The 267340-nt window shown below is 36.2% G+C and overlaps 2 protein-coding genes and 2 pseudogenes across 10 annotated transcripts; 3 read left to right on the top strand and 1 right to left on the bottom strand.

Annotated features, from left to right (window-relative positions):
• Positions 1–7030: 7030 nt before the first annotated feature.
• Positions 7031–8797, top strand: INSM2 (INSM transcriptional repressor 2; the record flags this gene model as incomplete). Its single annotated transcript, XM_082619957.1, has 1 exon — positions 7031–8797. One exon carries the CDS (start codon positions 7031–7033, stop codon positions 8795–8797), a length of 1767 nt encoding a protein of 588 aa, XP_082476083.1.
• Positions 8798–11682: 2885 nt separating this feature from the next.
• Positions 11683–239926, bottom strand: RALGAPA1 (Ral GTPase activating protein catalytic subunit alpha 1; the record flags this gene model as incomplete). Of its 7 annotated transcripts, none has more annotated exons than XM_082620168.1 (42): positions 12300–12357; positions 21204–21234; positions 21833–21957; positions 37985–38112; positions 39096–39254; positions 53466–53621; positions 70806–70929; positions 84063–84134; positions 86796–87660; positions 93796–93979; positions 94787–94921; positions 100441–100509; positions 106847–106957; positions 108330–108438; positions 112173–112231; positions 114188–114313; positions 118470–118598; positions 119982–120137; positions 120881–120979; positions 121200–121393; positions 123699–123851; positions 125813–125989; positions 127055–127271; positions 128504–128628; positions 129599–129679; positions 131748–131915; positions 148248–148409; positions 149438–149675; positions 151624–151753; positions 154581–154729; positions 158648–158782; positions 162862–163059; positions 173705–173944; positions 176391–176599; positions 177617–177755; positions 180912–181027; positions 183283–183460; positions 184888–184931; positions 190797–190854; positions 194497–194546; positions 195103–195213; positions 239821–239926. In XM_082620168.1, the coding sequence occupies 41 exons, from the start codon at positions 239924–239926 to the stop codon at positions 21227–21229; spliced, it is 6192 nt and encodes a 2063-aa protein (XP_082476294.1). In that variant the 3' UTR covers positions 12300–12357; positions 21204–21226. The 7 variants fall into 7 exon arrangements, with proteins under 7 accessions (XP_082476298.1, XP_082476299.1, XP_082476296.1 ...); XM_082620171.1 differs by lacking the exon at positions 129599–129679 and adding an exon at positions 139713–139853 and having other exon boundaries at positions 130380–131915; XM_082620172.1 differs by lacking the exons at positions 21204–21234; positions 129599–129679 and adding an exon at positions 139713–139853 and having other exon boundaries at positions 11683–12357.
• LOC309802264 (lysine-rich nucleolar protein 1-like) lies at positions 212153–213162 on the top strand (annotated as a pseudogene). The gene has a single exon. The product of its transcript is annotated as a lysine-rich nucleolar protein 1-like (transcript).
• LOC309803642 (E3 ubiquitin-protein ligase RING1-like) lies at positions 227272–230426 on the top strand (annotated as a pseudogene). The gene has a single exon. The product of its transcript is annotated as an E3 ubiquitin-protein ligase RING1-like (transcript).
• Positions 239927–267340: the final 27414 nt, after the last annotated feature.

Here is a 267340-nt window from a genome sequence, read left to right on the forward strand (position 1 = left end):
GTTTTCCTTCATCTCAGACATTTTAATAATAATAACAATAATACCTTCCATTCATTTAGGGCTCACTGTGTGCAATACATTGTGTTAAACCTTTAAAATACATAATAATATTTAATGATCAAAGCATTCTTTGAGATAATTGTTACCATTCCCATTTTGTGATGAGGAAACTGAGGCTGCAAAATGCTAAGTAAGGTGCTTGAGATGAAACAGCTAGTAGCGGAGCTGGAACTGAACACAATACCATCTCACTTTATGGCCTTTGCCCTTGATGACTACACTATGCCGTCTCCCCATAAAGCTCCCAGATTAAACTTCTCAATAACCTGGATCCTACCCTCCATGCCCTATGCCTGAAACTCCTTGTTTTCCACACAGGCAGTCTTATCTTGCAAGTCTTGTCTTTCCATCTAAGTAGCTGACAATCTTCTTTCTGCTCCCATTCTCCTAGTTTCTTGGGTACTGAACAGCTTAAGATCGAAACTCTGGTTATGAGCTGGGATTTATTTTCCTTGTAGGGAAGGGCTTCAGAGGGAGGGATTGGGAGTGATCTAAGCCATGGGTCAGGTGGCTGAAGTGGGGAGAAAAGATCTTCCAAGGGTATAACAATTCAAGGAAGACCTTTCTATTCCTCTCATTTTTTCTGTACCAAGATTCCCAAATGTCTAGGATCTGGGGCTCTTTATGACTTTGCCTTCCCTCCTCTGTGCTCAAGGTGGGCTCTAGGTCTGTAGGTTGCAGTAATAAAAAACGGAGATGCTTTTTAAAAATCCAGTGGCTCACTATTTTAGTCATAAATTCATTTATGGATATGCCAGGCATTGTTCTAGATACTGGATATACAGCTGTGAACAAAACAAATAATCTTTGTCTTCATGGACCTTACAGCTTACCGGGGGACAACAGACAAGTAACAAATAAACAAATACATATATAATGTGGTGACAGATAGTGATAAGTTCTATCAAGAGAAAGCAAGGTGAGCAAAGGGATAGGAAATGATGAAGGGTACTGGTGGGTGTGGGGCTGCCATTTCAGTTAAGGTGGTCTGGGAAGATCCTTCTGAGGTGGACTTCTTTGAATAAAGACCCGAATGAAGTGAAGGAACAAGTCGTGAGCATATCTGAAGAACGAACATTCTGGTAGCATGAATGGCCTTGAGGTGGAAGTGTACATGTCATGTTTGAGGAAAATAAGGAGATCAATGTGTATGGAACAAAATGAGGAAGAGAATGGTGGGAGATGTGGTTTAAGAATAGCAGGGCCCAGTCAGAGTTTTTGACTTTATTCCAAATATGGTAGGGAGTCATCTGAAGATTTTGAGCAAAAGAGTGAAGTGATCAGGTTTATATTGTAATGGGATCCATCTTGCTGCTGAGTGAGGAATACATTACAGAGGGGCAAGAGTGGAAGCAGAGAGACTGAATAGAGTGGGAGGGAATCTGAGAAGTCTTCAGACTCAGGAAATGCTTGAGGGTACAGCTGACAAGAATTGCTCATGGATTGAATATGGAGTGTTTGCATTTTTTTTTTAAGATTCTTTTGATGTGGGCCATTTTTTAAGTCTTTATTGAACTTGTTACAGTATTGCTTCTGTTTCATGTTTTGGTTTTTGGCCTCAAGGCATGTGGGATCTTAGCTCCCCAACCAGGGATCGAACCTGCACCCCCTGCATTGGAAGGCGAAGTCTTAACCACTGGACCGCCAGGGAAGTCCCTGGAATGTTTGGCTTGAGCCAAAAGTTTCTGGGATTTGGTTTAGGCAGCTAACTGAATGGAGATGCCATTTACCAAGATGAGGGTTAGGTTTAGGAGAAGAAGTCAAGAGCTTTGCATCAGATGTATGAGAGGCCATTTGACTTCCAAGTTCTTGGGGGAGAAGGGGCCCCTAGTAGATGCCACTTCAGTTATGCCACTGGTTTTTACCTTGTACAGGGGCATGTCTATGTTGAGGTGAGGGAGCAGGGAAATAGAAGAAATAAAGTTTCTTCTGAGTAATCATTTGATATTCAAGTGACTAGAAAGTAGCTCAGTTATCTGAGCTTGTCTTACATACACTATGATTTCAGTGCAAGAAGTCTCTCTATACAGAAAATTTCCTGATTGCTATTATCTCAAAATTCCTGGATTTAAATCAAAGCAATTTATTCCATAATTAGAAATAGGAAACTTAAAATGCAAATAGCTTGAGAGAGAATTCAGTGTTTATGAGTTTTTATCAAAGTATAACAGAGCAGATGAAGCTCCTGAGCACTAAAAAAAAAAAAGTGTTATTGTCAGGAGAAAGGATGTAGATAAAGAAGCAAAGATTTCACAGTCTTGCCAGGGACTGCCGTATTTATCATAATTTCTAAGTGGGAAAATGGAGAAAGAAGTGTTCATATCTTGAAGGATTATCTGAGTTTACAGTTAAGTGGAGAGTATCCATCTAAATTCTTTCTCTCCCCTTTTAGCCATTTTTCTACCTTTGATTTAACCCTTAATCTCTTCCCCAAAGTGTTTTTCAACTGGAAGGCCTGTGGCATGATAGAGGCTTATCATCTCTATTCTAGGGCCTGAGTCCTGGAGAATGCTGCTTAACTGTGCAGTTCCCATTGATGTCCCTCTGTCACTGAGGGGCACCACATTTAACACCAGAAAGGATTTAAGGCAGTTTGTACATTATTTTTTCCCTTGATTATCATAGTGCTATGTGTTTATTGCAAAAAAAAAAAACAAACCAAAAATTTTTTAAATAACAAAAGAATAAAATCCCTACTAACTAGAAGCAAGTCCAACAACATTCTGGCATATTTCCTTCCAGGGTTTTATTCATTTTGTATTTTCATAATTGAGCTCTTTATTATACATGTGACTTTGCATCTTGCTGTTCTTGCTTAACATTAAGACATACATATTTGTCAGAGTCATTGCATTTCTATGGCTATGTAATCATCTGTAGTATAGCTGCACCACGATTTACTCAAGGTAGTTTCTGATTATGTACAGTTACAAATAACACAGTGATAAACAGCTTTGCGCACAAATCTTTTCCCTTCTTTTGGATGATTTGCTAAAAGAGGAGTTGGTGAATTAAAGGGTATACCTATTTTTTTAAAGCTTCTGATATTCATTGCTACCCTGATTTCCAGAAAGGTTGTTATCAAGTTACACTTGTGGGGAAGTGAGGGAGGACTATTAGAACTCTTGGATCTGTAGAAAATATTTGATAGCACTTCTTCTTCTTTTTAAAATAATAATGCTTTTTAAACGTTTGAACACACAGAAGAGCAACGGCTGTGCATTGTTCTATACTAATCGTTATTTGCTCTGTTTCACAGTGGTAACATCATACTCACTCAATATTAGATAAGTATTAGCCTACAGGGCAGCCTACACACGTGTCACAGAGTACGGAGAAGAGCAGATGCCCATGTGCAGTGAAACTCAGGAAACTCTCCTTTAATGGAGGTCGGATATTCACTGGATATTGAGGGAAGGAGGTGATGAGGAGAGGAAAGATCAGAGGAGGCATTCTGGGAAGGGGATGGAGTGGGAAGGAGGTGGCCGTTTCCCCCAGAGGAGGGGGAGTTGCAGCAACAGTATGGCAGCGCCCCGAAGGTCTGCCCTTCCTCAGGAAGGAATGAAGCAGAGCTGGTAGGAGGGTGGACCCTTTGGCAACCGGGGTGATGTCAATGTCCTTTGGGTCAACCAGAGATTTCAGGGTACATTTCTGTAAAATGATGGGCAGGAATAAAAACAGCTCAGTGCAGGCCAGGCCCTCTCCTACACAAATTTGTTTTCCTGAAAATAAAGATACTCCTTGAACACTGTGTTTCTGAACTGTCACAGAAAGAATACAGAGCAATTATTTGATTTTATTGAATAGCTGTACAGATGGAAGACAGGATGTCTGGAAGCCAGCATGGCTGGAAGGACTCGTGGATAGATGGATGGACACATTTGCTATCCATTTAATAACTAGCACCATTCATTCAAAAAATATTTATTGAATATCAGCTCTATGCCGGTTACTTCATTAAGTATTCTCACTTTGTAACTGCTCTTTTGACTTTTTAAGTTTCCATGATTATTATTTTTTCCCTAGGAAACAGACCCACACTCTCAGAAAGGGGAAGGACTGAGGGAAGGAGACTCATTTATCTGTGTTTCCTTTTCTCTCTCTGGCAGAAAGTTTAGGCAAAGATATTTTCCCTCATGCAATTTCAAAAGCAAATGTCACTCCCTCAGTTTAAAACTTTAACTGACTCTCTGTGCCTGTCCTATGTAATAAAGTCCATATTACATGATCTAGTCCTTTACATTCTTTTCACAGTCTGATATGCCATGATTTTGCCTTCCACTCTTTTTTGGTGTGTGTGTGAAAATTATTATTGTGGTAAAATATAATATACATATATATGACAAAAATGCTCATTTAAACAATTTTAAGTGTGCATTTCAGTGGCATTAATTGCATTCACAGTGTTGTCCACTCTCACCACTATTGATTAATAAAACTTTTTCCATCACTCCAGAAAGAAATTCTGTAACCATTTTAAACTCTAAGTTCCATTCCCCCAGCCCCTGACCATCAATAATAATCTACTTTCTATTTCTATGAATTTGCCTATTCTAGATATTTCATATAAGTAAAATCTTATAATATTTGTCTTTTTCTGTCTGGCTCATTTCACTTAGTATCATGTTTTCAAGTCACCCATGTTGTAGTATGTATTAGTACTTCATTTCTTTTGTGGCTGAATAATATTCTGTCATCTGTATGTACTACACTTTGTTTATTGTATTTATCTGTTGGTGGACACTGTGTTGTTTCCATCTTGGGCTATTGTGGAGAATGTTACAGTGGATATTGGTGTTGCCAGTGTGTGATTCAGTCCCTGTTTTCAATTTTTCTGTGTATACACCTGGAAGCACAAATGCTGAGTCATATGGTTGACTGCAATTCTCACAGCGTACTATGCACCCAAGGAAAAGCCCCTCTTGAAAAGGGGTTATCTTAAAGAATTAAAATTCTTATTTCAGATTTTCCAAACCACACAATATCTGGGTCATTAGGAAGAAGAGGAAAGGAGAAACATTGAGAAGAAGTTGAGTTAGAAGTCATACATAAACTGACATGTCAGAAATGATCAATTTGGGAAACTAAGTTTACCTACACTGCTAAATGACTCAAATATTTTAAATAGTGATTCAGAATATTAATTTTAATTATGAAGTGTCAGGTTTATTTACTTTATTTAATTTTGTATGATTTCATCCTGTTTAATAGGAAACATCATAATGATGGTGTTTTTCAAACTGTGGGACCTAACCCCCATTAGTGAGTTATGAAATAAATTTGTTTGCTATGACTAGCATTTAAAAAAGAAAGAAAATAGAACTGAGTAGAAAATACAAAACTGCATTGCACCTAGTTAAGGGTAAACATTATTTTGTGAAACTTGTTTCAGTTACGTGTGTGTTCTGTAAAATATTTCTTATTATGGGATGTGATCAGAAAAAAAATAGTTTGAAGACACTGGTATAATGGAAAGTCTGGGCTTTGGAATTAGCTGGAACTTGGTTTGAATCTGGGCTCTGGGTGACTTCTGCCAGTTACGCGACTTCTCTTACAGTTCAATCCTCTCATCAAAAAGGAGAGTAATAATATCTACTTCTGTTTTGTGTTTGCGAAAAGATCGGATTACTTAAGTAGAGTGCATAAAATATAGCCAGTATTAACAAATATATAATTACTTCCAAATCTTCCCTCAAATAATGCTCTCTATGTAAAAATACTTCATTCACTAGAAGGAAGACAATATGTGTTATTAATGACTAGATCTGTTATGCCATAGTCTACTCTGAAAACACATCGCTCAGTCTGTTTCTGCAATTTGGCTTATGAAGAACACATAGTTCTTTCCCCTTCCTATTCTCAGATTGTACTTTTCTATACCGTGGATTTTTGGCATTTTGTTATACATCTGTCATATATTTTCTAATTATTTCATAGTTCTCAGCTAGTATTACAAACTTTCAAATCTCTTCTAGTGCTTAAAACAGTGCTGGATGAAGTTTTATTGAGCTTTTAAAGGTCCATAGCACACCTTTTGCAAAATATCTCTTATCCAAGGGGAAGCAGATGTAATCCTGATTCCACCAGTATTTCTCACTCAATCTACTCCATGCTAAACAGGTCAGTTAGGCACTGTCATGTCTCTGGGTAGTACAAGTGGAAGGTGTGAACAGAAAAACCACTTGATCTGAGGACAGTCGAAAATGAGATTCCATTTTCCCCTCCCCACTCCTATTCCCAATCGGGGAGGAGGCATTTATGAGCCCCGAGGACCAGGGTCCAGAAACCTGCTGGCGTCCTGAGCTGCAGAGGCTTTCCAGCACGCACGATCTCCCGCACTGAGAGTCCTTCTTCCCAGATGAATTCGCATAGTATCACAGACGCGCGCAGTCTCGATCGATGCTGGATGGCAGACGTACTCCCACCGTCAAGTGTAGGCACGGGGCGGTGGATTTAGCCGCCCTGCCGCTCTGTCGCAGCTTCTCATCAGCTCCACACGAGCATAGGACGTTAACCCGTTCCCCGGCTGACACCCAACCGGTCGCTTCCCCGTCGCCCTTCCTCTCAGCTCTGCCACCGCAGAGCCGGGGCTTTTCCGTCAGACTCCCACGCGCAGGGGGCAGCAGGGTCCCGGGGCCTGCAAGGAGGGCGCTGAGAGGTGGCCTCTCCGCCCGGCACCCCAGACGGCCCCTGGAGGCCGCTGAGGCAGGGAGTGCTGAGCTTCCTCACACTCCGCACCTTACCTTCGGGCGTCTTCGCCTGGTGGGCGGCAGGGAGGAGGCGGCTGCAGGCAGCAGCTAAGCCGGGCTCAGGGGCCCGCGCCGCCGCCGCCCGCCTCCGGGCCCCCCGCGAGCCCAGCCCCGAGACAGCCCCACCCCCCCGCGCCCGCTCCCACTCCTGATTGGCTGGTCCGGCGAAGGCCACCCGGCGGTCCCCCGGCCCGCGTCTCAGCTATAAAGGCGGCGGACACATGCCTGCGGCGGCGAAGCTCGGGCAGCAGCGGTGCTCGCCCGCTCTCAGACCCCGCGGCGCCCCGTTACTCCTTGCCCCCGAGCGCTCCGACTCCACCATGCCTCGGGGCTTCCTGGTAAAGCGAACTAAACGGACAGGCGGCTCGTACCGAATGCGTCTAGCAGAGCGGGTCTTCCCCCTGCTGGGGCCCCAGGGGACGCCGCCCTTCCCCGAGGAGGCTTCCAGTGCCCCTCAGCCCGGTGCGGAGCGGGCGGGACCCCCAACCCCGGAGGAGGAAGCGGCCCGCGAGCTGTCGGGGTCGTCCTGTAGGGCGGCTGGGGTGAGCCCAGGGGCGGGCGGGAGGGAAGGCGCGGAGTGGAGGGCGGATGGCCGGGAGGGTCCCGGGCCCAGCCCCAGCCCCACGAAGCCGGCGGGCGCGGAGCTGCGCCGGGCGTTCATGGAGCGCTGCCTCAGCTCGCCCGTCTCCGCTGAGTCCTTCCCCGGGGGCACCACCAGCGTGGCCGCTTTCTCCTGCTCGGTGGCGCCAGCAGCAGCACCGACCTCGCGGGAGCAGTTCCTGCTGCCACTCCGGGCACCGTTCCCGGACCCCGCGCTCCATCCGGACCCCGCGCCTCTCTCGGCCTCCCTGCACGGCCTGAAGCGGGCCACCGGCGGCGAGCGCTGCTCCAAGGCACCTCCGGGCTGCACGTCTGGGCCCGCGGCCGCTGGAGTCAAGAAGCCAAAAGCCATGAGGAAGTTGAGCTTCGCCGATGAAGTCACCACGTCCCCTGTGCTGGGCCTGAAGATCAAGGAGGAGGAGCCCGGAGCATCGTCCCGGGGCCTGGGGGGCAGCCGCACGCCGCTGGGGGAGTTCATCTGCCAGCTGTGCAAGGAGCAGTACGCAGACCCCTTCGCGCTGGCTCAGCACCGCTGCTCCCGCATCGTGCGCGTCGAGTACCGCTGTCCCGAGTGCGACAAGGTCTTCAGCTGCCCTGCGAACCTCGCCTCCCATCGCCGCTGGCACAAACCGCGTCCCGCAGCGGCCAATGCCGCCACAGTCTCCTCAGCTGACGGGAAGCTGCCCCCTTCGTCGACCTCGTCCTCCCCGGATTCCGGGGCTGTTGCATCTTTCCTGGCGGAGGGGAAGGAGAACAGCCGGGCAGAGAGAACTGCGGATCAGCACCCTCAGGCCGGGGACAGCTCCGGGGCGGAGCAGCACCGGGACAGCGCTCCATCACAAGGCCTCCAGGTGTTGTCCCACCCCGAGCCTTCGCTGCCTCAGGTCCCTTATACGGTGGGGGTGTTGGGGCGCCGGGTGCCTGAGCCGGGCGGGGTCAGTGCTGCCGGGGGACCCGAGATCTTCGTGTGCCCATATTGCCACAAAAAGTTCCGTCGGCAAGCCTATCTGCGCAAGCACCTGGCCACTCACGAGGCGGGCTCGGCCCGCGCGCTTGCCCCGGGCTTTGGCTCCGAACGCGCTGCCCCACTCGCCTTCGCTTGCCCGCTGTGCGGGGCGCACTTCCCGTCGGCAGACATCAGGGACAAGCACCGGCTGTGGCATGCGGTCCGCGAGGAGCTGCTCCTGCCCGCTCTGGCCGGGGCGCCTCCCGAAGCACCGGGCTCAGGAGGGGCGTCCGACGGGAGTGCTCAGCAAATTTTCTCGTGCAAGCACTGCCCGTCCACTTTTTTTAGCTCCCCGGGCCTGACCCGGCACATCAATAAATGCCACCCCTCAGAAAGTAGGCAGGTACTGCTGCTGCAGATGCCATTGCGGCCGGGCTGTTGAGGGCAAAAGACGAAGAGGCTTGAGGGTGGCCTTGGAGCAAACAGATCATGGGAATTTCTGTGGGTCTTTCTTCAACTTGCAAGTTTACTCTCTTTCCTCCCTTATTTTCTCTCCTAAAACTCCCAGTTGTCAATGTGCCGCCAGAGGAGCGGGCAGCGAAATGTAAAATCCCTCTCTAGAGCAGGTATGTATATGGTATAACCGTTCTCGGTCAAAAATGATCAGCTTTAAATCCCTTCTCACTTTCCCCACGAAAATAGGATTCCCCTGCTCTCACCAAACTCTGGAGACCCCAATGAATCCTATATGACTTGTAATTCCTATGGAAAGTCGCAGTGAATGCGTGCATGTCTCTATCTACAAAGGATTCTAGCTACCAAAAGTGGTAGTTGTTTTTTTTTTTTTTCTCTTCTTCCTCTTGTCATCGCAGGCGCCTGTGTGGTTTCTGTCTCAATAGGGTCAGATATCTTGCATTGTATATTCTGTGAATTAAAAGTTTTGTGATTGGTGCCAAACTTACGTCGGGTGGGTGGGAAATACAAGACCTGTGTCTGTGGGCAGGAAATGTTAAGATGTTTGCGCGCTTTTGGGTGATATGAGAAATCTTGTAAACTTTCCTTTTCTCAATTATTAAGTCCACTCTTAAGCTAGTGTTTGGAGGTGGGGAATAGCACCTCTTTACTGGAAGGAGTTGAGACACCCCCCAAATTCTCACCTCTAGCTCTCATGTGCAGTATTCAGGAAGATACTTAAAACCTTTCTTTAAATAGCTTTTGGGAAACATAGAACTCATTTCCTGAAGTTTCACTGTTTTAGTAGGGTTTCATCCAAATTGTTTAATGCTTCTGTTGTAATCATAATGTGTATTATATATGACACTATGTTCAGCTTAAGGAAGATGTTAATACTTCTAATCAGCTATGGAAATGAATGGCAATTCATTCAATATCCAATATTTTCTTTTCAGCTGCAACCTGGTTTTGAATTTTCTTGTATTACCATATTTAGCATACATTCTGTACCTATGCCCTAATAGCCAGTTTGGGACACTGGCTGAATATTGCTTGACAGATAGCCCATATTTGTAAGATGCTTACCACCAAATAAATGTACATAGCTGGTGCTTTGTTGTGTTCTGTGTTTGTCTTAAGAATCCCATTGAACACAGCCTAATTTTAAAAGCCTCACTTCTTACCTCCCCAAAGCCAGTATCCTGCTTTATAATCTTAGTGACCCATTTAGATAGAATACAGACAGGAGAAATTGTATTTTGTAAATGAATGTAATGGTGCAGAAATAAAATGGGAAAATTTCCTTATATAGTATATATACTATGAAGTATGGCCGCATAGACTGAGCTCCAAAAGGCAAAGAATATGTACTATTCTTTAAATATTAAAGATACTTTACCACCCAAAAATGTCAACAGGAAATCTATTTTAAATATTTTCTTCTTTTTCAAAAAGCTAGTGAATAGTTTATCTGAAGATGAATAAAACGTTAACTGTGCTAATTAACTTCCGTATTAAGTTGGTATTTTCACTCCATTTTGTTACATATCACCAAACCATTAGCTGTTTATTTTTTAAAAAATGAAAGCACTATAGAAATGTGTAAAGAGTTACTTTATCTTTTCTGCAATTCTTCACCTTGGTTGTGGGAAACTGTCTATATTGTTTAATCTTTTTCCCAGGGACTGTCTCTATCCATGTTTATCCTTTATATAAGCTTTCACGGGACTTTTTTAGTTTATTTTCTACATAGTTTCATAGGAATTTGTTTTTATTTATAAGGCAATCCAATATTTAAGTGCACGGGAACTCTGAAAGCCTGCTAAAGAAACTGTCTGTAAAAAGTTTTGTTCCTGAATGTATATTACCAAAAAAAGTAAAATTTAACAAATCAAAGAAGCATGAGGGTGAGATAAATTGATGCTTTAACCAAGTGCATTGGGGGAAGTTTCTGGCGAGCCCTTATGAAGGTGAAAAATTTCCTGTAGTTTTAATGACTGTGGTAGGATCTCTGAGAAATAAGGTGGGGTATATCCTGAGAAGGGAATTAAAATTCATTTTTCATGATGAGCTAAGATAACCTAGGTTTATGCTTTATATCTCTCCATTAATCATACAGCCCTGCTTAAGTCTGAAAAAATATAGAAGACAAAATACAAAAGACAAATCAACACTCATGGACACGAAATGATAAGAATATTTTTATTGTATTATTAAATACCATCTTTTTTCCACTGTTACAAATTTGTAGATACTACATGAATGATGATACATAATTTATATTTTATAGTTTGCCAGTATGATGTATTTACACATGCAGTTAGTACCAATGTCATGCTACATTTCCTTAGGAGATGCCTGTTCAAAACAAAATGTGAGCAAAATGTGAGCAGCTTATCTACTGTAGGAAAATATTTCTGGAGGGTGGAATGTACACCAACCCGCACGTGCAAGTTCAGTATTAACAATATTAGATTAATTTAGACTCCTGGGTCATGTTCCCTTTTCTTTGACAATAATACACATAATTTAAGCCACACACTTATGTCAGAAAAGTTTTCTCCTTCTTTTCTCTTTTCCTACCCACCCCACCCCATTCCTCCCTTTTTGGTACTTAAGAAAGAACATAGATATACCAGGATCCAGCAGCCAATAAGGGGCCACAATCTCAAAACAGAAATGGCATTTAACAGTGATACCATTTAAAAAACAAAACATTAGAAAAATATTTGGAAGCTAAACATGAATCAAAGTGCAGCACAGTGATTTTTCTGGTTTTTAGATATGTCATGGCATCACTGCACAGCCAAGAAATGAGACATTGCTTTGGGAAGAAAAAGTTAACGCTAAAATTATTTCAGCTGGAACTTGAGATACTAAAAGACCATTTATTTTAAGTGGTTTATTTTGATAACATAAATAATCCATACACATCCTGTATATTAACAGATCTGCAACTATTGCTACAACTTTACAAATGCTTAAATTTAAAGATGTACATTTATTTAAAAAATTATATATTTACTGAGCCATAAAGTTGTAATGGGGCACGATAAATAAAATAATGAGACTATCTGTCCAATTATATTTTGGCTCAAAGTTAATTATGAAATTAAAAGTAAAACTACTTAGACATAATTATCTAGGGAAGGTAAAGGGTGTAGAATAAAACTCCCCACCCCCTGCCCCCCATACGGCAGCTTGGAGTGTGGGGGGAAAACCAACCGAATAAACAACCCAAATCTAAAATACTAAGTTACAAGTTATTTAAATCCAGTGTTTTCTAAAATAAATGTTCAGGAAGGAACATGCATGTTATGGCAAACACGAAGCCTGAAAGGGTTAACGCTATGTTCATGCTAAGGTGGCTACTGCTGATCACTGCTGGGCTGCTGTCTCCTTAGGATTTATTGGCTGAGCCAGAGGAACGACGCAGCTTCATGGACATGCGGCTTTTGCTAGTTCGAGGAGACATTGGTGAGGCCAGGTCAGCCCCGTCTACCTGCGTTGCTGTGGGAGTTTCACTGGGTAGAATCTCTGGGTAGGAGCCTGTGGGAAACAGCAAGAGCATTAGTGCAAGTCATCCAGCCACTCACCCTGTAAGAAGTAACTCTTCTGCTACAGATCTGCAGCATGGATCCCAACCCTTAGTGAGGTCTTTTGAGAGGAAAGAGCAAGCCCCAAACTTGTTTGTTACGACAGTGATCTGGTGGCTCATGTCATCATATTAGCAAGAAAGCACCAATCATTATTTCCAGAGCCAGAACCAACCAGAGAGCTCCCCAGAAAAAGCAACGGGAAGCAAAATCTTTGGGACAGAAAGGACAGGGATCCAAAGCACCATTAGCATGCACGTAAGGGCTTAAGAAGCAGGTGAGAAGGACCAATTCCTGTCTCTAGGGTACAGGGTATAATCAAGAAAAGGGCCTTCATTGCTCAAACTTGAAAACAAAACAGCACCAAACGTTTCCAAAAAGGAACTTAGCAGTATGAGGCCATTATACATGCTAGGTAGTTAAATATGCTTTTAAGAAGGAGCAAGATAAATGCCCTGGGGAAGGAGGAGGACAAGAACTCTTATCTGAAAGTCAGTCAAAAAAGACAAACTGATCTCTCAAACTTAGAATCGACAAGTCATGTTTTTCTTTTCTTAAACTTTTGCAGTTACATTATCCAGTTATAGCAAGTAGATAACCAGTAGAATTAGTAAGGTATAAAAATTTGAAAGAAGCAAAACAAGTTGAAATTGGAAAATTCTTCATATCATTTATTTACAAAGTAGTTCTTCACCTTTGTACTTTATTTCTGAGTTATGACTCTCTAATTCACAGCAATACTACAGAACTTTGCACACTGTAGGCTCTTAAATATTTCATGAATAAGAAATTACATTAAAAATTAAAAACCCTTCAAGAAAACAAAAAATCTGAAAATATAACAGAATAACAAATTTTTAAAAATTCTGTATATTTTGAGGCATTTTAATCCAGATTTCCTTGGTCTTATGTACATAAAAATTATCTTTACGAGTGTCACAAACAAAGACATGTCACACAGGTTGCAGGCTTAAACTTACACAGCTCCTAACTCTGTAGGCAAACTTTTGGCATATTTGTTAGCCAGTGTAGCACCACACTGACACTTCGAGCTTGGGAATACTTATACAACTATTTCCATATAATGAAACATTTGTGCTTAAACTGAAGTTATGAATATTTATAAGGAAACATAAAACTGTTCAGTAAGGGGTACAGATCCTACTGAGATGTCTTAGGAAATTAAGAATGTATCTCTGTAGAACACTTAAAAGTTTTTAAGGCCAAATATTATACTTAAGAACAAACATATATTGTCAAGGAAAAAACATTTTATCACTAATTCTAATCCAGGTAAATTGCCCTCCTTTCTAAAGTAACTTCTCCAACATTCTCTTTTCTAATTGAAATGAAGTTGACCTTCAAAATACAAGAAGGACATATATTTCTGTCCACCTTTACTCTTCCTGAAGATCTGAGTTGGTTCATACTGGGCCCATACTGGAAAACCTAGAGGAGAATATGAATCCACGGACCTTTTTAGGGAAGCACTGCAGATGGATGGCAGAAGGAAGGTGAAGAGCAGTAGCTCATGCTTTGCTGGTAATGCATACTATTCCCGGCCAATCATGAGAGGCCTTCCCATGGCTCTTTACCTTGAGATGGCCAATGTTTTCTAGTGGAGGTTTTGGGAGGAAGAGAACTATCACTGCATTTCTTTCTTTGTTGTGAATGAAGAAATGGAGTAGCGAGCAGAAGTGAGAAAACAAAAGAGAAGATAGATAACAGATATGAGCGACAAAGTGCAGAATTTTACAGGTGTTAACAGAGGAGTAGAGAAGACAGTAATCAGGTTTTTATTATGAAATACAATTGGGCATGCAATGCATTAGGGTGATGAGGTTTCACAATGGACAAATGCTTTGTAAATTCAAAGGTTATACTTACCCACTAACAAAACAAGTTCAAACAGGAAAAAAAGAAAAGAAAAAAAAGTCTATGAGAGATTCTTTAAACATCTACCTTTTAAAGTGTTCATTGTACTGGTGGCATGTTATGCTAACCACTCAGTCATAAAATCTCTAGGGCTGTACTGTCCAACATGGTAGCCATAGCCACATCACAGTTAATTAAATTAAAATTATAAATAAATGCAAAAAATTTATAAATAAATGCAAAAAATAAAAGTAAATAAAAATTAAAAATTTGGCTCCTTGGTGCACTAGCCACATTTAAATTGTTTAGCAGTCACATGTGGTTAGTGGCAGCCATACTGGACAGTGCAGATATAGAACATTTCCATCATCATAGAAAGTTTTATTACAGAACACTGCTTTAGAGTACGCCAAATTCAAAGATTATTTTCCCCAAAAACAGCAGTTCCTCTATGTCTCCCTTACTGCCTTCAAGGTGAAACCCCCTTTCAGTCAACTGAGTCAAATCAGGCTTTTTAGTGTGTGTGGTATACAGTACCGCCTCATGTTTTAGCAAATGATGTTTGTGATAAATACTCAGCATACCCAAACTCTATAAATAATTTATGGTGGATAGATCTCAATTTTAGATTTAAAGAATAATGTGATACTTACACTTCATTTCACATCCTATTCTGCCTAAGTATTGATTTATATCACCTGAGTCATAAAGAATATTGATTTATTTCTATTGATAATATATCCTCTCAAGTATAAAGTTTAAAAAGTAATTGGCTCCTATGTTTTACATATAGTATCTATTAATAACATTTTTACAGTACTCATAGACTGCTGTCTGTATCTTGATGGAATAATAAATTGATTCATATGTTGTACATTGATTACAATGAGCTATTATTACAAATAACATGATAAATATGACTTTGAGGATCTATAAAGATTGTAAAAGGGAACTCAATGCATTGTTATTTATTGTGGCTTTGATTATACTGCTTGCTGACAGGTATGACCACTTTAAAACTGCTAAAGTTACTGGACCTACAAAATACAGCCTTTAAAAATATTGTGACTTTGAAAGCAATTCTAATTAACATTGAACTAAGAGGCAGCGTCACCTTAGAAAGAGCATGGGTTAGACAGACACATGACAAGTTTGTCATGTTACTAGATGCTGGATATTGGGCAAACTAACCTGAGACAGTTTTCTTATTTGTAAAACAGAGACAATACTAGTTATTTTGCAAAGTTGTGGGGAATGAATGCCTACATATGCAACGATCCTGGCACACAGCAGGTATACAATAAGTGTAGCTATATAATAAAACTATGATAAGAGCTAACATTAATAGACTTTAGATCAAAAAAGATGAGAATTAGAAAAGAAGGGATAGAAACTAGAAATATTTTTGAAGAAAATGACCACTTACAAAACATCAATTGTTAAAATGTGGAGAACACAATGTAACTGTTTAGTTCGGGGGAAAATAAAGAATATCCACTTTTGGGCCTCCCTGGTGGCGCAGTGGTTGAGAGTCCGCCTGCCGATGCAGGGGATACGGGTTCGTGCCCCGGTCTGGGAGGATCCCATATGCCGCAGAGCGGCTGGGCCCGTGAGCCATGGCCGCTGAGCCTGCGCGTCCGGAGCCTGTGCTCCACAACGGGAGAGGCCACAACAGTGAGAGGCCCGCATACCGCAAAAAGAAAAAAAAAAAAAAAAAAAAAAAAAGAATATCCACTTTTATGTTAATATTCCTATAAAACATAACCTTACATTAAAAGACAGATTACCCAAATAATCTTACTGCTTTAATATTGTTAAAGGAGTTGATAAGTGATTAAGATTAGTGTGGATGCACCACTGTCATAAAGTAACACATAATTTAAAATAAAACAGTACAGAAACACAGGCAAACCTGAGGTTTCGAGATATTCAAGAACTACCATTATTGCAGACTTAGAACATATCAGTCTAAGCTTGTCATGTTTTATCTCCTTACAAATGGGAAAACTGGGTTTAGAATAGATTAATTCATTTGAGTTCATGCAGATAAGAAACAGCAGAGCTAGGATTTAAATCCAGATCAGTCTGATTCCAAAGCCCGTAGTTCTCCCACGGCAACCTTAAAACTATACTAAAAATAAATAAATAATAAAAAATGATTTTTCAATGGGTGGAAAAGTAGAGCTTTCAAAATAAAATTTTTAACAATTTCTAATTTGCAAATATGACAGGTTAGTGGGCAATTTCTCTCTCAATATCAAAAAGGGACTGAAAATATTTAGACTAAATGAGTAATTATAATACTTCAAGTACTCTGAAGTCAGACTCTGACTTTACTAGGTGACTGTTGGTAAGGTTTTTTGTTTTTGTCTCATAGAATTGCCATGAAGATTCAGTGAGAGGATGGTACTTAGCACACTGCCTGGCACTCAGTAATCGCTCAATTATTATTTTCATTACACAAATTTTACATCTGAATGAATGCTCTATATGAAAACCGAACCTAGTAATTATTGTTATAAAAGGTTAATGGATTTTATTTAAGATTAATATTATTTGCTTCTTGGTCAACAACATACAAGCCAAATTTCTAAGTTTAAAATACTGAAAAGAGAACACATTTGGCTGCTTGTAATTTCAGGCTAACCTAGTGATAAATAAATATGATTATTTATTTTTAAAAACATTTGTTTTTAAAAACACAGTAAACAAACATATAGCTTATGTTATATGTTGAAGGAAACATTTTCTACTGGCACTTACAAATATTTAGGATATATATAAAATAACTATCTTCTGAAGAGCTACAATCTTTTCTTCCAGATCATTTCAAAGCCTGGGAAAAGGAGAAAAGTTTAATGGCTAAATTTTGATGATTCATTCCATTCAAAGATTCAAAGAGATGGGCCTGACAATCATAATACTATCTAATCTACATGTGGCAATACAGATTTTGTGAATTAACAGCAAAACTGAGGTTAGAATTAAGGAAGATTAGACACTACTCTAGGTCTTCAAAATCACTGTTAGATTATCTCTTATTTTGATGGCATAGAAATATTTGAATCTTATTACTAATTTTTAGAAGATTTACTTAGGTAGGAACCTATACGTTTTCTAAAGGTAATTATACAAAGTGGTATGTAGTATATGTATATTTACGTATGTATACAGTGGACCCTTGAATGTAGGGGCTAGGGGCGCCAACCCTCTATATAATGTGCCTATAACTTATAGTCAGCCCTCCATACATGCAATTCCTCCCTATAGGTGGTTCTGGTTCCTCTGTATCTATGGTTCCGCATCCACGGATTCAACCAATCTCAGACTGTGTAGTACTGTAATATATACTGATAAAAAAATGCACGTTTAAGTAGACCTGTGCAGTTCAAACCCATGTTGTTCAAGGGTCAACTGTACATGTATATGCATATGTGTGTATATATATGTATATGTATATACATGTGCATATATAGAGGGAGTCAAATACCAATCACCCCTTTAATTTTTAAATTATTGATACTAAAATCTCTAACTTAATTTGTAGAGAAACAAATCCAAAGAGAGGTACGTACTAGATCAACTAATAGAGTATTAGCGGTAATTCTAGATATGCTACATAATAGGCATTGAATATGGCTGATGATAGTAAAAAGACATAATACTGGAAAAAAACTGGGTGTATTTTATATATATATATTTATTTATTTTTTATTTATTTTTTTGCTATACATACATTTTCTCTGTTGTGGGCAGCACACACATTTGTGCTGGACCCGAAGGCTCACTGCGCTGTTCAGGGTGTCCCCACCCCTTACTGTTGGCCGCTCTTAAGTGTGGTGTGGATAGACCAGGCTTCTTCCTCAACAGCTGTCTTTTCCCTTTTTCCAAAATTGCTGTGTCTGGCTCTGCAGATTCTCCTTCCTCCTCTTCCCTTTTTTAAATTTTTATTGGCGTATAGTTGCTTTACAATGTTGTGTGCGTTTCTACTGTACAGCAAAATGCATCAGCTATGCACGTGCATATATCCCCCCTCTTTTTTGGATTTCCTTCCCATTTAGGTCACCACAGTGCATTAAGTAGAGTTCCCTGTGCCGTACAGTATGTTCTCATTAGTTATCTATTTTATACATAGCATCAATAGTGTATATATGTCAATCCCAATCTCCCAATTCCTCCCACCCCACCCCTTTCCCCCTTGGTATCCACACATTTGTTCTATGTGTGTATTTTTAATAAGAAAGATAACTTAATATTTACTGTGCACTTGCAGTAAAACAGGATCCTGTTTCTTCTTGTTGGCATTCTAGATTTTTCTTTTATTTAAAAAAAAAGAATTGGAGGGGGAGGAAAAAAAACAACTTGATTTGAAAAGACAACGTGACATTAGGGAAAAATATCTAGATTTTGAACTGCCAATATAATCTGGCCAAGAAGAGGAGTAATTTCATTTTAAAGTTTAGAGTCAGAGGAGAGGTGTTCATGAATGTTAAAAAAGAAGGTCACAGTAAAACTTTTGATATTTTCCACACACGTCCCTGACAAAGATAAAGGGATTTTTTTTCCTGTAATTTTTTTTTAAATAAAGGACATGAAAAATCTAATAATGTTTTAATGTAGTTATGGAAGATCAACAAAGTGTGACATCACGATATCTCCCTCAGTGACCTTAGGGATAAAAATAATTTCCCTTAAGTATCAGTCTACTGCCACAGACAGAGTCCATTTTGAGAAAATACAGTTATGAAATTTATGGATCAACTATGATACACCAAAAATGTTTTTCGTGTCTATTTAAATACTAAAAATTATCTAGAAGAACCCCCATTGGATTTCAATGTCATCACAGTTGATACATTACTGTTAACCAGGAAGTAGGTTTTAAATAAGCTTGAGCCAAGTTAAGTTTTAAGCCAAACTTAAAACAGTATGTTTCCACTACCACTGAATAGTATTATATTATAGGTTTGGTTAGAAAGAATAGATTATATCCTTTATATGATTATCGTACTGGTGTTCCTTTAAAATGTAATTTCAATTTATTGCATTAGTATTGATTAGTATTAGTTTGTATGGATGGGGTATGCATGGGATATCTAAAGTTGATTCTCAATTGCGGTTGATTCTCGATTACAAGTTAAAGTTAAAAGGAAATGGGGGAAGAACAAAGGGTGTTTTGTTTGACACTTTGTCTTACCTTCAGATAAACAGAACTGATATTTAATCTAAATCTCAATGGGGCAAATCAATTTTATCATCATGTTAAAAAGTAATAATGAACCTAAAAATCTTCACACCATTATGTAATTTTTGCAAACCATAAGTCAGGTCCATATGGCTATTACATGGCCTATTTCATGTCTTCTCTCTCAACTTTGACTTACAACTTTAAAGGGACTTCTACATTTATGGGTTGGTTTGTGACAGGAAAATCAAAATCTGAACTGGGAATAAAAAATCATTCTTCAGATATCATAATGTTTTTGCTACTGTAAAGGAGTAAATATTTCCTTTTTATATTATTGTGCTGAATTGAAAACCACTGATAAAAATTTTTATCTTTCATAACTATTTAAGTCTGCAAAAAACCATAAAAATGTATTAAGTAATACTGGAAAAGTTATTTACAGTGTTTAAAAACACCTTTTAAAAAATTCAAGTGCATGTTTCTAACAGTTCCTAAAGGCAAAGACAATTAAAAAAAATTAACCAAAGAGCCTTGACTTGGCTGCTGTATCGTTCTTTACCTAATGTCTCAGAAAGTGAGACTACTACTTACTTCCCATGTTATACATCTGGCCAAGTGTGCAGGATAATATGCAAAATATAAGAAGAACATTAAGAAGAGGAATATGAAGGACTCCAGCTAGTAAACAGCTACAACATGAAAACTGACAGCCTTTATACATTTAAGGGGAAAAGTTAGTCTGAACGTGGCCTTATTATCAATATTTTTCATTTGTGAAATTTATGGCTCAACTCTATGTATGGTACACAAAAGTGTTATTCATGTCTATTTTAATAATGTCTGATATTTAATCAGATATTCTCTATTATTAAAAATGAAATGTCCAGGTATACTTAACTAGTTTTTATTTTGTTGTTCATTAATTTATTTTTAGTATCTTTCTTTTACCATCTTTCTTATGCCGAGCTGAGTAATTTTAGATAGTGTCAACCCAGTCTAATATAATTTTCTCTTTGCTAGGTCTTCTATATAATTAATTGAAAGGGCTCCAAGTTTTTTGGTAAAATTATTTTTATAATGGCCAATTAAATGGTGACAGGAATGGAAGCTTTAATTTCATTGACTTTAATTGAGAATTACAGTAATTTTTTTTGCAAGCAAATTAGGCCAGTAAAGGAGTACTGTGCCTCTTAAACTACTTATTATAAAGAAAACTTATATAATATGAAGAGAATCTGAAGGCTTATTAAGATGAACTTCAAGTATATTGTATTCTCTTTTCCTGCTTCCCTTGAACATCATTAAAACAGTCATCTTTGTATTTCAGGTGCCTAGTATGGTGCGAGGCACACAACAGAATAACTATTTGATGAGTTAAGATACCCAATAACAATGCAACACATTACAAAATACAAAGACACACCATTTCAGTTCAGTAGTACTACATTTTCATGCTGAGAAACAAAAAGGTCAATGCAACAAGGTGTAACTAACTTCAACCAAGGGTTCTATTATTAGTTATTTTTATCCCAGAACCAGTGTTAGTGTTTCATGCAGACCTAAGTTAGTAAGTATAATTCTGGAGGAAATTTAGTGACAATTTCTGAAATGTTTAGTATGAACCAGGGCAGTGTTAAATTTGTTTATTAACTGAGTTACAAGCTTAGTGCTTGCTAATTTTTAAAAAAGGAAATGGGGGAAGAACAAAGGGTGTTTTGTTTGACACTTTGTCTTACCTTCAGATAAACAGAACTGATATTTAATGATCTAAAGAGGGAAAATAAAATAAATGAAACAATCATAAGGAGTGCAAAGAATTACAGAATAGGAAGGCCATGAGTCATTTATTTTCTTACTGATTTCTTCAAAATTAGTTAATTGTAAAAATGCAGTACCCTCTTATAATCTTTAAATATTACAAAATAATTTACTCTAAGTACTTCTAAATCTAGACCAATTATTTTAACTTTATTTGTAAAATTAGAGATGATAAGGCAATATTCTTGGCCATAAAATTTGATCCTCTGAAGTTGAGAGTGCCTGCTCAACTTGTATTTCTTTTGCAGATACTTCAGTAATGATTCTGTGAAACACAATAGTTACTGCCCATTAGCTCAGATAAAATGTAGTGTATGTGCTTTTATGAAGACTGTTGACTTTTAAAGGAACTGTATTTAGGTAAAAGAAAGTATAAATCAAATTTACAGGCCAAATATGAAAATAATGATGAAGAATATTTATATTTCAATGACTGGAAGTTTATTCAAGCAAGTTTTCCATTATTTTAAGAGCTTTTTAGAACAAAAGGGTATTGCATTTCAAGTTCCAATAATGAACAGTAACTAATACTTGCTTTTAATCTTACCGGCATCAGATGGTAAATGATGGTAGGGAGCTGGAGAAAAAACCTGTGCTGCAAAATCTTCAAATGTCGATGGTTCTAAATGGTGCTGGACAATCGTTTGCAGATATCGCGCTCTCTCCTCATAGCTGATTTCCTTCAGTTAAGGATGAACTTAAATGCAGCATATACATTGGGAAAGAACAGATCGCATCAAAAAGGACTACTATCACTGCTAAGCCGTTACTTCTTAATAAATATAATTATTCATTAACTATTCTTGCATATCATTAAAAGTACGGCTTTTTAAAGAGAAAAAAATGTAGCTTTTAACATAAGTTTACTCTTCAGGATACCACTATACCTGGCAGCTTAACAGGAAGACATTGATTGAAAATAATTAATAGTAAACTGTTGGAAGAAAGAAAGGTAACAGTTTACTTGGGAAAGGATTCAACTGCTATCAGGTCAGCCTAGGGCTCATCTTATCTTGTTAATCAGCTTCAATCTGCAGAAGTACTCTGAAAAGCCACGCGATAAATATTATAATGCTTAAAGTACTATGTCTGAAATTGTTTTTCATTTGTAATAATTTATTGTGAAAAATTCCTGCATACCATCTTTTTCTAAAATCCCTGCATTTTCCCAACAATTGTTCTCATTTTGAATGGAAGATTACTGTTGCTGTTAATCCTCGAACTTAACTCCATGCAGTTAAGATAAATACACAGCTGAATCTGTATGGCAGGAAAAAATACCTAGTCAGTCATAACACTGAAACAAGCAGGAATATTTGCAGAGTCCACAGGACTCCTACATACTGTCTAACAAAGCATCTACAGGGCACTGACACTGACAGAAAAATACTGTACTTCCCTTTCACCACATTTTCTTCTCTGATATTATTGACAAGCAACCAGTACCTTGAAGTGTTGTTGCTTCTGAACAACCCACTCCAGGCTTCCTGTTTCAGCAGGCCTGATTGTGCTGTTAGCACAGAGAGGGCGAGAAAGAGAGAGAATATTTCTGTTGTTCACGAAAGCAACTATGGAAATGGCTGTCAAAATGTAGAGCAGCAGGCAGCAACATACAATTATCAGGAAAAACTCACATGCTGACTTCATGTCGTATAGTTCCTGAACTGAGAAATCAGTTAACCTTTCTTCTACAACTTTTAAAAGTTTTCCAGCTGTACTCAGTGTGCTATGTTGATAGGCTTTACCTAAGACATTTAACTAAGTGTAAAGGATAATAAAAATTTGCTTATTGGTTCTTCTTTATTCGTTGAATTTTCCCCAAAACCCATTTTAATATTTTACCCTCAAAATTCATTGTTCTCTCTTTTTAAAATTGCAATTCAATTGTTGTAGTCCTTTAGTTCCAGAGATTGTAGACCGAGTCTACAATCAAGACCAAGAAAAAATTCTGAGAGGAAGATAATTTAAAATGTTAATTCAGTGGGAGATACCATAGCCAGTTACATTTACAAAAGATTGATTGAGAAAAAAAATAAGAGTTAAAGGTAAGTCTATATTCATTATGCACTTGACTTAGACTGTGATGTCTTTTATCACCTAAATGACTTGAGTAACCTCTTCTTATACTACAATTTATTTTATGTATCAAATATTGAAATAATCTTAATTCCAATTCCTGGCAATCCATTATTTTCAATTCTGGGGTTGAACTTCAAAAGAATTTTACTCCTGAACAGGACAAGATGCTATATTGAAAGGATTTTATGGAAGGATCATATAGATGTTTTTGAGTGTTAACACAGAAAAGTAATATAGCACACTTTTAAAAGAGGGTATATGGTTATAAATGAAAGGGGATGAAACTGATGGTTCAATCTAAATAATACCACATATCTCACAACTTGTTGGAAAGTACTTTTTTCATTGGGGGAGATTCACAGCTGCCGAATTTTCTGCAGTTAATAGAGTCCTTTGATTCACAGCAGTGCCCCTTGTACAAAAAATACTGGCCTTTGTGTATTACCAGAAACTAATTTTCTATTTGGCTGAAAAGGGAAAAATGGGGTTATTGCTTCTCCCTCCTACAGAGCTTTTCATTATGCCTGATGCACTCAACTTCTAAGCTCTTCTGAGAAAAAAAAATAACTGAAGAGGCAAGAGGTAGAAAAATGAGCTTGTTAGCACATTAGAAGTGAAGTATCTTGGTGGGCCCTAGAAATTCCCAGTGGTGTGTTAACTTATCACTCTATGCATGCTGGCACTGATAGTCTCCCAATTGATCACTCTCTTTTCGCACCAAAGGTGCTGCCAGGAAGCAAAGGCCGAAGGCCCACAGGAGAACAGTCTGCTATCAAAACAAGCTGTTTTTAAACGTCTGCTTGAATGGGTAAAATGCTTCATGAAAAGTAGGGTGGAGACACCTACCTGCTTTTAAAATGCTCTACTTTCAGAGGGCCTATAAATGAAATATTTTACTTTACCTTATTATATTTAGAGTTTACACAAAAATTAGGCAGAGAGAAAGCAAATTTAATATTTCTAAAGCAAGGAGATGATTAGAGCAAGAAATGAATATCTAGAGAAGATACAATTATTTTTTATTTTTTTAAATTTTTTGAACATCTTTATTGGAGTATAATTGCTTTACGTTGTTTAGTTTCTGCTGTATAACAAAGTGAATCAGCTATACATGTACATATATTCCCATATCCCCTCCCTCTTGCGTCTCCCTCCCACCCTCCCTATCCCACCCCTCTAGGTGGTCACAAACCACCGAGCTGATCTCCCCTGTGCTATGCGGCTGCTTCCCACTAGCTATCTATTTTACATTTGGTAGTGTATATATGTCAATGTCACTCTCTCATGTCGTCCCAGCTTACCCTTCCTCCTCCCTGTGTCCTCAAGTCCATTCTCTACGTCTGCATCTTTATTCCTGTCCTGCCCCTAGGTTCTTAAAGATACATTCTGAAGTGTAATTCTATTTCACTGTACAAAAGGAGATTCATAAAACTCTGAAGAAACCCTAATTATATAAAGCTACAGAAACTAAAATTATCTAGACATAATGTATTCATTTTGTATAAAAACACATGATGTATTTAATAAAATGGCAAAAAAATCATAATTAGAGAAAATGACGCTTTCTAAAACAATTTTTTAAAGTTCAGGTATAGGTGGCAGAGTGAAGGAAAACAATCATTAATGGTTGAATTTAAATGAAAAACTGCAACGGTTATCACAAATTAGGCAGCCCACTGTCTGAAGTTTCCTTCTGGGGGATTATTTTCAGAAAATACTGTTAGCTTAGTAAATTATTATAGACTACAGTAACTCACCTTCTAAAAGCTAAATATTCTAATTTTCCAAGTGTGATGTAGTCAAATAAATAAATAAACAACAATATGAAAGCAACCCAATCTACAGTACTTACATCTTTCCCCTTTTACTTTGGAAAACATTTATTAAGGAGATATAATGAACTCTAAGTACTTAAACAATAGTCCTGAGTCCACAAACAAGGTGTTTTTTGCGATTGAGATGATGATAAAGTTCCAAACAGTGATGTTGGCATCTGCAATGGTAACCATAGTCCAAAATAGTTAATTCCTATATCTCCTTACCATATGTTAGACACTTATTCCTTAAAAGGCAGCTCTCTAGGGAAGAGTTATTAGTACCTATAAATTGAGTGGCATACGCAAACTTGATGGCTAATAACAACAGGATAGCTCAAGCTATATTCCTACTGTGATTGTGTGTTGCCACTGGCGTTGAAATTAAAAAAACTGAAATGGGTGAAATGATAAAAAGGTGACGGTAAACTTACAAATTCAGAACAAAATTTAAAGTACAAGTCTAAGTTGAATTAAGACGGTTTTTGTTGCAAATCTAAAACCCAAGCCAAAACTAGCTAATAAAGAGCCATTTGATGAAGGAGACTTTTAGCTGGTAGGAATCTTTAATATAGAACTAGCCAATCAAAAGAAATAACACACAGGTGCTGCAATCACAGCAATATAATTATCCACTAATCCTCCTTCCTTCTACTTTCTGCAAAAATAGAAATGGGGGGAAGGAATATTACCATTCTAAAAATAAGAAAAGGGAACTGATTTTTATAGTACAAATAAATAGTTTAAACCCAATCTGTACTTCATTAATATGAAATTAATATCAGTATTCAATTAACTACTTTTGATTTTAAACTTATCATATGAAACAATAATGGCCCCCTGTCACTGTGTCAAGACCAGCTGTTATGAAACTAGGGTTCAGTTTCAGCCCACTCCTGGAAAGAGATACATGAATTCTCTGTGCCACAGTTTCTCTGAATGTTAAATGGGGATCCCCCCACCTGCTCCTATTTATAGGGCTGTTGAAGATAAAGGATATAAATACAAAGTAACCCAAAAGTCCCCCTACATCTGTGATGAAGATAGTTATTTTGACCTTTGACTCAAGTCTTTGTAAATAGCAGGTGCTGTCTCCACTAGGACAATTTTCAATATCAGTTTAAGAAATATACCTGTGTTCACGTGCAAGAACTCTGATAATATTCCTTGTTTGTGTTATTATGTACAAGAGGAACTTTTGACTTACTCTGGTAAGAGAAATCTCTAATTTCTCATGAGAAAAAACACAATATGAAGAAAAGAGACTGCAGACAGTTAATTAGAAACACTTTTTTCAACTTTACTAATGTATAGGGAGAAAAGATAAAAGGTAGATTTGGTTTTTAAAGAAGCAACAACCCTTCATTTGCCACAATAATTTTCTTAATGATACAATGTAATTTTGAACTGCTTTTGCTGTCAGAAAAGGCAAAATTTTCAGTTTTGTGATCATTAATTCCATGGCACGCCCAGGAGGTTGTATAAATACTTAGGTCCAATGTAATTTGTGACTAGTCTCAAAGAAATAGAAATTTGTGTGTGTGTAAGTATATGTACATGTGTATATGTATGTATGTTTATGTTTGTATATATGTATGTTGTACATAGCAAGAATATAAAGTATAATTTTTCACAAAAAGGAGTTACGAAAATTACAGACAGACAACAAAGGCATATCATTGCTTAATTAATTTCCTCTTAAATTCAGGTTTAATGTTTTCTTTCCTAAACAAGAAAAAACTACCGGCTCCTTTTTAAGTAAAGGCAAAGCATGAAGTGTCTGTATCTGTGCTCAATAGCATAGCCTCAGGGATTTAGGGCCCATTCTGAAATTCCTAATTTAGTAAGCACTTGCCCACACTCATATTAATGTGGTTTCTTTGCCGTTTTAGCAGTCAGGAATTTCATCTCCCTTCTCTGTATACAAAATTCCAAGAACAGTAATTGCAGGAAGAGAAAGAGTTTTACCTATTAAAAATTTCTTGCAAGTACTACTTACAATATTTACAAAGTCTGTAAGATGGTTGGTAGTTTGAAATTGGCTATGGTGGGGGTTTTAACATCATAGAACTCAAAAAATGCCACAAATCGAGGCCTCCTCCTGCTCTCCAGAGCCAGTTGTTAAGCATCAAGTGTGCCTCATTCCTCATGCTTGTTCTCCTAATAAACTAGTGGGAGACTAATGTCTGAGGGTGGAGGCCATGCCTTTTTATCTCTATATCTCTAGCACCTAGCACAGGGCCTAGCAGCACTCAATGATTGTTTATAAATTATAGAATGAATGAATAAAGTTGGTTTGGTAGTTGATTAGGAGCCTGTTATGCAGACAGCCCCCTTCCTCTAATCTCACTTTGGCTCCCCAGAGACAAAGCCCTTTGGGGCAAATACAGTTGGGACTCTCCTAGGATTGAACTTACAGAGAGAGTCTGGTTCCACCCCTACCCTTAATCTTGCTGACCTTCTCCGGAAGAAGAAAAAGTGAGTAAAGCACAATGTATACATATGTAAGGTGTAACATTAAAAGAAAACTGATATTAATTTCTTAGAAAATTATAATTGCCTATAGAAGAAATTCTATAAATGCTGAAAGTAATTACAACTCATTACAATTTAGCATTGAAATAAACATTTTGCCCTATTGGTTGTGATAATTTTAGTTAGAACTAGAGGAAGGATACAACAATGATCGTTGTTGTATTAATGTTTATCAATGTCAGGAAACTTAGCAAAATCAGCAAAATGTTTATTAAGCAATAAGCCTTGCCTCGAAGGAGAATACAAAGATTCGCTCAGAAAAACAAAGCTGCTGAGCGGTAGAGTTCGGACTAGAACCTTCGTCATTTAATAGTCCGGTGCTCTTTCTACAGACAATCTCAATGATCTGGATTTTAGATGGGGAAAAAAAAAAGTATAAAAGGCATTTTAGTCAGCTCAAGGATGGCCAACACAATGACTACTAGCTTTTCTAAGATTGGCAATTTTTCAAAAATCTTTGTTTATATACTAGAATATCATATGTAGTATAGTAATAAAAATCCATGGCATGATCTAAAATAAAACTGAGAAAATAAACAAACCACATTTGACTTTTTAGTTCTAAAAGGCCTTGAAGTATCTTCAAACATTCTGAGGCAGTATCATTACACAGGGTCTTGAAAACTTAATGAAAAATAAGAATTTTATTGAGATATAGAATATGGGTAGATATATTCTGCAATTACATCTGCAGGATCTAATAATTATTATTATCAGGAGTAAAGTGGCATACTTCCCTGAAATATACAGGGCAATTAAGTATCCCATGGACTAATAGGCACTGCTCATTTATAAAATAAAACTATATTGCTTACTTTATAAAGAAGATCTAGTAAATTAATTAATACTCCATTTCTTTCCTACAGTAGCTAATTTCTTTAAGAAACATGCAGTCTAGTTCATATGCAGTAAAAATAAAACTCCCCTAAATAAATAGCATGAATCTGGGAATTATTTGTACTATGTTATTAGAAATTCTGAAAATCTGCAACAGGTTATGACCAATTATTGTGTATGATTTTTATGATGCTTTATATTAATGAAATTCTTTAGTAGTTGATACTATCTACACCATGAAGGAAAAGCTGTGATTTGTCAGAGTAGACAAAGCTGGGCTTTAATCCATCCTTTTAAGCATGCTGCCAAGTCTATATTGTTTTCACTGCGTCTCAATTAGGAGACAGGCAGGACACCTGGTACTTCTTTATCTAAGTCCCATGGGCTGCCAGATGACTCAAAATCCATAACAGGTGCTAAGGCACTGTGAGGATAGTCCTATTATTGAAAGCTGGAGCTGTATAAAATTTGGACCATATATAATTGCTCATAAATCAGTCAATTACTAAATGAAAACATTAAGTAAAAAGTTGATAAGCCCAATTCTAACAAACTTCATGTAAATACATTTAAAAAGATTAACCTTAAATAAATAGGATTAAAAATTTAAACCTACCTAAAGGTTCTGAAAATCCTTTCTGATTTAATAATCTAATAATCACCTGGCAGTTTCTAAAAAGGACTAACATGATTATCAAATATGTGTATCTATTACACTTTCATGAAAGTTGTATGAAACAAAACATCTAAAAGAAAAACTAAGTTACCTGGATTTCAAATTTAATGAAATTAAAATTTTGTGCTCTCCTTCTTGGTAAGATCTGCTTGAAAATACTACCATTAAGTAATAATGAGACTTTCATAGTCAACAGAGAACTGCTTCAAAATCACTAGTATTACAGTAAGAGTTTAAAAAATATTGGGGGGAGACTAGGAACAATCACTGTGTTGTTCCTCTTAGGAACAAAAATTTCAGTACATTAAGTTGAGGAAATTAATGTCTGTGTTTGGACTAAATACTAAACTTGGGTTCTGTGAGAAGACTGCAAAAAGGAAAAAAATAACTAAGTGAAATTTTACAGTGTACAATTACTTAAGTGTTATCTCTACCTAAATGTGCACTAACTTAATTAAGATTCTGTTTAAATGCTATAATTATCAGGAGTACAAAAAAAGTGATTTATTATCATGGTAAGTAGTTACAAAGTACAGCAAACTGTCATTTAAGACAGTGTCATAGCATCTATGATAAACAGTATATTGGCTTAAACTAATGCACTATATGCCCCCAGGGAATAATAGGCTCAGAGACTGGACTTTAACATTAAAATCTACCCATTAATCTTGACTTAACTACAATCTATTCTGCAGTAAAAGGAAGAATGGGCATTCAATGAATTACTGTTTTTGAAATATTGCACTGGTGCCCATTTACTAAAATAATTTAAGGGGACATGAAGAGATGCAATACTAGTAAATCTTACTGTTGCTAATTTTATAAAACATGCATTTGATTTTCCCTCAGTTTAGCAAGAACACCCCATTTTTTTAAATCTATAGATTAAAAATTTTTTCTTAAAATATTTCTCCCTGATCCTTTGAAAGGACACGTTGCATAACTTACAATACTGCAGTATAATTTAGTCAACTTAAGTTCTGCTGAAAAAAGGAATCATCTATGGAAATATACTGTGGGGTCAGGATCCTGGGAGCTGAAAAAGCTTTAATTTTTTTAAAGTTGTAGATCATTGTTTCTTTGCATCAGAACCTCCAACTGCTTGATTAGACTGACCAGAAGAAAATGGAAAGGCCCAGAGTAGTGTTTATACAAATATCACAGCATACAATGCCTCACGTAACAAAGAAACAACCCTCACATTTAAAAAAGATATCCGAAATAGAATTCAAGGAAAGACAATTATGAGTATGAGTGACTGAAATAGGCATTACCTACTCATTTAAATGATAAATCCAGTATTTAACCTTAAGATTTGCTTAGTGGATTATTTTAGCATTTGCGATTGTTATGCATAAAATTAATTTACATTTCTATATTAATATTGCTTATATGTATTCAGATGATATTTGGGAATTCTAAAAAGCACAGCATAAGCCAAATCTGTCTCTAACCTTATCTGATATATAAAATGTGCTGGTTTTAATCCACTTTCCCTTATTTTAAATTTCTGTCAAGATAACAAAACATTACTTTCATTTCATTTAAAGGTAAAAATATGAAGCAAACCGACTTTTGCTCTGCTATAATCTGGTGGGCTGAAAATAGATAATGGCACGTTAACAAGGAATTACTACAGGTGGTTGCTTAAATATATTTATTTGCTTTCTTTTTGATAGTAGGTATGTGCTAAATAAAAGTCAACACGCTTATCAAAAGAATAAGTAAATGTAGAAACATCAATTCTACAACAGCTATTTTTGCTTCTTCTCTTTTCTGAACAGCAATTAGTAAAGCAACCCCTTCCCCTCCTCCCTAGTGCCGTCAAGCTGTTCAGAGCAGTTTGCAACTCGACAATGGTACCATTGTGAATGCTCTCTGGGCTTCCTTCCCACAGAGAGTTAAATGGGCAGTTCCTGCTGCCCATGATTGGTGTCCAGTGAAATAATACTCAAGAGCCAGGTTTTATCAGCTTCACGCCAAAGAAGTGAAGCCAGGGAACCCAAGCCTTCATATCATACTGGACCATATGCCAACCCTGATGGCCCCAAAGGTTTATCACTAAGAATCAGGATCCATCATGTCCCTTGTGAAATTTCATTTCGCATACCTTATGTGAAATGCAAAGCTTCACTAAAAACTGAACCTTCTTTGCAATTGGCATGAACAGATGGACGGTAACAGTGGTTTGGCAAGCAAAAGTTAAGATTTAAATAGGCTATATTCTAGCGTTTGAGAGGAAAAGCAGTTAGAAGAAAATGGGGAGATTTGTGATCCATAGTTTAATTTTAATTCCATTATTGAGTTATTAAAAATTCAATAGCAAAATCCATATATTTAGTAAAAGGAAAATAATGGATTAAAAGCACTGCAATTCCTATGTTAAACGAGGTTAGAGTAATTTCAGCTTTACATCCTTCATTCTTTGCTCTCTGAAATCCCCAAATAGCATCTGAATCTACTGCTGTTTTTCTATTTAAATAAAGACTAGAATAAAACTTACACATTATGCAGTAGGTGTAGTTAATAATAATGTGAGCATACCAGTGCACCTTCATCACTAATATCAACAACATAGTGTTTAATAGAGAGAAAAAAAAATTCCTTTTCTAGCAAAGGTCAGAAGTTAATAAAGATGGAAGTAGAGAAACTTCAAGTTTTGTTGTTTTTAGGGAACAGTCTGACAATCATCTGATACAGTTCTCCTATTTTCTTTCTGGTACACTATGATATAACCCAACTGTCCATAGATTGGCATATATGGACCATACTGTCACACTGGATTTGAGAAAACAGGTAAAATGGTGGTACTGCTTTCTTTTCCTTTGCTATTTTTGCTGTGAAGCCAATGTACTATCAGAATAGGATAAAAAAACTTCATTTGTCAACACCATGTAAAAGTATAACAGTATGTAAAAACACGTTTTCTGAGCTCTTGCTACATGACAGACAGGCTGCTTAGTGCTTCATGTGGATAATCTCATTTAATCCTTACAACACTCCTGAGTTTGGTACTCCTTTTACAGATTAAATAAAATTAGACATAAAGACAGTGACACACTTAATAAGTGGTTCTGGACTCTGAAGCCCAGGCTGATTACCTAACAGTCAGCCTCCGCATTTTTAAATATAAGTAATTTATAATTAAGGACTATAATTAAGGACAGTCCATACTTACCAATATTATCTTCTGAGGAAATGATCTACAAAAGACAGTAGATATATAAAGTTATGCAGTTTCTCAATAAACTCACTTTCTTCTAACATGAAATGGCAGCAATATTGATGGGCCTCCCTAAGAGGTTTTATAATGTTCTATCGTAATGAATGGCAAACTGCATTAGTGGAGCCAATCAATTACATTTCATTTCGTTTTGGCTCTCATACTTTTGCAACAGGTTCTTTACATTTGAGTAGTAGAACTGCAGGGATAACAAACTGTGACTAATTGAAGAATGATCATTGACTTCTGGTAATTTGTCTGATAAAGTTAAACAGAAACCCAATTCTGGCATTTACGAAAAAGTCAAATCTAAACAGATTAGAAGAAATCAAATAATATTGGTTTGGGAGGAAAGAATATTAAATCTAGGAGGAAAGTGTTTTTTAAAGATACTATTTTATTTTATAACATCCCCCAAAACATATATTTCACAATATTATATATGTATTAAATATATATATATATATATATATACACATAAAGCCTCAAAATATAAATTACAAGAATTATAACAGACATGCTGCATTCCATCTACTCAAATCTCACCCTTTGAGGCCCAGATTTTCTATATATTCTTCTTCCCTGATTTTCTTACTCCAAAGTAATGACTTTTTCCTTGGAACTCCCACAGCATCTTATCTACAACCCTACTGTGACACATTTTACCTTGTGTTATAATTTTTAGTGTACATATAATTATCTCCCCTATTAAATAATAAGATTATTGAAGAGATTACCATCTGATTTGTCTCTGCATTTCTCTCAAAATCTTTACCATTACCATTTAAATGATCAATAAATATTTTTGATAGAAGAAGAACAGTACAGTTGCATCTTTTGACCTGGTGGTGGTTAAACTGTAATTATTCACCATATAGTATATTTAGGATTTATAATCTTTTTTCAAATTATATTTTGCAGTAAGAAAGGTTAAGAAGAAAAAGTTAAGAAAATTAGGACATGGGATGTGGTTAATTTTATGTCAACTTGGCTAGGCCATGGTACCCAGTTTTTGGTCAAACACCAGCCTAGATGATGTTGCTGTGAAGGTATTTTTTAGATGTGAATACCATTTAAATCAGGAGAAAAGTATATCAGATTACTCTCCATAACGTGGGTGGGTCTCATCCAGTCAGTTGAAGACCTTAGGAGAAAAGACTGAGGTCCCCAAGGAAGGCAGGAATTCTATCTCCAGATGCCTTCTGACTCAGACTGCATCAGCTCTACCCCAACTCCCACAGATTTCAGACTTGCCAGTACCCACAACCGTGTCAGCCAATTCCTTAAAATCAGTCTCTCTCTTTATGTACTTATGTATATACACACATCCTACTGATCGTTTCTCTGAGAACCTGAATACAACATGACTATATACTGTAACTTCTGAAAATTTCTATGTATAATAAATCTCACATTAAAAAAGAAAGAGAAACAGTACATATTTGATAGCAACATATTTAACATTTATACATAGTCAAAATGTCCCTAGGATCAAAACAAATAATTACTTTAAAATTTTTATTTAAGGAAAAGTCATTATAGCTAAGATCATGAAATTAATGCTTTGGAATTATTATTCCTAATACAAAAAAGCCAAAAACAAACAACAAAAAAAACCCCAAACCCCACCAACACACACATACACTCTCTTTCAACAGGTAATTAATAAATGATGACTAAGATCAACCTGAAATACCCCTCAGGTCCAATGGTTACTGAGAATGTGCCTACACCTTCTCCCCAGTGATGCATTTCAGTTCTAACTGCATGATCAAACCAACAAATTGAGCTCGGGACAAAAAAAAAAAAACAAACAAAAAACCCCCCAAAAAACCTAGCTGACAAAGTCAGAGGTTGCAAGAAAATGCTTTTCAAGTACAAGTAATGCAAGAAATGACAAGTGAAGTAAAGGAGAGGTTTCAAAGCTTGAAAGACAGTCATCAATACTGACAGATTACTGTAATTCAGGCTGCCAGCATGATCGATTTGGGCAGCGTATGACAATCAATATTGTCCTCATTTAGTGAACAACATTAGATTCACAGATACAGAAGATGTTCCTAGGATAAAATTTAAGCTGTACTTAATGATCATAAATAGCACAATTTATGCTGTGGAATCTTAGTGGGTACTTTTACTGGGCATAAAATAACTGACACAGCAGTACAATTATCCAAATATAATTGAGTTTATTACATATTCTTTTACTCCTTCATTTCTCTTATGAGGATTAAAATAGTAACTCTGATGGTTTTCAAAGCCTACTTCTATCTCAGTTTTTGTTGTAATTTCTTTTGTTTTATTGATCTGTTTTAGAGCACATGATTTTTTTTTCCTTAATGGGAGCTTAAGGAAATTTGTCAAAATCTGAATTTGTCAAAAATATACATTTAACATTTTATTATATTTCTGAAATATGTATTTATTTAAAATGAAAAGACATTTATATTTCAATATCTCAAAAACATCTAGCTGTAATTTATTGTATAAACTTTCATTTAAAAATCAAGTAATTGGGCTTCCCTGGTGGCACAGTGGTTAAGAATCCGCCTGCCAATGCAGGGCACACGGGTTCAATCCCTGGTCTGGGATCCCACATGCTGCGGAGCAACTAAGCCCATGCGCCCCAACTACTGAGCCTGTGCTCTAGAGCCCACGAGCCACAACCACTGAAGCCTGTGTGCCTAGAGCCTGTGCTCCGCAACAGGAGAGGCCACCACAATGAGAAGCCTGTGCACTGCAAGGAAGAGTAGCCCCTGCTCACCGCGACAATGTGCAGCAATGAAGACCAAAAATAAATAAACAAAAAAATTTTTTAAATGAGTAGAATCTATCTTTAAAAAAGTAAAATAAAAATCAAGTAATCTATCAGTACCTATATGAAGTTATTTCCTCCAATGTTTAGAATATACACCTTTGTGAATCTTTGTGAATCTTTGTGAAAGATGACTACATGTTCTTCAGATTAGCAAAGGCTGAGTATCTCTATTATATATTTAAATAGTATGGGAAAATAACTTCTATATAGCTTCTAAATTCAAGCTTCTAAGTCAAGAAAAATTTGTTTGATCTGTCTGATTTAATATTTTTACTCTGATAGTTCCAGAAGTGGTTTTCCTGATAGAAATTGCTCACATCTGCTGTGTAAATAAAGTGTTCATGTTTACTGTTTTCATCTGAAATTATCTCTCTTCATCTTAGAATTTTCTCCAATGTGCTATCTATTAACATCTCAGCAAGATTAACTATTAAGCGCTTCATGAAACAGGCCTAAAAATCCAATCCAATCAATTAACCAACCAACCAACCAACCAACCAACCAACCAAACATAAAAACCCAATTAGGCAATTCCTTGCTGTTGGGTAGAGCTGTTTCACATTGACTATAATCTTTACACATAACAGAATTAATCACTGCACAAAATAACGTACCTTATTTCATTTACTAGGTGCATCCAAACTCATTATCTCATTTATTCTTCACAACAATTCTGAGATGGGTATTAGCATCTTTTTTACCGATGAAGAAAGTTAGGTTTAGAGATTCTGGGACTTGACTAGGATCACAAGGCGGACCTCGGGTGGCATGGACATATATACACTACCAAACGTAAAATAGATAGCTAGTGGGAAGCAGCCACATAGCACAGGGAGATCAGCTCGGTGCTTTGTGACCACCTAGAGGGGTGGGATAGGGAGGGTGGGAGGGAGGGAGACGCAAGAGGGAAGAGATATGGGAACATATGTATAACTGATTCACTTTGTTATAAAGCAGAAACTAACACACCATTGTAAAGCAATTATACTCCAATAAAGATGTTAAAAAAAAATCAATGTTTCTAACTGCAAATCCAGCTATTATACCTCTAGTGTAACGTGCAAATCTGAACTAGTCCTTAAGAATATGAATTTAGGCGCAGGTAAAAGAAATTAAGCTACATCCTCACTTTTAATTGGTATACTTGAACTACTTGGTAAGGTGTGCATTTTACATGTTGTTTGTATACCAGGCCAGAAATAGTTTGTGTTAGTTCAATAAATTGAGTTCCTCCTGACACAAGAGGCAAATAGAGTTTTGTATTACAATCTAATCTCGCTCTCATCACTTTCCCAAAAGATTTAAGGCATTCTTTCAACTGTGTCTTAAATGAAATGATGGAGAACACTAACCTCAGGATGAACACCAAGATCAGGGGAACTGTAAAGAGGCACAGGTCAGAAAGAAGTCGATCTCAGTAGAGTTGACAATGCAGACATTAGTTTACAGATAATAATCTGTATATTCCTTATAAGATTAGCTACCTTTCTAGAGATATTCAGGATATAATAAACTGAATCCTTACATTTCATGACAATGACCACGTCAAATCAGAGTTTTCAACTCAAAGTAAGTGAAGATGTAACCGCTACAAATAAGAAATGCTATATAAATGACATTAAGCTTAAGCAATGTAACATGCCATGATCCACCTATAATTCCATTCCACAGTATCAGAATACGTGAGAAATTACATAGAAATCAGATTGCTTAAGTCAATTTTCATTAAAAGAAGAAAACGTATGTGGTAGACTTATGATAAATCCATTTCATATGGAATAGGACACAGGATATTTTAAAAAGTCTTTCCTGTAAAGCTTAACATCTACAGTTTATTATGTAAAAGAAAAATAATTGAAGTGTTTTGAATAATTTAGAAAAAGTATATGGAAACATAAATCCATTTTAGAAAGGGATATCAGAAAACAATTTAAATTTTAAAACTGTGTGCATATTTCGCCCCAGGCAGTGTTCTAAGAATTTTACACATACTGACTCATTCAGTTCTCATAACACTACAGGCTAGATATTATTATCATTCTCATTTTATGGATAAGGAAATTGAGGCTCAGAGAGGTTAAATAACTTGTCCAAGGCTGCATAGCTAATGAAGTGGCGATTAGCATTTGAGTCCAGGTAATCGGGCTCCAGAAGCCATGTTCTTAAACACTCCATGGCCTCTCATACTTCCATGTCTCCATTTATGCCATTCCTCTGCTTGGAATGCTCTTCTTAATCTCATCTATCTGATTAATTCATTCATCCTTCAAGATTGGTTCAATCCTTACATTTCTCAGAAGTGTTTCCTGATACCACCACTCCTTACAGCTGACTGAGAGGTATCTGAAGTATTGTTATAGTAATTCCAGAACATCCTGTGCATAACTATTACAGCACAGATACTGAAAACAATATATTTCCTCAACTAGATTGAGTACTTTGAAATGACTGTTATGGTTATCTCTGCATATCCAGATTAGCAGAACGCCTAGTACATAATGGGGCTCTAATTAATTAACCAAAAGACAAGTACTGATTAAAAGCGTATAAAAGAAAATACATCATTCAAATATCATAACTGCTTAAACACTGGGGAGGAACTCCATTCTCTATATATCAATAAACAAAAACTCAAAGGTCTTAACAACACATAAGAAGTAGTTACCTTGGAAAGTAGACATATATTAGAGTAGAAACCATACTGTTAAAAAGGATACAAGTTTTGATATAATGGAATCAGCGATTTCAGAGCACGGCTTGCATTTATAGCAGTTGCTCGAACCATAATGGGTAGGACCTTTCCATTCACAATAGCACCATCAAAAAGTGGACCAAAGAAGGGAACCTGATTGAGAAATTAGAACATAATTTTATACTCGAACTGGAGAAAGGTTGTAAATAAGAAGCAGTTTGCATACAAAGTCTTTCTGCTTCCTGTTTAGTTCTTCCTTCAGTAGAAATGCTATTCAAGTTCAGTTCTTTTCCATGATGGGTCATTCATACTGGAGCAATAAACAAACAAAAAATGCCAGTGGTCTACAGGGTTTCCATTCAAAAGAATTATATGCTTCATATAACTGACTAAATAATTTATACTACCTGCCAATTTTCAAATTTTTGTAGCCGCAATTGTATACAAAAATCCAACACTTGGAAATAATTTACTTTTCCCCCATTGAGTAAACACAGGGAGGACACACATTCTTACAGGCAGCAAGTTAGTTTTTTATTATTTTCATGTGATGCCAGCTTTACTACCAAACCTAAAACACTTTTATTATTATTTTACTACAGAATCTGAAACACTATTTTTTATTTTATTATATGGTTTATTAGAAAAAATCTGTCATTTTTATCAGATGACTGACAGTTTCAAAAGTATTCTGTTTGAATATTGGCTGGTACAAATGGCAGCTGAAGGCAAAGACATGAACTGTGAATAATACAGTAAATATTTTAGGCTTTGTGGCCACATATTGTCTCTGCTGTATATTCTCCTTTGATTTTTTAAAAGAGAAAAACCCATTAAAAATGTAACAAACATTCTTAGCTTGTGGGGTATATAAAAACAACAGTAAATGGGAACTTCCACTCTGGCACTACTTAGCCTTCTTCCATTCGAATACAGTTTCTTTCTATTTTTCCTATTTTAGCGCCTTCTGAACTAGACTTAGACAATTCACATAGCTACCAGAGTCTGTGTCTCATCTCCCCCTCCAATTCCACGTTTTGATGCCTAGTCTAATTCTTCTGAAAGAGGGCAAGAAACTCACAAACCCATGTAGAACTCAAAATATATTATTCAAATGTAATATAAGGAGTTCTTACCTCTGGTTTTTTCATTATCTGGATACTGAACATGTGATTTTTCATTGGGTATATTACAATAAGGACATCACCAAATTCGGTAGGAATAATTCCTCTCCTGTAGTCTCTAGTATGCTCTGACCAAACGATGTGTACTTCATCATTTCCTAAATGTCTCAACTGGAAAACCAAGAAAACAGTTCATAGTGCTCGAGAAAAGCCCTGTGAATACAGTCATACAGCTACTGACAGCATACTATAAAAAGATTAAAGGGTAAAGAAGTTTAAAAAATATTTTTAAAACTTCATTTGATCATTTTTCATAACATGCAAAACAAAAGCACTCAAAAGACATTAGGAGACACTGCAGAAGACCAGATAATTTTCAACTATCTATATAGTCAATGGCAAACAGAGAAATTAGATAAAAAAGATTCACATACAGACCAAACACTCTTCTTAACCAGCAACTGAACCAATTTTCCACTACCAAACCTTTTTAAAATTGTTTAAAAGAGTGTTTTAAAAAGTGATGGATTTAAGACTATTCTTTTTTTCTGACCACTCTCTGGAAGTGTTAATGAGCAGTGAAAGGGTCTAAAGGAGGAAACAGAAAGAGAAGGAAAAGAAGTAAAACATAAATATCTACTGAGTAAGAGAAAGTCGATTATATTTGCTTTAACAAATTTATTTCCTGCTCTTCTCTGACTATGAAACTTTGCCTACGAAATTCTTTCAAGTAGACTTTGTGAGACTTGTTAGACTCTCTCAAGATTTTATTTAAATATTTATAGTGCTTACGAAGGTGTTTTTGGCATTTAGAGAGTTAACATTATGATGATTAAAATTATAAAAAGCAAAGTATACAAAAGTTAGATTTCTATTGTTATTAGAAAAATTAACTTAATGTCCATAAGTATTGAGTTTTCTTCACGTAGATTATTGTTTAAACATGTATTTTAATATACCAATACAATTTGGTTATTTTAGTACATTTATTGATTCTGCCACTGCAAACATTTGAGCCCATTTTTGGTGCATATCTCACATGGGCTTTTCTATTACTTTCAGATAACTTGACATATTGTAGGCAGAAAAGTGTGGAAGAGAAAATTAGGATAAGTGTCATCAATATTCTTAGTAGGGGCTAACATACAGGCAATTTCTGTTTTTTTTTTTTTTTTTTTTTTTTTTTGCGGTACGCGGGCCTCTCACTGTTGTGGCCTCTCCCATTGCGGAGCACAGGCTCCGGATGCGCAGGCCCAGCGGCCATGGCTCACGGGCCCAGCTGCTCCGCGGCACATGGGATCCCCCCAGACCGGGGCACGAACCCGTATCCCCTGCATCGGCAGGCGGACTCTTAACCACTGCGCCACCAGGGAGGCCCCCAATTTCTGTTTTTGAAGTATTGGATTTATTTTGACTTAATGACCACAAGGCAGGAAAATAATTAAATGTGTCATTTAAACAAAGGAATTAACCTTCCAATTAATGAAAGGTTTTCTTCTGTCACCCTTTAACCCTGGAGTTCTTAATCTGGGTTCAAGGGATCTATGAATTTTTGCAAATTTTATTTGTGTATTTTTCTGAGAAGAAAGTCTATCATATAGGACTATGTATTACAAAAAAAAGCCAAGAACCAGTGTTCTAATGGTTCTTGAAAGTCCCCAACACCAATCTATCTAGAAAATCCTAGGCACTATGAATGTCATTAAGTATTTGAAAACACGAGGTAAATCCCTGAACTTTAAATTTTATATTCCTAAGTAAGAAATGCCCTCTCTTCTTTGACAGATTATAAGATAGTGGCAGCTATTACTCTAAAGACAGTGCCCAGCTAAGTCTATAGACCAGAATCTATTATTTTAGAAATATAAAGATTTTTATTTTCTTTTAAGGATGACTTTTTTTAGGTCTAAGTGGATTAAATAATTCTTTTTGGAAACCATAAATGTGCTTATTGCTCTAAATAGATGATGATAGACCTCAAACATCAAAACAATGTTTATTTTAAGTTTTAATTACCATTAGTTACAACACACACACACACCCTGAATGACATAAATGCAAGACTTGGGCTTTGTGACATTTTTAAAAACCAAAAAAGATTACACAACTCAGAAAAGCCATGGCTCTATAATTTCATTTTTTAATCAAAATACTTTAAAAATATCCTTCCTATACAGCCATCCCCATGTGTCAGCTTCCCTAATAGGTTTATGTTAACTGAATACAAAAGAAATGTGAAATAAATTTAACCAGGAGGGATGATCCAATCTAATTTTGATACATTAATGTCATATGCTGTACATGTTACAACAGCAGCCAGATCTAATACTAAGCTCCAGGCTATACTGAGATTTCCAAATGGCAGATTGTTCTAAGTGATATCAAGTATAATTGAAGTAATAAACGATAGTAAAAGCTGAGCACACTGTCAGGAAGAATTTAAGTATTTACTTTTTAAAATTAAATGAGTTAGGTTAGGAAAGACAAGACAACTGAAATAATGCAGGTCTCAATTTACAGAAAATTCCTTTTATTTATCTGCTACATTAACCCTTGAACTCTTGCCAAACCTATCTATAATTTCTAGTGCCCACTTATCTAAAGAAATGAGAGAAAAGGGCAACTGTAGTTTTATTTTATAATGAAAGCTTGTCTTCAAATATCTACCACAGAGTATTAAAAGACTCTTATGGAAGTTTAACAGAAAAGAATAGTATATTTTTTCCAGGATGTTGTAATGCAGATATTTGTGGCATAGAACTATGCATATAAACAAAGTCATTTAAAACATGTTCAATCATTTTAAGGAAAAAGCTTCAAGAACATCCTTATCATTTTTATCCAAATGCTAAAAAAGCAATTATTTTATGCTGTTATGTTGAGGCATGTTTTTATATCTTTATCTCTTTAAACCCTGCTATAAAATAATTAAACAAATTGAGAAATTGCTAATCATTGCCATGTATGTTAGAATTTTTGAAGACTACTGAAAATATGAATTTTGAGTGGTTAACAGAAACTTCAGAAGTGTGTGTGACATTTATATGACATAAATACTTTATATAGTATTTGATGTTTTAAATTATTTTATCTATTCCTTATATTTTACAGATTTAAAGGGTTGTGTCTTATGTATACTCAGTAGGGTTTTTCCATACTCTGAAAACTCTCAAAGGAGTTCCTACCTGCATGTTTTTGTACCCAGATGCGAATCACTTCTGAAATAGAGTATAAGAATTCTGTACATGGGATAGGTCTGTTAAAATGACTGGCAACCAAAGTACTCTTCCAAATTCACTTTGACTGCTGTTGAAGTCATTTTGGAATTCAAGGTATATAACATAAGCTGCAGATTATCATTATCAATTTATGAAGATAAAATAGTTAAATAAAATTCAACACATATAAAATTGAAGTCCTCAGTACATTATAGAATATTAGCACCGGAACAGACACTAAAGCTCTAATTTCCCACACAATACAGGAACTCCCAGTGCAATATCCCTGACAAGTAATCCTCCCTGCTTGAGTATTTCTAGGGTTAGGAAGCTTACAGATTCACAAATTAGCCCATTCATTTAAAAAGAGCTATAATCGTTAGACCCTACTTTACAGTAAGCCAAAATCTGCCTTCCTGAAGCTAGTTCTTCCAAAATAAGACTAATACCAAATAAACGTAATCTATATTTCATATATTATCTTTTCAAATATTTGAAGATTGGTCTAATATATAACTCAACTTTTCTAGGTTAAAAGTGTTCCTCTTTTTATACTTTACAAACTTATTCATTATCCTGGATTTTTACCTCAGTTTATTGATGTTTCTATTAAATTGTGGTATCTGAAATGGAATATAATATCAATATATTCTATAATACAACCAGCCCACAGTGGGACTACTTCCTTTCTTCTGTTCACTCAATTATTTTCTGCATTTTTATAACACTGGCTCAAATGGAAGCTGTAGTCAATTCAAACCCTTAAGACTTTTTCTTACGAAGTTCTTTTAAGCAGGTACAACTGACTACTAGAACTAGAGAGGATTTCTATGTATTCTTAATAAACTTTAACTTACCAGGTTCCAATTATCTTAAAACCTATCAAGGCCTTTTGTTAGCATGATTCTTCTATTCAGTATGTTGGCTCTCCCTTTTCCAGATTTGGGTTATCCTTAAATTCAAATTCTTGTGTCTTTATTTAGATTTTGGATAAAAATGTCAAATGGGACAGGTTTGGGTAAGAGCCATACAGTAAGTCATTACAGATGTCCTTCCTGGTTAAACGTATATCCAACATTTATTAAATACTTACTATTTCTGAGTGCTTTGTGATAATTTATTTAATTTTCAAAACAATGCTACAAGATAAGTATAATTATTATTGACCTTATTTTTACAGGTGAGGAATTGAAGCTTTGTAACTTGCCCAAGGTCAAGTAACTAATAAGCGGCAGAGCCAAGATTGAAACCCAAGCAGGCTAGTTTCAGAAACCATACTTTAACCACCTCCCTCTACTGCCTCTCATTATATAATTAATTTCTCTAGATATAATTACAGAACCAGTCACGAACATACTTATTGAACTATTATTAAGACCGCATTTCTTCAACTTGTCCACAACAAACGACTTAGTTAAATGCTTTATACTGTCTATGGCCTTCCCTGATGTAGTAATCCTATTAAAACAAATTAAGTTACTTTGATGTGATTTGTTATGGTGAACTCATGGGTAGCTCCTAGTGATCACTACTTCATTACCTAAGTGCTCACAAACCATCTGTTTAATAATCCTATTTTGCCAGGCATTGACATAGAGCTCATGAATGTTAGTAATTTTTGTGGTTGGTGGCCTGTTCCATGTCCTTTTATGAAAATCAGATGTTTGCCTATCTATGGCAGTGTTCTCATTTCCCACAACTATCAGTAGAGATTCCAGAGTCAATTCTAGATTTCCTCAGTGAAATATCATTCATTTGGAGTTAGAGACTAGAATTCATGTAATATAACTATATCATCTGTTTTACAAAATCAACTTACCCCCTTGATGTCCTCATTTCTGTTAAAAACACCTAATAACTCAATTATAATTACTCAAGAGTCAAACCCTGAAAGTCTTCAATTTCTGATTTCCTTATAGTATCTCTAATAAGCTCTTCATTAAAACAATAGTATTATGTTCTGTTTTTGTACTTTCCTTCCTATTTCCTCTACTGTTGCTCTAGATCAGATGCTAGTCATCCTACACAGCTGGACTAGTTCATGAGTTCTTAAAAGGCCTTCTCTCCTCCTTCCCTCTCTCCTTCCTATCTACCTCTTTCAAACAGCAAATATTGAGAGCTGACTAAATGCACTGCACTAGCTATTAAATATACAACGGTGAGGAAAAACAGACATATTTTCTTCTCTCACATAGCTTTAAGTCCAGTGGAGAGTAAAATAAACTAAGCAATTAATGAATAATTAACAGTAGAGATAATGCTCTAAATATACCTCTCTGAATGCAAATAACAAAGATAACTGATCTATAATGGCACTTGAAGAATGCATAGAAGTTAGTTAGGTTAGGCAGTTACTTCACAAGATAGTGGCATACATGTAGAAATTGAAACTGAGTTGATACTCACTGCCCCAAGCCCTCATTCTTTGCCCCTCACCTTCCAGACACTCATGCAGCAAAACATAAACTATCATATACTCCTCAATCATGTGAAAAAACATACGCTCATACATTTTCACAATTCACTTGCTGTCTGGATCATTCATTCTTAGTAATTGGGAAAAGCTTCTTGAAGCAATAGGCACGGCATCTAGTACACAATACTTTAGCAGAGTGGGCACTCAATAAATATGCTATTAAAAAGATAATGTCACAGTACTTACTTAGCAAATTGTTTTCTATCATTACATAGTCCACAGCATAAAAATAGAATTATCTGCAATTATGGCTTTATTTAAATATGCCACTTTGATGGTGATACGTGCTATACAAATATAAAATAGGGTAATGTGACAGTGTTACTGGATAGAGAGGGCTTCTTTAGCTAGGATGGTCTGGAAAGGTCTCTCTGAGGAACTGTCATGTGAGTCTGAGAATAGAACAATGAGGATGAAAAAGCCTGATAATGTGACGAAAGAGCATTTCAAATGGAAAATAAGGTAAGTGCACAGCCCCTGAGATGGGAATGAGCTTGACATGATGGCAGGTTAGAATGACAGCCAGTGAGGCCAGATTGTGGTAAGTGAAAAGGAAAGTGACAGAAGATGAGATCAGGGAGGTAGGCAGGCAAGTGGCCAAATCCTGTAGGGCACTGAAGGCCATAGTAAGGAATTAGAATTGTATTCTATATGCAATGAGAAGCCACTGCTATACCATCCAAATTAAACCATTCACAGTGCTGAGATAAATCTGCTCTGAACCATTTATACTTCCTTGTTTCTTTATCTTCATTTCTTGTCATCAGGAGTATATTTATAGAAATCGGGGTTAAAGGTAGAGTCTATTATATTAAAACATAATTATTTTATGTAATGTGGCTAGATTTAGGACTACAACCATGTGTATAATTCCATAGCATTTATTAACTATTACATTAACTACACTTCTACTAAAACAATGAAAAAATTTTTGTTATTATTCCTTAAGTTTGTTTTCCAATTCCTTTTCCAGACTATATTAGCATATAGTTCTCTGGAAAGTGAAGTATATTTTACTTCAAAGTGAAGTATATATTTAAGTATTTCTAGATAAAATAAAGAAAAATGGATTTAAAGTTCTAATCAGACTAAGCAGTTCAACAGAGCTCATTTATCTGCGAAACTATTGTAACCAAATTTCAAAACAAAAAACGAACTGCTGTCCAGTACACTAACAATATTTCAGAGGGAAGTGACTTAAATAAAGTGTTTCTTTCCCCTCTTTTGGGGGGTCCAGGAAATGAAAGATAGGCTAGAGAGTCCAACTAAAAGTAGGTTATAATTATCTCAACTTGATCTTCATCAAACTCCTAAAAGGATGATTCAGCTACCTATGAAGCAGAGTATCAGCAAGTGGCTACAACAAGGAGACAGAGGAAATGAGACAAGCTCCTGTGAACACTTTATACCAATGCTTGCAGCACTTTTGATTTTTAGGGGTGAATAAACTCAGTTAAGTGGAAATTATTTTTAACCATTTTCTGTCAATCTTCCTCAGGTAGAGAGAATTTATAGAACAGATGGCTTGGACTGGAGTTATATCAGGATTTTTAATATGGTGGCGTAGTATTTCTAAGAGAGACTACTTTGTTAGACTGAAAGTTTGGTTAATTTGTTAAAAAAAAGTATAGTCTATGTTGTAAAAATTCTGTCGCTACCGTTTTGATCCTTGAAAAAGCCTTTCTTCACAAGAAATAAAATGCTAACACTTAAAGAGGTTCAAAGATATTTACCTCTCATTCTGAGAAGATAAAATGCTTAAAAATAATTTACAAAATCACCACATGATATTTTAAACACAAAGTGAAAACTAAAATTAGTTTCTATAAAACAGATATAAATGATTTTCTCCTATCAAGTTTAAAACAAAGAACCAGAGTCATACATAATTCTACCTTGCCAGAGGCAAGGCTATTTCTTTAAACTGACTGTTGACCATCTAATTTAATTAGAGGTATTAAACTCCACGCTGAGGTCAACAAGCCTTACTTCCTTCAATATTACACTTCAACCAGTGCTCATTAATGTGTCTACTGAATGGATTAACACACCTAAAGATATATGTACAAAGCAAAGGGGGACAACCTAATGATATCCAATTGTTCATTTGTAACAGGACACATGTTCTAGGCCTCAACTTATTACCACTAATGTGGAATTTATTAAATTCAGGAGAAAAAATACCAATACAGAAAGTGATTTTTTTATTAAGGAAAACTGGTATAAGGCAACTGGTTTCTATGTTTAAGTTTAAGAATTTAACCTTTTATTGAAAAGAAATTGATACTGTAATAGAGCTAAAATAGAAGACTGTTACTTAGAAAAATCTTACATACTAGGACTCTGAAGAGCAGTAACGGCAAGAATCACAGAGAATAGGGAAAGGGAAAACTCAGTATATAGAGAAATAAATGTTACTTTTTTTTATTTCTATGAAAAGAAGGTTTAGAATAATTTATACTGAATTATGAGACTGGGTAAATTTTTCCTTTCTACTGACTTAAGTGAAATATTGCTTCAATTTAGCCCCAACCTTGATAACAGTAGATTTTACTTAAAGTTACTTAAATTACTACTTGAGAATATAAGAGAACTATACCTTCCAAAATGATACCACTTTATTACATATTGTTTACAATTTTGACAGGTTTTGTTTTTATCTGGTAGGTATTATACATGTGAAAGAAGTTATGTTTTGAAATTTTCTCACTACAACAAACAAATAAGCCCTTTAAATTGTTCTATTTAAGTAAAAAAAAAGCCTATCTAGCCAGGGTAATTTTCTTCAATAACACAGGTACAGTTACTTTGACAACTAATATAATAGCATGCTTGCATTATAAATTTTTTAAAAATTATAAACACATGCTTGCATTTTTAAAAGTTACATTATTTCTGGCATCTCGATACTAAACAATTGGAATACTATGCCATTAATTGCCTGCAGTCTTTCTCTAATAATTTGAAGAAAACCCAAAAAACTAAATAACTGGAAAAAAATACTTGTACTATTCCACTTGTTAAATTGCTAAATAATTTTACATTTAGAATTAATTAGGTTAAAGGGGGAAAAAAACACAAAATTTTCTTCTAGGGTGTTATGTCAGCAAAATGGTGGACCAAGCAAGCTCTTGTTTCTCCACAGAGACATTGAAAAAACATGATTATATACAGAAAACCCTGATTCCACAACAAAACCTGTTAGAACTAATATATGAATTCAGCAAAGTTGCACAATACAAAATTAACACACAGAAATCAGCTGCATTTTTAACAATGAACAATCCAAAAAGGAAATTATAAAAACAATTCCATTTATAATTGCATCAGGAAGAATAAAATTCTAAGGCATAAATTTAACTAAGGAGGAGAAAGGCATATATGTTGAAAACTATTGCTGAAAGAAATGAAAGACTACATAAATCGAAAGATATCCCATGTTCATGGATTGGAAGGTTTAATATTATTAAAATGACCAAACTACTCAAAGTGATCCAAAGATTCAATGCAATCCTATCAAAATCCCAACACGATTTTTCATAGAAATAGAAAAACCCATCTTAAAATTCATATGGAATCTCAAGAGACTCTGAATAGTAAAAGCAATCTTGAAAAAGAAGAATGAAGTTGTAGAACTCACATTACTTAATTTCAAAACTTACTACAAAGCTACAGTAATTAAAGCATTTAATTAAAGCAAAAGGACATTCAGACCAATGGAACAGAACAGGGAGCCCAGAAATAAAGCTTTGCATAGATGGCCAATTGATTTTTGACAAGGATGCCAAGATCATTCAATAAAGGATTGTGTAGTCTTTTAAACAAATGGTGGTGGGACAAATGGATAGCCACGTGCAAAAGAATGAAGTCAGACTTTTATCTCATACTATACACAAAGAATAACTAAAAATGGATCCAAAACCTAAATGTAAAAGCTAAAACTATAATACTCTTAGAAGAAAACATATGGGAAAATATTCACAACACTGGATTTAGCAATGGTTTCTTGAACCGATACCAGAAGCAGAAGCAACAAAAGAAAATATAGATAAATTGAGCTCCATCAAAATAAAAACTTCTGTGCCTCAAAGGACACTATCAAGAGAGAGAGAAGACAACCCCAAAAATGGGAGAAAAATACTTGCTAGTCATATATCTGATAAGAGATTAACATCTAGAATATATAAAGAACTCCAACAACACAAGAAAATTACAAACAACCTAATTTAAAAAAATGGGTAAAAGAGCTGAACAGACATTTCTCCAAAGATATACAAATGGCCAATAAGCACATGAAAAAATGCACATCATTAGTCATTAGGGAAATGCAAGTCAAAACCACAAAGCATAATACTTTGTGCCTATTAGGATAGCTAATAACAAGTGTTGGCAAGGATGTGGAAAAACTGGAACTCTTGTGCATTGCTGGGAGAAATGTCAAATGGCACAGTCACTGTGGAAAACAGTTTGACAGTTCCTTTAGAAAGCTAAACATATAATTTCCATATTACCCAGCAATTCAACTCATAGGTCTATACCTAAAAGAACTGAAGACAGGGATTCAAACAAATACCTGCAGGACAATGTTCATTGCAGCATTATTCACAACAGCTAAAAAGTGGGAACAACCCAGAGAAGAAGAATGAGAGGATGAAAACGCATCAGAACCAGAGTCAGATATGGCAGGGATGCTGGAATTACAACTATGATTAACATGCTAAGGGAACTAATGGAAAAAGTAGTCAAAGTATGGATGGATGAACAGATGGATAATGTAAGCAGAGAGATGGACATTCTCAGAAAGAATCAAAAAGAAATGCTAGAGATAAAAAATATGTAAGTGAAATGAAGAAAGCCTCTGATGGGATCATTAGTAGACTGGACATGTCTGAGGAAAGAATCTCTGAGCTTGAGGATATAATAATAGAAACTTCTAAAACTGAAAACCAAAGAGAAAAAAGACTGAAAAAAAAAAACCCATAACAGAATATCCAAGAACTGTGGGACAACCACAAAAAGTGTAACATTTATGTACAGAAGGAGAAGAAAGGAGAAGAAAGAGAGAAAGAAACAGAAGAAATATTCGAATTAATGTTAGACACCTAACAACAGATCCAGGAAGCTCAGAGAACACTAAGCAGGATAAATGGCCCCCAAACTACATCCAGGCATATCACATGCAAACTTCAGAAAATCAAAGATGAAAAAATCTTGAGAAAAGCCAGAGGGGGGAAAAACATTTTACCTATGGAGGAGCAAAGATAAGGATTACATCTGACTTCTCCTCAGAAATTATGCAAGCAAGAAGAGAGTGGAGTGAAATATTTAAGTGCTGAGAGAAAACTCTACTAATTTAGAATTCGGTACCCTGTAAAATTATCCTTCAAAAGTAAAGAAGAAAAAAGACATTCTCAGACAAACAAAAATTGAGGGAATTTGCTGCCAGTAGACTGGCCTTACAAGAAATGCCTTTCAGAGGGAAGGAAAACAATATAGGAAAGAAATTCAGATCTACATATAGAAAGGAAGAGCATCAGAGAATCAATAATTGAAGGCAAAATAAAACTTTATTTTTCTTATTCTTAATTAATCTAACACATAACAGTTTGTTCAAGATTATAAATGGCAACAATGTATTTGGTAATGTATGCTTATGTATCCACATGGTTATGTATAAGTGAAATAAATGATAGCAATGACACAAGGGATAGGAGGGAAGAATTAGGCATATTGTGCTATTATAAGGTACTTGCAGTGAACCAGTATAGTATTATTTGAAAGTGGACTTAGATTAGTTGTAAATGTATAGTACAAACTCTAGGGCAAGAACTGGAAAAAAATTTAAAAAGAAAAAAATATAAATGATATGCTAAGAAAGGAGAGAAAACGGAATCGTAAAATGCTCAATTATAACCACAAATGGCAGAAAAAAATGTAAAATAATCCAATTATATTAATGATCACTTTAAATGTCAATGGTCCAAGTACACAGAGATTGTCAGAGCGGACCAAAAAAAAACAAGCCCCAACTGTGTGAGGCTTGAAACCAACTTTATAAGAAACCAACTTCAAATATAAAGATACATATAGATTAAAAGTAAAGGGATGGAGAAAGATATATCATGATACCACTAGTAAGAAAGCGGGAGTAGCTATACTAATTTTAGAAAGAGTACATTTCAGAGCAAGGAAAGTTATCAGGGATAAAGAGTGGCATAATCTAATGATTAAGAGGTCAGTATTCCAAGGAGACATAACCAATCCTTAAGGTGTATATGCGTAACAACAGAGTGCCAAAATACGTGAGGCAAAAACTGATAGAACTGCAAGGAAAATAAAAGAATCCACTATTATAGTTGGAGACTTTAATACCCCTCTCAGAAAAGGAGAGATCCAAGCAGGCAGAAAATTGTTAAGGATATAGTTGAACTCAACAGCTCCATCAATCAAGTGAATATAATTGACATTCATAGACTATTTCATTTAACAATAGCAGATCACACATTCTTCCCAGACTCACATGGAACATTCACCAGATAGACTACATCTGGGCCATAAAACACACCTTAACAAATGAAAAAAAAAATAGAAATCATATGATGTCTGCTCTCAGACCATGATGGAATTAAGCTAGAAATCAATAACAAAAAGATAGCTGGTAAAGCCCAAAATAATTGGAAATTGAACAACACAGTTCTAAGTACCACATGGGTCAAAGAATTCTCATGAGAAAATAAAAAGTATTTTGAACCAAGTGAAAATGAAAAAGTTCTGGAAATGGATACTTGTGATGGTTGTACAACACTGTAAATGTACTTTGCACCAAAGAACTGTACATTTAAAAATGGTTAAAATGATAAATTTTGTTTTAAATATATTTTTCCACAATAAAAAAATTTCTATACTTATAGATGAAATAAACTATTAGTGTTCAAGGTTTAATCCCTCAACATTCCCTAATAAATCCAGTACTTAAACATTTCACCATTTAAGGGTATAATTTTAATTAGAACTCAACCATTTAACAATTCTTAAATGGTGTTATCTCCAAAATTAATTTTGCTATGATAATGGATTGTTAAACATCCATTTCAGACTCTTCTTAAATAATTAAGGACAGACTTTTGTGACTGTTGTGAAGGAAATAAGAAATCTTACTTATTTGAGATATTTCTACAAAGGCTGCAGGAATAAAATTTCAAGTACCTTTTAACCATCAGGTTTAATATACTGAAGTAAAAATATCCTGATGTAAGTTTCTTTAAAAAAAATTTCAACAAAAAATGATATACTTTGTTCTGCTCTTATGTTTGCAATTGAAAATACTATTAATTTTAGACTCTTTTGAAAAGGAAAAGAGGGTTTTCTTTTGCTCCGGGGTTAAAAAGTTGTATCCATGGAGCCATGAAAATGAGGATCACTGCCAAGTCCTAATGTTTAAAATAATTTATCTTTTTGCACGATACTCATAATTGCCTCTAATTTGAGTATGGCTAATTTTCATACAAATTTAAAATGAGGTGATGGAAGAAAGTGCTTAATTGAAGTTCTAACGAAGTTTTACTCCAATCCAACTCTTCACCATTTTCTTGTCAGTATTCATGTCTCATTCTGTACTTCTAAAAACTACATGTCAAGATATTCCATAGCAAATCTGTTACTAAATATACTTACTTTCCTACACATCAATTACCTCCACCTTTATACACATTCCAATCTAATCAGCATCCATATATTAGTTGTTCTAACCATTACTCATTTAGTAGGCAATTTCCAACAGTATTCTAAAGTGTAAACAAAAGGCATCAAGGGTACTGAATCAATCTTATAAAATATTTGAGAGGAATTCTGAAGTTCCTTTTCAAAAGAGTATAAGGATAACACTGTTTTCATAGGCTATTAATGAAGTGTGAAGATTTTCGATATCAGGCAACATGATAATAGAGTACCAAGTAAAATGATCTTGATATTGAGTTGGTTACATTCAGTAGTAGTTTTGAATAAATTGAGGAGTAGGAAGAAGAGAAGATAAAGAAATGTTCGACAAGGTTTCACTTTAAAAAAATGTTTCTCCCTAAAAAAATTAAACATGGATTGAACACACACAACTTTATTCTGAGGCATGTCTGTGTCACTAGAGTGATTTTTGAATGCTGGTGCCGGCTACAGCAAAATGGTGGTGTAGGTTTTAAAAGACATGGACCATCAAAACCATTCCACTATATCTCCCATAAATATTCTAAGGCAGCAAAATCTATTTTAATGAATTAATGCTTATTTTACCTGCTATATTAGCTTTAGTTAAAATTTATGAGAGAGCACGTTATATTTTAAGTGATTTGTAATAATTTACATTTTAATTTTTTTCCTCTCCGTCAATCAATATAAACGTTATATCCCTCCGTGTGTGGGGTCTTGAATTATAATTTCACCAATCTGAACATATACAGAAGTTTTTCAATTTGTCTGATGCCCATTTTCTTGAAGGCAAATGCTTTGTTAAGACTATAACTTTCAATCATATCATTAAGGAAAACAGTTTACTCTGCAACAATACTGTTTCTGAAGACACTACTGGGTGAAGAATGGAGTACTCAGAAATAGTTCTTGATCAGTTAGATGACTTGCTTACATATTTTATGTATTACTAAGATTTTAACTCTGAGCACTTTTTTTCTTAGCACTTACTTTTTTGGTCAAAGAGTCATCAGAATCAGAAGGCATTCTTGTTGATACGTGAAATATTACTTCAACTGTAGAGGTAGCAAAATATGGTGTGGTCAATCCAGTGCTTTTATTTCTTTGTAGTCCTCCCATGAAACCGCAATGGTTTGTAAGATTTACCTAGAAGCAATGAAAAGACACATAATATTAATTAACTAAACAAAACTAAAAACCTCACTATAGAAAAAAACTCACATTTCTCACTTTGCAAAAACATGAGGAATGAAGTCTTCTGCATGTTATCAACTATGGCTTGACCCAGAATTATTAGTTAGAGCTATTCAAGTCACACTGGTAGATTTTCTTAAGTATTTGAGGGTCCCTAATTAGTAGGAACTAATTAGCAAAGAAATCAATCGCTGTGCACTATGCATCTCTTGTTAGGCTACCAGGTGCTAAATGGTAACGGCTGTGTGGGATGCCGAGGGCAGAGAGTAAAAACCAAGTGGCAGGGCTTCCCTGGTGGCGCAGTGGTTGAGAGTCCGCCTGCCGATGCAGGGGACACGGGTTCGTGCCCTGGTCTGGGAAGATCCCACATGCCACGGAGCGGCTGGGCCCGTGAGCCATGGCCGCTGAGCCTGCGCGTCCGGAGCCTGTGCTCCACAATGGGAGAGGCCACAACAGTGAGAGGCCCGCATACCGCAAAAAACAAACAAACAAACAAACAAACAAAAAACCAAGTGGCAAAAATCAAGACTGGAAATGATTTGGGGATAAGTTAAAACAGTAATGTCACTTTGATAAAATGATTAATTGTGTCATATTTACTCATTGAAATTGGCTTCCTAATTAATAGTACCTATCATAGCCCAGAACTTAACTACACTTCAAATGCATTAAAAAAACTACAAATTAATCTATGCAAAGTCTTTTAAATCTCCTTTTTTCCTGATTATAAATATGATATATTTACTATCAGTGTTGTTGCACTTGACGATATCCCCTGGACTTGTGTGATGCAAAGAAGCCAGCAACTTGTGTTCATTGTAGAAAATCAAAGAAATATTGTAAAGAAAAAACAAAATTTAAACACTGCTTGTATCTCTCCATTCAGAGAAACCAGTTATGTACCTGCTTGTAAAAAACAAAATATAAATATGTGAAAAAGTGGAAACCTATAAAAACAAATTTCTGCACCGTGTGAACTGAACACATCTCAACTATCCATATCAGTTACTAATGGCTGAATGTATGAATAACAAGTTAGTTTTTATGCCATTACTACAAGATTTCCTCAATCATTTATAATATTTTAAATTTATTTTTTAACTCAGTAATACATTCATACAATTAAAAGTTCAAAAGATACAGCAAAATTTTTCCTTCCATATCTCTCATCTCTAGCTACTCAGTTCCACTCCAAGAAAGCAATTTAAGTATGCTTCCAAAAGTGTTCTCTATATACAATTAAATTTTTAAAGGAATGTATGCACATATACACATGTATGTATGTACACATGTGCACACACAACACGGATACAAAATGTTCTGCACCTTGATTTTTTGCATTTAAAATACCTTGAAAAATACTCCTTATTAGTAAGTAAAGAGCCTTCTCATTATTTTTTTCATGGCTTCACATAAGTCCCTTTTCTTGATGTACAATAATTTAACTGGCGCTCTACTTGACGGATATTTAGGCTTTCCCAATCTTTTGCTATTACAGTCAATGCTACAATGAATAACACTGAACACATGTCATGCTGCATTTGTGAAAGTAGATCTGTACGACAGATTCAAAAGTAGAAATGTAGTCAAAGGGCATGTGCACATCTAATTTTGAAACTGACTACCAAATTGCTCTCCATAGGTGGTACCAACAGTGCATGAGAGTGCCTGTTCCCCTCATATGCTCTCAAATATATTATCAAACCTTATGACCTTTGCTAATCTGTTAGGTTAAAAAATGGTATCTTAGTGTACATCTTTGTTCTGTTTTGTTTTAGTGAGAAAGTTATTTACTTTCAGGTCAATTCTCTGATTATGTAAAGGAGAAAGTCTCAGTTTAGTGCTCCTTTGCTATAAATAATTCTGTAACACTTGCAGATCTCTATTTTTTAATTAAACATTTTATCTGGAGGTAATTATAGATTTACACAAAGTTTTAAGAAATAATGAGATCCTAGGTACCCTTTACCCAGATTCCCCAGTGCAAAATCATATTATAACCAGGATACTGATATTGACATGATTCAGAGACAACAGTTTCATTACCACAAGGATTCCGTGTTGCCCTGTTACATGAGCAACACTCACTTCCGTCCTTCCCTACCCTCCTTTTTAACCCCTGGCAATCACTAACCTGTTCTTTACTACTAAAACTGTCATTCCAAGAATGTTATATAAGTGGAATTATATGGCATTTGGAGATTTTTGCCATTATCTTTCTGTTCATGATTTCAAGTTTGATCCTACTGTATATGGAGAAAACACTGTATGATTTCAATGCTTTTAAACTTGCTGAAGTTTATTTTAATGGCCCATATATGGCCTCTCTTGGTGTATGTTCCATGGGCACTTGAAAATAATATGTATTATGGTATTGGTGGGTGGAGTGTTCTATAAATGGCAATTAGATCCTGTTGGTTGGTGGTGGTGTTGAGTCTTTCTATATACTTGCTAATTTTCTGTCTACTTCTCTCAGTTGTTGAGAGAGGGGTGAAATCTCCATTTATAATTGTGAATTTGTCTATTTCTTCTTTCAGTTCTATCAGCTTTGCTTCACATATTTTGCAGTTCTGTTGTTTGCTGCACACACATTTAGGATTGTTAAGTCTTCTTAGTGGACTGACCCTTTTATCACTGTTATATAATGTCCCCCCACCTGTGGTAGTTTTCTTTGCTCTGAAGCCTACGTTATCTAATATTAATTCAGCCACTCTGGCGTTCCTTTGATTAAGGTTTGCACAATATAATTTTTTCTATCCATTTACTTTCTACCAGCCTATATTGTTATATTTGAAGTGAGTTTCTTTTACAAAGCATATAGGTGAGTCACTTTTTTTTTTTTTTTTTGCGGTACGCGGGCCTCTCACTGTTGTGGCCTCTCCCGTTGCGAAGCACAGGCTCCAGACGCGCAGGCTCGGCGGACGTGGCTTACGGGCCTAGCCGCTCCGCGCCATGTGGGATCTTCCCGGACCGGGCCACGAACCTGTGTCCCCTTCATTGGCAGGCGGACTCTCAACCACTGCGCCACCAGGGAAGCCCTGAGTCACGTTTTTTAATCCACTCTATTTATTTGTATTTTTAAATATTTATTTATTTATTTATTTATTTTTGGCTATGTTGGGCCTTCATTGCTGCATGCAGGCTTCCTCTAGTTGCGGTGAGCGGGGGCTACTCTTTGTTGTGGTGCGTGGGCTTCTCACTGCGATGGCTTCTCTTGTTGTGGAGCACGGGTTCTAGGCACATGGGCTTCAGTAGTTGTGGCTCGCGGGCTCCAGAGCACAGGCTCAGTAGTTGTGGTGCACGGGCTTAGTTGCTCCGTGGCATGTGGGATCTTCCTGGCCCAGGGCTTGAACCCGTGTCCCCTGCATTGGCAGGCGGATTCTTCACTGCGCCACCAGGGAAGCCCCACTCTGCCAATTTTTTTGGGGGGGGGTAGGAGTTTATTAATTAATTAATTTATTTCTGCTGTGTTGGGTCTTCGTTTCTATGTGAGGGCTTTCTCTAGTTGTGGCAAGCGGGGGCCACTCTTCATCGCAGTGCGCGGGCCTCTCACTATCGTGGCCTCTCTTGTTGCGGAGCACAGGCTCCAGACACGCAGGCTCAGTAGTTGTGGCTCATGGGCCTAGTTGCTCTGTGGCATGTGGGATCCTCCCAGACCAGGGCTCGAACCCGTGTCCCCTGCATTAGCAGGCAGATTCTCAACCACTGCGCCACCAGGGAAGCCCCACTCTGCCAATTTTTAATTGGTATATTTACATCATTCATATTTCCTGTAATGACTGATACGTTAGAGCTTAAGCTTACCATTTTATTTTTTGTTTTCTGTTTATTTTCTCTGTTTTATTTTTCTTGCCCCCTATGGGTTACTTGAACATATTCTAGAATTCCATTTTTATTTATCATTTTTTGAGTGTACTTTTGTTGTATGTTTTTTACTGGTTGTTCTTGGTATTATACTATATGTACATACCTTATCACAGTCTACTGATGTTGTCATTTTACCAGTTTGAGTGAAATATAGAAACCCTACCTCACTTTATGTCCTTTTATCCTCCCTTGTTTGTAATATAATTGCCATGAATATTTTCATGGCATTACATTTATTTATTTATTTATTTTGCAGCATGTGGTATCTTAGTTCCCCCACTAAGGATCTAACCCGTGCCCCTGGTATTGGGAGCGTGGAGTCTTAACCACTGGACTGCCAGCGAAGTCCCCGTCATTACATTTAAACATGTCAGGTAGTAAAATAATTTTTGCATCAACCATCAAACATAAGAAAACTCAAGAGGAGAAGTAAATTTAGCGTATTTACCCATATTTTTTCTTGCCATGCTCTTTCTTCCTGATGTTCCAAAGATCCTTCTATCATTTCATTTCTGTTAACAGAATTTCTGTCAGTGGTTCTTTTAGGGCAGGTCTGCTGGCAACAAATTCTCTAAGTTTTCCTTCATCTGAGAATGTTGTGCTTCATTCCTTAGCCAACTATAGGATTCTGGGTTGACAGTTTTTTTTCTTTTAATATTTGAAAAATATTATGTCACCTCCTCTGGTCACCACAGTTTCTGATGAGAAATTCACTATCATTCTAATTGTACCCATATAGATAGGTACAAGTTTCCTCTGGATACTTTTGAAATTTTTTTGCCTTTAGTTTTCAGAAGTTTAATTATGATGTGTCTTAGTATGGATCTCTTTCCATATATCCTGTTTGGTTTTCACCAGGTTCTTCAATCTGTAGCTTTATTAGCTTTATTTCTCTTGCCAAATTTGGGAAGTTTTCAACATTATCTCTCAAAGTAGTTTTCAGACCCAACCGCTTTCTCCGCTCCTTCTGGGACTCACAATAACAGGAGTGTTAGATTTTTTGTCATAGTCCCCCCACAGGTCTGTTCATTGCTCTGTTCACCGTCTTTATGTCTATTCTCTCTCTGCAGTTCAGGTTAACTTTTACTGTTCTATGCTCCAATTTACTAATTCTTTCTGTACCCTTATCTCCACCTGACTCTGTTGCTGGGCCAATCTACTGAGTTTTTTATTTCAGTTATTGTATTTTCAATTCTAAAATTTCCATTTAGTTCTTCTTTGTGTTTTGTATTTCTTTGCACAGACTTTCTATTCTTCATTTGTTTCAACTGTGCTCCTAATTGCTTGTTGAAGCATTTCTAATATAGTCACTTTAAAATCTTTGTCATCTTGGTGTTGGCATCTATTGCCTTCTTTTCATTCAGTTTGAGACCTTCCTGGTTTTTGGTATAATTTTTGGTTGAAGCCTGGACATTTTCATATTATGAGACCATGAATCTTATTTAAACCTTCTGTTTTAGTTGGCTGTTTTGCGACACAGCTCCGGAGAAGTGGGGGCTTTCAGCCTCATTATGGCCAGGTGGAGGTAGGAGTTCTGACTTCCTTTGTGGTATCCACTGACACAGCAGTGGAGGTGGTCTCATTATCACTGGGTGATGGTGAAAGGCCTAATTCTCCACTAGACCTCCTCTGACTCCAGTGTAGAGGGGGAGGGGCACCTCATTATGCCTGGATGGGGCCAAAATTCCAGGTTCCTCATGTAGTCTCCACTGACACTGGTGTTAGACATGGATGGGGGACTTGTTACCAGTTGGCAGAGATGAAACTCTTAGCTTTCTATTTGGTCTTCTCTGATACTATCTTACTCCAGGGTGATGTTCGGGATGCCTCATTATAGTCATTTATTTATTGACTGATTGATTGATTTTGGGCTGCATTGGGTCTTCACTGCTGCACACGGGCTTTCTCTAGTTGCGGTGAGCGGGCATCTCATTGCAGTGGCTTCTCTTGTTGCGGAGCATGGGCTCTACACATGGGCTTCAGTAATTGTGGCATGTGGGCTCAGTAGCTGTGGCTTGCAGGCTCTAGAGTGCAGGCTCAGCAGTTGTGGTGAACAGGCTTAGTTGCTCCGCGACATGTGGGATCTTCCCAAACCAGGGCTCGAACCCGTGTCCCCTGCACTGGCAGGTGGATTCTTAACCACTGTGCCACCAGGGAATTCCCCTCATTATAGTCTTGTAAGGGTAGAAGTCTAGGCTTCCTAACCCACTTTTGTTGTCGGGGTGGGGATGAGGGTCACAGTATTTTCTGTGGTGTTTGGTTGGTGTAGAGCAGTTACTGTTTAAATGTTCTCTGTCTTTCCAGGTTGCTCCTTTTTGGTTTTTTTTTTTTTTTCTTTTTATTAGTTTCTGCTTTATAACAAAGTGAATCATTCATACATATACGTCTGTTCCCACATCCCTTCACTCATGCATCTCCCTCCCTCCCACCCTCCCCATCCCACCCCTCCAGGCGGTCACAAACCACCGAGCTGATCTCCCTGTGCTCTGCGGCTGCTTCCCACTATCTATCTACCTTACGTTTGGTAGTGTATATATGTCCATGCCTCTCTTTCGCTTTGTCACAGCTCACCCTTCCCCCTCCCCATATCCTCAAGTCCATTCTCAAGTAGGTCTGTGTCTTTATTCCCGTTTTACCCCTAGGTTCTTCATGACATTTTTTTTAAAATTCCATATATATGTGTTAGCATATGGTATTTGTCTTTCTCTTTCTGACTTACTTCACTCTGTATGACAGACTCTAGGTCTATCCACCTCATTACAAATAGCTCAGTTTTGTTTCTTTTTATGGCTGAGTAATATCCCATTGTATATATGTGCCACATCTTCTTTATCCATTCATCCGATGATGGACACTTAGGTTGTTTCCAGCTCCGGGCTATTGTGAATAGAACTACAATGAACATTTTGGTACATGTCTCTTTTTGAATTATGGTTTCCTCAGGGTATATGCCTAGTAGTGGGATTGCTGGGTCATATGGTAGTTCTATTTTTAGATTTTTAAGGAACCTCCATACTGTTCTCCATAGTGGCTGTACCAATTCACATTCCCATCTGCAGTGCAAGAGTGTTCCCTTTTCTCCACACCCTCTCCAGCATTTATTGTTTCTAGATTTCTTGATGATGGCCATTCTGACTGGTGTGAGATGATATCTCATTGTAGTTTTGATTTGCATTTCTCTAATGATTAATGATGTTGAGCATTCTTTCATGTGTTTGTTGGCAGTCTGTATATCTTCTTTGGAGAAATGCCTATTTAAGTCTTCTGCCCATTTTTGGATTGGGTTGTTTGTTTTTTTTGCTATTGAGCTGCATGAGCTGTTTATAAATTTTGGAGATTAATCCTTTGTCAGTTGCTTCATTTGCAAATATTTTCTCCCATTCTGAGGGTTGTCTTTTGGTCTTGTTTATGGTTTCCTTTGCTGTGTAAAAGCTTTGAAGTTTCATTAGGTCCAATTTGTTTATCTTTGTTTTTATTTCCATTTTTCTAGGAGGTGGGTCCAAAAGGATCTTGCTGTGATTTATGTCATAGAGTGTTCTGCCTATGTTTTCCTCTAAGAGTTTGATAGTTTCTGGCCTTACATTTAGGTCTTTAATCCATTTTGAGCTTATTTTTGTGTATGGTGTTAGGGAATGATCTAATCTCATACTTTTACATGTCCCTGTCCAGTTTTCCCAGCACCACTTATTGAAGAGGCTGTCCTTTCTCCACTGTACATTCCTGCCTCCTTTATCAAAGATAAGTTGGCCATATGTGCGTGGGTTTATCTCTGGGCTTTCTATCCTGTTCCATTGATCTATATTTCTGTTTTTGTGCCAGTACCACACTGTCTTGATTACTGTAGCTTTGTAGTATAGTCTGAAGTCAGGGAGCCTGATTCCTCCAGCTCTGTTTTTCGTTCTCAAGATTGCTTTGGCTATTGGGGGTCTTTTGTTTTTCCAAACAAATTGTGAAATTTTTTGTTCTAGTTCTGTGAAAAATGCCAATGGTAGTTTGATAGGGATTGCATTGAATCTGTAGATTGCTTTGGGTAGTAGAGTCATTTTCACAATATTGATTCTTCCAATCCAGGAGCATGGTATATCTCTCCATCTATTTGTATCATCTTTAATTTCTTTCATCAGTGTCTTATAATTTTCTGCATACAGGTCTTTTGTCTCCTTAGGTAGGTTTATTCCTAGATATTTTATTCTTTTTGTTGCAATGGTAAATGGGAGTGTTTTCTTGATTTCACTTTCAGATTTTTCATCGTTAGTGTACAGGAATGCCAGAGATTTCTGTGCATTAGTTTTGTATCCTGCTACTTTACCAAATTCATTGATTAGCTCTAGTAGTTTTCTGGTAGCATCTTTAGCATTCTCTATGTATAGTATCATGTCATCTGCAAACAGTGACAGCTTTACTTCTCCTTTTCCGATTTGGATTCCTTTTATTTCCTTTTCTTCTCTGATTGCTGTGGCTAAAACCTCCAAAACTAGGTGGAATAAGAGTGGTGAGAGTGGGCAGCCTTCTCTTCTTCCTGATCTTAGTGGAAATTGTTTCAGTTTTTCACCATTGAGGACGATGATGGCTGTGGGTTTGTCATATATGGCCTTTATTATGTTGAGGAAAGTTCCCTCTATGCCTACTTTCTGCAGGGTTTTTATCATAAATGGGTGTTGAATTTTGTCGAAAGCTTTTTCTGCATCTATTGAGATGATCATATGGTTTTTCTTCTTCAATTTGTTAATATGGTGTATCACATTGATTGATTTGCGTATATTGGAGAATCCTTGCATTCCTGGAATAAACCCCACTTGATCATGGTGTATGATCCTTTTAATGTGCTGTTGGATTCTGTTTGCTAGTATTTTGTTGAGGATTTTTGCATCTATGTTCATCAGTGATATTGGCCTGTAGTTTTCTTTCTTTGTGACATCCTTGCCTGGTTTTGGTATCAAGGTGATGGTGGCCTCGTAGAATGAGTTTGGGAGTGTTCCTTCCTCTGAAATTGTTTGGAAGAGTTTGAGAAGGATGGGTGTTAGCTCTTCTCTAAATGTTTGATAGAATTCGCCTGTGAAGCCATCTGGTCCTGGGCTTTTGTTTGTTCGAAGATTTTTAATCACAGTTTCAATTTCAGTGCTTGTGATTGGTCTGTTCAGATTTTCTATTTCTTCCTGATTCAATCTTGGCAGGTTGTGCATTTCTAAGAATTTGTCCATTTCTTCCAGGTTGTCCATTTTATTGGCATAGAGTTTCTTGTAGTAATCTCTCATGATCTTTTGTATTTCTGCAGTGTCAGTTGTTACTTCTCCTTTTTCCTTTCTAATTCTATTGATTTGAGTCTTCTCCCTTTTTTTCTTGATGAGTCTGGCTAATGGTTTGTCAATTTTGTTTATCTTCTCAAAGAACCAGCTTTTAGTTTTATTGCCCTTTGCTATTGTTTCCTTCATTTCTTTTTCATTTATTTCTGATCTGATCTTTATGATTTCTTTCCTTCTGCTAACTTTGGGGGTTTTTTGTTCTTCTTTCTCTAATTGCTTTAGGTGCAGGGTCAGGTTGTTTACTCAAGATGTTTCCTGTTTCTTAAGGTGGGATTGTATTGCTATAAACTTCCCCCTTAGAACTGCTTTTGCTGCATCCCATAGGTTTTGGGTTGTCATGTCTCCATTGTCATTTGTTTCTTGGTATTTTTTTATTTCCTCTTTGATTTCTTCAGTGATCACTTCGTTATTGAGTAGTGTATTGTTTAGCCTCCATGTGTTTGTATTTTTTACAGATCTTTTCCTGTAATTGATGTCTAGTCTCATAGCATTGTGGTCGGAAAAGATACTTGATACAATTTCAATTTTCTTAAATTTACCAAGGCTTGATTTGTGACCCAAGATATGATCTATCCTGGAGAATGTTCCATGAGCACTTGAGAAAAATGTGTATTCTGTTGTTTTTGGATGGAATGTCCTATAAATATCAATTAAGTCCATCTTGTTTAATGTATCATTTAAAGATTGTGTTTCCTTATTTATTTTCATTTTGGATGATCTGTCCATTGGTGAAAGTGGGGTGTTAAAGTCCCCTACTATGAGTGTGTTACTGTCGATTTCCCCTTTTATGGCTGTTAGTATTTGCCTTATGTATTGAGGTGCTCCTATGTTGGGTGCATAAATATTTACAACTGTTATATCTTCTTCTTGGATCGATCCCTTGATCATTATGTAGTGTCCTTCTTTGTCTCTTCTAATAGTCTTTATTTTAAAGTCTATTTTGTCTGATATAAGAATTGCTACTCCAGCTTTCTTTTGATTTCCATTTGCATGGAATATCTTTTTCCATCCCCTTACTTTCAATCTGTATATGTCTCTACATCTGAAGTGGGTCTCTTGTAGACAGCATATATATGGGTCTTGTTTTTGTATCCATTCAGTCAATCTGTGTCTTTTGGTGGGAGCATTTAGTCCATTTACATTTAAGGTAATTATTGATATGTATGTTCCTATTCCCATTTCCTTAATTGCTTTGGGTTCGTTATTGTAGGTATATTCCTTCTGTTGTGTTTCTTGCCTAGAGAAGTTCCTTTAGCATTTGTTGTAAAGCTGGTTTGGTGGTGCTGAACTCTCTCAGCTTTTGCCTGTCTGTAAACGTTTTAATTTCTCCATCAAATCTGAATGAGATCCTTGCTAGGTAGAGTAATCTTGGTTGCAGGTTTCTCTCCTTCATCACTTTAATTATGTCCTGCCACTCCCTTCTGGCTTGTAGAGTTTCTGCTGAGAGATCAGCTGTTAACCTGATGGAGATTCCCTTGTGTGTTATTTGTTGTTTTTCCCTTGCTGCTTTTAATATGATTTGTGTTTAATTTTTGACAGTTTGATTAATATGTGTCTTGGAGTATTTCTCCTTGGATTTATTCTGTATGGGACTCTCTGTGCCTCCTGGACTTGATTAACTATTTCCTTTCCCATATTAGGGAAGTTTTCAACTATAATCTCTTCAAATATTTTCTCAGTCCCTTTCTTTTTCTCTTCTTCTTCTGGAACCCCTATAATTCGAATGTTGGTGCGTTTAATGTTGTCCCAGAGCTCTCTGAGACGGTCCTCTGTTCTTTTCATTCTTTTTACTTTATTTTGCTCTGCATCAGTTATTCCCACTATTTTATCTTCCACCTCACTTATCCGTTCTTCTGCCTCAGTTATTCTGCTATTGATCCCATCTAGAGTATTTTTCATTTCATTTATTGTGTTTTTAATTGATGCTTGATTCATCTTATTTCTTCTAGGTCCTTGTTAACTGTTTCTTGCATTTTGTCTATTCTATTTCCAAGATTTTGGATCTTGGAAATAGAATCTTGGATCATCTTTATTATCATTATTCTGAATTCTTTTTCAGGTAGACTGCCTATTACCTCTTCATTTGTTAGGTCTGGTAGGTTTTTATCTTGCTCCTTCACCTGCTGTGTGTTTTTCTGTCTTCTCATTTTGCTTATCTTACTGTGTTTGGGGTCTCCTTTTTGCAGGCTGCAGATTCGTAGTTCCCGTTGTTTTTGGTGTCTGTCCCCAGTGGCTAAGGTTGTTTCAGTAGGTTGTGTAGGCTTCCTGGTGGGGGGGACTAGTGCCTGTGTTCTGGTGGTTGAGGCTCGATCTTGTCTTTCTGGTGGAGAGGTCCACATCTGGTGGTGTGTTTTGGGGTGCCTGTGGCCTTATTATGTTTTTAGCCAGCCTCTCTGCTAATGGGTGGGGTTGTGTTCCTGCCTTGCTAGTTGCTTGGCATAGGGTGACCAGCACTGTAGCTTGCTGGTCGTTGACTGAAGCTGGGTGCTGGTGTTGAGATGGAGATCTCTGGGAGATTTTCGCCGCTTGATATTACATGGAGCTGGGAGGTCTCTTGTGGACCCGTGTCCTGAAGTTGGCTCTCCCACTTCAGAGGCCCAGCACTGACTCCTGGCTGCAGCACCAAGAGCCTTTCATCTACCCGGCTCAGAATAAAAGGGAGAAAAAGTAGAAGAAAGAATTAGAAGAAAGAAAGAGAGAAAGAAAGGAAGAAGGAAAGAAAGGAAGGAAGGAAGGCAGAAAGAAAAAAAGAAAGGAGGGAGGGAGGGAGGAAGGATGGAAAGAAAGAAGGAAAGAAAGGAGGGAGGGAGAGAGGAATGAAAGAAAAAGGAAGAGTGAATGGAAGAAGGGAGGGAGGGAGGGAGGAAGGAAAGAAAGAAAGAAAGAAAGAAAGAAAGAAAGACAGGAGGGAGGGAGGGAGGAAGGAAAGAAAAATAAAGAGTGAAAGGAAGAAGGGTGGGAGGGAGGGAGGAAGGAAAGAAAGAAAGAAAGAAGGAAAGGAAAGGAAAGGAAGGGCGGAGGGAGGGAGGGAGGAAGGAAAGAAAAAGAAAGTGAAAGGAAGAAGGGAGGGAGGAAGGAAAGAAAGAGAGAAAGAAGGAAAGGAGGGGCAGAGGGAGGGAGGGAGGAAGGGGAGGTAGGAAAAAAGAAAGATCAGGTAAAGTAGAATAAAAGTATAAAATATAGTAGTGTTATTAAAATTAAAAAGTAATTATTGAAAGAAAAACGGACAGATAGAACCCTGGGACATATGGTGGAAGCAAAGCTACACAGAGAAAATCTCACACAAAAAGAGAACAGGGGGAAAAATCGAAAATCTTGCTCTCAAAGTCCACCTCCTCAATTTGGGATAATTCGTTGTAAAAAGAGGAAAAGGGGGGAAAGTCTTAAATCTTGTCCTCAAAGTCCACTTCCTCAATTTGGGATGATTTGCTGTCCATTCATGCACTCCACAGACGCAGGGCACATCAAGTGGACCGTGGAGCTGTAATCCGCTGCCTCCGAGGCTGCACAGAGAGATTTCCCTGTCTCTTCTCTGCTCTCACAGCTCCCGGGTCTCAGCCTTGGACCTGGCCCCGCCTTTGCGCGTAGGTCGCTGGAGGGCGTCCGTTCTTCGCTCAGACAGGACGGGTTTAAAGGAGCCGCTGATTCGGGGGCTCTGGTTCACTCAGGCCGAGGGGAGGGAGGGGCGCGCAGTGTGGGGCGGGCCTGCGGCGGCAGAGGCCAGCGTGACGTTGCACCAGCCCAAGGCGCTCCGTGTGCTTTCCCGGGAAAGCCGTCCCTGGGTCCCGGGACCCCGGCAGTGGTGGGGTGCACAGGCTCCCCGGAAGGGGGGTGGACCTGACCTGCGCTCGCACACAGGCCTTGTGGCGGCGGCAGCAGCAGCCCCAGCGCCCCACGTCCATCTCCGGGGTCCGTGCCTTCAGCCGCGGCTCGCGCTTGTCTCTGGTGCTTCTTTAAGCAGCTCTCTTAATGCCCTCTCCTTGCGCACCAGGAAACAAACGGGAAGAAAAAGTCTCTTGCCTCTTCGGCAGCTCCAGACCCTTTCCCCGGACTCCCTCCAGGCTAGCCGTGGTGCACTAACCCCTTCAGGCTCTCCTCCTGCCGCCAGCCCCAGTCCTCTCCCTGCGCTCCGACTGAAAGCCGATACCCGAGCCTCAGCTCCCAGCCCCGCCCGCCCCGGCGGCTGAGCAGACAAGCCTCTCGGGCTGGTGTGTGCCTGAGAGCACCGATCCTCTGTGCCGGAATCTCTCCACTTTGCCCTCCACACCCCTGTTGCTGTGCTCTCCTCCGCTACTCCGAAGCTTTCATCCTCCGCCACCTGCAGTCTCTGCCCGTGAAGGGGCTCCTAGTGTGTGGAAACCTTTTCTCCTTCACGGCTCCCTCCCACTGGTGCAGGTCCCGTCCCTATCCTTTTGTCTCTGTTTATTCTTTGTTCTTTTGTCCTACCCAGGTATGTGGGGAGTTTCTTGCCTTTTGGGGGGTCTGAGGTCTTCTGTCAGCGTTCAGTAGGTGTTCTGTAGGAGTTGTTCCACGTGTAGATGAATTTCTGATGTATCTGTGGGGAGGAAGGTGATCTCCGCGTCTTACTCTTCCGCCATATTCCTCCTTTTCTGATCCTTTGGTTAGAAAGAGTAGGCTTTTGTTGGGTTTTTTTTTGTCCTGTGCTTGTTGATATTTCTAGGTTGCTGGCTTCTTCAACTCCAAGTCCAAGATATATGAGGCAAAAAGAAAACCTGAGAACTCACCATCATGTCATTCCTTGGTCCTGAAGTCCTGTTGGTCTATCTTCTTTTCTCCACCTTTCAGAGTCTTCCTATGTTTGTTTTACATGTAATGTCCAGGGTGTTTGTTGTACTTAGTGTGAGGAATAGGGAGAGTATATCTACTTGATCTTCCCAGAAGTGAGAGTTCCCACTGCACAACTTAGTAGACTTTAGTATATTCACAGATAAGTACAATCATCACTACAGTCAATTTTATAACATTTTCATCACTTAAAAAGAAACACTATATACCCTTTAGCTGTCACCATAATATTCCCTCACCCTTGCAACCAGACCTAAGCAACCAATAATGTGCTTTACATAGCTATATAATACCTCTTATAGATATTTCATATAAATGGATACATCATCTTTGTGACTGGCTTCTTTCACTTACCATGTTTCTAAGGTACATCCACACTGTAGCACATGTCAGTACTTCATTCCTCTTTATGGCTAAATACCATTATGTGGATATATGGCATTATGTTTATCCATCTGAATAATGCTGCTATAAATATTCATGTAAAAGTTTTTGTGTAGACATACATTTTCATTCCCCTTGGGTATATACCTAAAAGTGGAACTTCTGGTCACATTCAATGATTTACTGTTTGATGAGCTGCCAGATTGTTTTCCACAGTGGCTGCACGATTTCACATTCCTACTAGCAGTATATGAGGGTTCAGATTACTCTGAATCCTAGCCTACAGTTGTTATTACCTTGTTTTTTTAATAAATTTATTTATTGATTGATTGATTTTTGGCTGTGTTGGGTGGGTCTTCGTTTCTGTGCAAGGGCTTTCTCTAGTTGCGGCAAGTGGGGGCTACTCTTCATTGTGGTGCGCGGGCCTTTCACTGTTGCGGTCTCTCTTGTTGCGGGGGCACGGGCTCCAGACGCGCAGGCTCAGTAGTTGTGGCTCACAGGCCTAGTTGCTCCGCGACACGTGGGATCTTCCCAGACCAGGGCTCAAACCCGTGTCCCCTGTCTTGGCAGGCAGATTCTCAACTACTGCGCCACCAGGGAAGCCCTTACCTGACTTTGTTATTCTAGCCAACCTAACGGGTGTGAAGTGGTATCTCACTGTGATTTTGATTTCCATTTCTCTGATAATGATGTCGAACATTTTTTCAGGTACTTACTGATCATCTGTATATCTTCTTTGGAAAAATGTTTATTCTGATCCTTTGGCCATTTTTAAATTGGGTTGCCTTCTAATTATTGATTTGCTGAGTTCTTTGTATATTTTAGATACAAGTCCCTTATCACAGTATGACTTGCAATTATTGTCTCCAATTCTGTGGGTTATCTTTTCACTTTGTTAATGGTGCCCTTTGATGCACAAAAGTTTAAATTTTGATGAAGTCCAATCTATTTATTTTCCTTTGTTGCTCATGTTTTAGTGTCATATCTAAGAATACCTTTTATTTGTTAGTTATGTCTCAATAAAGCTGGAAAAGAAGAATCCATTGCCAAATTCAAGGTCATAAAGATTTACCCCTATATTGTCTTCTAAGAATTTTACAGTTTTAGCTCTTACATTTAGGTCTTTGATCCATTTTGAGTTAATTTTTGTATACAGTGTGAGGTAAGATTCCAACTTCATTCTTTTGCTTGCAACTATCCAGCTACTCCAACACCGTCTGTTGAAAGGACTTGCTCCACTGGATGGTCTTGGCACCCTTGTTGAAAATCAGTTGACAACAGATGTGTGGGTTTATTTCTGGACTCTCAATTCTATTTCATTAATTGATATATGTATCCTTAGTGCAAGTAACTCGCTGTTTGATTAGAGCTGCTTTGTACTAAGTTTTGAAATCAGGAAGTGTGAGTACTCCTAATTTGTTCTTTTTCAAATGTCCCTTGCTTTTACTAATACTTTTCTAGTTTGTTTTTTTAACAGGACATATATTTATAACATTTCTTTACACTTTCCAAACCACTTTCACATACATAATCTCAAATGAACTTCATATTATATATCTGTTGGGTAAAAAAGCATACTGCTTTTGACAAATAAGCAAAAGGCCAAGAGAACTCAAGTAACTCAGTGAAATAGCAGGTTAGATCAGCTATAAAAATATATATTGAATGCTAAAGGTTTATGCATTGGACACCGTGCAAGGACTGGGATTTAAAAAGAAAAACCAGGAAGATGAAAGAGCCTGCCCTCTAGGAACTTACAGTCTAGTGCAGTGGTCTTTAATAATTTTGCTCATGTACTCTCTACAAGAATATTGAGAAACTATGTATTAAATTGACAACTATGATGAAAATTGTAACCATAAGTTTAAGCTGTTACAAAAGATACAATTTCCAGTATACTGTATGTTATATCTATATACTTGAAATATATTTTCATCAAAATCTTAGAGCACAAATTTGGCTGATACAATATATATAAAATGTCTGCTATTAATGACAAATCAATCAACCACATCAAATTCACTTTCTGTTAGAACATGTCTGACTCATAATTTTACAATTTAAATAAACATACTAATACAAATCTCTATGACACTTCACTTCTGAATTATAATTCTAAGATAGACAGATTTGGTTCAGGAACTTCAACATGAGTTGGTTGCCGGGATGACATAAAGTACAGCACCTTTCAATACTTCCCGCTTTGCCATTAGAGACACCCTCTCTCAGGAGCATGCCCTCTTGAATGAACTGTCCCCTTTTTGGTGCCAAACCTTCCAGGGCAATGTAGGATTCAGGTGAGTAACAGGTATGCCTTTCTTTTACAAAGATGAAGAACAGAAAAGGAGAGGCAAGAGACTGTAGAAGGGTTCTCTGGAATTAATTGTAGTAAAGTTGAGGATCTACAAACTTATCTCCTCAAAACTAACCTAGCCGACATGCCCCCTAGAATCCTTGGGAAAGCCCTAGGATATTCATATCTTCGTTTGAAGATCACTAGTCCAGCGGTCACAACTGTGAGGAAAATCCAGATCTTTTAAGTCTATGAGTTTAGCACACTCTGACAATACAGTGAATGATAAAACAGTCAAAAACTTTCCTAAGTCCCAACTGCTGCTGTCTTTGTAGATGAGATATAAGGCAGAAACAATATCAAACCCATTGTTATGTTGTTGAGTCTCCTAAAATAATGTTTCTAAAATAAGCTAGAAAGAAAAAGAAAACCATTGCTTCCAAATAGAAATAAAATGATATTTGTATAATTTAAAAACAATACCTCCCAACCAAGACCAGCTACAAAATCTTCATATGCTTGACTTCCTCCTGTATTGGTGAGAATGGAATGTTTGTCTTCTTGTCCTTCAGCAACATAAAATACTGCAATCTTGTGTGTCTCTCGGCTATAAAACAAAAGATTTCACCAGTCACTTAATCATTAATTTATCCATTCATTCATCCAATAATTAACTTCTAAATATGTGGCAATAAAAAGATGAAAATGAATTAAACCTTATAATCTACTAAGGGAGACAAGTAATTATAAGTAAAAAATTATAAAAGTTACAAAATTGTGCTCAAAACAGAAGAAAAGGATGATTACTTCTGACTGAGAAACAGAGAGAAACTTAAAGAAGGTAATATTAAGCTGGGTGAAGGTAAGTAAGATTTGACAAATGAAGGAGAGAAAGTATCAGGAAAGACACACAGGTGTGAATGCACAAAGCATCTGAAGAGCTGCCTGTTGTGCAATGTGGCTGAATCCCAGAGTTAAAGGGACTGTGTTTTAGAAATAAAATTAAGTACGAGTACAGAGATGAGTGAGAAATGATCCATTTCTCCAAAGTACTTATAAGAAATGTATACACAAATATAAAACTGTATGGAGTAACTAACAAGTTCTTAGACATTTTAGTTTTAGTTCTCCCTAAAATTAAAAATGCTCATAAAAGCAAATTTCTTGTATGAAATTTGGCTTTCCAAGCTAACTAGAAAATAAACAATGACCCAAGCAAACAAAAAGTGCCAACGTACTTTTGATTCAAAGACACAAAGTAGAAAGTAAAAGAAACAGAAGAAGATGCTATGCAAACAGTAACCAAGAGGGCCAGCATAGCTATACTAATATTAAACTTTTACATAAAAATGTTATAGGTAGTTCACAGAGAGACATCCTGGGGTGGAGTGGGGTTGGTTTGGGTGGGTGGGGTTCCTTTTTCCTTTCTGTGTATGTTCCTTCCTTTCTGTGTATGTTTTTTTTTCCTTCTGTGTATTAATCTGACAATTCTCCCCCCTCCCCACTGGCCTGTCCCCATTCCTCATATTTGTATGGTTCAAGCAATAAAGACACTCATTTCAGGAAAAAAAAAGTTATAAAAGATAAAGATATATTTCATAATGTTAAAGGTCCTTATAACAGGAAGATATGAAAATTAAAAACATATGCACCCAACAACAGAGCTTCAAAATACATGAAGCAAAATCAGACAGAATTGAAGGCAGAAATAGCTATTTCTATAATCATAGCTGGAGACTTCAATACCTCACTTTCAATAATGGACAAACAACTAAGAGAATATTAACAAGGAAACAGAAGACTTGAATAATAGTATAAAATACCTAAAGAACACTCCACCCAACAGGAGCAGAAAAACACATTCTCCTCAAGCAAACCTGGAATATCTTTCAGGACAGACCATATGGTAGGCCACAGAACAAGCCTCAGTACATATGAAATAACTGAAACCATGCAAAGTATGTTTTCTAATCATAATAGAATAAAATTAGAAATCAATAAAAGAAATAAAATTTACAAATATGTAGAAATGAAAAGATGTACTCCTAAATAAGTGATGGGTCAAAGAATAAATCTCAAGTGAAATTAGAAAAAAAAACCTTAGAGATGAACGAAAATGAAAATATAATATGACAAAACTGATGGCATGCAGGTAAAGCAGGGCTCATTTGTAAATTTATGGACATAAACACCTATATTAAAAAAAAGAAAAAGATCTCACATCAAAAACTAAACCTTCCACCTTAAGAAACTAGAAAAAGAAGAGCAACTAAACTCAAAGCAAGCAGAAAGACGACAATAATAAAGACTAGTGTGGAAATCAATGAAACAGAACAGAAAAACAAGAGAAAAATTTTAAATTGGTTCTTTGAGACGTTAAACAAAATCAACCTATAGCCAGAATGAGCAAGAAAAAAAAGACTCAATTTACTAAAATCAGGAATGAAAGGAGAGACATCACTACATACCTTATAGAAACAAAAAGTATTATTAAGGAATACTATCAACAATTGTATGCCCAAAATCAGATAATTAGATTAAATGGACAAATTCTTAGAAAGACACAAATTATTAAAACCAACTCAAGGGAAAATAGGATACCAGGATAGTTCAATAACAACTAAAGAAACTGAATTAGTAATCTGATTGAAAAGGAAGTAGTAAAACTACTTCCACTTGCAGATGAGATGATTCTGTGTATAGAAAATCCTAAGGAATCCACTAAAAAGCTATTAGAGCTAATAAATGACTTCAGAAATGATTCAGGATATAATATCAACATATGAAAATCAACTGTATTTTTATAAACTACATGAACAATCCAAAAACAAAATTAAGAAAGCTATTTCTTTTATAATAGCATCAAAAGTAATAAAAATACTTAGGTATATATTTAACAAAAGTACACAACTTATACTCTGAAAGCTACATTGTTGAAAAAAATTAAAGATCTTAAAAAAAAATCCCACATTCATGGACTGAAAAACTTAATATTGTTAAGATAATATTTCCCAAATTGATCTACAAATTTAATGCAAGTGCTATCAAAGTCCCAGCTCTTTTTGTAGAAATTGATAAGCTGATCCTAAAATTCACTGGAAAATGCAAAAAATCACAAACAGCCAAAATAATCTTGAAAAAGAAGAACAAAGAGGACTCATAATTCCCAATTTTAAAACCTACTACAAAACTACAGCAGTCAATGGACTGTGGTACTACCACAGCAGAAACATATAGCTCTATATGGAATAGAATCTTGGGTCCTGAAATAAACCTTTATGTTTATCATCAATTGCTTTTTGCAATGGTACCAAGCCAATTCAATGAGGAAAAAAATAGTGTTTTCAGCAAATGGTGCTGAGGGAACTGGATAGCTACAATGCAGTTGTAGATATCCAATGAAGTTGGATTCTTACCTCATACCATATACAGAAATTAAATTAAAAAGCATCATAGACCTAAAAATAAGGTCTGAAACTATGAAAGTCTCATAAAGAAGTTTACATCACTATAAAATGTCCTCGTAAAAGCTACATGAATGTTCACAGTAGCATTATTCATAACAGCCGGAAAGTGAAACTAATGCAAATATCCATCAAGAGATGAATGGATAAACAAAATATAGGATATTCACATAATGGAATATTATTCAGGAATAAGAAGAAATGAAGTGCTGACACATGCTGCAACATGGATGAATTTTGAAAACACTGTGCTAAGAAGCCTGCCACAAAAGACCACATATGTTTGATTGCTATTATATGAAATATCCAGAATAGGCAAATCTATACAGACAGAAAGTAGATTAGTGTTGTCCAGAGATGGGGAGTAGGGGGTGATGTTTGGGGGTAATAGAGAGTGACTGGTAATAGGTATGAGGTTTCTTTTTGAAGGAAATATTCTAAAATTAGATTGCTGTGATAGTTGTCTGTGAATATACTAAAAACATGTACACTTTAAATGAGTGAATCTTATGGTATGTGAATTACATCTCAATAAAGCTGTTAGAATTTAAGTTGGAAGTATGACCTACTATGTGTAAATTCTGATCCTGGAAGAAAGGGGACCTCTCAGTGTTCTCAATTTCCTAGGTAAAGGGCTATCAGCTAGAACTCATAAATCACAATTTATAAAATTGAGAAGAGTTGCATAGAACTGTTCACCTAATACTATATAAATCAAAAAGAGAAATATATGAGCCATATAGGAAAAATTAGAAAATAAATCTTTAAAATGCAAAAGTAAAAGTGAAATCACCTTTATATTATCTGTCCTTTTTAAAATTTGAAAAAGCAGAGTTTAGCTGCTCTTTTATGTCAAATTTTAATTTTTCAGCATTCCTTCTTATTTTTCTACTTACTAACTACTTCTACTAGATGCTTGGTATTTATTGATTGCCATTAGATTAGTATGTACCACAAGAGTGAATGAGGTAAAAAGATTAGAAAAAATGAGATTACTGAACTTGCAGCCATAAATATTCTACAATATGTCCAGTACTGGCAAAATATTATGAGCTTACTACTGGAAAATTCAAAGTGAAATATGCTAAGTTATAAGCATTTCTGATTTCCTGTATATACACTGCAATAGAAATAATAATACAAATAATTTGGAGATTTGAAATTTAAAAATCTGATGGTTCAACCATGAGGAATAGGAATCAGTTAATCTAGTCAAAGAAAACAAAGGATCTATAAATGGTCTGGAGAGGTAAGACTATAAAGAAAGTAACTTTTCATTTTCTTCCACCCTAATCCTCCAGACAAGTAATCAGGTTTGTTTCCAGGTTCTTGGCTTAAGAAGAAGCTCAAAGTTGCCTTACTGTCACATAATTTGAATGAATTTTTATCTGAACCCAATATGTTAGAAAAAGAAAGGAAACTTGTTTTCATTATTTAATTTGTTTAAAAAAGCAAAATAAATGTCATGTGTTCATGTGGTGTAAAATATCAAAAAGAAAACCTATGCTGTCTCAAGGAAGATGTCCTTCATATATTCCAGGTACATATGAGAATGGAAGCAGTTTAGCAGGAGCCAAGAAGTAGAAAAGCATAAGGTAATGTAAAGAAACCATGAATAGCCAAGACTGGCTGGTATGGCCTGAGTTCTAGACTAAGGAGTCTGGACAGGCACTGGGAAGTCACTAAGGAATGAAATAAAAATTTTACTTTAGAAAAATTATTCTCGTGGTGAATATTGTCTAGATGGTGAAGAGTTAGAAGATGAGAGAGTTGTTTTAACTCTCTCCGAAAGAAGTAATAAGGACATGAATCAAGAAGTTGGGAGTAGGAAAAGCAAAGAAGAGATAGAAGTGAGAAATAATAAGAAGAAAGAACTAACATAACAATAAACACTAAGGGCAAGGGAAAGGAAATGGTCAAGTGTGGGTGACACTGAAATGGTACTTCTAAATATAATGGAGAAAATTAGGAGGAGGATGTTACTTGGGAAGGAACTGATGACCTGGAAACAGAAGTAAGGAGGCAGGGAAAAAATTGTAATAAGCAGCTACAAAATCATGACTGGGAATTAAGAGATAGGAGTACATGGACAGAAAAGAATGGGGTTGAGAAGATATGAGAGGTATCCCAGTGAGAAGGAAAACTATGTTAGGGGAGAAGGCAGCAGAAAATGAGCCAGTGAAGACAAACTAGAAATAACTAGTTTAGCAGGAGCCAAGTAGAAAAATATTAGGTAATGTAAAGAAACCATAAATAGCCAAGATTGGCTGGTATGGCCTGAGTTCTAGACTAAAGAGTCTGGTCAGCCATTTGGAAGTCACTAGGAATAAAATAAAAATTTTACTTTAGACAGTTTTACTTTAGAACAAAGTAATTTAATATGACTTTAGAAGCCAGGGGAGAAGAACATTTTAAAGAGAGAACAGACAACAGTACTGAACTTTTAGGGGATATAATACTCAGGAGTTTTTAGGGCAGAAACTATTCTGTATTATATTGTAATGAGTATACATGTCATTATACATTTGTTAAAACTCATACAATGTACAACACCAAGAGTGAATCTAATATAAACTTCAGTTAATAATAATATATCAATATTGGCTCATCAATTTTAACAAATATACCATACTGATACAAGATAAAAATAATAGGGGTAACTATGTATAGGGGGAAAGAGGGTATGTAGGAATGCTCTGTATTTTGCAATTGATTATTTTGTAAATCTAAAACAGCTATAATTTTTAAGTGCCTATTAAATTAATTAAATTTAATTAATTAGATAAATCAAGGAGGCTGGAGAGGATGGAGAAAACTTTAGCCATGGTGGTCAGAATACTACCCTTCAAAAGGATAGTTTCAGTAGAACAGTAGAGGTCTGAGAACACATGGTGAGCAAGACAGCAAAAGAGTTATGATTTGTGCCCCCAATGACTTTGGTACCATCTAGTACCAAAGATAAGTTATTATGGGGAAGAATTAGGATATGAGAACTCAGAGACTACTTAGAGGGTTTTAATTTTATAACTGTCTTGGAAAGAATATCTAAGAAGTAATAATAATATTAATACAGTGTGATAAATACTATGACAGGAACGTGTTATAGGGATCTCTGAAAGCCCATGGAAGGATATCCAAACACAGGGTGGAAGGAACTGGGAAGAAAGGTAAAGGGTTAGCAGTAGCTTAGGGAAAGGCTTTTCAGAAAAAAATGATGTTTAAGCTGAGACTAAAACAATGGACAGGATCTACACTCAGAAAAAATTTAGAGCATAAGACTATTTCATTGTTAAATAATAAAGAATAAAACTCAGACAGATAACATTCAATTCTAGAAGAAAAAGAACAATATAAAGCTTATAAACAAGAAATAACAGTAATTAAAGAGTTAAAAAATAGAACATAATAGAATATGATAAATGAGAAACTGTTTCTCTGAAAAGATTAAATAGATTATGTGCATCCAGAAAAAAAAAGCCCACTGTAATGGTGGTGCATAATTCACTTACAAATATAGCTTAAAAGTTAAAAAACATTTTAAAAGAAACCATAATTACAATAATTTGTTATTTAATACATAATACAAAAAAGATGGAAATTGTAACACCAACAACCTAAAATGTGAGGGAAGAAGTAAAAGTATAAAGGTTCTGTATGCTGTATATAAAGCAAATACTAACAGAAAAGGAAATAAACAGCAATACAGTATTAGTTGGGGGTTTTAATATCCCAGTCTCAATAATGGACAGATTATCCAGACAGAGACTGAAAAAGGGAGCAGTGGATTTGAACAACACTATATACCTAAGAGACATACACAGAACATTCTGTCCAACAGCAGCAGAATATACACTCTTTTCAAGTGCACACAGAACATTTTCTAGGATAGATAATGTGTTAGGATGCAAAACAAGTCTCAACAAATTCAAGAAGCTAGAAATTATATCAAGTATCTTTTCCAAACACAATGGAATTAAAATAGAAATCAATAACAAGAGAAAAGCCAGAAAGTTCACAGACACATAGAAATTAAACGACACACTCCTGAACAACCAATAGATCAAAGAAGAAATCAAAAGGGAAGTTTAAAAAATATCTTGAGACAAACAAAAATAGAAATACACACTGAAAGTATGAAGTATAGCAAGTTCCAAGAGGGAAGTTTGTAATGATAAACACGTACATTAAGAAAAAGAAAGATCTCAAATAAACAGCTTAACTTTATACCTAAAGGAACTAGAAAAAGAATAAACTAATCCCAAAGTTAGCAGAAAAGGGGAAATAATAAAGATTAGAGCATAAATAAATAAAATAGAGAATAGGAAAATAGAAAATATGAAGCAAACCAACAGTTGGTTCTTTGAAAAGATAAACCAATTGAGAAATAAATGGTATTGGGAAAACTGGACATTCACATGCAAAAGAATTAAACTGGACCCTTGTCTTACACCACTCACAAAAGTTAACTTGAAATGGATTAAAGACTTAAATCTAAGACCTGAAACCATAAAACCCCTAAAATGAAAATAAACGGGTAAGGTCCTGGACATTGGTCTTGTCTATGATTTTATGGATATAACACCCAAAGCTCAAGCAACAAAAGCAAAACAAAAACAAAAACAAAAATAATAAACAAGTGGGATCGCATCAAACTAAAAAGCTGCACAGCAAAAGAAAGGATAAACAAAATGAAAAGGTAACTCACAGAGTGGAAGAAAATATTTGCAAATTACATTTCTGATAATGTAAGAAACTCATACAACTCAATTGCAATAAAACACTTATAATACAATTAAAAAATGGGCAAAGGACATGAATAGACATTTTTCTAAAAATGATATTCAAATGGCCAAGAAGTACATGAAAAAGTACTTAATATCACTAGTCATCGGAAAATGGAAATGAAAAACTACACTGCGGTATCACCTCACACCCAGTAGAATGGCTATTACCAAAAAGACAAGCGGGACTTCCCTGGTGGCGCAGTGGTTGAGAGTCCGCCTGCCGATGCAGGGGACACGGGTTCGTGCCCCGGTCCGGGAAGATCCCACGTGCCACGGAGCGGCTAGGCCCATGAGCCATGGCCGCTGAGCCTGTGCGTCCGGAGCCTGTGCTCCGCAACGGGAGAGGCCACAACAGTGAGAGGCCCACGTACTGCAAAAAAAAAAAAAAAAGAAAAGAAAAAAAAAGACAAGCGATAAGTGTTGGAGGTGATGTGGAGAAAAGGGAACCCTCGTGCACTGTTGGTGGGAATGTAAACTGGTGCAGTCAACTCTGTAAAAAGTATGGAGGGTCCTCAAAAAATTAAAAATAGAACTACCACATGATCTGGCAATCCCACTTCTGGGAATATATCCAAAGGAAATGAAAATACTAACTGGAAAAGATATCTGCACCCTTGTGTTCACAGCAGCATTATTTACAATAGCCAAGGTATGGAAACAATCTAAGTGTCCACCGATGGATGAATGGATTAAGAAAATGTGGTATTTACAACGGGATTCAACCATAAAAAAGAAGGAAATCCTGGCATTTGTGACAACATGGTTGAACCCTGAGGGCATTATGCTAAGAGAAATAAGTCAGACAGAGAAAGACAAATATTGCATGTTCTCACTTATATGTGAAATTTAAAAAATCTAGATTCACAGAAACTGAGATCAGACTGGGTGGAGGATGGGTAAAGGGGGTCAAAGGGTACAAATTTCCAGCTATAGGATGAAAAAGTTTGGGGGTATAATGGACATTACAGTTACTATAGTTAACAGTACTGTACTGTATATTTGAAAGTTGCTATGAATGGATTTTTACAGTTCTCATGACAAAAACTGTAACTAAGTGAAGTGATGATGTAGTAACTAACATTGTTGTGGTAATCATTTTGCAATATATAAAAATCGTTCTGTTTAAACCTTAAACTTACACGATGTTATATGTCAATTATATCTCAATACAGCTAGGGGTCAAAAAAAACTGTTGAAGGGATGACATGGGAATACAGAAATTAATTATATATATATAAAAAAAAGAAAAAGAAAAGCCCTATAAAACTGAGAAAAGGAATGTAGTAGAGAATTATGACACCATGTATGAATCTCTACTAAGTATCTTTTGAAATCTCAGTGAAATTGAGTTCTGTAAAAAAAAAAAAAGCCCTGAAATTGACCTAAGAGGTAAAAGAAAAACTGAAAAGACTAAAAAGGATGAAACAAATGGAAATAATTTGAAATTCTACTAATTCCTCCAAATTTTCAAATAGATAATATTCATTTTATGAATCTGGCTGTAATGTTAATTCTGAAAACATTAGAACAGGCAAAAAATTAACTATAAAATATTCTAATAGATGAACCATGCCCTAATTAAAAATGAAATTCTAACAAATTTAACCCAACAGGAAGTCAAAGGACCCAATAAGGTTTATCCCAAGAATGCAAGAATTATTTAATATTAGCAATCTAGTTAATATACATCAACTAGTTAAGAAAGCAAAAGCTGAATATAAAAATATATAAAAACCTGAATAGATGCTGAAAAGGATTCTGGTAACATTTAACTACCTTTCATTATGAAATCTCCTAGAAAACAGGCTACTTTCTCAGAATGATAAAAATGATCTATTTCAAACTAACAACCAATATTTTACTTAAGTATGAAACAGAAGAGTCATTTCCATTAAAAGCAGAAAAGACAAGGATGACCACTCTTCCTATAACTATTTAACACTGTAATGCAAGTTTTAGTCAGTACAATCAGACATGATGATATAAGAAAATAATGGCATAACTTTTCAAAAGGAGATGACTTGCAGAAAACGATTATATACCTAAGCAAATCCTAAGAGTGAGACAACTATAAAATGTTTAAAATCAACAAGAGAGGGACTTCCCTGGCGGCGCAGTGGTTAAGAATCTGCCTGTCGGAGATCAGCTCGGTGCTTTGTGACCAGGTAGAGGGGTGGGATAGGGAGGATGTGAGGGAGACGCAAGAGGGAGGAGATATGGGGATATATGTATATGTATAGCTGATTCATTCTGTTAAAAAGCAGAGATTAACACACCATTGTAATTATACTCCAATAAAGATGTTTAAAAAGGGAAAAAAAGAAAAGAGAAATAAGACTTAAAATTGAAATAATAAAATTAGTATATTTAATCAAAAAAATAAAAGAATCTGCCGGTCAATGCAGGGGACACGGGTTCGAGCCCTGGTCCACGAAGATCCCACATGCCATAGAGCAACTAAGCCCATGCGCCACAACTACTGAAGCTTGTGCACCTACAGCCCGTGCTCTGCAACAAGAGAAGCCACCGCAGTGAGAAGCCCGCGCACCACAAGGAAGAGTAGTCCCCACTCGCCACAACTAGAGAAAGCCTATGCACAGCAACAAAGACCCAATGCAGCCAAAAATAAATAAATAAATAATTTTTTTTTAAAAAAAGAGAGAATTCATTAAAGTACTTGGATACAAAATATAATGGGGGGAAGATTCTACTCAGAATAGCAACACAAAAGTAAAACACCCTTAAAGGTAATGTCTGGGTATCAGAATAAATAAAAAAACGCTCCACGATTGTGAATGGGAAGAATGATGATAATAAATGTGTTTATTCTTCCCACAGGAAACTTTTATTGCAAATCAAATCAAAATAGCAATGGGATTTTTTTTTCTGGAAAACAACAGCATAATTCTAATCAATAACATGTTTCTGGAAGAAAAAACAGGCGAGAACATCTAAAAAAAGAAGAATGCGTGTGGATGGGGTGAGGAAGAAGACTGAGCCTATCAGATACTAAATTATAAAGCTACAATAAATTAAACAGTAACATCTCCACAAAATTGATAGACCAATCAATAGAAATGAACAGATAGCTTTGAAACAGCTTAGTATTTGATAAAGATAATATCAAATCAATGGGAAAGATATGGATTATTTAACAAATTATAGAAATAGACTATTTTCCAACATTCAAGGTGGTTCCATTTCTCATTCCATAAATCAAAATGCATTCCAGAAGGAATAAAGAATTAAATATAAAATAATTACCACTCCAACCAAATACTTAAAAATCTAGAAGGAAATGTAACAATATTTAATTGATTTCAAGACAGATCTCTCTAAGCACAGCAAACAACTGAAGAAATTAAAAAAAAAGATTGAGAGATATAATTACTACATAAAAATGGGTTGTTAAACAACCTGAAGTTGTTGAAAACTGAAAGCCAAATGACTAACTAGGAGAACTCCCACAATAAATACAAAAGTTAATCCTTAACACATACACATACGTAAAAGAGCTCTTACATATAAGAAAAATTCCTAAATAGAAAAACAGAAAAAGGACACTAAGAGAGAATTTAGAAATTTTTTACAAATATATGAAAAATATTAACCTCCCTAGTAATTAAAAACTATAAATTAATGAGATACCATGATTTGCCCCTCAAATTATAAAGGTTAAGAAAATGTCATCAATATCTTTTGCTGGACGGGCTGAAGTTATACAACGGTGGTAGGATTAGAAACCAGTACTTAATGGAAAGCAATTTTATAATATATATGGCCTGAAATAAGTCCTTATGTTTTGACCTAATAATTCTATTTCTAGGAATCTATTCTAGGGCAAGAAATTAAAAACAACTCAAATGTCCAAAATCATAGAACTTGGTGCCATAGAATTTTTTTTGAAGAATATCAAAATGGCTGAGAAAATGCTAATATAGAGTTTTTTAAAAGACATAACTTACTATACATTACTATGATTCCAGTTTTGTAAAACAAACAAAAATCATACATATATCTATCAAAAAGAAAGACTGAAAATATATAAAGAAATGCTAACAAGTCTTATGAATAACAATAGTTTTATTTTTCTGTTTTATATTTTCTATAATAACCAAAGAAATTATACATTATTTAAAAAAACTATTCTGAGAAAAGCTAAAAACAACAAAAACCAGTTAGGAATGACAGGAAATGAATAAAAAATTATATTTTTCTATAAATTTGGTAGTAAAAGGCAAGAAAGGGATGTACTATAGCTTGAAAGGATAGTAACTGAGGAAAGTTTTGTTTTGTTTTGTTTTAAAGGCAGATAACAAACATGCTTATGGTAAGAAAAGTAAGTAGAAATACAAGATAAAGAAGGGATAACTTTTTGAAGATCCTACAGCAGGCTGAGAAAGTAGGAAGCAGAAGTATATAAAGAAAAACAGGCTTTTCTGATGAGGAAAGTGAGCAAGAGAAGATGGCTCAATACAGAAAATTTTAAAAGACGAAGATGTAAGGCCTATTTGTTTTGATGTGGGAAAGGTCTGAATCATCTTCACTTTGCATTCCTGTAGAATAGTGATGGCGGGGTGAATGGCTTGTTACAAACTAGTTTCCCAATTGTCAGAATCACTGGATTTAATTAATGAACATATGTGACTAACCTGTGTTAAAATGTGAATGTGTGGAGGAAGAAGAAAGGTTAAGAACTACTGTTCTAGCAGATTGTCTTTCACATAGGTCAAACCTTTGAAGTGAATTCTTACGAGGTTAGAGTAGAGATGACCTTTTGACTATAATGCCAGGCTTGAGGAACAAAGAAGTGATTTATAACAATTACTCTGAGAAGTAAAGTAAAAGTGAACAAGGGATAAAAAATCTGCCAAACAGCAGAGATGGCATTGTTGAAGTAAAGGTGCATGAATATACAGTAACTCTCTATATGACACTGGTTTGATAATTTTCTCTAGTAATGTACTGCTGCCCAGGAGTAGAAAAAGCAGATGTTGGGAATGATTCTGATTAGAGAACTGGTTATGGAAATATATACACACACACACACACATATATATTATATATATCTATATATCTATATATCTATCTATATAGATATATAGATATAAACTTAAGCAGAAGAACAGTTTTGAGGGTGCAAGATAAGGCATTTTAAAAATGGTTGACAATATGTGAGTTTGCTGGACAGAAAGGTAAGTGGAATCAGAGCTGGGTGGACAAACTGACTGTGGGAACAGGAAAAGCAAAAAACTGAAGACAAAAGTATAAAACACCAGTTGAGTGTTTATTATTTATAAACAATCCAAAGATACCAAACATTTAAATGCAGCTGTACGTTTTTCTAAAAATGTTATTTCTAAGGTATATATAAATGAAAAACAGTTTCTGCTCAGAAAGTTATAATTCAACAATACAGTATTATTCACACACGAACAGAGAAATATCTGACAGGTGCCAGAGCTAAACCTGAAAATTTCCCAACAACTTACCACTGTCTTGAGTCCAAGTTCCTAAGTTCTCTAAGTAGTTTTTCATTTTTCTTCAGGAGATGAAAGCTCCTCCTAAATAGAGAGATTTATAAACATTTTCATCACGTTTGCAGTGAATGACATGACAGTTCCGGAAATACTTTCCAGTCTACTCATGCAACTCTTATACTTTTCTTGCCTTTTCATACTTCTAACACAAAGGAGAACAAACCCTAAAAAAAATGTAAAGAATATATGTCATTATTTCTACCCAGGCCCTCATACATTTCTGCTAGTGGGTCATAATCTACTGGCCATTTAAACGTTTCCTTGAAGATGCTGTGAATTTCTCAAACTCATATTCAGGAAAATGGATAAAAATACTTATAGGTTCCTTCTCAAGAGTTTCATAAAAATATGTGAGAAAGTTGTTCCTCATGAGAAATAAAATATTCACAAAATCTAAATCATTGCCAAATAAGGATGTGTAATCCAGAGGGAATTTGTTTTTTTTTCTTGTTTTACATTATATGTTTTTTTTACACTACAAAGCAGTGTGTAAATTTTACCAAATACATTATATAGGTGCTAAATTATGTATAAATTATATTCATGAAATCAATGCTTGCTGTGGTAAAATATAGCTTCCCATCTTTAATTTTTCTCAAGAGACAATGTATGGACCATTCTACAGCAAAAGAATGAATTTATATTAGTGGCAATTACCTGTACGTGGACATACCATAAGGCAAACTGTTTTCCTGATATAACATGGCTTTCCCATAAGGCAGAGGATACGCCCTTCTAATAAATGGAAGGGTTTAAACCAAGTAAGATTATAAACACTAGGTAAGCAAGTAGAATTCCAATTCAGTGCTTCATATGCATTTGAATTACTTTAAGATTTATTCATCCAGTGATATCTGAGCTCTCCTTCTACTACAAACTGAACAAAAACAATACATTCAATAATGCTTCTTCTTCCACTTCCCTACAGCTTTTAGTATCATAAAAATTTTAAAAATCAATTTTAAAGATAAATTTTAAAATATATTTAAAAATATTAATAATGCTTTACACTAGTGTACAATTTTAGTATTTTATATACATTATCTAATTTAATTCTTACCATCATGTGAAGTGGGAGTTATTTCCTCAATTTGCAGACTGTAACCCGAGGCTCAAAGTTTAAGTGACTCTCACCTGGATCTTCTGCTTTAAGTCTCATGCCTTTTCATTTAACTCCTACTTAACTTACTTCAAAACTCTGTGTGTGTATTGCAAGTTTTTAATGAGGTTTTGCAATATGCATAAGAGAAAACAAAATTTTAAAAAATGAAATCCATGGGCTTCCCTGGTGGCGCAGTGGTTGAGAGTCCGCCTGCCGATGCAGGGGACACGGGTTCGTGCCCCGGTCCGGGAAGATCCCACATGCCGTGGAGCGGCTAGGCACGTGGGCCATGGCCGCTGAGCCTGCGCGTCCGGAGCCTGTGCTCCGCAACGGGAGAGGCCACAACAGTGAGAGGCCCACGTACTGCAAAAAAAAAAAAAAAAAAAAAAAAGAAATCCAGATTCTTTTCTTGATTTGATGCTAAATCCTGAGTTAATTTCTCTGATACAAACAAGAAATGATCATATCGCTGTTTGTCTAAAAAAAAAGTTAGGCTATGTGCCATAATAAGAAATATACATTTGGGCTGTGTCCCCAGTTTTTGACACAGAGGTCCTAAAACCCTTGTAATTTCCTGAGTGCTGGAGGTGACAGGAGAGGCTTACACAGACCTCCTAAAACCTCTGGAATTTCCTGGGTAATAAGAGCATCTTTTGTTCTAATAAGGTGACTCCTGGTGGTGTCCTGGATAACTTCAGGATGGTGCCTCATCACCAGAAAGAGCAAGCCATGATTAGGATCTTAAAACTTTCAGCCCCACCTCTGGGGAGAGAGAGGAACTGGAGACTGAGTTAATAATCATGCCTACATGATAAGACCTCCATGAAAATCCCTAAATTATGGGATTTGGAGAGCTTCCAGGTTGGTGAACACATTCAGTGTGCTGGGAGGGTGGCACACTGCAACTCCACAGGGACAGAAATTTCCACACTTGGAATCCTTCCAGACTTTACCCTATGTACCTCTTCATCTGGCTGTTCATCTGTATCCTTTAACTATCTTTGTAATAAACTGATAAATGTAAGTGTTTTACGAATCATTATAGTTAATTTTCAAACCCAAGAAGGGGGTTGTAGGAACCTCTGATTTACAGCCAATTGCCCAGAAGTATGGGTGACCCAGACCTGCAATTGATGTCTAAAATGGGGGGCAGTCTTGTTGGTCTGAGCCCTTAACTTGTCTGTGATAACTCCAGGTATTGTTGAAACTGCTTGGTGTGAAAAACTCACACATTTGGTGTTAGAAGTGTTATAAGAAAAAAGTTTTTCCTATTAGCTTACATGAAGGTTGGAAAAAACAAGATTTTTTTCAATTGTATGAGCTATGAGTTCTAAGATAGTTATACTAGTCATTATGAAAATGTTAAAATTAATTTATTATATTATCTTTTTATTCCCTTGAAACCTGATTATGACTCAGTAGACTCAAAAAAAAAAAAAAAGAAAAGAAAATCTGCCCACTGGTCAAAGAACTAATTGGTAGGTAAAATTTAGCGAGGGAAAGAACAGAGACTAAAATGCTGATCATAAGATGAATAAGACTAATATTTTTTAAAAAAGGAAAAATTTCTCCTTTATTCTTACCTTTTGTCCCAGGAATTCATTCCCAATATACTAAGAAGCAATCTGCAATAATAAAATGCTGACTGAGGTTTCTGAGGTGTTGGTTCATCTTGCTCCACAGCTTTCATGTTTAAGTCATTAAAGTGTTTCTCAACAAATTCTTTTTCCTCTGTATGCTGCTTAAGGATAGCGTTAATAACATCATTTTCCTGTTTTTCAGAAATGCACACAGGCTGTGGAGCAGGAATATTAAGTGAGACTCCAGTCCTCTGTAAGCATTCAGGACTAGTTACACCTAAATACTGCAAAAGCTCGTCAAGAACATCTTCTTCATCTCTTATCGTATCCCAAGTTGGTACAGTTTCTCTAAATCTTCTTCTAATCTGGAGGGAAACCCCATCTTTAACTGTTATATCTTCTAAGCATTCATGAGATGTAGAAGGCTCTTCTGGCTTCTCTTGGTGAGACAACGAAAGTATAAGAGATGTAGGTTCTGACAAACCACTTACAAGAGGTGGTCCATACAGGATGGCAGAATCCCATGAATATTTTCCAGAAAGATCACGTACTATAATCCTGACATTTGAATTGGCTGATGCAAGGCCAGCAGATAAACCTCCTCCAGGTATACTCTCTTCAGATCTGATCTGGATACAGGACACTAAGGTTGTATTGTTCAACACAAAGAACTGAATATTTGGACTCTCAAAGAGTTCAGGAGAAAGTTCAGTGCTTTCACTGTAATGATTGTCGTGATTTTCACACACCTGACTTGTTAACATAGCAGGACCACCACTCATTGGATAATGGCCCAAGTGATTTACCAGATGTGTAATAACAGTACGGGCAGCTATAGAGATTAATCCTTGTTGCATTTGAGTTTTCACTAGAAATAAAAAATATAATAAGTGAGTGGGAATACTGCTGCTTCCTAGGAAGTCATATAAGAATGAAACATTAGACAACAAATGGGGATTCCATCACATTATCAAAATCACATTCAAATATTTGAGTAAATATTAATATTTTCAATTTAGAGTATGTACTACAAGAATGATAATGAAGAAGAAAACTGTGCTTTGATGAAGTTTTGTTCATTTTTATAAGAAAGCCCTTTTTGAAATTTTTGCTTATGGATTCAAAATTTAAACTGAATGTACATCATACCTTCAAAGAAGGTTCAAAAGTGTTATAAATCACTTGAAATCACTTAGCACCCAGATTAAAAAGTCAATGAAATCCAACTGATAAGCTTCTTATATTATGAGGAGATTCAGAAACATAGTTTGCAGCATGCCTTAAATAGCATTTAATTATGGCTTTTATGGATGATGTAAAAGTGTCAGAAAAAAGTGATCTTTCACTAAACTTTAGGAGTCAGGATCAATTTAAATAGTGAGTCAGTGTAGCCAGCATATGCCAAGGAAACTTTATTTTAAAGGAAAAAATATTTTATGGCCTCCTTATTTTTCTAAGGCATTAAAGAGATCAGGAGCATATCTATATGAGTAACTTAAAAAAAAAAACATAGGAAATGGTAAAAAGAGAAAACTCAAAGAATATAGTAGCAAGAGGCCTGAAGAGGCAAGGTGCCTAATGTCACGACCTGAAGGAGGAGGAAAAAGGAGGGGAGGGTGGAAAGAAAACAAAGAATACAGAAAGAGAGTAAAGGGAGAAAGGAGGAAGTGCAGATAGATAATAACTTGTCCAAGCCCACTAGCCAAAGACTGCCAGTGTGATTCTACAGAGGGTTGATGAAGCCACTTATGTAATGAGTGGTGTCAGGAAGTGGGGACAACTGGGTTAACTTGATACTTTTCATCTAGGAGGTGGGAGGAGAGTTGTCATTAGTAAAGACATACTAATCATTCATGTTAGGACGTTCAGTTGTGTGTTTGTGTGTGTGTTGATAGTGTTCTTGTCTGTCTTATATACAAGGTTACAGAATAATCATGTCTCTGTATTGTTCTACCACAGTGATATTGTCTGAGCATTGTTATATTCTGAAAGTTAATCATTTGGGAATACTATGGCCTAGCTACCAGAATAAATATAGATTTGAAAATGTCCTGATGATCAAAGTATTACCTATATGAAATAAATTCCTTAATTTCGAGTGTACTTTGTGATGAATTTCAGTAACTATATAGAATGGTATAACCACCAACGCAATCAATATATAGTAAAATTCTCACATCAAAGGAAGATAAATTTTATTTTATGTAAATTATACCTCAATAAACTCAACTTTATAAAATTTATAAGGGAACTAGGATGTGCACTGCTGATATGATTACTTAAAAAGAGGCAAGAAAGAGAACAATGTTATATTTTTGAAGCTGTAGCCCTCAAGATTCAGAACCGACACCACTGGGTACAGGCAAAGAGTCAGCAACAAATCAGCTGCTATGCCATTAATACCAATAACATCTTCTCCATTATTCCAACTCTAAAAAAGAACAGTTTTCTGTGGACTTTGGTTGATTTTGAAATGTTACTGAGTGTCAAACTTTTAATCTTCCATAATCAAGTTTTATTTTACATATATGTATATATAAACATTTTTCAGTTTACTTAAAAAGTTCCAATTACATTGAGCTGTTCTTTGATGATAGTATGGCTAGCTCTGAAAATGAGCTATTCAACACTAGATAACAACACTAAATGATTAACCTTAATTCAATCCTACATTTTCAAGACCTATTATGGTAAAGTAAAAAGATATGCCACTGAATGATGAGAAACAGAGGGGTGATTTGAATCTAGTGCCTGCTTTTGCTTCTCTAATTATAGCTTAGATTTTAATGAGTGTTCACACTGTAAGAGGCCTTGCAGATAATCTAGCCAATACTTCTCATTTTGCACTTGAGAGTTCACAGAAGTTCACTGATTACACTTAAAAAATAAATTTAGATTTCAGAAGTAGGTAGAAGCATTTTCTTTCCTAAGCTGCTTCTCTAAATTCAGGATGTATATATATATGTATATATATATATATTTATATTTATATTTATATTTATATTTATATATTTATATAAAGGGACAAAAACCTCTCAACTTGTTAATTTGGCAGTTAGGTTTATTTAGATTTATTTTTGAATCGTAAGCTACAGAACATACACATCTTTCTTCTATATATCTTAGATATAAAGAAAACATATGAAATTCTCTAATGTAGAAATTCAAAATGAAATTCTAAAATAAGCAGCCTTGTGAGAAAATGCAAAATGAAGATATCGATGCTTCTAGGGCTTTGTGTAACTAGCATTCATTTAAAAAAGTCTATTCAAGGTTGTCTTTTCATATTGTCAGATTAAACAAACCCTACAGCATTTGCAGCAAACCCGTAATTACTGATTATTATGGCATACAAAAGCAGCAAGACATAAAAAGCTGCTGCAATTCACCGCACTGTAATAGAACATGCAGAGGAAGTTAATTTTGGCAAATGCTTTAAATATGAGCTTTGCATAATATGTATAGGTGAAACTATAATTAAGACAGAATGAATTCTTTGGAGCCTCCTTTCACTCTGACCCTGCAAATGATGACTTTTTGCTAATAAGACTACTGCCATTTGACAAAAAGCCAACTTCACTACCTTGCTTTATTCTTTAGTAAATTTAATAATTACAGCTACTCCTGCCAATAATTCTCAAATCAGACTTGTTCAATCCAATACTGAGCTTATTAGGGACACTCTATATTTAGAAATCTTTGGCCAAAGAAGTACTTGAAGATGATGAAGCATGCCTTAGACAAGGGCACAATGATTAGCCATTTCTGCCACATTAAAAAAACCCCACAGCATGTAGTCACTACAGACCACAGAATCACCTGCTGCTAGCTCACAGCTGTTCCTGAAAGGTTCTGTATTTATCTGGTCCTTAATACCTTTAAGAAAGTCCAAAGGGAACAACTTTAATACATTTAGAGAATAGCACCCTACAGAGTATTTGGTATCAATATAAAGCTCATCTGTTTAAAACCTTTACACCTTTCTGTCTTTTACAGTGACTGTTAATGGCACAGTAAATTTGCATGAAATACATTAAAACTTCCCTTTACATAAGTAAACTATTTATTTCACTGTTTAAGAAATACACTATCCTGCCCTGAATCAAACTTTATCATTTTACACCTTTAAAAATGCAAAAAGCAAAGAATATTTTCATATAACTTTGTCCTTAAGTAAAATAAACACTGTATTGTACTATGCCAAATCTAAAGAAATAATGATAAGTCACCTATATCAATTGTCTGAATTATTTTTCCTATATTCCTATTTCACTTGTAACGTGTTCTAGACAAATTATCAGCTATTTGTGGTCAACCCAAAACCCTAGCCCTACTTCCTTGATGTGTAACTTTATATCTTCACTTGCATTCTATGTCATCAATCCATTACCACGGCCACATCTTAAATGTTTTAATCATTTATAACTATTCTGCCTTTAAAAATCAAACTCTTCCTTGATAGTTTACCCTTTGACCACAACCTCCTAGCCTCGTGATTTCCCGATTTTGTTTTGTAGAGCCTGGGAGAGGGCTGTTGCAGATGAATGGGAGAGAAGTCAGCAGAATCCCTGCTGCAGCTCTACTTTAAAAAGTTTTACAGGGCCTCCCTGGTGGCGCAGTGGTTGAGAGTCCGCCTGCCGATGCAGGGGATACGGGTTCGTGCCCCGGTCTGGGAGGATCCCATATGCCGCGGAGCGGCTGGGCCCGTGAGCCATGGCCGCTGGGCCTGCGCATCCGGAGCCTGTGCTCCGCAACGGGAGAGGCCACAACAGTGAGAGGCCCGCATACCGCAAAAAGAAAAAAAAAGAAAAAAAAAAAAAGTTTTACAAAGTGGACTTCCTTGTGAAATTTATTTGAAGAGGTTCCACTACTTAAAAACTCATTTAATAAACCACTGTCCTAACATACTGATATGCTCCGTGGTTCTCAACCTTGGCTGCATATTAATCACCTGCAAGGTTTTAAAAATCCCAGCAATCCCAGATCAATATATCAAAATCTCTATGGATGGGACCAGACATCAGTATTGTAATATGCAGCCAAGGCTGAGAATCACTGTTCTAATTTGTTATTAACAACCACATCTACTTTCTGACTCACTGCATCACCTCTACTTTCTTCCAGCTTATTACCCATTTCCTAGCATCAGTTCAATCCTTACCAACCCTAGATTCTATAACTAAACCATTTTTCAATATTCTGAAAGCCATTGTTCCCCTGTATATCTGCCAGATCCACCTTACTGAATGTTGACTGGTGCAACCAAAACTTTGCAGTTTCCATTTTCTACTAGGCCCTCAGTAACTTCTGTCAGTCCCCTTAATTTACTCCCACCTTCTTCTTTCTGGTCGCAAAAGGGCTAATATTAACACCTAATCTTTCCAGCCCACCTCTCAGGAACTTCACTCTATTAATGATCCCTTTACTACCTTCCTTCTCAGCTTATCATTGAGTTTAACTCTTTAGAACTCCTTTAATCCTGAATAATCTATTAACTTATCTATTGTTTTATCATTTTTCTTTGCTTTTTTAAAATTAAAAAGTCAAGCTTTTTTAAAGAGCACTTTTGACAGATGGCTCTACTTCCTTAACTTCTGCTTGCTCTTCAACCCACAGCCATCCACTTCTGTCTCCTACTTTTCTGCTGAAACTAAAGTAGATATATTTGTCAGTCTTTTTGTACTTGATATCTCTATCATTTAATACCATTGGCCAGTCTTTAAAAAAATCTTTCTCTTCTCTTTGTTTCTGAGAAACTACTCTCTCCCGGTTTTCCTTCCTTTCCAACTTCTTCTTCTCAGAATACACACACCCATGTAAATACATATTCCTAACAAAGACCCCTCTGCTAAGACCTAGATCTGCATGTACAATCAACTGTCCACTAGATCTCTTCATATGAATATCCAACAGGCACTCTAAGCTAAACCATTTCCAATACTGCCCTCCTGATTTTCCCTCCTAATCCTCTAAACTTGCTCATATTCTTAGTCTAGTTTAGAGAAAATATAACCAATTTAACCCTTTAGCAACTCTTGCTTGGCCTATTGCAACAGCATCATGATTGGTCTCTCTGATCCTGAGTTAACCACCCTAAAATCAATCTAACTACTAGAGATCAGCAAACTTCTTCTGCAAGGGGACAGAGAGTAAATTATCTTCACCTTTATGGGCCATGCTCTCTCCGTCCCAACTACTCAGCACTACTATTACTACACAAAAGCAGCCACAATGACACATAAATGAAGAGCATGGATGTGTCTCAATAAAACTTTATTTACAGAAACAGGTGGCAGGCATGGGCCATAGTTTGCTGACTCCTGTAAAATACTACTGTCAAAGTGGTCTTAATACTAATTTTATCATGTATATCAGTGGGCCCCAACCTTTCTGGCACCAGGGACCAGTTTCGTGAAAGACAACTTTCCCACGGATGGGGGGTGGGGTGTGGAGGGATGGTTCAGGCGGTAATGGGAGCGATGGGGAGCAGCAGATGAAGCTTCATGTGCTTGCCCTCTGCTCACCTCCTGCTCTGCGGCCCAGTTCCTAACAGGCCGCAGACCGGTACCAGTCCGTGGCCCGGGGGTTGGGGACCCCTGATGTATATCACCTCCTTAAAACCCTTCAGTAATTGCTGGGTTCCTCTGGGCTACCCCTGTATCTTGAATGTACTTTTGTTTTAATATGTACTCATATCATAAGGTTACTTGTTTACATCTTTCCGTTTTATCAGAGAGTAAACTCTCTGAATGTAAAAACAATGTGGTTAAAAAACTTACCAGAATAACTTAGAAGTATAAGGGGAATGTCATCACATATAATCTTAGGAATTGTGTATCTGAAGTTGTTTCTTAAACTAAAAATGAACTTAGCTATAACATACATGTCAAGGTAAACAATTACAAAGTAAGATATATTATCCTCCAGTATTTCTACCCAGGCCTCAAATCATACCTTGGGAGAACCCAAGCAACAATACTGTCCTGAAGGGAATTCATTTTACCTTCTGTTACTGGCTGGAGTTTAGAAGATCGTTCCGAATCAGGAGAGTGCAGAGGTTCAGGCTCTTTTAGGCTTTCCAAATGCATAAAAGGATCATAATCTACAGATGCCAAATCAGAGAGGCTTAATGGAAAATACCTTGGATTGCTAAAACACTGAGATCCATAAACACACCCATGTAATACCTGAAAATACAGGGGAAAAAACATACCAAGTTTTCCTTTTAAGTGAAAATAAATAAAGAAAAAGGAGAAAACAAGTCAACTGCTAATACAAGTACATGACAAAAATTTTAAATATTTAAACACTTAGCTCTTCAATCAAGGTAAAATTTAATCTAAAAAAGAAGAATGAGCAAAAGTTAACTAATGATTCTCATATTCAACAAAGACTTCTTTCAAAATTTTGCAATGAAACAACAGTGTCTTGTGAGAAGTACTTTTTAATTATCCCTAGGTACCATAAGATAAATCTATGTTCTTAGAAAACACCTAGCTCAGGGTTTCCCTGGTGGTGCAGTGGTTAAGAATCTGCCTGCCAATGCAGGGGACACGGGTTCGACGCCTGGTCCGGGAAGATCCCACATGCCGCGGAGCAACTAAGCTCGTGCGTCACAACTACTGAGCCTGCACTCTAGAGCCCACAAGCCACAAATACTGAGCCCATGTGCCACAACTACTGAAGTCCGTGTGCCTAGAGCCCGTGCTCTGCAACAAGAGAAGCCACCACAATGAGAAGCCCACGCACTGCAATTAAGAGTAGTCCCCGCTTGCTGTAACTAGAGAAAAGCCCAAGCACAGCAACAAAGACCCAACGCACCCAAAAATAAATAAATAAATAAATAAGTAAATAAATAAATAAATAAATAAATAAATAAATTTATTAAAAATAAATACCTAGCTATAAAACAATGAAAATGTAATACTAAGAAACATTATTTCTTTAGGTTTTAAAAACCCTTGGTTACCAAATAATAAAGCAAAGAAGTTTACCTTATAAATACAGTTGAGGACAGATTTTTCTATTTTATCATTTTCTGCTCCTGTAGCATGGACTGGTTGGAGCAGTGTCTTTAGAGGTAAGGCCATGATCCAGTCCAGAAGGCACAGAAGTAAGGATACCACCAACTGAAACAACAACAAAAAAGATCATTATTATTGTAAACTCATAAAATAAGAGTTAAATATTTAACAGAAATTCACCAACTTATCTTTTGTTTTCCAAAATGTATTTCAGGAACTATCAACTAAGTTTCACCATTAAATTTACCTAGACCTAAATGATTTTAAGATGTATATGAACATTACTGTGGGTTTCTCCCTTATATTTTAGGGCAAGCAAGCACAATGAAACCTTAAGCATAATAAAAACAGGAACATTAAAATTATTATTATTTTTTAATTAATTAATTTTTGGCTGCATTGGGTCTTCATTGCTGCGCACGGGCTTTCTCTAGTTGCAGCGAGCGGGGGCTACTCTTCGTTGTGGTACGTGGGCTTCTCATTGCAGTGGCTTCTCTTGTTGTGGAGCACGGGCTCTAGGCGCGTGGGCTTCAGTAGTTGTGACTCACGGGCTCTAGAGCATAGGCTCAGTAGTTGTGGCGCACGGGCTTAGTTGCTCCATGGCACGTGGGATCTTCCCAGACCAGGGATCGAACCTGTGTCCCCTGCATTGGTAGGCGGATTCTTAACCACTGCGTCACCAGGAAAGTCCCCAAATTATTTTTAAACAAACATAAAAACACTGAGCTTAAAAGACAACAGACATCAATTAGCTATTCTTACGTAATGCACAAGAAATGGAACACAAATGAAAGGTTTTAGTTCATATGTATTACAATCATTTCCACATTTCTTTTCTAATTTAACACCTCACTGAGCAACCTGCCAGAAAGACTATCTTAACCACTTTCTGATACTGTTACTAATTACATTAAATGAATTTTTCTACCGAACATGTTTAAACTGATGGATGTTATAAACAAAACACTGTTATCCAAAATGTAGAGTAAAACAGCAGTATCTATGTGGTCCATTTTATTGAATAAAGAATCACAATTAGTACCATAAAAGTGTCAATCAAGTAGCAATAAGAGATACACTGATCTTTAGAATCAAAGACCAACTCTCCAACTCAAAGAGTAATGCTGGCCTAAATCTCGCAACACACCCTCCAAAAGAACAATAAAGAACAAAAAGAACCAATAAAATATCACAAAACCCACATCCTCAGTATAACCAGGAAACAGAACATTCAAAATTCAATTATCTGTGAGTAGAAAATACACACAGCAAATCCAACAAGCTTTTACCCATTCTCGCACTGCAAGCTCTCATGAAGAGTGAGGGTAGTTTGGGTAAGCTGTAAAAGAGAGAAAGAAACTAGGTACAAACCAAAAAACCAAGCCCCCCAAAAAGGTCTACCCTAAGTGTGAGAATAATGAAAAACATGTACTGGTAGATAGAGTACTGAGTAGAAGGAAAGTATTTAAAAGTACTGCAGGAAAGGTAATACTTTGGGGGAGAAAAATGTTAAAAGAGAATGGAGAGACACCTTGTGGAAAACATAATGTGAAAAGAAAAGTCAAAAGAGAAATTTAGGACCTTGCAAGATTTTTACAATTTTTTAAAACTGATGGTTCTGTAATTCCTCTCCAACCTTAGTGTCATACAATAAAAACACTATACTTTATTAAACTGCCAGAAGAGGGAGCTCTTGAAATAGGAATCTTATAAACTACCCCAAGCCACCAACCTTGTCCACAGAAATGCAGATACAGACTTCATCTATAAAAAACTACTATAAAAAGAAAACAGAAAATGAGAATCTTAAGCAATTCAGCTGATGAAAATTCCTGCCCACCAAAACCAATAATGAAGCAGAAGAAAACTATAACACAACCTTCTAATCTAAATTAAATATTGTCAAGTAAGCATTTAGGTATAGGGGACAACGAAAATCCCATCTTAAATCAGGAATTTTAAAAACTAAGAAGAAATAGACCAAAAAGGGAAGAACTGATTCAAGTCAGGAAAGAAAACTAAAAAAGGATGAAATGATATTAGAAATGAAGCCCAAGTTATAAGATGCCTAAGGAAGAATAAGTTTGAAAAAAATAAAAAGAAAATTTAATAAGGGGCATTGAATAAAGAGAACAAAAGTGAGACAAAGAAAAAGGTAAAAAATGTCAGAGAGAAATGACTGGAATGGGAGACAGAAAAAGAATATCCTATTCACTTAAATGTGGAGTCCCCAAAATCTACATATTGACAAGGCCTACCAGATCCAGGACAAACTGACCTGCAATAATCAACTCTAATACATATCCAGGTAAAACTTGAAAAGTAAGACCTAAAAAAAGAAATATGTGTGTGTGTGTGTGTGTGTGTGTGTGTGTGTATCTCCTTAGAGCCTCCAGGAAAAAAGATGAAATAACTTACAAGGACAAGAGAATAAAAATGGCATCAGATTTCTCAAAAACAGTATACAAGCAAGGCAACATTAAAAAAAATAAAAACCTCAAGGAAAATAAGTGTGAACCAAGGATTCCATATCTAGCCAAACTACTTTTCAAGTATCTTGTTGTTACAGAAAAAATTTTATATATGCAAGAGCTTAGGGAATTCTGCATTCATGAGCCCATCTTGAAGAATAAAGATGAGCTTCATTTAACAAAGAAGTTGACTGAGGAACTTCAGTAGAAAGTCTAACAGTGAGTATCTGATATATTTAGTTATGGATCTAAGATTTTTAAAAAATGTAGAGATGAGTGTAGAAGAATCATTTGTTATATGACATATGCTAAATGTTATGTGCAGACATAAAGGAACTAAAAATGAAGGTGAAGAGAGAGAAGAAAAGTAACATAAGCTCACTTATTAACATATAGGCAACATATGGGAGATAAAGGATACCATTAAATAATCAGAAACCATATAGTATAAAAGGTTAAGAAAGCAAGGGAACAAAGCCAGTAAAAAAAGTATACATATAAAGGTAACTACAAGAAAAAAGTACAAAGTTTCCTGAATACCAAAAGAATTTTAAGAAGAACAAAGGAAATACATCATGCAGAGAAAGAAACAGAAAATATAATATGCATAATCATGAAACAAAATGACAGAGGTAAGATAAAAGATACAATATATCATAAAATGGGTTTAACTTGCCTAATAAAAGAAAAAGATTTTCAATTTGGCTCACAAAGCAAGACCCAAGTATGTGTTGTATTCAAGAGATATAGTTAAACAAAAAGATTCAGAAAGGCTAAAACTAAAGAGATGGAAAAAGGTACACCAGGCAAATTAGAATTCAAACCAAAAAGCATTAATGTTAAAGCTATAATTCAAAATGAAGATAAAACAGTTATGAATGTCTATGTATAAAATAACAGTGACCACAAAGGAAAAATTACAGTAGATGCAAGGAAATATAGAAATATTAATAGAAGACTTCAACACACCACTCTCAGTACAAGACAGGTCAAGAAGACAAAATATAGCCCACATTAACAAAAGTTGAGATCTTCAAAAATGTTTATCAATAGTAAAATGATTTTGTCACCAAAAGAGTTTGAAAACTGCTAGTAGAGAAAGTTAAGAAACAGACCCAAGTAATTATGGAACTTGATTATTCATTAAGGGGCAAAGAGGAACTTTTTAATAAAGGGAACTCAGAAATCTGGTTATCCATTTAGGAAAACAACAAAAATTAGATCCCTATCTCAAAACACAGAAAATAAACTTCAAATGGATGAGGGGTAAAAGTATAAACAATGAAGCTGTATAAGTACCAGAAGAAAACGTGAAAAGGTTTTCTACCTATGGCTCAAAATCTATATACCTAATGAAGTAAAAGATTGATAAATTGACTTACATAAAAAACTCCCTAATATATAAACATCTGAGGGAAAAATACCAAAATCTGACTGAAAATGTAAAAACATATGAATGGACAATTCACAAAAATAAAGTAAAAAATTAGGCCATTAATAAATATGAGAAGATGTTCAACTTCACTTATAAAAAGAGAAAGGTAAATGAAAACTACACTGAAATACTATTGTTCCCCTATCAAATTGGCAAAAATTTAAAAATATGTCATACTCTGTGGTTAGGCTCTGGGGAAACATACTCTCATAGTATATGCTTGTGGGAATGCCAATATTTAACATAATTACATTATCTGTTTACCTTTTGACCCAGCAATTCCACTTCTAGGAATACACCCTGAAGACACATTCCAACAATGTAAAAATATACAGACATAAAGTTAGTCACTGTAGCATTGCTTGTAACTGCAAAATTCTGAAAATAATCTCTGTGTCCACACATAGAAGAATGACTTGAATAAATTATGAAATTTATAAATTATGGTGCACTCCCTCAATGGAGTACTAATACTATACAGCTGCAAAAAAGACCATGGAAGACCTCTGTGAATTTATTTATTGGGAATTTCCAGAATATACTGTCAAGTGAAAAACCGAAAGTACCAATGAATATCTAGACTATTATACTTTTGTGTAACAAACAGGAAGAAAAAAGAAAATACAGATGTATCTGCTCATCTGTACAAAATAAACAAAGGATGGATAAACCACAGACAAATAAATAAATAAAAACAACAGGGATGGGGAAAAAAATCTCTAAAATGGAATATAAACAGCAATGTGCCTATTAACAACTGCTTCTTTGTTTCATATAGTTCTATGGGAGTTGTGAATGCAAGCCCCTTTGGCTTTCAGAGCCAAGTGATTTGGGGACCTGCCCTTGGGTGGCAGGCTTAAAAGGTGGTGGGCTAGACGTATGGGCTAAACCCTTCTCTCCTCAGAGAGAAGGTGGGAATTGGGGGCTTCCTCCTGACTGCATGGAGCTCTGCTAGGGTGGGGTTTATGGCAAGAGTGTGTTACAGCCTTTCCTACCTATTTTTGATGTGGGTATTTTCTTAGTCGCTTGATGTGTAGAGGTCACTTGACTAGTTTCTGGATTTCTCTCAGAGGGAATTGCTCCATGTGTAGCTGTATCTTCCATGGGTCCAAGCGAGGAGGAAAATTCAGCAGGCTTCTATGTCACTACGTTGGTGACCCCCTCTCTGCCTGTTCTTTAACTGCTATCTTCAAGGTGTTATACTTTGCTAACCCTTCTTACTCCACAGCTTCACCTTAAGTGATCTCATATATTCCCACAGTTTAATAGAACTCATGTGTTGACAATGCCAACAAGAAATCTCAGTGTTACCACTTCTTAATCATATCGTGTTGAAATATCAAGTATGTTTTATTACATATGTTCTGCCCATTATTTACAGAACTCTGCAGCTGTAATTATGTTTCTGGACCTATTCTCAGTTATTTTCAGGCATAAACAAGACCATAACAAATAAAAAAATTATAAATGGACAGAATATCCTCCCAGGTTCCTTACAACCCTAAAATTCAAAGACTTTATCAGATGACCATGATTAACTTGAGATATAAACTAAAATGTGATTTAGTTACACTTAAATAATGGAAAGCTATATTTCAAATTATTTTAAACACAAGATTAATTAATGTTTCCCATGTAAACAGATATACCTTCACAGTTTTAAAATATAAGTATCTTACTAGATAACCACATATTAAATATTAAAAAATTTAAATTACCCTCTTGTCCATTTCATAAGATGAAGCTTCTGTACTTGGCAAAAGATGGGTAATAGTGGCTATTAGAATCTGTAGGAAATAAAGAAAATAGCTCAAAGTATGTCAAACTAATGGTGCATCCTAAAACTTAAACAATAATGCTAAAGTGATACAAAATCTACTGCTGAAAGTTTATCCAAAATATATTAACATAGTTATTTCAAAGTAATTTTTAATAGGTCAGCTTTTCAAGTACACTTAAGTATAAATCATTTACAATCCTAATGTACAGAACCAAAGTTATATATGCTCTGTTAACTATAAATGGATTTCTTACAAATTCAAGTCATGAATCAATATGTATAAACATACAAATAATATATGTTCTGATAGAAAAATGAGAAGACATAGATAAGCAAAAAGATTTATAAACCATCTGTAATTTATCACTCAAGACATCTACTTTGCTCAAGAAATTAGGTATAGAAGGGATGTATCTCAACATAATAAACACTATTATCTGACAAGCCCAAAGCTAACACCATACTCAAAAGGTAAAAAGTTAATATCCTTTCCTCTAAAGTCAGGAACAAGATAAGGATGCTCACAACTGCCATTTCTATTCAACACAGTACTGGAAGTCCTACCACAGCAATTAGGCAAGAAAAAGAAATAAAAGGCATCCAAATCTGAAAGGAAGAAGTAAAATTATTTCTGTTTGTACATGACATGATCTTATATATAGAAAATCCTAAAATTCCACCAAAAAAACTGTTAGAACTCATAAATGAATTCAGTAAAGCTGCAGGATGCAAAATCAACATACAAAAATCAGCTGCATTTCTATACGCCAACAATAAACTATCACAAAGGGCAATTAAGAAAGCTATCTCATTTACAACAGCATCAAAATCAATAAAATACTTAGGAATAAATTTAACCAAGGAGGTGGAAGACTTATACGCTGAAAACTAGAAAACACTAGTGAATGTAGCTGAAGACACAAATAAATAGAAAGATATTCCATGTCATAGATGGGGAAGAATTAATATTGTTCAATTGTTCACACTACCACAGTGGTCTACAGATTCAGTGCAACTGAATGCAAAATTCCAGTGGTGTTTTTCTCAGAAATAGAAAAAAACTATCCTAAAATTTGAATGGAACCACAAAAAAACCCAAAGAGCCAAAGTGATCTTGAGAAAGAAGAACAAAGCTGGAGGCATCATACTTCCTGATTTCAAGCTTTATTATAAAGCTACAGTAATCAAAATATGGTACTGACAGTAAGGTACTGACATAAAAACAGGCACACAGACCAGTGCATTAAAGCCTAGACATAAAGCCACACATACAGTCAACTAATCTTTGACAAGCGTCCAAGAACACACACACGGTGTTGAGAAAACTGGATATCCATCGGCAAAAGAATGACACTGGACCCCTATTTTATACCACTCACAACAATTAACTCGAAATGGATCAAAGGCTTAATATAAAGACCTGAAACCATAAAACTCCTAGAAGAAAACATAGGAAAAGGCTCCTTAACATGGGTCTTGGTAATGCTTTTTTTGGAAAACATACCTAAAGCAGAAGCAACAACAAAAAAATTAACAAGTGGCACTACATAAACTAAAAGCTTCTGCACAGCAAATGAGACCATCAATAAAGTGAAAAGACAACTTACAGAATGGAAAAAGATATTTGCAAACCATATATCTGATAAGGTGTTAATATCCAAAATATACAAGGAACTTATACCCCCAATAGCAAAACTAACTAACTAAATTTATAAATGGGCAAAGGATCCGAATAGACATTTTTCCAAAGACATACAAGTGGCCAACAGGAACATGAAAAGGTATTCAACATCGGTAATATCAGGAAAATGCAAATCAAAACCACAATGAAATATCATCTCACATTTGTTAGGATGGCTGTTTTTAAAAAGACAAGAGAGAACAGATGTTGGCGAGGATGTGGACAAAAGGGAACCCTTATACACTATTGGTGAGAATGTAAACTGATACAGCCATTATGGAAAACAGCATGAAGGTTCCTCAAAAAATTAAAAATAGGGCTTCCTTGGTGGCGCAGTGGTGGAGAGTCCGCCTGCCGATGCAGGGGACGTGGGTTCGTGCCCCGGTCCGGGAGGATCCCACATGCCGTGGAGCGGCTGGGCCCGTGAGCCATGGCCGCTGAGCCTGTGCGTCCGGAGCCTGTGCTCCGCAATGGGAGAGGCCACAACAGTGAGAGGCCCGCGTACCGCAAAAAAAAAAAAAAAAAAAAATAGAACTACCATATAATACCACTCCTGGGTATATATCAGAAGGAAATGAAATCAGTGTCTCAAAGATACCTGCACACCCATGCTCACTGCAGTATTACTCACAATAGCCAAGATATGGAACAGCCCACATGCCTTTCGACAGACGAACGGATAAAGAAATTGTGGTGTACATATATACACAATGGAATATTATTCAAGCCATAGAAAAGAAGAAAATCCTGCCATTTATGACAACATGAAAGAACCTGGAGTGTACTACACTAAGTGAAATAAGCCACACAAAGACAAATATTGTATGGTATCACTTATATGTGGAAAAGTAAAAAAGCTGATTTTATAGAAACAGAATAGTGATTGCCAGGGGCTGGGGTCTAGTGAATTTAGGAGATGTAGGTCAAAGGGTACAAATTTTCAGTTATAAAAATAAGTTCTGAGAACTTAATGTATAGTACAGTAACTACAGTTAATTGTACAGTACTGAATATCTTAAAGTTGCTAAGAGTAGACCTTAAGCATTCTCACCATAAAAAAATGTTAACAATGTGAGGTAATAGATATGTTAATTATCTTGATCTTGGTAACCCTCCTACACAATATCAAATTATTATGATATATACTTTAATATAATACAATTATATTTAACAATTATTCCCCAATAAAGTTGGGGGGAAAATAAAGATATTTACTCTCATCTTCCCAGATATTTCGGTATATATACTTGTAAATATACGCCTTTTTTTTAAAGAAAGATTTTATAATGTGGCTTTTTAAATTAACATATATTATACACTGAACAGAATATGAATAAAATTGATACAGAGAATATGAAATAAAAGACCTTATTAAAAGAAAGCAAGGGGCTTCCCTGGTGGCGCAGTGGTTGAGAGTCCGCCTGCCGATGCAGGGTACACGGGTTCGTGCCCCGGTCCGGGAAGATCCCACATGCCGCAGAGCGGCTGGGCCCGTGAGCCATGGCTGCTGAGCCTGTGCATCCGGAGCCTGTGCTCCGCAACAGGAGAGGCCACAACAGTGAGAGGCCCGCGAACCGCAAAAAAAAAAAAGAAAGCAAAACATTCTTATAGTGTTATCATTTAACCTGGAAATTTCTTGATCTCATTCAATTTTTTTTTTTAAGAATATGTTGGCGGTAGGAGTTTATTAATTAATTTATTTATTTTTGCTGTGTTAGGTCTTTGTTTCTGTGCGAGGGCTTTCTCCAGTTGTGGCGAGCGGGGGCCACTCTTCATCGCGGTGCATGGGCCTCTCACTATCGCGGCCTCTCTTGTTGTGGAGCACAGGTTCCAGACGCGCAGGCTCAGTAGTTGTGACTCACGGGCCTAGTTCCTCCACGGCATGTGGGATCTTCCCAGACCAGGACTCGAACCCGTGTCCCCTGCATTAGCAGGCAGATTCTCAACCACTGCGCCACCAGGGAAGCCCTCATTGAATTTTTTAGTGTTCATGTTAAAAATGTATAGAGGTAAATATACTGTATTTTTATTGTATGCTATTAAATTTTTATAAATTATTGCTTCAAGTAGAAAAATTCCTCTAAACATAATTTATACCATAAAAGGCTTCACACACTAATAGAATCTATTATATTAGATTAATACTTAATACTGGTAATAGAACTGGGCTTCTATTCCTAACTATGTAAGTAGGTAACCATTAGTGAAATGCTCTACTATTTTAGAATTTCATTTCTTCATTCAATTAGAAGTATAACCATTTATCTGTAGGCACTGGCCACTATAATGTACAGTGAAGCAATCTGCAAAAACTCTACACACCTAAGAATTACTTAGGTAAGTATTAATAATATGTAAACTGATGAAGAAAATAAGGGAAAGGATTTGGAGGCCTTCAAATGAACAAAAAAAATATGCTTACTTAAAGAACATCTTAACTTTCAACAGAATAATTAATCTTAAAGGGTAAAATTTTTGAGTTTTAAAATTTCAAATGTTTTAATACTAATAGACATATATATGAACATTCACATTTACATCCAGTTATCATGTCCTACATGATAACAATGGTAGCTGCTGCCAACATTTATTAAAACTTATGTCCCATCACTTTTATGGCAAAAAGTGCTCAGCGTGTTACATATATTTTCTCATTTAGTCTTCAGAGCAACTCTGTGAGGTAGGTATTTTTATCCCAAATGTAAAGATAAAGAAAGCCAGAATTTAGAGGACTGAGTAATTTGTTGATAGTTACAAAGTTAGTAAATGGCAGAGTCAGGGGTTAGTTAAACCAGGTCTAACCTTCAAACCCAACCTCTTAACCATAATACTATATTCAACTCAACATATTATTTACCTAAGAGATTCTACATGCAAGTCATCCTAGGAATAGAAAATAATAAAGAAAAAAAAGTCATTGTCTTAAAGAAGCAGCTCGGAATTAAAAAAATATATATTTATTATTTGGTTGCATCAGGTCTTAGTTGCAGCACGCAGGCTCCTTAGTTGTGGCTCACAGGCTCCTTAGTTGTGGCATGTGTGCTCTTTGGTTGTAGCAGGCGGGCTACTTAGTTGCAGCCCACAGGCTCCTTAGTTGTGGCATGTGAACTCTTAGCCGTGGCACGCATGTGGGATCTCGTTCCCTGACCAGGGATCAAACCTGGGTCACCTGCATTGGGAGCATGGAATCTTATCCACTGCACCACCAAGGAAGTCCCAAGAAGCTTAGAATTTTTACACAAGTATATTTAGTGCTAAAATAGGGCATGGCGACATGGTTGAGTGGGAAAAGTCTGGACTTGAAATTTTACAGACTTGGGTTTGAACCCTGTTTCTACCCTGTTAGCTTATGACTTTATATAGTTGCTATCTCCTCAGTTCTCTCATCTTAAATAAAGGGAGGAGAGGAGGCAGGGAAAATAGTCCACCTCAAATGACTTTTTATGAATTAAATGAGGTAACATATGAAGAGGTGACTAGTATAGTGACTGATACATGTTAGTAGGTGCTTAATAAATATTAATTACTATCTTTCCTAAAAGTGTTATAAGAATATGAAGATAAGAAAGATAAATTCTGGTTAGAGAGAACAAGTAAGGATTCTTATTTTTTGAGGAGATGGTATTTAAACCAATCACTGAAAGATGGGGGGTGGGGTAGAGAAAAGTAAAACATTTTAGGTAAGAAGAAGAGAGTGAGGGGTATGTTTAGGGGATAATAGCTGACTCAGGAGCCTAGACTACAGGGTATTTCATAAAAGGAATCGGTACATGCTTCTGAAAAGATGGGCTGGGTCCTCATCTGGAGGCCTCAAATTAATTCCCAGCTAAAGAGTTTGGGTCTTATTTTATAGACAAAGGAAAACCACTCAGAGATTTTGTTTGTTTGTTTGTTCTTCAGGAAAGTGACATAAGAGTCATGTCAATGTGAATGATGACTTGGAGGGGATGACCTCAGAAGCCAGGAAACCAGTTTAGAAGGTTATTATAGTATCTCAAGAAAGAAATAATTAAAGGCTGAAAAATGTCAGGTATTGTAGGAAGCACACAACACATAAAAAAAATAAAAATAAAAATAATGACTGGCTGAAGAGGAAAGGAAAGGAATGAATCAAAATAATCTCCTAATTTTGGTAACTGGAGGGATGGTATGTTTTCTAACCTAAGACAGGGAATGAAGCCTAATATACATTATAAAGACAACGGCAATGATAAATTTGCATGTAGCATTTAAAACCAACCACATAATCTCTTAACATAATATAGAAAGGGACTGTCATGAACTTTGATATCTCAAAAAAGTACCCTGGGGCTTCCCTGGTGGCGCAGTGGTTGAGAGTCCGCCTGCCGATGCAGGGAACACGGGTTCGTGCCCCGGTCCGGGAAGATCCCACATGCCGCAGAGCGGCTGGGCCCGTGAGCCACAGCCGCTGAGCCTGCGCATCTGGAGCCTGTGCTCCACAACGGGAGAGGCCACAACAGTGATAGCCCACAACAGTGAGAGGCCCATGTACCGCAAAAAAAAAAAGGAAAAAAAAGTACCCTGAGTGGCCATTATTTAGCTATGCAAAATTTAAAGAAAACTATTAATTTTATATCTCAAGGTATCCAAATCTAAGGATCTTTAACAAGTCATAATAAGAAATAAATGAGAAATTACTTACTTGAATAATTTTCAAGGGAGAATCAGGCTGGTAAATCTGAAGTCTAGGTACATAATGAACCAGCATGTGAAGCATGTTACAAGCTACATGGGCTACTGTTTTATTTGTAAACTGTAATAATAATAAGAAAAAAACAAAAACAAAAATGCACTGTTATAAAAAATTTCTTCCTGATATTATTCATCTCTGCATTAGCTGCTAAAAATTTTTAAATTGTATACATGCTTATTTTTGTCATCCTATATTTTTGTTTATTAAAATATTATTAGGAAGATAAATATACACCTGCAAAATAAAAAAAATCATAATACATTCCAAAGATATAATTAACTTTATTTTTCCCTTGTAATGTTTGACTGTCCTCACTAAAGTTTTATTCCATTTTCTCTTACCTGGATTTCTGGAATGGCCTCTAAACTGCTAATCTCGTTATCCCATCTTTCCCCATTGCAATCTACTTACTATACTCAATACTTCCATATTATCTTCTGAAGAACTGTTCTGATGCTGACGTTCTCTATGCTTAAAAGTCTTAGGTGACTCCCCAGTGGTATAAAGTCAAACTTTTTATGCTTACCTCTCTATAACCAAATCTCACCCACTCTTCAAGCCCTGACCACATACTTCCTCTTTCCAAAGTCTTCTCTGATACCTAAGTCAAAGTAACCTCTGCTTTCTCTGAACTCAGTCAGCAGTTTATATGCACCACTCATTTGGTTCTCTCAGCTTTTTATATTTTATTACACTTATTTTAATCTTTTTCAGCCATCATATTATTAATCTCTTCAATCTAGTATTTATATTTCTTTTTCATTCTGGTATTCCTCACTCTGCCTAGCAAAGCACCTCAAACACAGTATATACTCAGAAAAATCTGTCAAATAAGTAATATTTGTACTTTGTGTGTTTAGAGTTCTATACAGGTATTATAATACAAGTCTTAGGACAAAAAATAATATCACTCATCTTTTTACAAATAAAAAATATCCATTTATTCATCCAGACTCTCCAAATAATCAGGTTATTATTTCTGAGCAAATCTTATTCTGGTCACAAAGAGGGCATTTAACTTGAATGATAAAGCCAAAAACTGAATAGCTCAAGAATTCAGGAAGTAATAAAGATCGAAGGGTAGGTTACAAAAATACTGATTAAGAAATGATAAACAGCCTTACAAATGTTGTTAAATGACTGGTTTCCTTTTTTAGGAGTCATCCATATGTATCTTAGGAACAAAGCCAAATACATAAAAAGTTGAGATAAAACAGGTCATCACCAAGATATCCTAAAATCAAGAGTAGAACTACTCTTAAGGAAAAAGTCAGAATCAAAGAAATAATGTAATAATAAATTAATGAAAATATCTATTAAATGTTTTATTCTGTAAGGGCACAATATATAATTAACATTTAGAGAAAAATAATCATGCATTCTATACTATCTTAATATAGTCCACTAAATATTTATTTATTTATTTACTTACCTTTAAGGAAACACAAATTACATTCAGAGCTTCCTTAATTTGAGGATGATGAGACTCATGGACTAGTTCTTCACAAATCCAAATACCTAAACTGCAAAGTGCTACACATCTGCAGAAAAGGCAACCAATAATGATACAAATAAAAGTGGATGAGCATTTAAATGAAATGACACCACCACCACAACCAAAACACCCATAACCAACCAACCCAGAGTGAACATGCACTGTTTAGGTGAATTAATCAATTTGTTACTCTGTTAATTAATCAATTTATTGCTGTTAATTAATCAATTGTTACTTAGGAAGATAAAGTGGAGGAAAGCACATCCCCCAAACTCTAAGCCTTATTTTTTTCAATTTAATTTAATTTTTATTTTATATTGGAGTATAGTTGATTTACAATATTGTGTGTTTCAGGGTATACAACAAAGTGATTCAGTTATACATATACATACATCCATTCTTTTTCAGATTCTTTTCCCATATAGGTTATTCCAGAATACTGAGTAGAGTTCCCTGTTCTAAGCCTTATTTTCAACTATAATTTATTACCAAGATCATAGGTGGGGATAACACACAGGATCTTTCTAACAAACCCATATTGATAAATTGATACTGTCATAAAGCTTCCCAAATATGCAAGCTGCTTTCAAAAAGGAAAGAGTGAGGACTTCCCTGGTGGCACAGTGGTTAACAATCCGCCTGCCAATGCAGGGGACATAGGTTCGAGTCCTGGTCCGGGAAGATCCCAAACGCTGTGGAGCAACTAAGCCCATGTGCCACAACTACTGAACCCACGTGCCACAACTACTGAAGCCTGAGCGCCTAGAGCCCGTACTCTGCAATAAGAGACGCCACCTCAATAAGAAGCCCATGCACTGCAACCAAGAGTAGCCTCTGTTCGCCACAACTAGAAAAAGCCTGTGGGCAGCAATGAAGACCCAATGCAGACAAAAATAAATAAATAAATAAATAATTTTTTTTTTTTTTTTAAAAAAGGAAAGTGTAATTTTATTGACTGATAGCAGCAGTCAGTAAGATATTATTTTCATATCTTTTACATTTAACATAGCTAGCTACAAATTCTTTTAAAACAAATTGGGACCACAAATAAAATTTATACACTTTATAAAGGAATTCCAACAGAAACAGAACTTGGAGAATTTTTGTTGTTTCCTCACGTCTTGTGAAACTTCAGTTCCCTACTTCAACTGAGTTTCAGCTTGAAGAAAGTAATCTGATGATCAGAATCAGTAAAAATTCTATTAGTGTGTTCAAGTATAAGCTTCTGATGAAGCATATAATGTTCCTAAGTATTAAAAGAAAGTCACCTCCTTCTGGTTTCCTGATATATCTTGCATGTCCTGATACTGATATTCTTAAATTAAATTCAGTAGAATGCTAAATTTCAGAACAATTCAATGCAGAAATATTTTTCTTCCTGAACATAATGCATCAGAAGTTAAGTCCCTTCTTTCAGTCTATCAGTGTTAATGCTACTAATTTACTATCAAAACTATAGAAAGTCTTCTATGTGAGGTCTACAGCTTCCTTTCTTCCCTACTGTTGTCCACCCATCAATCTTATGTAACATTTATAGATCTAAATAACCAAGTGACAGGTTTAGCAGTGGAAGGAGCTGTAATCCTAAAATAACAATAAACTCTGAAGTGAAGCAAAGTTCTCCATAGATGCAGCTAACTAAAGACACAGTAAAAGGCACAGACTGGGAGTACAAATGCTTAAGTTTCTGTTTTTTGGTTTTTGCTTTTTAAAGGTTAAGATCAGTTTTTGTGTGTGCTTGTGTGTGCATGTGTGTGTACAGTTTCCTACATTCTTCAAGATGTCAAAATAATGTAGATTATTCCCAGTATGGCTCAACTTTCTGCTACTAGTCAGATTCTGGGGTATAAGCTTCTAAGGCCTTACATTCCTGAAAAGTATAGGCAAGCAAGTTTAGAAAATGTTTAATGTTCGACTTCTGGGATTTTCCTATACTGTCAACGAGCTATCATGTTAATGATTACCAAGTGTACATCTGGTCAATTATGTTTTAGGCTTTAATATTCTTTCAGCTGAGAGGCAATGAAGTTTTTTTTTTTTTAAAAAAAAAAAAAAAAAAGGCAGGGCTTCCCTGGTGGCGCAGTGGTTGAGAGTCCACCTGCCGATGCAGGGGATGCGGGTTCGTGCCCCGGTCCGGGAGGATCCCACATGTCGCGGAGCGGATGGGCCCGTGGGCCATGGCCGCTGAGCCTGCGCTCTGCAATGGGAGAGGCCACAACAGCCCGCGTACCGCAAAAGAAAAAAAAAAAAAGGCAGAAGATCTAGAATCAGAAGCTCTAGGTTCAATTCTGGTTCTGCCACTTATTACTTATGCATCTAATAAGGCTCTGAAGACAAACTGCCAGGGTTTTAATCATGGCTCTACATTTTCTGGGTGATAGGGCATATTAGTGAAATTCTCTGAGAGTTTTTGTAAAGATTAAGTGAGGTAATAAAGTGTTTAGAACAGTGGCTGGCATGTAGAAAAGGTTTATAAATGTTAGCTTTCTAAGCCATCAGTTTCTTGCTAGCAAAACTGGAAGAATAATGATGATTCCAATAATTTCCTAGAATTGTGATGAGGATTAAATGAAACAATATTATAGGAATATCCTTGTAAACTTAAAAGGTTGTCATTATTAACATAGAAAATGCTAGGGAAAGAATATCGAAAATCATCAAATTTGGGGCTAAAGCTAAAAGAAATGAAAATGTGGGATAATGGAAAAGACAATGTCATTTTCTGGAGTAGCTGAGCAGTATTAAAATAGAATTAATGTTGAAAAAGAGTTCACTCAAAAAGACTCTTTAGTTACCTTGGCTATTAAGTAAGAAAAATACACAACTGAATTAAAAAGCTGGAGCTATGTCTCATTTAAGAAAATTGCTCATTTTATATTACGTTTAGTTGCTGGAAAAAGAAGAGGTTTAACTTAGAATTAGAATCCAAACGGTCAAAGTCATGATCTGTACCTTTATGAAACTTGAGTCAAAAAATGTGTAGATTATTGAAAAAGACACAGCTTTGTGGAGGTTCAAGAAATATAAAATAATGATATTTGGGGGAAAAGGAGGAGCATGGTACGCTATTGGCAACGTGCTTTTTTTTTTTTAATTGAAGTATAGTTGATTTACAATGTGTTAGTTTCAGGTGTACAGCAAAGTGATTCAGTTATATATATATATTCTTTTTCAGATTCTTTTCCATTATAGGTTAGGCAACATGCTGATTTAAATCAATCTTTTTGAGAAAGGTTTAGTAACACAGACACAATGCCACAGTTTTCACATCTTAATGAGACATTTAAAAACAAAAACATTCTAAAATCTTATTATTTACATTCTATTTTTTTAAAATATCCTGGTCAAATATTTATAAATATTAATATATACTATTTTCTTAGATATATTACTTTCTACAATAAAAATATTTTAATTCAATTTAACAAACATTCATTGGGTAACTAGTACCATATTTCAAGGTGCTACATAAGAGACGGTGACAAATATAATCTGAAGGGAAAGCAAAATCTACTTAAATAAAATTAAAAGAAATCATTGTGGACACAGAAGGTGAGGATACTGAAGAAGGTGACTAGGATTTTATTTTTTTACTGAAGGGAAGGTTCATACTTAAATAATGAAAAAAAGTATTTAATCATCCAAATAATTTAAATTTGTGATTCAGAATAGCTTTTGTGTATCTGAAACAATCTGGACTGCTAAATAATTCCATTAACTTCTAAAATAAAACTACAAACACAGAATAGCTATGTCAAGTCTTAAGGATGTCTGACTTACCGTGCAGGACCAGAGGGCTCATCTCTTGCTGAGCTTAATACAGTTTTGATTATAAGTTCCTAAAATGAAGGAGAAATATTAGCAATGACTAAGATTTTTCATTCATTTATTTAACAAATATTTATTAAACAGCCACCACGGACCCAGGCACTGTGTCAGGCGCTAGGGATACAATAGCAAAATAAAACAGACATTTTTCGTTCTCATGTACATACTTTTAGTATATTCCAATGTTATTCAGAAAATTAGCTAAATAGGGCTTCCCTGGTGGCGCAGTGGTTGAGAGTCCGCCTGCCGATGCAGGGGACATGGGTTCGTGCCCTGGTCTGGGAAGATCCCACATGCCACGGAGTGGCTGGGCCCGTGAGCCATGGCCGCTGAGCCTGCACGTCTGGAGCCTGTGTTCCACAACACGAGAGGCCACAACAGTGAGAGGCCCGCATACCGCAAAAAAAAAAAAAAAAAAAAAAAAAAAATTAGCTAAATAAATAAAACAATGGTATGGTCTGAATGTTTGTGCCCTCCCCTCAAATTCGTACATTGCAATCCTAACCCCTGAAGATGATGGTATTAGGAGGTACTTAGGCCATGAGAGTGGGGCCTTTATGAATGGGATTAATGCTCTTATAAATAAGAGAGACTCCCACAGAGTTCCCTAAGCACCTTCTACTCTGTGACGACACAGCAAGAAGGCACCGGCTATGAACCAGGAAGAGGGCCTTCACCAGAATGTGATTATGCTAGAGCCTTGATTTTGGACTTAGCCTCCAGAACTGTGAGAAATAAATTTCTGTCACTTATAAGCTACCCAGTCTGTAGTATTTTGTTATAGCAGACAAATGATTTTTTTTTTTTTTTTTTTTTTTTTTTTTTTTTTTTTTTTTTGCTGTACGCGGGCCTCTCACTGCTGTGGCCTCTCCCGTTGCGGAGCACAGGCTCCGGACACACAGGCTCCGCGGCCATGGCTCGCGGGCCCAGCCGCTCCGCGGCATGTGGGATCTTCCGGGATCGGGGCACGAACCCGTGTCCCCTGCATCGGCAGGCGGACTCTCAACCACTGCGCCACCAGGGAAGCCCCCAGACAAATGATTTTTGAAATTTATCACCAAATGTATATGTTCAAAAACTTTTTTCCTGATTAGAAGAGTGATAAAATGCTCATTATAAAGATAATTAAAGCAGATTTAATAGCTCAAAGGTATGAACAAAACTTTTCACGACTTTGAGAATTATCATTTAAAAGAAAGCTTCCTCTTCTTATGTGTGAGTTTTGGGATAAGTGCTAGTTAATAGTTAATATGGTTTTTAAAAATCATTCAATTATTCACTCATTAAGGATTTATCAGCTATATAGATTGTAAAGAGGCACAAAACAACTTTTCACCAATTTTTTTTACTTGCAATTTTTTAAAAGCTTGTAAACAACAATTAGGGTATGTCTACTCCTAATTAGACACTATCTTTTTTTTTTTTTTTTTAAAGATTTACTATCTGGGTAAGCAATTGTATAGACAGTTCAATTTTGCACCATCTCTTACTCAAGCCTGTTAATGGTTTAGGTACATGGGATCTCCACCCCAATTCCAGTTTCCTATAGCAGAATAGAATATTCCATTACATTGTTTGATTCATCACCTTGGAAAACTCGGAGAAGGAGACAGTCAAATATGCAGGTCGAGTGCCATCTCAATCTTAGAAGCCTTACATTAGCAGCATAGTATATGGCTCATGGGATTTCAATAAATGTTCAGTAAGTGAATGAATGAATCCTAAGATAATGACATGTGAGTGGGTTCAATAATGAGAAAATGTTTCCAAAGTAATAGTTATATAAAAAAAAAAGGTTATGCTCCTAATGGACATTCCAGCCTTTGTGTCTGAGGGGTATAGCTGGCTAAAGTTCTTTAACAATTGTGTGGATTTCAAGAGGAAAATTAAGAACACAAATTTTACTGAATATACTGTTATGATTATAAAGTCATTTAAACGCTAAAAATTAGCACCTAATTTCTTACCTTAACATCTGTAAATTGAGACACAGCAATATCAGGAATGTTGGGATGGAGAGCAGGCAGTTCACAATATAAGTTGGGAAAGCAAACCAAAGATCCAAGAAGAACTTGTGCTTCCACTCTTGGTGCCTATGTATCAGATTTTAAAGATCTTTAATTATCAGAAAAATTACTTTATTACCTAACCAGATTACACAGGGAAGTCAGAGTACAAGACAAAATTCAAAAAGGAAAGGGGAACACAAAAAGATTAGGTTTTCATCTATACTTTCCACATAAACTACTGTTATTCTCAATAAATGCAATGAACAAATAGTAGAGCTTTCTTTAAGAGCAGCTAATAAGCAGAAATGTGGGTACAGCTACTGAGTATGTAGACAGGAATACAGTTTTAGCTAACAGCATAAAATTACCCTGATTTTGAGGAAAAATATAAATACTTTCATTCTAAAGGCAACTCACACATCGTAACATATTGTTCTAATGAGCAGAAGACTCATGGTCTCTAGATTATATCCGTTACTATCTAAGGATGAATAAAGTAACTAAGGATGAAAATGCGCAATATATTTTCAAGACACAGGCATTAGTCTAGATGTGTTTTATGATATTATGCACAAAATAAAAACACTACCTATACTACTTACTAAAAACAAAATTAGAAATTATGCTTGGACTGCAGATGAAGGTAACTTTTCACCTTTTTTCCTTAGCTGTATTAAGCCATTTCTGAAGTATCAGCACTGAACATTTCTTTTTTCTTCTGCCTTCTTGCATGCCCACCTAACATCAACATCCACCTACTGATAAATTGCTTTGTTTACTAAAATACCTACAAATTGATTTATATGTTTAATAACACTTAACAAAAATGCTAAAACCAATCTATTAGAAATAGAAAACTTCTTCTATTTACATAAAACAAGAACCTATCTCCAAAGGATTTCCTTGTTAATAAATGTTATAACAGAGGTGATATTATGATTTTCAACAAAACAACTCATTTCCATATTAAAAAATAATCTAGATTTACAGATACAAGGCCAGCAGCATAATGGGGCGGGGTAAACTCACACCCACCATCCCGATTTAAAATCAATTTTACTATAAAAATGAAACTGAAAAAAAAACCCCAATATTTAATGATAGAGATTAGCTAAGGGTTTTTCTTTAAAGTTGGATAAAAAAACTGGGAATATTCATTCACGTATGTGGGGCATAATGAGAAGCAGAACTGGAATAGAACTGTAACTAAGAAAGGCAAAACCTAATCAAATTACTTTGAAATCTGCCTGGGGGCGGGGGGATTAACAAAAGGAAGATGATATGTGTGGGATCTAAAATGAAACTCCAAAGAGCAAGATTTAGACTGTGTATCTCCAACACTGTCCAAAGGAAAAGACTGCCCATAACCTTACAGTGGAGATGTGTCAGGTTTAATTCTTATAATGATTTGGCTTCCTATGCAGCCTTTCTCAATAGGTGTTCCTCATAAGAGCCACAGAAAACAGAAAACAACTGTTTTTGAAATTTTCTCAAGGATGTTACATAAGTAGTATCCTTCTAGATAGGAGGAAGGTTTAGTCACATAAAATGGATGCCTGAGCTTCCCCGGTGGTGCAGTGGTTGAGAATCTGCCTGCCAATGCAGGGGACACGGGTTCGAGCCCTGGTCTGGGAAGATCCCACATGTCGTGGAGCAACTGGGCCCGTGAGCCACAGCTACTGAGCCTGCGCGTCTGGAGCTTGTGCTCCGCAACAAGAGAGGCTGTGACAGTGAGAGGCCTGCACACCGCGATGAAGAGTGGCCCCCGCTCGCCACAACTAGAGAAAGCCCTCACACAGAAATGAAGACCCATCACAGCCATAAATAAATAAATAAATAAATTTAAAATGGATGCCTAAGGACATCAGGGCTGTAGGAAATGTGCCGACTACTCATCTGGAATAATCAGCCAACTGAATAGTTATAGTTTTCATAGTAAATGCATAAAAAATGGCATTGGTTTATGCATCAGGCTCCTCTGAGTTCTATCAGCTTTTGCCAGTATCCAAGAGATTGATCATCTGTGTACTCTGTTAATACTACAATAGCCTTGTAACTTGTTTACCATCTTTAGTTTGTCTTCCATTTAATCTATTCCCAGTTTAATACACTTATTTAACATTAGCAAAGCACAGATTTAATCATCTCTCTCCCTACTTTAAAAAATTCAACTGTTTATCTAATATAAAATATAGCATTATAATCTGATCCCTGGCATTAATAGACCCTCCAAGATATAGTCTAAAGCAGTGCTTCTCAATCTTTACGGTCCATACCAATTATTTGGGATACAGTTAAAATGTATATCCTGTTTCAGTAGGTCTGGGATGAGGTCTGAGATTCTGCATGCCAAATGTTTCCGGTGTGCAGACCACATTTTGGGTAGCTGGGATCTAAAGTACCTTTCTGCACTTTGTGTCCACTACTCTCTAGTTAGACTAACTAGCTTGTAAACAAAATGAATTATTTGTCATTCCTAGGACACAGCTTACTCATGCCTGTTTCCTTATGCCTGCAATACCTTCCCCCTTCTCCATTTTCACTCATAAAAATACTACTAATCTTTCACGGACCTACTCAAATATCTTTTCCATGGAACCTCCTGATAACCCTTAAAAAAAAAAACTCTCCTCTTGTCTTAATTACCAAATAATTTTATTTTGTTTAACAAACACTTAAATTGCACATTCAATGTGTCATATAATGTTCCAACCATGTTACAAATATTAACTCAAATCCCCATAAAATAACCAGATGAGGAAGGTTACCTCCATTTTATAGATGAAGAAACTTAGACACAGAGAAATCAAGTAACTTGCACAAGGTCTCACCACTAATTAAGTGGCAGAGCTGGGATTTGAACCCATGCTTTTAACCACTATGCTAAGTTCCTCCTACTGGTACCTCTTTGTTGTCCTACATTCTATAGTTGTTAATATATTTTTCTATCTTCCCAGCAGCAGACTATATGCTCCCCGAGTACAACGTATATCTCATTTATTCTATATTCCACCCAAAGGAACACTTTGTACACAAGGGGAAACAAAAGTTTAATAACCACAAAAGGGCTTAGCACCATGTTGAACACATATTAAGTGCTGAATATATATTTACAGATTCAATTAATAAATACCTATAACCATGATGCTGTGCCAGGCCCTGAAGATACCAAGATTAAGTAAGACATGATCACTGTTCTCCAGGGACTAGGGAAACAGGGTTAATAACTAGCTATAAATATGGGTTGTTCTCTTATTTGCACATTTCCTCTAGGTGACTGTATCCAGTTTCATGGCTTTCAATAGCATCTGTAAGCTAATGTCTCCCAGCTTTACATTTTTGGTCCAGACATCTCCTTTGAGGTCCTGACTTGTACATACAGTGAGTGGCCCTTCTGACATCTCATGGGTGTCTAACAGGCAGCTTCCTATGCCCCAAATAGAACTCCTTTTCATTCACTGTTGGTCTTTTGCAGCTTATAAATGAAATAACATATGTTAAGCTGCTTTGCAAGTTATAAAGCACTAGTCAAGTATGACTGATTTTTCTTTCCCAAATACTTTTAGTTTTTCCCAGTAGACGTTCAGTTATTTCTCATTTATGCTTTGTTCCAGAGTGATCTTTCTAAAATACAAATGTGATCATGTCACTCTGCTTAAAGTCTTTCAACGGCTACTCATTCTTTCCTTAGGGTGAAATCTAACCTCTTGAGCACTATAAACAGTTACTGCCTTCCTCCTTAGTTCACTTCTGCCACTTATATCTGAACATGCTCCAGTTATACTAAGTTACCTGGCATTGTCTCACAGCTCCAAACTGTATGAAAAATCCTCACATGCTGTTTTAGAGTTTACTCCTAGAGCATATTTCTGGGTTACCTCACCTATATTTCTTTCTTCTCTTTTGCTATAGCTCATTGCCCATTTTCAAAATTTTCTTCCCTCCCTGTTTGTTTCTTTAGATTTCCTCAATTATAAGTTGTTTTGCTTATCAGATTTAACCCATTTTTGTAGCTCCTGGGTCAATTTATCAAATAATTTCAGTACTTTCTTACACTTCAGAATTGTTTACTTTTTTTTTTGAAGTGGGAGAGACAATCAATTCTAATTAAATTACATATCTTCCTGAACATCAGTTTGTTATATTTTATCAACAATGGCTCTTCCTTTGTTGCTCTGTTAGCTGAATCTTGGTTAACCGCAGTTTGTTATATTATGAAGGACAGGAAATAAAAACTTACATTGAGAAAAGCTGAAGAAGCCACTCTACCAGCTGCTACAATAAAATCCATAATAAGCATTGTGGCACCAGGCAAACCAAGTGAAAAAAATTGAGGTGAGCAGTGCTTGATGATTGTATTGACAATATCCTTAGGAATAAAGAAAAGAGGAGAAGAAAAATATCACAAATGTAATCTTGGGTATCAGCTAATCAATATCCTTAAAAATAGACAATGTATGAAATAATAAAACAGGTAATAACTATAACTGGTTGGCTAACTGGAAAGACTAATTTTAATTCTTCCAAATAATCCATGCTTAGTACTATATTTTGTCACAGGAAAGTAAACTGAAAACACCTTTTTTTTTTAACTGACATCAATACAGCATTTTTTTTTTCACCCTAGAGAGCCAGTTAGAAGGGTCTCTACTTCGGAGGGTTAAAAATATAAGGCCCATGTGTTGTAAAACTTAATTGCAGAGTAGTTCCTTCTGCCACCGATTTGCTTCCATGTGATAACTCTGATGTCTGAAGTTGCATGACCTGTTATGTGGCAACTGGAGAAATTATCTTTTTTTAGAAAAATTGAAGTCCTTTGATGATAGATATCTAGCCTCAGAAATCCAGATGTAGGCATTTTTAGGGAATATTCTCAACTTGGTTATTCATTTATTTTGCCTTTGGAATTTACCATGAGGATGCAGTATAGCAGGTTGTATTACTCAATCCAATTTAAATGAAAGCTCTTTATCCAGTAATTAAGAATATCATTTTATTTGAGACATGTTTATAAGGTAGAACACAATAATTATTTCAAATTAACACAAGAAGTTTTTTCACTTTTCAGAAAGATACATTATCATCTTTTAATATTAATTTAATGCTCCTGAATTGAACTGCAAGTGAAATTTAACCACGTTATGGTTACAAACATTTATATTATTTTGACCGGCAACTTCCTATACTTTTCAGTTTTATGGCCAAGATCAAGACTCATGAAGTAATGTTCTAGAAACATATTTATGACTATCTAATGTAATGACTACATTGATGCAAATCAATATACTTGTCACTATGGTAATACAATTTATAAAAATAAGAAAATGTGATGTGCTGACTCTTAGAGTAGAAAAAAACCTGACTGCTGCATGACTAGCTGAGCAAATACATAAGTCCCAAGTGCCAGTTATCAAGTAACAATTACAAAATACCTAAGAATAAGTACATTAGGACATTAAAGGAAGATGTTGTCAGCGTAAGCAAAGGATGTTTTAATCTCTTCAAAAAGTGAACAGTTCGTATAACGTTAGAAGAAAGATGCACTTAATAATCAAGTCAATCTCCCAACTACAATAGCTTGTTTTGAAACTATGTTTCAGAGTAAATGAGGTTATAAATGGAATAAATCTGTAAATAAATTACAATATAAGGGAATGTTTTTAATTCTACACCCTGAAAGTCAAGAGTTAAACAGAAAAAAGAATCAAAGATAAACTTATAAAGCGACTTGTTAGAAAGTACATATATTTACCTGGTCAATATGAAGTAATCCACAGTGCATTATATTGTAGAAGTGTGTTAGGAAATCTCTATTTGGAGAAACATCTTGTCTTCTTTTCATTGTATTACAAATAAGTTTATAGGCGTGTAATTTACCTTGCTTATATTTATCAGTTAACATGGTTGCCTACAATTAAAAGATGTTGTTTTTAATACTCAAAACCAAATACTGTTTGTTAAATACTGAAACAATTGAATATAGTAAGCAATATATTTGCTTTCATTTATTTCTATGTTGGCCCATTTTCTTTAATGAATATCAGGATTCCTGAAATTATTTTTATCATTAAAATGATACAATGTAGGTGTGAATAACTATACACTGTTTCACTTAGGAAAATGCACCAAACATATCAAATAATACTTAAAAGAATTAGTTCTTTAGAAGTACATAGCATATTCTATAACACAAAACTGAGGTTTACGTTTCATTTAAATACAATAAAAACATAATTTACTATATTAATTTTTGTTTTAGTAATAAAAATGATGCAACCTAAATGATAATTTTGCTAGGCCCACTCTCCTCTCTATATAACCCCTAATGGCTAGTTAAAAATTAAGTGTTCTACAGGGAACTATATTCAATATCCTGTGATAAACCATAACGGAAAAGAACATGAAAAAGTATGTATATATATAACTGAATCGCTTTGCTTGCTGTAGAGTAGAAATTAACACAACATTGTAAATCAACTATACTTCAATAAATTTTAACAAAAGCAAAAAAACACAAAAACACACAAAAAACAAAACTAAGTGCTCTAGAAGACTACACAATAGTCTTCTCTCTCTCTACTGATTGAGACTGACCACATACTTATTTACTAAATGAAACTTTTTAATTAATATTTTATATATTAAGCTTACCTTGAAAAGCCAAGGTGTAAGAATTCTCAGTGGAGGAATTAAAACCGGTGGAGAAGGGGAGGTCAGGTTATCAGTTGAAATGCCAAGGTTATCTCTAATCTGTAATTTTCAAATAAAATGCAACAAACCTATGAAAAGTGTTCTTTCCCAGTTTGTTTTACCTTAAACTTGAGATCTAGTTCCTACCACTAACTATATATTTAAACATGGTTAAGGCATCAGTTCGTAGTAGGGGGGTGGATGTTATCTAAGGCTTTTTCTGTACTTCTTAATACTTTATTTTTCTTTCCTTCTCCCTTTTTATCTTTTTCTTTTTTACCTTAGCTAGATTCTGCCAAAGTTCACAGAGGTAATCAAACACTTGAGCGTGTATTTCAGGATCCATAATAGCGTTGACATCTCCCAAAATACCTAGCATTCTTCGCCACATTACAGTAGCAACATCAGCATGCCATCCTGTGAGAGTGCCCCCTGCCATCACACTACAGCATTCAGATGGAAATTCACTGATTTCTATAGAAAAAAATAATTCACTGGTGTCAGTAATTTTTCTAGAGAATTGATCACAAAAACACATAGAAGTCAAATTAATAATCTTAAATATCTACAAAAGTGAATAAAAGAAATGTTAAGATGCATCAGTGTTATTTTTTCCTGGTAAGGTCAAAACCTCGGTAGTTCATAATTCCTTATTTTGACAATAGTTACTTATGCAATAGCGCATCTATCTAGATTTACCTAAGGAGAAAATGATGCAGATACCAGATGGAGAAATTTACGTTTGACATAAAGATCATATTTATAAGTACATACTCTCTATTGAACCTAATAGCTACTTCAAGTTCCATCATCAAATTAACAGAAAAATCTCAGGCTGAAGGCAGATCCTGTAGGAAGTCTTCCTAAGCTTATTTCTTTGTTAATTAAACCTTCCGAAGAAATATATTTCTGTATTTCACAATTAAGTCAGGCCTAGCATTAAAAGGGATATGACAATGGCATGAAAAAAATAATTTAAATATAATCTAAAATTTCCATAATTACATTTATTTTGTTTATTAATATTGGCATGATTATATATAAGACATATAGGTAACCTAGGGTCTTAGTCTCATTTCTGTCACTAATTATGTGATATTGTACAAATTATTTAATAACCTCCCTGAAGCTACAGCTCCTCATCTGTAAAATAGATGGTTTAGGTAGGTATCATTATAGATCTCCTCCAGCTTAAAAAAAAAAAAAAGCCATCATTCTATGCAATGTATGTAACGGAAAAGGCAAAATCATTAGAAAGTCAGTAAAGACTTTTTCCTGCTTGATAATATGTCAGTGTACTGATAATTTACAAAGTCATACACAGTATATGTACATCCTTTACTCTTAATGTTTAACTTTTTTCTCCGCATGTAAAGTGTACAATAACTGAGTATATTATTAAAAAGTTACTGGACAGTCTTTCACAATAATAAAAACAGGTTTCTGGTGTAAATTCACTAAAATAAAATTTTAAAAAAACACTACAGGGTTAACCATCACTGTTACCATCTCCCTATTCTACAGAACCTTCATAATATAGTGATAATGCAACTGACTGGTAACTATGAAGGATATTATTGGAACAACTGAGGATAACTGACTACAGACTAAAATTGCAATGATGTATCAATGTTAAATATCCTGAACGTGGCCCTTATATTATGGTTATGCAGGAAATGTACACTTATTCTTAGGACATACTTGCTGAAGTGTTTAAGTGTAAAGGGTCTGATACTTGCAATTCACTCTTAAATGGCTCAGAAAAAAAAAAAAGGGTGGGTACGGTGGGGTTGTTGTAATGCGTGTGTGTGTGTGTGTGTGTGTGTGTGTGTGTGTGTATAGGTAGAGAGAAAGATCAAGTGGTAAAATATTAACAACTGGTGAATTTATCTGAAGGATTTATGGGTATTCATTTTACTAGTCTTGCAACTTTTCCATGAGTTTGAAATTTTTTCCAAATGTTGGGGAAGAAGCTGAAAATAAAAACCAAAAAACCAAAAAACTGCAGGCCAAGAGGGGGAAAGAAAAGGTCAGAAATAATCTACAAACCAGAAAATTAGGGCTGTGTAATTGCAAGGTAATTGCATATTAAGAGAATGAGTACCTTAAAAGGGGGGGGCGGGGGGGCAGAAGTCACATGGTTTTAAATTTCTTCCTTTGGCCAGAGAGTAAATGTGCTGCATTACCAATGAAAACTAGTATTTTATATTATTCATTATAAATATCTTATCAACTGTGTCCTTGACCAAATTTTCTGGCATATTTGCAAAATGACTTTTTATCCTGATGCTTATTACATGATGTAGGACTTAACAAAAATAACTTTTTATTAACTTGCAGTTTCTAAGGTTTCCTAGTCACTTTTAAACATTTACTTAAATATAAAAATACTTCATTTGGACTGCCTACTTTGTTCAGCAGGTTCTTCAGATAAAATATTAAGAATAATGATGCCAAATTATGTATTTCATGCTTTAGGAAATGGTAACGTAAATGATAATATAACATACAAAAATAACGTAACCACTAATACCAGGACTATAATCAACTATAATAAAATATCAAATAACAAAAATCAGAATGCAAATATCCTTCTTTAAGGGCAAGAAAAAAAATGTTATACTAATTAATTTCCCAAAGACAGAAAAGTCCAAAAGGCTTATAATAATATTTACATAACATATATAAAATAATCAAATTTAAGATGCCTTATTTAAGATCTCCTGACACTAATGCCCTGAAAGGAAAGAATGGCAAAGATCTAATTTCCAAATATTGCCTAGGTCATCTGGCGTCTGTAGAACAGAGTGGTGGAGCTTCTCATCGAGCTGTAGATCCTTCTGTTCCATGTGATCTATATTCAGTGTGGAAGGAGAAGGTGTCTGTGACCTGGATCCCAGAGCTGAATGGACTGGAGAGGCACTTTCTGAACCTGTAAATATAATTTCATAAATTTACCACAAAGAATATATTCAATACCCTCTACCTAAGATGTAATGTTTAAAAGCCCAATAAAACACAAATTGAAAACGTCAAAAGATAAATCAGGTTATAAACTGGCCAAAGAGGTCAATAAAATCATAATACTGTACAAGATTTCATATCTAGCAGTCTCATTCCATGTCTACTATGGGACTAGTGTGGAATGAGAACTGGACATACCAATTAATAGGGGCCATCAGTGAGAGCAAGAATGCCTACTTCCATTCCTGGTCCAGCTACGGAAACTCTGGTACCCACGGCTACTTTATTTCACTTACTTCAGGCTTGAGGCAATTCAGGAGAAGAGAAACTTGCCCATTGCTATATGCCACTAACATTGCTAGCCTTGACATCTTTCATTTAAAAGCATATTTTTGAGAGACAGCTATGGTTTTGCATATATTAGCATTTAATTCCTTTTTTATTGCTGAGTACTATTTCAATGAATACTGGATGGATGAATACATTACAATTTGATTATTCATTCACTGGTTAATGGGTATTTGGACTATTTTCAATTTAGCTACTGTGAATAATGCGTTTATGAACTTTCACATACAAATGTCTGAAATAAATACCTAGGAATGGTCATATGGTAAATGTATGTTTAATTTTAAAAGATATTGCCGTATTTTTGCAGAGTGGCCCTACCATTTTGCATTCCCATTATAATAATGTAATGTATGATATTTCCAGTTGCTCCACACTCTCTTCAACACTGGTATTGTGTTTTTAACTTGAGCTGATTTATTATGTGTATAGGGGTACCTCATGGATTATTTATATTCCCTCATTACTAGTAATGTTGAGTATCTTTTCATCCAAATTTTCATCTAAATTTATGTTTAAGGACAACTACAGTAAAAGATGTTTATTGTAAAATAAGAATTCTTCTTTGAGTAGTAATTTAAATTCTGTAACGATCAGACTGTGGATCCAACCAAACTGGCTCCTATCTTCCACTCAGCCCTCATTCTGCAATGCGCAGGCTAAAGTTCTTACTTATCCTCTGGTAGAAAAGATGTGGAAAAGAAGAATGTGAAAACATAGGATGGGTTCCTGCCTGTTGAGTATTTCACTGGCCAAATTTCATCAGTTTGATTTGGCTGAAGAAATGTGCCTAATTCAGACATGCAGACATCACTGCTCCAGTCTTTCAAGTTCCAGCCAACCACAGGATGCAAAAACCACCCTACTGATATTTTATCCACCATCCATCAAAGGGGCGTCAAACTGCAGTAGGAACCAGAGTGAATCTGGATGATACAGTGCAACTCTTGAAGTATGGGCCACAGGCTGCTCAGGCTCCCTCTGGTCACTGCACTGCTCTTGGAATAATGTGACCCTGCCTTTCATGACTCAATTTCTTGGGCCCCACTTGTCATATTATTTATTGTCAGGTTTGACCACACACAAAAAGTTGCTGAAAAGCATAATTTACTATATTAATTTACTATATAAATACAGAATATTAGTATACTGACAAACAGACCTTATTTTAGGCAGTGTGCTTTATGTTTTCAATAATAAATAGTTTACCAAAGAAATCTACAAAAATCTAGGCTAACTCTGAAAATCAATGAAAAAGGTAAAGTGCAGTACCTCAACTTTTTTTGGTTATTTATTTAAAAATTGCTGCAGGAAATACTCTGGTGCAAACATACACAAAAATTTTGCGTACGGTATTAGGAGTTCATAGAGTTCCCTGAAGCTTATCCATGTGGACTCCAGGTCAAAAAACTCTTATGTTAAAGTTTTTTTCCCTCCATTGTTACATAAAGATGAGTGAAAAAAATAATACTTAAATAGTAATAAATAATACATAAAATCTATCAAATACAAGTCTGAAAAGGTTCTTTGGTGGCTTAAAAAAAATGCATTTAAGGAATACACTCCCTTGAGTAACTTTACCAGTAACCGTTGCAACTTCAGTACAAAAAGCTTGTTGATTAAGACTGCTTGTTTCCGAATCGATGTGAAGTGTGGTTAGACTAGCCACTTCTTGCTCTTCAGCACTCTGATAATGGCCAGAACCTGAATCCACATCAGCAGAGGATGCATTCCCAGTATCAGCTCCAAAGCCAAAATCTATAGGAAGAAGAAATGCTAGTGTACAGAAGTTCCAATTACAAAACAAAAATATTTACAAAAGAGACACAGCTACTTCATCAAAATAATTAAATATGAACATTCCCCCCAAATTTATTCTATTTACATACCACTCAGACAAGGGTAAATAATGTTAACACTTTGAAGTTTATAATTAGAAACAAATTTTTAAAGATCCTCATAGCCTATTATTAACAAAAATAATGATAAAAGGACAGAGACATACAATATATCATCACTATTCTTATCCCTGTTTTCTGATAGCTGGAAATATACTTAACTGCTTTTCAAGTTTTATAATCTCTAGAAGAGAGATATATATAATAAAAATGCCACATACGTGGTAAGAGTCATTTTTCTCTCATATCATATTTCCAGTCCAAGATCAGAGTAGTATATAATCCATGAGGGCAAGAAACATAATTCTCCAATGCATCTCCCAGCTCTTCACAAAGTTGGTTCCCAAGATTTTGACTTTCTTCTTTTAAATTTTGGTACCCTTCACTGACTGCCAAGTGTAATACAGAATTACAGCAGAAAAGCTATGTGGTAGTAATATAGCACCAAATAATATCACTGATGTCATTTTAACATGAAGCAGTTATTCAAGTAAGGTTCTGGGTACCATAGCATTGAACGTAACTACTGAACATGCTGAAGCATTGACCATAACTAGACAGTGGTCCCCAAATACGACTGCATGAAACAGTCCAACTCATAACCATGACTGTCCTTTATTCTAACACCAAGTCCATCTTTTTTCCTGTCTATTTGTCTGGTCTTAAAATATCATTTGTTCTATGAAAGAACAGTGTTTTTTGTTTTTTAAATGCCTTTAGTTGGCAAAATAAAGAGGTCTCAACTTGAAGTGATTCCCTAAAAATTCTTTTGGAGTTTCACTGAAAATGAAATCAAAATATGTATATGGGAACCCCTAAGTAATGTTAGAGAGGAATATGATGGTTACGTAAACTGTCAGTCAGTCTCGAACAGAAAACAAATCAACAAAAAATCGTACTGCTCAAACAGAAAAAAGATACTTGCTGTCAAATTTTCGGCCATCATATTGGAAAGCGCTGAAAGAATCCGAATGACTATCTGAGCTGATAAGATCACTGCTCCCTGCACTGGCAGGAGAAGTCCATTCTGAGGGCACACCTGGGTCATCAATAGGGCGCATTTGGTTCTGCTTGTTTAGAATATCAGGGAGGTCTTTGGGAATTTCGAGGCTACCTGGACTACTTCCTCTTCTTGTCATAGTCTAAAAATTCAAGAAACATTTTACCATTAAAACATTTTTTTTGAATTCTCATTAAGCATGTGAAATATTTAATTTCCAAGACAATCGTCACAATAAATGTTGAAATTTAGGGTATGAAGTAGGAGGTGGGGAAACACTAACTGAAGACTCCGTGTAAATGTATGGAGCTGGGTCCTGAACAACTGTTGGTCTGGCTAAAGCAAAGACCCAAATACCATTTGGTGCTGGGCCTGAGACCCTGAAGCCTCAGAAAGATCCATGGAGTGAATATTAAAATGAGATAGTAGAAAGAGCAAAGTACTCAAATGGAAAAAAAGAGGCAAATGGAAGAGGGAATTCCCTGGCGGTCCAGTGGTTAGGATCCTGCATTTCCACTGCAGGGGGCATGGGTTTGACCCCTGGTAGGGGAACTAAGGGATCCCAAGCTGTGCAGTGCAGCAAAAAAAAAAAAAAAAAAAAAAAAAAAAGGAGAAAAAGAAACAAAGGGAAGAGATGATGGAGGGAGGGAAGAATAACAGCAAGGATGTCATTCTATGATGATTACATATAATGATTCTATAACTTTTTTCCCACTCAAGGAAAAAAACTTTAAAAAAATAAGGAAAATGTAATGGAGCTACAGACTTTCACTAAAGAGACAAGTTGAAATCTAAATGGAATATTGTCCTTTAAAAAAAGCAATTCCACATATATTTATCTTTCCTTAACAATTAAGCATCATTAGGAATAAAACTGCTTCTATTTTCATTTTGCCTTAATTCTAATACTCAAGATAAAGATAACTTTAAAATCTATTCCAAAGTTATCTGTAATGATTAAGTAACCGATGTTAGCATGCTATCAAAATGGTGTGAGTTGTGCCAGAAGACCTCCCTTGTTATCTTTCCTGCTGAGGGCTGGCAACAGGCATCAGAGTACTCTAAGAGCAAAGATGAAAAACAGAGAAAGAACTAAGAAGGTAGTGGCTTATACCACAGGAGCTGAGCAAACAGGTATCCCAAATTTTCACCCTGGTCAAAACTAAAAGCCTGCTTGTTTTAGGTCTTTGAATAAAAAATACTATAAAAATGTAATTTAAAATCTTAATTCAAAAAAGGGTTAAATTTGGGGTGAGGGCTGATTTGAATAAAATTTTCCACATGTATATCATATACATATATATGTGCATATGTATATATCTTTTAGTTTCTGTACCCTCCTCTCTAAAATCAAATAAATAAAATAACACTTACTGAGGCATTACCACTTCGAAGTCGTTCTGCTATAAACTCATCCATCAGATCAGGAACATTAGCATTGCTGCTGCCAATATCACTATTAAGAGGGGGCAGTTTTGTGCTCATGTCCTCTTTATTGACTAAAAATAAATAAATAACTATATATAGTGAAGAAAGACTTAACTACATTTCCTAAATTTAAAACAAAAACAGCCAAAAAATTACCTATGCCATATCAATTATTTGCCAAACATGCATCTACGAATAATTTCTCTCCTTTTAGATTGAATTTTAAGAATTAGTAAATTGATATTTACTTTATTTAACTAAGCAGATGTTAGTCAATCTTCAGTATAACCTTAAACAGCAAGAAAGCTTATAGATAAGCACTAGTTGAAGTTAGGTTAATATTGCCTATAAAGAAACTGGTATATTTTTCTTTCTTCCTGCCTCTGCTTCTATTTGGAGCCTTAATAATTTATAATTCCATTTTCCCTAAAGAATATTTGCAAGAAATATATCCCTTGAATTTAAGTTTAGATAGTAATAAATTAAAATTCTATGATTTTGACATAATGTTGTTTCTATTCACTACAAATCTAATTTTTTGCTTTAAGAAAAAAGAGATTTTCACAAAGATTTTTCTGTTTAAAAAAAAACCCCACAATAGTTATTTTGATTCTTTTATGACTACATTATGATTAACATTAACAAGAAAGTTTTAAACTTGGGAAACGAACTTACAGAAAATGATATTTATTTATTTCACTATTATGCTGTAAAAAAGGTGATTTCTCTGCAACCAAAGGATATCGACACTGTTTATATTCGTAATGAACTACAAAGCATTTCAGGTTAAGAAAATATACTGGTCAGGAAATCACTCTGAAATACCATTATCTTTATACTACTTGGCCAGGCTTTTTTAAGCTGTCAAATACTGCCCTCAAGTGGCATTAATGGCTCAGTGCAAGATGCAGCGTTCTGTTAATCATGCTAACAAAACCATGTTAAACAAATAAAATCAAAACCTACCTTACTGCTGAAAGTTAATTTTCTATAACTGTGAAGTTATTTTAAATTTGAATCAACATAAGAGAAAACAGTTACCATAATCTTGCTTTCTGTAATCTGTCCATAGAGGTTCCATATTTAAATCATGATTGGCTATCATGAAACCTTTATGCACATCTAAAATCTCAGAAAAAAGAAAGTAACGATAAGTGTTTTAAGGATATAACTTGCATTCTATACAAATGAATGCAAAACTAAAAAGCCTACAGCTTGTTTGCAAATGGTGTAAATGAAAAGTAACTGAGTCCACTTTGAGGTTTAAGAAATAATTTCCTCTTCAATGACAGTTAACTAAAAATGTTGGTGTTGGTTGTAGGACCTTGATTTCCATTATGTTATATCATGTCACAGGAATCTACCAAGAAAAAGATAAAATCAAGTAAATCAGCAGTAAAAATAAATGAACCCAATTATATAGAGCTGGGGCCCTTCTAAATGTAAACTATTGGGGGGGGCAGGGGAGAAAGTATTCCAACTCCTCGGTAAACTTAATTTCAAGGTTCATGTAGTACACACTCAGAAAAATATCTGATTTAGATAGCCTTTGGAAGGTCATTAAATTTTCCTGTATGTCCCTCTTTCCTATCTTGTTCAGCAGCAAAGAGGTTTAACTAAATGCTTTATAAGGGAAATTAGTAATTTAAATAAACATTTTATGCTGGGAAAAATACAGCTGGGGAAAGGCGCATGCATAACCAAACAGAGAAAGCAGTGACCATCCCAAAGCTTTTTGATTGCTTATAGCTTGCTTCAGTTGCATTAAGCCAAACTGGTGCTGTCTTTCTCCTTTTGCGCTCTGCACACTGTTAGTGCTCACCTGCAGCTTTCCTTCCAAAATAGCCCATTACATGACTGTACAGATCCCTCAGTGGAGCCTCTGGTGGCATTCTGTTCTGCCTCTGTGGGGAAACATTTGCCTTCGGCTTCGAAAGAGCATGTACAACAGTTTTATAAACGCCACCCAGGGAGCCCTGCTGTAGTCCTGCCTCATGACTTGACGACTTAATAGTACTACGACTACCTCCTAACTGATTACTAGCAATTCCTTCTTTTTGTAATACGGCGGTGGGGATCTCTGTAGATTCCTTAACTGTCTTACTATTTACTGACGCCGTGTCTAGAGGCCTGTACACACCGGGTTTCACTAGCTCGGTGACACTGTTTGAGCTGGCGTGGGGGCTGCTGCTGCTGCTATTGCTGCTGCTACTAAAGCCACTGAGCTTCCGCAGCTTCATCTTCCACGGAGCCTCTTTGTTTTCCAGAGGGTTATAAAACTGAACTGACTCAGTAGATGGTCTAAAAGTAACGTGAACACTATTTCGTTTTTTAGAAGCAATTTTCATGATTTTGGCTCTATGAGTTACTGTTTCAGACAAGCTCCTTTTAGTTGGAGAAAGCTTGCTAGTGCTTGTAACATGAGGCATTCTGTGGTTAACAGGTGCTTTTAGAGTAGTTTTCTTGGCATGCAAAACATGTGGGACAATGATTTTTTCATTAATTTGCATACCCTTAACCTTTTCAGCTAGTGTTATATCTATACAGGCATCTAGTTCTGTGGCTGTTTGTCTATACAGATGTTTCCTCTTTTCTTTATCACAAGGGCTACCTGAACCAGGTTCCGATGACTGTTTATCACTGTTTAGTTGTTTACATTTTTCAGAAGTTTTTGTTCTCATAAAGCTGTCTAACTGGTTGGGTGCACTGTTACTCATGAAGACAGCTGAGTTTGATTCTTTTTGAAACTGTATGTTTTCAGGAGTCCCAACAAAGGAGGTGGTATTTTCTGATTTACTTTCCTGGTCTATGTGTTCTAATTTATCTAAGGATGATCTTTCATCCCTATTTACTGCAATAATCACTTCCTGTGAAGCTACATCTTTACCTAACTCGTTTTTACTATGACTTTCCTGGTTTTCCTTAAAATATTCTTTCAGGGAGGAAAGAAGATCATCATCTCCTTCAAGGTCAATGTACTGGATTTGTTCAAAAGCTGAATCTGCAAGTTCTACTGGATCTATTAAGTGACAAAGATGGTCATATATGCTATCACCAACTTCCAGAGAAGACTCTCTACTGTGAGTATCAGTGATGTGGCTTTCAGTGGATCTAGTTATTGAAGAAGCCTCTGTGGAACTCTGCAAGCTTGGTGCATGACGGGATGAACTGTCAATTACAGGAACTGCACCTTTGGCTCGTTCAACAGTGAATGGTTCCAAGATGTCAGAAGTGCTGCTACTTCGAGGCAATGGCTGCTCCTCACTCAAAGGACCAAAAACTTCATTTCCAGTGTCTTCGCTTTGTGAAAAATGTCTGACTCTAGTTGAACGAGGAAGTATTTGAGCATCATCAATATCTGTAAAAAAGAAAAATTACAGAGTAGGAACTATACGAATATGAAAAATAAGTATTAATTTCAACCATACCCTAAGCATATGCTTAAAAATAAAAATTTTTGAGATTTTTTGTAAGCTCAATGAAAGAAAATCTATTAAAAATACAAATCTGTTTTTAAATAATGATGTGCACAAGCCAATATAGCATGTAATATAAATCAATTAGAAAACTACCAGAATAATTTTAATATGTTAACATGCACAGAAATAGACAGTGAGGTGATGAAACATTTGGAAGTGCAGTTAAAGATAGAGCTGTGCCAATAAATCAAGCAATTCAAACTTGCTATTCAATTTTTTGTACTTATTTAAGTTCCAAGCAGAAAAAGTATATCTTAACACAAAAAAGCTGATCTAAATATCCCATTGCAGAATCTTATAGGGTCTTATAAATTCCTGTTTCCTTCCTTACCAGGCAAGAGGCATCACCTTTTCTTCAAATTTTGCTTATCTATTCGATCACAGATTACACATGGAAATCTCCACCCTCTTCCTAAAGTTATCTTTGTCAGGAAACTATTTATCTGTTCTACTGAGGCATTTTACTTTATTTAATTATAGTATTAAAATCTATTCATCCTATCAAATAAAACTAATACATTGCTAAAAAAAATTGTACTTTTTCATTTCTGACACAAACACTATTAATCTACTAGGAAGAAACATTCTCTGCCTATCACTGGCCCATTCTATTAAATAACCATCAAACCCTAAAAACTGTACCTATGGCTTCTTACATTTCTTTTAAAGAATTACAGATTTTAGAGTCAAAATGGACATCATAGATTATTTAACTCTCTCACCGAGGAAACTGAGGCCCAAAGAGATGAAGCCACTCTCTCAAATTTGAGAAGCAGGTTTAGTGTTCAACGTCATTACATTGTTTTTACTGCCTGAAGTGCTAAGTATATGGTAAATCCTCAAAAATGTTTACGAAATTGAAAATCACAATATGAAATACTATTTAGCTGTAGAGATATATACAAATTAGAAATTTTAGAAGTAAAATACCATGTCTATGAATCTATCATGACATTTAACATTACCTAGAAATAACTAAAAAATTTTTTTCAGAAGCCAGAAAAATATAATGAAAAAAGGACACAGAGTCAAAAAGTCAGATGTTGGGTACTCATTAGGCTTGTAATGCAAAGACTATAAATAACGGAACTATAACTGATCAAAATGAGAAGATTTAGATCCAGAGTAAAACAGTTACTTGTCCAAGATCACAGATATACTTATTGATGGTGTTAGGTCTAAAACTCTGGTTTTCTTACTCCAGACTCTGACACCAGTTTTCTCATTTATAAAATGGGGATAGTAATTAAAAATATTCTCAGGATCCATGCAATGGATGAAAAGAGGCTAGTCCTTCTGCTATTTCACTCATATCCCTTTCTCTGTATGAGGTCCAAAAGGAGGCACCTTATACTAAATTCAGATCAAGAGAAGTTTGTAATATACTAAGACTGCACTATATTCCTGAAGATATACATTTAGACTCCCAATACGGGTCAAATACAAAATATCTCCTAAAGTTGAAACAATTTCTTGTTATCATTAAGTTGAGGAGAATACACTTTAAAAAAAAATGTTGGCTTTCTTCTTCATGCACTCCACTTAGAATTCTTCTAAAGGAAAAAGCAAGCATCTCCTCAGAAACTTTATATTTATGCATTATACTCCATTTATTACTGTAGCAGATAAGTAATGCATATTTGTATATCTTGACAAATGCTAAGTATTTTGGTTTATCTCCCATAATAGGTCTTAAGAACCTCTGCCTAGAGATCATATTCACCATGCACTCCAGTTTCTTTCCACAAAATATTCTAATAGACTCAGCAAAGGATAAAGACTATATAACTTTTCTATAAAAAATATTAAGAATTTTATAGCTGGAATTATTTTATTAGCTGTAAATTCAAAATCAAGATCTTAAAACCTTATTAAAATCTAATATTATGAGACTAACAAATATACGAACTTCAAAAAAATGGAGAATATTAGTTTTAATGTTTAGTTTCCTTTATTTTTATTTATTTATTTATTTTGCCCGTGCTGCATGGCATGCGGGATCTTACCCCAACCAGGGATTGAACCTGTGCCCCCTGTAGTGGAAGTGTGAAGTCTTAACCAGTGGACCACCAGGGAAGTTCCCCTTTATTGATATTCCATAATTTTTCCATTCTAAAGAAACCAGTAAAGATTATTGTGAAGTTCTGTTTTTAGGAATTTCTTCCCAAACCCAGTCCTCACATTGCATGTTAGGAAATTTAACCATTATTTCAGCCTAAGTGTCTTTCCCTAAACTTTAATGTCTAAAAAACTTTCAAGTCTAAGAGGGCAAGAGCTTTGAAAAAAAATAAAATAATATTTTTCTATCAATAATGTACTGTTAGAGAATTTAAAATTAAACAAAAAACTTTTTGAAAGTTTTAAGCTTTAAATACAGTTCTTACACGGGCATATAACAATATTAATTGCATAAAAGAAATCATAGTCAGCACTTGAATTAAGCATGACTGACTCTAACGAGACTTAAATTTAAAGAAATATACCTGAACCTTGTTGAAGATAAAAAGTCTAGGGCTTCCCTGGTGGCGCAGTGGTTGAGAGTCCGCCTGCTGATGCAGGGGACGTGGGTTCGTGTCCCGGTCTGGGAGGATCCCACATGCCGCGGAGCAGCTAGGCCCGTGAGCCATGGCCGCTGAGCCTGCGCGTCCGGAGCCTGTGCTCCGCAATGGGAGAGGCCACAACAGTGAGAGGCCCGCGTACAAAAAAAAAAAAAAAAAAAAAAAAAAAAAGTCTAAATGACAGCTAAATCATATACAGTTGTCCTTCTGTATCTGCTGGGGACTGGTTCCAGGAGCCCCCCATAGACACTAACATCCGCAGATGCTTAAGTTTCTTATATAAAGTGGCCTAGTACAGTGAACACAGTTGGCTCTCCACACCCGCAGGTTTACATGGATTCAACCAACCTTGGATATGAAGGGCCGACTGTACAGTCATTCCTACATGCATTGTTCTAAGCATCTTACATGTATTAACTCATTTAATCCTCACAACAGCCTCATGAAGTAAGTGTTACTATCCCCATTTTATACATGAAGAAACTATTTAATTAACTCACCTAAGGATACACAGCTAGAAGATGGAGAGCTGGGATTTGAAGTAAGGAAAAACTTAGTCCATGGTCTTAATTTCTTGAATAATATATATTACATATTCATGAAATAATTAATTTTTTTTAAGTATTATTAAGAAATTATAAACCAGCACAGTGATTTATCTGTATAAAGATAAGAATCTCAGAAATCAAAACTTAGTCAAATACAAATATTAGTAAATGTTACAGAAGAACACAATGGACAAACTTTGTATTGGATTGCTGAAAATAATGGTAACAACAGGTTATAACAGAAATGGCCTTTGAAACTATTTAATTATGCTGCTTACATTTTACCTTGAACAACGGCAGTGTCTAATTAAATTATTTTAATCTAAAGTATCAGTAACCAGTGATTGAGCAAAACAAGAAAAAAGCTTTTTAACAAACTTAAAAAAAAAAACTTGAACATTGAGAAAATGTTTCCTATAGAGCCTACAAAGTATTAGCAATGTCAAGTTTCATCTCTGGATTTGCTTAACGATGTTTTAGCATTAAAGTGTTGGAAATTATTTCTGGATTAAAAAGTAGTTTTTTCTGAATGTTGTGTTTCAAAGAAAAGTTTTCTTTGCTATTTCAAAAAGATAAGCTGTAAATTAAAGTGTAATATTAGCTTGTAACATGTAAAAAAAATTCACTGAAATTTACCTTTCTTCAGGATTTTGTTTGCTTGAAATAGCTCTTGTCACATAGTAGGGGCTCAATAAATACTGGTAGAAGGAAAGCATGTCTTTTATATTAAAAATTAGTAGCTGCTAATTACTAAAATATCAAGCTAGTTCCTCAGGGGGAAAAAAATCTCTTAATCTGTAATACTAACATACCACTAGAAAATTTAACTAATTTCTAAAACGAGGTATAGAAAAAAGTGCCAAAATCTCTTTTACCAAAGTTAAATTCTATTCCCGGTTAATCACAAACACTAGCTATCAGTAATAATATTTTTACAGCTCCTGAATTCATAAAATCATTTATATTACTTTATATAGAAACTGATGCCATTTAGAAGCTCAAGTTTTTTCTGAATTACCTAAAGGAAATGACAATGTCCTTTATGTAGTTAAAAAAAATTTTTTTTGCCTATTTGGGCTATAATAGCAATGTACCTTCAAGGTAAGTTAAGAACTATAGAATATCTATGTTTTCGGTTCTATTATTAGCAGAGGCTAGTAAAAATTCTACATGTTTTTATGACTAGATGTTCAATTTGTAGATAATTCAAAGCAGTACGCACATCATTGAAATCATATGAAAAGACTGAAAAGCAATAAACCAAGCCCAAATAATTAACTTTAATTTTAGACCACTAAAATTTAAAACACTAAACTATCTTCTACTCTTATCCTTCTAATATTGTTTCCCTGACTCTTAAATTCTGGAAATAGACAAATGACCAATATTTTTTTAATAAGAAAATTATACAGTTTTATTTGTTTGCAAACATGTTATATAATGCTGTGTTTAAGTTAGATTCAAACTTTTCTTGAGATGTACTTTTTAAAAAATTAACACAAATTATTTCAACAACAACAAAAAATCTAATTTAGAATTATGCTAGAATCTGCTGGTTTTCTAGGTGGAAACTCTGTAAAAGGTTACTATCACATATTGATGATGAAAGAAATAAATTCCTTGATTGTGCAAAGAAGAACCTGCTTGTTTGATTAGAGATAGAAAATTCTCCTGATTAGGCAGAACTTAGGAACAGGATGGGGCATGAGACGTAACATCTTTTCTCCTCATACTCAGAAAATAGAAGCAGAGAGATCAAAATATTTTGCTCTACAGTGCTCAATTCAAATATTGAAGTACTGTTAATAACCTTAGCAGTCTACATAATATGGCCTAGACACACTAGAATCTAACAGCATCAAATATGGCAAACAAATTAGCAGTTTTGAGAACTAACTGGAAGAAAGTGGGTCTGTAAACTTTATTTCAGGGTGAGACACCCACAGTACTTGATTAGAAAATAATAAGAAACAGTTACAAAAGTCAGTTGCCCACCATGCCTATGTTCTTTTACATCCCTTCTATCATGAAAGTATTATTTCTGACAGTAAAAGCTAATTTGCTTAAGAATAATTATTGAGATTTCTGACTTCTCTTTATCAGGAAAATAAAGACTGCAAGGCTGGCCTACCATATGTGTAAAACTACAGTCTAGTGTAGAAGACAGGACAGGAAAAATATGCCTGCCCAGACACCAGCACTACCTGCAGAGCTTTAAAAAATAAACTAAGATACTCCTGCAACCCACAGGATATTATATCAAAACCTGAGACAAGAGCCTGGGAAGAAACATGTGTTCAACATCAGATGAGTCTAATGTTAAGAACTAAAGTCACTGACAGAGTCAGTGCCCTTGAAATAGTCCCCAGAACTTAAGAAAAACTCTCCAACGATATTCAGCTATTCAACTAGTTTAGTCTATCTATATATAGCTATACCATATAGCATCACATTCACAACAATGTAGGTTGAATGGTCATCTAACCAAGAATACTAGAGGAGAAAAAAAGGGCTGGATAAAAATAGAGTACATTGGGCTTCCCTGGTGGCGCAGTGGTTGGGAGTCCGCCTGCCGATGCAGGGCACACGGGTTCGTGCCCTGGTCCGGGAGGATCCCGCATGCTGCGGAGCGGCTAGGCCCGTTAGGCCCGTAAGCCATGGCCGCTGAGCCTGTGCGTCTGCAGCCTGTGCTCCACAACGGGAGAGGCCACAACAGTGAGAGGCCCATGTACCGCAAAATAAATAAATAAATAAATAAATAAAATAAAATAGAGTACATTGAAAACTGACAGCCACTTCTTAGAAATCGTAGTATGTTAAAATAAACATACGTAAAAGGAATTAAAAGAAGTGCCTTTTTACCCTGTTAAGTATTCAAGAGTATCAAGTAAATATTTTTCTGGAAAACCCTACTTCTAACCAAAAGCTAGAGTGATTGTCTATGGGTAGTTTCATTGGCTTATTGGTGAAACAGTTATAGAAACCTCAACTCCTGATCTTAGATGATGCATCCAGGAAATACATGAGTTCAATTAAGCCTGCTCACAGCAGGGGGAGAGAGAAAACTATGAAGAACAATTTCTTCTTTTATGTAGTTCACTTTCCTTTTAAATTTTGAATTATATACCTCCTCTTGGTTTGGGAGAAATCTCTGATCTTAGGGATGGTGAAAGGGATTTCACCTGAAATAACATTATTAATAAAAATGCACCTTCCCTCACATAAGCCTATAGTCAATTAGAAAGTAAGAGGGTACAAAGCTAGGTTGTTAAAAAAAAAACCAGCAACCTCACCAAAAGTGTCAATGTCAGGGAAATACTCCTAAGAAGAGTATAGGAAAGCACCCAAGAATGCACCATAACTTTCTTTGAGCTAGCACATTTTGCATAGTAAGCACAGTTGACCCTTGAACAACACGGCTTTGAGCTGTGCAGGTCCTCTTATTTGTGGATTTTTACAAGTAAATATGTAGTACAGCACAACACTACGTGCAGTTGGTTGAATCTGCCCATGTGAAACTACAGAAATGGAGGGCCCACTGTAAAGTTATACATGGATTTTGGACAATGTGAAAGGTCAGCACCCCTAACCCCTGCGTTGTTCAAGGGTCAACTGTATATTCAACACAAATTTGCTTCACTCTAAAAGACAAGGCACTGTATGATCTTAGTCATACAAAAAATTTTTTTAAAAAGAAAAAAACTTATCTATGGTGATACAAATTACAAACTCTATGTGTGTGTGTGTGTGTGTGTGTGTGTGTGTGTGTGTGTGTGTGTGTGTGTGTGTGTGTGACTGACTTCAAAGTGTCACTAGGGAATTTTTGGGGTAATGGAAACATTATATTTTGTCTGGGGTGAAAGATGATGGGGGGTGTACAATTCTCAAAACTCACTGAACTGAACCCAGGAACTATGTATTTTATTATGTTAATTAAGCCTTATTAAAGAGCAGACCATCCCAATACTGGAGATCAAGGACCTGAGGCAGAAGTGCAAAGCTGACCAGGTTTTGAGGCTTCTTAGAAATTGGGGCTTCACAGAATGGTTGCTTTATTTGGTTTAAAAGTGAGTTGAGTTCTTAGAATTCTATATGCTATTATAATCTAATATAAATACAAAGATTTATTCCAAAACAACTTTTAGATTATGTACTTTTCTCAATTACTGATTCCCTTGGCTTAAGTTCCATTACTATAGATGATGAAGAATGCATTATTCAAGATTTACCATATAGTTAGTCAAATAATGACATTATAAATATACATTACCATTTCACTTAACCACCTGAGAAGAAAAAATCAAACATGAACAGAAAAAAACCTGACCATTTACAACCCAAAATATTGGTCATTGGCACAGCACTAAACTTAGCACTTCCAGAATGAACTGCAAGGATAGCATTAGAGTTCAAATAACTCAAAATGTTGATTGATCAACCACTTTCCCAATTTCCCACACCTCCCCCAAAGAAATTAACTTTGAAGAGTTTATTTGATTAAGCAAAATTTGAAAGCAGAAGGATTAAAAAGTGAAAAAGGTGGTGCAGAAATTAGCAGAGGTGGCACTACCTGAAAGCTCATCAGAAAGGGGAGTGAGAACAATATCAGGCAAGAAGGGTTTGGAAGTATGGATCAGAACAGGAGCACTTTTAGCACTGCGTATATAGGCCGATGGCAGAGCACATTCACCAATGGATCGGCTTCTCATGGCTTTAAAAAAGGAAAAGAAAGAAGTGGGGAAGGAAAAAAGAAGTGACTATAATGAAAGGCTTGTGTCACAGAAAAAGCAGCAACAGAGAAAACTAAAAGATACAAAGGAAGGAAATCTTAAATTAAAACATTTCAGCACGGCAAATACTGGCAAGCTGTAAGAAAAGAAATTAGAGAACACATATGACATTTCGAATGTAAATTTTTTGGTGTAAAGCAGGAAAATGTTTTTTTTATTATTAGCAGTTACAATGGTATAGCATTAAAAACAGCAGACACTTTAATTAGCACTATGTTCTCAAAACCAAAGGTCGAAAAGTTCATCGAATGGAAACACTGAAAAGAACCAATATTAACAGTTCCAAGAAATTTTAGGTACCATATTTGGGCATTTCTCTGAGCCACTCTGAGGCAATTCTGAGCCATTCTTCTTAATGAAGCTGAATTCCAAGAACAAATTCTTTCTTTCATACTTTTTCCTAAAAAGTTTCAAAGTCACTCATAGGTCTTTTTTAGAGAATTTTATGTAATTCATAATCTAAAGAATTAAATCTCATGGTTAGTATTTGTTCCTGGTAAAAGAATGCTTGATCAAATCAGTATCTCCTATTTATATTAAAGTTAACAGTATAATTTAAAAATTTTAAGTAAAAACACAGAAAATAGAATTTGCAATCAGCATGAAGAATCGAGTTATTGAGAAAAATGTTTATGCTTATTCAAGTCTTAAGCATATTATGTAAAAATTTAAAAGATTAAATTTTTAAAGATAAAAACTTAAAAAACTGGAATTTAAAAAAAATTGCATTTGTAGTTGTATTTGGTAATTTCTTAAAAGTAACCAGTTCACAAAATTAAAGACAAATTCTGAAACACTTAGAAATAAATAATCAAGTTTATACTTCCCAAATATTTTTTAACTTAACTTTTAGTTTAGAGATTCTTGAATAAATGAAGGTATGTATGAATGGAGAATTTAAAAGAAACAATATTGCATAAGATCCAGTGTAACAGTGATATTGATTAAAAAACACATATATTTGAATGTTACCATCAATTCAAAATCTTAGATTTTTCTGATTATTAGAAACAGCTGGTTCCCCGATACCTAAATCCCTTAGTCTGTCACACAAGGCCTTTGCAATCCAGCTGCAATATCCACGGAAACTTCTCCTCCTTCTGTTTTCCCATGTTGCTGCCACACAGAATTTTATACTGTTTCTTACAGATTTCATGCTCTTTTACAACAACACTGCCCTGTGAGTTCATAATATATTTGGTCTTCTTTTCTTCTTGACACTCATTCATACATAAAATGTCATATCATCTGTGATGTTTTTAAGACACTCCCACATAATTAACTTACTAGCAATACAGCAATTACCAAAACAAACAAGAATTCCTTCTTTTACAAAGCTTACAATCTATTTTTAGTGGACTGTATGTTTTATATGTCAGCCTCCTAACTTTTCAAAGGCAAAAACTATATCTTCTTATCTTTATAACTCTGGTGCCTGGCACATATGAGCTCAATAAATCTTTACTGAATGAGTATCTGTAATTGGGCACACAGCATAATCATTTGAAAAAAAAAAGCTTTCATTGTGAACATATAGAGGAGAAAACCAAAAAAAGTATTAATCAAAAACTAGATATATGTCATAGAGTTATAACTGGAAAAGGATAATTAGAGAGTCCCTAACCCCCAAGTTTATTAATGGTGGCAAAATAAAGGATTCTTTAAGAGCAGCTTTCAGGTAAATTTATGTGCAGCAAAACATGGAAGGTTGGAATACATTAAGAAAAGGCAACAACATGCCTTCAGTGTATGGCTTTCTGTATAGTGTATTAAAGATAAGTATATTTTAAAATTGAAACCATATACAAAATGTCAGAATCTGACCCTACTCATGATTTCCTGCTAGCTTCTTCTCCCTCTCATGAAAGTGACTGACAATTTTATAATCCAATTTGAAATAAAAGTTATGTTGACTTCAAGGTAATCATTTCTTAAAACTTAGAGCAAAGACATAAACACACAGGTAAAACTTGAAGTGCTGCTTATCAACACAAAAGGTAAAATGTCACCTACAGTTATAATCAGATGTTATTTTAAGAGATATTTCTTTTAAAACTAAATTGAATCAAATTTTCAATTCCACAGATGAATTACAAGTTTCTTGATTTTTTTCCCTTGGGTTAGATAATTCCTTGGAGATAACAATTCCTTCTATTCCTTCTTTCCCACCACCAACCTGAAGGAAGAGCTTGGGCACTTCCCTTGGAACTTCTCCCATTATCACTATGGTGTAAGTTTGTGTTCTGATCCTGAATGAATTCTTCAGAAGTGCACCTCTCCATCTGCTACTGTACTACAGGTCTTTATGCATACCTGGAAATCTGTCAAGTGCCTCACAGCTGCACAACCTATGCTACAGAAAATGACTTACATGAATTAGCTCCTGGGATTTGGGGGACTTACTAATCTAAAGCTTAGATCAGAGAATCTCTGTAAAGCCACTGAAACTGGTCTAACTTCAGTTAATTACCCTACAATAGTCTCTAAGTGTTCAAGTGAAAGGAAGAGTCACACGACTCTCACTTTCAATCAAAAGCTAGAAATGATTAAGTTTAGCGAGGAAGGCATGTCAAAAGCCAAGACAGGCCGAAATCTAGACTGCTTGCTCCGAACAGGCAAGTTGTGACTGCAAAAAAGGAAAAGTTCTTGAAGGAAATTAACAGTGAAAAGGCAAATGATAAGAAAGCAAAACAGCCATATTGCTGATATGGAGAAAGTTTTAGTTGTCTGGAAAGAAGATCAAACCAGCCACAAGATTCTCTTAAGCCAAATCCTAATCCAGAGCCAGGCCCTAACTCTCTTCAATTCTAGGAAGGCTGAGAGAGGTGAGGAAGCTGCAGAAGAAAAGCATGAAGCTAGCAGAGTTGGTTCATGAGATTTAAGGAAAGAAACCATCTTCATAACATAAAAGTGCAAGTGGAAGCAGCAAGTGGTGATGTAGAAGCTGCAGCAAGCTATCCAAAAGATCTAACTAAGATCATTAATGAAGGTGGCTACATTACACAACAGATTTTCAATGTGGACACAACAGCCATCTATTGGAAGAAGATGCCATCGAGGACTTTCAAAACTAGAGAGGAGAAGTCAATGCCTGGCTTCAAAGCTTCAAAGCACAGGCTGGCCCTCTTGTTAGGGGATAATGCACCTGGGGACTTCAAGTTGAAGCCAATGTTCATTTAGCATTCTGAAAATCCTGGGGCCCTTAAGAATTACGCTAAGTCTACTCTGTGCTCTATCAGTGGAACAACAAAGCCTGGATGACAGCACATCTGTTTGCAACATGGTTTACTGAATATTTTAAGCCCCAATGTCAAGACCTACTGTTCAGAAAAGATTCCTTTCAAAGTATTACTGCTCATTGACAATGCACCTGGTCACCCAAGAGCTCTGATGGAGATGTGCAATGAGATTCACATTGTTTTCATGTCTGCTAACACAACATCCATTCTGCAGCCCATGGATCAAAGAATTATTTCAACTTTCAAGTCGTATTCTTTAAGATACATTTCATAAGGCTATAGCTGCTATAGATGGTGATTCCTCTGATGAATCTGGGCAAAGTATCGATAAACTGAAAACCTTCTGGAAACAAGAAAACCATTCTAGATGCCATTAAGAACAATGTGATTCATGGGAAGAGGTCAAAATGTCAACATTAACAGGAGTTTGGAAGAAGTTAATTCCAATCCTCATGGATGACTTTAGTGCAGGAAGTAACTGCAAATGTGGTAGAAAGCACAACAGAACTAGCCTGAGGATGGGACTGAGATAAAACTCAGTCTCAAGATAAAACTTTGAACAGGAGTTTCTTCTTATGAGTGAGCAAAGAAAGTGGTTTCTTGAGGTGGAATCTACTCCTGGTGAAGATGCTGTGAAGACTGTTGAAATGAGAACAAATGATTGAGAGTATTATTTAAGTTTAGTTGATAAAGCTGTGGCAGGGTTTGAGGGGACTGACTCCACTTCTGAAAGAAATTCTAGTGAGTAAAATGCGATAAAACATCATTGCATACTACAGAGAAATCATTTGTGAAAAGAAGAGTCAACCAATGCCCCAAACTCCCTTAATGGTCTTACTTTAAGAAACTGTCACAGCCACCCCAACCTTCAGCAACCACCACCCTGATCAGTCATCAGCCACCAGGAAAAAGACTATGAAGTGCTGAAGATTCAGACTCATGGTTAGCATTTTGGGGCAATATCTTAAATTAAGGTATGTAACATTGTTTCTTTAGACATAATGCTACTGAACACTTAACAGACTGCAGTATAGTGTAAACATAACCTTTATATGCACTGGGAAACCAAAAAATTCGTGTGACCCGCTTTATCGGGATATTTGCTTTATTGTGGTGGTCTGGAACCAAACCCGCACTTATCTCCTGAGGTCTGCCTGTACACTTTAATTTTGAAAAAGCAGTTTCAGGTTTACGGGAAAATTGAGTGGCAAGTACAAAGAGTTCCAATATATCCCCTCCTTCTCCCACCCCCACCTCGAGTTCCCCCAAGTACTGACATCTTTCATTGGTATGGTACATTTTCTACAACTGATGAGCTAATACTGATACAGTGTCATTAACAAAATCCACAGTTTACATTAGGGATCACTCTTTGTGTTGTACATTCTATGGGCTTTTGACAAATGTATAACATGTATACACCATTACGGTATCATACAGAATACTTTCACTGCTCTAAAAACCCCGTGCTCCACCTATTCGTCCCTCCTTGTTGCCCTGCTCCCCACCTCCACCCCTGATAATCAGTAATTTTTTTTATTGTTTCTTTAGTTTTCCCTTTTCCAGAACATCATATAGTTGGAATCATAGTGTATGTAACCTTTTGAGATTGGTTTCTTTCATTTAGCAATATGCATCTGGAGCTCCTCCATATTTTTTCCATGGCCTGATAGCTCACTTCTTATTTTCAAAGAATAATATTCCACTGTGTGGATGTACCACTGTTTGTTAATTCATTCACCTATTTAAGAATATCTTGGTTGATTCCAAGTTCTGGCATAAATTCCGAGTTTATGAATAAAGCTGCTTCAAATATGCGAGTGCCAATGTTTGTGTGGACACACGTTTTCAACTTACTTGGGTAAATGCCAAGGATGGTTTGATTCTATGGTAAGAGTATGTTTAGTTTTCTAGGAAACTACCAAACTGTCTTCCAAAGTGGCTGTACTATTCCCACGAGCAATGAGAGTTACTGTTGCTCCATATCCTTGTCAGCATTTCATGTTGCCAATGTTCTGGATTTCAGCCATTCTAATAGATATGTAGTGGTATCTCATTGTTTAAAGGGCAATTTAATTCCAAATCCTGTAGATTAAACCTAGACATATCTGCATGTAAGCACAAAGTATAGAAATATACATAACTATATTCTGTACCATTTTTAAGAGCACAAAATTGGAAATTAAAAGTCCATCTTCAGGATACAGGTTAAATTATGGTACTGACATGTAATGAAATCTGATGCAAGGAGTTCAACATTTTCTAGTATTAGTATTTTCCAACTTTATCCAGCTACCTTTCTAAACAAAATTTGTAATGCTTTAACTTTTTTTTTAACATCTTTATTGGAGCATAATTGCTTTACAATGGTGTATTAGTTTCTGCTTTATTAACAAAGTGGATCAGCTATACATATACACATATCCCCATCTCTTTCCACTTGCGTCTCCCTCCCTCCCACCCTCCCTATCCCACCCCTCTAGGTGGTCACAAAGCACCGAGCTGATCTCCCTGTGCTATGCAGCTGCTTCCCACTAGCTATCGGTTTTACATTTGGTAGTGTATATATGCCCATGCCACTCTCTCTCTTTGTCCCAGCTTACCCTTCCCCCTCCCTGTGTCCTCAAGTCCATTCTCTAGTAGGTCTGCATCTTTATTCCCGTCCTACCCCTAGTTTCTTCATGGCCATTTTTTTTTTTAGATTCCACATATATGTGTTAGCATATGGTATTTGTTTTTCTCTTTCTGACTTACTTCACTCTGTGTGACAGACTCTAGGTCCATCCACCTCACTACAAATAACTCAATTTCATTTCTTCTTATGGCTGAGTAATATTCCATTGTATATATGTGCCACATCTTCTTTATCCATTCATCTGTTGATGGACACTTAGGCTGCTTCCATGTCCTTCCTGGCTATTGTAAATGGAGCTGCAAGGAACACTGTGGTACATGACTCTTTCTGAATTATGGTTTTCTCAGGGTATATGCCCAGTAGTGGGATTGCTGGGTCGTATGGCAGTTCTATTTTTAGTTCTTTAAGGAACCTCCATACTGTTCTCCATAGTGGCTGTATCAATTTACATTCCCACCAAGAGTGCAAGAGGGTTCCCTTTTCTCCACACCCTCTCCAGAATTTGTTTGTAGATTTTTTGATGATGGCCATTCTGACTGGTGTGAAATGATATCTCATTGTAGTTTTGATTTGCATTTCTCTAATGATTAATGATGTTGAGCATTCTTTCATGTGTTTGTTGGCAATCTGTATATCTTCTTTGGAGAAATGTCTATTTAGGTCTTCTGCCCATTTTTGGATTGGGTTGTTTTTTTGATATTGAGCTGCATGAGCTGCTTGTAAATTTTGGAGATTAATCCTTTGTCAGTTGCTTCATTTGCAAATATTTTCTCCCATTCTGAGGGTTGTCTTTTTGTCTTGTTTATGGTTTCCTTTGCTGTGGTAATGCTTTAACTTTTTATTTGATAGGTTAGTCCAATGAGCAAGCCAGGCAAGACTGTTTTAACATAGGTATCAGAGAGTAATCAGTCAGGTATCTTTTAAGATGAGTATTTTACTCACACATGCTTTTATAAAGTTTAGAAATATGCCAACATGTTAGCAATGATTTCTTCTCATTAGACACCTAATATGTTTTTATGCTTCCTTAAACTTTATTTTCCACACTAAGCATAAATTACTTCTATAATCAGAAAAAAATATATATGGAACTTTTTTAAAAGATTCTAGTTTTAAGTAAAATTTTAAAATTAAAAGAACAATTCCTTCTTAACCAATATAGAAATATTTTCTATAAATGTGACATTAACATAAAATGAAGAAAGGCATTTCAGATGTAATCAATATCTTCCCAAGAATTTCAAAATGTAATTCTAAACCAAAATTAAATTATATTAACTTTTATCCATCAATATCCTTTTTCCTTGTATAATCTCTTATTCTTCTGGCTTGACATATACAATCAATATAATTCTATGGTTATTTTATAGGCAGAAGACAATTGTGAAAATATTCTTTTGAACAATTTTAAACATTTTTAATTCTTCTAAAATCTTTAATTTCCCTATTCTCTTTCTCCTTTTTCTTCCTTTAGAACTGTAATTCTTAACACTTTAGAACCCATCATTTCATAGAAGACACGTCCTACAATGTTTTTAAATTTCTTTAAAATAGTAGTGTTTTTCACTGATTACCATCAAATATAGATACATTCCCAGAGAAAATTCTCCTTCCACAGAATCACAGATTGCAAAGCCTGAAGTAACTTCAAGCAATTTTGTTTCAGGCATGTGAGATATTATCATACCCACTATACAGATGAAGTAAATAATGCCTAGAAAGTTCAGTAAATTATTCAAGGTTATCTAGCTATTTAGTGATGACAGAGTGAAAAAAAAGATCAGGACAAAGTCCTCGTTTTTCCTTGCAGCACTCTTTCTACTACAATGAAGACCAAGTTATAAATCTCTGAGAGGAAAAGGAATAAGATGGTAACTAGGTCCACAGTATGCTGGGTGAACCTACATCCAGAAATTCTTCCCATCATAGAAATTTCTTCCATGCTTGTTAAAGACAGCAAGGAACCTAGCAATATACTCCACCTTGGCCTCAGCTGTCTACAAGTAGAGAGCATGAATTCCTCACTGGAAATTTGTGAAGCCAATATAATTGTATAATTGTAGCACTGAAAATATGCTACCTAATTTTCCATGTTTATGAGTATATTCACTTAGTAGAAACTATATCAATTAATACATGAGTTCTGTAAAGTGAATCAGAGTTCTACTTCTTCAATTCTGTAAAGTAACGTTTAAAATTACTGATATCAACAGTAAAATAAACTACATAAAAACAATAATGTAAGACACATCTTAATAGCATAAAGCGATAACACAGCATGTTATCAGACTCCAAGTATTACTGAAAAAAAGGTTTTCCTATGGAAGTTTTTCATTTAACAAAAACCAACGGATAAGAAAACAGTGTATTTATATACATTGTTACTAAGGACTGTAAACGTATTGCCCCATACAATTCTCATGATTTTAAAGAGTACATACCAACAGTTTTTTGCCGTACTATACTCCTCGCCTTTTCCGTTCCTGGGGAACCAGTGGTTGTTGCACTTCTCTGTCTCATTGGGGCTTGGCCAGGCTGATCACGACTCCATCCTCTAGAAAATGACTTGTCAACTGAAACTTTCTGAAATTCATGTCCCACTCCTAGAAATGCAGATTTTCAATCTCAGTGTACCGTCACCATATCAATAAGCTCTTCGAATTATGTGTGCCACTTTGCCTCAGACTCTTAGGTTTACTCATAAAGTAACTAGATAAAATGTTTGCATACTATAAGGTTTTTCTGAACTTCATTTTCATGTTCCAAAACTGAGGCAGATTTTAAAAAATCAACAATAAACGATTATAAATACTCTGCCACCCACTTGCTTCATATAGAAGTGAAATATTTGGACAGGCAAAAAAGGATAGAAAATGAGCTAACCGAAATCCATCCTGTGGTGGAAGTTACTCTATCTCTACCTGCCAATAATAGCCACTTGGAAAATAAATAGTCCAGGAAAAAGTAGTTTGGTCACACACTTAGCACTCTGGACTATTGTTAAGTATGAAATGTGACTCAGATGTAATCTCTAGACAGCAACTAATTATTAAGAGTGAAAAATACCAGCAAACCCAGAGTTATAAGGACATGTTTTTATGATATAATCACTATGTTACTGTCCCTCTCCAGCTTTTTAACATTAGGCAGGTATATAATCCACATCCAGGGAATGTTTGCTTTTGTTAAAACTAAGAAAATGCTTTTAAAAGAATTTCTCACACAATTCTTTTTAAATAGAGTAACATGAAATCACCTTCTATGTTTCAATAAAAAATTGTGTATGATAAAAAGGAAGAGTGTTTTATAAATTTCCATTTTGGTTAATTGTTAAAGATAAAATATTTAAGATTCTGAATTATTTATGTAACTTTAGCTAGATATGTACAGAACAACATACAGAATACTTTATTTCTCATCAAAATTACTGTTGAATTTAAGGCTCTTCAAGAACAATTACAAGGTACCTACATGTTTCACTGTTGAAAATTTTTAACCTTCAGGGTAAATTAAGGAGGGAATAATTAAGAGAAAATATAACTTTTACCTTCACACCTCTCCCTGGCTTGATTTTCCCAGACCAAATTATTTAAACAAATTTATATGGAGCATCTTTGTGAACAACTCTTACCTTTCCCTTTGTGCTTTTTTTGTTTCTGTTCACTCAGCTTATCCAATGGTAAATCACTGAGATCCAAACTATATAAATTTCTAGCTAAAACTTTAGTTAGTGTCTCCATAGTCAGTGACCATTCAGTGGCTAACTCTTCCCAATAGGTCAATGATGACAATACTGAGAGTAAGTCATCCCAAAGTTCTCGGGAGATGTACACATTTAGATTTGCTTTAATCCAGGCAACTATAAGAGTCTATAAAGACAAATAATCAGAAATAACAATGAAATATATTCAAAATCAATTATTAAAAAATCACACCAAAACAAGCAGAACTTTAAATCATATAATATCCATGATATCCTTTCTTGGTACATAATACTTATAAAAGTAATTCAAGCATTCATTAGTACCTACTATAAATTTCAACAACTGCCAATTCCCAACATTCTGGCATTAGGACAAGTTACCAAAACTGAAAAGAAATCTCCCTAAAGTTTAACTACCCTTCATGCTGCATTATGTTAATGTTAAATAAATGTTGTTTAAAAAGAGATAAAAGTCTCCACACTATTACGTGTTGAAATTATTGAGTAGTTAGTAGTTATTGAACTAAAACAACAAAACCTACATTCTCAAATTAAAGATGGGAATCACTAATTATACAATTCAAATATTCAAAAAAAAGTTACTAGAGATATATTTAACTTACTGAAATGTGTTTTTGAAAACTTAAACGTAAACTGAAGGATAAAATTAAATTTCATTTTAAAGACACCAGAGGAATTAAAGGTGTTCTGTAACAAATCCAATCACAGAATAAAAAACTTATTCATAAAAGGGCAGAAATTACTAACCAGGCTGTACCCCTGAGACTTTATAGATTTCTACCAAAGATATAATCCTACTATTGAAGAAATAAGTCACAAAATAAAAGTTTTTTTTAACTCAACCAATTTTACTAAGGAATTCATATAAATTTATACATTAAGTATAAAGATAAAAATGAGCAGAGTTTATGAAATAAAATAGTAATAACGAGTGGCCCTCCATTCTATTTTTAAACATTCAGAGTACAAAAAAGTTATTCCATGTAGCAAGCTAAAACTTTACCTTCCAATAGCGCCCACCATTGGGTTAGTTCTAACCATGGCGGTGGGGGTGGGGAACTCATGAAGTCAAGAGGAGTTTAGATAATAAATGTAGCTGGTTTCAAAGACTTATTCACTACCATCACAGAATTTTAGGTGAACCAGCATATCTGGGAAAAAAATAATCATTTGAATGGCTACACTAATGGCCAAGAATGAGAGCTGAGATAGCTTTTATCCTTGACATTAAGAACCATTTTATAGGGGCTTCCCTGGTGGCGCAGTGGTTGAGAGTCCGCCTGCAGGTGCAGGGGACACGGGTTCGTGCCCCGGTCCGGGAGGATCCCACATGCCGCGGAGCGGCTAGGCCCGTGAGCCATGGCCGCTGAGCCTGTGCGTCCGGAGCCTGCGCTCCGCAAGGGGAGAGGCCACAACAGTGAGAGGCCCGCGTAATGCAAAAAAAAAAAAAAAAAGAACCATTTTATCCATGTATTTGTATTTAATGTGTCATCTTTAAAAAAATACTACTTTGCTTTCCATTTTCCAAATAATCCATAATACATTTAAAGTCGGTACTCTATCCTTAGGTTGGAAAACACAGCATATAATTCCTGTATAATCAACTACCACTGATACTTCAAATGAAGACGTGAAGAGAATAAAGTCTTCCAGAATAGCATGGTAAGAAAGAATCGTGATTTACTACTTTTTCTTTACTACAGAACGACTTAAAGTCTTGTTTTTCTAACAATCCCAGAGACCTGGAAACTCATAATGCAAACAACCAAGCCATTATCATGAAGCCTTCTGGCAGCTTTTTGCAATCATACATAAGTGTACCTACCACACAGGAGATAAATATAATCAGCTTGTTTTAACACTTTTTTCACAGACCTGATTGATATTTCCTCTATTAGGTTGAGTTTGTATGTACGGCAAATAGTCTATTTAGATAAGCAACTTTTATTTGGCTCTACAAAAAATTATTTAATATGAAATGATTTCTGATTTAAAGCTTTCTTCCCAGGTAGTAAGTTCAGGGCTCAATGAGTCTTAAGAAAAAATACATATCTATCCACCTATTTATCTATTTATTTATTTATTTTTATTGCCTGGAAAAGTGGTCCTGCAAGTCGACCTGCCAAGGTCATATTTTTTTTCCCCTGGAACTGTAGAAAAGCTTGTGATGGCATCTTCAGTACAGACTCCGTGACTCTGAGCAACACAAGCAGCATCTGTTCCCTTAAAGTAAAAAAATTAATTAATGTTTCCTTTTTCCATATGTTTGTTTTTGGTTAATGAATAACTTTCAAATTAATATTTGTTATAAAAACGTTATTATCTTTCATTAACTCAAATACCAAATATCTTTCCAAATTTTAGAATTCTTTAAATATTAAAATATAAAATTCCATTTTATAAATCTATACCAGCCATTTTTAAGCCATTTCTCAGCCACAATACCTCTCACCAAATAAAAATTTATACAACAGCTGATGAATTGCGAGTGAGAATACGGAGACTGCTCCCATCCCTCCACCCCACAAATCAAATAGTGACCTTAGGGAGCTGTCTGAAGAACACTCATCTGTCTATACAATACAATTCTACCTTGATACCTGTCCATCTCATCCATCTTTACAATATGGAGAACAACTGCATATCTAGAATTGTACCAGGTTCAATTTCAAAAATTACATGATATTTTAAGACTAACAGATCACAATGAGCCTGACAAGTAATCAAGAACCATCACTCTATTGCTTCTTTCCATCCTTTTTCGTTTGGCCATCTTTCAATTCTTTATTCTCTTCGTGTACTGCAAGTCAAGCCAACCCTATTATATTATCCTTATCTTGCCTCTTCCTCCTAGATGCTTAATATTAAGACCATAAAACTACCTTATTTGCACCTGATAATTCAAAAACTGATGCAACCACATACAAAAAAAAAAAAAAAAAGTCTGACAAGGGGATTTCAGTTGGGTGTGTAGTCAGACTAACAACCCAAGTCTATCAAGCTTCCTCCTCTCTGGCTTATTTGCAGGCCCATTCTAGGCATAGCAATATGTGGGACAGTCCATGTGAGAAATGCAGCAGAGGCAGAAAGAAATCCCAGATCTAATATCATGGTTTTTCTGGGAAGTAAGGGCAGAATTAAATATAAAAGTATCACTCAATGAAAACTCTCCTGAATTTATTAACCAAACAAACGTATGCATTCAACTCATAAAAATCAGAGGTAACACGTTTGTAACCTTAGGCTTCTAGCTTCACTATATGAAATGAAAAGCCATTTAAAGTCAACCACATATTCAATAAAGAATAGGTTTTCCAAATAAATCTTTCTGATTTGTGGTCAAACCATAATTCACTCATATATTATTAGATAACTTTTCACTTTGTAATACAATAATGATTTTAATTCCTAAAGTCTTATAAATTCAATGTAAATATGTGAGAAATCTTTCATAATGCTATGACTTCAAGGGAACTTATAAAATTTTTTAAAATTCTAAAATTGTGTTCCACGTAGCAAGTCTCTCACTTTAACCTGGACCAACAGCATTGATTAAAAGCATATAAAAAGAAAATAAAAGGGGAAGGACTAACAAAAGAATGGTCAGTAGGACCACAGTTCAAATTTATGCTGTGTGAACAATGATAAATTACTTAATCTCTTTGTGCCTAAGAATCACCATGTAAAATTATCTACCTCATAGAGTGCTACAAGGATTAAGAAAGAAAATAGATGTAAAAAGATTAAAAAGATACCTGACACAGAAAAAGTGCTCCAAATCAGTTAATAACTACTTCTAGATGTAACTATATCAATATTGTGTTAATCAAAAGCTTTTTCAAAATAAAACCATTTTCCCATATGTAACAGAACACAAAGTAGGCACATTCTTTGACTAAGTACTCCCAGTTTTTAAGAATGACTCAAAAGAGGAAAATTGTATACATACAAGGATGTTCATTATCCTCCCCTCCTCCAACAACAAAATAAGTAACTACACATCCAGCAACAGGTGATTAGTTAAGAAAATTATGGTACATACATATGGTATAATACTATGAGACTGTGTGGTTTGGTGAACCAGATGTTCACCAAAGGGCAAACAATAATTACCTCTAGAGAGTGAGCTATTGGGCAACTTTTATTTTCTTTTTAAAACTTTTCTTTGTTTGAATTTTACAATGAACATGTATCATTTTTACAGAAACCGAAGAACTGCTCTTCTCATCTCTCTAAAAGGCCTCTTTTTTCATTCAATTAAACAAATATTTATAGAGTATCCATACTATGTTAAGAAATGTAGGAAATATAAAAACAAGACAACCAGTATATATACCTTTCAGGGCATCGCAATTCAGTGAGGTAAATGAACATTTTACAAGTAACTTAGGAACTAAGACAATTTTGACAAGATCTACAACAAAGGTACAAATACAGAATGAAAGGAAGTGAGCTAAAAAAATAAGGCTATGTGGAAAAAGGAAGGTAGAATCTAAGGATAGTTATGGTAACAATAGGAAAAGATGACAGGAATCAGACACTCTAAAGAAAAGTTCAGACTGTGCTCGAGAGACAGAAATTTGATAAAGCTGGGAGGTAGGATCTCATTCTGCAGGGTGGAGTTTAGGCTTGAGAAAGGGCTAGAAAAGTACTCAGGAGCCTGACTGTACAAAGCCTTGAATGCCAGGTTGAGGAATCAGGCATTCATACATTCAGTCATTTACTTATTCATTCGTTCACACATATAAATTCATTTATTCATACCTGCATGCCAGTATTCATTCCTGGGGGTGGCGGGCAGTGGGGGAGGCCATCACATACCCACTTTAGAAAGATAAACAAAGGTATCTTGTGGCAGTTTGATCAAAGATGTTTGAGATAAAGTGAAGGAGACCACTGTGTCATCATGATTATTACATATTTATTCACTCATTCATTCAATAATAGAAGCTTGTACAATATTGTTACAAGCCCTCTTCACAGGCACTATTCCTCTAGAATTTACTATGCTCATATACACAATAAAAAAAAAAAAGATAAGTATTTTTACCAAGTCTTTTTGTCCATTGATACTTGCACAACCATGAACCGATAAATGTTAAGAATTCGTTTACACATATCTGTGTGCTCATCCAGAAGATTTTTAATCTCATTTGCAGGTTCAAGAAGAAATATGTTTGAGGAGTTTATAATAAACACCTAAGATAAAAGAAATCATTAGTGATTCATTACAGAATTTCAATGGGAAATTTCTTATTCAAAGGGAAAACAACTCAAGATGCTGATAACTAGGTGATCTACAACAAACTTAAAAGCATTAGACTGTAGGTTAATTCTAACCCTGCTTCTACCACCAGCTTGATATTGGAAATTTAAGCTCATTAATCTATTTTTATGTTTATCTAGACAAATATAAAATTACTAGTAGGCACCTGAAAAAAATAAGCCAAGTGAAAAACAGCATTTTTTAAAAGTGAGGGCGCTTTAATATAACAACCTGATTGTTGTCATAAAATGAAAAGAACAATAAAAATTAAAAATCGTTTAGGATAAAAGATGATACCTCAATCAAGATGGACTTTCTGAATGAGGTGTTCAACACCATCTATTCTCTTTTTTCATGTTTATTGACTATGTGTGCATATCTGTTTTGGTAGTAACAGACTGCATATTATAGTACTACCAATCAGGGTCCATCAATATGTATCTTTAATTAAATTCATTATAATCAAATCATTAATTGTATTTTGTTACTGAGGAGAAAGTTGTTATAATGGTGACAGGTATGTGTAAAGCTTTTCAAAGACACTTTGGAGGAACAGAACATTACATCTATTGTGAACCTAGGACATTTACATCTTGTACACCCATAATTCTGATTTAAATCCCCTGGATGAACTCCATGGCAAAATACAGTTGTAAAATCATGTGAGAAAAGAACATTAAGCTAACTTTAAAAATGGGAAAAGAGCTGACTCTGGAAGTCTAACAACACTGACTAAGAAAAGCAAAAAAGAGGCACAAATAACATTAGAAATAAAATACGGACATACCTACATAGCCAGTAGAGAATTTTAAAATGATAATTCAATGAATAACTTTATGTCAATAAAATTGAAAATTTAATAAAATGGATTATTTTTTAGATAAAACATAAATAGCCAAAACTGACTCAAGAAGAAATACAAAAGATGTATATATCAATACCATAAAAGAAAGTGAACTGGTAATCAAGGTATCCCTGATCCATCCCTAAACACCAGGCCTACACTGCTTTACAGGCAGAGTTTTGCCCAGCCTTCCCAGTAGATGATCCCTATTTTACACAAGCTGTTTCAGAGACAAATAAACTACCCAATTTATTTTTATAAAACTATAATCCAGTTATCAAAAACAGACAAGGACACATAAGAAAAGTAAGAGACCAATATCACTTATGAACATATAGACAAAAATCTTCAAAAAACAGCAGCAATTCAAATTGATCAAAATATAATACTTTATGACCAAGTAGTTATTTACCCCAGAAATGTAAGGATGCCTTGACATTGGAAAAGTCTATTAATATACTATATCCTATCAATAGATTAAAATGGAAAAAAGTAGAATCATCATAATGCATAAAGAAAAGCATTTAGCACTTATTCATTATTTTTTTTAATTTAGCAAACTAAGAAAAAAGGTAAAATTCCTTAATCTGAAAAAGAATATTTATCAAGAACTACAGCAAATGTTATATTAGTAATTGAACCTGAAAAGTTCTGTGTGAAACTGAGACATTTTGAAGTAGTGCCAAAAGCCAAGAACAAGACAAGGGTACTCAATATCACCTCATTGTCCCAGGAAACCCAGTAAGCAAAGGAAGTGGCACGGAGCAGAGAATGGATGTAAATATGGGTGACTTAAAAAAGGAAAAGCAAAGCTCAACTATGTAGCAACATGGAAGAAAACCGTTCCAAAGAAAAGGAAAAGCAAGTTTAAAGGACTGGTGAGAGCCGGCCTAGCATATCTGAGGAACAGCAAGAAGTACAGAGTGAAGTGAGGAAGGGGAAAAGCAGTGGGAGATAACGTTGAGAAACAGCGAGAGCATGTGAAGCAGAGCTTCTCACACTGCCAGTGGTGAGGGAACAGGTTTTCCCCCCAGTCTTACAGAACAATCTTATTATAAAATACAATTTAAAAAATGAGTAGGTAAAAGGAAATGAAAAAAAGACTTTTCATCAGAATCAAGAGACATTCAATGACTTAGTTTCTAAACTCTCACTCTCAAATTTGTAATTACCTTGTGGACCAGCAGTAGTCTGTGGACCACACTCTGAGGAGCAATGATGTAAAGGCCTGATAGACCATTGGGAAGAAATTTGTTTTTATGCTTAGTGATAAGGAAAAGCCACCAGAGGGTTCAGAGCAGAAAAATAACATGATCTGACTTACATTTTACAGGATCCCTCTGGCTACTGTGTTGAGAATATACCAGGATGATGGATGGGCAAGACCAGAAGCAAGAATACAAATTAGAAATTTATTGCAATAATCCAGATGAAAGATTACTGAGGCTTGAACACAAGAGGTAGTGTGAGTGCTGAATAGCAGTCAGATTCTGCATACATTTTGAAAGTTGACAGGATTTGTCGTCAAATTAGATATAAGATATAAAAGAAATATAGGAAATTAGATGGCCTGAGCAACTGAAAAACAGCTGCCATCAAATGAAGCGAGGAAAACTGCAGGAAGAGCATGTTTGTTGGATAAGGTGAGAAGCCAAGTTTTAGACATGTCAAGTTTGAGATATCGATTAGATATTCAAGTGAAGATGCCAACTTGGCATTTCAATATTTGAGTTCAGGACTCATAGAGTTCAGATAAGAAGTATCAGACTAGAGATAAAATGTAGAAGTTGCAGTATATAGATGACATTTAAAGCCATAGGAATGGATGAGATCAACAAGAGAGCAAGTTTACATAGAAAAGAGATCTGAAAGCTGATTCCTCGGCACTTCAACATGAAAAGTTGAGAAATATATTGAAAAATCAGTAAAAAAAAAAAAAAAAAAATCTGAGAAGAGGCCAGTGAGTTAGGAGAAACACAGGAGGGTATGCTACTCTGAAGGCCAGATGAAGAAGGGTTTCAACAGCGAGGGAATGATCTACTCTGTAAAATGCTCCAGACAACTCTAGTAAAATTAGGATTGAAAAACATCCATTCGATTTAACAATGGGGAGGTCACATGTGGCCTTAACAAAAACAGTATGATTTAAAAAAATGAATGAATATAATGAACTAAAAAGCAATAACAAAAAGACAAACAATCCAAAAGAATAATGGAAAAAGCATATTAGCAGGCCATTCATACATGAGAAAAGATGCTCAATTTCAGTAGTGATGAAGGAAAAGCAAATTGAAACAGGGAAACACAAACTAAAAAAAAATGAGACAACATTTCACACACACAGGAGCAGCAAAAATTAAAATCTGACTATACAAGTAATGAGGAAGACATAAGGAAATGAGAACTTAACAAGCACTACTGGACGGAACGTATATTATTATAACCATGCTGGAGAACAATTTGGCAATAACAGTAAAGTAAAGCTGATAATGTACAAATGCTCCAACCCAGTAATTCCACTTCTATGTATATATCCTACGGAAATTCTCCCACATGTGCTCAAAAATACATATATAGCATGTTTAATGTAGCATTATCTGGAATACTGAGAAACTGGAAACAAAAAACCATCAACAGAAAAATGAATAAATATGAAATAATCATAAATTGTAATACCACAAAGTAGTTTAAAATGAATTAACTATGCCTATGTATCAACAACAAATCTCAAAAACATAATGGTTAATGCAAAATGTTGCAGATGACAGTACACCATGACACAATTTATATAAAGTTTAAAATTGTCTAGAAAAAAATGTAATGTTTATCAATACATTATGAAGTGAAATGAAAGGGAAAAACAAAATTAATATGGCATAATGATAATTAATAAATGTGGGTGGTGAGTTCATTATATTTTAAAAATTACACTGAAATACTGAATTTTGTATTTGAAATATTTAATGATTTTTATTTTATTTAAAAAAAATAACAACAAGTGATCTACCTGCAAAACTGCTTGGGCACCAGCTCGTATGTTTTGTTCTATGGCTTCTTCAGAAGCATTATGAAGAACATCTTGGTAGGTGCCATTTTTTGCCCAAGTGGAATTTCGAACATCAGCAATACTGGTCCCATTTTCCTGAAGCAAAATATCAAGTTTTTAATATTTCATCAATTAAGAATGCTGTGACAAGTCAGTAAGCTGAAGAAGTAAACTGGAAACTACTGGGTGCCTCTGCTAAACATCTTCTCAAAATAGAACATACCCTATTTGACTACAAAAACAACGTATAGGTGCACTGTAAAAAAGGTTCTCACTGACAAAAATACAAAGAAAGTAAAAAAAAAATCATCCATAAGGACCAGCCAGAAATTGTATTATTTCAGATATAGACATTTTTCTATCTATCTAATGTATAAACCTCCCTTCTGTACATTTACACACTCAAGAATGGGATCATATTATTTACAGCTTTGTAAAAGATAAATTCTGTTGTAAAGCAAATAAATGCCAGAATCCAAATGACTTAAATAAAACAATAGAAACTAGCTTCTATTTATCCTACTTAAGAGTAGTAAAATTCCTGTTATCCGAAGATAGAGGAATACTGCTACTTCAAACCACTAACACTGTAGCTTTCTGCTTGAGTTTAGCTGTCAAAGTCCTGCTGACTAGGGAGCTCCCTCAGTCAAAGAGAAATTTCACTCAGAGTTGATCCCTTTTTTAAAGTTTCTCTCTAGTTTCTTTCTGCTTTTGGTCACTCACCAGTATCTTCAAATACTTTTTTAAATATATATTTTAATATATATTTTTAATATACAATTTTAATATATGGGAGGTTCAGTCTAATATAAACTATTGTTTCATTACCAGAAGCAGTACTGGAACTCAGTGCTGTCCGAGTAGCCAATACAATATGCCATGGTCTGATCTATAGCTTTCTCTCAAGCTCCATACTTCTATGATCAGGTATCTTCTGAACAGTTCTTCCTGAATGACCCACAAGCACCTCAACTTCAAGATACTTAAAAGTAAATTTACATAACCATGCCCTCCCCTTCCTACCAACTCCTATAGCCTCCTTGGCCACCGTCACCACCACCGCACTTATTTTCTCTCCTATTCATGTGCGAATGGCAACTACCCTGGTTGCAAAAAAAAAAGAAACTTGGGACACCTTTTCGTTCCTCATACCCAATTAATCATCAAAATACTGGTTTCAGGGCTTCCCTGGTGGCCCAGTGGTTGAGAGTCCGCCTGCCAATGCAGGGGACACGGGTTCGTGCGCTGGTCCGGGAAGATTCCACATGCCACATGCCGCGGAGCGGCTAGGTCCGTGAGCCATGGCCGCTGAGCCTGTGCGTCCGGAGCCTGTGCTCCGCAACGGGAGAGGCCACAACAGTGAGAGGCCCGCGTACCGCCAAAAAAAAAAAAAAAAAAAAATACTGGTTTCACCACCAAAGGAGCTCATTTATCTGTCTTCTCCCTTATATTCCCATTGTAACTGCCACTTTCCTTTATCAGGTACTTATTATCTCACTTCTGATACTTCCTAACTAGTGTCCTTGCCTCCAGACTGACCTCCAATCTATCTTCCACTCTGAGCTTGGTATGAGCCTTCTGAAATATGTAACTATCCATGCCATTTTTCTATTCATAACCTTTCCAGTGTCTAGAATGTAATCAAAGTCCACTACAATGGCACACAAGTTACTAAACAGAGCCTAGTTCTTGTCTATCTCTATCTTGTCTATAGTGGCTCTTACCACTCTCAACCACCTGCTCTTAGCTACAGCCAAATAAAAGTCTTCTCAGTGTCTCTTACATCTTTGGAGAAGTTATTCACACTGTGTGGCTCCTTTCCCACTTGTTACCTGCTCTTTGTATTATACTACTTCCTCACTGAAGCCTTTCTTAGGCGAAATTAGGTATTCCCTCTTTCACACTGTAGGATCATAGCAATAATATTGTTTTATAATACTTAAATTTGCATGCTTGTCTTCTTGCTAAAGCATTGTTAAAGATAGAAATGATGTCTTTTCATATTTCTATCTCTAACACTTGTTCTAAAAATGGGTATTACATATTTTAGACAACACTCAAACTTGTCGGAGTGTTTTGTTGTCACAAGAATTGAGAATATCACTGGGATTTAATGGGATAAGCCAGGTAATGCTAAACATACAACAAGGCACATGACAGTCTGCACATACAAAAACTGTCCTGTATTCTGCATGTCTTTCAAATGTGTCACAGACACTCTGTGAATAAAAAACCCATTAATAATTAATTATCTGAATCTGTAACAACTCCATTTTATAATTAACACCAAATTTTAAATGATTTATATACATATATATCGAATTTACCAGAAATACAAATCAATGAAAGATTACAACTTTTGTTTTTTGGTTCACGCCATTAGCAAGAAATCACATCTCTAATGGCAACACTGGTGAAGTATGTAAGGAGCCAATATGACACACCTATGCAATACACCTACATCACCCTGCATTTGTAGCTTCCTTCCTTCTGGCTTTCCTCCCTCCTTTCCACTACTTGTTTTTTTACTATGTATGTAAGTAGATTTATTATCTATCTTTTTTTTTCTGGTTTTTTTTTTTTTTTTTTTTTTTTTTGCAGTAGGCGGGCCTCTCACTGTTGTGGCCTCTCCCGTTGCGGAGCACAGGCTCTGGGTGCACAGGCTCAGTGGCCATGGCTCATGGGCCCAGCCGCTCCGTGGCATGTGGGATCTTCCCGGACCGGGGCACGAACCCGTGTCCCCTGCATTGGCAGGCGGACTCTCAACCACTGCGCCACCAGGGAAGCCCCTACCATTTTTATTTAAGGATACTAAATGACAGAGGGTAGGCTCAGTATTGAGCTATAAATTCATAACAGAAAACTAGAGGGGAACAAATTATTTAGACTGATAGGTTTATTTTCTAGCTTGATGCAAAAATTGGATGTTTTTGCTGGTACATAACAAATACAACTGTGAATATTCTTTCATAATTTATATAATTTTATTTACTTCAATTATATTTCTTACTTTTATTTTTTTCCCTCTAGAACTAGGGGAGGATGCTAAATATACATATATATATGTATATATCATATGATATATACATATATACATGTATATATGTATGATATATACATATATCATATATACATATTCATACATATATAAATATTGATTCATTGAATCCCTATAGAATGTTGCCTATTATTCATTTATATGTTAATATCCTGAAAAAAATCCACGGATGAAGTTAATTAACCATCAAGGTGATTACCAAGTCACTCCTATCTGGATTTAGTAAGATATATGTCAATATCAGAGTGTAACTTTTTTGGTGAGAACCTGACCAATGGCAAGTGTGAAACACAAACCAGAATACTCTGCATCCTTTCTTGGGAATTTTTGCACTAGAGCTGACTGCAGAATAAAAAACATCCTGACCTGTTAAGTAAGCTGGTCTGTGAAAAGAAGTACTGCAGTTTACTCACAGAGGGGAAAGAATGAGATAAGAGAGAGCACGAGTGGAATTTGGGTCCCTGGTTCCATTTACTCCTGACGTCTAAATGAATAAGACAGGCAAGGGGGAACTGCACTTTGGTAATCACTCTAAGATGTATTGGGGGATCTTAGCTCTCCAACCAGGGATCGAACCCAGGCCTAGCAGTGAAAGCATCGAGTCCTAACCACTGGACAGAAAGGGAATTCCCACCACACTTTTAAATATTATACCTTTTATAATAGCATCTAATTTTGATCAGGCAATGACTTAAAGAATCAGAATACAACCTCTTTTAAAGTTGTCACATCAAAGAGCTTTGGGATAGGGTACTGAGGTAACTGTTACATTAACTAAATTGCAAAATATAACTGACCCTTGAACAACACTGGGTTTAGGGTGCCAACCCTCCGAGCAGTCAAAAATCTGCGTATGACTTATAGTTGGTCCTCAGTATCCAAGGTTCCTCCATGTCTGAAAGATTCAACCCACTATGGATCATGTGGTACTGTAGTACTTATTCAATACTATTGAAAAAAATCCTTGTATAAATGGACCCACACAGTTCAAACCCATGTTGCTCAAGGATCAACTGTATACTCAAAGGCATCTTTACCTTCCCATTTATCCCGTATTATCTCACTCTGTGAAAATCTAATCTATTAAACATACTCAAATACGTAAGTCTTATTTTACCTCTTCTCTCTTTTCTCCTTCTTCCATTGAAATATCATGGTCTGTGACATTGTCAATGCATGGTAAGTCTGAAGAGGAGATCACAATTTCTTCAGGCTCTTGCATGAACAAAGGCTTTTCCTCTTGCTGGATCCATTCTTGATATACTTTTACCACTTTTCTCATAGCTGCTGCTTCACATATTGGTAATAAAAATGCCTAGTGAAAAAAAAAAGAGAGAATATAGATAATGATACCTTTTACTTTGCCACAAACCACTAGCACATACATTTCTATCTTGTTATAAAATGTGAGATATAAATGATTTTTAAAGAGTTAAAGTCAACCAATTCATGGTCAGAAAGAAACCTTTTGTCTCCAAATAATCTGTAAATACATTAAGATAGAAATACTTTTGGTAGGGAGATACTGATTTCCAGCACAAGGAGCAAAGAATTGTTTCAACTGTACTATCTTAGAATGAACATATTCCTTGTAACTATGCTCCTAAAAGCTTAATGTAAATACACCTTTTCATAATAAATCACATTTTTATAACTTATATTATTAGGCTTTTTAAAATTAACATTAAAATGAATTTTGATAAAAAGATTTTAATCAAAAAACAAAAACTATGACTCTAAGAAGTAATAAAAATACCAAGTAACAAGGCAACGTAGCTTTTCTAAGAGTATTTTTTTAAAAGTTACATCTTTCTTCTTTCATTTTACATATATAAAGTTATACAAGTCAAATAATAAGGCAAAAAATACTTAGAAAGTTAAAAGAATATCTTACAGTTATTCTTTCCTTAGGTACTTTCAGGTTGCCTTAAGTTTGAAAAAAGTATGTATCTTCCTCATCACAAAAACATTGTCACATGAAAAAAAACTTTTATACAATTCATACTTGCATAAATAAAACAATAAAAATACTCTTAATCTCACTATCCAAAGTCCTTCCCTTATCATGTTTGTGTTTATGTGTTAACATTTTCACTTTACTTTTTTACAAACAGAACTTGACTTTTTTTTTTTTTTACAACCATTACCTATTAATTTCAACTGTAAAAAATCACAAGACCTTTACCTAAAACCTGCCACTTACGGGGCTTCCCTGGTGGCGCAGTGGTTGAGAATCTGTCTGCTAATGCAGGGGACACGGGTTCGAGCCTTGGTCTGGGAAGATCCCACATGCCACGGAGCAACTAGGCCTGTGAGCCACAACTACTGAGCCTGCGCGTCTGGAGCCTGTGCTCTGCAACAAGAGGCCGCCATAGTGAGAGGCGCCTGCGCACTGCGATGAAGAGTGGCCCCCGCTTGCCACAACTAGAGAAAGCCCTCGCACAGAAACGGAGACGCAACACAGCAAAAATAAATAAATTAAATTAATAATAGCCATCCTTACAGGAGTGAGGTGATATTTCCTTATAAAAAAAAAAAAAAAACCACCTGCCACTTTCTAGTTTAGAATTATCAGTAGGTGTATTTAATAATAATCATGGGGTTAAATGACTTTATCTGATTGAAACTAGCCAAGAAAATCAGGTTCCTGAGATAACGACGAAAAGTTAATGTGTAATATCAATAGGGTATTTAATGTTCTTTGGTAATCTTTTTATTTATTTGCTATTATTGATTCCCTAGCAAACTACTGCGTTGGCCAAAACGTTCGTTCAGTTTTTTCCATAAGATGGCTCTAGCAGCATTTAGTTGTCTTTAACTTCATTCGAAACAATTTCGTTAGATTGTATGTGACAGCTGTCATATCAGCGTGCATTTTAAAAAAGACTTATCAAAATTGGTGAATTTTTGTGTAGCCATTTTAATATTGAAGATAGAAGAAAAAAAGCAACATTTTCAGCATATTATGCTTTATTATTTCAAGAAAGGTAAAAACTTAACTGAAATGCAAAAAAAGATTTCTGTGGTGTATGGAGAAGGTGCTGTGACCTATCAAACATGTCAAAAATAGTTTGTGAAGTTCGTGCTGGAGGTTTCTCGCTGGACGATGCTCCAGGGTCGGGTAGACCAGTTGAAGTTGATAGCGATCAAATCGAGACATTAATTGGGAAAAATCAACATTGTTGATACTCAAAATACCCAAATCAAGCACTGAAAATCATTTGTACCAGCTTAGTTATGTTCATCACTTTGATGTTTGGGTTCCATGTAAGTTAAGCAAAAAAAACCTTCTTGACTATATTTCTGCATGCAATTCTCTACTGAAACATAACGAAACATTCCATTTTTAAAACAAATTGTGATGGGCGAAGAAAAGTGGATACTACACAATGATGTGGAACTGAAGAGACTGTGGGGCAAGCGAAATGAACCACCAACAACCACACCAAAGGCTGGTCTTCATCCATAGAAGGTGATGTTGTGTATATTGGGATTGGAAGGGAATCCTCTATTATGAGCTCCTTCGGGAAAACCAAACGATTAATTCCAACAAGTACTGCTCCCAATTAGACCAACTGAAAGCAGCACTTGACGAAAAGCATCCAGAATTAGTCAACAGAAAGCGAATAATCTTCCATCAGGATAACGCAAGACTGCATATTTCTTTGATGACCAGGCAAAAACTGTTAAAGCTTGGCCGGGAAGTTCTCATTCATCTGCCGTATTCATAAGAAATTGCACCTTCAGATTTCCATTTATTTTGGTCTTTACAAAATTCTCTTAATGGAAAAAATTTCCATTTCCTGGAAGACTGTAAAAGGCACCTGGAACAGTTCTTTGCTCAAAAAGATAAAACGTTTTGGGAAGATGGAATTATGAAGTTGCCTGGAAAATGGCAGAAAGTAGTGGAACAAAAGGGTGAATACGTTGTTCAATAAAGTTCTTGGTGAAAATGGAAAATGTCTTTTTTATTTTTACTTTAAAACCGAAGGCACTTTTTGGCCAACTCAATACATTACTTACTACTTTCCTCCATCTACCAAACCCATTCCAAATTCTCATTCTCATGTTCCAGCAGCTTAATGGTCAATGGCATAATTTTGATCATCATTGCCTGCTCTAAGACTATTTTACAACTGAAGCAACAGCTCGGCCTTCCTTAAAGATTTAAAAAACAAAACAAAACAAAAAAAACCTCAAATAATCTCAAAAAAGTTCTATTCTCAGATACTGAAAAATTAACTTAAAAAAATTAGCATGGTAATTCGCTTTATTTTCTGCTCATTTTTGCTATGAACTGAAAACTGCTCTAAAAAAGTTTACTAATTTTAAAAATATTAGATCCAGAGCTAAGATTTTCCTTATTGCATAAATTATCACACTATACCCCCCAAGTGGCTGGATGAATCTACTAAAGACTAGAGTGTATATGTATGACATTTGTCCTTACAGATCCCTGCACTGATTCTGCCGACACCCTAAATAAGGATCTTGAGGAAAGACTGATGTTAGCCATGGCTAAAAATCTGATGCATAAGAAGTAGAGGGCCATTTTATACATTTACAATGAGAAATGGTTGTCTCAGACCAGAAAATTCAAATCCATATTGGCACCTTATCTTTCTACAAAGAAGAACCACTCACAATCAGACATAAGTATTAATTGATAATAAGGGAAACTGTCATCATAGGCAAGAATATTTGAATCAATATGCTCAGCAAATTTTCTCTCTGTAGGTAGACCTGCATGAGGTCATCTCCAGTTTTATGGTTCTATGACCATAAAACATCATATCCAGACAACTACATGGAGGAAGAATCAAAACAACAGGAGATGGAAAAAATCAAATATTTGATGGTATCAGCTTAAGATAACCTGGTATATACAGTTTTCTAATAATTGGCTTTGACAATGGGGTCTGATTTACTGGTAGCTAAGGCTCTCTTCTTCAGTGAAAAAACACTAACAAAACATGTTGGTCTCTGATTATTCTTTTAATGTGCTTCCATTATTAATTAACCCAGATTGTGACAGACACATTCTTTAAAATTTAATCAAATACAGTGAGCATTTAGCAGACCTGGGAATTTTTTGTCTCCTTAAAGCAGTGGTTTGCATTTTGGTCTCAGAACCCCTAATCTGCTATACGTTAACACGAATAACACATTTTCCAAATTAAAAGAAGAGTGGCATTATTTTACAGTTTTGCAAATCTCCTTAATGTTTAGCTTAATAAAGAAGACAGTTGGATTCTCTTATCTGCTTGCTTCTACATTAAATCTGATACAGTATCACATGTCAGGTATCCTCTGGAAAACTTCACAGCACACTTGTGAAACAACAAGAGCGAAAAAGGTTTTGACCTTATGAACCTCAAAAGATCCTGGAGATTTCTCATGAGCCCCAGATTATACTTTGCCACCCATTGATTTCAGAAAAAAATTATGCATATGTATGTATGTATGTTTATATTTTTTAAATTTACATACATATAAAATAAATCTGTGGTGCTTTTAAAGGTTAAACTCTTGATGTGTTATTTTTACCTCATATCAAAGTACTTGGGGCTCCTCACTGTAGCCTCCAAGAACTAACAACATAAAGCACAATAAAGGGGTTTCCTTATGAAATAGAGGGTTAATGTCTGGAGTCCATTTATGCCTATTCTATTGGATATAGAGAACAATTTTATCATTTCAAATAATTTGGGCATTTATGTTTTACAGTTGTATCTTTGTTTTAAAGATACGTAACAATATAAATACCTTCATCTGAGATAGAACTCACAATCATTAAACTGGCCCTAAAAAAACCATTATCAGTTATATAACAAATTAGCTCAAGACTTAGCTTCTAGAAATACACGTTAGCCCTCAGCTAGGACTGACAAAGTGCCCAGCACTCAACAGTTACTAAGTTTGATTCATTCACCAAATATTTATTAGGTGCCTAACTCAATGCCATGCACTATGGCTACAATGATGAATGAGAAAGAGACGTATTCATGGAGGGTAATATGAAAGATCAAAATTGAACAAACATTCAAAAAAATAATTATAAAACTCAGGAGAGGTATTATGAAGAAGACTACAGCCTTCAAAAACATCATTAAAAAAGAGGTACTTACTGTGTGTGTGTGTGTGTGTTTGTGTGTGCGCGCACGTGTGGGCAGGTGCTTCTACCTGTCTGTGGGTGGGTGGGTGAATGGGTGAGGGTGGTCATGGAAGACTCTTCTAGTGTAGACACATTTAAGCTATGACCTAAAGGTTGAGTAGCCAGGCGAGAAGAGGAGGTGGGAAGGATAGAGAGGAAAGAGGGGAAGGTTGAAGGACAAAAGTTCAGATAGGGAAACAGTAAGTGTAATGGCTATGAGGATGAAATTATTTGAAAGATGAAAAGTAAAGACATTTCTACTAAAATTATTTACCTATAAAGGACTTGTGCTCTAGCTGGGGTTGCTAAGGGCAAAATCATTCTATGCCCATATACCTGATAATTAATGGAATATTTCTGTCTATACTATAATACATTGTGGAACATATGAAACTTCAAAATCAGGAAAGAAACTATTACACAGATTCTCAATTTTGCAAATTTATCATCAGTATTAAGCAGGTAAAAATAGCTTTCCTAATACAACCTAATCTTCAAAATTGATTTCTTTTCAAAACATGAATGATTCATTGGAGTCACCATCCTAAAATCTATTTTTCCTTAAGTTTTACCTTAAAAATCACTTTAAAAATAGCTGTTACAATAAAAATAACATCTCAGAGAACTTCAGTTCCCAGCAATATCATAAAAAAGATATCCTGGGGGCTTCCCTGGTGGCGCAGTGGTTGAGAATCTGCCTGCCAATGCAGGAGACACGGGTTCGAGCCCTGGTGTGGGAAGATCCCACATGCCGCGGAGCAACTGGGCCCGTGAGCCACAACTACTGAGCCTGCGCGTCTGGAGCCTGTGCTCCGCAACAAGAGAGGCCGCGATAGTGAGAGGCCCGTGCACCGCGATGAAGAGTGGCCCCCGCTCGCCGCAACTAGAGATAGCCGTCGCACAGAAATGAAGACCAAACACAGCCATAAATAAATAAATAAATAAAGTTTTAAAAAGATATCCTGGAATCTACCTGCACAGAACACCTAAAAATTCTCACAAAAAATATAATATACATTTTTAAAAGAATGGCTCAGCTTGTGAGGATATTCTGAGTCTAGAACAAAATGGAAGTATTAATCTTCCAGAAACAGCTGTAATTAGAAAGAAAGTATCCAGAATGCAGCACAGAGAGACAAAGTGATGGAAAATATATATGAGAGGTCAGTAGACGTATGAAGTGGGAAGGTCTAACACACATCTTGAAAGGCAAGAATAAAATGGGACAGAGGCAATGTTTAAAGAGAGAATGGCTGGAAAATTTCAAGAATTGCCAAATTATACTAATCCATAATTACAGTATCCCCAAAGTATCCCCTGAAGAATAAATAAAAGGAAATTTAGACCTGGACATACCACAGTAAAATACAAAAAGCCAAACGCTAAAAAAAGGTACAAAAAGAGCCAGAGAAAAGATAACTGCACTAAGAGTTCAACTGTTGATTGACATCTCAAGAGCAACAATGTAAAACAGAAAAGTGGGAAAGCATGAGTGTCCGAAATGTACTAGGTGAAAATAACTGTCAATCTAGAATTTTATGTCCAGGGGAAAAAGTATTTCAAGAATGTGGGCAAAATAAAGACATTTTCAGAGCAAAAACTTGTGTTTGAAAGCAACGGACATCCAAAAGTAAATTCTAAATGATGAACTACAAAGCAGGGTGGGTTGGCCAAAAAATGCCTTCGGTTTTAAAAGTAAAACTAAAAGACACATTTTCCATTTTCACCAAGAACTTTATTGAATAACGTATTCATCCTTTTGTTCCACTACCTTCTGACATTTTTCAGGCAACTTTATAATTGAAGTTGCCTGAAAAACTTATCTTTTACCCAAAACTTTTTATCTTTTTGAGCAAAGAACTGTTCCAGGTGCCTTTTACAGGCTCCAGGGAATTGAAATTTTTTCCATTAAGAAAATTTTGTAAAGACCTAAGTAAATGGAAATCTGAAGGTGCAGTGTCTGGTGAATATAGCAGATGAATCAGAACTTCCCAGCAAAGCTGTAATGGTTTTTTTCCTAGTCATCAAAGAAACATGCGGTCTTCCATTATCCTGATGGAAGATAATGCATTTTCTACTGACTAATTCTGGAGGCTTTTCGTCAAGGGCTGCTTTCAGTTGGTCTAACTGGGAGCAGTACTTATTGGAATTAATCGTTTGGTTTTCCCGAAGGAGCTCATAATAGAGGACTCCCTTCCAATCCCACTATATATACAACATCACCTTCTTTGGATGAAGACCGGCCTTTGATGTGGTTGGTGGTGGTTCATTTCACTTGCCTCACAATCTCTTCCGTTCCACGTTGTTGTACAGTATCCACTTTTCATCCCCCATCACAACTGGTTTTAAAAATGGAATGTTTTCATTACATTTAAGTAGAGAATCACATGCGGAAATACAGTCAAGGTTTTTTTTCGCTTAACTTATGTGGAACCCAAATATCAAAGCAATGAACATAACCAAGTGGGTGCAAATGATTTTCAACACTTGATTTGGATATTTTGAGTATACTGGCTATCTCCCACATGGTATAACATTGATTGTTCTCAATTAATGTCTTGATTTGATTGCTATCAACTTCAACTGGTCTACCCAACCCTGGAGCATCGTCCAGTGAGAAATATCTAGCACAAAACTTTGCAAACCACTTTTAAAAAAATATTTATTTATGTATTTGGCTGCGCCAGGTCTTAGTTGTGGTGTGTGGGGTCTTGGTTGCGGTATGTGGGATCTAGTTCCCTGACCAGGGATAGAACCCGGGCCCCCTGCATTGGGAGCGTGGAGTCTTAACCACTGGACCACCAGGGAAGTCCCTGCAAACCACTTTTGACTTGTTTGATAGGTCACAGCACCTTCTTCAAACACCACAGAAATCTTTTTTTTTGCATTTCAGTTGCGTTTTTACCTTTCTTGAAACAGTAAAGCATAATATGCTGAAAATGTTGCTTTTTTCTTCTATCTTCAATATTAAAATGGCTACACAAAAATTCATCAATTTTGATAAGTCTTTTTTTAAATGCACACTGGTATGACAACTGTCACATATAATCTAACAAAACTGTTTCAAATGAAGTTAAAAACAACTAAGTGCTGCTAGAGCCCTCTTACGGAAAAAAACAAATGAACCTTTTGGCCAACGCAATAAATGGAAGATCTGAAAAGGGAGAAATCATAATCAAAAGAAGTGATGAATATAACTAAATGTAAATCAATATTGAATGCACAGAATAGTAATATTACTGGAGTTAAAATACAAACATGCAAAACAGAACTGAATTATTTGGTAATAACAATATATAAGTTAGGGGGAGAAATTAGAGTAATAATGTTCTATGATCCTTGTATTGATTAGGAAGAGGGTAAAAGAACACTAACTTTATATTTGGAAAGTAAAGTATATATGCTAAAATTTATATAGTAATCACTAAAGGAAAAGGAATAGAGTAAAACTTTCAAACCAAGTGATGGGGAGGAGGAGAATACAGAATGAAAAAACATCAATTAAAAACAAAGCAAAAAATAAGAGAATTATGAAAAAAATACAGACATAAGAAAAATAAAAAGAACAAAATAAGATAGTATCAATAAATCCAAACATATCAGTAATTATAATAAATATTCCAGTTAAAAGACAAAGATTTTTAAAAATCCAACCATATTTACAAGAGACATATAAAATGTAATGATATAAGAAGGTTGAAAGTAAAAGGATTTTAAAAAAATATATGAGGCTAATTATAATAAAAAGAAAGTGGTATAAATGTACTACAAGTAGATAAAGTAGACTACTACAAGTAGACTTTAAGCAAAAATAATTGCTACAGATGAAAAGGGCCATAAATAAAAGGCTTAACTCACCAAGAAGATATAAAATTATAAATATGTATGTACTTAATTACAAAGCTTCAAAATACATAAAGGAAAATTTATGGAACTACAAAGAAAAAAATAGACAAATCACCATCAGAATATAAGATTTTAACACACCCTTCTCCATAACTGTGAGGTCAAGCTAACCAAAAATCTTAAGTAAGAACATAGAAAAGTTGACTAACGCAATAATAAGCTTGATCTAACAGATCAAGCTTTAATAATCATGAATTCCACAGGAAAGAATACATTCTCTTCTAACACACAGGACATTTATGGAGGCTGACTACATACTGATTATACAGACTATATTATCTGACCAAAAGAATCACATTAGAAATCTGTAAGAAAAAAGAAAACTAGAAAAATCTTATATGTTTGGGAGACAGACACTGCTAAATAACTCATAGGTCAAAGAAAATACTAACATGAAAATTAGAAAATTTTTAGAAGTGAATAATAACAAAAATGTTATACATGGAATTTTGTAGACTGTAGCTAAAACAGCATTAAGAGGTAAATTAATAGCCTCAAAAATACTTATATGAGAAAAATGTGAGGCTAATTAATTAGCTAGGAAAAGAACCATCAAATAAAATCAAGAAAAGCAGAAAGAAAGAACAAGGAGCAAAAATTAATAAAAGAGAAAACAAACATAAAACACAGAGGATCAACAAAACCAAAAGCTCATTCTTTGCAAAGACTAATAAAACTGACAAATCTCTGGTAAGAATCATCAAGAAAAAAAACAAGGAACAAATACTAACAGGAATGACAAGGGGAAACATGACTATAAATGCCCCAGAGATTAAAAAGATTATAAGAGAATGTATTTAAAAACAAATGTAATGAACAAATTCCTAGAAAAACGAACACACTCAAGCTGACTCAAGAACTAGAAAACCTGAACAGTTCTTTAAGCTTTAAATTTTCCCACAAATATTCTAACCATATTTGTCAAATATCTTTCCTTTCACATTTGTCATATATTCTGTCAACACAAACCTTAAACTTGGCAACTAAGAATCACTGCCAAAGCTGGACAAAATGCTACAGCAAGTTTGTTTCTTTAACTTAAATTGACAAAGCTAATGCTGCCTCATGCTTTCTTTTACATATCAATAAATGTGCAGGAGATGAGGATCTGCTTTGTCTGGAGAGCTCCCTGGCATGTGAAGGCAATGTGGCACAGAATAAAGAGCACTGACATGGGAACCAGGATCTGGGAGTCTTAGTCCTGGATCTACCACTTACTTGCTGTGAGACTTGAATGATCCCCTTCAGCTACAAAACTCAATGATGTTTACCTGCAAAAGTTAAGTACCTTTGCTATTAAGAGCAAATGGTTGGTTTTCATAAGGTTTATTTTCCCATAAAATTTCTATGTAATTGAGAATGTGCACTTAGGAATTTCTAGCTATCTTTATGTGAAATAGCTTTTATTTGTTTTCCTTCCCTCTCTTTATTTTATTCCCCAAATAATATCTGCCTTAAGCAAATTTAATTTCGGAATGCCTTAAAGGACAAAACTGAGCCTCCAAGGGGAGGATAAAGACAATGAAAACATCGCTTCTTATATTCATAAACCACTTTTTATTGACTTTAGAGTGAAAGATAACATAATTTTACTATAATTTATTAATCAAATGGTAGGAAGAAAAGTTTCAAACCATAAAGTGAGTCACTAAGAAAATTATTCTGATAACAGAAGGAATATTAGAGGGGAGGGGATAATTATTAAACTAAAGTTACCTAAACTAAAAATATAAATAATTGAAAATATTAAAGAATTAGATGTAATAAAACCAGAAAACTAAATATGAACTTTAAAAAACATTTCCATGAAGAATAAATTTTAAATAGCTTAAAGTCAGTATATTCAATATTAAAAGCAAAAGTCTATATTACAAATTAAAAATACTGAGAGGTACTTTACCTGACGAAATATCTCTGTGACAAAGTTTACATTACTTCTTTTAGAAGAAAAGACTCTGCGAACTATTTCAATGTCTGTGAGATGTTCTTCATCAATACTACAGAGACTAGAAGAGCTAGGTTCTCGCTCCGTGAGAGTGCTTGTGTTGGAATGAGACTGCTCGGGTTCTGTAGTTCTATCTGCTTTATCGGCATTATCATTTTTGTTTTCTTCTCTGGATACCAAACTAGCAGCTGCTCTCTAAAATAAAAACAAAAAGGGGAGAATATCATAACCATTTAAATCAATATTTGTCTTCAAATAGCAAATACTGACAAAATCCAAAGCATTCCATAAGTAACTTACAGCATTGTTTAAAATCTATGCATAGTTTCATTCAGAATCTGTTCTAAATAGTTAAATAGCAATGAAATAACTTAATATCTAAGTGATATAGTGATACTCACTAATCATCTATTCAATTAAGTTTATTTTTCAGTATGTTTGCAGAACAAACAAGTTACTAATAAAACTGGGTAAAAGAATAATGCCAAATGGAGTCAGCTCAGCTCATCAATAATAAATATATACCTTAATTCTGGAATATTTATTCGGTAAGTTTTAATGTGTAAATTCATCTCTATTTTACCTTAGACAAAAATTATACAAAGGAGAACTTCCCTGGTGTGAAAAAAATTAAAAAAACAAAGGAGGACTTCCCTGGTGGTGCAGTGATAAGAATCTGTCCTGCCAATGCAGGGGACACGGGTTTGATCCCTGGTCCAGGAAGATCCCACATGCCACGGAGCAACTAAGCCCATGCGCCACAACTACTGAGCCTGCACCCTAGAGCCCACGCACCACAATTACTGAGCCTGCATGCCACAACTACTGAAGCCTGCATGCCTAGAGCTCGTGCTCCACAACAAGAGAAGCCACTGCAATGAGAAGCCCATGCACCGCAATAAAGAGTAGCCCCTGCTCTCTACAAGTACAGAAAGCCTGTGAGCAGCAATGAAGACCCAACATAGCCATAAATAAATAAATAAATAAATAAATAAATAAATAAATAAATAAATAAAGTTTAAAAAAGGAATAGAAGAAAAATTATGACAGAAAAAGTAGAAATGAAGCTAAAATAAAATACATATTAGAAAACTCTACATTATAATAACTTAACAATTTTCACCTGACTGAAGATGACGGCTAAGCCTAGAGAAAAAGTTAAAGGCCTAAGGCAGTAATAAAGAAATTACTACCATGATATGATAGGAGTAGCACTATTCTGTGGTATGATAAATTACTTTCTGGTACATTATTCAATATTTGGTCGCAGTTTTGTCACCTATAAAAGAGTTTAAGTAAGTATGTAAATGATCTCAAATATGCTTCCCAACTTAAAAAATCTCTTAATTTTTAGTTTACTGAGCTCTGGGATCAGATAAAATAGTTCTGCTTGAGAGTTTCTACATTTAAAAATTCTTTGTAGAGAACCTAGAACAACATTTTGAGGAAAACACATCACATAATCTGCTACAGATAAATAAAAGGCCAGGGGGAATAGAAGTCAAATTTTCTGAACACTAATGAACACACTTTATACCTCCACTTAATTTTTAAAGGATTTAAGAAGTTGTATAAAAAGCACACACATATAAAATATTTTTAAAACTAAATAAGAAAATCCGAGAAAAGGAAAACAAAAATAGTTTAAAAAACACTGCAATATAGACAATTTCAGGAAAAAACACACATTGAGAGAGGAGAGGAAAGTGAAAAAGAAGTGTGAAAAAAAGGGAAATGGTTTAATTAAAAATAATAGAATTTTAAATATTAGTCCTTCCATCGTACAGCTGTGTAACTTTACATTGCATTTCTAGAGTCAGTGTTCTTCATGAAAAGAGGTGACATGAGATGGAGACAGGACTTTAAAACAGCACTCTGAGAATACCCAGAAATCTAAAATGAACTATGAAGGTCACTTGATTGCAAATTGTTTCCAACTGCAAGAATTTGCACAATTCAGAATATTTTTATTTGTACAATTCAGGATGTTTTTAGTACTCTACAATTAACATAAAATATAGAAATAAGCTGAGACTTGTATGTGACTGAAATTATCTTCTATACCTTACAGGTTTTATTTTTTTATTAAGAAAACTATTGGTTCTATAATAATTGTTAAAATTCAGATTTATAAAATACATTTATACAAAGAAAATATCATTATTATTTGTTTTAAATGTGTTCTACAACTAAGGCAACTGAAATCAGTGGACAAATCCCTAAAGCCATGTCTAACTTTAAGAAGCTTACTCTAAGGCTTCCCTGGTGGCACAGTGGTTAAGAATCCACCTGCCAGTGCAGGGGACACGGGTTCAATCTCTGGTCCAGGAAGATCCCACAACCTGCGGAGCAATTAAGTCCATGCGCCACAACTACTGAGCCTGTTCTCTAGAGCCCGTAAGCCACAACTACTGAGCCTGCGTGCTGCAACTACTGAAGCCCTCTCGCCTGGAGCCTGTGCTCCGCAACAAGAGAAGCCACTGCAATGAGAAGCCCGCACACCGCAACAAAGAGTAGCCCCCCGCTCACCGCAACTACAGAAAGCCCGTGCACAGCAATGAAGATCCAACACAGACAAAAATAAATAAATAAAATAAATAAATTTTATTTTTTAAAAAAGCTTACTCTATGTGTGTATTACCTGAATATTCTTTGGCAAGACTTCACCTTCCATCCCAGGAATATGAGGTCCTGTATGTGGCTTTGGCTCCAGCCAGAATGAAACCAGCCAACGAATGACAATAACACGAGCCTTAATGAAAGGCTCCTTTGTACAATAGATTGCTTCATTGGTCTCAGCATCCTTCTTTATCATGATATAATGTGGCTTTGGTCTCATCTGTGGGATATCTATGCAAAATAAAACGAAAACCAAAATAAGAAAGGAATTATACTTAGATAAATCTATGTTTTTAAATATTTGAGAAAACACTGTGATAATGTTCTGGTTTAAGAAACAGAATTTGTACATTTTAAAATAATTTGCTAGATATTAGCATGGGATTTAGAAGACTGAACCATATACAGCTGATATATGGAAATATGTCTTTTTGCAAAATATCACTAAAAAATCATTAAAAGTACAAAGAAACTTCCAGAGCCATTTAAAATTAATGAGACCTTACTTCAATTAACCTAAGTCTGAAACACATATTTTGACATCATACAAAGTATGAGAATTTTTACAGCAAAATTATTTTTAAAGCAAATATTGTTCCCAATGGTAAAGGTTTGCTACTCTAATTTAAATCATTTCTACTAGCCCTAATGGCTTTGCCTAAGCTTGTTAGCTGCCTAATCTTGGCGGAGCTTAAAACAGAAACATCTTTGTGCAAAAAGGACACTTCCATATACAGGCTGTCAATGCCTTCTATACATGGCAGAGGTCTACTTCTAACCCAGGGCTGTCCTTGAGGCTATAGCTTCAAGATTCCAACAGACACTTTGGCACAGTCACTAAATACTGGACAAGATATGATCAGAATATAGACAATGTAATTATTCATACAGAATTTGCAAAAGACATAGAAATTGAACCCAGAGGGACCTTTGAAAATATTTGTAACATGGTTAAAAGATCATATCAAACATTAGTAAGTTTAATTTATAATCATAAATATTTCTGGTAGGCTAACTTCTCCAGTAGGTGATATCCAGAGACTAAGTTTTTTAAAAATCTCTTCACTCTCAATGAAAACTTTCTACTAATAAAACTGCATTTTCAGTAGGAATCACGGTATAATATCTCCAATTAATCAATATAAATTAAATGTTATCAGTTTTCTGCAGGTAACAAATGCTAACTTTACACTGAGGAATGTTTTATTCTTATGTGTAATATTTTAGAAAATTCCAAAGACTACCTACCAAGTACAGGATGATATAAACTATTCTCCTTACAGATGTTTGGAAAAATATAAGGCAAGTAATATTTCTTAAAATGTGAAAACAAAAATGAAAATCCTCTTTCTTGGTTTTCTTTGTTCTTCCATTCTAAACTTTTTACCTAAAATTAAACAAACAATTAGAATCATTCCAAGAGAAAGAAATTATTAGCTGTTATAAACAAGCTTGTAAAAGGTTACTTAAGCAATAAATTAAACTGTTACACTGCAAAGATATATAGCTAAATATATATGTGTATGTACATATATATATGTACATATAAAAAGTGGTCTAGTGCCATGCAAATGCATTATACAGTTGACCCTTGAATAACTCAGGGGTTGGGGTGCTGACCCTGTGTGTGCACTTGAAAATCCACGTGTAACTTTACTGTCGGCCCTCCGTATCTGCAGATCCAACCAACAGTGGATTGTGTAGTACTATAGATCATATTTATTGAAAAAAAATCTGTGTATAAGTGGACCTATATTGTTCAAAGGTCAAGGATACATGGTATCTTTAAAAAATCTTGTAAGTTAAAATGTGCTCTGGAAAACTGTCAAAGTTGACTTAAAACTCAGCTCTGCTACTGACAAAGCTGCTAATGTTCTTTCCTCTTTCCCACTTCCTGAATAATTCAGCCTAAAAGTCATACAAAATAGGCATATGTGAGAGGAAGGAAGAGAAGGTATGAAATAGTGGCAGTCAAGTGCAGGTGATCAGAGCCTGACCACAGAAGGCATCCATGAAGGGGGTATAACAGAGGCAGTAGCCCAGTGGGGACTCACGAGCCTGAGAGGGGTGAGGACAACATCCATAAGTGTAGAGGGGAGTAAACAAGAGGGGACACAGTTGTAAAATACAGGGTGTGAAAATTCCAGTAGGGTGAGGAAGATATGTAAGTAGGGGGATAGTAAAGGCCCAGAGTGTACCACAGTGAGCTACTACTACACACTAACTTTAGAATGGCTAAAATTACAGACTGACCATATCAACTGTTGGTGAGGATATGAAGCAACTTTTTAAGTCTCATACATTGCTGGTGGAATACAAAAAGCTACAACCATTTGGAAAACTATTTGGCAGTGTCTTAAAAAGTCAAAATATGCCTACCATACAACCCAGCCATTCCACTACTAGGTATTTACCCAAGGGAAAAGAAAGTTTATGTTCACACAAAGACTTATTTACCAATATTCATACCAGTTTTATTTGTAATAGCCAAAAACTGGAAACAACTCACATTACCATCAACAGGTGACTGGATAACTCATCATAGTACATCCATACAATGAAAAGCTACTCAGCAATAAAAGGGACCAAACTATTGTTACATACAATAATATGATTTTTAAAATAATTATGCTAAAAAAAAAAAGAGAAGCCAAACAAACAAACAAAAAAAGGAGGTACCATACAATTCCATTTATCAGAAAATGCAAACGATAGTGAAAGCAATCAGACTGAAGTTGCCTGGGGATGGGATGATGGGGGGCGGGGCAGGTAGAGAAGGGTAGATTACAAAGGGATCTGAGAACTTTTAGGGGTGATAGATATGTTCATTATCTTGATTATAGTGATGGTTTCATGGTTGTATACATGTAATAAGATTTATCAAATTGTACTTTTCAAACATTACAGTTTACTGTATGTCAAATGTATCTCAATAAACCAGTAAAACAAGCTTAAAAATCCACATGAAGTGCAAAAGTTTTTTTTTAAAGAAAAACTGGTAATAATCACAGTAACAATAACTACTCACCACTGAATACTTACTATATGTCATGCACTTGTTTATTCTAAGTACTATGCACTAATTACTTAAGCTCCAAACACCAAAATGGGATAGGTATTATTTTTTATCTCTACTTTAAGCACAGAGAGGTTAAGTAATTTGCCAAAAGTCACATTATCAGTAAGATGTAGAGTCCGTATTCAAACCCTGGCAATCTCGTTCAGGATCCAAATTAACTTCATAATGGTTGTTTCTAAGGCACAAGGAACTTTTGTGTTTGGAACAGTTACAAGAAATGTGTATATGCTAAAAGTGTTTTCATCAATGAGGATATTCACATTTCATATATAGAGATGAATAGGTTACCTTACAAAATACATGCACCTAAGGACTTCCCTGGTGGTCCAGTGGCAAAGAATCTGCCTAACAATGCAGGGGACGTAGGTTCGAAACCTGGTCAGGGAACTAAGATCCCACATGCTGCAGGGCAACTAAGCCTGTATGCCACAGTTACTGACTTGCACGCCTCAACTAGAGAGCCCGCGAGCTGCAAACTACAGAGCCCACACGCCCTGGAGCCTGTGCACCACAACTAGGGAGAGAAAAAAAAAACCCTCATGCCGCAACTAGAGAGAAGCCCATGCACCGCAACGAAACATCCCGCACGCCTCAACGAAGATCCCTTGTGCCACAACTAAGACCCAATGCAGCCAATAAATAAATAAATAAATAAATAAATAAATAAATCTTTAAAACAAACAAAAAAAAACAAACTACATGCACCTAGAAATTTTAAAAGTACAAGTAGGATTAAATGTAAATTACATTCCCCCATCCCCCACCTCACCCTTAGTCCACTTCCCCAGTTGCTGTCTCTAGGCAGATGGATCCCTAAATCAAACAGTTTTTCATTTAAAGTACCATAGCTACTGCTTATAAATGAAAAGATTAGAAAGTAAATCCAACTGGCTCACATAAGAAGGTATATACACATAAAGAGTCTACTATAAAAATTTCTCTCTTCAGCTCCCTTTCTAAGAGGTTCATAATCTCTCCAGTGATTTTTATTTCAGGAAGGGTATACTAACATCTATTTTCAAAAGTAAAAATCTGTGACTTCCCTGGTGGCACAGTGGTTAAGAATCTGCCCGCCAATGCAGGGGACATGGGTTTGAGCCCTGGTCCGGGAAGATCCCACATGCCGCAGAGCAACTAAGTCTGTGTGCCACAGCTACTGAGCCCAAGCGCCTAGAGCCCATGCTCCCCAACAAGAGAAGCCACTACAATAAGAAGCCCACGCACCGCAACAGAGTAGCCTCCGCTCACCGCAACTAGAGAAAGCCCATGCACAGCAACGAAGGCCCAACACAGCCAAAAATAAATAAATTTATTTACGTTAAAAAAACAAAAAAGTAAAAATTTGTTACTTCTCCTTCAGGAAAATAAGCAAATATCTACTGTGACAGAATAATGGTAAGAGGGGGAAAAATGAATTACCCACAGGACAGTAAGGAGGGTGATATAAAAGAAGATGACACATACCTGAATTACTATATATTTTAAAAGTGCTTCAAGAAAATAGCTTGTTAGATCTTCTTGTCCTTTATCTCCTGATTGTGGGGGAACAAGCGGAGTGATTTCTTCTATAGTGACTTGAGCTATCCGAAGACAAAACAAAAGTTTAGTATAATTTCAAAACAAATTTAACAATATGATAATATGGCCCAAATAAACTTTAACTACAAAACAGATAAGCAAAGAATACTGCTTGAAAACATTCTGATGATTGAAGTTTGAAATAAATCTGAGGTCATCCTGATAGCCCATCACAAAAACCATGAACTTTATAATCAACTGTTTCATGAACCCTTGATCGAAGAAATGTGACAGGGATGGACAGATATTGAGGGATTAAGAGTGAATAATGTCTCACTTGAAAAAGAACTGCTCGTGATATTTTAAAATTCAGATTAAGAGTGTCCACTACAAAATTCCATAAATATGATGAGAAACATTAATAATAATGTGCTTATTCATCAATTAAAGAACAATCTGATTACTCTAGGTAATGACCATGCTTACTCTTTAAGGTAGCCGCTTTATTCAAAGGATGAAATGCTAATTCCCTCTCAAAAAGAAAGAGAAGTTGGCATCTTAGTTTCTTGATTATGAAAGTCCACTTGTAAAATAAGAAACTTTCACATTTTTAAACTTTTCACATATTCAAAAACATTGATTATAACAAAAGCAAATTCAAGAAAATCAACCCACAACTAGCTAAATTTTCTTAAATATTTCCCAGGCAACACAATCAGTACCTGGTTTAGCATAGGCAGGTCCCTAAACCTATTTCCCAGTAAACAGCAGCCAAGTAATTAAGCCCAAAGAGATGGATTTTTTTTAGTCCTCTTTGCACAAAGTAAAACATACTTGTACGTCAATGTACATCCAAATTAACTCAAGGATACAAGCTGATACACGAAAATTCAAAATTAAAGATAAATGTAAATGTAAAATGGCCTGTATTAAACATGTTTCTAATACTTTGATATCAGGGGTCTTGCAGGCCCTAGTGAGAAAGCCCCTCCAAAAGCTAGCTAATTCCTAGAGAAAACTATGGGCCAGAGAGTTTGCCTTTCATATGCAAACCAAACAACCCAGAGCCCATATCTCTACCACTTCCTCTGCTGGGCTCTCACACTCAGGGTTACTTACTAGTTCCCTAACCTAATGACCCCCAGGGCTAAGTACCAGACAACCAGAGACAACCCCTATGCCCCAGAGCCTGCTAAAATTATCCAAACTAGCCAGTCTTCAACTTGCTCACGCTGCTTCACACATTCCCACCTGCAGAAACCACAAAAGGGCTCTAGCCCATGATACCCACCGCTACCCTCAAGCCCCCACCACGCCTGACTAACCCTGGTGCTTCCCTGTGTGGCCACCCTCCCTGGTGTGGCACACCCGCTACTCCTGGGAACATGAGTAACAAACTATCTTTTTTATGGCAATCATCTCCTGATCTGTTGGTCTCATTATACCTGGATGATAAAACCTACATGTTATTTTTTAAATTTTTATTTATTTACTTTTTTACTGAAGTATAATTGACATACAACATTATACAAGTTTCAGGCATATGACATAATGATTCAACATTTGTATGCACTGCAAAATGATCACCCCAATCTGTGACCATACAAAATTACAAAAAAAAATTGTTTCTTGTGATAAGAACTTCTAATATTTATTTTCTTAGAAACTTTCAAAGTTGCAAAATATTATCGACTACAGTCCCCATGCTGTACATTACATCCCGATGACTTATTTACTTTATGACTAGAAGTTTGTACCTCTTGATCCCCTTCACCCATTTTGCCCACCCTCAACCCCTACCCCCCACCCCTCTGGCAACCACCAATCCCTTCTCTGTATCTGTGAGTTTGGTTTTATAAAACCTACATTTAAAAACATGGCCTTGGATTATCCAGTTAAAAATGTACAGGGACTTCCCTGGTGGCGCAGTGATTAAGAATTCACCTGCCAATGCAGGGGACATGGGTTTGAGCCCTGGTCTGGGAAGATCCAACATGTCATGGAGCAACTAAGCCCATGCGCCACAACTACAGAGCCTGTGCTCTAGAGCCCGTGAGCCACAACTACTGAGTCTGTGTGCCACAACTACTGAAGCCTGCGTGCGTAGAGCCCATGCTCCCCAAAAAGAGAAGCCACCACAATGAAGAGTAGCCCCCGCTCGACACAACTAGAGAAAGCCCACGCGCAGCAACAAAGACCCAATGCAGCCAAAAATAAATAAATAGTTTTTTAAAAGGTACAGACATTTAAAAATATCTATTAACAAACTACACAGAAATTTTTAAATTAATGATGGAAAAGATCTTATGAATCTTACTTTCTTGAAGGTTGAGTGGAGGATTAATGAGATTATCTAAAGTTCGAGGTCCATATTCAGATTGTGGTGCTGAAAATCCAGGGATTAAACATGAAAACATCCAAAGCTGTTCTTTGCTACAGTTATTCTGAAGAGCTTGCAACCATAATAAGAAAAGACGAACACCTTCCCGCCTAATCTAAAATGAAATAAAATGAAAAACAGTATTTTTATTTAAAATGGAAATACTTTCTTCCTTTCAGGCCAAAATTCTCTAGAAGATGATTACTGAATGATACTCTGCAAAGGAGAGGAAGAAAAGGAAGGAAGGAGGGAGATAGAGAGAGAATTATAACCATGACAATTTACTGAACCTCATTATTTATAAATCTAAATTTATGGATTTTGAACAAAATAACTTGGTCTCTAACTATTTAAAGCCATCAGGTAATCTATTTATGCTATAATTTCCATTTGTAAAAAGTCAAAATCATTTCCTTCTTATTTACTTCCCTCCTTCCCATCATCACCACTCTAATCTAAGAAGCAAGGAGAGAGGGCAATGACTATTCCTCGCTATAATGAGTTTGGTAAAAGGAGGAATGGTCATGGGGACCCTGATACACTGCTAACTCAATGTTCTTAACCTTAAAAAGATTATCAGTCTGAAATTATCTCATTTACTTAATTTGCTTCCAAAGGGCAAAGCAGGAATTCTGGCCTATTACTGTATTTTTAAGCAACTAGAACAATGCCCCATACACAGAAAATACATATTTAAATCAAGGGAATGCTCTTCCAGGAAGAGAAGAGGAGAAAATAGAGGAAAATTCTAATGTCCCAGTAAAACACAAAGTTCTTCAGTAACCTAACCTCACTGGTAGCTTTGCAAACAGCCACTGCCAAAGCTATTCAACTGCTGCCACCCTCACAGTTTAGTTAGAAACAGGACGAAGATGTAGGAAAGCTTATCCCTTTGTACTGCTATACCCAAGCCTTGACACCAAAAGTACGTACTATATGAGACTTTTATCCAACCTCTACCAAGATGCTTTTGGACTGGGTAGCTTTTCTTACCACAGCACAATGAGATAATGAAAAGGGGGGGGGGGGAAGAAAGAAACAAAACCATTTTTTAATAGATGCCCTACTTCCCTCTACATCTAACAATAGCTATGATAAAATGAAGAATAATTTGTTGAATGGCTAAATAAGTTTTGTCTTCTGGGGACCACAGAGCAAAGTATAGTCGTCCCTCGGTATCTAGGGGGGTGTTGCTTCCAGGACCTCCCCCACCATGGATACCAAAATCAGCAGACGCTTAAGTCCCTTACATGGAACTGGCATGGATGGCATGGATGTGGAACCCATGGATATGGAGAGGTGACTGTATTTCTGCTGAATGAGTCCATGCAGTCGTAAAACTATAAAAGTTTTTCAATAGCCTGGTCAGCCTCATTCATACTGACTATGTTGCTGTTTTTTACGTGAATTCACTTCAATTAAGGGAACTGAAGATTATTCAAAATTATTTAGGAAAAAGTTGATGTAGGCAGTATAGCAACTGACTGAATGCTTTACTCAGTTTTTAAAAAGCCATAGAAAAGAAATATAATTACATTATACCTTTAAGGAGTTTCCTGTGTGTAGTAGTTTCTTTAAAATCAATCCTGAAAAGAAAACATGATTTTAAACATTCATATCTTATTTGTTTCTAAATGTCAGAGTTCTCGGTCAGACTTGAAAACACTTTAAAAACAAGTCCTTGGCAACCTCCAAATTATTCTTGGTGACCTGAACATCCCTCTGGCCATAATCTTGGGACAGAAGGGCATATAAAAAGTCACCTTTTTTAACACATGGTTTATTGCAATTAAACACGATTTATACTATCAAAACAAACCCTAAACCCAAAATTACATGTAAGACAACAATCTACATGTATCTTTTACTTCGACTAAGAATATAATTAAATAATTTCTCCATCACTAATAGAAATAAGAACCACTGTAAAAATTTCCATTTAGTTAACCACATGAACATCTATAACTCTAGTATTTCTTAGCAAATATTTCCATTGTACTAATTTTCCTTTTCAAAATACTCAAAGCAATCTTTAATAGTCCTTTTTCTTTTGAATTACACAATATTTCAAATCTACAATAAAATAATGAAATAACATTTACAGACATCCAAATGTCCACCATTTGGTCTGAACAAATCTAAACACAGTCCCATGTTTCCTATAATTTCAAAATTTCACTTATTTACATTATCTATAATGTTTCATGTAACAATACAAGTATCATCGAAGCCACCTGTGAACCCATCCTGAGTCATTTTCCTCCTTCCTTCCCCAGAGGAAACCATTATCCAGATTTTGGTATTAATTATTTCCAAAAATATTTTATGTTATTACTACTTATTTATAAATCCATAAAATATTTGGAATTAGTTTCTTTAAAACTTATACCAGTAACAAAATTTCCTCCACAGCTATTTGTTCTAATCCTGCATTTTTATTCTTTCTAGTGACATCAGGATCATATATATAACATATATTTATATGTATGAAATACATACATAATATATATATTTACATATATAGAAGCGTATGAGATTATTGTGATAACACATTGTTGGCAACACAAAACACTGGCAGATGCTCTAATATTTGCCAGTCTGAGTGTTACATATCTCAGTAATGTCATTTGATGTTTCCTAATGACACTGAACATTTTTTCATTTGGCTGCTCAAGTTTCTGCAAATTGCCTGTCGTATCCTTTGTATATTTTTTAACTGGGTTATTTTGTTTTGTTTTGTTCAATATAAGAGTTCCTTACACATATTGGCTACTAATTCTATGTCAGGTCTATGAATTGGAAATGTATTCTTGACTGGGATGGTACTATCGTCTGACGTACAAAATTTTTAAATTTCAATATAGTCGATTCACCAATGTTTTTCTTTACGTGTACTTACTGTGTCTAAAGAAATACTTCCCTACCTTAAAGTTATGAAGATAAACCAAAGAGTCTCATCAAAAAGTTTTAAAGTGTTGTTTTTCACATTTAAGTCCTGAAATCCATCAGAAATTTATTTCTGTGTGTGGCAATAACAGAATTTCCCCTCCCCAACCAACTGTAGTACCTTTTCAGATTTTATAATGAAATGAAATGCTGTCTCAATCATATTTCAAGTTTCCATATATAAGCCTAGGTCTTTGGCTGGCCTTAATGTCCTTTTCCATTAGTCAACTTGTCCATCTCTGTCATACCAATGATACTGTCTTAATTATTAATATTATAACTTTATAATACATCTTGTTATTGGTTATAGTAATATTCAACAACACCATCTTCTCTCTCCCATTTGTTATTCTTCCAAGTTGCTTTGGCTTTGATTTTCCATATAAGTTTTAGGATAAACTTGCTGGGCTACAATAAAAAGTCACTACAGGAATTCTGGATGACTGTTATCTTTATACCATCAAGCCTATCATCCACGAATAATGTATAAGATTCCATTTTTTCGAGTTCTTTCTTGTTCTTCAATAATCACTTCATTGTCATAAATTAATCTAATATTTAAAATGACCATGGAATACACATTCTCAAGCATACTGGAACATTCTCCAGGAAAGACTATATTCTGGGCCATGAAATGTCTCAAAAATTTTTTAAAGATTATGATCATATAAAGCATATTTTCTGGCCACAAAGGAATTAAGTTAGAAATCACAACAGAAAGAAATCTGTGATACCATCAAGTATTTGAAAATTTAAAAAACAAAAACACTCTTAAATAAGTTATGGATCAAAGAGACCAAAAGGGACATCAAAAAAATATTTTCAACTGAATAAAAATGAAAATAAAACATACTAAAACTTATGGGATAAGCTAAAAGCAAAGCTTACAGGGAAGTTTGTTGCCTTGGATGCCTATATCAGAAAAGAAGAAAGGTATTAAATTAATATTCTAGACTTCCACCTTAAGAAAATACATATAGCCAAGCAAATTAAACCCAAAGCAAGCAAGGTTTTTTAAAATATAAAAGATTAGAATGGAAATCGATGAAATAGGGAGCAGAAAAAGACTAGAGAAAATCAACAATACCAGAGTTAGTTCTTTGAAATGGCCAACATTAATGACAAATGCTTAGCTAGACAAGTCAATAAAATAAAAGAGACACAAATTACCAAATTCAGAAATGAAAGAGGGGACATCACTACTGACCCTATAGGAGTGAAAAGGATTATTATAAAAGAGTAACTTGAACAACTTTACACCAACAAATTAGGCAGTGTTAATGAAACAGACAAATTTCTAGAAAGATACAAATTATCCAAACTGACTCAAAAAAGGAATATAAAGCAGCAATTACAAATCTCCTTACAAAGAAAAGCCCAACTCTAAATGGCTTTACTTGTGAATTCTACCAAATATTTTAAAACAATGTAGTATCAAGTGTTCACAAACTCGTTCAGAAAATAAAGGAGGGAACACTTCCCAATCTATGAACATGGCTATTATTATCTTGATAATAAAGCCAGACAAAGACCTCACAAAAGAACACCTCAGTGTTCAATATCCCTCATAGACACAGAGGCAAAAATCTTTTAATAAATTATTAGCAAACTAAAATTAGCAATATAATAAAAAGACTATATAGAAATGGTAACCAATTGGGATTTATCTCAGGGATGCAAAGTTGGTTTAACATTTGAAAAGCAATTTGTGAAATACACAATATTAATAGAATAAATGACAAAACCACTAATAACGCTGCCTATGATCATGTCAATAGAAGAAAAAGCATCTGACAAAATACAATGCCCATGCATGATTAAAAACGCTCATCAAAACAGGATAGAAGAGAACTTCAACTTGATAAACAGTATCTATAAAAACAGTTAACATCGCCAGGGAAGAATGATCTTCAGGAAGCACTGAAGAAGAAAACAAAGGGTTTGAGAATTACACAGGATGGAACTTAAATACTTATTTATATGTGAAATAGGATTCTGCACTGAATCTAGATTCTGCCAGGAAATATGTGTGATCCTGAGGAATCACTTAACTTCCCTGAGCCTCAGTTTCCTCAAATATAGAGTAAGTGAAAAAAAAAAATAGCTAACATCATACATAATGGTGAAAGACTGAATGCTTTCTCCTTTACATCAAGAATAATATAAGGATGTCTACTTTTACCACTTTTATTCACTAGTGTACTAGAGGAACAATAAACAAAGAAGAAATAAGAAATTAAAGGCACCAGATTAAAAATTTTAAAGTAAAACTATATTTGCAGTTGACATGATCCTATACGTAGAAAATCAAAAGGAATCTACAATAAAATAAAATAAACAAGTTATAATAAACTAGAAATACAATTATTGTTGAATAATAAATAAATAAACAAAATATGGTATATCCATAAAACAGAATATTATACAATGAAAAGGAATGCTTATATATGCTGTAATATGGAAAAAAAATATGCTAAGTGAAGGAGGCCAGATGTAAACTACTACAAATTGTATGATTTCATTTACAAGAAATGTCCAAAACAGACAAATTTATTGAAGACAGAAAGCAGATTGGTGGTGGCAAAGGCAACTGACTGTAAATGGGCTTAAAGAACTATTTTAGGGTTAATGGCAATGTTCTAAAACTAGACTGTGGTGACTCTAAATATTTACTAAAAATTAATAAATTATTTATTTAAATGAGTGATTTTTATCTAAGTAAATTATACCTCCAAAAAGCTAGCTTTAAAAAATCAACTAGAGTCACTGATTTATTTTTCTATATATACAAGACAAAAAAGAAAGGAAACAGAGTTTTAGGATTCTCTGGGTGACAAAGAAAAGTGACCATTTATGTATTGTCTCAAGTTGGACATTTACTAGAATATTATTAATCATGAGAACCAGATAGCACAAAGGTCGTTTAGAAATAGAAGACTACATTCCTCAGGGGACAGAATAAACTTTAGAAGCTCAGCTGTCTCAAAAAAGTTTCTTCCCAGACAACCTTCAAGGACATTTTAATGATTATGAAATAAAAAATAGGATTTCACTATTCTGTTGAGCACCTTATCATGTGATTATTAGCAATTCACATATCTTCTTTGGTGTGATAACCATGCAAATATTTTCCCTATTTAAAAAATTGACTTGTCTTATTATTGAGTTGCCAGAGTTCTTTATGTATTAAGGGTACATCATTTTTAGTCTTGAGCTTTATCTAAAAAGTTTATTCTAAAAGGCTTTATTATTTAGAATTTTGTGGGGTTTTTTAGCCCCTACATCAATATCCATCCTATATGTCCAGAGTTCCTTTTGTTTACAGAACTGCTAATTGGGATGACTTACAGTTTCAAAGCCTCAGAAATTTCATTTGCTATAACTAAGAACTGTAGGTTCTAAATAAATATATGACTCTTTTTTGAGAGAAAGAAATACAATTTTTACAAATGAATACAAGGCCTATAACATTCTACTTCAACAATGTAGATGTGGTGGCCATCTGTATATTCACCACAAGAGAAGGGTCATGAGAATCACTACCAATCAGCCCTGTCATCATTAAGACACTGAACCAAAGCCAGAAATTGCCTACCTGCAGATTCCTTTTTCAACCAAGGGGGGGGGAAAAATGTCTTGCAATGAGAGCTCAAGAGTCCTGTCGTGATGCTATGATTGTTAAAGAAACAGACTCCAAGCCATCAAGCATGTTGGCTTAGCTCCTGGTAAGATAAAGTCTATGACCTCCTGCCTACTTGGTCTTTCACAGTAATACACAGCAGGGTTGCTTATTTTTTCTTTACCCTTTTTCCTTTCAGCTTCATTTCATGATCTGGGAAGCTCTACTTCGTCTCTTCAAGCAGTAAGCTTAACTCCAGTTCCCTCCTTTTTTTTTTTTTTTTTTTTTTTGCGGTACGCGGGCCTCTCACTGCTGTGGCCTCTCCCGTTGCGGAGCACAGGCTCCGGACGCGCAGGCCCAGCGGCCATGGCTCACGGGCCCAGCCGCTCCGCGGCATATGGGATCCTCCCAGACCGGGGCACGAACCCGTATCCCCTGCATCGGCAGGCGGACTCTCAACCACTGCGCCACCAGGGAGGCCCCCCCTCCTTTTTTATTAATACACTGCTTGCTTTCAAACCTGGAACCCATGGCTTTCGCTCTACGTGGCACTTTGTTACCTTCTCTTCCATTTTTGATTACAGAATGTTTATTCTGATGCTGAGTCTGCTTTTATTTTTTTGGCTTTATAGTTTCATCATCATTGCTAACATATTCAGAGTAAATGAACAGGTGGATCAAAGAAATTTAATACGCCACTTTTATTGGAAATCCTTCATGTATGTTTTTATCCTATATTCCCAGTAAGCCTAGTTCTGTATTCTTTATTTTGTTTTTACTAAAGCATAAACTATGAACTCATTTCAAATAATGACCAACCCATTAAAGAGTATTTTCATATATTATCATTTATTTCAAATATGAAATACATATTTAAATTACTTACCAATACTATGAAACTGCCATCGCTGATGAATTCTTTCTGGAAGAAGTTGTAAAATTTTCTAAAAATCAATATGAATAAAACAAAGAAAAGTATGAAAAGCAAGTAACACGTCCTCATCTTGAGCAATGTGAAAAATTAAACAAAGAGCTTACACAAAGCCTTTAAGAGTTTCTTACATAAAAGACATTACAAATATTTTGTATTACAAATACAAAATAGTCTTTGAGCTAATCTGATGGTACTGGCACTACTTCAGCGCCGGCATACTGATTAGTATTTGAAAACTCCAGAAAACAACAAGCTATACTAACAAAGACTTTGGCGGCATACTTATTAGTATTTGAAAACTCCAGAAAACAACAAGCTATACTAACAAAGACTTGGAACAGGAAATTAATGAAATTTATCTTTTACTGTGATGTGAAAAGTAAGTATACTTCTCTTTAGTGGATAAATACTAACTTTAATATATATATATATATTTTTTAACATCTTTATTGGACTATAATTGCTTTACAATCGTGTGTTAGTTTCTGCTTTATAACAAAGTGAATCAGCTATACGTATACATATATCCCCATATCTCCTCCCTCTTGCATCTCCCTCCCATCCTCCCTATCCCACCCCTCTAGGTGGTCACAAAGCACCAAGCTGATCTCCCTGTGCTATGCAGCTGCTTCCCACTAGCTATCTATTTTACATTTGGTAGTATATTTTTAAATGCTCATTTACTATTCTTAGAATTTCTGCATTGTGGACAGATACTACTGATATGTTTTAAATTCTTTTAGATATTAATATTTGTGATGTTTTCTCTCCAAGCAGTTTTTTTTTTTTTAATAAATTTATTTATTTATTTCTGACTGCATTGGGTCTTCGTTACTGCATGCAGGCTTTCTCTAGTTGTGGCAAGTGGGGTCTACTCTTAGTTGCGGTGCGCGGGCTTCTCAATGTGGTGACTTCTCTTGTTGCGGAGCACAGGCTCTAGGTGGGCAGGCTTCAGTAGTTGTGGCACGCAGGCGCAGTAGTTGTGGCTTGCAGGCTCTAGAGCACAGGCTCAGTAGTTGTGGCACACAGGCTTAGTTGCTCCACAGCATGTGGGATCTTACCAGACCAGGGCTCGAACCCGTGTCCCCTGCATTGGCAGGCGGATTCTTAACCACTGCACCACCAGGGAAGCCCAGTCTCCAAGCATTTCTTTCTCTTACTTTGATAAATCTTACAGGGAAAATTATTTTGCTTCCACAAAAATCCTGTCAAATACTTGTACTAAATTAATTCACGTGAACGCAAAGATACTTCTATGTTATGATGGCTACGGGTATGAGAACAAAATTTTAAGATTCAGGAGCCCTATAGTTAAGCTAACATATACAGACTTTCACAAGTTGGGAATAAACACTTTTTACATATAATACTTTCAAAATTTTGTCTTTATTTTCCTTTATATATTGCACCTGTGTGGATTATTCTAGTTCAACAGCTGCCTTATTATGCTGCTGAACTACGTTCTCAACACTCATCTGCTTGCTGAATGACATTTGTGTGCGTTTGTTATTATTGCAGCTCTATTATAATTATTTAAAATCACCATTAATTGAATGTTCATAAGGACCAAACACTAGACACTTTATGTAATGATATCTCATTAATCCTCACAACCATCCTAAAAGGAGTGTTCATAGATCTCATTTGACAAATAAAGAAATGGGTTAAGTAATGTGCTTAGGTTAGAAAGAGGAAAAACAGAGATTCCAACTTCCATATGCCTATTTCCAAAACGTGTGCTTTTATACTATTCTGTTCAAAGAACAGTATGCATGTTTTTACACTTCTCTATCTTCCTTTTGATATAATCTTCTTTAGTCCCTCTCATATAAGAGGATGATGAAGAAATTATAAAGTTCTTCACAGATAGATGCTATTCCCACATGAGATACATAAACTTCTTCACCTCTGCCCTCCTATTTCTCTCATACTTAGCCAACAACTGTATAATTATATTTATGGTGGTGTGGAAAGAGATAAAATTATAGAAAATTAAAAAGACAAGTTTGTGAACCGCTCGAAAGTACTCCTAAATTATCACTATTAAGTTATAGTTTAGATTTAATCCCATATAAAATGTAAATTTAAATATATTCATCTTTTTTATTTAGTCATATAAAGATGAAAGAAATCATGTATACTATTAACTACACAGAAGAAAGCAGAATATAAATCTTATGTCATACTGATATTACATAATGATGCTTTTTATTCCAGACAAAGGAAATCATTTTATTTATAATTTATTTTTAAATCATCATTAGTCTCTAAAGGTGGAGGTCAGATATTACTGTCCCCATTATAAATAGAAAAACATCAGCACACAGGTTAAATATTTTTTCCAAAAGATGAAAATCCTATATCTAACATCTCTTTTCCTAATGAAATTTAGTGACTGATTACAAACATTTCTGTTCAAAGAGTAACAAATGATCAGTATATATTACATACAGGAAAATAAGTATTATTTTTTAACAGAAGGAATATTCTGAAAGAGCTTCTATTAACTAGTCAATCATCTCAGTTTCCTGAATATGGGGCAAGCATGAATGTCTGAAGGAACACTTTCCAGGAATTATCATCTTGCTTTCTCTGTACATACTTTTACTCTTTCTCAAAATATTCATGTTTTAATATTTCCCTTGTAAACAGTTCATGCAAACACCTGGGGAGGTAAATATAAGAAAATTCCTCAGGGTTAATGACTAATGAAAATTAACTGCAGAACAGGTACCAACACCAGTTACTTCTATCTGGAACTCTTAAAAAAAAAAAAAAAAAACTTTCTTTTTTCAGCTGTGACTAACTCAGCAACTAAGAGAGAGATCAAATTCTTCAATTCTTCTAAACCATACTAAAATAGTCAACATACAAAATAGTGAATTATCTTTAATTAGCAGTAGTTAGAATAGTTCAATCTTTAGAAACTGATTTCTAAATTCTTTACTATGCTTTTCAAGACATAAGGTCTAATCCTGACTTTCTCCAGTTCTCTAAAATTCTCAGTAAAGATCAGAATACTCCTATCACTATTTGATTTGAAAAACAGAATGAAGAGCATGGTGTTATTTGAAAAGCATGTGTGTCCCTCATTTTTATCATTGTGCCAAAAATGAAACAAATTTTAGCAGAGTATCAAATGTTGTTGTTTCCTTCTGTTTATTTAGCAATAAAAATTTGTCCCACCCCAATCCAAAGCAAATGTAGTAGAACAACAATTTATAAAATATTTAAAACTATTTTATATAAGTTTTCAATGAAAAGCAGTTAAAGCAGAAACTATAAACTCCTTAGGTATGTAGCAGTTCTGTGAATTTACTCTCTCAAGTAAGAATGTTTTGTTTTGTTTTTTTTAAATTCTCCATTTGTATAAATCTCCCACAAATTAAAATTTTCATGTTTGCAAACACAGTGAATATTGTACCAACTGTGGTATCAAATGCATAAAAACATAATTTTATCTGTACCTAAAAATAATATGTGTACCTCAGAAAATAATTAAGAATTAAGTCAGGTATATTTTTAGGTTAAAAAGTGCAATTCAGTTTTTGAAAAGCATGGTAGATTCACAGTGTTTGTTAATATTCAATATATTCCTTTGTATGTTCCAAAAATTAATTTTGGAAAAAAAGTTACATTGGCAGGTACTTACCTCAAAAATAAAAAGTATAGCATCCAATTCCTCCCTTTGAGACTTGTGACCTAAAACATTTTTATAGAAAAATATTTTAAACATTATCATTTTGTCCTCAATGTCAACAACCACTTAAAAAGCTTAAAATATTTCAAGCACTTAAGTTTTTTTTCTCAGTGATTCTTTAATAAAATGTTTAAAGTGTATTCTGTTCAATGTATAGATAATATCATAGCATCTCTCTCTACTCTTTTTAGACAGTTAAATTTAGATTCTACAAATTTATGTCTAAAAACAAATCATAATATATTGTGGAGAACTCTAAATGAACTCTAAAAATGAGTTTATGAAAATGACTGTTCAAACCTGACATATGCCCCTAGGGCAGAGCAAAGGTGAGAAAACAAGTAAACGTGACCAGAGAAAAAGGAAATCTAAGCCTTCTCAAAATAATAAGGATATTACTAATAACCCATAGTGTGAGAAGGGTGTTCTACAAGCTGTCTAACAAAAAGAAGTGAAATAATACTAAAATTCCAGTGTCCAAGAGTATATTTTTAAGTTAATGTTTATGACAATTATTTGAAACATCAACATAAGCCAAGACTGATTTTAACATCTTACCTTTCTGTTTAAGACTAGCTTCAATAGTAACAAAATTCTCAAAAAACACATAATATATATGTGAAAAATGTTGGTCAAAAAACTGTTTAAGATCGATGGACTCTGCATTCTCTGAAAAATAAATGAAAACAGTTTTTAGTGATTACTATTTATATCCCGTTCAGCAAATATTTATTGTGGCATGTTTCCTTCAAAAATGCCAAAGAACTGCTCTTAAAATTCTATTAAAATATTTAAGAGATGTGTTTATACACTTATATCCTTGTTCTCACAACTTTAGCTTTTAAAGATTTTAGTTTTAATTTTAAAAACTGTTCAAATCAGTTTATCATAATCTTTGTTTACTAAAAGAAAACAATGCCTCAGAAAGTTTTATCCAAAATCATTAAAAAAGAAGTCAAGTTCTATTTTCAATTCACAGCTATGCTCTCCTAACTTTTCCCCAAGACAGTTAAAAATCAGTATTTCTAAGAGTAATAATACATGTCTAAAATACATTTACTTTAAATATCTAACAATAGGCTTTGCAAATAGGCACGTAAGTATTCCAAAACTCAGGTAATACTGTTCTATAAAAACTGTCAGTATAGTCCAAGGCAGAGAAACTGAACATTTAACTGTATGCAGAGCAGAAAGTGTTGGGTACTAACACAAAATTACTTTCAAAACTCAATGAGGGGTGAAGGTGGGGAAAGAACAAACGCCTGACAGAGAATGTATTATCTGAAAAGACCTCGATGGACAAGAAGGACTTTGGACGTAAAGTGGTGGGTTTGAATGAGAAAGACATTCTCGGCATAAACAAAGACATGAAGTGAGGAAAGCAGGATAGGATGCAGAAAAATAATTCATTTTGGCTAGCTTTGAGCATTTTGATAAAAATAAAATAGAAGAAGTATCCTTGATATGTCGAAAAATATCATAAGTGCAAACTAAGGAAATGGGATTTATTATTTAAAGCAAGATATCTACATCGTAGGTGTATATGTACTTACGCATTTTATTGTTTGGTTTATTTTCAGGGTGGGTGAGAAAGTTGGGGAAAAGGGGAGGAATTAAGAACTTTTACTTTATATACTTCCTACTATTCAAATTCCTTTACAAAAGGCACATGTCTCTTTTATAATAAACAAATTTGAAAAAGGCAACTGGAAAAACAAAGGTTTTTTTGAACCTGGGAGTGAAATGAAGAATAAACTGCTAACTGCTGATAAACTCAAGTTAAACATCAATTAATTTCTTGGAATGCTCTAAGGCTGAATGGAAGATTTCAGAATAAAGTTATATAATAACAACATACACACAGCACTTTAAACTCTGGTGTATTACCTTACCCTATGAATATTCATAAATCTTTAATGACATCTCATCTATGGAATTTTCCAAGACTGTTTCCCTTTTGTTTTGCCCTCCCCAAGGAAGGAATGGATGCCCTCTCCTCTCTATTCCCTTGTATTCTCTACATTCCTCTCTCATGGAAATAATCATGTCTCAAGTGTTTCCTTGTCTTTTTTCCAGGATAGTCTATAGTTTCTTTAGGAGAGAAAGTGTGTCTATCTTAGTTTTTCCAAAACCTAAGCACAGTGCTGAGCACATATGTACTCAAATGTGTTTTATTATTAATCAAATAAATTATTTTAATGTTACTGTATTCATTTTGTAGCTTGGAAATTTTTATCTTGGAAAAGACTGCATAACCTACTGACAGGCAAAATAGCACTGCTTCATCTTGACTGGAATTAGAACACCCAGATTCCATTCCTACCTGTAACACTATCTGTGTACATTTTCACAGAACTAGGGGAAAAAAAAATAATAATGGCTAACACAAACAATGTTTTCTATATGCCAGACACTCTTCTAAGTCCTTTATAGAAATTAATTCCTAAAGTCCTCAGAACAACACTGTGAAATAAGTACTACTATTATACCTAACTCTAAAGATGAGAAAACAGGTATAGAGAGTTTAAGTAATTCAGTTAGTAAGAAACAGAGTCATGGATTTAAACTCCACACAGCCTGGATTTAGTGCCCATGTTCTTAACCTCTATGTTATTCAGCTTCCAGTGTAATATTGATACATCTATAAGAAAAATAAGAAAAGAACACTAGTAGTTTATCTGTTATCAGCCTGTAAGAAGATAAGAATAATTGTCACTGAATACTAGTTAAACATATTTTAGAGACTACCAAGATAAAACACATACACTGAGATAAACAGGAGAAGTATTCTGTTTTCCCCACTTAGTAGTTTGAAGTAACAAAGAACTATGAAATGAGAATGAAATAGACTGCTATAATTACCACTGAATTTCCTGAAATTAATGTTTCAACCAGAACTAATGTCCCAGGGGAAAGAAGAAAATGAGAACAATAACAAGGCAAAACAAAAAAATCAAAACAAAACAAAAACAAACATGAATCAACTCAAGATTTTGCAACATAAATTTAGGAGCCAAGATAGTCTCTCTCAATTTCCTTCCCATAATACAGCATGTTACACAAAGCCTGGAAACTACATACTTGCTAATAAAAAATACTGCATCAAAATTAGGTCAATTTGTTTTTTACTCTGTATCTATTTGTAATGAACTAGTTAGCAAATAAAAACTCTTATAAAATATTTTTGTTCACCAATTCACAAAATTTACATAGTGGGGGAAAACGGGAAGAAACACAAAAAAGGTGGATATAAGAGAATTAGGGCCTCCCTGGTGGCGCAGTGGTTGAGAGTCCGCCTGCCGATGCAGGGGATACGGGTTCGTGCCCCGGTCTGGGAGGATCCCATATGCCGCGGAGCGGCTGGGCCCGTGAGCCATGGCCGCTGGGCCTGCGCATCCGGAGCCTGTGCTCCGCAACGGGAGAGGCCACAACAGTGAGAGGCCCGCATACCGCAAAAAGAAAAAAAAAAAAAAAAAAAAAAAGAGAATTAGAAGGTTTCACTTATTTAAAAAGAAGTCTCTCTATAAAACAGTAACACAGAAGAAAGGAAAATATAAAAGGAAGGATATCCACAAAGAAAGAGATTATGGAAAAACTTCTACCCAATACCTTTCCCCAAAAAGTGCCCCATAACCCTTTATGTCTTCTCTTTTTGTGAACGCCTCCAGTACTTTTAGTCAGCATGGCTCCTAATTATGTCACATTAGTTAGTTCAACTGTCCCTCGGTATCAGCAGATGATGGTTCCAGGAACGCATCAGATACCAAAATCTGAGGATCCCTTATATAAAATGACATAGTATTTGCATATAACCTATGCACATCCTCCCACACACTTTATGTCACCTCTAGATTACTTATAATACAGGACACAATGTAAATGCTATGTAAATAGCTGCCTTGGTTGCGGCAAATTCAAGTTCTGCTTTCTGGAATTCTCCAGAATTTTTTTTCCTGAATATTTTTGATCCAAAGTAGGTTGAATCTGAGGATGTGGACCCACCCCTCCAAAATGGAGTGCCAACTGTATCATTCTCTTACAGATACTGGATGCTCTTTGGGAGCAGAAAGCATGCCTTAGCTTCTTTTACCTTTCTAATTTTTTCAAAATTTTAATCTGAGGAAGTGCTTTGCATAGTGCTAAAATGATGGTTGGCACTTTAAAAAAGTTTAAGCATTCAAAAACTTCCCCCCTTTTTAGAAATACTTCTGTTTGATTTGCAATGTTTGTGAATTAGTATTTCCTTGAAGAAATCAAATAAATATTTCAACCACAAATTAAGATTGAAGTTTCTGAGATTTTAAAAAAACTTATTCAGGCTTAGGAATGCTTTGAAGACCTTTGGGAATACTAACTTTAAGTAGCAAAATAGTTCTAGACTTCATTTAGTTTTCACAAATAAAATTTCAGATGTCTCCAGGATCTTTTTATGAATAAGCTTCAAGAACCTAATTAATATATTTATTCCTATTACATCTTTTGAAGACATCTAAGCTCTATAACAAATCTATAATTAAAAATTACAAAATTCAGAAGGCCAGTTTACCCGACCTTAACTTTCAGAAACCTGTACTAAACACTTCCCTAGAAAAGTTATCACATAACCCACGCTAGATGACCAAAAATTCAACAAATTTTGCAGTACCATCATTCTTCTTCCTCATCTATAAAAAAAAAAAGCCACCATTTAGAACTGTTCCTCAAATGATGGCATTATAATACACTAATCTGTGAAGTGTATATCACAAGTAATCTGCTCGTAATAATAAAGTACTGAACAATGCAAATTATTGCCTTAAAATAATCAATAATAATGAGGACTGATCCAACAATACAGTGAATAACACAAAAAACTCTCTGGTTGCAGAGACACAGAAATGCTGGATAAAAATAATACAAGCTCAAAAAAAGAAAGGAAGAGGAGAAGGAGTAGAAGTGAAGAAAAGAGAGTAAGTAGGAAAGGAGGAAGTGGGATGGAGGAAGAGGTGCCATGAGGGAGAGGAGGATGGTTAAGAATGTGGTATAAAGGCAGGGAGGGGTTGAAGGGGAAATATGTAGGAAAGGAGATGGGAAGGAAGTAAGGATGAGGAGAAGGGAGAATGGTAAGGGAAAAGAAACACAAAAATGTAGTATTAAAATATAAGCAATATGGAGTCAAGCACAAATAAGGGGGGAAGCAGAAGAGAAAAGTAGGAGGAAAACAGAAAGAAGGTGCAAGAGAGAAGAAGGGGGGTAAAACTGCACAAATAGGCTGGAAAATTATAAACAATACATTATCAAGTTCTAAGAAAAGAGGAGGGTATATGAGAAGGGAGAAGAAATTGAGAAAAGGGAGGAAGAGAAGAGAGGACAAAAGGAAGAAACAGAGAAATAGTAAGTTGGAAGACAGACTGATGCTATTACTCAGAATGTAGCACAGAAAAATAATAAGATGGAAACAGACTGCCTCAGAAGTCCCAAGAACAAAGATAAAATGTAAGCAATATTCAAAGAAATAAGGTCTGAGTACTATCTAAAATTGGTGAAATATGTAAATAAATCTTCAGACTGAAAAAGCATAGTGATTCCCAAGCAGGATGAACACAAATCCACGGTCACATCCTAACTCCAAAAACAAAATGGAAATATTACAACCAAGAAAAGTTACCTACATAGAAATATCAAAACTAACAACAGACTTCTCATCAGCCCAATAAGAGGCAAGAAGACAATGCAATTTTATACTGAAAGAACTAAGGGAAAATAATAGTCATCATAAAATTCTAATTCAGCTACACTACTGTTCAATAAGATGAACATGAAAATAAAGAAAAGGCATTTTCTTACATAGAGTTTAACACTTAAAAACCCTCACTCAAAGAATTACAAAAGATAGATTTCTGAACGAATAGAAATAAACTCACATGGGAGAGTGAGAAGAAGCAAAGATGAGCTAAGAAACTGGAAAATGTGTGGGTAAATCTCAATGAGCACTGACTGTTAACAAAAGTACTAATGCAAAAGGTTACTAACAAGGAGGAAGTAAAATAATGGGCAATAATGTGAAAGATGAAACAAATGCTGGAGAGAGTATTTTAAGATCTTATTTTATTTAAGAGGACAGTAGAAACAGTGATGAACTCTAGACTTCAATATTAGTATGCTATTGACGTTTTCTGAGTTACCTATAAGAGAATAACAACAATGCATAACTTCTAATCATTAGAAGGGAAAAAGAATATAGAAAAGCTTATCAATCTAACAGACATGAGTAAAGAAAAGCACCCGAAAAAAGTGTATGAGATGACAGAAATCAATATAAATATAAAAGTAATTACAAAAAAGTTAATGGATTAAATGACACAGTTAAGAGAGAGCTATAATCATACTGGATTTAAAAACACACACAAAAGTCAAGCTACAAAGTATTTACTAAGAAAAGTATTTTGAACCCAAATACTAACCAAAAATACCAACAGTGATCGCTCAAAAAGAGACAAAAAGTAAACATTAAGGCAAGAATTAATACAATTAAAGAGTTCAATGTATTTTGACAAAAGGCTTTATTTACCAGAAAGCTTTAATTTCAATTTTGCATGAAGAGTTATAAACAGTAAAAGCTGACAGATTTCTAAGGAAAAGCAAACACATTTATAGTGTGGTAGCTTTTAACACATCTGTCTCATATTTAACAGAAGTAAGTAGTGAGTATACACAAGATTTGAACAACAAAATGAGCACTTTACCTGTAAAACTCTAAATTCAAGAGACTATAAATCTTCCCATGTAAAAGTAAGGTATTTATAAAAACTGAACTACTGGCGACTTCCCTGGTGGTCCAGTGGGTTAACACTCTGCACTCCCAAAGCAGGGAGCCCAGGTTCAATCCCTGGTCAGGAAACTAGATCCCGTGTGCCACAAATAACAGCCCACATGGTGCAATTAAAAAAGCCCACATGCCACAACTAAAAAGAGCCCACATGCAGCAAGGAAGATCCCACACACGGAAACAAAGATCCTGAAAGCTGCAACTAAGACCCAGCGCAGCCAAATAAAAAAGTAAATAAATAAATAAATAAATATTAAAAACAAAAACAGTTTAAAAACTGAACTACTAAGGACACAAACTAAATAGAAAAAGAACCAAGAATAACTTAGCACATACCATGCTCTCTGACCAAAATGAACTAAAATTAAGAATTAATAACTAGGGACTTCCCTCTTGGCACAGTGGTTAAGAATCCGCCTGCAAGAGGAGGAGCTTCAAGATGGGGGAAGATTAAGACGCAGAGATCACCTTCCTCCCCACAAATACATCAGAAATACATCTACATGAGGAACAGCTCCTACAGAACACCTACTAAACACTGACAGAAGACGTCAGACTTCCCAAAAGGCAAGAAACTCCCCACATACCTGGGTAGGGCAAAAGAAAAAAGAAAAAACAGAGACAAAAGAATAGGGACACGACCTACACCTCTGGAAGGGAGCTGTGAAGGAAGGTTTCCACACACTAGGAAGGCCCTTCGCGAGCGGACACTGCAGGTGGTGGAGGGGGGAAGCTTCGGCGCCACGGAGGAGAGCACAGCAACAGGGGTGCAGAGGGCAAAGCGGAGAGATTACCGCACAGTCGATCGGTGCCAACCAGCACTCACCAGTCCGAGAGGCTTCTCTGCTCACCCGCCGGAGCGGGCGGGGGCTGGGAGCTGAGGCTCGGGCTTGGGAGGTCGCATCCCAGGGAGAGGACAGGGGTTGGCTGCGTGAACACAGCCTCAAGGGGGCTAGTGCACCACAGCTAGCTGGGACAGAGTCCAGGGAAAGGTCTGGAGCTGCCAAAGAGGCAAGACACTTTTTCTTGCCTCTTTGTTTCCTGGTGCGCAAGGAGAGAGGATTAAGAGGCGCCGATTAAAGGAGCTCCAGGGACGGGCGCGAGCTGCGGCTATCAGCGCGGACCCTAGAGACAGGTATGAGACGCTAAGGCTGCTGCTGCAGCCACCAAGAAGACTGTGTGCAAGCACAGGTTACTATCCACACCTCCCCTCCCGGGAGCCTGTGCAGCCAGCCACTGCCAGGGACCCGTGATACAGGGACAACTTCCCCAGGAGAACACAAGGCGCGCCTCACACTGCTGCAACGTCATGCCAGCCTCTGCCGCCACAGGCTCGCCCCACACTCCCCCCGGCCTGAGTGAGCCAGAGCCCCCGAATTAACTGCTCCCTTAACCCTGTCCTGTCTGAGGGAAGAACAGACACCCTCAGGCGACCTACATGCAGAGGTGGGGCCAAATCCAAAGCTGAACCCCAGGAGCTGCGCAAACAAAGAAGAGAAAGGGAAATCTCTCCCAGCAACCTCAGGAGCAGAGGATTAAATCTCGACAATCAACTTGAAGTACCCTGCATCTGTGGAATACCTGAATAGACAACGAATCATCCCAAATTCAGGAGGTGGGCTTTGGGAGCAACGAAATATGTATTTTTTTCCATTTTTCTCTTTTTGTGAGGGTGTATGTGTATCCTTCTGTGTGTAATTTTGTCTGTTTAGCTTTGCTTTTACCATTTGTCCTAGGGTTCTGTCTGTCCATTGTTTATTGTTTTTGTTTTTTTAGTATAGTGTTTAGTGCTTGTTATCATTGGTGGATTTGTTTTCTGCTTTGCTCGCTCTCTTCTTTCTTTCCTTTTTTTTCTTAATTTTTATCACTTACAAAAAATTTCTTTTTAATAATTATTTTTTATTTTAATAACTTTTATTTTATTTTATTTTATCTTCTTCTTTCTTTCTTTCTTTTTTTACTTCCTTTTATTCTGAGCCGTGCAGATGACAGGCTCTTGGTGCTCCAGCCAGGCATCAGGGCTGTGCCTCTGAGGTGGGAGAGCCAACTTCAGGACACTGGTCCACAACAGACCTCCCAGGTGCGCATAATATCAAAGGCAAAAATCTCCCAGAGAACTCCATCTCAAGGCCAAGACCCATCTCCACTCAACGACCACCAAGGTACAGTGCTGGACACCCTATGCCAAACAACTAGCAAGACAGGAACAAAACCTCACCCATTAGCAGAGACGCTGCCTAAAATCATAATAAGGCCACAGACACCACAAAACACACCACCAGACACAGACCTGCCCACCAGAAAGAAAAGATCCAGCCTCATCCACTACAACACAGGAACTAGTCCCCTCCACCAGGAAGCCTACACAACTCACTAAACCAACCTTAGCCACTGGGGGCAGACACCAAAAACAACAGGAACTACGAACCTGCAGCCTGCGAAAAGGAGACCCCAAACACAGTAACTTAAGCAAACTGAGAAGACAGAGAAACACAGAGCAGATGAAGGAGCAAGGTAAAACCCCACCAGACCTAACAAATGAAGAGGAAATAGGCAGTCTACCTGAAAAACAATTCAGAATAATGATAGTAAACATGATCCAAAATCTTGGAAATAGAATGGAGAAAATACAAGAAATATTTAACAAGGAACTAGAAGAACTAAAGAGCAAACAAACAATGGTGAACAAGACAATAAATGAAAATAAAAATTCTCTGGAAGGAATCAATAGCAGAATAACTGAAGTAGAAAATGGATAAGTGACCTGGAAGATAAAATAGTAGAAATAACTACTGCAGAGCAGAATAAAGAAAAAAGAATGAAAATAACTGAGGACAGTCTCAGAGACCTCTGGGTCAACATTAAACATACCAACATTCGAATTATAGGGGTCCCAGAAGAAGAAGAGAAAAAGAAAGGGACTGAGAAAATATTTGAAGAGATTATAGTTGAAAATTTCCTTAATATGGGAAAGGAAATAGTTAATCAAGTCCAGGCAGCACAGAGTCCCACACAGAATAAATCCAAAGAGAAACACGCCAAGACACATATTAATCGAACTATCAAAAATTAAATAGAAAGAAAAAATATTAAAAGCAGCAAGGGAAAAACAACAAATAACATACAAGGGAATCCCCATAAGGTTAACACCTGATCCTTCAGCAGAAACTCTGCAATCCAGAAGGGAGTGGCAGGACATATTTAAACTGATGAAGGGGAAAAACCTACAACCAAGATTACTCTACCCAGCAAGGATCTCACTCAGATTTGATGGAGAAATTAAAACATTTACTAACAAGCAAAAGCTAAGGGAATTCAGCACCACCAAAACAACTTTACAACAAGTGCTAAAGGAACTTCTCTAGGCAAAAAACACAACAGAAGGAAAAGACCTACAATAACAAGCCCCAAACAATTAAGAATACGGTAATAGGAACATATATATCAATAATTACCTTAAATGTAAATGGATTAAATGTTCCAAACAAAACACAGAGACTGGCTGAATGGATACTAAAACAAGACCCGTATATATGCTGTCTACAAGAGACCCACTTCAGACCTAGGGACACATACAGACTGCAAGTGAGGCGATGGAAAAAAGATATTCCATGCAAATGGAAATCAAAAGAAAGGTGGAGTAGCAATTCTCATTATGAGAAAAAACAGACTTTAAAACAAAGACTATTACAAGAGACAAAGAAGGACACTACGTAATGATCAAGGGATCAATCCAAGAAGAAGATATAACAATTGTACATATTTATGCACCCAACATAGGAGCACCTCAATACATAAGGCAAATACTAACAGCCATAAAGGGGGAAATTGACAGTAACACACTCATAGTAGGGGACTTTAACACCCCACTTTCACCAATGGACAGATCAAACAAAATGAAAATAAATAAGGAAACACAAGCTTAAATGACACATTAAACAAGATGGACTTAATTGATATTTATAAGACATTCCATCCAAAAACAACAAAATACACTTTCCTCTCAAGTGCTCATGGAACATTCTCCAGGATAGATCATATCTTGAGTCACAAATCAAGCCTTGGTAAATTTAAGAAAACTGAAATCTTATCAAGTATCTTTTGTGACCACAACACTATGAGACTAGATATCAATTACAGGAAAAAATCTGTAAAAAATACAAACACATGGAGGCTAAACAATACACTACTTAATAACCAAGAGATCACTGAAGAAATCAAAGAGGAAATCAAAAAATACCTAGAAACAAATGAAAATGAAAACACGATGATCCAAAACCTATGGGATGCAGCAAGAGTAGTTCTAAGAGGAAAGTGTATAGCAGTACAATCGTACCTCAAGAAACATCTCAAATAAACAACCTAACGTTACACCTAAAGTAATTAGAGAAAGAAGAACAAAAAGCCCCCGAAGTCAGCAGAAGGAAAGAAATCATAAAGATCAGATCAGAAATAAATGAAAAAGAAATGAAGGAAACAATATCAAAGATCAATAAAACTAAAAGCTGGTTCTTTGAGAAGATAAACAAAATTGATAAGCCATTAGCCAGACACATCAAGAAAAAAAGGGGGAAGACTCAAATCAATAGGATTAGAAATGAAAAAGGAGAAGTAACAACTGACACTGCAGAAATACAAAGGATCGTGAGAGATTACTACAAGCAACTCTATGCCAATAAAATGGACAACCTGGAAGGAATGGACAAACTCTCAGAAATGCACAACCTTCCGAGACTGAACCAGGAAGAAATGGAAAATATGAACAAACCAATCACAAGCACTGGATTGAAACTGTGATTAAAAATCTTCCAGCAAACAAAAGTCCAGGACCAGATGGCTTCACAGGCAAATTGTATCAAACATTTAGAGAAGAGCTAACACCTATCCTTCTCAAACTCTTCCAAAATATAGCAGAGGGAGGAACACTCACAAACTCATTCTATGAGGCCAGCATCACCCTGATACCAAAACCAGACAAAGATGTCACAAAGAAAGAAAACTACAGGCCAACAGCACAGATGAACATAGATGCAAAAACCCTCAACAAAATACTAGCAAACAGTATTTGACAGCAAGTTAAAAGGATCATACACCATGATCAAGTGGGTTTATCCAAGGAATGCAAGGATTCTTCAATATATGCGTATCAATCAATCAATGTGATACACCATATTAACAAATTGAAGAAGAAAAACCATTTAATCATCTCAATAGATGCAGAGAAAGCTTTTGACAAAATTCAACACCCATTTATGATAAAAACCCTCCAGAGAGTAGGCACAGAGGGAACTTTCCTCAACATAATAAAGGCCATATACGACAAACCCACAGCCAGCATCATCCTCAATGGTGAAAAACTGAAACCATTTCCACTAAGATCAGGAACAAGATAAGGTTGCCCACTCTCACCACTACTATTCAACATAGTTTTGGAAGTTTTAGCCACAGCAATCACAGAAGAAAAAGAAATAAAAGGAATCCAGGGCTTCCCTGGTGGCGCAGTGGTTGAGAGTTCGCCTGCCGATGCAGGGGACACAGGTTCGTGCCCCAGTCTGGGAAGATCTCACATGCCGCAGAGCGGCTAGGCCCGTGAGCCATGGCCGCTGAGCCTGTGCATCCGGAGCCTGTGCTCCGCAACAGGAGAGGCCACAACAGTGACAGGCCCGCATATCCCAAAAAAAAAAAAAAAAAGGAATCCAAATCGGAAAAGAAGAAGTAAAGCTGTCACTGTTTGCAGATGACATGATACTATACATAGAGAATCCTAAAGATGCTACCAGAAAACTACTAGAGCTAATCAATGAATCTGGTAAAGTAGCAGGATACAAAATTAATGCACAGAAATCTCTTGCATTCCTATACACTAATGATGAAAAACCTGAAGGAGTAATTAAGGAAACACTCCCATGTACCACTGCAACAAAAAGAATAAAATACCTAGGAATAAACCTACCTAAGGAGACAAAAGACCTGTATACAGAAAACTATAAGACACTGATGAAAGAAATTAAAGATGATACAAACAGATGGAGAAATATACCATGTTCTTGGATTGGAGGAATCAACATTTTGAAAATGACTATACTACCCAAAGCAGTCTACAGATTCAGTGCAACCCCTATCAAACTACCAATGGCATTTTTTAAGAACTAGAACAAAAAATTTCACAATTTGCATGGAAACACAGAACACCCCGAATAGCCAAAGCAATATTGAGAAAGAAAAATGGAGCTAGAGGAATCAGGCTCCCTGACTTTAGACTATACTACAAAGCTACAGTAAGCCAGACAGTATGGTATTGCCACAAAAACAGAAATATAGATCAATGGAACAGGATAGAAAGCCCAGAAATAAACCCACGCACATATGGTCACCTTATCTTTGATAAAGCAGATGACAATATACAATGGAGAAAAGGCAGCCTCTTCAATAAGTGGTGCTCAGAAAACTGGACAGCTACATGCAAAAGAATGAAATTAGAACACTCCCTAACACCATATACAAAAATAAACTCAAAATGAATTAAAGACCTCAATGTAAGGCCAGACATTTTCAAAGTCTTAGAGGAAAACATAGGAAGAACACTATTTGACATAAATCACAGCAAGATCCTTTTTGACCCACTCTTAGAGAAATGGAAATGAAAAGAAAAATAAACAAATGGGACCTAATGAAACGTAAAAGCTTTTGCACAGCAAAGGAAAACATAAACAAGACGAAGAAACAACCCTCAGAATGGGAGAAAATATTTGCAAATGAAGCAAGTAACAAAGGATTAATCTCCAAAATATACAAGCAGCTCATGCAGCTCAATATCAAAAAAACAAACGACCCAATCCAAAAATAGGGAGAAGACCTAAAAAGACATTTCTCCAAAGAAGATATACAGATTGCCAACAAACATATAAAAGGATGCTCAACATCAGTGAGCAGTAGAGAAATGCAAGTCAAAATTACAATGCAGTATCAACTCACACCAGTCAGAATGGCCATCATCCAAAAGTCTACAAACAATAAATGCTGGAAAAGGTGTGGAGAAAAGGGAACCCTCTTGCACTGTTGCTGGGAATGTAAATTGATACAGCCACTATGGAGAACAGTATGGAGGTTCCTTAAAAAACTAAGAATAGAACTACCAGATGACCCAGCAATCCGACTAGTGGGCATATACCTTCAGAAAACCGTAATTCAAAAAGAGTCATGTACCACAATGTTCACTGCCGCACTATTTACAATAATCAGAACATGGAAGCAACCTAAGTGTCCATGACAGATGAATGGATAAAGAAGATGTGGCACATGTATACAGTGGAATATTAGCCATAAAAAGAAATGAAATTGAGTTATCTGTAGTGAGATGGATGGACCTAGAGTCTGTCATATAGAGTGAAGTAAGTCAGAAAGAGAAAAATAAATGCCGTATGCTAACACATATATATGCAATCTAAAAAAGAAAAAAATATGGTTCTTAGAACCTAGGGGCAGGACAAGAATAAAGACACAGACATAGAGAATGGACTTGAGGACAGGGGGAGGGGGAAGGGTAAGCTGGGATGAAGTTAGAGGTTGGCATGGACATATATACACTAACAAATGTAAAACAGATAGCTAGTGGGAAGCATCCAGATAGTACAGGGAGATCAGCTCGGGGCTTTGTGACCACCTAAAGGGGTGAGATAGGGAGGATGGGAGGGAGATGCAAGAGGGAGGGGATCCAGGGACATATGTATACATACAGCTGATTCCCTTTGTTATACAGCAGAAACTAACACACCATTGTAAAGCAATTATACTCCAATAAAGATGTTAAGAAAAAAAGAGAAAAAGGTAGAGGAAACAGATGAAATTAATTTGAATATATTATATTTAACCAATATATCAAAAATATTATTTCAGGGGCTTCCCTGGTGGCACAGTGGTTGAGAGTCTGCCTGCCGATGCAGGGGACACGGGTTCGTGCCCCGGTCCGGGAAGATCCCACATGCCGCAGAGCGGCTGGGCCCGTAAGCCATGGCCACTGAGCCTGGGCGTCTGGAGCCTGTGCTCCGCAACGGGAGAGGCCACAACAGTGAGAGTCCCACGACCGCAAAAAAAATTAAAAAAAAAAAATTATTTCAATATGTAATAAAAATAAAATTATTAGTGACATTAAAAAACCCTTAAACATAAAGTAAATAAAAGTTATTCTCTTGCCTTCAAAGATTCGACACAGACACAGAGGAAATGAGGAGATACAGTGAAAAAGATAATCTTATAAACAAAGATACAATGTCTGATTTAAGAGCAACGTCAATTCTGTTTTATCAAACATACCAGAAGCATACAGACATAAAGATAAGGCAAAGGCAAACAGTTATAATCACTTATGTTTAGTTAATAGTTTATATTTGCATAGATAGCACTTTTACAGTTATACAAACATATCTTATTCATTCTCCATGAATATATATATATATATATATATTTTTTTTTTTTTTTTTTTTTTGCGGTACGCGGGCCTCTCACTGTTGTGGCCTCTCCCGTTGCGGAGCACTGACTCTGGACGCACAGGGTCAGAGGCCATGGCTCACGGGCCTAGCCGCTCCATGGCATGTGGGATCTTCCGGGGCCGGGGCACGAACCCGTGTCCCCTGCATCGGCAGGTGGACTCTCAACCACTGTGCCACCAGGGAAGCCCTCCACGAATATATTTTTGAAATAGGTATATTATCTTCACTTCTGAGGAAACTAAGCCTGAGAGAAGTTAGGTAACAAGTCCAGGTCACACAAAGCTCTTAAACAGTTCCGAATCAGCTTTTCTGAGCCCTCAATCAACACCACCATATTAGCTACACTTCAGGTGGTACGCAAAGCATAATATAACCTTTTGGCCAATTTTAATCAAATTCATTCTGAAAGAACAGTATTTTTAAAGAATTATTTGAAAGCAACACAGTCCTGTAGAGGCTGAGATAGATACTCTGAAGTTTTAGGACAGATAGTGAAAGTTTTTAGTTTGATACTTCATGACCTCTTGCCTGAATTTTATTAGTAGCCTCCTACCTAATCTCACACCATTTGAAGGCCACTTTTATCCATCCTCCACATATTGCTACCAGAATAATTTACCAAACCTGAGTCCAACTACCGGTATCACTCATCAGCTTAAAATACTTAAGGGGTTTCCCACTGTTAACAGGATAAGCCTGGGTTCCTTCACATGCTATACAAGTCCTATTTTTCTTCCCTAACTTCCTATTATCTGTCCACTACCCACTATACAGTAAGGAACTAAATAAATTATGATACATCCAGACAAATGAATAGGCAGCCACTAAAAATATTCATAAAAGAACATTTTAATAAAACTGAAAAACATTAAGTATTTATAGTTTAAAAAGCAAGTAGGTAATATCAGCGAGTTAGTGGAATAAGGAGCTCTGAAAATCTTTTCCTCCATTAAAAACAACTAAACAAAAGCAAAAACAGTAAAAATCAACCTTTTCGTAGACCTGGAAATTAATCAAAGGCTCGCAACAATCAAGCACATTTTTTCAAGAAAAATGGATGAATCCCAAGAACAGTTAGCTCTATGGCATTTCAAACTTACTGTGTTCCCATTCCCCATCCTCATCTCCATAGCAGCCTTAAAAACCAACAGCCCAGGATCACAGTGAGAAACAGCAGCCTATGGGTCACTGGAGGAGTCAGAACAGAATTGGAGTTCTTTCAAAGCTTCACTCTAAGAGAAATGTCATTATTTGACTTATCTAGCTGCTCCTTCGAAAATCCAGCTTGCAAAGCTTGTCTTTATTTGAGTAACTCAGAACTCACACACTGCAACAGCTTCTCCCCTGGAGACATTTATGGAAAACAATCAGTGGCAATTATAACACCACAGCTGCCTGAGGCAGCAATCACTGATGAGGCAAACAACTAACCAAAAAAAAAAACTTAAAAGGAAAAATATAGAGAATGTGCTATCCATAGGGAACTTGAAAGAGCTACGACTTATTAAGAGGAGTATAGAAAGCCATGAGCTGAGCTGCAAGCATACCAAGGCAAGTCTGGAAAAAGATTTAAACTTTCACCTCTGTCTGATCTTGAGGTTACACAAGAAAGATGTGAAGGCTAAAAAAGTACTGTAAACTGTTTCTTGAATACTGACAGTATGTCCCAGTACACACAGAGAGCTCCTTGGCAAAGACTAGGAAACTTACTGACTCCACGCTCGTAAGGAAGTATCCGTGCAGTCATTAGCTGACCACTAAGTTGAACGAGTAAAGAATGCGGTGGTCACAGAGGAGAAAGAAAATACACTGCACATAGTTCAGGAAAGTCATTAAAGAATCACACAGCAACAATAACAACAGAAACAACAACAAACCCTGGGGGAGAGGGAGAAAGTGGTTTCCAGAGTTGCTGTATTATTTAAAATGTCAGTTTATCAACAAAATTACAAGACACACAAAGAAACAAGAAAGTATGCCCCTGCCGCGGCGCAACTAAGCCCGTGCACCACAATTTCTGAGCCTGAGCTCCACAGCCTGCGAGCCACAACTACTGAGCCCACGTGCCACAACTACTGAAGCCACATACCTAGAGCCTGGGCTCCGCAACAAAGAGAAGCCACTGCAACAAGAAGCCCATGCACCGCAACAAAGAGGAGCCCCCACTCATCGCAACTAGAGAAAGCCTGCATGCAGCAATGAAGACCCAAAGCAGCCAAAAATAAATAAGTAAATATAAATAAATTAAAAAAAAAAAAAGGAAAGTATGCCCCAGCTCTCATGTGGAGGCAGGGAAGTTTGGCCTTTGGGAATGATCACTAAGACACAAAGGAGACCTGGGCCTTGGGCTCCCAGAGAAAAAGAAGAAGAAAAAGAAGGTTGTCAAAGAACCAGAGACTCAATACTAGGTTTTAAATAGTTGACAATTATTTCGCAGAGGTTTGTCCCACAACAGCCACGCCACCCTCAAAGAATGTGGTCCAAGAGCAGGCACCCAAAATGCCTCTAGTGAAGAAAAAGAACGGTCATAGCCCTGTGAGGAGGCCCTAGAACCTGAGGCCACGTTACATGCTGGACGGACTGAGCCGTCACCCAGCCCCAGGAAGCAGGCACTTGGTCCCATCCAAGTCACTCAGTGGGGAGAAGAGGAAGTCCATGTCCCCTGGCTTGAGGGTGAAGACCTCCCCAGATCCCAAGCAGGTCGAGGAGGTAACCAGAGCTGGCAAGAAGCTCAAAAAACACAAGAAGGAGAAAAAGGCCCAGGAAGCTACAGCCTTCTCAGCCAGGGACCCTTGGTTCTGAGAGGCCAGGGATATTCTGTACACTTGCTCAGTTGGGAAAGATGGCATCTGGGAGCAGGCAGCCTCATGACTGAAACAGAAGTAGGGGAGCCCCAGGGAACACAACGTGAAGATGAAGCAACGGGAAGATGAAGGAGAAAAAGAAAATCCACCAGGAGGGAGATACCCCTCCTGGGGCACCCTAAGCTCTCCAGGTCCAGGGTGAGCAGCCCTAGGAAAGAAAGTAAAAAGAAGCCAGTCAAAGTTGAAGCTCCAGAATACATCCCAATAGGAGATGGCCCCAAGGCTCCTGTGAAGAAGAAAATGAAGTCCAAGAAAAAAGGCAGAGCAGGCAGACATTGAGGAGCCAGCTCTGAAGAGGAAGAAGAAGCAGGAGAGCAGAGTAGGAGGAGAACCTTGGGACGAGGAGCCCAACACGGACTTGGAGGTGGTGTTGGAAAAGAAAGGCAACATGGACAAGGCACACGTAGGCCAGGTGCGGCCTGGTCCTCATCCCTCCAGTGCATCTTCCCTCCCCTAGACGCACACTAGCCTCCTTCCAAGCCACAAGATCCTGGTCCCAGAGGCGTTAGGGACTCCAAAGGCCACCAGGCCAGCCTCTGCCACACCTCCAGTGGCAGGGAGCCCGTGGTCTCCAACACTTCATGCCATGACTTTGGCTGAGGGGCTTTCTGGTCCTTCAGAATCCCAGGCTGAGGCTGTCCTCCTCATAACTGCTGCAGGGGGAGAAGAGGACACGTGCTCTCCCCGGCCCACGCGCGAGCACCTCCTCACCTCCATTCAGGAGCATTTTTTTTTTTTTTTTTGCCTTTCGCAGCTTGATTTAAATATAATTGACATACAATAATCTGCACATCAGGTGAACAATTTGATGAGTTTTGACATATGTATGCATCCAGGAAACCAGCAACTAAGGTAATAAACGTACCCATGATTTGCAAAAGTTTCCTTGTGCCCCTTCGTAATCCATCCCTTCCTTCCCCATCCCCAGATAACCACTACTACTCTGTCACTATGAATTAGCTTACATTTTCTAGAATTTGTATACAATTGGGATTATAGAGTATTTACTTTTTTTTTTTTTTTTTTGCGGTACGCGGGCCTCTCACTGTTGTGGCCTCTCCCGTTGCGGAGCACAGGCTCTGGACGCACAGGCTCAGCAGCCATGGCTTACGGGCCCAGCCACTCCGCGGCATGTGGGATCTTCCCGGACAGGGGCACGAACCCATGCCCTGCCCGGCATTGGCAGGTGGACTCTCAACCACTGTGCCACCAGGGAAGCCCTACTCTTTTTTAAACTGGCTTCTTTCACTTAGCATAATCATTTTGAGATTTATCTATATTGTTGCATGTATCAATAATTTGTTCCTTGTTATCAGCTGTCCAATATTTCTAGCATTGTTTGTTTTGATGTTAAAAACATTTTCAATTCTCAGTTGAATTGCCTAGGCACCTTTGTAAAAAATCAACTGACTACGACCAAAACAAAACAAAAGTATGCCCCATGTACAGGAGAAAGATCAGTCAATAGAAACTGTCCCTGAGGAAGAACAGACATTAGATCTACTAGGCAAACACTATCATCTGTTTTAAATACGTTCCAAAAAATAAAGAAAACCATGTCTAAAGAACTAAAGGAAAGTGTGAGAATGGCACCTCACCAAGGAGAGGATGTCAATAATGAGGTAGAAATTATGTTTTAAAAAAAAGAGTTTAGGGCTTCCCTGGTGGCGCAGTGGTTGAGAGTCCACCTGCAGATGCAGGGGACATGGGTTTGTGCCCCAGTCCAGAAGATCCCACATGCCGCGGAGCGGCTGGGCCCGTGGGCCATGGCTGCTGAGCCTGCGCATCTGAAGCCTGTGCTCCGCAGCAGGAGAGGCCACAACAGTGAGAGGCCCGCATATCACAAAAAAAAAAGTTTAAAAGTACAATACAAAATGAAAAGTCCACTAAAAGCTCAACAGCACATCTGAACTGGCAAAATAAAAAATTAGCAAACTCAAAAGATATTAGGTTAGTTGAGATTATCCAGTCCTCATGAACAGAATTTAAAAATAATGAAGAAAAATTAACAGAGCCTCAGAGACTTCTGAGTCACCATCAAATGCAGCAATACACATACAACTGGAGACCCAGGAGAGAAAAGAGACAGAAAAATTTCAAAAAATAATGGCTGAAATTTTTCCAAATTTCATGAAAAACATTTATGTGGACATTTAAGAAACTCAACAAATTAGAAGTAGAATAAACTCAGAGACCCGTATCTAAGCACATCATAACAAAACTGTCAAAAGATAACAACAAAAAGAATCTTGAGAGCACCAAGAGAGAAGCAACACATCAGTTAACAAGGAAGCCTCAATAAGAAAAATATCTGATTTGTCATCAGAAAACAGGAAGGCCAGAAGTCACTGAGATGACATAGTCAAATGAGCTTAAAGAAAACACCTGGCAACCAGGAATTCTATACCCAGCAAAACTGTCCTCAAAAATTAAGGCAAAATTAAGGTATCCCCAGGTACACCAAAAGTGAGAGAATTTGTTGCGAACAGGTCTGCCCTATAAAAATTACTAAGTGAGTCCATCAAGATGAAATGAAAGGATTCTAGATAGTAACTCAAATCCACTGTAAAAAATACTTTGACCTGTAAGTGAAAAAACAACTTACCAAATATATGGCATCACACTAAAACAGTTGCTTAGAGGTAAATTTATAGCTTTAATAAACATCTTGATGCAGGTCTCAAAATCAATAACCTAATGTTCCACTTTAAAAAACCAGAAAGCAAAAGCATGTGGAAGAAAGGAAATAATAAAGATTAGAATGGAGATAAGTAAAATAGAGAAAAGAAAAATTATACCAAGAAATCAATGAAACTGAAATTAGTTCTTTGAAAAGATAAAAACATTGACAAATCTTTGGCTAGACTATCCAATATAAAGAGAGATATGATTCAAATTACTAATCTGGAAAAGAGAACATTACTACCAATCTTACAGTAATAGAAAATATTTTAAGGGAATACTATGAGCATTTGTTGTTAGCAAGTTAGGTAACCTACATGGAATGGACAAATTCAAAGAAAAGACATAAAATGAACTACCAAAACTGACTCAAGAAGAAATAGAAAATCTGAATAGATCTATAAAAAGTAAAAAGATGGACTGAGTAATAAAGAAAACTGACCTCAAAGAAAAGTCCAGGCCCAAATGGCTTCATAGGTGAATTCTATCAACTCTTCCAAAGAATAAAGAAGAGAATACTTTCAAACTGTATCAATGAGGCCAGTATTACCCTCATTCCAAAATCAGACAAAAACATTACAAGAAAACTACAGACCCATATTCCTTATGAATAAAGACACAAAAATCCTCAACAGAATACTAAAAAACTGAATATGGCAATACATGGCAATATATTAAAAGAATTATACATCATGACCAAGTGGGATTTATCCCAGAATGCAAGGTCAGTTCAACATACAAAAATCAATCAACGCAATACACCATATTAATAAAAAGGCAAAACCTACATGATAGTCTCAACAGACACAGAAAAAGTACTTGACGATAGCCAACATCCCTTAATGATAAAGAAACTCAAAAAGTTAGGAATAAAAATTAATGTCCTCAATCTGATAAAGGGCATCTATGAAAAACCCACACCTAACTTCATACTGACTGGTAAAAGATCAAAAGTTCTACCCTTAAAAACATTAACAAGACAAGGATGTCTGCTTTTGCCACTTTTATTCAACACTGTACAGGAAGTTCTAGCCAAAGAAATTAGACATGAAAATAAATAAAAACCATATACACTATAAAGTGAGAAGCATTACATCTCTATTCACAAATTGTATGATTTTGTATATAAAAAATTCTAAGGAATACACACACAGAAATCTATAAAAGCTAATAAACAAGTTCAGCTAGGTTGAAGAATACAAGATGAATATACAAAATCAATTGCCTTTTTACCCACCACCAATGAATAATTCAAAAGTGAAATTAAGGAAACAACTTCATTTACAAAGCATGAAAAGAATAAAATACTTGGGAATAAATCTAACAAAAGAAATGTAAGATTTGTACACTGAAAACTATAAAACATCAGTGAAAGAGACTAAAGAAGATCTAAACTAACTGAAAGACATTCTATGTTCATGGATAGGAAGACACAATATCGTTAAGATAGCAATATTCTCCCAAATATATCTAAAGATTAAATGCAACCTCTATCAAAACCCCAAGTGGCTCTTTTGCAGAAATTGAAAAGCTGATCCTAAAATTCATAGGAAAACACAGGGGACCCAGAATAATCAAAACAATCTTGAAAAAGAAGAACATCAAAAGGTACCAGCTTCCAGTTATAAAATAAATAAGTCATGGGGAATGTACAGCATGTGTGACTACAGTTAATACTGTATTGCATATTTGAGAAGTGCTAAGAATAGATCTTAAAAGTTGTCACCACAAGAAAAGAAAAATGTTGTAATTATGTATCTGGTGACAAACATCAACTATACAAATATCAAATCATGTTGTACACCTGAAACTAACATAATGTTATGTATCAATAATACCATAATACTTCAACTGAAAAAAAGAGAAGAAAAAGAAGAACAAAGCTGGAGAACTGACACTTTCCAGTTTCTAAGCTTACTACAAATTACAGTGATCAAGATAGGGTAGTGCTGCTATAAGGATAAACATACAGATGAGTGGAATAAAGTTGAGAGTCCAGAAATAAACTCTTACACTGATGGTCAAATGATTTTAAACAAGGGTATTAAGACAACTCAACAGGGGAAAAACAGTTTTTTCAACAAATGGTGCTGTGACAACTGAATATCCATATGCAAAAGAATGAAGCAGGGTCACTACCTCATACCATATATAAAAATTAACTCAAAATGGACCAAAGCCCTAAATGTAAAAGCTAAAACTATAAAACTCTTAGAAGAAAACATGATCTTGGACTAGTCAATTGTTTCTTAGACATGACACCAAACTCACAAGAAACAATAAAAAATAAACTGGACTTCATCAAAACTCAGAATTGTTTTGCCTTAAAGGGCACTATTTAAAAAATGAAAAGACAATCTACAGAATAAGAGAAAATATTTGCAAATTGTATATCTGACAAAAGAAACAATAACCCAATTAAAAACAGGCAAAGGATTTGAATAGACATTTCTCCAAAGGAGGTATACAAATGGTTAGTAAGCACACGAAAAGATACTCAACCTCATTAGCCATCAGGGAAATGCAAATCAAAATCAAAATGTGATACCACTACCCATCCACTATGATGACTATACCCAGAAAGGCAGACAGTAACAAGTGTTGGGAAATTACAATACCTTCATACATTGCTGGTGGAATATAAATTATGCAGCTACTTTGGAAATGGTTTGGCAATTCCTCAAAAAGGTAAATATGGAATTAACATATTACCCAGCAATTCAACTCCTAGAACAGTATATACCCAAGAATTGAAAACATATGACCACACAAATGTTCATATCATTATTCATAACAGTAAAAAAGTGGAAACAACCCAAATGGCCATCAACTGATGAAGAGATAAATAAAATATGGTATATCCATAGTTATTATTCAGCCATAAAAAGGAATGAAATACTGTTACATGTTAAAACATGGATGAACCTTGAAAACATCGTTAAGTGAAAGAAGACAGACACAAAAACCACATATTTTGTGATTCCATTATATAAACCATCTAGAGTGTTCAAATACATAGAGATAGAAGTAAATTAATGGTTGCCAGGGTTAGAGAGTAAGGGGAAATGGGGAGTGACTACTAATGGGTGTACGTTTCTGTTTTACTGATCTATCTCTTTTAGCCAGCCTAGATTCAACTCCTTGACATCCCGATTTGTGAGATCTGCCAGACCCTATCTGACTAACTAAATCTGAAAGCTAGAACTTCTTAGTTAGTCTGAAAAGAATTAATTTGAAAAGAAATAGAATTAATGGAAATCAGACTGAAAAAATATTTTTTTCCTAAATCTAGAAATTGCAAACTGTTATATCACCAATTACAGATGTTTACTTCAAGCAAATGTACTACCTTCACTGTTAAAGAGCCAAAGATTAGCCAGCTCCTAGTATACAACTATTATATAAAATAATGTCTTCTTTCTTTTTTTAACTGAGTAGTCTGACAATAGGAGAGCAATCAAAATACAGTACTACTAATGTTCTGGATTCAGTTCTATACCTCCAAAATAGAAAATAGTTTCTCAATTCATATCCCTAAACTCAAAGGCATCCTTCTGAATACTGAAAATAGTTAAACATATGCATACTTTAAAATGAGTAAGGGGAAGTAAATACTATTACACTAGGAAAAGAAAATATACTTTAAAACAACAGAGGATAAAACCAGAATGAGTTAGAATGGGAGAAGTTAATTTTAAACACTGTATAGACCATGCTTCTCAAATTATCTATAAAGGGAGTTTTTAAAAATTTTTTTAATTCCAATTCAACACAAATCAAAGCTTTACAATAAATTACTAGAAAATAAAGTGAAAAGCACCTAGAATGGTCTATACTCTATTCAATGAGACAAGTCCCTAATCACACGATTGGATATCACAGCATTATCAAATTGAGATGAGCTTCTCAACACCTCAATTTCTGCCCTTAACATGTTACAGACCTGTAAGAAACAGCCGGTAAACCAGCACCAGTCTGCAGGCTACATTTTGAGTAACAGTAGTACTGACTGGGAAGGAATGATGCAGAGGTTTTGATGTATAGACTGAGTAGCCTTGATACTGGTACGGGAGGTGAGAAATCTGTTCCTGCAATGAATTCACCAATAAAACATGATTTCAAAAAGTAGAAAGATATAGTCAGAGAAGTGGCATAATCTCTACTTCCTAAATTCTCATTAAAACCTGGTTACCAAATCTCATAAATCATCTCCCCACATTATCTCCCACATACTCAACCCTTTCTATTCACCTTGCCATTAAATCGTAATTTCTAGGGTGAGGCCTGATATCTTTATTTTTTAAAAGCTTGGAAGACCACTGCCTTCAACATTCCTGCATTCACAGCTGCGCTCTTATCATTACCTTCCCCCAAACTGCTCTTCTTTCACTTCTATCTACTGAAATTCTAATCATCTTTGAAGGTACATCTCAAATGACCCAGCTTCATGAAGCTTTCTCCAAGGCCTCTCATTTATATATGATCCTCTGTCTTTAACACTCATAACATGTTTCATATTTGACATGACCCTCTTACTATACCATCAACTTCTTTATTACTTTGCAGTTGCCCAAAACCTAGCAAAGCACTATATATAGTTAGTTATTCAAATGGTTGCTCAGATCTATTATTTTCAGATTTTTAAAGAAATAAACAGAAGCAAAGATGAATAATTATTTTTCTTAAAGACAATTTTCAGATTTTCAAAGAAATAAATGGAAGCAAAGATGAATAATAATTTTTCTTAAAGACAATTTACAAGAAATGGCATGATTACAAGAAGCAGCTTACAGTAACAACCAACTTGCCTCTAGAAGGCCCTAAGGACAACTGATGGGAAAAAAAAAAAAAAACAGACTGGGAACCTTGAAGCTACTGATCTGAAAAAATTCAGACAATGACAACAAATTTTTGGTAACACAAATACACCTTTTACTAGCTATGCTACTTTAGTTTGGGGTGGTGAAGCAAAGAATAATTTTGCTAAGTGATGCAACTTAAAGATTTCTTTATGTTTATGCAAAATAAAATACCAACAATGAATTTCATTTCCTTTCATTCGTTCAATTCTTTGCTTTCCCAAAATATAACTTTTAAATAAGTCTCTCTCTAACTTACCCATTTTTAATAGGTTAAAGACTGAAAATAAAGTATAGAATCTAAACCATCATCAAGTTATTCAGAGGTTTGTACTCTATTTTTTAAAAACAAACTTTGCTTGACTTTGAATAGGTCATAATATCTGATTCAATTTTATCATCTTTAAGGTTCCAATTAAAATTTGAATGTTTAAAATTCTTCCATAAATTCTGTGCTTCAAATGCATTTTTTTCATGTAATCTTCCAATAATACCTGAGATGTTACTATTTTAATTTTACAGACAGGCAAAGTATCTATAAAGTGTTAAGTAGATAATATAGCTGAGATCAGAACACAGATATTATGAGTTTCCCCACTATATCACCCTGCTTACAAGCCATTTAATACTCAAGTTTCCGTGGGGATCAATTACTATTTGCCACACTGGCCTGTTGAAAAAATTAAGTCAGGTAACACATGTAAAATGCTTGGTCCAGGACCTGTCACATATAAATGTTCAAAAATATTAACTCTTATTTCCAATATATGACAGCTGCTTCTATAAAAATGTTTACTCTTTAAAAACTTCCCAAAGATAATGAAGAGATGGAACCATTATTCATTAAGTAATTATTAGAATGCTAACAATTCCTGAGAATCATAATGTTCAACTAAAGGAATATACCTAAATTCTAAAATCAACCCCCAAATAATATTTAGATTAGTTCAAATTTTTCACTATTCTAAACAACAATGCAGTGATCCTACACACTCATCCACTTACTTCCTTAGAAAAAATACTAAGAGGGGCTTCCCTGGTGGCGCAGTGGTTAAGAATCCACCTGCCAATGCAGGGGACATGGGTTCGAGCCCTGGTCCAGCGAGATCCCACATGCCACGGAGCAACTAAGCCCGTGTGCCACAACTACTGAGCCTGCACTCCAGAGCCCGCAAGCCACAACTACTGAGCCCAAGTGCCACAACTACTGAAGCCCGCGCACCTAGAGCCCATGCTCTGCAACAAGAGAAGCCACCACAGTGAGAAACCCGTGGACTGCAACAAAGAGTAACCCCCGCTCATCACAACTAGAGAAAGCCCGCGCAAAGCAACGAAGACCCAACACAGCCAAAAATTAAATAAATAAATTTATTTTTTTTAAAAAAAGAAAAAATACTAAGAAATGGAAGTGCTGGTTTCAAAGCATATACATATGTACATCTAAAATTTTGACAGTTAACAAACTGCCCTCTAATTTAGATTCAGCCAGTAATGTATGAGAGAATCTCTTTCCATATTTCATAAATTTTTAACAGTCCATAAATTAAGGAAATTAACTTCTTTAAACATTGCAAGTGTTTCTTGCAACGTTTGTTCTGTTCATTTTTAATCTCTGTTAATGATGGGTTTTACTATTAGAAATTTAAAATGTTTTATAAAGGCAAATTTACCAATCATTTTCATGACAATTTCTAACTTTGGTGTGAATTTTAAGAGTTGTCTTCCTTATCCCAATATTTCAAATATATTTGCTTAATTTGCCTTCCATTTTATACTGAAGAATCAAAAATAATACTGAAGAACAAATTCTGTTATAAGATATAAAGTAGTGATCTATAAATGTTTTTATCCAAATGAACATTCTTTCCTCCTAATCTTTATCTAAACCACCATTTAATGAAGTGGTCACATGTGCTGCTTCTGCAGCAAACAGAAGTCGTCCCTTTTAAATTTAACATCCTTTTTAAATGTACCTATTCTTTTTTGGGTTTTTTTTTTTTGGGGGGGGGTGCCGCACTGCACAGCATGCGGGATCCTAGTTCCCTGACCAGGGATCGAACCTGCGTCCCCTGCATTGGAAGCACAGAGTCTTAACCACTGGACCACCAAGGAAGTCCCTAAATGTACCTATTCTTGACCATAAAAAAGACGTGCAAATCTTTCTTAGAGAAAAATATAAATTTTTTTATTTACAACCTTTAAGGAAAGCCTAATTAAATAAATGGAGACCCCTTGGGATAGGAAGAATACAGCTGACCCTTGAACAAGACAGGTTTGAACTGCACGAATCCACTTATACATGAATTTTTTTCAATAGTAAAAAGCACTACACAATCCACCGTTGGTTGAATCTGTGGATGCTGAAGCAGGGATATGGAAGGCCGACTATAAGTTACATGTTGATTTTCAACTGTGTGGAGGGTTGGTGCCCCTAACACCCACGCTGTTCTAGGGTCAACTGTAGATATACTACAGACGTCAATCTCCTTTAAATTAAACCTATGGATTCAAGGCAATACAATTTTTAAAATCCTAACAATATTATTCACAGAATTTAACAAGCTGATTCTCAAATTCATATGGAAAAACAAAAGGACAAAACACGAACAGATTTATATTAGCCTCCTGTGGCTGCTGTGACACATTATAGCCACAAACTCAGTATTCTGTTCCATCTCCACATCTCCTTCTCCTCTGTGTCTGTCTACAAGTCAGTTTATTCTGTTAGATTGTGGGGGGTGGGTGGGTGGGTGGTATATACTTCAAAGATGACATATTGTTGTGCTCACTAGACATAAGTTTTTAAAAAACTAGATGTTACATAAGGGTCATGAAGATTTCTTTCAGTAATGGTGAAGATTATCCATAACCTCTGCCAAAATGCCATAAACATTTTTCATGTAACGTCCTATTTTTTTGTTTTTCTTTGTTTCTCTGTTCCACATAGGACAGATTTTAGATTCTGAGCCAGTTTTTTTGCACAGGTCCTTCAGGTAACCCAAGGATTCTTTCTGGTCAGAATACTGACTTTAAATGTTTTTTCTACCATGCTTAATTGAAAGGAAGTTACTCACAGAAGAGCAACTTCACTCTCCTCATACCTAATATATTTATTCATGAACTACATAATATTTACTAAGCACCTTTCATATGCAAGGCACTATGCTGAGTCTAGGGATATGAAGTTGAAGAGATATGCTTCTACTCTCTGGAAGGCTTAAGATACAGGCATGCAAATAAGTAATTACACTGTAATAAATAACCAAATTACTAGAAGTAAGTAGGAAAAGTCCCTATGCCTACCAGAATAGAGAAGACTTCACCAAAGCTCTACAGATTTTCCCCTGAGACTGAAGGAAGAGTAAAGGCTTTCAGGTATAAGTATGATTTTCTTCCCCTGCTTTTTCTTTAATACAATTGCCATCTTACATAATATACTATTAGGTGCCTTCTTAATAGCATCTGATCTACTTTCTCACTGCACCAGCGGGCTTCCTAGAATAGAATTCTTATTACCACTCATATTTATGTACTACTGCTCTTACGTGAAGTATACCTAACTCATGGTTGGTCCATAATTAATGGATAGTGGTATTTTCTAGAAATAGATTAATGCACACATCCAAACCAAATTAGGTTTTCAATTTAGAGTTCATACAAAGTCTACTTCCTTTCTATAGTAGTTATTGCTCCAGACTGCAGTTTTGAAATCCAATAAGTGGAATTATTATTTTGTTGTTGATGCTTCTTTCTTTCTTCCTCCTTCCTTCCTCCCTCTTATTCTTTCTTTCTTAATAAGAAGGTTAAAAGAAATGGGCTATTAATGACAGTACAGTAAATAACATTAGCAAAAGCACAGGCATCACAGAAAGTGATGTCTCATTCAGTATTACTGAAATGTAAAATGCCAGAGAGGGGTAACAAGAGGTTGAAGAAGATAATGTGACTAAGGTAAATTTATTTTTCTTTTTCTACCACATTGTCAAAGATGAAAGTTTCATGTCTTAGTAACCTGGAGATGACAATGCCATTTACACAAATAGAAAAAAAAGAAAGAATGAAAACAATTTAGATTGTGTAGACATTTGATCTTAGAAAGAATAGATCTAACAAACATACTAATCTCCTATTTTTATATTTTCTCCAAAATCTATTTCTACTGCATGATCCTTCTAAAAGAAGACACATTAAATAATATATGAACATACATATATATACAAATTGTGATTGAATTCAGAATCCAGAAAAAACAATGTTTTAACCAAAAAAAAGAAAGAAAGAAAGAAAAAAGTATGCTTTCTTTTCTAGGACACTGAAAACTTGTAACCCAACATGTTTCTCTTTTCACTTTGGCTGCCAGGAAATCTAAGAATCAAATTCAATGCCTTATAGCTATAATCAGCTCATCTCTGGAACCTGATAATGTTACCTTTAAGTAATGGCCCTTCGGTTGCTTGTTTTATCACTAATTGTTCTATTCCACATTTTATTCAGTCCTATAAGCCATGTAAAATTCTTTGGATGCAGTAAAATCCTTAATGAAAGAAACGTTAATGCAAAAATGGCTTACAAAATTTTGAAACAGCTTGTTTTACTAAGCAAATTAATCAGTAATATTGTTTATGTAAATAATCTGCTCAGTAAATCACTTCTTCATAAATACACAAAGATAAAACATTTCAATGAAGTCAAATTAATTTTTTAAATCAGTAAGAGTCAAATTAAAGAATATAAAGAGTTTATACAAATTAAAGAATATAAAGTCTAATGACATGTATATAGGATTACTTGCTAACTTTGCCCATCAAATGCTAAGAACATATCCAAATATCAAGTTAGTTTATCTTTATAGGCAGTTTACAGTTCACAATGACTCCTACACATTTTCAGATTTCCAGGCATATCTGCTCCTAGTTAATCTGTACCACTTTCAAGTTATTTACTTAATGAACATAAACAGTACTTGTTTCTTTTATACATTACTTTTTATACTTAATGAACATTAGTTTTTTATTTTTCTAAGATATTTTAATCTGATTTTCTTTCTGAAAACATTAATATATTCAGATTGGAGAACAATTAGATATCTTTCACAGATATAATCAATAATCAATTGATCATAAATTTCTTCTCTGAATGTAAAAAAGTAAAAAAATGGGGGCCGAGTTGCTTTGTATGAAGCCAATTTTCAGTCTCATTCATTTAAGAGAACCTCTTATTATCAGCATCTGATGTCCAGTGTCTTGAAAATTGTTGTTTATGTTTCAGGGTTTTTTTTGTTCTTTTGTTTGTCTGTTTCAAGCAGGTACGAACATCAGATAAAGAAAGTCATTCCTGACATATGGCAAACAAATGAGGTATACCTTCAGCTACTCGTTTAATGTCTTAAGAGTTTCCAGCCCATGGTGAGAGGAAAGGGAATCCAGGCAGAGCCAGTGGAATCCATGAGCTGAGAAAATGAGCTGATAGTGCAAGGAAACCAAGGTAATTAGAGTCCACAGGACAGAGCACCAAAGAGGAGAGAGCTGTACACAGTGAGATCCTCGAAGACTGGAGAGGGTTCTCTTTCAGTATGATCATAAATACTTGCAAGGAAACTTCCCAAGACAGGAAAAAGTACTATGTGAGAGAATATGAGAGAACAGTACCAGATGCTCACATAAGCTGGGGAACAGCGCCTGTTCCCAAGAGTGGGGCTACAAAAAATCCCTCATACCTGTGGGCACTGAATAGAATACTTAGGAAGGTATTGTCTCACAGTAGGTAATAATTATCCCTAGAGGATCCACTCAACAAACCCTAAAAGCAAGACCTGAAATGATCAAATTGTTTTCAAGTAATTTAACTGCATCCCAGTAAAAAGCTCAAGAATTTATAGGAATATAAAAATATCCAGAAGCTAAGAAGGTAAAATTCAAATATGAGACATCCAAAGATTACTCAGCATACAAAGAAGCAAGAAAACAACCCAGGATGAGAAGAATAATCAACTGATGGAACTGACCCAGAATATATAGAGATGTTAGAATTAGCAGAGAGGATATTAAGTTATTTTACTTGTATTCCATATGTTCAAGAAGCTAAGAAGATATACAGACAATATAATTTTATACACACACACACAAAATGAACTAGATAAAAACTACATCTGAGATGAAAAATAAACTAGTGGGGTTAATGGCAGATTGCGTGTAGCAGAAGAGACTAGTGAATTTGAAGAGTAGAAATAGGAACTACTCAAGATAAAACACAGAAGAAAGAATCTAAAAAAATGAAAAGAATATCAGTTCTTTTCCAAAAGCTATGAGTCCCTCCAATATACTAATAATACTTCCTAATATATGAACCTGATATTAATACTTTTTAATATACTAATAAATGAAATAAATAAAAGAATAAATAAAAAGTAGGGAGGGGAGAAATAACTGGGGGAAAATGTCCAAAAATTTTCCAAACTTTATGAAAACTCTAAACCCACAAATCTAAGAATCTTGATGAACCCCATGGCGAGAAATATTAAGAAAACTGCACCATGGCACATCATAATCAAACTGCTCAAAACCAATGATGAAGAGAAAATCTTAAAAGCAGCCAGAAAAAAAAAAAAAAATATATATATATATATATACAGAGTAAGATAAAGATGACAGCAGACCTAGGGCCCCAGCGCCCGGGCCATGGCGGCAGCAGCGGCGGCGGCGGCGGGAGCTGCTGTCTAAGCAGCGGCTGCGGACCGAGCGAACTCAGCCGGGGAGGCCGGGCCCCGGGAGAGGTGCTGTGGTGGTGGAAGCGCGGACGGCTGGAGGCTGCCTACCTCTCCTCCTCCCCGGCGGTGGAGCCCTCGTGGGGGTCTGTGCCCGGTCACCATGACGACGCTGGCGAATGCCCAGAATGCCAGCAAAATGTGGGAACTGAGTCTGTATGAGCTCCACCGGACCCCTCATATGTGCCAGAGAGGTAGAGCAAGTATTACTATCTTCATTTGAAAGATAGTAAACAGGCTGAAATTACCTTCCCCGCTCCTCAGTTCCGCATGATAGGTCAGTGCATGTAAGACTCACCTTCGGAGTTTATTAAAAATGGAATTCCCGCTGGCCCCTACCTGTAACATTGCAATACAGTAATGGGATGGGACCCTAGGATCTTCATTTTTAACATGCATCCTAGGGGACTCTTATATAGGTAGTACCAGGACTACACTGTAAGAAATTCTGTTGACCAAGTAAGTCTTCCACAGATGGAAAATCTGTGCCATGCCCATCCCCAGGCCTATCACCAAACCTCAGATCCTCCTGTTCCAAAGCTCCTACTCTTAGAATTCCCAATTTCCTCAAGTGGCCAACGTGAGGTACCCAGATTCTGACATCTCACTGTATTTCTCAAGACTCCAAGTTCATGGACCACTTGTTTCTAAAACCCCTTTCCCCCCAACCCACCCACCGCCTTTCCACTCATCGACACCTCCAGGAAGCCATCATGGATGGCACAGAGATTGCAGTTTCCCCTCGGTCGCTGCATTCAGAGGTCATGTGCCCCATCTGCCTGGACATGCTGAAGAATATGATGACAACCAAGGAGTGCCTCCATCGATTCTGCTCTGATTGCACTGTCATGGCCCTGCGCAGCGGGAACAAGGAGTGCCCTACCTGCGGAAAGAAGCTGGTATCCAAGCGGTCTCTGCGGCCAGACCCCAACTTCGATGCTCTGATCTCTAAGATCTACCCCAGCCGGGAGCAATATGAGGCCCACCAAGACAGGGTGCTCATCCACCTCAGCCGCGTGCACAACCAGCAGGTGCTGAGCTCCAGCACTGAGGAGGGGCTGCGCATGCAGGCCATTCACAGGGCCCAGCGTGTGAGACGGCCGATGCCTGGGTCAGATCAGACCACAACGATGAGTCAGCAGGAATGAGAACCGGGGGAGGGAGAGGGGGATGGAGAGGACGTGAGCTCAGACTCCGCCCCTGACTGTGCCCCAGGCCCTGCTCCCAAGTGACCCCATAGAGGGGGTGCTGGGGGAGCAGTGTAGGGACGGGGGAGGTGGCACTGGTGGGGTGGGTGGGGGTGCCGGTTCTGAAGACTCTGGTGACCAGGGAGGGACCCTGGGAGGGGGAACCTTGCCCCCCCTCCAAGCCCTCCTGGGGCTTCCAGTCCCCCAGAGCCAGGTGGAGAAACTGAGCTCGTGTTCCAGCCCCACACCCTACTCGTGGAGAAGGGAGAATACTGCCAGACTAGGTATGTGAAGACAACTGGGAATGCCACAGTGGACCATCTCTCCAAGTAGTTGGCCCTGCGCACTGCCCTCGAACGAGGCATCAACAAGAGGCAGGGGAGCCAGGAGGGCCTGGAGGGGGCGCCTCTGACGCCGGAGGACCTGATGGGAGAGGCGGGCAGGGTGGGGGTGCTGGAGGAGGCAACGGCCCTAAGGAGCCTGCCTTGCCCAGTCTGAAGGGTGTCAGCGAAAAGCAGTATACCATCTACATCGCCCCCGGGGGTAGAGTTTTCACGACCCTGAATGGCTCACTGACCCTGGAGCTGCTGAATGAGAAGTTCTGGAAAGTGTCCCAACCACTGGAGCTCTGCTATGCCCTCAACAAGGATCCAAAGTGACCCCGCAAGGGGACAGCCAGAGGATGGGGACCATGGGGTGTCCCTGAGTCCTGGCCCACCACCCAGCTTCTTTGTCCCCCAGAGCCCCCCAGCCCAGCCAGCCAGCAAGAGGACACAAATGAGGACAAGTGGCTTTTATACAAATTATCTATATCAGATTCTTCTATATTGTACAGAGTGGGGCCTGCGCCCCCATCTACTGCCTTTTCTGTTGCCCCCAACCTCCCATCCATGCAAGATGTTGGGAAGGGTGAAGAGCCCTTCCCTTCATGCCCTTCTACCAACAACAACAAATCTGCTTTTTTTCCTCTTCAGGGAGAAGGAAAAAAAAAAAGATGACAGCAGACTTCTTATCAGAAACAATGCAACAAAAAGACAGTGGAGTAAAATCGTTAAAGGACAAAGGAAAAAAGCCATCAACCAAGAATTCTAATCGTAGCAAAACATCTTTCAAAAAAGAAGGAAAAACAAAGACTTTTTAACATAAACAAAAGCATAAGGAGTCCATCACCAGCAGACCATCATTACAAAAGAAATGTTAAAAGAAATACTTCCAACAAAAACAAAATGATGCTGGCTGGCTGGAAATATCTATCTCTGCAAAGGAATGAAGAGCGCTGGAAATGGTACCACATGGGTAAATATATATCTTTTTCCTCATTATTTAAAAGTATCTAAAAGATAACTGCTTGCTTAGACAAAACAATTACAGGGTTTACAACATGTATCAATATAAGTAAATGTATGACCAAGAAAGTATAAAGGCTAGGAAGAGAAATTAAAGTACACTCTGTAAAGTTCTTACACAACACGAGAAGTGGTAGAATATCACTTAATAGTAAGTAGACTCTGGGAAGTTGAAGATATATAAATCATATATAAATCATATAGCAACAAGTAAAATACAAGATTATAGCTAATAAGACAAAGAAATTTTTAAAAAATCATAAATTTATTCAACTAATATAAAAAAGGGAAAAAAGAAAACTAAGAAAGGATAAGCCAAATAGAAAACAGCAAGATAACAGACACAAACTTAAATCAAACTAAAATCAATAATAACTTTTAAATGTATGTCATCCAGCTCTAAATGGCAAGTTATTGGTCTGAATCTGAAAAGAACAATTACAAGTAATGAGACTAAATCAGTAATCAAAAACCTCCTAACAAAGAATTGTCCAGAACCAGATGGCTTCACTGGTGAATTCTGCCAAACATTTAAAGAATTCATACCAATCCTTCTCAAACTCTTTTCCATATAATGGAAACAAAGGGAGTACTTCCAAACTCATTTTGCAAAGCTAGCATTACCCTGATAACATAACCAGACAAAATCACTACAGAGAAAGAAAAAAAAAGAAAAGAAAAGAACGTTACAGGCCAATATACCTGAAAAACATAGATCCTCAACAAAACATTGGCAAACTAAATGCAACAATATATTAAAAGGATCATAACCATGATTAAGCAGGATTTATGCCAGGCATGCAAGAATGGTTCAAACATCACGAATTAACCAATGTGATTCACAGATTAACAAAATGAAGGTTAAAAGTCATGTGATCATCTCAACAGATACAGAAAAAGCATTTTAAAAAAACTCAACATCACATTCATAATAAATACTCTAACAAACTGGGTATAGAGGGAATGTACTGCCACATGATAAAGGTCATATATGACAAGCCTACAGCTAACATCATATTCAATGGTGAAAAGCTGAAAGAGCAAGGTGCCCACTCTCATCACTCCTATTCAACACAGTATTGGAAGTCCTAGCCAGAGCAATTTGGCAAAAGAGGCAAGAAGAAGAAAAAATAAAAGCCACCCAAATCTGAAAGGAAGAAGTATACCTGTTTCTATTTGCAGATGACACGATCTTATAATATAGAAAACCCTAAAGACTCCACTAGAAAACTATCAGACTAATAAATGAATTCAGTACAATTACACAATACAAAACTAACATACAAAAATCAGTTGTGTGGAAATGTAAATTTGTGCAGTCACTATGAAAAATAGTATAAAGGTTCCTCAAAAAGTTAACAATAGAGGGACTTTCCTGGCGGTCCAGTGGTTAAGACTCCACGCTACCACTACAGGGGGCATGGGTTCGATCCCTGGTTGGGGAACTAAGATCCCACGTCAGGCGGCATGGCCAAGAAACTTAAAAAAAAAAAATTGTTAAAAAAAGGGGGGACTTACCTTGTGGCGCAGTGGTTAAGAATCCACCTGCCAATGCAGGGGACACAGGTTCAATCCCTGGTCCAGGGAGATCCCACATGCCACAGAGCAACTAAGCCCACACGCCACAACTACTGAGCCTGTGCTCTAGAGCCCACGCACCACAACTAGTGAGCCCACGCACCACAACTACTGAAGCCCACATGCCTAGAGCCTGTGCTCCGCAACAAGAGAAGCCACCACAGTGAGAAGCCCGCGCACCACAACGAAGAGTAGCCCCCACTCGCCGCAACTAGAGAAAGCCCACGCACAGCAACGAAGACCCAACACAGCCAAAAATAAATAAATAAATAAATAAATAAATAATTAAAAAAAAATTAACAATAGAACTACCACATGATCCAGCAATTCCACTTCTGGGTACATACCCATAGGAGACGAAACCACTACTTTGAAGAGATATCTGCACTCCCATGTTCAGTGCAGCATTATTTACAACAGCGAAGACATGGAAACAACCTAAGTGTCTGGTAACAGATGAATGGATAAAAAAAATGTGATATATATTCGTTTGTATGGACATGTGTATGTCCATACAAAGGAATATTATTCAGTCAAAAAAAAAGAAAATCCTGTCACTTGCTACAGCGTAGGTAGACTTTGAGGGCATCATGCTAAGTGAAATAAGACAGAGAAAGACATATTGTATGATCTCGCTTATATGTGAAATTTTAAGACAGCAAACTCATAGAAACAGAGAACAGAATGGTGGTTGAGGCAGGAGGTAGGGGTGGGGAAAATGGGTGAAGAGAATGAAAAGGTATAAATTTTTAGTTATAAGATAAATGAGTTCTGGGGATATAATGAACAGCACAGTGACAAAGAAAAAAAAAGTCATCCAACATCTCAATTCAAAGGCCGAGATTCTTAGATTAGAAAAAAAATTAAGACTCAAATATATACGGCCACCAAGAAATCCACTTTTTATAAAGAAACAAATAGATTAAAAAGACAGGAAAATATATACTAGTCAATGAAAGCAGAAGTCTATATCTTACTATCAAAGTAGATTCCAGAGCAAAGACTATTACCAAGGTTAAAGATATCATTTCATAATGCTAAAGAACTCAATTTATCAAGAGGAAATAATAACCCTAAATGTTTAGACACCTAATAACAGAGCTTCAAAATACATTAAGCAAAATCTGATAGAACTCAAAAAGAAATAGACAAACCCCCAATTACAGTCAGAAATTTCAGCCCCCCCGTCAATAATTTATAAAAACAAGGAGACAAATTCAGCAAGGATATAGGAGACCTGAACAATACTATCAAACAACTTATCCTAACTGACATTTTTCAAACACTCAACCCACCAAAAGCAGAATATATACTGTCTTCAAGTGAATATGGAACATCCATCAAGTTAAAACATATTCCTGACTGTCAAATTTTGATATATTTTAAAGAATTCAAGTCATAAAACATGTTTTCTGACTATAATGAAATCAAATTAGAAATCAATAACAGAAAGATATCAGGATAATCCCCCAATATTTGAAGCTAAAAAGCACACTTGTAAATAACCCATGGATCAAAGAAGAAATCAAAAGGGAAGTTAGAATGCATTCTGGACCTAGCTGTAAATGAAAATACAAAATACCATAATTTGTGGGATGCTGTTCAGGGGAAAATTTATATCACCAAATGCCTACATTAGAAAGAAAAAGGTCTCAAATCAATAACTTCAGTTTATACTTTAAGAAGCTACAAAAAGAGCAAATTAAACTAAAACTAAGCAGAAAAAGGGAATAATAAAGACCAAAGCAGAAATCAATGAAATAAAAAGAGAAAAATCAATGAAGCCACAAACTGGTCCTTCTAGATGATCAATAAAAAGAGATAAGCCTCCAGCCAAAGTGATCAGGAAAGAAAGACAAATTAGGAATAAGAGGGGTGACATCATCACAGATTCTATAGATATCAAAGGACAATAACAGAGCATTATGAACAACTTTATACCTATAAATTTGACAACTTATTTGAAATCGGAAAATCCCTTGAACGATACAAACTACCAATGTTCTCTCAAAAAGAAACAGATAACCTGAACAGTCCTCTATCTATTAAAGTAATTAAAAACCTTCCCTCAAAGAAAATTCCATATCTAGATGGCTTCATTGGTGAATTCTACCAAACATTTAAGGAAAAAAAATGATACCAATTTTACATGAACAATTCCAGAAAACTGAAAAGAAAGGAATGCTTCTCAATTAATACTATGAGGCTAACATTACCTGTTATAAAAAAGCAAGAACATTACAAGAAAAGTATAGACCAATATCCCTCATAAACATAATTACAAAATTACAAATGTTTTAGAGTATCAAATCCAACAATATATAAAAATGACAAGATATAACAATCAACTTAGGTTTGCAGAGGACTGCAGAGTTGATTTAACACTTGAAAATCCATGACTATAATTTATCACATTAACAGAATGAAAAAAAATTTAAAAACCTGTTAACCTCAATAGAAACAGAAAAAGCATTTGACACATCTAATATCTATTCTTGATGAAAACTCTCAGCGAACTAGAAAGAAAATAAAACTTTCTCAACATGACAAAGGGCATCTATAAAAAACCTACAATTAACATCATATTGTATGGTAAAAAACTGATCACTTTACCCTTAAGATCAAGAAAAAGACAAGGATGTCCACTCTCACCACTTCTATTCTACACTGTGCTAGAGATTCCAATAAGTTAAAGACAAGAAAAAGATATAAAGGCATCCAGGTTAAAAAGAAGCAAGACCATCTTTATTCACAGACAATGAGATCATGTATGTAAAAAACAAAAAATCCCATGAAATTTATAAAATACTAATAAGTGAGTTTAGCAAGGTTTCAGGATACAAGCTCAATATACGAAAATCAACTGCATTTCCTTTTACTAGCAATCAGAAATAGTCATGAAGGGGCTTCCCTGGTGGTGCAGTGGTTAAGAGTCCGCCTGCCAGTGCGTGGGACATGGATTCGATCCCTGGTCTGGGAAGATCCCACATGCCGCAGAGCAATTAAGCCCATGCGCCACAACTACTGAGCCTGAGTTCTAGAGCTCGCAAGCCACAACTACTGAGCCCACGCGTCTAGAGTCCGTGCTCGGCAACAAGAGAGGCCACCTCAATGAGAGGCCCACGTACTGCAACGAAGAGTGGCCCCCGCTCACCACAACTAGAGAAAAGCCCGCGCGCAGCAACGAAAACCCAACACAGCCAAAAATAAAATAAAATAAATTTTTTTTAAAAAATGGTCATGAAGATATCATTTACAACGGTATCAAACATAGAAAATATTTAGGGATAAGTGACAAAAGATGTGTGAGACCTGTAGATTAAAAAGTATAAAATGCTGCTACAGAAATTAAAGCCCCATATAAAATGAAAAAACATACCTTGTTCATGAGTCAGAGAATTCAATATTGTCAATTTTTCCCAGTGACCTACAAATTCATCACAATCCTGATCAAAACCCCAGCAAGAATTTGTTTGTTTATTTATGAGAAATTGACAAGCTAATTTTAAAACTCATATGGGAAGGTAAAGGACCCGGCATAGCTCCCTCCCACCGGTCCGAAAAAAACACAAACCTTTGAAAAAGAAGAACAAAGTTGGAGGGACAACATCATCTAATTTCAAGATTTATTATCAAGTTACGGTAACAACAACAAAAAAAGCCACTGTGGGACAGGCATCAACACGGACAAATAGATCACCAGAACAAAACAGAGTCCCAAAATAGATCCATACATATATAGACAACTGAGTTTTGGAAAAAGTACAAAGGCAATTCAGTGGAGAAAGGGCAGTCGTTTTCAACAAATGGTGCTGGAAGATTTGGATATCCATATGCAAAAAAATAAACTTCAATCCATACCTCAAACCATATTTGCAGAGTTAACTCAAGATGGATCACAGACCTAAATACAGATCCTAAAATTTTTAAACTCTAGAAGAAAACATAGGAGAAAATTTTTGTGACCTTGACTTTGGGCAAAGATTTCAGATACAACACCAAAAGCATGAACCATAAAAGAAAAACTTGATATATTGACTTTATCAAAATTAAGAATTCCTATTCCTTCTAAGAAAATAAGAGAATTAAAACACATCCAAAGACTGGGGGAAAACAAATCTTTGCAAATCATGTATCTGATAAAGTACCTGTAACCAGAATATATACAGAATTTTTTAAACTAAATAAGAAAGCAAAAAACTCAATTTAAAGACAGGTGAAAGATTTGAACTTGATTTCATCAAAGAAGTTATACAATGGCAAATTAAGCACATGAAAAGAAGCTCAATGTTATTAGATATCAGGGAAACATTAATTATATCCACTACATAACTTATTATAGTGGCTGACAAGAGAAATACCATACCAAGCGGTGCTGGTGCATTTGTGGAGGAACTAGAACTCTCACATACTGCTTGTAAGGATGTAAAATGGTAAAAAGACAAAAAAACAGTATATCAGCTTCTAAAAAGAAACACACAACTGCCATAGGATCCATCCATGCCATTCCTAAGTATTTATTCCAAGAGAAAAGAAAGTATATATCTATATAACAGGTACATCTCACAGCAGTTTTATATGGAATAGTCCAAAACTGAAAACCCGCATGTCCATCAACATGTGAATGGGATAATCAAATTATAACATATCCATACAATAGAATATTACTCAGCAATAAGAGCAAAGTACTAAAGACACGCCACCACAAAACAAATACAGAGGAATTTCAAAGTAGCTGAGTAGAAGAAACCAATCAAAAGAGAGTAAATACTGTTAATTCCATATATATATAAAATACAAACTAATGTAGAGGAGAGCAGATCAGTGGTTGCCCAGGGAAGGGGTAGGATGGCAGGCAAGTAAGGATGAGAGGAAGGGATTACAAAGGGGCAAAAGGAAACTCTGGGAGGTTACAGATATATTTATTTTCTTGATTGTCTATGTTCCTAATCTTGATTGTCATGATGGCTTCACAAGGTATATGTATGTCAAAAATATGTATATGTATAGGTATAGGTATATGTATGTATGTACTCTATTACCCCAATGTTCACAGCAGCATTATTTACAATGGAAACAACCTAAGTGTCCATCAATGGATGAATGGATAAAGAAGATATGGTGTATATACACAATGGAATGCTACTTAGCCATAAAAAAGAATGAAATTTTCCCATTTGTAGCAACATGGGTGGACTTAGAGGGTATTATGCTAAGTGAAATAAGTCAGAGAAAGACAAATACTGTATGATATCACTTATATGTGGAATCTAAAAAATACAAGAAAACTGAATATAACAAAAAAAGCAGACTCACAGATATAGAGAACAAACTAGTAGTCACCAGTGGGGAGAGGGAAGGTGGGAGGTGCAATATAGGGGTAGGGGATTAAGAGGTACAAACTACTATGCATAAAATAAGCTAAAAGGATATATTGTACAACATGGAGAATATAGCCAATATTTTATAACTATAAATGGAGTATAACCTTTAAAAATTGTGAATCGCTGTATTGTACACCTGTAACTTATGTAATATTGTACATCACCTGTACTTCAATTTTTGAAAAAGCATTCAATTATATGCTTTAAATATGTGTGATTTATTTTCTGTCAATTACACCTCAATAAAGCTACTAAAAAGAATGATCCAACAATAATCAATATATTTATTAGCTAATAAGCGCTTATCTTTTTTTTTTAAGTTGAGAAGACTGAACTGTTACCTTGCCATACCAGAAAATTATTAATAACATTTACTCAATATCCACTTTATGTCAAGAATTATGTTAGCCATTTAGTTAGATACTAAGTTACCTGCTAACTTACTATCATTATCTTAAGGCCATTAATTGTAAAAAAAAAAAAAAAAACCAAAAAACAAAGGGGGCAGGGGGAGAGGTCAACATGAAACTTCAGCAACTAGACAAGGCCTTATTTCTATTTTTTAATAATTCTAACTTCCAGTTCCTAAAAATCAAACACACAGCAATATCAATAAACACAGTAGATTTAAATCTAAATCCTCCAAGTTCTATAAATTCATCTGGAATTGTCCTTTAGTGGGAACACATGCCAGGACAAAGGCTTACACCAGATGTTTAAATTATGTTTTCATATATTGGGATGCACTGAATTCTATAAATACCCTGAGTGAATGGCAGTTCGATTTAAAGGTTAAAAATACAGTTTAGATGGGACCAAACAAAAATCAAAATCCTGTGTAATGGGCGATGCCCCATTATTCTGCAAACTAGTTTCCTCACAGCGTTTACTTTATGTAAAACCTGAACTTAACTTGCAAAAAGGATCTGAAGTGGCTCTACCATCTGCAAAATGGGAGACCTCTAAGACACCTTTCAGTCTTTGCCATTCTACTCTCTCCCACTCATTTTCTTAGGAATCACATTAATCATATTTCAAACAAAGTAACTGTAACCACTTAAAGATACAGAATATTTTATTCAATTAATTAATATGTTAGAACCAAGTGCAGGATTTGGAGGTCCATCTGTTTTTGTTCTATATTTTGACAAGGTTTACCTCAGCACCATTGATATCTGAAGCTAGAATATTGTTGTGAGGGATTATCCTGTGCGTTTCAAGATGTTTAGCAGCATACCTGCTACCCACTAGATGCCAGTAGCACCTCTCTCCAATTGTAACAACCGCAAGTGTCTCCAGATATTCTCACTGTCCCCAGGGGAGCAAAACTGTCCCTGGTTGAGAATTACTGTTCTAAAATGAGTGCAGTAATCTCTCCGTATGGACCTCCTCCACTCACGGGGCAGGGAGTATCTGAAAGCACAAATTCCTCCATTTGAAGGTTCTTAAGGATATTTTAAATGTTTATGTACAGTATATGCTCCATTTAAAAATAAAATAAATTTCTAAAAAGCAAAAGTTTTTTTAAAAAAAAAAACTATTGTTTTGTTTTCAAACTGAGAAAGCTAGGCACTACAAAATATCTGATATGTATGACCTCTTAATTTAGACCACGTCTCCAGGGTGGAAAAAAAACTTCTATGCCAAAGAAGTATATATGAACCATTTCTTAACCATTCCATAACTAAAGAACTGTGGCAGTTAATTTAGGAAATGTCAATACTCCATTGGAACTCAACTTTATAGCTCTGCCATTACCCAGCCTACAGTTTGTCCCAAGTAGGTATCAAATTCCATTAAGTCTTCAATTTCAAACTGCCATTATCTGTGATAAATCTCCTACATCCACACATTAACTTTCCCTGTCTCAGTCTCCTAGCCAAATTTTTCTTCAACAGCTTAACTCTCAAGTAGAATTTAAATAAAAAGATGACAATCTCAACTATATTTAGAAGATTTATATTTTCTTGAAAAAATATTTTTACATTACTAAACTAGATTTAACTGCTTTCTTACTATTCCACAGGAATAAACACAATTTACTTGTGATATAGATTTGCTGCCATCAATGTAGAAAGAGTAAAAATCAAACTGGAGACATGAAATCTGGGTTCCAGTTCTGGCTCTGCCTCCTAGTAGCTGGATGACTACTTAACATTCCCAAACTTCAGCTTTCTCATTTGTAAAAAATGGAGGATAATAATTTAACTAACTCTAGAGTTATTGTGAGGATTAATTATAATTTATGTGAAGTCATTCTGTAAACAGTAAAGTACCATACAAATGTTAGGTATTGGTGTTATCCTGTTGGTATGAGTAAACCATATAGTAGAGAAACATGCACCTCAGATAAAAGACTTATGTCACTGAATAAACGTCATTTTCCGAAACAAACATTCTTTAGGAAGAGAGCCTGAGATGACAAACTCTCAACTAGGATTCAGGCATCTGGGTTCTAAACTCAGTTCTGCCATTAACTCTCTGCATCAACAAAGGCAAACTAACTTTCCTCTTCACCTCAAATTTCATCTAAAAAGATCCAAGTATTGGACCAGTTGTTCCATAAGTATTATTACAGCCCTTATCAGCCCGAGAAATGACCAAGCGTCCAAAAAATTCCTTTAACACCATATCCACAACTCAAAGAGCAGTTTGGTCGGCCAGCAAAACAGAGGGCAACAGACGGTAAGAAAATTTTAATTAAAAATAGAATTCTATACAATTCTCGAAAAGCAAAGGAAGCTATAAACTACCTCGTTTTCTATAATTAATAATAGTTCCACCTCTAAATGATAGTAATTATGAACAAGGTGCATTAACAAGGGCGGGTCTCTTTCCCACAAGCTTTTTGGGAACCACCCATTTCCCAAAGAGGTATAACTGCTTCCTCTTTGCTCTCCTTAGCCAAGAAACTTGAAAGATTAAGGCTTATATTGTCTGAGATTTTTTTTTTTCATTTCACTTGGGTGGGGATGGCGGTAGTCATCTGACATATCCTACAAACACCATTATCCGCAACACCAAGTCTCCAGAAAGTTTAAAAATAATCTAAGTCTTCAGAGTAATAAGTGTTTTTTAAAAAGAGTTCGGGTTATTAACTCAAAATGAGAAAAACCTGTGTTAGTGTGACTAGTGTTTGCCAACTGCCAAGGGTTCCCTTCCCCAAATTATCCGCCCTCCCGCGTCTCTGCAGAGGCGACGCCTCGCCCTCTACTCCCGCATCGCGCCAGGGAGGAGGGAGAGTCCCCAGGGGTTCCCAGGAGAGGGAAGGCCGGACAACCCAGGCCTCCGAGCGCCACCACCCCTCGCCCCTCACCGATGACAATGCGCAGGTGCTTGAGGCGGGTCAGCGCGTCCTTCTTGGTGTCCAGCACCTTCTGGGTAGACTTCTTCACGTCTCCGTGCGGCTTCTTGGAGAACATCCTGCCTCCGCCACGGCCGACTCCGGCCCCCTCCCGGCCCGGTCCCGGCGGCGGAAAGTGGAGGGAATGGCGGGGGAGACTAGCGTGAGCGGCTCATTCACTCCCCAGCTTTGCGGGCCCCGGCGCGGCCGACTCCTCCCAGAACCAGGCCAGGGCCGCCACCTCCACCCGCCTCGCGCGGCGGCTGCAAAGCACCTTCGGCTCCGGCTCCAATATGGCGGCTCCCCTCTCCCAGCCCTGCACGGAGCAAAGGAGACCCAGGCGGGTCGACCGCCTTCGCCGCCGCCGCGGCCGCCGCTCGCCGCCACAGGCCGGGGCCCGGTACCCAGGACCCGGAGCCGCGGAGGTGGGGCTCTCGGCGGCAGCGGCACCACTCCTCTCTCCCTGAGGCCCCCTTAAGGTTAAAGATTCTTTAGCAGCTTAAACTCTGTAGAAGCCGACGCGGAGACTGAGCGTGGTGATGAGGTTTCACGACTTTGCCGTCGGTGGCGAATGGTCCCCGTGGCAACCGCCTTCTGACGTCAAGGGTTCTTGACGTCATGCCAGCGTGAGATCACCCGTGACATTACTCCGCTTTGGTTTCCTGTGCAAGCTGCCAGAGGAGGAGCCCGAGAAAGTAAGGGAAAATAATTCATGCGTGCGTTGTTGTAAGACTAGTGACTCCTAGACAAGCTCCCCGAGTAGTTTTTGTGTTCTAAAAGTCCTCCGCCTGTCTCTGCTGTTTACTATGTAAATTAAGAAGTAACTTAAGAACATAGCATCAAAACAGATGTGCAATATATTTTAGGTGCCAATTCTGAAGGCTTTGGTTATAACACCCCTTCATTTCCTTAATTTGAGTTTTGTTTAAAGGATTTTTGTTTGCTTTGCAAAGTGATGATTTACAATTTACTGTAGTATAGGGACTTGTAGGGTTATAGTACATCCTCTTGGTAAAAATTATCTTACACAAATAAATGAATTCTCCCAAAAGCATGCCGTAACAGAAAGAAAAATTACAGGGAAAAGAAATCTGAATAACTTTAAGTGTTAATTTTCTTGATAAGTAGAGTTCACAAATCCAGGAGAAAATTGCTAAGGTACAGGTAGAAAAATTAGTAAGGACATGAAAACAAAATCACAGAAGTCTGTACTCAACTAAAATGTGAAAAATGTTCACACTAACGGATAATTTTTAAAAATCAAATTAAAACAATGTTTCTTTTTAAACAAATTTTAAACAGCTTTATTGAGGTATACTTGATATACAATAAACTGCACATTTTCGAATTGTACAGTTTGGTAAGTTGGACATTTGCATACATCCATGAAAACATAAGCACAATCAAAATATTGATCACGAAGGGGCCTCTTGCCCATTTGTAATCCTTCCCTTCCACCGCCCCACCTCTGGTGCACCAGCAACCACTGATCTGCCTTCTGTCACCCGGAATTTGCATTTTCTAGAGTTTTATAGATGTGTAAGCATACAGTATATGCTTTTTGTCTGGCTTCTTGGGCTCAATATAGTTTAATTTTTAATAATAAAATATTTTATCAGTCAAAATAGGAAAGTTTGTTTTTAAATTAGCCATCGTACTGCTGGTAAAGGCAGCAGCAGACACTCCTATTCCTTGCTAGAAAGAAGCAGTAATTACTACAAAATTTGGCATTATGTATCAAGACACTTAAAAATGTTTATATATACTTTGATTCATTAGTTTCATGTTTAGAACCCTACTCTAAAATATCAGAAATGGGAAAAATATTTATGTAAAAATATTAAAGCATGATTTATAACATTGAAAGATTGGAAACTGTGAATGTCCATCAGAGAGGAGGTAAACATCCAGTAGGTGGAATGACATACAGCCATGAAAATTATGAATATGAAGACTTTTTAATGACATGGAAAATACTCAAGAAAATATTAAGTGAAAAAGCAATATAAAGCTGAAAATATGTTATCAAAACTGTGAAAGAAATTGTGCATACAAAATGTAGTTAGAAAAATCCAAACTTGTGATTATATCTGCAAAGTGAAATCACAGGTGATTTTAAATTATTTTCTTTATATTTTGCTTAGGTTTTTTTTACTAAAATGTTTTACTATATTGTTTTCACAACTTAAAAAACAAGTCTTTTTAAAGAAAATTAAGAAAATCTAATGTACCAATTTTAAACTCACAAAACAAATTAAGATGTATGTGTAGGAATAGAAACTCCTTGCAAACAAAGGCTTTTAAAAAAATTATCATATGTCCTACTATGGTATCGAATAAATATTTGTTGATTTTTAAATTATGTTTACATTACAAAATGGTCTCTTTTGGTAGTATAAGAGTCATCCAACCCCATGATTCTGACTATCATTTATTTGGTAGTCAGATAGGACTACCTGTGTCCCTATCTGTAACCCAAGTCTCTTTTCAGAGCTTCCACGAGCTACTCAGATTCAATACATACAAAACAGCACTCATCATCTTTGTCCTCCCCCCTCCCAAACCTGATCTTCCTCCTTCATCAAATATCTTCACTGATATTACCACTATCGGCTCAGTTTTTCAATCCAAAACTACTTTTTGTTTGTTTGTTTGTTTGTTTGGCTGTGTTGGGTCTTTGTTGCTGTGCACGGGCTTTCTCTAGTTGCGGCGAGTGGGGGCTACTCTTTGTTGCCGTGCGCGGGCTTCTTATTCCCTGGCTTCCCTTGTTGTGGAGCATGGGCTCCAGGTGCTTGGGCTTCAGTAGCTGCAGCACGTGGGCTCAGTAGTTAAGGTGCACGGGCTCTAGGGCGCGCAGGCTCAGTAGTTGTGGTGCACGGGTTTAGTTGCTCCACAGCATGTCCCTGAAGGGATCAAACCCATGTCCCCTGCATTGGCAGGCAGATTCTCAACCACTGGACCACCAGGGAAGTCCCAGAAACCAGAATCATCTTAAGGCTTCTTCTTCTCCTCTCTTGTCCAATCAGTTACCAAGACCTGATGATTCTACTTCCTAAATATTTCTTGATTTAGTCCTCTTCTCTCCATTATCACAACCTTTGTTCAGGCTCAGGGCTTCACCATTTGTAGCCATGTATGCTAGAAACGGCAGTGGTTTCCTCCACCCCCACATCTTAGTAGAGTTTGAGCATCTACTCCTTTTTAAGTAAATTTTAAGAGTTAAAAAAATAAAAAACCCAATTGTCCTCTCTTCTTGCAATCAGTACTTGAATATCTGTGTTAGTGAAGAAAAGATGTGGCATGGATAAATCAAGACATCATTTCTTTTTCTTTTCTTTTTTTTTTTGGTGTGGTTTATGGTTTTTGCATACATGTTTGCTTACAGATATATTTTATAGTTAGGAAATGCACAACACTTTGGATCAAAAAACAAAACCCATATTGAGGGACTAACTTCAAAGAAGCTATAAACATGTCCAGATTTTATACCTTGCTCCCACTTCATAGTGATTATAAACAATCCCTAAGTTTGTTAAGATGATGCAGGAAAAGCAGACCTAGACTGTTGCTCTTTCTAAACTTACTGAAGTGGAGATTAAAGAAAAAAAAAGTAATTAGCCACATTGATTGCAGTGGATATATGTTGGCTTGCTACCTTCTGATAATCATACCCAGATTTTCCTTTGGAAAGCCACCCCTCTCTTGGTCTCATTTGATCTCCTGCCACACTGCCCCCTTTAGACTTCAGTATTCTAGCACCCTGGGCAAAGCAAGTGTGTTGGGGATGGGCACATGACCGGGTCAGTCTAATAAAACTCTCTCCTACAGCTGTTGGAAAAGAGAAGCTCTTTTTTTTCCAGGATGAAGTCCTGGAACTGCTAGGAATCAACATGTGAAAAGAATCTGCTGGGGATAAAGCCAACACTCTGAGAACAGAGGGTATATTTAAAAGGAGAGTAAGTCTTGAATTGCTTGGGCATTTGGATCCAAGTTGCCTGAAGTACCATGATCTTTTCTATTTCACAGGTCAGTGTAGTCTTTATTTTGCTTAACCCAGTTTCAGTTGGGTTTCAGTAACTTGCAATATGAAAAGTTCCTGACTTACACATTTTAAAGATATCCTGCTAAGCTGAATATGGAGTAGAAATTTTAAAAGAAAGAAAAAAAATAACTGCTTGAAAACAATATTGCAGCCCTCTTCTGAAGTCCTCCAGCAGCACTTGCTTTTTCTCTACCATGACACTCACCATACTCTATCTTATAGTCATTCTATGCTTCATCTCCCTTATATTAGGCTGTAATCTCTCTTTAAGGCAGGTTTTAAAATTTTTCCTATGTTGCATAATTCCAGGCTCCAAGAGTTGCTTTCTCTCCCTCTTTCCCTCTCTCTGTCTCTGCCTCTCTCTTTCTCTGCTCTCTCCATCAGTACCTGGCATGAGGTAGGCACTCAATACATATTTATGGAAAGAATGAGTACACACTAAGCACTCAGTATATGCTTACTGAATTTATGCAAATATAATAGAGTTGCTGTTTCTGCAGTCAATTCGGGAATAGTCCTCTGATGGAGAGGATGGTGGAAGAAGGACAAAGTAGGGAGAAACAATGCTCAATAGGGGCAGACCAGGACGTAAGCAAAGCCAGTCTTTTACCTTTCACATTTTGATTCACAGGGAAATGTGTTCTATGCTTTCCTTAGGGTTTGAGGTAGAATTTTTAAAAAACTTTTATGTTGATCTATTTCAACTGTGAGGGTTAAATAGCTATTAGGGCCTTACAATTTTAGCATGAGGTACATGGTTGAGACAAGAATAAAGATGCAAGGAATAGGGAAAAAGAAAAGTAGTCTTTATTAAATATTTCCATGATTTATCCGTGAAAATGAACATAAGTTTTGGTTCCCAGAGACTCAAGCAGAAAGATAAACTTGGAAGCTAACATTTTGGGCAATTCATTCTGTCATAAATCTATTATCAAGAATCTTTTTACTTACTATTTATGTGTTGTGTGTTTTTTTTTTGTCCCTACCACGTGGCATGCAGAACTTCCCCGCCTAGGGATTGAACCCATGCCCCCTGCTTTGTCAGCATAGAGAATTAACCACTGGACCACCAGGGAAGTCCTGTGTTTTCTTTCATATATATATATATATATATATATATATATATATATTTGCTATATCATATCCCAGTTGTTTTGTTTTGTTTTTTTGCTGCAAACAAAAACAAAAAGATTTTAAGAAGAGCTATATGTTTTCTGCAAAATTAATCTTGCTTTCCTTTTCTATTACTTGTATACTTTTTTTTCTCCTCTTTCCCTATTTGTACCTCATATAAACATGGCTATGCTGTTGGGTTTTCCTCTGCAAAGAAATTCAAGATATCCTATTATATTGGTGGAGTCACCCAAAGAATCTGCAATAGCTGGGAAAAAAATCGGTAGAATTCTGAATGGTATAAATTGAAATTGTTCTTGGAAACTTTCCTCTGTAAAATAATTTCATTAAGAGTGAGTCTGCTTGTGTGCAGACCTGCTTTCCTCACCCAGATCAATAGCCCTGTCCAAAACACAATGAAATATTTCATTAGCATAGAAAAATTTAAAAATTCAGCTTACAAGAGAGCTGTAAGACTTTTGCCAAAATTATGTCAAAAACCCAATACTTTGCTTAATAGTAACTTATTGCAATGACAATATATCCTTTTTTTTTAAGTTTACAAAAATTTATTCATTTCCCACATGCATGGCTTGTATATTTGTATCATCAAAGTTACAGAGCTTGTTTTGAGGTATGATATAGTGGGAACATAAATGAATTATTCAAGGGATTTGGGTTCTAGTTCCTCTCAGCATCAGTTTTTTCATTAGTAAAGTCAGGATAAGGTATGCTCTCAGTGATTTGTGAAATTCAGGAAATAATAGTGTTTTCAGTCGTGATCTTTAGAATTATATAGATCTAAATTGGACCTTTGATTTTAAAACTTACTTTCTCAGGGATCTCTCGCATATAGTTTAGTCTCTCTGAGCCTCATTTTCCTCATATGTAAACCACATCATTAATTGTGATAATTAGGTAAGAAATGGTATGGAAAGTTACTTCTAAAATGGCCAAAACATCTTATAATGCTCCTCTCCTTTCCTTCATAGACTTTTTTTTTAACATCTTTATTGGAGTATAATTGCTTTACAATGGTGCGTTAGTTGCTGCTGTACAACAGTGAATCAGCTATATGTATACATATATCCCCATATCCCCTCCCTCTTGAGCCTCCCTCCCACCCTCCCTATCCCACCCCTCTAGGTGGTCACAAAGCACTGAGCTTATCCCCATATACGATGCAGCTGCTTCCCGTTAGCTATCGATTTTATATTTAGTAGTGTATGTATGTCAGTGCTACTCTCTCACTTCGTCCCAGCTTACCCTTCCCCCTCCCCGTGTCCTCCATGTGTTTGTATATTTTACAATTTTTTCCTGTAATTGATATCTAGCCTCATAGCGTTGTGGTCACAAAAGATACTTCATACGATTTCAATTTTCTTAAATTTACCAGGGAATGATTTGTGACCCAAGATGTGATCTATCTTGGAGAATGTTCCATGAGCACTTGAGAAGAAAGTGTATTCTGTTGTTTTTGGATGGAATGTCCTATAAATATCAATTAAGTCCATCTTGTCTAATGTGTCATTTAAAGCTTGTGTTTCCTTATTTATTTTCATTTTGGATGATCTGTCCATTAGTGAAAGTGGGGTGTTAAAGTCACCTACTATGATTGTCGATTTCCCCTTTTATGGCTGTTAGTATTTGCCTTATGTATTGAGGTGTTCCTATGTTGGGAGCATAAATATTTACAATTGTTATATCTTCTTCTTGGATTGATCCCTAGATCATTATGTAGTGTCCTTCACTGTCTCTTGTAATAGTCTTTATTTTAAAGTCTATTTTGTCTGATATGAGAATTGGTACTCCAGCTTTTTTTTTTATTTCCATTTGCAGTGGAATATCTTTGTCCATCCCCTCACTTTCAGTCTCTATGTGTCCCTAGGTCTGAAGTGGGTCTCTTGTAGACAGCATATGTATGTTCTTGTTTTTGTATCCATTCAGCCAGTCCATGTCTTTTGGTTGGAGCATTTAATCCACTTACACTTAAGGCAATTATTGATATATATGTTTCTATTACCATTTTCTTAATTGTTTTGGGTTTGTTATTGTAGGTCTTTTTCTTCTCTCGTGTTTCCTGCCTAGAGAAGTTCCTTTAGCATTTGTTGTAAAGCTGGTTTGGTGGTGTTGAATTCTCTTAACTTTTGCTTATCTGTAAATGTTTCAAATTCTCTGTCAAATCTGAATGAAATCCTTGCTCGGTAGAGTAATCTTGGTTGTAGGTTTTCCCTTTCATCACTTTAAATATGTCCTGTTACTACTTTCTGGCTTGCAGAGTTTCTGCTGAAAGTTCAGCTGTTAACCTTATGGGGATTCCCTTCTATGTTATTTTTTGCTTTTCCCTTGCTGCTTTTAATATTTTTTCTTTCTATTTAATTTTTGATAGTTTGATTAATATGTGTCTTGGTGTGTTTCTCCTTGAATTTATCCTGTATGGGACTCTCTGCTCTTACTGGACTTGATTGACTATTTCCTTTCCTATATTAGGGAAGTTTTCAAATATAATCTCTTCCAATATTTTCTCAGACCCTTTCTTTTTCTCTTCCTCGTCTTGGATCCCTATAATTCGAATGTTGGTGTGTTTAATGTTGTCCCAGAGGTCTCTGAGACTGCCCTCAGTTCTTTTCATTCTTTTTTCTTTATTCTGCTCTGCAGTAGTTATTTCCACTATTTTATCTTCCAGGTCTCTTATCCGTTTTCTGCCTCAGTTATTCTGCTATTGATTCCTTCTAGAGAATTTTTAGTTTCATTTATTGTGTTGTTCATCATTGTTTGTTTGCTCTTTAGTTCTTCTAGTTTCTTGTTAAACGTTTCTTGTATTTTCTCCATTTTTTCCAAGATTTTGGAGATCGTTATTTTTATTGCTCTGAATTCTTTTTCAGGTAGACTGCCTATTTCGTCTTCATTTGTTTGGTGTGGTGGGTTATTACCTTGTTCCTTCATCTGCTGCATATTGCTCTATCTTCTCATTTTGCTTAACTTACTGTGTTTGGGGTCTCCTTTTCGCAGGCTGCCGGTTTATACTTCCAGTTGTTTTTGGTGTCTGCCCCCAGTGGGCAAGGTTGTTTCAGTGGCTTGTGTAGGCTTCCTGGTGGAGGGGACTGCTGCCTGTGTTCTGGTGGGTGGGGCTGGATTTTGTCTTTCTGGTGGGCAGGGCTGCGTCCATTGGTGTGTTTTGGGGTGTCTGTGAACTTAGTATGATTTTCGGCAGTCTCTCTGCTAATAGGTGGGGTTGTGTTCCTGTCTTGCTAGTTGTTTGGCATGGGGCGTCCAGCACTGGAGCTTGCTTGTCGTTGAGTGGAGCTGGGTCTTAGCATTGAGACAGAGATCTCTGGGAGAGCTCTCGCTGACTGATATTACGTGGGACCAGGAGGTTTCTGGTGGTCCAGTGTCCTGAACTCAGCTCTCCCACCTCAGAAGCTCAGGCCTGACACCGGGCCGGAGCACCAAGACCCTGTCAGTCACACAGCTGCCTTGAGTCATGTGTACTGTGTTTCGATGGTTTCAACACCACAGTGCTCTCTCAGGGCTGCCTACTTGAAGTAGCTCCCACTGTGGAAACTCCCTTCACAGAATTTTAATGGAGCAATTTGTGTAATTGTTTAAAAATTTGCTCTCCCACTATCCTGTATCCCATCTTCTTGCAAAATACCCTGTACGAAATGCCCTCAGTAGGGCTTCCCTGGTGGCACAGTGGTTAAGAATCTGCCTGCCAGTGCAGGGGACATGGGTTTCAGCCCTGGTCCAGGAAGATCCCACATGCCACGGAGCAACTAAGCCCGTGCTCCACAAGTATTGAGCCTGTGTGCCACAACTACTGAAGCGTGTGTACCTAGAGCCCGTGCTCTGCAACAAGCACTGCAATGCGAAGCCCAGGCACCACAATGAAGAGTAGCCCCCACTCACCACAACTAGAGAAAGCCCGCACGTAGCAATGAAGACCCAATGCAGCCAAAAATAAATAAATTAATTAATTAATTATTTTTTTTAAAAAAAAGCTCTCAATAAATATCTGTTGTATGGAAGAATGATTGTCAGTTCCCCTCCCTTTCTCTTGCAGGGCACTCAGTAAATGTTTAGTAAATGAATGAAATAACTTTAGAAAATAAAAATTGTAACATATCATTAATAATAGTTATATGGCTGGCTCACCTGAGGAAAAAAGGAAACACTACTGCAAAACAAAGTGGTATTAATGTAATTTAGAGATGGCATGCCCAGCCCACTGCCTGATTTTCTCTATAAAAGTATAAGCTCTCCCCACTGGAGACATATTTATTTTGAAAAGAAAAACTCAGAAAATTCTCTTTGAAATATTGCTTGTGGAAACTAGAATTCAAATTTAAGTTTAAAATCATGAATGTCCCAAGAAAAATAGGTCATCATCAATCTCCCAAATGTGAGTGTTATATTACTATTTATTATAAAGTCAGGTTTATTCAAATTTAAGAGATTTTTAAAAACTAATTGATTTTTAAATAGACTTTATTTCTGTAGTTTAGTTTTAGGTTCACAGTGAGAGAAAGATGCAGAGATTTCCTGTATGCTCCCTCCCCCGACACATGCACAGCCTCCCCCATTTAGCAACATTCCCCACGAGAGTGGTACATTTGTTACAGTTGGTGAACCTACATTGACATATCATTGTCACCCAAAAACCATAGTTTACATTAGGGTTTGCTTTTGGTGATACCCATTTTATGGGTTTGGACAAATGTATAATGACATGTGTCCACTATTATAGCATCATACAGAGTATTTTCATAGCCCTAAATATCCTTTGTGCTCCACCTATTCATCCCTCCCTCTAACCCCTGACAACCACTGATCTTTTTACTGAACAGACTTATTTTTTAAAACAATTTAAAATGTACAGAACTTGGTCAATAGTATGAAGAGTGCACATTTGCCCAACTGCTGCAGTTTCCCCTGTTATTAACATCTTATATTAGTATGATATATTTATTACATTAAAAAAAACAGTAATGATATGTTAATATTAATTAAATTCCATAGTTTTATTTTTATCTAATGTCCTTTCTCTGTTCCATGATCTTATCCAGGATACCTTATTACATTTAGTTATTATTTCTCCTTAGGCTCCCTTTGGCTGTGATAATTTCTCATATTTTCCTTGGTTTTGATGACCTTAAGAGTTTTGAGGAGTACTGGTCAGGTTTTTTTTTTTTTTTTAAATGTTGCAGGTAGGAGTTTATTAATTAATTATTTTTTTTTTGCTGTGTTGCGTCTTCGTTTCTGTGCGAGGGCTTTCTCTAGTTGTGGCAAGCGGGGGCCACTCTTCATCGCAGTGCACGGGCCTCTCACTATTGCGGCCTCTCTTGTTGCGGAGCACAGGCTCCAGACGTGCAGGCTCAGTACTTGCGACTCACGGGCCCAGTTGCTCCACGCCATGTAGGATCCTCCCAGACCAGGGCTCGAACCCGTGTCCCCTGCATTAGCAGGCAGATTCTCAACCACTGCTCCACCAGGGAAGCCCAGGTCAGGTTTATTGAAGGATGCCCTTCTACGGAAATTTGTCAGATGTTTTTCTCATGATTAGACTAAGGTTTTGGGTTTGGGGGAGGAAGATCACAGAGGTAAAGTACCATCTTCTTCACATAATATCAATGGTACATGTGCTATCATCCTGACCTCCACTGTTGATGTTGACCTAGACCACCTGACAGAAGTATTGTCAGGTTTCTTTAATGTAAAGTGTTTTGTTTTGTTTTGTTTTGTTTTGTTTTTGGCTTTTCCATACCATACTCTTTGGAGGGAAATCACTGTGTGCAGTCATTATTAGCTGATTACATTTTATTATAAAAGCTGTACATTTACTTCCAGTACTTTAGACATGGTATCTGTTTTAGTTTCATTACTTGTGAATGAGAAGGTTGAAATTCCAACTGTGTTGCAATAGTAACAGGAGAATGCTTACCAGTTGAATCCTAATGAGACATGAATGGCAAGAAACTGAAGTTAGCAGTTAGAAAATTAAGAACCAAAAGAAGTGATCAAGAGAGAGACCAGCAGTTCTCAAAGCTCTTTGTCTCAGGATCGAAATTATTGAGGACCCCCAAAGAGCTCTTGCTAATTTATTACATTATTAAAAATGAAACCTGAGGAAACTACAAAATCCGGATGAAAGAAATCAACTATATAAATAAGTGGAGAGATATTTCATGTTCATGGAATGGAGCATTCGATTTTTTAAAGATGTCAATTCTTCCCAACTTGATCTATAGAGTGAACACAATACAAATCAAAATTCCAGGAAGCTATTTTGTAGGTATCAACACACTGATTCTAAAATTTATGTGGAGGGACTTCCCTGGTGGTCGAGTGGTTAAGATTCTGAGCTTCCATTGCAGGGGGCGTGTTCAATCCCTGGTGGGGGAACTAAGATCCTGCATGCCGTTCAGTGTGGCCAGATAAATAAATAATAAAAAAATTAAAGTTTATGTGGAAAGGCAAAAGATTCAGAATAGACAACACAACACTGAAAAAGAATAAAGTTGCTACAAGCTGATTTCAAAACTCACTGTACAACTATAGTAATCAAGAGAGTGTGGTACTGGTGAAAGAATAGACACAGCAATCAATGGAACAGAATATGGAGCCCAGAAATAGACCACACAAATATAGTCAACTGGCATTTGACAAAGGAGCAAAGGAAATTCAATGGAGAAAAGATAATCTTTTCAACAAATGTGCTGAAACAAGTGACACCCACATGCAAAAAAGTAAGCCTAGATACAGACCTTACACCTTTCACAAAAGTTAACTCAAAACGGAGGATACATAAAAGTAAAGTGCAAAACTGTAAAACTACTAAAAGAAAACAGAAAATCTAGGTGAGCTTTCATTTGGTGATGAGGTTTTAGGTATAGCACCAAAAGCATAACCCATGACAGGAAAAAATTGATGTTAGATTTTATTAAAATTAAAGTTTCTGCTGTGGGAAAGACACGGTTAAGGGACAAGATAAGCCATAGACTTGCAGAAAATCTTTGCAAAACACATATCTGAAAAAGGACTTGTTTAAAACATGTTGGGTTGGCCAAAAGTTCCGTTCGCTTTTTTCTTCAAGATGGCTCTAGTAGCACTTAGTTGTCTTTAACTTCATTCGAAACAATTTTGTTAGATTGTATTGTGACAGCTGTCATATCAGTGTGCATTAAAAAAAACCTATCAGAATTGGTGAATTTTTGTGTAGTCATTTTAATATTGAAGATGGAAGAAAAAAGCAACATTTTTGGCATATTATGTCTTTTGAGAAAGGTAAAAAAGCAACTGAAACACAAAAAAGATTTGTTCAGTGTATGGATAAGGTGCTGTGACTGATCGAACGTGTCAAAAGTGGTTTGTGAAGTTTCATGCTGGAGATTTCTCGCTGGACGATGCTCCAGGCTCAGTTAGAACAGTTGAAGTTGATAGTGATCAAATTGAGACATTAACTGAGAACAATCAATGTTATACCATGCGGGAGATAGCTGTTATACCCAAAATATCCAAATCAAGGGTAGAAAATCATTTGCACCAGCTTGGTTATGTTCATTGCTTTGATGTTTGGGTTCCAGATAATTTAAGCAAAAAAACCCTACTTGACCATATTTCCACATGCAAGTCTCTACTGAAACATAATGAAAACGTTCCGTTTTTAAAACAAAATGTGACGGGTGATGAAAACTGGATACTGTACAATAATGTCGAATGAAAAATATCGTGGGGCAAGCGAAATGAACCACCACCAACCACACCAAAAGCTGGTCTTCATCCACAGAAGGTGATGTTGTGTATATGGTGGGATTGGAAGGGAGTCCTCTATTATGAGCTCCTTCTGGAAAACCAAATGATTAATTCCAACAAGTACTGCTCCCAATTAGACCAACTGAAAGCAGCCCTTGACAAAAGGCCTCCAGAATTAGTCAATAGAAAATGCATAATCTTCCATCAGGATAATGGAAGACCGCATGTTTCTTTGATGACCAGGCAAAAATTGTTACAGCTTTGCTGGGAAGTTCTGATTCATCTGCTGTATTCACCAGACATTGCACCTTTGGATTTCCATTTATTTAGGTCTTTACAAAATTCTCTTAATGCAAAAAATTTCAATTCCCTGGAAGACTGTAAAAGGTACCTGGAACAGTTCTTTGCTCAAAAAGATAAAACATTTTGGGAAGATGGAATTATGAAGTTGCCTGAAAAATGGCAGAAGGTAGTGGAACAAAAGGGTGACTACGTTGTTCAATAAAGTTCTTGGTGAAAATGAAAAATGTGTCTTTTGTTTTTAACCTCAAAACCGAAGGAATATTTTGGCCAACCCGATACAGAGAACTCTCAAGAAAACAAGTCACCCAATTAAAAAATGGGCAAAAGACTGGATAGACACCGTACCAAAGAAGATATACAGATGGCAAATAAGCATATGAAAAGATCCTCAATATCATTTATCATTAGGGAATTACAAATTAAAACAACAGTAAGATACTATTACACACATATTAGAATGACCAAAATTCAAAACAAATGCTGCATCAAATGCTGCTGGGAATGCAGAGCACAGGAACTCTTATTCATTGCTGTGGGACTGTAAAACGGTACAGGCTGCTTTGGAAGACAGATTAGCAGTTTCTCATAAAGTTAAACATATTCTTACAATATGATCCAGCAATTACACTCCAAGATATTTACCCAATTGATTTGAAAATATGACCTCACCAAAATTTGCACACAAATATTTGTATTATCTTTATTCATAACTCCAAAAATTGGAAGAACCAAGATGTCCTTCAATAGGTGAGTGAATAAAAAAACTGTGTTACACCCATACAATGGGATACTATTCATCAACGAAAAAAAATCAAGCCATGAAAACACAGGAATGAATCTTAAGTGCTTATTACTAAGTGAAAGAAGCCAGTCTGAAAAGGCCACATACTTTATGATTTTAATTATATGACATTCTGGAAAAGGCAATATTATAGCAACAGGAAAAATCAGTGGTTGCCAGAGGCTTGGAGAAGAGGAAAGAGGGGTGAATAGGTGAAGCATTGGGGATTTTTTAGAGTGGTGAAATAATCCTATATGATATTGTAATTGTGGATACTTGACTCTATGCATTTATCAGTACTCATAGAACCTTATAGAACATAGAATGAACCGTAATGTATGCAAATTTTAAAAATCAATTAGAAGGTCAGAGGATCCCAGGTTGGAACACAGAATGTGACAAAGTAACTGTATTACAATGTATGCAACAGCTTCACTGAAGAAGGTAAGGAAAACATACTCATTTGAAAATGAGAGGAATCTGTAAGACTGAAGACTAAAGAAAATGTACATAAACACTATACTCTAGTTGATTAAGTCTTTACCCCCATGGGGGTATGGCTTAAGAGTTTTGATACTGGTATACATGTATATTGGAATTAAATAATTATGTAAGTGGATGGCCGATGTAGGGACCCAAGCTTCTTCTTGTTGGAGTGGGAATTTTTCAGATAAGCCCAGGGAGGGGGTAGAATCATCCATGTGGTAGTGGATTTGAGTTGGAGACAACATCAGGAACTCATGTTTAGCTTAATATAGATAGTTACATATAGAAATATTTATAGACAGGAATATAGATGGATTAGTAAACACATTTATATTTCCTTGCTCATCAGCTGAGAGGGCTTAGAAGCAATGACACCCTAGTAGCAGCAAGCACACCTAACACCCAGATGCTGTTTTTTTAGTACCATTTTCCAATTAAAAAAAAAAAAGAAACAAGGCTCTTTGGAATAATGTCTGGTTCTAGGCCTGGAGCTGATTCTAGGTCTCATATACAAGATGAGCCTGGAACATATTGTAGTGACAGAAATAAGGAAATGCTACACACACACCCATATACACACACACGCACAAATTATAGGAGTACATCAACCGAAAGAGCACCTAATGGTCAAAGTTGAGACAATGTGAACAACAAAATAAATAAATTAGTATTAGATTATAACACAAAATATAAAATAAACATCCATGAGTCCATACTGATATAAATAATGACTGAATAAAAAACAAATGAGGGAGAAGAGACAAATCTCCCATGCAAAAAGAATTCCAAAGAATTTATGTAGATACCCAAGGAGATGGAGAATAACTCCCTACTTCTCAGGTGTGGTCTGCACATAACGAGTTTCTTCCAAAGAGTACAGTATGGAAGAGGGAGGGGGAGTAACTTTACAGTGGAGAAAGGGGAATTTTTTTTTAAACTCTATTGCACTCTTATTCATTTATTTATTTATTTGGCTGCCCAGGGTCTTAGTTGTGGCACGCAGGATCTTCATTGCGGCACACGGGATGTTTTTAATTGCGGCATGCGGGATCTTTTTTCTTTTATTTAGTCGTGGCATGTGGGATCCAGTTCCTGGGCCAGGGATCAAACCCGGGCCCCCTGCATCGGGAGTATGGAGTCTTAACCACTGGACCACGAGGGAAGTCCCAAAAGGGGGAATATTTTAATTTTTTTTTCTGATAATTGTGGTCACTATGCTAAAACTAACCTAAACTAAAACTCAACGATTGGTACTTTCTCAAAGATTAGCTGTAATGTGGATTATGAAAGCATATTGGTAAACTTTTTGTATTCTTTACATTAAAATCTTGCACTTTAAATGGATCTTTTACTCATGCATAATTTTGTAACATTATACATTTGCCATTTGGAAAACAATTGTTCACTGATATACAGATATTCCAAATGTTAATACATTTCATTAAACAATATAAGTATGTTAAAAAGCATATACATCAGAAAATCCTTTAAGTATCAAAAGGTTGTCATGATCACTATGGTGAATAAAAGTTTTCCAAATTTCTAATTATCATTTGGAAGCTTGAATTTTATCTTTGGTAACAAATACTGTCATTTGTTTTACTAAAAGTGACTGGCTCACTTTGTTTATTTGATTTTTTGTGAAAATATTTGCCAGATAACCAAGTCTGAATAACTAGTTTGTCAGCTCTTTCAAGTAAAAATGCCATTCCTTGAATCAAGTTGCTAGGTTAGCTCACAACTCAATTGAACAAGTGCTTTTCCTGAAGACCACCATTGTACTTCAGTATGTAGGTTTTGCCACAGAAAATATTAGAAAGGTGTACTCAGTGCTTGGGATCTCATAAAGAGTAATTTTTCCTGCTTCATCAAGGACATTCATAAGTGAAACTGGCAATGAAGAATACAATGAATATTAGTATGGTTTGGTACCACTGCCTTCATGCTATGTGCCAACCATTTTACCTATCATTGCTTTTGCATCATCGGTTCCAATGTCAAAACATTTTGTAATTTCTTTCTGTTTAATTTCACAGATTATGATTGAATTTTTAGAGAAAACAGGTAACATTCACACACAAGTCAAGAAGCATTAGAAGAACTAGGAATGTAATACACAATGTGATAAATATAATTAACACTGCTGTATGTTATGTATGAAAGTTGAGTGTAAATTCTCAAGCGTTCTCTCGCGAGAGAGAGGGGGAAGATGGCGGAAGAGAAAGACGCCGAGATCACCTTGCTCCCCACAGATACCTCAGAAATACATCTACAGGTGGAACAGCTCCTACAGAACACCTACTGAACGCTGGCAGAAGACCTCAGACCTCCCAAAAGGCAAGAAACTCCCCACATACCTGGGTAGGGCAAAAGAAAAAAGAAACAACAGAGACAAAGAATAGGGACGGGACCTGCACCAGTGGGAGGGAACTGTGAAGGAGGAGAGGTTTCCACACACTAGGGAAGCCCCTTCATGGGCGGAAACTGTGGGTGGCGAAGGGGGAAGCTTCAGAGCCACGGAGGAGAGCGCAGCAACAGGGGTGCGGAGGGCAAAGCAGAGAGATTACCGCACGGAGGATCGATGCCGACCGGCACTCACCAGCCCGGTGTCTGCTCACCCGCCGGGGCGGGCGGGGCTGGGAGCTGAGGCCTGGGCTTCGGTCAGAGCGCAGGGAGAGGACTGGCTGCGTGAACACAGCCTGAAGGGGTTAGTGCGCCACGGCTAGCCGGGAGGGGGAGTCCGGGAAAAAGTCTGTACCTGCAGAAGAGGCAAGAGACTTTTTCTTGCTTCTTTGTTTCCTGGTGCGCGAGGAGAGGGGATTAAGAGCGCCGCTTAAAGGAGCTCCGGAGATGGGCGCGAGCCGCGGGAAACAGCGCGGACCCCAGAGACGGGCATGAGACGCCAGGGCTGTTGCTGCAGCCACCAAGAAGCCTGTGTGCGAGCACAGGTCACTCTCCACACCTCCCGGGGAGCCTGTGCAGCCCGCCACTGCCAGGGTCCCGGGATCCAGGGACAACTTCTGCGGGAGAACGCACGGCGCACCTCAGGCTGGTGCAACGTCACGCCGGCCTCTGCCGCCGCAGTCTCGCCCCGTGTCCATGCCCCTCCCTACCCCCCCCCCCCGCCTGAGTGAGCCAGAGCCCCCGAATCAGCGGCTCCTTTAACTCCGTCCTGTCTGAGTGAAGAACAGACGCCCTCGGGCGACCTACACGCAGAGGCAGGGCCAAATCCAAAGCTGAAACCCGGGAGCTGTGCAAACAAAGAAGAGAAAGGGAAATCTCTCCCAGCAGCCTCAGGAGCAGCGGATAAATCTCCACAATCAACTTGATGTACCCTGCATCTGTGGAATACCTGAATGGACAACGAATCATCCCAAATTGAGGAGGTGGACTTTGAGAGCAAGTTTTATTATTTTTTCCCCTTTTCCTCTTTTTGTGAGTGAGTATGTGTATGATTCTGTGTGAGATTTTGTCTGTATAGCTTTGCTTTCACCATTTGTCCTAGGGTTCTATCCGTCCTTTTTTTTTTTTTTTACTTAAAAAATTTTTTTTCTTAATAATTATTTTTTAATTTTAATAACTTTATTTTATTTTACCTTGCTTTATTTTATTTTCTTTTATCCTCTTTCTTTCTCTCTCTCTCTCTCTTTCTTTCTTTCTTTCTTTCTTTCTTTCTTTCTACTTTTTCTCCCTTTTACTCTGAGCTGTGTGGATGAAAGGCTCTTGCTGCTGCAGCCAGGAGTCAGTGCTGTGCCTCTGAGGTGGGAGAGCCAACTTCAGGACACTGGTCCACAACAGACCTCCCAGCTCCACGTAATATCAAACAGGGAAAATTTCCCAGAGATCTCCATCTCAACACCAACACCCAGCTTCACTCAACGACCAACAAGCTACAGTGCTGGACACCATATACCAAACAACTAGCAAGACAGGAACACAACCCCACCCATTAGCAGGGAGGCTGCCTAAAACTATAACAAGGCCACAAACATCCCAGAACACACCACCAGACATGGACCTGCCCACCAGAAAGACAAGATCCAGCCTCATCCACCAGAACACAGGCACTAGTCCCCTCCACCAGGAAGCCTACACAACCCACTGAACCAACTTTAGCCACTGGGGACAGACACCAAAAACAACGGGAACTATGAACCTGCAGCCTGCAAAAAGGAGACCCCAAACACAGTAAGATAAGCAAAATGAGATGACAGAAAAACACACAGCAGATGAAGGAGCAAGATAAAAACCCACCAGACCTAACAAATGAAGAGGAAATAGGCAGTCTACCTGAAAAACAATGCAGAATAATGATAGTAAAGATGATCCAAAATCTTGGAAATAGAATAGACAAAATGCAAGAAACATTTAACAAGGACCTAGAAGAACTAAAGATGAAAAAGCAATGATGAACAACAAAATAAATGAAATTAAAAATACTCTAGAAGTGATCAATAGCAGAATAACTGAGGCAGAAGAACGGATAAGTGAGGTGGAAGATAAAATAGTGGAAATAACTACTGCAGAGCAGAACAAAGAAAAAGGAATGAAAAAAACTGAGGACAGTCTCAGAGACCTCTGGGACAACATTAAACGCACTAACATTCGAATTATAGGGTTTCCAGAAGAAGAAGAGAGAAAGAAAGGGACTGAGAAAATATTTGAAGAGATTATAGTTGAAAACTTCCCTAACATGGGAAAGGAAATAGTTAATCAAGTCCAGGAAGCACAGAGAGTCCCATACAGGATAAAACCAAGGAGAAACATGCCAAGACACATAATAATCAAACTGTCAAAAATGAAATACAAAGAAAACATATTAAAAGCAGCAACAGAAAAACAACAAATAACACACAAGGGAATCCCTATAAGGTTAACAGCTGATCTTCCAGCAGAAACTCTGCAAGCCAGAAGGGACTGGCAGGACATATGTAAAGCGATGAAGGAGAAAAACCTACAACCAAGATTACTCTACCCAGCAAGGATCTCATTCAGATTTGATGGAGAAATTAAAACTTTTAGAGAGAAGCAAAAGCTGAGAGAGTTCGGCACCACCAAACCAGCTTTACAACAAATGCTAAAGGATCTTCTCTAGGCAAGAAACACAAAGAAGGAAAAGACCTATAATAACAAACACAAAACAATTAAGAAAATGGGAATAGGAACATACATATCGATAATTACCTTAAATGTAAATAGATTAAATGCTCCCACCAAAAGATACAGACTGGCTGAATGGATACAAAAACAAGACCCATATATATGCTGTCTACAAGAAACCCACTTCAGACCTAGAAACACATACAGACTGAAAGTGAGGGAATGGAAAAAGATATTCCATGCAAATGGAAACCAAAAGAAAGCTGGAGTAGCAATTCTCATATCAGACAAAATAGACTTTAAAATAAAGACTATTACAAGAGACAAAGAAGGACACTACATAATGATCAAGGGATCGATCCAAGAAGAAGATATAACAATTGTAAATATTTATGCACCCAACATAGGAGCACCTCAATACATAAGGCAAATACTAACAGCCATAAAAGGGGAAATTGACAGTAACACATTCATAGTAGGGGACCTTAACACCCCACTTTCACCAATGGACAGATCATCCAAAATGAAAATAAATAAGGAAACACAAACTTTAAATGATACATTAAACAAGATGGACTTAATTGATATTTATAGGACATTCCATCCAAAAACAACAGAATACACTTTCAAGTGCTCATGGAACATTCTCCAGGCTAGATCATATCTAGGGTCAAAATCAAGCTTTGGTAAATTTAAGAAAATTGAAATTGTATCAAGTATCTTTTCCGACCACAGCGTTATGAGACTAGATATCCATTACAGGAAAAGATCTGTAAAAAATACAAACACATGGAGGCTAAACAACACACTACTTAATAACGAAGTGATCACTGAAGAAATCAAAGAGGAAATCAAAAAATACCTAGAAACAAATGACAATGGAGACACGACAACCCAAAACCTATGGGTTGCAGCAAAAGCAGTTCTAAGAGGGAAGTTTACAGCAATACAATCCTACCTTAAGAAACAGGAAACATCTCGAATAAACAACCTAACCTTGACATAAAGCAATTAGAGAAAGAAAAACAAAAAAACCCCAAAGTTAGCAGAAGGAAAGAAATCATAAAGATCAGATCAGAAATAAATGAAAAAGAAATGAAGGAAACGATAACAAAGATCAATAAAACTAAAAGCTGGTTCTTTGAGAAGATAAACAAAATTGATAAACCATTAGCCAGACTCATCAAGAAAAAAAGGGAAAAGACTCAAATCAATAGAATTAGAAATGAAAAAGGAGAAGTAACAACTGACACTGCAGAAATACAAAAGATCATGAGAGATTACTACAAGCAATGCTATGCCAATAAAATGGACAACCTGGAAGAAATGGACAAATTCTTAGAAATGCACAGCCTGCCGAGACTGAACCAGAAAGAAATAGAAAATATGAACAGACCAATCACAAGCACTGAAATTGAAACCGTGATTAAAAATCTTCCAACAAACAAAAGTCCACGACCAGATGGCTTCACAGGCGAATTCTATCAAACATATAGAGAAGAGCAAACACCTATCCTTCTCAAACTCTTCCAAAATATAGCAGAGGGAGGAACACACCCAAACTCATTCTACGAGGCCAGCATCACCCTGATACCAAAACCAGACAAGGATGTCACAAAGAAAGAAAACTACAGGCCAATATCACTGATGAATATAGATGCAAAAATCCTCAACAAAATACTAGCAAACAGAACCCAACAGCACATTAAAAGCACAATACACCATGATCAAGTGGGGTTTATTCCAGGAATGGAAGGATTCTTCAGTATACGCAAATCAATCAATGTGATACACCATATTAACAAATTGAAGGAGAAAAACCATATGGTCATCTCAATAGATGCAGAGAAAGCTTTAGGCAAAATTCAACACCCATTTATGATAAAAACCCTCCAGAAAGTAGGCATAGAGGGAACTTTCCTCAACATAATAAAGGCCATATATGACAAACCCACAGCCAACATCATCCTCAATGGTGAAAAACTGAAACCATTTCCCTTAAGATCAGGAGCAAGACAAGGTTGCCCACTCTCACCGCTCTTTTTCAACATAGTATTGGAAGTTTTAGACACAGCAATCAGAGAAGAAAAGGAAATAAAAGGAATCCAAATCGGAAAAGAAGAAGTAAAGCTGTCACTGTTTGCGGATGACATGATACTATACATAGCGAATCCTAAAGATGCTACCAGAAAACTACTAGAGCTAAACAATGAATTTGGTAAAGTAGCAGGATACAAAATTAATGCACAGTAATCTCTGGCATTCCTGTACACTAATGATGAAAAATCTGAAAATGAAATCAAGAAAACACTTCCATTTACCATTGCAACAAAAAGAATAAAATATCTAGGAATAAACCTACCTGAGGAAACAAAAGACCTGTATGCAGAAAATTATAAGACACTGATGAAAGAAATTAAAGATGATACAAACAGATGAAGAGATATACCATGTTCTTCAATTGGAAGAATCAACATTGTGAAAAGGACTCTACTACCCAAAGCAATCTACAGATTCAATGCAATCCCTATCAAACTACCACTGGCATTTTTCACAGAACTAGAACAAAAAATTTCACAATTTGTATGGAAACACAAAAGACCCCGAATAGGCAAAGCAATCTTGAGAACGAAAAACGGAGCTGGAGGAATCAGGCTCCCTGACTTCAGACTACAGTACAAAGCTACAGTAATCAAGACAGTATGGTACTGGCACAAAAACAGAAATATAGATCAATGGAACAGGATAGAAAGCCCAGAGATAAATCCATGCACGTATGGTCACCTTATCTTTGATAAAGGAGGCAGGAATGTACAGTGGAGAAAGGACAGCCTCTTCAATAAGTGGTGCTGGGAAAACTGGACAGGTACATGTAAAGTATGAGATTAGATCACTCCCTAACACCATACACAAAAATAAGCTCAAAATGGATTAAAGACCTAAATGTAAGGCCAGAAACTATCAAACTCTTAGAGGAAAACATAGGCAGAACACTCTATGACATAAATCACAGCAAGATCCTTTTGGACCCACCTCCTAGAGAAATGGAAATAAAAACAAAGATAAACAAATGGGACCTAATGAAACTTCAAAGCTTTTGCACAGCAAAGGAAACCATAAACAAGATCAAAAGACAACCCTCAGAATGGGAGAAAATATTTGCAAATGAAGCAACTGACAAAGGATTAATCTCCAAAATTTACAAGCAGCTCACGCAGCTCAGTAAGAAAAAAAACAAAGAATCCAATCCAAAAATGGGCAGAAAACCTAAATAGACATTTCTCCACAGAAGATATACAGACTGCCAACAAACACATGAAAGAATGCTCAACATCATTAATCATTAGAGAAATGCAAATCAAAACTACAATGAGATATCATCTCACACCAGTCAGAATGGCCATCATCAAAAAATCTAGAAACAATAAATGCTGGAGAGGGTGTGGAGAAAAGGGAACACTCTTGCACTGCTGGTGGGAATGTGAATTGGTACAGCCTCTATGGAGAACTGTATGGAGGTTCCTTAAAAAACTACAAATAGAACTACCATATGACCCAGCAATTGCACTACTGGGCATATACCCTGAGAAATCCATAATTCAAAAAGAGTCATGTACCAAAATGTTCATTGCAGCTCTATTTACAATAGCCCGGAGATGGAAACAACCTAAGTGTCCATCATTGGATGAATGGATAAAGAAGATGTGGCACATATATACAATGCAGTATTAGCCATAAAACGAAACGAAATTGAGCTATTTGTAATGAGGTGGACGGACCTAGAGTCTGTCATACAGAGTGAAGTAAGTCAGAAAGAGAAAGACAAATACCGTATGCTAACACATATATATGGAATTTAAGAAAAAAAAATGTCATGAAGAACCTAGGGGTAAGACAGGAATAAAGACACAGACCTACTAGAGAATAGACTTGAGGATATGCGGAGGGGGAAGGGTAAGCTGTGACAAAGTGAGAGAGTGGCATGGACATACATACACTACCAAACCTAAAATAGGTAGCTAGTGGGAAGCAGTGGCATAGAACAGGGAGATCAGCTCGGTGCTTTGTGACCACCTAGAGGGGCGGGATAGGGAGGGTGGGAGGGAGGGAGACGCAGGAGGGAAGAGATATGGGAAGATATGTATATGTATAACTGATTCACTTTGTTATAAAGCAGAAACTAACACACCATTGTAAAGCAATTATACTCCAATAAAGATGTAAAAATAAATAAATAAAAAGTTCTCTTCACAAGGAATAATATATTTTTCTAATTCTTTAATTTTGTACCTATATGAGATGATTGATGTTCCCTAAACTTATTGTGATAATCACTTCTTGTATATCAAATCATTATGATGTATACCTTAAACTTTTGCAGTGTTGTCAAGTATATCTCAATGAAACTGGAGGAAAAAAAAGCAGTGGAAGAAATTTTGTAATTGGTTAAGGACAGAGAGCGCTGAAAATAATATACAGTGAGTATAGAACTTCTTAAGTGAAATATATTTTTCATGAGATTTGTTGATGCAAAGGCTGCTGACATTATTTATTAGCATAAGGAAATAAATCGAATTCAAAGAGAAGGGAGATAAGTAATCTATGTTGTATATCCTCTTTCTCATGCCCCATATTTTATCCATTATTAAGTTTTGTTGATTTTTATCTCCCACTATCTCAAATTTGTCCATTTCTTTTCTCCCCAGAGCCTCTACGCCTGTCCAAGCCACCATTATCTTACCTCAACATCTGATTGCCTTATTTCTTTCCCTTTTTCCTATCCAATCCATTTTCCAATAAGCAACCAGTGATCTGGTCTTTAATGTAATCTTACCACTAGTCTAATTGTATCATCCCTCCTTACAAACTTTTTTTTCTAAAGATTTGATCTTAAATTAATGTAATCTTACCACTAGTCTAATTTTTTTTCTAAAGATCTGATCTTAAATTAATGTAATCTTACCACTAGTCTAATCGTATAATCGCATCCTATAAACTTCCTAAGGGCAACCCACTGCATTTAGGATCAAAAATAAATAAAAATCATATATCCTTATTGTAATCTACCAGGCCCTGTGAGATGTGGCCTTTCCCTAACTTACCAACCTCACCTTGTACCCCTTTCACCCTTATATGCTGACTGTCCATAGTGATCTCTTAATTCCTCAAACATGAACACGAGAAAGCTCTTTTCTACATCAGGACTTTTACATATGCCGTTCCCTCAGTTTATAATATTCCCCCTTTCCTCCCTTCTAGATGGGCTAATTCCAACCTATCTCTCAGGTATTAGCTGAAATATTACTACTTTGGAGAGGTCTTACCTGACACCCACTCCCACAGTTCTCTGTGTTATACTCTCATAACACCAGCAGAGAGCATACCTTAATTTGTATAGTTAACTTTTTAATACTTATCTCTTTACTTTTCTCTAAGCTCTGTAAAAGCAGAGGCTGTATCTGTTTTGTTCGTCGATGAATCTCTTGAAACCACAGTACCTGACATATAATATACATTCAATAAATATTATAGTTAATATATAAGTGAATATGAGAGGGGACTTTTGACAAGAATAGATAAGAAATTATGATGGGAGATTTAAAAATATTTCATTCACTGCTTCCTTTTAAAAAACACACACATTTTAAAGACAAGAAAATTAACTGTCTGTTGTAGTCAGAACTCTTTCAACCGAAAGTAACGAATAACCAATCAAAACCTCTTCAATAAGAAGAGGAATTCAGGGACTTCCCTGGAGGTCCAGTGGTTAAGACTCAACAAAGAAAAGGAATTCATTGGTTCATATAACTGAAAGTCTAAGGATTAACACTGAACACACGTGGATGCAGGTGCTTAAATAATGTCGTCAGGAATCTTCTATTTTAGCTTTGTTTTTCCTTTCTGTTGGTTCCCATGCCTGCCTCCCTGTTTCCCCCAGTAATATACGGAGGGAGAAATGGCCCTAGTAAAGCTAGGCTCATAGGCTTAATAGAACTTTTAATTTCAAAAGACGGAAAATTCTTCCTGATAGAGCCAATAAAAGTTCTGGCAATGCCCATCATGGCCTAGGTTGGTCCACATGTCCATCCCTGAACCAGAAGAATATAATATTCTGATTGGTCACCTGAACCATATGGGATGAATGGAGCAGAGGGGGCTCTCGAAGGGAAAATCAAGGAGCTATTGCTTCAAAAAGGGGATAGATACTGAGGAGGATAAAAGATACTCACTTTAACTGTACAGAAAAATTATCTGAAGAGGAAAAATACACATTAAAAATAAAACTGCATATAAAATACTTGCCTTTGAGAAAAATCTTAAGAGAAAAGGAAGATTTCTCTACTAAAAAAAAAAATCAGGGCCTCCCTGGTGGCGCAGTCGTTGAGAGTCCGCCTGCCGATGCAGGGGATACGGGTTCGTGCCCCGGTCTGGGAGGATCCCATATGCCGCGGAGCGGCTGGGCCCGTGAGCCATGGCCGCTGGGCCTGCGCATCCGGAGCCTGTGCTCCGCAACGGGAGAGGCCACAACAGTGAGAGGCCCGCATACCGCAAAAAAAAAAAAAAAAAAAAAAAAAAAAAAAAAAAAAAATCAGATATTGTCTACAGAAAAGCACATAATTTGAGCTATGAGATAGTGGAATAATAATAACAATATAAATATGCTAATAGGAATGTTATCAAATTTATAGTTGAACTAATCCAAGAACTAATTTCTGCAAATAGACAATTAATACAAGGTTGGGCCCTGTACCAGTCAACAGGCTATTTCAAGCACCTTTAAATGGTTTCATTCTTAAGCAATTGAAATCATGGTCTCATATCATTGATAATAAATTGGTCTCATTTAGTTGTCAATGTAGATCTTTAAAGACCTAGACTTAGTTTGAATGATTAAAATGTTTACGCTGATTTGAATATTAGCAATTAGTCGCTGCCTCTGGTCTCCTGCGTTCGTTTTTCAAGTTATCAGCATCTGGCCTGGGTCAATCAGCAGCAAGGTTTGTGGCTGTATAGCTGATGTCTCAGCTCCACCACGTGGTAGTGGTTGAAATTAAGTTTGCTTCCCTTTAGGAGCAGGATCTGCTGATTAAAAATAAGTAAGCACAAGGAATATAATGAGTGTAAATCAGAGTAAAAAATGGGCGTATAGCTTCCTTCCTACATCTACTTTATTCCAGACAAAGATGAAATTGAAAATTATATACACAGAAATTGTAATCTTTTCTTTCTGTCCCCTAGGATGTACTCCCTGGATCCACATGCCCCACTTTGGAGACCACTGACCTAGAGAAATCCTCACACACATGCCCCAAAAGATAAATACAAGAATATTTATTGAGGCAACTGTTTTTAATAATGAAAAAATTGGAAGCAACCTAACTTTCCATTAACAGGTAAGTGAGTAAAGTTTTTAATATTCATTCAATGGAATATATGTACTCAAGGGACTACTTTAGAGCAGGTTAAAATAACTGGATTTAGAGCTACCTGTATCATAATAGATACATCTCAAAAACATTGCTGAGGGACTGGTGGTCCAGTGGTTAAGACTCCACACTCCTAACGCAGGGGGCCCAGATTCGACCCGTGGTCAGGTAACTAGATCCTGCATGCCACAACTAAAGATCCTGCGTGCTGCAACTAAGACCCAGTGCAGCCAAATAAATAAATAAATACATATTAAAAAATTGTTGAGGAAAAAGGAAGTTGTAGCATGATATGTAGTGTATGAGACTACTTTAAAACATGTTAGACAATCCTTTCTATTATTTATGGATACATAATATACAAAAATTGTATGTACACATGCATGGCAATCAAGAACACTGAAGTCAGAATAATGGTTACTCTGGAGAGAGAAGGAGAAAACTGGGACTGAAGAGGGGTCTGGAGCAAATGTGGTAAGATTCTAAGAT

This window comes from Mesoplodon mirus (genome assembly GCF_964341445.2).
Source record: "Mesoplodon mirus genome assembly, chromosome: 4".
Classification (NCBI taxonomy): domain Eukaryota; kingdom Metazoa; phylum Chordata; class Mammalia; order Artiodactyla; family Ziphiidae; genus Mesoplodon; species Mesoplodon mirus.